Source organism: Mus caroli, unplaced genomic scaffold, assembly GCF_978045245.1.
Source record: "Mus caroli unplaced genomic scaffold, Mus_caroli_1 scaffold_4, whole genome shotgun sequence".
NCBI classification, from domain to species: domain Eukaryota; kingdom Metazoa; phylum Chordata; class Mammalia; order Rodentia; family Muridae; genus Mus; species Mus caroli.
In genome coordinates, this window is record NW_028227259.1 from 79,795,432 (window position 1) to 80,083,789 (window position 288,358).

The following is a 288,358-nucleotide window of genomic DNA, read 5'->3' on the forward strand; positions in this document are numbered from 1 at the left end:
TAACTTGACAGCACCAAGTGGCATCTGAAGTCACCCCTGAGGCAGAGTGGGGATCCTCACAGCAGGGATGAGTGGGGACAATGAGGCAGAGACCAGGAAAGTCTCTGCCTGAGGTCAGGCTTCAGAATGATTTTTAAAGAGAGGAGGAGGGCTGGAGAGATGGCTCAGTGGGTAAGAGCACTGACTGCTCTTCCAAAGGTCCTGAGTTCAAATCCCACTCAACCGCATGGTGGCTCACAGCCATCCATAATAAGATCTGGTGTCCTCTTCTGGTGTGTCTGAAGACAGCTACAGTGTACTTATTTGTAATCATAAATAAAATCTTTGGGCCAGAGTGAACAGAGGTCCTAAATTCAATTCCCAACAACCACATGAAGGCTCACAACCATCTGTACAGCTACAGTGTATACATATATAACTCATATACATAAAATAAATCTTTTTTTTAAAAGGAACACAAATATTAAAATACAACTAGTAGATTGCTTGCAAGTTGTTCATGATTATGATCCCTGGTTCCAGAAAAAGGAACTTTAAAGGAAGAAGGCTGGGACAGAGGCTAAAAGAGTACTGAAGAGGCAACAGTAACAAGGGAAAAGATCACCTTAGTGGATCTTGAACATTGACTTGAACTGTTAGTAAGAGTCTTTTTTATTTTCTTTAAGAATTAATTATTTATTTTATGTATATGAGGCCAGCCCCACTTAAGAATCTTTTTTTTTTTTTTTTTTTCTTTTTTGGTTTTTTCGAGACAGGGTTTCTCTGTATAGCCCTGGCTGTCCTGGAACTCACTTTGTAGACCAGGCTGACCTCAAACTCAGAAATCTGCCTGCCTCTGCCTCCCGAGTGCTGGGATTAAAGGCGTGCGCCACCACTGCCCAGCTTAAGAATCTTATTAACAGGGCTGGAGAGATGGATCAGCAATTAAGAGCACTGACTGCTCTTCCAGAGGTCCTGAATTCCATTCCCAGCAACGACATGGTGGCCCAAAACCATATGTGACGGGATCTGATGCCCTCTGCTGGTCTGAAGACAGCAACAGTGTAATAAATAAATCTTTCTTTAAAAAAAGTTCTTTCCCAGCTCTTGGGAGGCAGAGGCAGGCGGATTTCTGAGTTCGAGGCCAGCCTGGTCTACAGAGTGAGTTCCACGACAGCCAGGGCAACACAGAGAAACCCTGTCTCGAAAAACCAAAAAACAAAACAAAACAAAGTTCTTAAGGAAGACGAGGATATTACTCAGTATGAAGAGATGGCTAACTACTTGAATGAATATAAATTGAATAATCAAACCTTAAAATTAGTGAAAGAGGCAAAAGAAAAAAAAATATTTTGCCCTTTCAGGAAAAATGGAAAATTAAAAACAGTGCAACTGACCGCTTTGCCAGGTGGTGGTGACGGCTCCTCAGCTCCCTTGTGGGAGTCTCCTTTAGGCACGTGTCCTCCATTGCCTGAAAATGACCCTCAAGCAGAGGGTGAGGGATTTGAGATCAACCAATCCTATATTTCCTCCATTTCCTGATGAGAATTTATGAGAGCCGGTGACCATGCTCATTTTACATCCCAGACAAGCTAGAGAACAGCAGGAAAAAGAAATCAATTTCCCAGGTCCTCCCCGGCTTGGTGTTTTCAGTGCGACTTCAGCCAATTTGGAAGGTTTATATGCCCTAGCCAATCTATTTAAAACTCCAGAAGGAGCTACCCATTGGGCAGTCCTCTCATCTAATCTTGAGAGGCGAAGGAAGAACTACAGCTATTTGAATCCAGAGTAAAAAGAAGCATTTGTGTATCATGTGGAGCCTACAGTGCCTCCAAATTTTCTTATACCACTAAATTGTGTCCTATGGGTAGTGTAGCACAAGATGATTAACCTCGGGGATGGATTTATTTATATTATAAGGGCCATAAAGTCCCAAGTGCTTACTTTATTCTTTTTGCTCAATTAATAATTGGGAGGGTCCTCAGGGGAGGGCCTAGTGTCAACACTGACATGGATTTGATACTCGCTCTATTATATCACCCATAAACAACCATTGATTTTTAAGTGTCACAAACTCTTGTGGGTTTTTAAATTTCATTCGCTGATTACAATAGAAGGATAAGAAATCATTATCCATTGCCTACCATCAGCTATGGTGCTTTCTCACACGAACTGAATTTGTCATTACAAAAATTGTCCGACACTCTTCCCCCACCCCCACCCCCCGTCAGTGTGTGTGTGTGTCCTTTATTCTCTCAGTGCCTCGAATCAGGGTTCCAAGACCCAAGCCTTGAGGTACATGGTTCTTCTGGGGCTGAGGATATAGCTCAGTTGGTAGAGTGCTTGCCTAGGCAGGCACGAGGGCCTTCTGTTCAGCATCGCCTAGGAGTGGGTGATGGGTGCACGCCTGTCTCCTCAGCTCTCAGCACTTGGGCAGTGGAGGTAGAAGAATCGTGTATTCAGGAAGCGTGGCACTCTCTCTCAAAATATATGGTGGTTGTTTTGTTTTTTGCTTTGTTTTGTTTGTTTTTCAGGAATCTTCCTAGTAGAGAAAGAAAGTAATATTGAAGGACAGAAATTGAGGATGGATGTAGGTAGTCTCTATTGATGAACAACTTAATTAGAATAATTTCTGTGTCCCTGGCCATGTCTCCAGATCACTGCTACCTAGCCACTACTCTAATTCACGCGTATCCAGATCTCACTTCATCTGTCTTTGTGTGTTTACTCCTTTGAATACTTTAAAAACATTTAAGTTACTACATAAAGTCTTAGCTAGATAACATTATGGTACTTTCAAACAAAGGTTTAGTAGACTCTCCTTTACCTTCACCCCACCCCCACCTCACCGCCCATGTCTACCCCTGATTCCACGGGAACCGCCTGCTGGTCTCCTTCCACGTGTTCTTTTATCCCAGACTCCATCTTTCCTCATCAGTTATCTTTTCCTTCTCTTGGTTTCCGTTTTAGTGTTTTCAGGTTTTATCCACATTTTGCACCCGCTGATGTGTATCCATGTAGAAATTTCACGGGATCCCTGACTGCGTCCAGTCATTTCCCCAAGAAGGCTCCCGCCACGAAAAACCTGCAGCAAATGTGTGCGAGCCTTTCTTCCTCTCGTTTATCTCTGTGTCCACTTAACTCTCGGGCTCAGCGAGAGAACCCTGAAACAAGGCAGGTAAGAATTTCCGCGGGGTGGAAATGGCATTTTCAACAGAAAAGACGAGGGAATGAATTCAATGCTCATTTTATTCCAATGAAATAAAGCGATGCAAAAGTCGCCTGGGTCATAAGATGAACTAAACTGAATTGTAGGCCGGAAGCCCAGAACAAGAGTTTTAAGTTTATAAACCGCTGTACATCACTGTCTTCTAGCCTCTACCCAGAGAAGTTCTGTGAACAAGTATCATGCAAAGAAATGGGGGGAAAAGAAAAGGGGGTGGGATTCGAGCAGGGAGCACCGGAGGAGAGGAGTTCTCCATCTGCTCTTCTGCAAGCTGCCCATCAGCATGGCTCGTCTTTGATGATATTAATATGGCTACCGTCCTCCCTGCAAAGTGAACAGCCATGAGCATGGTATTAGTACCTGTCACATGGAAACCAGGTCATTGTTTGCATTTTAAAGTCCTATGTCCATTCATTACGCATCCAGTTCCTTCCAGGACTATATTTACATGGTCCCTTTTTAAGGTTAATCCAGAAAACATAAAGGGTAAAGACCTTATTTGCCCATTTAGCTATCCTTGACACACACACACACACTCACAGGCACATGCACGCATGCACACAAACACACATCAAATCTAAGGTAGAGTGCTGTAATGCCTACAAAACATCCCATGAAGACTTAAGATTGTTCAGTGGAAACTCAGATATGGGAACAGACTCTGCTATACAAATGTGTTCACCCCTGTGTATCAATGTGTACAACTTGTATACAAGTTATAGCCTTGTGGTCAGTGCGTCGCATGTAGGGAGACAGATGTCATACACTGAACACTTAGCCTCTTACTCAGTATATATGGTAAGTCTTAGCTTCCAACTGGTCAATACAGGGTGCACCTGCATGACCTGTAAATCTAAAAGGAAACATAATATTCTGTAGAATTTAAGTATTAAGTACTTCAGGCTTATATTTGGAGGTATAGTGCTAAGGATTGAGCTCAGAACCCTAAGTATGCAAGGGCAGTTCTCTGCTACCGTGCTACATCTCAGCCCCTAAATACGCAATATGTTCTTTTCTTTCTCCTTGGTGGTAAAGATTGACCCCGGGGCCTCATGCATGGTAGGTAAACATTCTACTGCTGAGCCAAAAGCTTGGTCTCGACTAGACTGTGAATTTGGAAAAACTGCACACTGAGACAGTGACACAGCCTGGTCACCGGCTACACCCTGAGACGGTGACATTGCCTGGTCACCGGCTGCTTTACAGCTGACTGATCACACACTTTATGCTCTAGCTTTGATCTAAGAATAGACTACAGGTTTTTACAGCTTTTAAATGTCTGTACACACTGGAGAGATGGCTCAGTGGTTAAGAGCACCAACCGCTCTTCCAAAGGTCCTGAGTTCAAATCCCAGCAACCACATAGTGGCTCACAACAATCCTTAATGAGATCTGAAGCCCTCCTCTGGTGTGTCTGAAGACAGCTACAGTGTAATTACATATAATAATTTTTTTAAAAATTTAAAATTAAAAAAATGTCTGTACAAAAAGCAAACATAGTTTGAGTCATATTTGATACCTACATCTGAGGAAGGAGATACTACCTCCAGTAATCAAAATTCAAGGAAGAAAACCCGAGTGGTGTACAGCTGTGACCGTGTGTGACCTGGGGCTGGCTGATAAGAGCACTTGCTGCTCTTGCAAAAGGACCCCAAGTTTGATCCCAGTCACAAAAATTTGTAACTCCTGTTCCAGGGGCTCCAACTCCCTCTTCTGACCTCTGTGGGTACCAGCCATGCACATTACGCACACACATACATGTAGGCAAAACACTCACTCACACGTACAGTAAAATAATAAATCTTTTTTAAAAGTTCTTGTTTTAAATACGGGACCTGATTTTCATGCACAGGGTACATTCATTGCTGTAAGTGTTCATATCCGTTCCGCACACAGGGTTGAGGTTCCTAGGGCATGCTGGGAAGTCAAAATGACCACAGTCTGGCTACAAAAGAGGAAAGCAGAGAGGTAAGAGAATGATTTGAGATACACCCATTGCACTGTCCCCAGTGTTCTAAATGTCATAGAAATATCCTACATAACTACTTATGCTTCCCCCCACCCCCCAAAAAATGAGTTTGTAATGTAAAAATTCATATATACAAGAGTTCAAATACAAGCACAAAAAGAATAAAGAAAAAAAAAAAATATGAGCTCAGAGTAGGTGTGGTTCAAACCTGTCATTCCAGTCCTTGGAAAGCTGAAGTAAGAGGATTGCCTCCAGTTTGAGACCAGCCTGGGAGACATAGCAACTTCTAGGCTAGCCTGGGGACTAGACACATCTAGACTTTGTCCCCTCCACAAAAAAAAAAAAAAACAAAAAACAAAAAACAAAACAAAAACAAAAACTCAGAGCCCCGCATGATTGGTACCATTTAGGCAATAGTCCCAGCACTTGGAGGGCAGAAAGCAGGAGGGTCAGGTGTTCAAGGTCATACTCAGCTATACATCCAGTTTGAGACCAGCCTGACCCTTGTCTCAGACAAAAAAAAAAAAAAAATTAAATTAAATTAAATTAAAAAAATTTTTTTAAACCTAAGAAAGTAAGGGAGAGAGGAAAGTGGCTACGCTTAAACATGGGGAGAATTTGTACACTTAGTAAGCCTCATTTTTAAATCCTCCCAACCCCACTTCTTACCTAATTCACTAGCAGTTTGGAGGGAGGGTTATGTATTTTGAGGCTGGGTCCCATTGTTGGCCTGCAGCATGCTACGTCACCAGGCTAGCCTCAAAGATTCGCCTGCCTCTGCCTCTGCCTCAGAAGCACTGGAATTAAAGATGCTCACACCACACCCAGAAGCTACGGGATTTTTTTTTTTTTTGAAGTAATGCCTCTTACCGAATGTTTTTAAAGTATTTTTGATTATTGTTCTCACACATATAATTTTCCTCCATTCCACTGTTTCCACGAGACCCTCGAGTGTTATAAAAACTCTAACTCTAGACTGGAGAGATGGCTCAGCGGTTGAGAGCAGTGACTGCTCTTGCAGAGTTCCTGAGTTCAAATCCCAGCAACCACATGGTGGCTCACAACCGTCTGTAATGGGATCTGATGCCCTCTTCTGGTGTGTCTGAAGATGGAGACCGTCTACTCACATACATTAAATAAATAAATAAATCTTTAAAAAAACAAACAAACAAACAAACAAACCTCTTAACTCCAGCTGGGGACACACAGTGATATATGCTAGCCAAGTGCTCAGCCTCTGAGCTGTACCCCAATACACTCTTAACTTGGAAGAGTGACAGCCGAGCCTTTACTCAGCAACCTCACCTCCACCCCAGGAGTCTAGAACACTAAGCCTGGGGTGGCTTAGTGCACACCTATGATCCCAGCACTCTGTCTCCAGCATGGCCAAAGCTCCCAGCTCATGGGACAGTTGAAGGTTCTATGACACGCAAGTGAACAGTTTCAGCCAGCCAACAGAGACAAAGATGCTGTGGGAACTGTTTGGATCGTGTGCCTGCGCGTTCTTTAGGTACAGAACAGTTGTAAACATTTTCACTGTCAAGCATCACCCAAAGGAATCCATCCTCCTTACCTCTGACTTGTTAGAAGTCAGACTGCTGACTCTCAAGCCAGTCCAAGGAGCCAAATAACCCATTTGAGTGGCCAGGTCTTGATTAACGACTGTCAGTTCCCCTAACTTTTGTCCTAGATAGCGAATGAGGACTAACCAAGTAAAACTGTCTCTGCACCCCTAACCAGTCTTGTAGGTTGCCTGCCTAACGTTTCCTTTGCCAAAAGCCTGCACCAGGCCACACCCAATGCCTCTTTCTGCACCTTCACACTTTCCCATGCCTCTGTCAGCCAGGGAGTCTCTACCCAAATGAAAATGATGCTGGCAGACCCTTGACACCGCAGCTCTCAATAAACTGTCTCATTTTGCTTTCATTTATGTCCACAGAATTTAATGTGACAAAATATATGAAGTATCTAATATACAGAGTAACTAACATACCTCAGAAAATTTGAATTGTTAAGGGAAATGTTAAAGCAAACACATCTATGGGGCCTTCAAAGACTGAGCCGTTCTTGACGGAAAGGTACACTTTTAGCTGATGTGGTGGCTCATACCTGCCACCCTAGGACTCAGGAGGATCTTGAGAAAAGAAAAGTATATACTCACTTCCCTGTATCAGGGAAATAGCAAGAGATGCTGGCTCACAAAGCCAGCCGTGTGTGGTTTCTGCAGTGACACGCCTAGCTTGAAAACAGCTCAACACTTCACTGCATGAGAAGAGACAGTACACGGACGGGGCTCATACTTACTGTTCGGAACTGTGACCTCTTCATGAGTTGAGAATCGGAAGAGTCAAGAGATTCATGAGAGGCTGTAAGGAGAAAACACTCACGCTGTAATATGACTAAGGTAAGTTGTCCATCAAAGATACGTAAATCTTAGTGTGTAAATAAGATGGAGAGTCATAAGAGAAGAAGGTATCCTAAGCCAATGAGAGAGAGAGAGAGAGAGAGAGAGAGAGAGAGAGAGAGAGAGAGAGAGAGAGAGAGTTCAGTTGGTAGGCTGGGGAAATGCCTCAATGAGTGGAGTGCTTGCTATAATCAGAGTTCTGATCCCCAGGGCCCAGAGCTGGACTTGGGTCTGCAACACCTTAACACTAGGAGGGGGCTGAGACAGGTGGATACCAAGAATTACTGGCCAGCCAGCCTAGCAGAAATGGCAAGCTACAGGTTCAGCAAGAGACACTGTCTCAAAAATAATGTGGAGCAATAGAAGACACCAGTATTGACCTCTAGCCTCCATATGCCTTCAACATACACACACACACACACACTAAGACACAAAGACCAAAACCAAAAGCAGTTCGTGGTTTATCCACACATAACAGTCTCTCTGATGCCCCTCTCCATGCTTCTTTAAAAAAAGAAATGGCTGGGCGTGGTGGCGCACGCCTTTAATCCCAGCACTCGGGAGGCAGAGGCAGGCGGATTTCTGAGTTCGAGGCCAGCCTGGTCTACAAAGTGAGTTCCAGGACAGCCAGGGCTATACAGAGAAACCCTGTCTCGAAAAACCAAAAAAAAAATAAATAAATAAAATAAAATAAAAAAAGAAATGACGGCCTTCCATCATTTCTGCCTGGGACTTCTAAGAAATGCACAGAACATCTGATTCTATTTCTATCAGGTTTCTTGAAAACTGACTTAGAAGTTACAGGTATCAGGAAGTAACTAACAGTGCTTTTTGTCTGTGCGTCCAAGATATTTTTTTTTTTTTTTTTTTTTTGCAAATAAAGTCAAAAACTCGGATTTAACTTTTGAGACAGGGGGTCTGACAGAGCCCAGGCTAGTCTTGAACTGGCTATGTTGCAAGCGGGGACATGGCCCTTCTGCCTCTGCTTCCCAAGTGCCGGGATTTTAGGTGTGAGCCAGTACACCAAACTCAATAACAGAAAACTTAGTATAAGTGTTAAGATCTCAACTCTGGAGCCGGGCGTGGTGGTGCACGCCTTTAATCCCAGCACTCGGGAGGCAGAGGCAGGCGGATTTCTGAGTTCGAGGCCAGCCTGGTCTACAAAGTGAGTGCCAGGACAGCCAGGGCTACACAGAGAAACCCTGTCTCAAAAACCAAAAAAAAAAAAAAAAAAAAAAAAAAAAAGATCTCAACTCTGCTTTCCCATAGATGCCAAGGCCATCCGGAAGAACGTCCCGCACATCCCCCGTTAAGCTCAGCAGAGCTGTGGATACAATCCAACTGCGTATATAGGTCCAGAAAAATCTGCTTAAGAAAGGTAGAACAGATGGCTGGGTGACATCTAGTTGGAGCTAGAATGGAAGCCCCAACTAGAACGGCAGAGGATGCTTGACCCACATTCACCTTCCACAGCCACCACTCTCCACCGGGCAGAACCGCCAGTAACGGCACGAATCCATCTCCTAACTACCCAAGCCCAGCGCTCTCAGCTCCAAGCTGGTCCATTGACACCAGACCCACTTGAGCATCACCTGCAAAGTCTGTGACCAGGAGCAACAGCACCAGTCTCAGCATCACTAAAGCTGTTCTCCCTGCTCGGCTGGGAGAGCTCTCCTGTGCAGCGAACAGAGCAGTGGTCAAGTAGCCACCCGCTGGCACCGCGCGGGAGTGCGAAGGGGGAGGGGCGAGGGGCGGGCTAGAGGCTTAGCCAGAAGAAGGAAGCGAGGAAGAGGAACGGAAGTTGCAGGAGAAGGAAGAGATGGGAAAGAAGAAGAGGGAGGGTTGGCCAGGGGAAAAGGGAGGCATACACAAACACACGCGCACACCCGCACACACACACACACACACACACACACACACACAAACACACACACACATACATACAAGCCTTCCAGATTTCGAAGGTTTTTTGTGAACCTCTCTACAAAGTTCACAAAAGTGAACCATGCCCCCAACCTTTCACACAACCCTTACACAATACCACACCTGAACTCTCCACAAACCCCATACACATCCCCACCGGATCCCTCCACACATCTACCACCTAAACACTCAACACACAAGCACAAAACACCCTGATCACACAACACGACCCCTCCAGACACCCCTCACGCCTTTTCCTCCCCTCAAGTGCTTCAAACACCCTAGCCCAAACCATCTCGACCATACTCCACCACAGCCTAACTCCTCCTCCTCAAAGTCACATATGCCTCCACCGCACAGCCCATCTTTCTTTCACATACCCCAAACACATCCTTTCGACACTCCAGATACCCCACATCTTTCATACCCCACAGACTACACAACCCAGCACCCCTCCTTCACACACCCCAAATGACCCCTTCCACACTTTCAAACCACCAAACACCTCTTCCCCCGACAGACTCCATACCCACTACACAATTTGACATCCCTCCACCCTCCACATGTGCACAACCATCCACTTTCCAAACACCCACCTCGCCCCATCCACCTACCCCACACACATGATGACCACAACCAAAACCCCTTCTTCACCACCCTTCCACACACTTCAAACACATCACCACCACCCCAACCCTCCAGCCACTCACATATTCCGCCTACCACCCCACCACAAAACTACCACCTACCTCATGATCCACCACTCCAAACTTCCATATCCCAACGCATAGCCTATGCCGGGTTGAGTAGCTATAGCTATGCACTCATCCACAGAAAAACTCCCACAGCTAAACAAGCTACCTCTCCACCCCACACATACTCTCTACACTCTCCACACCCAATTACCATAAAATCCGCCATCCCTCCACCACATCCCCCAAGTGACCCCCACCCTTTCAACCTACCAAATACACAACCCAGTACTCCTTCACTTCTCCACACACCAAACACACATTCCCACGCACCTTCTAAATACACACACACACACACTCACTCACACTCACTCTTAAACATACTCATATCTGTACACACACTCACACATCATACACATTCACATACACTCACACATACATGCACACATACTCATATCTATACACACACTCATACTCATATCTATACACACACTCACACATCATACACACTCACATACACTCACACATATACATACATGCACACTCACACATTCTCACACACACACACACACATACACTCTCACACAAAATCTCACACCCACACCCACTCACTCACACATACGCACTCACACATAATGTCAGAACTCAGGAGGCAGAGGCAGGTGGATCTCTGAGTTCAAGGCCAGCCTGGTCTACATACAGATTGAGTTCTAGGACAATGAGAGTTGCACAGAGAAACCCTGATTCAAAAAAGAAAAAAGAAAAAAATACGTACCCTTCCCCACTTACACCTCACAATACATCACCCCTCTACCCCTCCACAAACCCCAAACACAATCCTCAGAGCCTCTCATGACCACACACCCTCAAATAGACCCACCCTTCCCCTCCTCTACATCTCACATAAAGTTCTACTACTACTCCGAACGCTCCAGCAGATCCGACCACACTGCCCCATGCCCTAGCCTTCCACACATCCCACACAACCCCACAGCCCTTCCAGTGCCACAGACACTCTAGCCCTCAACACACTGTCAGCTCCCTCCACACGACTCTCCACACACCTCATTCTTGGCCATCACCAAAATTGTACACACCCCACCCTACCCCGTCCTCCTGTGCACACACATGCACACCACCAGCCTGTCCCTCAAAGACCCAGTATCTGCACACTTCACACAAACCCCACACCCCAAACATGTCTCCAGCCCTCTGAACACCCCACTCCTCCACAAACCCCACAACTAGCACATGTCCCACATGTTGCCATCAGCCAAAATCAATCCCAACATCTATTTTGAGGGGCTATGTCAAAACCCTCAGAAAAGGCCAGGTGTGGTGGGGCACAAAGTTCACCCCAGTTCTCAGGAGGCAGCAGCAGACAGATCTCTCTCTTGTCAGTTCCATAGCCAGCCTGGTCTCTAATTCCAGACAAGCCAAGGCTACATAGTGAGACCCCATCTCAAATGATAGCAACAATGATAACAGAAAGGAACCTCAAGAGGCCGGGTGTGAACACCTGACTCGCCAGCAAGAATGACGCCACAACAGGATCCTTCTGCACACGTTTATTGGGAGAGCTTGATTGCAGAGGCGAAAAGACCCCGAGCCCAGAACTGGTGCTGCTTATATAGGCCTAGGAGAAGCGTGTCTCACACCCAGATTGGTTATGCTTTCAGTACCTCATTTACATATCTACATCTGATTGGTTATGCTCTCAGTACCTCACAGGACATACCTCATTTACATATCTACACCCGATTGGTTTTGCATTCACTACCTCATTTACATGCCCCGGGCGGCAAAAACTCTACTGCATATGCGCACATTGGTTGTTTACCCAAACTTATAAGTGGTGGCCAGTGGTAGCCAGTGCCACCTTGCAATGGCATATGTGGCTTCCCACAGCCGGGTTGAGTAGCTCACGTCTGTAGTCACCACACTTGGGAGGCAGAGGCAGGAGCTCATGAGTTTAAGTCAGCCTCAGCGACATAGCAAATTTGAGGCCTGACTGAGCCACATGACAGCTGGTCTCAGAACACACACACCAACGAGCAAGAGCTCTGAAGTGTACCACAGGAAACAAAGATCTAACATTAAGTCACCCAAAAGGAAAGTTTGGGCCACAAAATAAAACCACCCGTAGCCAGCATCTCTTTGAGATGCAGACACCAGAGTGTTACTACAGGTTCAATGCCAGCCTGGTCTATATCGCCAGTTTTAGGCTATCAGTTTTATCACCAGAGCTACATTGTAGGAACCTGGTGAGTAGAGGTGTTCACTTAAGCAAAATGGTTTCTAGAGAAAGAACCTTAGCCTCTGGCTGTGTGTGTGTCATGTGACACACATGGCTGTGCATTCTGCCTACAAACACTCATTCGACAAGTTAATCCACAGACTGGAGATCACAGCCCCATTGGTCCCCCACACTCCACACCCGTAATCGGGTAACAATGTGAACACTGGGACACAGGACAGAACTCAGGCACGGCCACATCCACTGGAAACAGCAAGAGTCTTGAAACCAGCACAGTTGTTTGGCACAGTCTCATCCTAGCTGACCTCTCCGTGCCTTCCAAACCAGTACCGTTTGGGTAACTCATATGTTACCAAACTCAGCAGCCAGCACAAGATATAGCCTTGGCCATGTATTAAGCACACCTACTGTGTGCTGGCTCACTGGAAACACTGTCCAGAAGATGTCACCCTAACAGTGCTGGTCTCTACTTAACCACCACCAATTCCCCCAGTTCTAGCTAAGCAGCACCAATCGCCCCCGTAAGACGGAGGTTTTACTTTAGTGCCTCTAGCCCTCTTGTTAATCACAGCCAGTTCTTCATAATCAGCTGACCAGACACCACCCATTCTTCTCACAAAGGGCCCAGTTAAGTCTTTGCTTCCTCTGAATCTCACAAGCCAGGTCTCCATCTACACAGCTCTCAACATTCTTATCTTCTACGTTCATACAGGACAGCCACTGAGCTCTCAACACCCAGTGGCTTTCTAGGCCAAAGGTTCCAAGTCCTTCCACGATCCTCCAAAAAACATGGTCAGATCTGTCACACCCATACCCCACTACTCTGGTACCAACTTGTCTTAGGGTTTCTATTGCTGTGATGAAACACCACGACCAAAAACCAAGTTGGGGGGGAAAGTGTTTCGTTGGCTCACACTCTCATATCACTGTTCATCTTTGAAGGAAGGCAGGACAGGAACTCACAGGGCAGGAACCTGGAGGCAGGAGCTGATGCAGAGGCCATAGAGGAGAGCTGCTCACTGGCTTGCTCCCCATGGCTTGCTCAGCCAGATTTCTTACAGAGCCTAGGACTGCCAACCCAGGACCACCACCACCACACACAATGGGCTGGGCCACCCCCCTTCAATCACTCATTAAGAGAATGTCCTACAGCTGGATCAACTGAGGCTCCTTTCTTTCAGATGACTCTAGCTTGTATCAAGTTGATATAAAACTATCCAGCGCACCCTATGTCGTAGGCCCTCTCAAATTCTCTTGCTTATGCCAAGATCTTGTTCTATAGCCCAGGATGGCTTTGGACTTGGGATCGCTTTCAAATTCTTAGGTTGGAACGGAGTGCCTATAATCCCAACACTTGGAAAACTGGGGAAAGAGAATTGAGGCCAGCCTGGGGAACGTAGTAAATTCCAGGCTAGCCTGGTCTACAGAACGATACCCTTTCCTTCCTTCCTTCCTTTCTTTCTTTCTTCCTTTCTTTCTTTCTTTCTTTCTTTCTTTCTTTCTTTCTTTCTTTCTTTCTTTTATTTGCAACTCTTTATAATGAAGTTATATATATATATTATATATATATTCAGAATATTTTATCAAGGAATATGGTAAAACCACACCTTTAATCCCATCACTTCAGGAGGGAGAGGCAGGCAAATCTCTGTAAACTCAAGACCAGCAGGGCCTTATTGGTGAGACCCTGCCTAAAAAGAAAAAAGAAAAAAAGAAAAGAAAAGAAAAATCAAATCATCAGAAAATAAAGTAAGGCACTGTCTGTCATTCCTGCATTGTGTGGACACTGTGCCCTGCCTGGGATGTCACCATCATGTACAGTCTCTTAAAAGTCTCTTAAAAGTCTATCTTGCAGCCGGGCAGTGGTGGGGCACGCCTTTAATCCCAGCACTCGGGAGGCAGAGGCAGGCGGATTTCTGAGTTCGAGGCCAGCCTGGTCTACAAAGTGAGTTCCAGGACAGCCAGGGCTACACAGAGAAACCCTGTCTCGAAAAACCAAAAAAAAAAAAAAAAAAAATACACAACAATCCCAGGAGTGGACGATACCAGTCATCTGTACCCACTAAATGTGCCACAGTGGTGTGACTTTTACAGGAATAGCCAACCATTTTCTGATTGGATTTGAGTCCCTCCTGCGACTGTATACCTTGGCAAAAAGTCATGGGGAGGCGGGGGGGAGGGGGGGAATCCCTCTGCCCTAGCAGGGAGCCCATTGCTACTGTTGTGTTAAATAGACATGTGTTAAGTGGACATACTGTGCTGAACAAATTGTCTTCTAAGTCTCTGTGCTTATCACTGTTAGATTATTGTTGCTCTCCACTTTCATTGGAGAAGTTTTTGTCTTATTATTATTATTATTATTATTATTATTATTATTATTATTATTATTATTATTATTATTATTGTCAAGGAGCAGCAATTAATATAAGATTCATAACTCCTCAAAGTGCTGAGACACATAACTAAAGATCTTAGCCCGAATCAAGACCTCTAAATTGCCTACCCAGCCCCACCCAAGGCTTAGGGAATATCACATAACAGTCGGCAGAAAGATATGGCTCCGCACTTAAAAGCACTGGCTGCTTTTCCAGAAGACCTAAGTTCAGTTCCTAAGAACCTCTATGGTGGCTCACGACTTTCTAAACTTTCTATAACTACATTTCCAAGGGATCTGGTGCCCTCTAGTGGCCACTCTGGACATGAAGCACATATAAGCAATATAGGCAAAAATACTTTGGAAAAACACAGGTACACATGAAATGAAAGTTAAAAACAAGGAGCCGGGCTTGGTGGCGCACGCCTTTAATCCCAGCACGCGGAAGGCAGAGTCAGGTGGATTTCTGAGTTCAAGGTCAACCTGGTCTACAAAGTGAGTTCCAGGACAGCCAGGGCTACACAGAGAAACCCTGTCTCGAAACCCCCCCCCCAAAAAAAAAAAACAGAGTAAAATGTAAATCTTAGGAAAGAAGGAAGGAGGAAGGAAGGGAGAGAGAGAAAGAGAGAGAGAGACCTGGGAGGGAGGTTGGAGAGGAAGGCTGGAAAATATTATCTTGTGGAGTTGGCATGCTCTTTGTGCTAACACACTCACAGTAGCTGTAGTTAGCTCTGCAAGCGTAGGATGCAGTGGAAACCCTGAAAAAGTGAAGCCGTGAGTTGCTGCCATGGTTACAGCCATGACAAAGACCAAAGCCATCCCCCATATGGGCCAGGCTCAAAGCTGGCAATGTCTCTTTTACTTCAGTCCAGCATCAGTGTTTAAGGATGACTGATCGGTATATACAAAGCCTAGTGACTGCAGCTTCCTCCTCTCCGATGTTTGCAGCCTGAGACTGCTGGCCTTCAGAGACCTCCTGTAGAGACTAACCAATCCTCTCCTGCGCTGAACGGAATGATCAAGTTGAGATTTACAGGGTGGTAGTAGTAGGTGCCACTCGTTGGAAATGCACACACCCACCTCGCTCCAGCTTTTCTGTATATGTGTTTGTGCAATGGCCCTTTCTTCATTCCTTCACTGTACTTAGGGTTCCAGGACCAACCCATCAGAGAGAGAAATGGCAAATGAGATTTCCAAGACTGGGCCTGTAACTGTTTCATCATGAATGGTCACTGGAGTAAGGTAACACCATCTTGTGTCTGCTTAAATACTTCTCAGCCTCGATCCCACCCTTAAACAGCCACCCTTAACACCCTTAGCAGCACATTGGGGATGATACACATTTGTCCATGATTCAGAGGTATTAACCAACATAATTAATCTTTGTACAGACTAAACAAACTGAAACTGGTAAAGGTATAAATAAAAATTAGCTGCCATGGTGTCTCTTAAATAACTGCTGTGTTCTGTGGAAACAGATGTTGCAGGGTTACTTTGCCTCTCCTCTAAGACTGATGCCATTGTGATCTGTGCGACATTTGTATTTAAAAACATTTTACCTCTCAGCTTCACTACAAGAGTCTTTCTGAGGGGCTAGCCTGCTCTTGCTCACTAGCTGTCTTAGTTAGGGTTTTATTGCTGTGAAGAGACACCATGACCACAGCAACTCTTATGGAAGAAGACGTGGAAGTGGGGTTAGCTGACAGTTCACAGGTTTAGTCCATCACTGTCATGGTGGGAAGCATGGTGGCACACAGGCAGACATGGCGAGTCTATATCAGAAGCCATTTTAAGTCTGCAGCTATGTTAAGTTTCAGTTTCCTGGAGACTGACCCAAAGCTCAGTTGTAAACCAATTCCTTGGGAATGGTCTGTACTCATTGTACAAGGAAGGGCTTTCCTAGCTGATCCACTTGTACCTGAAAAGATCCCCTACCTTGTCATTTTGCCATATTAAGAAGATATGAGAAATTGGCTCAAGGCTGGTCTCTTGAACTTCTTTCTATGAGGAAAGAAAGCCTCTTCCAGATCTCTGGTGTGCACAGTAAAGCCTGCTTTGATTTGGCCATACTTTCTGCTAGTGGTCTTTTAACTCAAGTCTTTAGGATTAACTTTTGAAGGCCTGAGGGTTAGATTTTTCAAAACCTACTTTAAAAAAAAAAGATTTATTTATTATATGTAAATATACTGTAGCTGTCTTGAGACACTTTTTTTTTCTTCTCTACCCCTCCCTGCTTGCTCCCACCACACTTCACTCCAGCCCCGCTTGCTTGCTCTAGCCCAAAGATTGATTGGTTGATTATATGTAAGTACACTGTAGCAGTCTTCAGACACCCCAGAAAAGGGTATTAGATCTCATTATGGATGGTCGTGAGCCTCCATGTGGTTGCTGGGATTTGAACTCAGGACCTTCAGAAGAACAGTCAGTGATCTTAACCACTGAGCCATCTCTCCAGCCCCAAACCTACTTTTATTAATGGTTCTAAAATGCTTTGATGCCCCTTCTAGCCCACCACCCACCAGAGGTAGTGGAAAGGAAAGGTTAATCGAGCAAAAGAGGATGTGGATCTGGAATATTTCTTTGAAGCAAATTCAGTCTGTGCTGTCAGGATATCAGCAGTTCAATTCACACAAATCAGCAGCAGCAGCTCTGTCCACTCACAAACACCATCCAGGAATCAGCAATGGCAGAACTCACAAACACCATCCACGAATCAGCAATGGCGGTCAATCCAGAAGAAACTGCAAGGCTCTGCCTATCAGCTGAATCCTCCGAAGTGGCAAGAAATCACAGGAACACAACCAGTAGTTTTTTGGTGCATTTATCTCTATGGAGTCACAGCAAACAATAAACAACAAAGAATGGTAAGGCATACCAATACCTCCCAGCATCATCAGCAAAGCCCAGCAGCAGCAAAGCCCAGCAATGACCAGCAAAGAATGGCAAGGTGTACCAATACCATCCAGAATCATCCACTGGCCATTGGACCATATTCATATCCTTTCCAAACATCACATGTTCTCTCAAGCATCTGCTCTAGCAACACATCATGTTCCCTCTTTCCAGGCTGACTCCAGAAAAACATTATGTGTCTGTTCTTAGCAAAACATCCTCCCATAAGAGATTCCAGAAAAACATCCCATGGCACAACTGATTTTCCTAGGAAACCAGAAATTTCCACATTAGAGGCCTTTGAGAGATATGGACTCCAACTCAAATTTAGAAGCTAGACCCTTTGCTCTGAGTCACCGAGACTGAAGAACCACTCCCCAGAGAGAGCACACTTTGGAGACATTCCAAGGACCAGGGATTCACCTTCAGTTTGGCAGACTGCCGCAGCTAGCAGCCACATCAAGAGAAATCAGCAAGCACCTGTCTGGCAGGACTCCTTGGGTAAGTTACAGTTATTTCGATGACATCTGGTCCTGATTCTGTCAGCTGGGGTTCTTTCTATGACACTTGGTTTTTATAAGTCACAATTCTTTCTAGACCATCTGGAGACAATGAGGTATCTCACACAACACATGAACTCCTTGTCCAGGGCACTAGCACATTGTTCATATGAATATTGGCACCCTGTGTTGCATGTGGTTTTTGCTCTACCCACCTTTGCTCCAGGAAGTGACTGTGCTACCAGCCCCCACCCAGCTTCCATGAATCCATGGATAAAACTCATACACACACACACACACACACACACATGTGCGCACGCACGCGCTACTGTTCCTTTTCAGCTTGCCTTCTTGGCACAATTGCTAGGTGTTATTATCTCCTGCCTGGAAAAGCATGCTCTTAACAGTTTCTTATCTCCATCTCTCCCTCCTGCCCTAAACTTCAGTTGCTAAACTCCCTGGCCACCCAACTGTAGTAGTGACCACAGGCCCCAGCTCCTCCCGAGACCTCACACGGTTGCCTGGTTCTTCTCTCTCCAAAGCATGGTGAACTCTGTTCTTCCTTACAACTCCCTGCCTGCCTCTAGGAACCTGGAAGTCCTGCCTATACCTTCTGCCCAGCAGGCAATGGCCTTTTTTTTTGGGGGGGGGGATTGAGACAGGGTTTCTCTGTATAGCCTTGGCTGTCCTGGAACTCACTTTATAGACCAGGTTGGCCTCAAACTCAGAAATTCACCTGCCTCTGCCTCCCAAGTGCTGGGATTAAAGGCATGCACCAGCACCACCCGGCTCTGTTTATTGTTTCTTGCTGTCTCTGTCCATTGTACAGCCTGTGCCCTGTGTTTAGTGGGTAAGTTCTGTGTCTATTCAGTTCATTTTTGCTATCTCCATCCCTTCATCTTTCCCAGTTACAGGAAGACATGGGAGCTCGACCAAGCATGGAAGGAAAAGAATGTGGGAGCAGGCACAGCTACTGCAGTACACACAGTCCTCACTGGTACTTCTTTAAGCGCCCTCCAGCAATGTCCTCTGTCTATAGTTAGGACTCTGGCTAAAGCTCTGACTACCTCTGCTGCTGCCATTTCTCATTGTACTGGTCCCTTCCCCTGTCACTGAATTCAGTTTGGGGTATAGATAATATTGAAATATGATTTTATTCTACTCTGCTTTATTGAAAATCTGATTCTGAAATTGGGCATGGCCCACCCTACCCAACCACCAGGCTCAGGCATGTCTGTTTAAAAGTTTGTTCCAAAAAATTTCTGTAGTGTGTCAGGATACCCACTTAATTTTGTGACAGGGGAGGAAAAACCAGAATGGAAAAAAGAAATTTGGGCTTTTTGTTTCCTTTAACTGCCTAAAACTTTTTCTAAGATAAAAACCTTATTTCAAGATTCATAAAAACTGTTGTGGGAACTTTCTATATCTCAAGATTTGTAAGTTTGTTGGATATGATTTAGAAATCTGTAACAAAAGTTGATTTAAACGTAATCACACAGAGTTGATAATTAAAACTTTATACACAGGTAATCTTAAAGAGATATATACCTGATGGGCTCCCCCTGGAGGAAACAACCATATAGGTTGATGTCATCTGGGTATTATATAAGCAATTTTAAACCTCCCTCTTTCATGGCTTATGCCCTCTTTTCAACCAGGAGACCTCAAAATCTCCCATCCTCTGAAAGTAAAACAAAGCAAAACGAATACTGCCCCAGGCTGGGTAGGTGAGGGGATCTACTGCTGGGGAAAGATTCCCTTTGTCACCCAGTCAGTCCTATATTTTTTTAAATCTATAAAAAATTAGAAAAATTTAAAGATTTATGTAGGTCCCAATTGCTAGAGGTAGCTCAAAAAAAATGTTTAACAATGGAGAACTGATCTCACAAGACTTTTTACATAAACTGAAAGCCATCTTCCCCATCTCTGACTCACAGATACATACAGCAAAATTTTAATGTCAGAAAATCTGTCAGGAAAAAAATAAATAAAAAAAATTTAAAACCTCTTAGCTTAAAGTCCTGTCCCCAGTCAAAAGATACAGTTGGATTATACAACAAAGATTCCCAGAAACCAACCCCAAGGACTGGCCCAACACCAAGTTCCTATCAATGTTCAACTAACCAGCTCAGCTAGCTCTGTCCAGACTAAACAACACTTGCTTAATAAAATGTTAAAGCTGTACCTCCATGTGTTTATGTACTTCATGATGACAGCAAAATTTGTAATGGAAGAGTCACCCAGGGCTGGAGAGATGCCTCAGTGGTTAAGAGCACTGACTGTTTTTCCTGAGGTCCTGAGTTCAAATCCCAGCAATCACATAGTGGCTCGCAACCATCTGTAATGGGATATGATGCCCTCTTCTGGTGTGTCTGAAGACAACTACAGTGTACTCATACACAAAATAACAAAATCTTTTTTTATTAGATATTTTCTTCATTTACATTTCAAACGCTATCCTGAAAGTCCCCTATACACTCTCCCCAGCCCTGCTCCCCAACCCACCCACTCCCACTTCTTGGCCCTGGCATTCCCCTGTACTGGGGCATATAAAGTTTGCAAGACCAAGGGGCCTCTCTTCCCAGTGATGGCCAACTACGCCATCTTCTGCTACATATGCAGCTAGAGACACGAGCACTGGGGGTACTGGTTAGTTCATATTGTTGTTCTACCTATAGGGTTGCAGACCCCTTTAGCTCCTTGGGTACTTTCTCTAGCTCCTTCATTGGGGGCCCTGTGTTCCATCCAATAGATGACTGTGAGCATCCACTTCTGTATTTGCTAGGCACTGGCATAGCCTCACGAGAGACAGCTATACCAGCGTCCTGTCAGCAAAATCTTGCTGGCATATGCAATAGTGCCTGGGTTTGGTGACTGTTTATGGGATGGATCCCTGGGTGGGGCAGTCTCTGGATGGTCCTTCCTTCTGTCTCAGCTCCGAACTCTGTCTCTGTAACTCAAAATAACAAAATCTTAAAAAAAAAAAAAAAAAGTCACCCAGATGGTACTGGTTTTAAAGACATGCTAAAGTCCCGGAGAACTGCTGAAGCTCGCCACGGTGGAGCAGGATTGGAATCCCTAAAATGATCCCAAGAGAGACTATTAGTGAAAATGCAGTCCAGTTACAATAAGGGACCTCAGCAGCTTTGGAGACATCAGTGCCATCAAGAACAGCAGCTGCAATGAAATGGAGCCAGGGGGAGCTTAGGAAACAGCCGGAGATGTGGAAGAGGGCAGAGCCAGGGAGATGGCCCCAGGTTAGGGCCCAGAGGATCCTACGTGAACTAAGGGAAGCACAGATATTGAGTGTTGAGTTATTCATACTGTTAAAGTTTGGTCTGACCCTGTCCAGACTGTCATCCTGCCTTGTTTCTTTCCTATTAAAAAAAAAAAAAAAAGATAATTGATTTATGTTTTGATACTACAGGAGCCCACAGTTGAGAGATATAACAGGGCCCTTTGTAGGCCCCCAGACTTAGCACAACTGACTCCATGATGGAAATACCATTCAGGCTGCAAACCTCAGCACATAGACAGCACCGCCTGCCAAGATGAAAACCAAGAACTAATTCATTAAAGCCTTTGCTTTTCCGCTTCTGTTGCTCTGCTTCTGGTTATTATCGTTAGCTGATGTCAACCCAAGGCATGGTTTTTATGATTAAAGCTCACCCTGATAAAAGCTCGGGGTTACACTGGAATCCCAAACATCCAGTCTGGTCTCCGGCCGACAGGAAAAACACAAACAAAACAAAACTAAAGAGTTAGGGTCACAGCTATGAGCACCAGACACCAGAAACTGAGATATTCCTATTTTACGATGCAGCAGGACAATGACCTAAGCAGTATGGGAAAGAGCCTATAAGATGTCCCTTGTTAAGCTAGGCATGGTGGCGCACACCTTTAATCCCAGCGCTCGGGAGACAGAGGCAGGTGGATTTCTGAGTTCGAGGCCAGCCTGAACTACAAAGTGAGTTCCAGGACAGCCAGGGCTATGCAGAGAAACCCTGTCTCAAAAAAAAAAAAAAAAAAAAAAAAGTCTCTTATTACCTAAGGTCTATTCAGGTTAACAGGCTTTAAAATGTATGTCTAGCCTCCTTGTCTTCATTAACTTTGTTAAACATTAACTGTTTTGATAAACTGAGTCATACAAGAACTTGTGATCTCTGTAACAGTACACTATGTAAATACCAGGAAAGTCAAGTTGCCAGTCCCCTGACTGACTCTTTATGATTAAAAGTTTATTTGGATACTGTATTAGTCAGGGTTCTCTAGAGTCACAGAACTTATGGATAGTCTCTATATAGTAAAAGAATTTATTGATGACTTACAGTCGGCAGCCCAATTCCCAACAATGGTTCAGTCACAGCTGTGAATGGAAGTCCAAGGATCTAGCAGTTACTCAGTCTCACACGGCAAGCAGGCGAAGGAGCAAGAGCTAGACTCCCTTCTTCCAGTGTCCTTATATTGTCTCCAGCAGAAGGTGTGTTCCACCACACCTTTAATCCCAGATGAAAGGTGTAGCCCAGATTAAATCTCCTTAAACTCGGAGATTTAATCTTCTGGAATCCATAGCCACTATGTCTCAAGATCTCCATACCAAGATCCAGATAAGGATCTCCAAGCCTCCAGATAAGGGTCACTGGTGAGCCTTCCAATTCTGGATTGTAGTTCATTCCAAATATAGTCAAGTTGACAACCAAGAATAGCCACTACAATCCACCCCTTGTCAACTTGACACAAATAATATCCCATGTTTACATGAAACAATAACAAGGTTGTGAATACGCCTAACATGATATAACTATCCCTCGTACAATCACAAACGCATTTGTAAATTTACAATGGGGCATTCATATTACTTTATAATCCTCGTTTCTGCAACTGGTTACGTGGCCTTAATTGATATTTATAACTACCTTCCTCTACTACCCATTCTGTATTTCCTTCACCTTCGGCCAGCACCTCAGCAGGTCTTGGCTCTTTTCCTGGAGGATTGACCCATACCTTCATTCCTGATGGGTCTGCGTCCTTTGTCATCCTGCTTGGATTAGGCTGTTGTAGTTTCCCATTGACTTTAATCACAGGACATGGTAGTACTAGGAGACGCCCTAAGGGATCTCCTACACTCCAGACATAATCTTGCTTACCTCCATTGTGAAGAGGTAATCCAATTTCCCCATGGTAATCTGGATCTATCACTCCTCCTAACACGGTTATTCCTTTTTTAGCCTGTTGGTTTAAGGGCATTAGAAGCCCAAAATGACCAGGGGGAAGTCTGAGCTTCCAATTCAATGGAATGTTTGTTGTAGCTCCTGGTAGGAGCACTCCCCTCTCTGGAGCTAAAACTTCTAAGCCAGCAGAACCTAGAGTTATGGGGACAGGAAGCAAAAATTTTCCTAGAGGGTCACTAGGAGTGATAGTAAGTGGAACTATTCCCTTTTCCACCCCTTGATTCCTGGACCCATGAATCCTGGCTATGGGTGAAACTGTACCATATATGGAGCGCTGATTCAAAGCATATACTGCCTTCTGAAGAACTCTACCCCAGCCTTCCAAGCTGTTACCACCTAATTGGCGCTGTAACTGCGTCTTCAAAAGGCCATTCCATCTTTCTATCAGGCCAGCTGCTTCAGGATGATGGGGAATGTGGTAAGACCAGTGAATTCCATGATCGTGGGCCCACTGTCGTACTTCTCTGGCTGTGAAATGAGTTCCTTGGTCAGAAGCAATACTGTGTGGAATACCATGACGATAGATAAGGCATTCTGTCAGTCCATGAATGGTGGTTTTAGCAGAGGCCTTACATGCAGGAAAGGCAAATCCATAACCAGAATAAGTATCTACTCCAGTAAGAACAAAACGCTGTCCTTTCCACGAAGGAAGTGGTCCAATGTAGTCAACCTGCCACCAGGTTGCTGGCTGGTCACCTCGAGGAATGGTGCCATATCTGGGGCTCAGTGTTGGTTTCTGCTGTTGGCAGATCTGGCAATCAGCAGCAGCTGTAGCCAGGTCAGCCTTGGTGAGTGGAAGCCCGTGTTGCTGAGCCCAAGCATAACCTCCATCTCGACCACCATGGCCACTTTGTTCATGTGCCCATTGAGCAATGACAGGGATGGCTGGGGAGAGAGGCTGACTGTCCACAGAACGGGTCATCTTATCCACTTGATTATTGAACTCCTCCTCGGCTGAAGTCACCTTTTGGTGAGCATTTACATGGGACACAAATATCTTCACATCCTTTGCCCATTTGGAGAGATCTATCCACATACTTCTTCCCCAGATGTCTTTTCTGTGATTCACCTACAGGGGCCTGCCAGAGGCTCCAAACAGCATCTCTATCAGCCACAGACACCTCAAGTACCATCGGGTCTGCTGGGTCATATGGTCCAAGTGGTAGAGCAGCCTGCACAGCAGCCTGGACCTGTTGAAGGGCCTTCTCCTGTTCCAGGCCCCACACAAAGCTAGCGGCTTTCCGAGTCACTTGATAAATAGGCCTAAGTAACACACCCAAGTGAGGGATGTGTTGTCTCCAGAATCCAAATAGCCCCACTAAACGTTGTGCTTCTTTCTTGGTTGTAGGAGGGGCCAGGTGCAATAACTTATCTTTCACCTTAGAAGGAATATCTCTGCATGCCCCACACCACTGGACTCCTAAGAATTTCACTGAGGTAGATGGTCCTTGAATTTTGGTTGGATTTATTTCCCATCCTCTGATACGCATATGTGTTACCAATGAGTTCAAAGTGGTTGCTACTTCCCGCTCACTTGGTCCAATCAGCATAATGTCATCAATATAGTGCACCAATGTGATATTTTGTGGAATATCCAAACGATCAAGATCCCTTCTAACTAAATTATGACACAGGGCAGGAGAGTTAATATATCCTTGAGGCAAAACTGTGAAGGTATACTGTTGGCCTTGCCAACTGAAAGCAAATTGCTTCTGGTGGTCCTTATGGACAGGTACTGAGAAGAAGGCATTTGCCAGATCAATAGCCGCATACCAGGTGCCAGGAGATGTGTTAATTTGCTCAAGTAACGAAACTACATCTGGTACAGCAGCTGCAATTGGAGTTACTACCTGATTTAGTTTTCGATAATCAACTGTCATTCTCCATGATCCATCTGTTTTCTGCACTGGCCAGATAGGAGAGTTAAATGGAGATGTGGTGGGAACCACCACCCCTGCATCTTTCAAGTCCTTGATAGTGGCAGTAATTTCTGCAATGCCTCCAGGAATACGATACTGTTTTTGATTCACTATTTTCTTTGGCAGAGGCAACTCTAAAGGCTTCCATTTTGCCTTTCCAACCATAATAGCCCTCACTCTACAGTTCAGGGAACCAATATGAGAATTCTGCCAGTTTCTGAGTATATCTATCCCAATTATACATTCTGGAACTGGGGAAATCACCACAGGATGTGTCCGGGGACCTACTGGACCTACTGTAAGTCGGACATCAGTCAAAACTCCATTAATCACCTGCCCTCCATAGGCCCCTACTTTAACTGGAGGGCCACAATGTTTCTTGGGATCTCCTGGGATCAGTGTCAACTCAGAACCAGTATCCAGCAGACCCCGAAAAGTCTGATTATTTCCTTTTCCCCAGTGTACAGTTACCCTCGTAAAAGGCCGTAGGTCCCTCTGGGGAAGAACTGGAGAAAGGGTAACAGCAAAACCTTTGGGTGTCTTATCAGGATCCTTCCTCAGGGGAACCTGGCCACCCCTTCATTCAAGGGGTTCCGGATCTGCAAACTGGCTCAAGTCTGGAAATTGATTCACTGGCCGAGATTGCTGTTTACCACGATCTAATGTAGCCTTTCTTTCATTTGTTTGAGAATTTTTTTGTTTATACAAATCAAACAAATATGCAGTAGGCTTCTTATGTATTTCATTCCTGGAAACACCATGATTGACTAGCCAGTACCAAAGGTCCAAGCGAGTCATGCCATTATAAATTTCACCTTTCCTGTGCTGACCGTTACTGGGTCTGTCATTATAAACATTCTTTTGCCTACGCTGTCCATTATAATAACTAGGATCACCTTGTCTCCGGCGATTCAATGCTGCCACCTGGCCCTTGTTACCTCGGAATCCAACTAAACCCAGTGAATTTAATTCATCTAATTGAGCAGAAGCATCTCCAATGCTAAGATCTGGCACAAGGAAAAGGGAAAGAACAAAACCCTTCAAATGTGCTGGTGCCCCTCTCACCAATTTGCGTCTTATAGAGCTGGTGAAGGGCATATCTTCTGGACCTTCCCATTGTGGACAATTAGGCTTTACACAATATATCCACTCTAGCATTGCAATTTCCCTAAGTCTTAAAATCCCTTCATCAACACTAAGCCATGGAATATCAGGCATCTCCAAGTCATTTCCAGTAGGCCATCTTTTGATAAACACCTCAGCCAACCATTCAAACAAACTTTTGACACCTTTTTTAACCATGCGAGCTTCCGTATTAAACCTAGAATCTCTACTCAGAGGGCCCATGTCAATAAACTCAGCCTGCTCTAGTTTTATGTTCCTTCCACCCTTATCCCACACCCTTAAAATCCATTCCCACACATATTCACCAGGTTGCTGTTTGAATGAATTAGCAAACTCATTAAGCTCCTTAGTAGTGTAGTGAATTTCCTCATGGACTACACTTTCTACCTCCCCTCTAGGAGCCTGTTTTGCTTTGAGTCTGGTTACAGGTCTAGAAGAAACTATTGGTGGGCCTTGAGAAACATCAGTAGTGAAAGTCATTGCTGGTTTATCAGACTCTGCAAAATTAATTTCCTCATGTGGGGAAGGCATTATTTCAAGGGGTGGGGCTGAGGGTACTACTTCCTCAGGTGGGGCAAACCCTTGAGAATCTGAAGATTCAAAATTCTCAGCTTCAACATGGTCTTCCCACACATCCCCGTCCCAAGTTATAGGATCCCATTCTTTGCCAATTAGTGCCCTTACTTTAACTGTCGACACATTCTGAGGCTGAGACTTAAATTTTCTCTGTAGTTCAGCCAACCTTACAATGAGAGTTTCAGTTTGATTTTCTGCAACTTGAGCTCTATTGCTGCAAGAGAGAAGATTCTCTTCAAGGACACACTTAGCAACTTTTAGATCGTTTACTTGTGTCTGGAGCCTTTCGATTTTATCACACAACTCCTTCCTTTCATTCATCATTTTTTCCCCAGATACTAAGAGCAGCCAGCCAGTAAAATCATTTTCTGATTTTTTCCCCATCTTGTAGAAAGCTTTGTGCACTGAATCACCTAATTCATTAAGAAAATCAAGGGCATTAGCTTCTTTAAGTTTGAAATATAGTTTCAACCATGGGTCTTCAAAATTCTCTGAGCTCCCAGGAGGGAGAGAATCTAGAGAGGTTTCAGTAGTTGAAAGTGCTGGTGGCTCAACAAGCCAATTCCAGTATTTTAAAAGATTCATCCTTGTACTTCTGTTACTCTAGAACCACTCCTGGTACCAAATTCTGTATTAGTCAGGGTTCTCTAGAGTCACAGAACTTATGGATAGTCTCTATATAGTAAAAGAATTTATTGATGACTTACAGTCGGCAGCCCAATTCCCAACAATGGTTCAGTCACAGCTGTGAATGGAAGTCCAAGGATCTAGCAGTTACTCAGTCTCACACGGCAAGCAGGCGAAGGAGCAAGAGCTAGACTCCCTTCTTCCAGTGTCCTTATATTGTCTCCAGCAGAAGGTGTGTTCCACCACACCTTTAATCCCAGATGAAAGGTGTAGCCCAGATTAAATCTCCTTAAACTCGGAGATTTAATCTTCTGGAATCCATAGCCACTATGTCTCAAGATCTCCATACCAAGATCCAGATAAGGATCTCCAAGCCTCCAGATAAGGGTCACTGGTGAGCCTTCCAATTCTGGATTGTAGTTCATTCCAAATATAGTCAAGTTGACAACCAAGAATAGCCACTACAGATACTAAAAATGCTATTCAACCCCTAGAGGTGTTGGAGATGTGACTACTGTATCACATGTGTGCCAGTAAGTGGTCGAAAGGAGAGAGGCCATATCTGCACTAAGTGTGCTGACCAGTGGACATCTGAATGATGAATAACCTAGCCTAATACTCCCTGAAGAAAGCAAGCCCGAGATGACCACGGTGCCACGCAAGCCCACACAAGATCCTAGGCTGGGATCAATTGGGAGACAAGAAGATCCCTACCTGGGACCATGAGCCCTGGGCAAGAGTGAGCCCAAGACAGAGGACCTGTATGAGGCTACTAGGGTAAGTGAGGAGCGAGCCTGAAATGACCACCAGTCTGGTGCCGCACAGGCCTGGGTGGGGCAGACCATCCTCAAGATGACCCTGGCCCAGCTCCATAATACACAAGTGGGGCATTGTACTCCTGAGACCACTCCTGAGATAACCACAGACCCTCGGAAACCTGAGGTATCTTGAAGAGAAGCAAATAAGTGGTAGAGAAACAGAGATGTGGGCACAGAGAGCCAGAACTGGAGATTTGAAGGTAGTGATGAGCAGCCTGATGTTAACAGCCGGTGGTGATGCCACCTGGGATTATGGTGGGGTCCTGGCCCGTGCTGCCACCTGGGGCCACGTCTGGATCCCTAGCCCTACAGAAGCAGGGATCTGTTATCACCAAAAGCCTCGCTGATGTCCCTGATTGGGGCTACCACTCAGGGGCATGTTGATGTCTGCCGGCTGTGCAGACCTGGCGCCACTCCTCACCTGAGCAAGGAGGGAGAGTTACCCTCTGGGCATGAGATCAGACAAGCTGACACCGCCCCTAGCCAGGTGCAGTACTGGGGAGTTGCAGGTGAGACACATACCAAGACACCTGCTGGCCTCCAGGCTCCCTCATTATCAAGAAGATGCCTGTTAAAACCAAATAGACTGCTTTGGAGAGATGGCTTAGCTGTTAAGAGCACTGGCTGCTTTTCCAGAGGTCCTGAGTTTGGTTCCCAGCAATCAGCAACCACAGATGGCTCATAAACATCTGTAATGAGATCTGGTGCCCTCTTCTGGCATGCAGGCACACATGCAGGCAGAACACTGTCGATATAATAAATGTCTGTGTATTAGCTAAAATAATTCTACAATTCGTATGATAGGGCACTCAACCTGCTCTATGCAAAATAAGAATGGCTTTAGAGAAATTTGTCCTTTCTATGCTAGCCAAACAAATACAATTGGAGAGTCCCTAACCATGATAAGAAACAATTCTGAAACCAACTACTTAAACCAACAGGAAGGAAATACCAGCCCCTATTCAGCTGGCTAACTGCCCTAGTTTTAGCCACTGCAGGTCCCTAGTCCTCCTCCTAAGTGTCCTCACAATCAGGTCATGTATCTTCTAGTGTATAGCAAATTTAGTTTCCTGTCAGGTTAAAAAACAAAAACAAGGGGCTGGAGAGATGGCTCAGCAATTAAGAGCACTGACTGACTGCTCTTCTGAAGGTCCTGAATTCAATTCCCAGCAACCACATGGTGGCTCACAACCATCTGTAATGAGATCTGACATCCTCTTCTGGTGTGTCTGAAGACAGCTTACATATAATAAATAAATAAATCTTAAAAAAAAAAAACTTAGAGGACCAAGGACTTGACAAGGCCACAGAAGAGAAGCTGGGGAATGGAGAACCAGCTGGAGTCCATTTTATAATCAGGAGCCATTTTGAGTCTGTAGCTAAGTTTCTGTTTACTTTTTAACTTTGTTTCTTGGAGACTGTTGTGAACCAGTTCCTTGAGAATGGTCTGTACCTATTGTTCAGGGAAGGCTTTCCTAACTGATTCTTTTACTTCTGTAACCATGCTTGTTCAAAAAAGATCCCCTACCTCGCAGTATAGACCTATAAAAAAAGGGTATGAGAACCTTTTGGTTTCTTGGTTCTTGAGCCCCACCTAAGGGGGAAACAGTCACTGGCCAGCTCTCTGGAGTGCATGGTAGAGCTTGCTTTGAATTGTCCATACTTTGTGCTGGTAGTTTTCCTTTCTTCCTTTCTTTTTTTTTTTCTTTTTTTTTTTAAATATTCATGTATTTATTTTATGTATGAGTACACAGTGCTATCTTCAGACACACCAGAAGAGGGCATCAGATCCCATTACAGATGGTTGTGAGCCACCATGTGGTTGCTGGGAATTGAACTCAGGACCTCTGGAAGAGCAGTCAGTGCTCTTAACCACTGAGCCATCTCTCCAGCCTGTGCTGGTGATCTTTCTACTCAAATCTCTCGGGTTAACAACCACTGGGAGAGGGAGATCCTCTCCTTCAGAGGTATAGCCACTGGAAAGTTACCATGCTCTAGAAAATAGCCCCATGCCCATACAGTGACCCTAAATAAACAAAATGGGACGCGCGCACACACACACACACAAATGCACCATGAAAAAAGAGCAACAATGAGGTGGCTTATCCAATAAAAGTTCCTACTGCCAAGCCTGATGACCTAAATTAATTCCCTAGAATACACACACACACAAACACACAAACACAAGGCTGGATCCAATGGTACACATTTATAACCCTAGAACAGTGGTTTTCAACCTGCAGGTTGTGACCTCTTTGGGGAATCAAAGAACCTTTTCACAAATATCAGATGTCCTGGATATCAGATATTTACGTTATGATTCATAACCGTAGAACAATTACAGATATGAAGTAGGAACAAGAATGATTTTATGGTGGGAGGGGGGTGGTCACCACAACAATAGGAACTGTATTAAAGGGTTACCACATTAGAACTAATTTCCTAGAGTAGCTACAGCAAGATAAGAGGTGAAGACGAAGAATCATCTAGCTCATGGGCCAGCCACCCTGAAGTACACAGGTGGCAGAAACAAGAGAGAACCTGCCTCAAAATGTAGGCAGGGCTGTAGAGGTAGGTCAGTTATTGAACATATCTAGTTGCTGCTGTTGTTGCTGAAGACAGGATATTATTACATATTCCTGGATGACCTGAAACTCCCTGTATAGACAAGGCTGGTCTGAAACTCCTAGAGATCCACCTGCCTCTGCCTTCCAAGTGCTAGGATTAAAGATGTGTGCCACCACACCCAGAATACCATATAGTGTTTTTGCAGAGGACCCCAATTCAGGTCTTAGCACCCATTCCAGGTGGCTCAGGCTCACCTGTAACTCTAGCTCTAGGGGCTCTGATGCCCTCTCCAGGACTCCTCGGAATCCAACACTCACACATACACAAACCCACATATACACACACATATAATTAATAAAATAAATCCTTTTTTATTTTTTTTTTCGAGACAGGGTTTCTCTGTATAGCCCTGGCTGTCCTGGAACTCACTTTGTAAACCAGGCTGGCCTCAAACTCAGAAATTCGCCTGCCTCTGCCTCCCAAGTGCTAGGATTAAAGGCGTGTGCCACCATGCCCGGCATTAAATCCCTTTTTAAAAGGTAGAAGAAAAGAATCAACTCCCTCAAATTGCCTTCTGGCTTCTTCTCTTCACGTGTCATGGCACATATGGACTAACATACACACACATTGTAAGTAAATAAATGCAATTTTTAAATATTAAAAGGTATGCTGGAGAGATGGCTTGCTGGATAGGGACACTTGTTGCTCCTACACAGGACCGAGTTTGACTTCTAGCATCTATGAAGTAGTTCATAATCATCTGTAACTCCACTTCCAGGAGTTCGATACCCTCTGCTGACCTCCATGGTCACCACGTATGCATATAGTATATATACATACATACATGCAGGCAAAACACTTATACACGTAAATATTATTTTTAATTAAGCCTTGTGTACATGCCTCTAATTCCAGCACTCAAGAAGCAGAGGCAGGTGGATCTCTATGAGTTCAAGGCCAGCCTGGTTTACATAGTGAGTTCTAGGACAGCCAGGGCAACAGAAATGGCCCCTGTTTCAAAACAAAACAAAACAAATAATCCTAAAAGAAAAGAGAGAGATTAGGTGTGCTTACTCTGAGGAAGGAGTAATTGTGCCTAGAAGGGAATTAGTCTGCTGAGTTTCAGGGATGCTAGGTAAGTGACTAGAGGGGACATGGCAGTAATGTCTAGTGTAGAAAATACTGGATGGACGAGCAATGTCTAACCTATGTAAGGAACTCAGGATGAAATGTGAAATGAGACATCATGAGTTTCAGGGAACAAGGCTTAATTATTCCAGGTAGTTTTCTCCTTTGTCCATGTCATTTTTCTTGTAGATATACAAACACAAGTATAATTTAGCCAAGTGGTGGCGCATGCCTTTAATCCTAGCACTTAGGAGGCAGAGGCAAGCAGATCTCCTAGTTGGAGGCCAGCTTGTTTGTTTTACAGAGTGAGTTCCACAACAGCCAGAGCTACACAGAGAAACCACATCTCAAAAACAAACAAAACAAACAAGTAGACTTTAACCTCACTATAAATTTTTTAAAAATCATTGACCTAACTGGACACCCCCTTTTCTCTTTCTCTCATCTTTTTTTCTTTCTATTAAACACAGTTTAGATTTTTCTCCTCATATTAGAAAACAAACAGCCGGGCAGTGGTGGCACACGCCTTCAATCCCAGCACTTGGGAGGCAGAGGCAGGCGGATTTCTGAGTTCGAGGTCAGTCTGGTCTACAGAGTGAGTTCCAGGACAGCCAGGACTGCACAGAGAAACCCTGTCTCGAGAAAAAAAGAAAAGAAAAGGAAATAAATGGAAAGAAAAGGAAAGAAAAGAAACAGATGGCCCTTACTAGATGCAACAATAACCCAGAGTTGGAGCAGCTGGTGCGAAGTTTTTGTTTGTTTGTTTTGTTTTAATTTTTTGTTTTAAACTCAGGGGTCACATAAATCTGCTGGGCCTGGGTCTGGGGAATCCCGGTGATAAACTGAGCCTGGCCATGCTCGGCTGGAGTGTAGGCACTACAGATCTAAGTGCATCCTGGGACCACCACCCCGACCTTCAAGTTTCACCATCAAGTCATTGTTGCAACTGATTCCTGAGCCACAGCAGGTGCTCTGATTGTCTCCCAGACCTGGGAAAGTCAAAGAGATTAGCCCTTTATCTTCTGGGCTGGGAGGCTGGGAACATAGCTGATTGCAGCTTTCTGTGAGCAGTTGTTGGCTTGACAGTGTCGAATCTCTGTCTCTGCTGCAGCTTACTAACATGGTTTCTGAGCCTGAAGGCATGGGGTTGTCTGTGAGCACAGAAGCCATGTTCTGTGGCTTCGATAACAGAGCCCCTGCTCTCTACTGTGTGGACAGTGAAGGTAACCTGATTTCTGGAACCCCTTTCTCTGGGTTCTTGCTTTGTGTAAGTTTTTGGGACATGAATCAAGGCAACGTACATGACCTAGAAGTGGAACGGACCTGCGGAGCCATCTACAGAGCCACCTACACAGAATCTGGAGGTGTAGTCAGCCCCCTCTCCCGTGCGGAGGATGGCTGAATCCGAGTCTCCAGTGACAGGGCGACTGATATACAAGTATAGAGTACCTGTGCCCCAACGGGGGTCGGATGTGGCTGCTTGCACCTATTGGAATGGCTGGTTGTGATAAATGACACAGGACCTCACCCCATAGTGTTATTCCAGTACCTTTTGTAAAGCTGTGAAACATTGACGTTCCCACCTGATACCAGAGGAAACTCTGATGATGGCTGGGTATAACAGAATGTCATCCGGGGTCATTCTATTTTATATTTTAAGAACAGTAGTAACAGTAGTATTTGGTTTTACCTCAGGTTCCTAGGCTATCTAGTCTCAGGTTCTTGGTCACCTAAGCAGTGTCAGGTATGGGTTCCATCTTCTGGAGTTTGTGTGTATATGTGTGTGTGTGTGTGTGTGTGTGTGTGTGTGTGTGTGTTTAAGAATTATTTAATTATTTTGTGTATGTGAGTACACTGTAGCAGTCTTCAGACACACCAGAAGAGGGCATCAGATCCCATTACAGATGGTTGTGAGCCACCATGTGGTTGCTGGGAATTGAACTCAGGACCGCTGGAAGAGAATCAGAGCTCTTAACCACTGAGCCATCTCTCCAGCTCACTTTCTTTCCCCTCTCTCTCTCTCTCTCTCTCTGTGTGTGTGTGTGTGTGTGTGTGTTCTTAACTGCTGAGCCATCTCTCTAAACCTTAGAAAATTCATTTTACATCTCATATCAAACAGAAGTATTCCTACTTTGGCTAGAAGGCTCAGAGGGTAATGGCCCTTGCTATGCATGCACAGGAACACACACACACACACACAGTAAATACATAAATAATAAACAAATGCAGTAAGTAAAATATTCCTAAACCCAAGCAAGTAGCTCACTTTTTAAAATGATACTTGAACCCTAACCACATTTCAGAATAATTACAGAACTAAGACTTCCGGTCATTTACAGAAAGCAGGCAGGCTAGGCTGTATTTACTGATATCTACTGCCCCCTGGTGGAAATCAGTGGATAAAACCAGAGTCCCATGTATATACAGTACTGTTTCCAGTTACAATGTTTTTCTATTGTCTCCACAGTAACCCATGGAGCAGACATTGTTATTGGAGTCAATATTTTTTAAAAATTAATATTTTTACTTGTTTGTTTCTTTTTTTGAAATGTGTTGCCTGTAACCCTGGCTGGCTTTGAACTCACCATATAAACAATGATGGCCTTGAACTCCTCCTGGCTCACCTTTCTAGGCATCTACAGGCTCTGAAGTCTCCTGACTTTGCAGGCATGTGCTACCATGCTGGACTCCAAAATTCTGCGTTTTGAAGACCTCTCAATAGTAATAGTACTAATGGTCAAGGTGGCCCACACTTTAATCGAGAAGATTCTACTGTGCTTAGGATGCGGGATTAACAATGTGTTGCCCCAATGGATGTATCTGGAGGATATCATCCTGAGTAAGGTAACCCAATCACAAAAGAAGTCACTTGATATGCACTCACTGGTAAGTGGATATTAGCCCAGAAACCTAGAATACCCAAGATACAATTTCCAAAACACAAGAAAATCAAGAAGAAGGAAGACCAACGTGTGGATACTTCATTCCTCCCTAGAATAGGGAACAAAATACCCACGGAAGGAGTTGCAGAGACAAAGTTTGGAACTAAAATGAAAGGATGGACCATCCAGAGACTGCCCCATCTGGGGGTCCATCCCATAATCAGCCACCAAATGCAGACACTATTGCATATGCTAGCAAGATTTTGCTGAAAGGACCCTGATATAGCTGTCTCTTGTGAGGCAAATACAGAAGTGGATGCTCACAGTCATCTGTAGGATGGAACACAGGGCCCCCAATGGAGGAACTAGAGAAAGTATCCAAGGAGCTGAAGGGGTCTGCAACCCTATAGGTGGAACAACAATATGAACTAACCAGTACCCCCAGAGCTCATGTCTCTAGCTGCATATGTAGCAGAAGATGGCCTACTCAGCCATCATTGGGAAGAGAGGCCCCTTGGTCTAGCAAACTTTATATGCCTCAGTACAGGGGAATGCCAGGGCCAAGAAGAGGGAGTGAGTGGGTAGGGGATCAGGGCAGGGGGAGGGTATAGGGGACTTTTGGGATAGTATTTGAAATATAAATGAAGAAAAAAAATCTAGTAAAAAACAATGTGTTGCCCCTAGTAACACGGGCTATTAATCCCAGCATTCAGGAGGGAGAGGGAGGCAGATCTCTGTAAATTCATGGCTAGCCTGGTTTGTATATCGAGTTCCAAGCGAACTAGGGCTACAAAGTGAAACCCTGTTTCAAAAAGGGGGTGGTGGTTACCTCCTCCTGTGCAACGTCCTTTCTCTATCCCTAGTCCCATAAAACAAATGACTCTTGGGACAACTATGCTTAACAGAGTCGAAGAAGCAAGTAAAGAGTCACCCTAGATTCACACAACACCAGTGAGTGTGGTGGCTTGAATAAGAAGGGCCACCATGCCACCATGGGCTCACATATTTAAGTGCTTTGTCCCCAGTCGGTGGAACTGTTAGGGAAGAATCAGAGGGTGTGGTTTTGTTGGAGCAGGTGTGTCACTGAGAGTGGGGTTTTAAGGTTTCTAAAAACACACCTGTTCCCAGCAGCTCGCTCTCTCTCTCTCTCTCTCTCTCTCTCTCTCTCTCTCTCTCTCTCTCTCCCCTCCACCCCTTGTGTTTGAGGGTTGAAAAGTAAGCTGTCACCTCCTTCCCTAGTGCCATGCCAATCTGCCTTGCTGCCATGCCCCCTGCCAATGAAGGTAATGGACTCTAACCCTCTGGAACTATAAGTTCCAATTTAAATGCTTTCTTTCATAAGTTGTCTTGGTCATCATTTTAGTTAGGGTTTTACTGCTGTAAACAGACACCATGATTAAGGCAACTCTTTTTTCTTTCTTTCTTTCTTTCTTTTTCTTTTTTTTTTTTTTTTTTTTTCTGATTTTTCAAGACAGGATTTCGCTGTGTAGCCCTGGAGCCCTGGCTGCCCCTGGAACTCACTCTGTAGACCAGGCTGGCCTCGAACTCAAAAATCCACCTGCCTCTGCCTCTGCCTCCCAAGTGCTGGGACTAAAGGCATGTGCCACCACTGCCCGGCAAGGCAACTCTTATAAGGACAACGTTTAATTGGGGCTGGCTTACAGGCTCAGAGGTTCAGTTCATTAGCATCAAGGTGGGACCATGGCAGCATCCAGGCAGGTATAATGTAGGAGGACAGGAGGAGCTGAGAGTTCTACAACTTCATCTGAAGGCTGCTAGCAGTCTACTGGCTCCTAGGCAGCCAGCACAAAGGTATTAAAACCCATACCTACAAAGCCACACCTCCTAATAGTGCCACTCCCTGAACTAAGCATATACAAACCAACACAGTTATGATGTTTAATAACACTATAAAGTAACTAGGACAACCAGGTTGCTGGCGAGGAGCATCTGTGGACAGGAAATGCGAGTTGTAAACACGGTATAACTAACTGGTTAGGGGGGCATGGTCAACACAACCTGAGGTTAATTGTAGCTCAGCTGCTATATAATTGGCTGAGTCAGCTATTCGCCATGACATTTTACTTCTAAATCAGGCTTTCTATTGGTTTATACACAAGCTGGGTCACACACAGTTCATTATATGGAGATTCACAGTATAGACAAAGCCTTTGCCAGATTTAACAGGGCCCTTGGTAGTCCCTGTGTTGTGTTTCAAAGTTAAAGAATATATTGACTGAATAGACCACTAGTTTCCCCCAACCCAAATACTAAGCGTGTTGTCAGATCGCACCTGAAACCCATAGTAGGGACACCCCTGCTTGGCAGTAGCTGGCATCTGGATCTTTCTACCATGTATCAAAATTTTCATAAAACCCTTTTAGAACATGGTATTTAGGGCTACCTGAATTCTTCCATGTTCCTTGAGGCCATGGCTCCAGAATAAACTATCCCTTATTCCCTTTGAGGTGAGATCTGTATGTTTATATCAGCAAAGCCAAGAGACTAAGAGATTCCAGCTGCTTCTATTTTTTTAAGGTTTTATATATATATATATATATATATATATATATATATATATATATAGAGAGAGAGAGAGAGAGAGAGAGAGAGAGAGAGAGAGAGAGAGTGAATACACTGTTGCTCTCTTTAGACACACCAGAAGAGGGCTTTGGATCCCGTTACAGATGGTTGTGTATCACCATGTGGTTGCTGGGAATTGAACTCAGGACCTTTGGAAGATCAGTCAGTGATCTTAACCACTGAGCCATCTCTCCAGCCCCCAGCTGCTTCTAATTCAAGGAGATACCTAGAAAGTATGGGCAGTGTCTGTCAATGATGGAAGCTGGAAGCACATTTCATAAGGCTGGGGAGGGGCAGTGCCTAGAAGTGGACCTTTGGCCTGGAGAGATGGCTCAGTGGTTGAGAGCACTGACTGCTCTTCCAGAGGTCTTGTGTTCAAATCCCAGCAACCACATGGTGGCTCACAACCATTCGTAACAAGATCTGACTCCCTCTTCTGCAGTGTCTGAAGACAGTTACAGTGTACTTACATATAATAAACAAATCTTTAAAAAAAATAAGTGGAGACTCTATGTGTGTATGTCTGTCTGTGTCTAATTTTCTCTCTCTCTCTATCTATCTATCTATCTATCTCACACACACACACACACTAGCTAAGGTCTATAGCAGAAGCAAGCTAGAGAACACAGAGCAAGAAGCCTCACTCCTTGGGCACTGATTTGATTTCACAGTGGGGAGCACAAGCCTAAAGATTTACACTGAAAAGACATGTGAGAAAAATCAACTCAGAAAATGCCGGTTTCTTCCTCCTAAATATATATTTGTGTTTGCTGACCATCTGTGGTGTGGCAGCTCCAGAAATAAATAGGACACAGTCTTGAGTGTCAAGGATGACAGTCTTGCTACTGAGGGACCTTTGTTCCCCTCCGAGGAGCTGCGAGAGAAAATAGTTAAGCTGGTGTGGATGCCTGATGAGCAACCACGGGAGGCACAGTGCAGGAAAGATGCACCGCTGTGGGCCACAGTCTTCCTCACAGTTACCTTTTTTTTTTTTTTTTAAAGATTTAATTATTTATTATATCTAAGTACACTGTAGCTGTCTTCAGACACTCCAGAAGAGGGCGCCAGATCTCGTTACGGATGGTTGTGAGCCACCATGTGGTTGCTGGGATTTGAACTCTGGACCTTCGGAAGAGCAGTCGGGTGCTCTTACCCACTGAGCCATCTCACCAGCCCCTCACAGTTACCTTTAAGCATTCTTTTTTTAAGAAAACCCAAAGGATGATGGAATGCACTCATTGCACTTGATGGGAGACAGACAACTTATGTTGGCTATTGCTTGTCTTGAAACAGAGTCTTTTTTTTTTTAAAGATATTTATTTATTTATTTATTTATTTATTTATTTATTTATAAGTACCTAAGTACACTGTAGCTGTCTTCAGGTGCACCAGAAGAGGACGTCAGATCTCATTACGGATGGTTGTGAGCCACATGTGGTCGCTGGGATTTGAACTCAGGACCTTCGGAAGAGCAGTCGGTGCTCTTAACCACTGAGCCATCTCTCCAGCCCTCTTTATTTCTCCATCACTAAATGGTTCCATTTATAGGCCCCAAATCCCAGAAACAATCATACTTGTAGCATTTACATGCTATGAGGTCACAATAATCAGTATTTGCAGAGATGCTGGGCAAGATGAAGCCAAACTGAATGGTTGTCAGAGCCAAGACAGAAGTTGATAAGAGATTGTAGCCTTAATCTGGTACTACTCCTGTTATGGAAGAAGAACACCCAAGACAGGCACCTGAGTCTGTGCAGAGAATCGGAAGTATTCACGCTGGGTCTGACTCACAAGAGAGATCGCCAAAGCTTTGGCCTGGGGCTGCAGTTTCCTGCAACTTCACAGATACATGGTGTCATCTTTTACCTAGTTTGTCATTGGTGGCTTTAATTCTTAGCCTAAGAGACTTCTTCAGTCACACCAGAAGAAGGCGTCAGATCCCATTGCAGATGGTTGTGAACCACCATGTGGTTGCTGAGAATTGAACTCAGGACCTCTGGAAGAGCAGTCAGTGCTCTTAACCACTGAGCCATCTCTCCAACCCCTTTTCTTTCTTTTTTTTTTTGAGGGGAGGGGTTGAGACAGGGTCTCACTATGTACCTCTGTTTGCCCTGGAACTATGTAGACGAGGCTAGCTAGCCTGGAACTCATAGAGATCCACTTGCCTCTGTCCCTAAGTGCTGAGATTGAAGGCGTGCACTTTCATTAAAGACATGCACACTAAATGGCCCACGTTTAAAGGTGTTTTTCTCCCCTACCCCCACCCCCAAAGTCTCACTGATTGTCTTGGATATGCACATCAGTGGCCACATTACCAACCGGGTTTGGATTCCTATTCTCTTTGTTTGTTTGTTGGTTTGTTTTGTTTTGTTTTTTCAAGACAGGGTTTCTCTGTTTAGCCCTGGCTGTTCTGGAACTCACTTTGTAGACCAGGCTGGCCTCGAACTCAGAAATATTCCTGCCTCTGCCTCCCGAGTGCTGAAATTAAAGGCGTGTGCCACCACACCCGGTGGATTCCTATTCTCAATGACAAAATTAAAGAGAAAAGATGATGGAGAAAAGCAAAACAGGGAGGTTTATTCTCTGTGGCCAAAACGGGAAGGACAATAAAGAGGTTCAGTGATCATCTCACGTCCATTTTGGACTACTGACATATGGTTTCGGTTTAAATAGAGGGGCAAGAGGTATGCATAACTAAGTAGCCCCAGTCAAGGTATAAACCTGGCCATCATCATTGTCTGAACCCTCTGGTGTCCTACCAGGTGGCTTAAAAAGTTGTCAGTCCTGAGATAAGCTCCCCGCTGACTGTACCAGGGCTGTTAGCATTTCTTCTAGGCTCTGCCCCACAGTTACCTGGCAATAGTCTGGTGTGCCTGACTCAGGATAAAAGAGGCTGCTTGCCCCCTCCCCACTCTCTTGCTCTCTTCCCCTCTTCTCTCTCTATCTCTTCTCTCCCCATTCCCCTCCTCTCTCTCTCTCTCTCTCTCTCTCTCTCTCTCTCTCTCTCTGCCTTTCTCTGTCTCTACTCCCCCCTTAATTCCCCTCCCAGTCCCCTAAATAAACTATTTCATACTATATCCATGGTATGGCTGAGACCCCACCCCCACCCGGTCACCATACTGTGCCTCTACCAACATACCCCTGGTTCTTTCTTTTTATAAAACACAAGGGCCCCAGGCTTTTCCTTCTCTCGGCAAGAGAGAAGAAATTCAAGCTGAGGAGAAATTCCACTTTCTTGGGGGCCATTGTTTTCAATAGTCTCATAGCCAAAGGGAAGGCACCAATGTCATCTCTAAAAGATGTTGCTGGGCTGGTGAGATGGCTTAGTGGTTAAGAGCACTGACTGCTCTTCCGAAGGTCCTGAGTTCAAATCCAACCATATGGTGGCTAATGACCACCTGTAATAAGATCTGGATGTCCTCTTCTGGCTTCTCTGAAGACAGCTACAGTGTACTTATGTATGGTACTTATGTATGATAATAAATCTTTTTAAAAAAAGTGGGGCTGGGGGCAATTATGGGTCAGTTTATGTTCTAGTCATATGAATACTGAGAGGAGATCCAGTAGACTTTGTATCTGCCTGTAGGCAGGCCCCAGTGCCTAGGCACTGCTCTTGGCAGGAAGACCTCTCTACAGGTCTGCTTGCTATGGTAGCTGATTCCCCCACCGTGAAGGCTAAGCAGGTAGGTACCACAGCTTCCTTTTGGATTCACATTCTGGAAGTTGCTGGCACCTGCCAATTCCGCAGGGTTCTAGGTTAGAAACAAGTTACTGTGTCCAGCTGACTCCCAAAGGAACGGAAACAGGGTGGTGGGGGGATGGGGTTTGAAGGGAGGGAACATGAGAAGAAAGATCTTAGAGGCTACAGTGTGGGGGAAGGGCAGAAATAATTCAACCGGAGACTATGTATCTGCTTGCTTGCTTGCTTGCTGCTTGCTTGTGTTTTGAGACCAGGTCTCCCTATGTAGCCTTGGCCAGTCTGGAACTCATTCTGTAAACCAGGCTAGCTCCAAACTTAACAGAGATCCACCTGCTTCTGCCTCCCAAGAGCTGGGATTAAAGGTGTATGCTACCTTTTTTTTTTTTTTTTGGTTTTTTGAGACAGGGTTTCTCTGTGTAGCCCTGGCTGTCCTGGAACTCACTTTGTAGACCAGGCTGGCCTCGAACTCAGAAATCCGCCTGCCTCTGCCTCCCGAGTGCTGGGATTAAAGGCGTGCGCCACCACGCCCAGCGGTGTATGCTACCTTACTCTGCCTTTAAAAACTAAACAGGGGGGCTGGCTAGATGGTTCAGTGGTTATAGAGCACTGAATGTTCTTTCAGAGAGAACCCGGGCTCCATTCCCAGCACCGACATGGTAGCTCACAACTGTCTGTTGAGAGAGCCCCGACTTGGAACTTCCCACCTGGCCTTAGGGAAGGTCCCTGAGTCTCCCTTCCTGCCCAGCCAATTAATGTTAAGGTAACCAGAACCACCAATCATTATGTACCTAGTAGCTGTTGCTATAATCTGCCCTCAAAAACTATATAAAAAGCTTATAAAAGAAAGAGAGCCAGGCAGTGGTGGCGCACGCCTTTAATCCCAGCAAAGGCAGGTGGATTTCTGAGTTCGAGGCCAGCCTGGTCTACAGCGTGAGTTCCAGGACAGCCAGGGCTACACAGAGAAACCCTGTCTTGAAAAAAAAAGGGGGGCTGGTGAGATGGCTCAGTGGGTAAGAGCATCCGACTGCTCTTCCAAAGGTCCAGAGTTCAAATCCCAGCAACCACATAGTGGCTAACAACCATCCATAATGAGATCTGGCGCCCTCTTCTGGAGTGTCTTAAGACAGCTACAGTGTACTTACATATAATAAATAAATAAATCTTTAGAAAAAAAAAAAAAGAAAGAAAGAAAGAGAGAGAGGGAGAGAGAGAAGGAGGTCTGCTTTTGTTGGCCAGGTGAGGGGTTCATACTTTAATCCCTACACTAGGGAGGCAAAGGCAAAGGCAGGATGGTCTCTCTGTGAATGTGAGGTCACTGTGTCTACATAGTGTGAATTCCAGCCCAGCCAGGGTTGAGACTCTATCTCAAAAAAAAAAAAAAAAAAAGGCGGGGGTGGAGATGGGGGTGGGAAACCCAGGAAGGCTGGAGAGATGACTCAGCAGTTAAGACCATTTGCAGAACGCTGGGGTCTGGTTGCCAGCACGATGGGGTAGCTCACAACTTCCTGAAACTCCACTTCAGGGGAACTGTGACCTTCTTCTGGCTTTTGTGGCACTAGGCATGCAAATGGTGCACACACATACGTACAAGCACTCATAGATACACATGGGAAAAAAATCTAAGAAACAAGAGACTGTAAAAAAATAATAAAAATAAACAAGAGACTGGAGATTTCGATTGTTGGCTAAGAGGATCTGGGTTCACTTCCCAGCACCCACAAGGTAGCTTTCAAGAGTCTATAACACAAGCCGGGCGTGGTGGCGCACGCCTTTAATCCAGCACTCGGGAGGCAGAGGCAGGCGGATTTCTGAGTTCGAGGCCAGCCTGGTCTACAAAGTGAGTTCCAGGACAGCCAGGGCTACACAGAGAAACCCTGTCTCGAAAAACCAAGAGTCTATAACACTAAACCCAGGGCAGGCACCAGGGCAAAACACCCATACACATAAAATAAAAATGAAAACAAAGGGGTTGGAAAGATGGCTCAGTGGTTAGGAGCACTGACTGCTCTTCCAAAGGTCCTGAGTTCAAATCCCAGCAACCACATGGTGGCTCACAACCCTCTGTAACGGAATCCGATGCCTTCTTCTGGTGTGTCTGAAGATAACTACAGTGTACTTACATAAAATAAATAAATAAATTGAAGAAGAAGAAGAAGAAAAAGAAGAAGAAGAAGAAGCCGCCTTACCTATTGAGCAATGCTGTAGTTTTAGTTGAATTCTTGTACTTCTGAAAACCATTGCTCCTCCCACTTGTAGTCCCCCGCCCCTCTAGTTTAATGCTTTTCTCCAGTGTTGACATTTCCAGCAGAGACCAAGACTGAGGAAGGTTGCAAAACAGATCAGCTGCTTTCCAGACCTGAACCTGGCAGAAAAGAGGAGGCAGGGTCTCAATGCCTCCCCTCCTGCGGGTTCTTGACTGTCCTTAAGCTAATTTTCCCTGTCCAAATTACAAGGATAAGTATTTTCCAGTCTTTAATGTTGTACCAAAATTTGTCTTGGAATGGATCCCTTCATCTGCCAGCTTCATCTTGTCCCGTGGAGATTTAGCTAAAGACCTTTCCAGTCTCAGGGCTGAGTTTGGTTGCTCTCGGACAGCTGGTTTGGAAAGCCTCTCCTTGCAGGTGATTTCCATATTGCCTGAGAAACCTCAGTCAGAGAGCAAGTACTGATGGCGAAGCTCTAACCTAATCTCTGACTGGAGCCCTTCCACAATGTTAGCAACTGGCATAGGTGTAAGGGGAGGGATCACCCCGCCCCCCTCCACCTTCCCAGTGATTCCTTAGGAAAGAGAAGAGAGAGATGGAATTCTGGAGGTCCTGTTCACATCCCAAGTCCCTCAGCCAGCTGGACCCTAACCTTACCTAAGCTTTGTCTTCGAAGAGCTAACCTGGACTACATATACCTTTTCAAAAAAGGGGGTTGGGGATGTGGACATGGTGCCAGGCAACTTTAGTCCCGGTAGTCAGAGGCAGCCAGCCTCCATAACAAGTTCCAGTGAGACCCTGTCTCAAAAACAAACAAAAACCAGAAAATCACCTGGGCTACGAGAGCCAAGTCTCAGGTAACTAAAACGTATCACTCAGGAGGTAGAGGCAAAAGAATCAGGGATTCACGGCCAGCCTCTGCTACACGGCAAGTCTGAGGCCAACCTGGGCTACATAAAACTCCGTGTCAAGTCAAAAACACAAACACGCGCCAAAAATAAAAATAATAAAATCACAATTGTTCAGGGAATACAAGATAAGGAGGGAGGTCAAACGATGCTAAGCCAGATGCAATTTGCTTTTTTTTTTTTAATATTTTATTTTAAACTATGTATACATGCGTGGTGGGATATGTTCACATATGTACAGGCGCCTTTGGAGGCCAGAAGAGTATGTTGGGTTCTCTGGAGCTTGAGTTACAGGAAGTTGCGAACCGTGCAACCCAGGTCCCGGAAGAGCGATACCGATACCACTGAGCCATTTTCAGCATCCTGACAGTTTGAAGCTGCAGACCTGGGGCTGGAGAGAAGGAGCTTGAATGTATCGCCAATTAATCACCCGAACGTGTCTCTACAGCAGCTTCCTCGCCTTCTCAGAACGCATCCTTGGTGCAAACCATGTGTAGCTTTTTCTGACTTAATTTAGAAAGTCCCAGCGCGTCGGATCCGCAGTGAGTCCGTCTGCCTGATTCAGAAGGAGGGAACGTGCGCGCCCAAGAAACTGTGACCGACCATTTCTCAACGCTTTTCCTGATCAATCGTGTTAGCTTCGGCTCTGATAGTTGCTTTTCAGTGACCATAACGGAGATTGAACCTAGCGATTTCAGTGCACTAGGCAAGAGCTCTATTTTAGCTAAATCTTTTTACTTTTTATTTTTTGAACTTTTCTCCGAGTCTTATTTTATGTGTATGGGGCTTTCCCTGCACATATGCGTGTGGAGCATATGTGTGACTGACTGGTGCCGTGGGAGGTCAGAAGAGAGCCTTAGACACCCCCCACCCCCGCCCCCGGGACTGGAATTGCAGGCACTTGTAAACAACAGTGAGGGTGCTGGGAACTGACTCTGGGTCCTCTGCAGGGCAAGGGGGCCTAACTGCCCAGCCAACTCTCCAGCAACGACTTGGTAGTTTCAGTCAGTGCCGCCTCACTCAGTGGCCCGCTCAGGCCTTGAACTTGTGATCCTCCTGCCTCAGCCTCTCAAGTCGCTGGGATTGCAGACCTGTACCACCACATATACACTTTAGTTGGATGTATATCTTGTTGAAGTATAAGAACTGAGTCAGCGTGCATAGATAAGTGAAGATTTGGGGGTGGGGGTTGCTTTTACATTTTAAATGTGTGTGTGTGTGTGTGTGTGTGTGTGTGTACGCATGTGTATATGTGTGAATGCCCTTATTGTTACACACATGCGAAGGTCAGAGGACAACATGTGGGAGTTGTTTATCCTAGTCTGGGTTCTGGAGACCAAGCTCAGGTCCTCAGCCTTAGCTGCAAGCACCTTTAACCACAGAGCCATCTTGCTGGCTATATATGCTACATTTTATTAGACAATGATACAGAATACTTTTCAAAGTGCCTGCATCAATTCCACCCTTGTAAATTGTGGGTGAAAACTACAGTTTCTCTGTGTCCTTGCTAACAATTCATGTTACTTAGCTCATTTTAGTAATTTTGCCTAGTATACAGTAGCACTGTATTGTGCTTTAAATTTGCACTTCCCTGACGACTAATGAAGTTGAGAGCCACTACAGATATTTTTAACTATTTGGAAACTTTCTTTTTTTTTTTTTAAAGATTTATTTATTTTATTTTATTATATTATATGTGAGTACACTGTAGCTGTCTTCAGACACTCCAGAAGAGGGCATCAGATCTTGTTATGGATGGTTGTGAGCCACCATGTGGTTGCTGGGATTTGAACTCAGGACCTTTGGAAGAGCAGTCGGTGCTCTTAACCACTGAGCCATCTCACCAGCCCGGAAACTTTCTTTAGTAAAGTCCTTCTTCAGAGGACCAGAATGTTATTTATAAGTGACCTAAAACATAGAATAGTGCCGGGCGTGGTGGCGCACGCCTTTAATCCCAGCACTTGGGAGGCAGAGGCAGGCAGATTTTTGAGTTCGAGGCCAGCCTGGTCTACAGAGTGAGTTCCAGGACAGCCAGGACTACACAGAGAAACCCTGTCTCGAAAAAAAAAAAAAAAAAACATAGAATAGTGGAGAATGAGGTAATATATCAGTGATTAGGAACACTGGCTCAGAGGTTAAGAGCACTGACTGCTCTTCCAGAGGTCCTGAGTTCACTTCCCAGCAACCACATGGTGACTCACAACCATCTGTAATGGGATCCAATGCCATCTTCTGGTGTGTCTGAAGATAGCTATACTGTACTCATATACACAAAATAAATAAATAAATCTTTACGAAGAAAAAAAAGATAGTTTACAACCATCTATAATTCCAGTTCCGCCGGGCATGGTAGCGCACACCTTTAATCCCAGCACTTGGGAGGCAGAGGCAGGCGGATTTCTGAGTTCGAAGCCAGCCTGGTCTACAGAGTGAGTTCCAGGACAGCCAGGGCTATACAGAGAAACCCTGTCTCAAAAAAAACAAAAAACAAAAAACAAAAAACAAAAAAACAAAAAACAACTCCAGTTCCATCCAACACCCTTTTGGGCCTCTGAGGATTCCAGGCACACGAATATGCAGGAAAAATACGTAAAATTAAATAAAGTCTAAAATTTTAAGAATGATATGATAAACTCAGGCATGGCTGCTCACACTTGCAATCCCAGGATTCAGGAACCTGGACAGGAAGAGCGCCACTAAGTTTGAAGCCAGCCTGTGCTACATGCTGCCATGGGAGAAATGGGGGCCAGGAAGATGGCTCAGTGAGTAGATAGAGGTACTGGCCTACAAGCCCAGTGACCTGAGGCCCAGCTTGACAACCTCTGGTACCCATCTATAATCTGATCATTATATCATCATGGCAAGCTGGGAAGTAGAGTCAAGAAAAGGAGCAGACACTCATAGCCAGCTAGCCTGCAGTATGCTATGCAGTGGTAGATACGTGAGACCCTGTCTCAACACGGGTGGAAGGAACTCCCAAAGTTTCCTCTGACCTCCACATGTGTTCTGTCATACAGGCAAACCTACATTAACACACACACCCCACATATGCTTGCGCACACACAAAATAATAAATAAGAAAATTGACAAAATATTTTAAGGTCTTCCCCATCCCCTGAAAGGAAAAAAAAAAAAAAGTAAGCTAGAGTTGAAAATATCAGAGTTTATTTAGCTAGGTGGTGGTAGTGCAAGTCTTCAACCCCAGCTCTTGGGAGGCAGAGGCAGGTGTTCTGAGTTCTGAGTTCAAGTCCACCCCAGTCTACGGAGTGAGTTCCAAGACAGCCAAGGCTATTCACACAGAGAAACCTTGTCTCAAAAACACAAGAAGAAAAAAAAAAAAAATAGAGTGCATTGTACATAGTGTTCCTGGTTCTCCTTCCAGATGGGCTCTGCCCTATCCTCACAATCACCCCAATAGTAAAGATCTATTTATTTACTTATTTATCTTTTTTTTTTTTTTTTTTTTTTGAGACGAGGTTTCTCTGCAGCCCTGGCAGGTCCTGGAACTCACTTTGTAGACCAGGCTGGCCTCGAACTCAGAAATCCACCTGCCCCTGCCTCCCAAGTGCTGGGATTAAAGGCGTGGGCCACCACTGCCTGGCACTATTTTGTTTTTAAAAGATATTTATTTATTTATTTATTTATTTATTTTGTCCATTTGTGTTCTGCCTGCATGTATGTCTGTGAAGATGCCAGATTCCCTGGTTTGGAGCTCAGGTGTGAGCTGCCATGTGGGAGCTGGGAATTGAACCAGGGTCCTCTGGAAGCACACTCAGTGCTTTTAACCACTGAGTCATCTCTCTAGCCCCAACTTGATACCTGTATAAAGTTATACTAATTTATCAGCAACTGTACTGCTACTTATAGCTCATGGTTTTTTGGTTTTTTTTTTTTTCTTCCTTTATCTGTCTTGACTTTTTCATCTCCTTAATTAAATCAAAGTCCTTTCCTTCAAAACCCTTCCAAATGCCTCCTGCCCAGCAAAAACAAATTTCCCTGTTCCCTGGCAGCTGCACGATTACACTGTGTGCAAACACATATTGAGCTGCTCACGCTAAAATTATGTTCCTGGCTCCTGCTGTGCTAGCACTGAACTCAAAAGACAGAAGAGTGCACAGGGCAGGCCTCCAGGCACTGCAGGAGGGTGGAGGAGGCTGATGCTGGAGCCTATAATTACCACAGGAGATCTTAAGTGTAATGATAGAGATGTTAAAGGGCCCCTAAGAGGGAGCTAGAAGGTAGTCAGCCTCCAAGATGGTCTGAAATGACCCCTGCCACAAGTATTCTACTGTGTGTGGGCCTCTTCCACGGGCATCAAGGCTCAGCCCTGTCAGGGATAGACTAGGATAAACCACTTCTTTAATTCCTGTTTTCTGGAGATGAGGCCAGAAAGGTCAAGAGTTTAAGGACCCCTACAGATGGAGTTCGAGACTAGACTACAGGGGCCCTTGTCTCAAACAACCCCCCCCCCAATAGGACAGCCTAGGCTACAGACTGGGATGGTTTCAAACAAAAGATTGAAATAATATAAAACAATTAAAGGTGCAGAAAGCAAGTAAGAAATGCACTGACTGCAGGGCCTGCTCTGACAGCCAGGTAATAGCTACGGTGGTGGCTGAGGCAGAGGGATCCTGACTGTGTTCATGGCCTGCCTGGGCCTCTCAGTAAGACTTTGTACCAAAATTAAAAGAGGAAAAAATGGAGGTATTTAGGGTTGTAGCTCAGTGGTGAACTGTACTTACCTAGCAAGCAGTTGGTCCTAAGTTCAATCATTGGGATTCCCCATTCAGCCACCACCACCACCACCACATCACCACTACCACCACCACCACATCACCACCACCACCATCACTACCACCACCACCACCACCATCATCACCACCACCATCATCACCACCACCACCATCACCACCATCACCAGCACCACATCACCACTACCACCATATCACCACCATCACCACCACCACATCACCACTACCACCACCACATCACCACCACCACCACCACCATCACCACCACCACCATCACTACCACCACCACCACCACCATCATCACCACCACCACCATCACCACCACCACCATCACCACCACCACCATCACTACCACCACCACCACCATCACCACCACCACCACCACCATCACCACCATCACCACCACCATCATCACCATCACCACATCACCACCACCATCACCACCACCACCATCACCACCACCATCACCACCACACCATCACCCACACACATTACTGCTTTGTGTTGGTTCACCCTTGTAGTACAAGCACTCAGAAAGCTGAGACAGAAGGATTGCCATGAGTTTCAGGTCAGCCAGGACCATGTAGGACTGTTTCAAACAATAGCAAAACCTAAGAAAGAAACCTGTGTGCTGGCATTTCGTCTAGGCTCTGCCCCACAGTTACCTGGCAACAGCCAGGTGTGTCTGACTCACTATAAAAGGGCTGCTTGCCCTCTCTCTCTCTCTCTCTCTCTCTCTGCTCTTGCTCCTGCTCCCCCTCTTTCCCCATTCCAACCCCCCCCCCCCCTGTGCTCATGGCCGGCCTTTCCTTTATTTTCTCTCTGCCTTTCTCTGCCTCTACTATCCTCTCAACAGCCCTCCCCATGTCCTGAATAAACTATTCTAAACTATACCATCTTGAGGCTGGCCCCCCAGGGGGAAGGGATGCCTCAGCATGGCCCACGGAGGCACCCCTTACCCCCACAACTGACTGCACCTCCACCAAACACACTCCCCCTCTCTTTATTTTTATATAACACAGCACTGTCTTCATTGTGATTGAAGAGATATATTTGGAGGGGAGAAGGCTTAGTCTTCTGAACCTGGGTCCTGTGTAGGTCAGACTGGCCTCAAACTCACTATGAAACCAAAGATGGCCTTGAACTCCTTATTCTCCTGCTTCTCCCTGCTTCTCCCTCTCATGTGCTGTATTACAGGCGTGCACCACCTTGCCTGGCTCTAAAGAGCTTTCTTTTTTTTTTTTTTCTTAGCCATATACACATATACAGATGTATATACAGATGTCTTTAATAATGATGGATGATATATACACAAGCGAGCAACCCAGAATTATTATTACTTGTGGTGGTGGGTCTCTCTCTTTTTTTTTCCTCCTTCTGATCTCTGCTCGTGTGACTCTGAGCTTCATTTATTCCATGCAAGAAACAAAGGAAGGCTGGAGCTCTGTTCCCGTGGAGACAGATCTGTAACCACAGAAGCCACAACGTCAGCTCCTCACAGCCTAGAAACGCCATGCTTCAATCACATCTGTGCTCAAAGAAGGATTGTGAGCCCAGCACAGAGCTGGTGTTCTTAGACAAGCAATGGGGAGCAAGTGAATAGCTGTGGATGTAGCCAGTCACTGTGAGAGTTGAAATGTTTTCGTCTGTCCACGCTTCGCCCACATTCTTCTGATTTTTTATTTTTATTTTATTTATTTATTTAGCTTTTCAAAGCTCAGTGAGATTCCTGGACTTTAGATGTGGCTTAGTGATGTAGCCCACATTTAGCAAACACCAGACCTGATCCCCACTGTGCAACACTCCCCCCCCCAAATTATCTGAATTTCAGTTCAAAAAGATCTTCAGAGTTATTATTTATTTGAGACACCGGTTTCCCTTTGTAGTCCAGGTTGGCCCAGAACTTATCATATAGTCCAGGCTAGCCTGGAATTCAAGGTAATCAATCCTACCTTAGACCACTCATTACCAGAATTATAAATGTGAGCCATCATACCCAGCTTTAGACTTTTGTTATTGTTGCTGCTGCTGCTGCTGTTTTTTATTTTATTTTATTTTATTTTTTATTTTATCTTTTTGGGTTTTCGAGAGACAGGGTTCCCGCCTGCCTCTGCCTCCCAAGTGCTGGGATTAAAGGCATGCGCCACCACTGCTCGGCTGCTGCTGCTGTTTTAAACAAAAATTTACTCTGTAGCTCAGGCAAGATCCAAACTCCTAATCCTCCTGCATCAATCTCTTGAATGCTGCGATTATAGTCAGGATACCATGCCCATCTATCTATAATGTCCAACATTTTCGTGAGTTTCATCCTGCCTAGACTACAATGTAAGATCCCGTCTCAAAACAAAGCAAAACAAAACAAAAAGTAAAAGAAGCGGGGGAGGGGCTCTCAGTTCTTCCGGACCACTTACACATCAGGTGTTCTCGATTTTGTGAGGAGCTAGAGAGGAATTTGTTCCTCCCTCCTGGAGCCAATCCTGACAGATGTAGTTGCCGAGCTCTGTTGCTTCTGTGTCTCCCTGCTCAGCCGGTCATGGTCAGAAGCTTGAAACAGAATCTTGCGCAGAGCCGGGAGTGTAATTATTTACTGCAAGCGGGCAGGGAGAAACTGCAGCGTGAACAGATGTGAGGACTTAGGGAATGTAATCAAACGGTGTTTGAGGTCCTGGAATGAAGTGTATTTGCAAACATGAGACACTCGACCGCAGGAAGCACAGGCTGGCGACTTCTTTAGCTGCAAACTTCTTGTTCATAGAAAGCCCTGGGGTTTCATTTTTCAGAGTTTTAACCTAAGGAATTTATCTGCCGATGACATTCTCTGTGACTGCCTCTATTCACTCCCCAAAGCTGGGCTTTTCAATAATTGCCTTTGATGTCTGCTCGGTGGTGTTCCTCAGCAGCCCCTGTCGCTGTCAATTACCCAGGGAGGCTAGCCCCACAATGGAGACCATCGCCTCACTAACAGCAGCCCTAGCTGAAGTACCTCTGAGCCAAAGGGGGCAAGGCCCCACTGAACAAGACACCATGAGCTAACGGGACTTCCCAAGGTTGGCTCACACCGAAATATGAGGGTTTCCTGTCGCTTCTCCACTGTCACGTGGTTGAAGGTAACACTTGCATCTCAGATCTTTTTTTTTTTTTTTTTTTTTTTTCGAGACAAGGTTTCTCTGTATAGCCCTGGCTGTCCTGGAACTCACTTTATAGACCAGGATGGCCTCCAACTCAGAAATCCGCCTGGCTCTGCCTTCCCAGTGCTGGGATTAAAGGCGTGTGCCTGGCTGCATCTCAGATCTTAGTCAGGTCTCCAAGCTGCTCTGACTGTAGGCAAATGAATCTTAATATTATAAAGCCGCAGAAGGGGAATTCAGAGGGCGGGGGAGGGAGAGGGGAGGAGCTGGCTGAGGGGTGGTGCTGCCCTCCAGATGTCTCCCATAACCATCTTCACCAACCACACTGAAGCGCTCCTAAAGGATTAAGACATTTCAGGCAATGCCAGAGAAAAGAACCGATATTTTACTGAGGGCTTAAAAATAATAAAAAGGGGCTGGAGAGATGGCTCAGCAGTTAAGAGCACTGACTGCTCTTCCAAAGGTCCTGAGTTCAAATCCCAGCAACCACATGGTGGCTCACAACCATCCATAACAAGATGTGACCCTCTCTTCTGGAGTATCTGAAGACAGCTACAGTGTACTTACATATAATAAATAAATCTTTAAATAATAATAATAGCCGGGTGTGGTGGCGCACGCCTTTAATCCCAGCACTGGGAAGGCAGAGGCAGGCGGATTTCTGAGTTTGAGGCCAGCCTGGTCTACAAAGTGAGTTCCAGGACAGCCAGGGCTATAAAGAGAAACCCTGTCTCGAAAAAAAAAAAAAGTAAATAATAATAATAATAATAATGGCACACACCTTTAATTCCAGTACTTGGGAGGCAGAGGCAGGAGGATCTCTGTAAGTTGAAGCTAGCCTGGTCTACAGAGTGAGTTCCAAAATGTAGTCTAAACTGACATCCTGGCTGTCCTGGAACTCACTCTGTAGACCAGGCTGGCTTCAAACTCAGAGATCCTCCTGCCTCTGCTTCTGCTTCTGCCTCCCAAGTGCTGGGGTTAAGTGTGTAACACCACCTCCCAGTTAACAGAAATTCTTATGTCTCTTTCCCCTGAGTACTGGCATTAGAGTATGTACCACAAAGCCCAATCCAAATCATTACATTCTTGAATGTGGGTCAATAAGATGGCTCCATGGGTAAAGCCCTGGTCTTGCCAAACTGACAAGCTGAATCCTGGATCCCAGAGTAGGAGAGCAACAACTCCCAAAACTTACCCTCTGACCTGACCACCACACATCACACATGTGTGAGAATGCCTGCATTCACGCCTCCTCCTACACACATCACACATGTGTGAGAATGCCTGCACTCACGCCTCCTCCTACACACATCACACATGTGTGAGAATGCCTGCATTCACGCCTCCTCCTACACACATCACACATGTGTGAGAATGCCTGCATTCACGCCTCCTCCTACACACATCACACATGTGTGAGAATGCCTGCACTCACGCCTCCTCCTACACACATCACACATGTGTGAGAATGCCTGCACTCACGCCCCCTCCTACACACATCACACATGTGTGAGAATGCCTGCATTCACGCCCCCTCCTATACACATCACACATGTGTGAGAATGCCTGCATTCACGCCTCCTCCTACACACATCACACATGTGTGAGAATGCCTGCACTCACGCCCCCTCCTACACACATCACACATGTGTGAGAATGCCTGCATTCACGCCTCCTCCTACACACATCACACATGTGTGAGAATGCCTGCACTCACGCCCCCTCCTACACACATCACACATGTGTGAGAATGCCTGCACTCACGCCCCCTCCTACACACATCACACATGTGTGAGAATGCCTGCACTCACGCCTCCTCCTACACACATCACACATGTGTGAGAATGCCTGCACTCACGCCCCCTCCTACACACATCACACATGTGTGAGAATGCCTGCACTCACGCCTCCTCCTACACACATCACACATGTGTGAGAATGCCTGCATTCACGCCCCCTCCTACACACATCACACATGTGTGAGAATGCCTGCATTCACGCCCCCTCCTACACACATCACACATGTGTGAGAATGCCTGCACTCACGCCTCCTCCTATACACATCACATGTGCCGCCTGAATAATTGATAATTAATTAGTTATTGGGGCTGGACAGAAAACTCAGGGACTAAAAGCACTGGCTTCTCTTCCAGAGGAACCAGGTTTTATTCCCAACACTCTCGTGGCAGTTCACAACTGTCTCTAACTACAGTTCTAGGGATCCGATTCCCTCTTCTGGCCTCTTTGCATACCAGGTACACAAGAGGTCCATAGACACATGTACAGGCAAAATACCCTTTTTTTTTTTTTTTTTTTTTGAGACAGGGTTTCTCTGTGTAGCCCTGGCTGTCCTGGCACTCACTTTGTAGACCAGGCTGGCCTCAAACTCAGAAATCCGCCTGCCTCTGCCTCCCAAGTAAAATACACATTTAAAACAAACAAACAAACAAAAAACCAAACAAAAATATGAATAAATAAATAAAATGTTGAATTCTGAAAAAAATACTATCCTGGAGAATGCTAGGCTTGCTTGCTTTCTAAAAGTAATATTTACTTTATTTTTAATTATGTACATTTTTATGTGTCTGTGTGTGAATATGTGCATGAATGCAAGTTCCAGCAGAGTCCAGAAGAATGTAGGATCCCCTGGAGCTGAGATTATAAGCAACAAACTCATATGTGTACCCGAGAATATGCATTCTTAGCCCCTGAGCAATCAATCTCTCCACCCCTGAATGCTATCCTTCTCTGAGTCATGAAAAAGTTCTATAGAAAACAAAGAAAGAAAAGTTCATTTTAAAATAGCTACCACCTTTGCCAGGCCTGGTGCTACAGATCTGTGATCTTAGCTGCTAGTGAACTTAAATCTGAGAGATCAAAAGTTCGAGGCCTGACTGGACAATTTTGTGGTGGCTATTCCTGCTTGTCACCTTGGCTACATCTAGAATGAACTACAATCCAGAATTGGAGGGCACACCTGGGATCCAGATCTTAAGGCTGGAAGACAGGACATCTGGATTTGACATGGACATCTTGGGGCATAGTGGCAAGGTAGTTCATGCCTTTTATCCCAGGTGACTGAGGCAAGGCGTCTCAGGATCAGTTTGAGTTCATGGTAGCCTGAGACAAAGCAAGTTCTAGATCCAGGCATGGTGGTCCACACCTTTAATCTGGGCCACACCTTCTGCTTGAGACTTACATAAGGACATTGGACTCAGGAAGACTCACTCTTCTTTACCCTCTTGCACTTAGTTGTTAGCACATCTGTTGGAACCTACAGCTTCAGAATTCCAGCTTAGACAGAAGACCAGCTGAAGCTCCTATCCTCCTAGCAACTTCAAGATTCTTGGACTTCTAATCCACAGCTGCCCACTGTTGGGTTAGTTGGACCTCAGACTGTAAGTCATTACAATAAATTCCCTTAATATAGAGAGATATCCCATAAGATACTCGCCCCTAACCTATGTTCTTGAAAGTAACGGCCTCCTAAGTTTGAGTCTCTTTTGTTTTTAATTTTTTTTTAATTTATTTGTATTTACATGAGAACACTGTAGCTGGCTTCAGACACACACCAGAAGAGGGCATTGGATCCCATCACAGATGGTTGTGAGCCACCATGTGGTTGCTGAGAATTGAACTCAGGACTTCCAGAAGAGCAGTCGGTGCTCTTAACCACTGAGCCATCTCCCCAGCTCTTAATTTATTTTTAAATTTTAATTTATTTTTATTTTATGAGTAAGGGTGTTTTGCTTGCATATAAGTCTGTGCTCCAGAGCAATGGTAAGAAAACGACATCATCGGGGCTGGAGAGATGGCTCAGCAGTTAAGAGCACTGGCTGCTTGTTCTTCCAGAGGCCCTGAGTTCAATTCCCAGCAACCACATGGTGGCTCACAACCATCTGTAATGGGATCTGATGCCCTCTTCTGGTGTGTCTGAAGACCGCTACAGTGTACTCTTACAAATAAAATAAATAAATCTTTTTTTTGGGGGGGGGGGTGGTTTTTCGAGACAGGGTTTCTCTGTATAGTCCTGGCTGTCCTGGAACTCACTTTGTAGACCAGGCTGGCCTCGAACTCAGAAATCCACCTGCCTCTGCCTCCCAAGTGCTGGGATTAAAGGCGTGCGCCACCACACCCAGCAAATAAATCTTTAAAAAAGAAAAAGACATCATATCTCTTGGAACCAGAGTCACAGACATGACTGTGAGCCATGATGTGGGTGCTGGGAATAGAACCCTGGGTCCTCTGGAATAGCAGTGAGTGAGTTTGCTCTTAACCACTGAGACATTCTTGTTCTCAGGAGCTGGGCCTCACTTCAAATCCAGTCCATTAGTCGGGCGCGGTGGCGCACGCCTTTAATCCCAGCACTTGGGAGGCAGAGGCAGGCAGATTTCTGAGTTCGAGGCCTGCCTGGTCTACAGAGTGAGTTCCAGGACAGCTAGAGCTACACAGAAAAACCCTGTCTCGAAAAACCAAAAACCAATCAAACAAACAAACAAATCCAGTCCATGGCAAATATTACTCTACTGAAGCCGGTGTTACCCAGACAAGAAAAGGTGTGTGTACTGAGGACATGGCTGCTCTGTGGTATGGTTAAGGGGAAGATTTTTATTTTAAATATTAGAGAACAGCTAGTGGCATCTGGAAAAGTCCAGAGCTGAGAGGAAAAGCAGTAGACTGAACACGGCCAGCAAACAGGACATGGTCCTGAGAGAACCAGGAACAGGGCAAAAGAGGTGGAGCAAGACCTTACAGCTGAAATAGCAGGGTTGTAAGAAAAATGAGCCGGGCAGGGGTGACACGTGCTTCTGTTTTGTTTTTGTTTTGATTTTTTTTTCAAGACAGGGTGTCTCTGCTGTCCCGGAACTCACTTTGTAGACCAGGCTGACCTCGAACTCAGAAATTTGCCTGCCTCTGCCTTCCAAGTGCTGGGACAGCCAGGGCTACATAGAGAAACCCTGTCTCGGGGGTGGGGGTGAGGTGGGGGAATGAGAGAAAGAAATGTGGAATGCGCTCTTGTGAGACCAGCATGCTCTTTGGTTTGCTAATAGGCACCACAGGGTAGGCTTTGGTCCCTTCTGCCTTTTGGAATTTGGTGAAATGCAGTTTCCTTTGGAGCTGACATGTCCCATACTGGTTCCACGCTAGTTCTGTCTTTTCCGGTCCACATCCTGCCCTGGCTCCGCGCGCAATCGTCATTTCAGTCTTATTTCGATCCAGCTCCTGCTCTTTCACTGTTTGCGTTGGGCTTAGGTCCCATACAGCTCTTTACTGCTGGTCAGACCTTCCTGGTCTCTTGTCTCTTCTGGAATGACACATTAGGAACAGCCCGAAACCAAGCCTCTCATAAACTATGCCCAGAGGCTGCTAAGTTTCCCTGCAAGACAAAGCTACCTCCTAAAGCTTGCCTCAACCTCCTGCTGGCAGCGGTGTCTGCTTTTTAGTGCAAACTCCTCCTTGCCTGCTGCCTACTGCAGCGCTTGCTGTATTTCCTCATCCTGGTTAAACCAGGGAAGGTCAAAACCCACTTCCTACTTCTGTGCCTTCTTCATCCTCGGGCATCACCCTTCTGCCTTAGAGAAGGAGCCTAATAAATTCTTGCCAGGTAAAGGTAACCTTGAGACGAAAGTGACAGCTGGGCTGCGTGGTGACCGCGGCGGCCACCCACTTAGGAGGCAGAGACAAGTGGAGCTCTGAATTAGAGGCTAGCCTGGTCTACAGAGAGCGTTCCAGGATAGCCAGGGCTACACATAGAAACCCTGAGGAGGTGCCTAGTTCTCTGGTATCACTCCAGTGAGAGCTGAGACGATTTGAACATGTTACTAAATTAATGCAAGGAACAAAATAATGCCCGCCAAGGAAAACTAGTTTTATTTGCCTGCGGTCTGATTTGTCAGTCTTCATCCTTGTTTGTTTAGAACAACGACTCCCTACATAGCCCATACTGGCTTTGAACCTTCTACCCAGCCTTAGACTCCTGAGTGCTGGAATTAGAGGCATTTGTCACAGCTCCTCTGGTCAAGCATTCTTAACTGTTGAGTTTGTGTTTGTTCATTTGTTTTTTCTTTTTGACTTGATTTCTCTCACGACAAATCTCCCACAGATTATATTATTTATTGCTCTTGCTTTTACAGAGTCAGGTAGCTCAGGTTGGCCTCGAACTCACACATAGACAGGCGGTTGATCTCCAGCTCAGAGAGATCAGAGTGCTGCTACCTCCCACGTACTGGCATTGTGAGTCTGAGTTACTACCTTACACACTTTTTTCTTGAGACAGTCTCTGATAGGCCAGGAGCAAGCCACTAGTTCCCAGTGATTCTGAGAGTGACTGTGAACGCCTAGTCTTTTATTGTCTCCCAAGTGCTGAGATTACAAGCAGGCACTGCCACACCTAACTTCAAGAAATGCTGAAAAAAAATTTTTTTTAAAGGTTTATTTATTGTTATATGTAAGTACACTGTAGCTGTCTTCAGACACACCAGAAGAGGGAGTCAGATCTTGTTAGGGATGGTTGTGAGCCACCATGTGGTTGCTGGGATTTGAACTCAGGACCTTCGGAAGAGCAGGCAATGCTCTTAACCGATAAACCATCTCTCCAGCCCTAAAAATATTTTTTTTTACTGGTGTATGTTAATTATGTATAATACATTAGGTCCTGAGGACACTCAGGATAAATGTCTACCTGAGGTGCTTATTAATGTATCAAAGTGGCTGCCGGCCACCAGGCTCTCCCGGCAGCCCACATACAGTTACAGAGTCCTGGCTCCAGAGCACTTGTCACACTTGTCACACTTGTCACCTTCCTCTCCAGCTCCTGAGCATCCTCCCTTGGCCCAGCTTCTCTCTCCTATAAACTTGAGTCATTTCAGCCATTCCTGCTTGCTTCTTCTCTCTCTCTCTTTCTTGGTCCTCAGCTTCTCTCTTTGCTCCTCCCCGTTTGCCCTCTCTCCTCTTCCTCCTCTTCATCCCTCCCCCTCCTTTCATGGCCCAGACTATTCTGCTGATGTGTTCCCTCTGGGCTCATACCTCTGTCTGTTCTCTCCCTCATATATACAGTAAAAACCTTCTTCTCAGCTATACCTAGGAGTGGCCAGGTCCTCATTTTCATTCACAATCCTTGGCTTATTATGGCTTTCCACAAATGTATATAATGTCTTCTGATCATATTCATTCTCCATGACCTTTTAATTACCTCCCACGGATTATGTATTTATTTAATACCTTCTTTATTCCTTGACCGTTTCATGCTTACATGCTTGATCCTACCAAGCCAAAACTCCTCCCTCTCACCCTAGAAGAGCCCCCAAGACATCCCCTTTCCCACATTTACACTTTGGTGTGTGAGTCACTGAGCTCACTCAGTGCCTGCTGGGATGGTGACTGAGTCTGTTGACTCTCGGACCAGAAACCACAGCTGCAGTTTCCGTGTGACTGCATTACACAACACTCCGCCCATCCTCTGCCTCTTAATTACACTCTGCCTCCTCTTCCCTGATGTTCCCTGAGCCTCGGAGGGGATGGGGGAATGGTAGAAGAGACTTCCCATTTAGAGGGAGAACTTAACAGTCATTTTTTTTCTTTTCTTTTTATTTTTTTTTAAGATTTATTTTATGTATATGTGTACACTGCTGCTGTCTTCAGACACACCAGAAGAGGGCATCAGATCCGATTACAGATGGTTGTGAGTCACCATGTGGTTGCTCAGGTCCTCTGGAAGAGCAGTTGGTGCTCTTAACCGCTGAGCCATCTCTCCAGCCCCCTTAACAGTCATTTCTTCTCAGCACTTTGGCCAGATTCAAGTCTTTGCACTGATGTCATCATTTCTCAGTTTTAGTTTTGTTTTGCGTTTGAGACAAGGTTTCATTGCACAGCGCTGGCTAGCCTGGAGCTGTCTGTATAGACCAGGCTGGCCTCAAATTTAAAGAGCCTCTGCTCTTTAAGGCTCTTCAGGCTCTTCAGGCTTGCCTCTGCTTCCTGAAAGATAGCATTAAGCCAGGCCTTGGTGGTTTAAGCCTTTAATTCCAGCACTTAGGAGGCAGAGGCAGTTGGATTTCTGAGTTTGAGGCCAGCCTGGTCTACAACGTGAGTTCCAGGACAGCCAGGGCTATACAGAGAAATCCTGTCTTGAAAACAAACAAACAAACAAACAAAAACAAACAAAAAAGAAAGATGGCATTAAAGGTATTATCACTAATATATATTAGTATACATTTTATATATAGTATAAATTATATACAATATAATAATTTATGAGTTAATTGTATATTTATTATTAATTACGCAGCAATGCATATTAATATATTAATCATTGGATATATATTTATATGTGTAATATTTGTTTCATTATGTGTATGAGTGTTCTGCTTGCATGTAAGTATGTGGGTCATGTGAGTGTCTTGTATCCCATGTCCTTAGAGGTTAGGATATGACATCATATCCCTTGGGACTGAAGTTGTGGTTGGTTCTAAGCCACCATACAGGTGCTGGAAACCAAATCTAGGTCCCGTTAGGGCACTATGTACTCTTAACAATGAGCTGTCTCCTCGACCCTCTTCAATTATTTGTAGGTCTTTATGTTTTTGTGCGTATGTTTGGGTGTGTAACTTCTATGAGGGTAAGTCAGAGGATATCTTATGGAAATTAGTTATTTCCTTCCAGTGCGTGGATGATCCTGGGGGTCAGACTCAGGTTATCAGGAGTGGAGGTGAATGTCTCTTAGCCTGAGCCATCTCACTGGCCCCAAACCTGTAGTCCTGGGCTCAATCTCTAACAGCCCACAAAACCCAGAGTGGTGGCAAAGGCCTATAAACCCAGCACTTGTGAAGGTCGGAGGTAAGAAGATCAGGGGTTAAAGGTCATTCCCACTACTTGGCTAGTTCAAGACTGGTCTGGATAACCTAAGGACCTTGTCTCAAAAAAAAATTAAATATAAGTAAAATAAAAAGGGGGAGTGGGATCAGGTTTATTGATGCTACTTTGCATTATGTACAATTTCTATCATAGAGCCAGGGGTGGTAGTGCATGCCAGTAATCCTAGCACTGAAGAGGGAGAGGCAGGTGGATCTCAAAGTCTGAGGCCTGTAGGCCTGCCTGGTCTACACAGTAAGTTCTAGACCAGTCAGGACTGCCCAGTGCCTGGTCTACACAGTAAGTTCTAGGACTGCCCAGTTGAGACTTGGTCTTAAAAAAATAAAGAAAACAAACAGAAGGGACTTGAGCTGGGTGCAGTGGCTCACATCTTTAATCCCAGCTCTCAGGAGGCAGAGGTCAGTGTGGTTTACAAAGTGAGTTCCAGGACAGCCAGAGCTTCATAGTGAGAACCTCTCTTGAAATACCTGGAGGAGGGGGAATTTAGGAAGAAAGAGAGAGAGAGATAAGAGAGTTTGTGGTTTCATCTTGGGTGTGGTCCGAGGCTCTCTCTCCGGAGGGGGAATCTGACTGCTTTTAGTTCCTGGGAAGAGACTGAAGAAAATCAAGGACTGTTTTGGTTTGGTTTTGTAAGAATGGTGTCTTTTGATAGTGGTGTCTTTTTGCTGGCCTAGAATTCCTGCCCGTTCTCTGGCCTTAGCCTCTCTTGTAAGGAGATTATGGGTGTGAGCCACCACACCCACCTTTTTAGTTTGGGGAAGAGATAGAGATTCAAATGCAATCAGTGATTGCCAGGGGCTAGGAGTAAGGACAGGACTGACTACCTGGAGTGTGTTGCCTGTGCAGAGGGCATGTGGTGGTGTTGTGAAGGTCCTATATTTTAACTCTAGTGAAGACTGAAAAACTATACTTGATTTTTCTTTCCTTCAAATTCCAACAAATGAACATTTTACTGTGGTTTTTATTTCGTGTATGGCAGTGAACATGCTAGACATGGCTGTGAACGTGCTGGACAAATGGTTTCCATTGTTCAAGGTTTCCAGAATTGAGCAACTTAATTTTAAGCAAGTGTGCATTGTGAGTTCAAGGCCAGCCTAGGCTACATAGTGTGACTCTGGTTCTAGTGTAAATATATGTGTGTGTGTGTGTGTGTGTGTGTGTGTGTGTGTGTGTGAAAGAGAGAAAGAGAGAGAGAGAGAGAGAGAGAGAGGAGAGAGAGAGGAGAGAGAGAGAGAAGAGAGAGAGAAGAGAGAGGAGAGAGAGAAGAGAGAGAGGAGAGAGAGAAGAGAGAGAGAGAAGAGAGAGAGAGGAGAGAGAAGAGAGAGAGAGAGAGAAGAGAGAGAGAGGAGAGAGAAGAGAGAGAGGAGAGAGAGAGAGAGAGAGAGAGAGAGAGATCATCTAATAAAGATATGTATAATGATTCAGGTGCCTAATCACAGCGCTTGGGAGGGAGGCTGAGGCAGAAGGATTACCGTGTGCTTGAGGTCAGACTAGGCTATAGAATAAGACTCTGTCAAAAGAAAAATGGATGATTAAATCTGGTCTTCTTTAGGTGTAGTGACTTTAACAGTATCTTCTTTTTCCAAGAGTGTGTGTGTGTCTGTGTGTCTGTGTGTATACACGTACCTTCTAGCACAGGGGTCACACCTAGAGTCTTTGGCATGCCTGCACTGTAGTACTAAGGTATTCCCCAAACAGGACCTAAATCATGTTTATTCATTTCTAGAACATGTTCATAGAGATCTCGTTTCTTTATGATTGTTTTGCCTGCATATTTGTAAGTGCTTCAGAAAGTGTCAGGTCCCCTGGAACAGATGGGCGTGTGTCGTGTGTCACCAAGTGCATGCTGGGAACTAAACTCTGGAAGAGGACAGGTTCTCTTAACCACTGAGCCATCTCCCCAGCCCCAAGTAAATTAAGCTGATTGAGAACTTTTTCCTCCCAACATCATTCCACTGCATAAGTACAGTTATACTTTTCTCTCTTTTTTTCTTTTTTTGGTTTTTTGAGACAGGGTTTCTCTGTATAGCCCTGGCTGTCCTAGAACTCACTTTGTAGACCAGGCTGGCCTTGAACTCAGAAATCTGCCTACCTCTGCCTCCCGAGTGCTGGGATTAAAGGCCTGTGCCACCACTGCCTGGCATCATGTTCATTTTTAAAAAGTTACATTTACATCTATTGCTAAACTGTGGTAGAGGTGAGTGCCTTTAATCCTAGGACCTGGGAGGAAGAGGTTGTGGATCTCCAAGTTCCGAGGACAGCATGGTTTACAGAGCTAGTTAGGACAGCCAGGACTACACAGAGAAACCCTGTCTTGAAATCCAACACCTGCTCCACCCCCCACCCCACCCCCAATTACACATTGTGTGTGTGTATAAGTATAGGCCCATGTGTGGAACTAGAAGGATAGATTTTATCACATGAATCTTGAGAATTGAACTCGGATTGCCAGGCGTAGCAGTAAACATCCTTCCCTGCTAAGCTATTTTACTGACTCTTATCTTTTCTTTTGAGACAGGATCTCAGGTAGCTTAGCCTGACCTTCAGTTTTCTGTGTAGCCAAGGATGACCTTAAACTCCTGGTCCTCCTGCCTCTACCTGCCTGGAATTATAGGCAGACATGTGCCACCAATTCTGGCTGCGTTTTTTTTTTTTTTTAATATTTATTTATTTATTATATGTAAGTACACTGTAGTTGTCTTCAGACACTCTAGAAGAGGGAGTCAGATCTCGTTACGGATGGTTGTGAGCCACCATGTGGTTGCTGGGATTTGAACTCCAGACCTTCGGGAGAGCAGTCGGGTGCTCTTACCCACTGAGCCATCTCACCAGCCCCTCTGGCTGCGTTTTAAGGTATATTTTATTTATTTTTATATATATGATGATTTTACCTGCATTTATGTCTGTATCGCATGATATGTGCATACCTGGCACTTGTAGAGGCCAAAAGAGGGTGGAATTCCTGGGACTGGAGTTCTATCTAGTTGTGCGCTCTCCCGTGGATGCTGGGACTTGAACCCAGGTCTTCTTTTTTTTTTTTTTTTAAAGTTATAAGCTATTTTTTTTCTTTTTTTTTTTTTTTAAAGATTTATTTATTGATTACATGTAAGTTCACTGTAGATGTCTTCAGACACACCAGAAGAGGGAGTCAGATCTCGTTACGGATGGTTGTGAGCCACCATGTGGTTGCTGGAATTTGAACTCCGGACCTTTGGAAGAGCAGTCGGGTGCTCTTACCCACTGAGCCATCTCACCAGCCCGAACCCAGGTCTTCTAGAGGACAATCTGGTCTCTTACCTCTGAGCCCATCTTTCTAGCCTGTTGTTTATTTCTTACTTGTATGGGCTCAGTTAAAAATTTTTGCTTTTGTATTTATTCCTTTGAGCTTCTCTACAGGTTCTTTGTGAGACATGTGTCCTCTTAGGATAATATCTAGGGATGAGATGTTCGAGTTATAGGTTAAGTGTTTAAGAAACTGAGAGTGTCCCTGGTTATGGGACACGTACAGTATTAGAGTTCCAGATGCCTACAGTCCTTGTGGGAAGTTCATATTGTCGGCCTCCCCCTGCCCCCCACCTCCTTGGCCATTCTAGAAGGTTTAGTGATAATTTGAAGACAAAGAAAATGCCCAGGTTCAGTCACTCGGGAAACACTGATGGGTAGGGAGAGTACAGGGCTTTAACTGTGGATGATTTGTCAGCTGTGTGACTTTGCAAATGTGTCAGGACCAGCAAGTTCAGCACACATACACAACACAGGTCACCCACCCAGGCCCTTTCAGTCTTATAAAGAAGACAGGAGATGCTGCTGGGGACACAGCTCCTTAGAGAGTCTGTCTAACAAGTGCAAGGCCCTGGGTACCTGGACAAGAAAGAGGCTGCAGGGGACTGGGGTTGTGGGGGAAGCACGTGGGAGCTCCTATCAGAGGCTTTGTACCTTTTCCTGAGAAGAAAGAGAAGACTAGCCTAAGTTGTCTCCTTGGACAAACCCTCAATTGCCTTAAGTTGATGATTAACTTGGTAGGTGAAAACGCCAACGCTTGCTCGGCCTGGAGAGAAGGCTCAGCTATTGAGAGCACAGAATAACTCTTGCTTGCAGAGGACCTGGGTTCAGTTCCCAGCATCCACCTTGTGGTTTACAACCATCTGTAACTCCAGGGGTTCCAACACACTCTTTTCACCTCCTCCTGTACACATAAACATGTGGACATAGGTGCATGCAGACAAATACTCATGCAAAAAAATAAATTAATTTAGTTTAAGAAAAAAAAAAAGGCAACACTGAGGGCTGGCGATGTAGCTCAGTGATTAGACAGCACTTGCTGCACATGGTCCCTGCACAGGGTCACAGCACTGGGGGTGGGGAGAGGGGAAAAGCCAAGGTGGAGAGGTGGCTCAGCTTTGAGAATATTTGCCTAGCATGCATGATACCCTGGGTTCCACCGGAGGCAGGAGGATTAGAAGTTCCAGTGGGTTCAAGGCCAGACCGAGGGGGTCTCAAAACAAAAACAAAAGGAGAGTGCCAAGTATTAGGTATTTTAATCAAAGTGGAAGACAATGTGGGCTTCCCTAGGCACAGGCTGGAGAGGATGCAGGGAGCTCCCCCGAGCTCCAGACATAGACTGTCTTCAGTCAGTAGGCCATCACAGCCAAGGTGGCAGGAGAGAGTTTTGGTTGCTGGTGCAAGGAAAGAGTTGATGGAGGAGAAATTCAAGCGCTCACGTGAACCAGGGAAGGAGCTCCAGACTGGCTTGAGACTCTGCCTCTGCTGTCATGGGTCGCCTTGAGCAGGATAAGCTGTGTGTGGGCACACTTGCCTGTTTTCTTTTCCCTATAGAACACAGAGACCTGTAGTAGCAGTTGTTTTACTTACTTGTGTGTTACTATTACTTAGCTGGGGCAACTTCTAAAAGAGATTTATTATAAGAGGGTTAGAGCCCATGGCCATCAAGCTGGGGTGGTGGTGCCAGGCAGACATGGCTCTGGAGCAGTGGCTGAGAGCTTACTTACTGATCTACACAGGAGAGAGATAGAGAGAGAGAGAGAGAATTTGAAAAAGATTAGAAGCTGTGGCCTTGTTGGAAGAAGTGTGTTACTAGGGGGTGGCATCGAAGTGCCAGGTACAGTCTGCCTGCCTGCCTGCCTATGGTTCAGGATGTAGCTCTCAGCTACTGCTCCAGTGTCAGGCATGCTCCCATGTTCCCTGCCATGATGAGAACGGATCCTGAAACTGTAAGCAAGCCCCCAGTTAAATGCTTTCCTCGCTGGTCACGACGTCTCTTCACAGCAGTAGGAGAGTGACTAAGATAGAGAGCTAACTGGGAATGGAGTAGATGGACCTGACACCTTAAAGCCCACCCCTGTGACATACCTCCTCCAGCAAGGCCATACCTTTCAATCCTTCTCAGAGATCTACCAACTGGGAACCCAATAGATGAGCCTGAGGAGGCCATTCTCATTCAGACCATCACAATCAGCTGTCTGGAAGACAGAGGTAGAAGGATATCATGGCCTTTGTAGTCTACATAGTGAGTGAGTTCAAGACCAGCTTGGGTAAGTTTGAAAGGCCTGGTTTTGAAAAGAATTAACTCTAAATTTAAAGATTATTAATAATAATAAATGTTTAAAGATAAAGAGAGGTGCTGGGTGGTGGTGGCGCACGCCTTTAATCCAGCACTTGAGAGGCAGAGGCAGGCGGATTTCTGAGTTTGAGGCCAGCCTGGTCTACACAGTGAGTTCCAGGACAGCCAGGGCTACACAGAGAAACCCTGTCTCGAAAAACAAAAAACAAAATACACACAGATACACACACACACAGACACACACAGTGGGGGCAAGTGAGAAGATACCTAAGGTCCAAACAGATTGAGTTTTTGGGTTGTTTATTTTATTTTTATTTATTTTGTTCTTTTGAGACAGTGTTTCTCTGTGTAGCTCTGCCTGTCCTGGAACTCACTCTGTAGACTAGGTTGGAATAGAACTCAAGAGTTCATTTACCTCTGCCTCCTGGCTTCTGGAATTAGTGTGATTATGTATGTATGTATGTATATATATATATTTTTTTAATTAGGTATTTTCTTCATTTACATTTCCAATGCTATCCCAAAAGTCCCCCCATACCCTCCCCCCACTCCCCTCCCCCCCTTTGAGCCAGAATCACACTCTGTAGTCCAGGCTCCCCACCATCCCCCCTTGATCCAAACAGAATGTTAGTTAGAGGTTGAGGGATACAGCTGAGAACCAAACAAAGGAGCAGATAGGGGCTCTTCCCTGGGAGCAGAGATGCTATCTCTTCAGTCCACAGTCATTAGGGAGATTCCAGGAGGCTCAGCCAGGAGGAGGGCTGTGGTAGGTACTGCTGGAGGGCTAGCCTGGGGAAAGACATTCCTTACTCCTAGAGGCTTTGACATCAAATGAAGGTCCTGTGGCAGGCAGGCACCAAGATACAGATTCTACAGACAGAAAGAGACTGTCCTTCTGGAGCTTAAGTCCCAGTAAGGAAACACACACACTAGATGGAATAGCTGAATGGAGTTTGGTGGCCCTTCGCCCAGCCTGAGGAAGGAGCTGAGTTCAGTGCCCATCTAGCATCAAACAGGAAAGAAACGCTGCCATGCGAGTGATAAAGAAATAAAGCCGTAAGATAGCACTTGGAGGCAGAGGGCTATCTCGGTAAGCTTCTGGCCAGCCAGGGTTGCATTACATGCTGTCTCAGACAACAGCAAAGCAGGTAAAGGTGAACAGATGTGAAGGAGAGAGGGCTAGGATTTTAAACAGTATGGTTACAGAGAGGATAGTTCTAAAGAAAGAAAGGAGGCAGGCAGGCAGCGCTGGAGGGAGGGGCTTACAGAAAGCTGGTCTCCAGAGCAGGACATTGGATTAGAACAGCAGGGCTCAAGGAGTCCAGTGCGGGGAATGGGAAAGAAGAAGTGAACTCCAAAAGCAGGCAGGAGAGAGGCCAGCTCAGCCTCTGGTTCAACGTGCTGTCTGGGTCCCTTCTTAGCACGTAGAGGAAGGACATTTACTTGGGCCACCGGAGGATCTGACACCGTGCTACAGTAATCAGAACCAAAGAGCAGGATCCAGATCCAGCAGGAAGGTAGGGTAAAGGATACCTCCGTAAACAAGACCAAGCCACACTCGAAATGCCTCTATTGTCAAATGAGGTCCATCTTCTCTAACCGAGCAGTGGTGGCGCTCGCCTTTAATCCCAGCATCTGGGAGGCAGAGGCAGGCGGATTTCTGAGTTCAAGACCAGCCTGGTCTACAGCGTGAGTTCCAGGACAGCCAGGGCTACACAGAGAAACCCTGTCTCAAAAAAAAAAAAAAAAAAGAATAAATAAATAAGTAGGGTTTCTTGGCTGACCTGGAACTCACTATACCGATTAGGCTAGCCTTAAATATACAGAGATTCACTAGCCTTTGCCCCCAGGGGGATGTGTGATGTATGATTGTGTGTGTGCGCGCGTGCCTGTTTATGTGTAGGTCAGAGTTCAGTTTGTGGGAGTCAGTTTCACCACGAGAGAGATCAAACTCAGGTCCTCAGGTTGGGCAGGAAATACCTTCTCCTGATGAGCTCTCATTGGCCCTTTTATTATCATTTGAGATAGTTGATGCATTCCAGGCTGGCTTGAATTTGCTATGTAGCTAAAGACATTAAGCTTCTGATTCTTCAGGTGCATAGGTGTGCGAGTGCGCACCTGATATCAAAGCTGAATATCTTCCTTGATTTCTTTCCATCTTATTGTTTGAAATAGGGTCTCTCATGGAACCTGGAGTAAGATTAAAAATACCCGAGGCAGCAGGCTGACTTCCGAGTTCCTCGTCAGCCTGGATTACTTAGTGCAGTGGTTATCACCCCTATGTGCCGAGGCCCCCTGAGAGTCCCATAATCAGATATCCTGCATATCAGATATTCACATGACGGTTTCTAACAGTAGCAACACTACAGTTACGAAGGAGCAACGAAATAATTTTATGGTTGTGTGTGTGTGTCACCATGATATGGGGAACAACATTAGGAAGTCTGAGAACCACTGATTTAGTGACTTCCAGGTCAGCCAGGGGCTACAGAGGGAGACCCGGTCTTAAAAAAAAGGAAAAGCTGGAAAGGAAAACAAATTTTAAAAAGAAGATCCAAGAGTTTATTTCTTGCTTCTTCCCCAGGAGTTTTTTTGGAAATTCCTTTGGCGAGCAGGGTTAGGTTCACTTCGTTCCTTCACAGCCCAGGCCTTTCCTTTCATTGGTGACTGCAGAGGTCAGACAGAAATGTCAACATCAGGATGGAATATTGTACTCTAATTTTTTGATCAACATAAGCCTGGAAGCAGACACAAGGTTTAAAGCAGATTATTAAAATTCAATAACGCACTGATTCGGGGGACACACTAAGCCCTTTTCTGCAGAGAAGATGAAAGGGCTGGGAATGGGAAGCTCAGGCACGTTCAAAAACAATATTTTACTGAACTTTGAAGCTGGAGAAGAATACGATTGGGAGCCTAAGATAATTGAAATGAAAAGACACACACATACACACACACACAAGATCGCTCAGAAAATAAGTCACTCGCAGAGCAAAGTTTTTATCCTGTAGATCTTAAATTTTGGATCTAATAGATTTTGAAGCAAAATAGATTTGTAGTCTGTCAAAAAACAATTAGGAATTCACATTTTTTTGACCAACCCCTTCTCCCCCCCCCCCCCCCCCCGGAAGATTTGTAATCTGGCTTTGAATTTGACCTCTGGCCTGCATGTCATGATAATTTGGGTCACTATGAATATTCCCTCCCCTGGACAATAGCCTCTGCAAATGTTAAATGAATGCAGCCGCCATGAGCCATATTTGCATCACAATACGAAGGACTAAATCCACAATTAATAAACTATTTCCAGTTAGCAGTCACACTGAGGAAATGAAGGAAGTTCATCCGGAACTGGAAAAAGGCCGCGTTTTTATTTGTGCCCTTTTGGACATAAAAGAAATAGTTTATATCTATTTTCTTTTCTGTTTCAGAGACTGGGTCTCTCACTTCGTAGCTCTGGTAGGCCTAGAACTTGCTGTGTAGACTAGGCTGGCTCAAGACCTGTGATCCCTCTGGTCTCTGCTTCCTGAGGGCTGGGATTTCAGGAAATTGCAAGCACCTAGCCTCAAATCTGACAAATTTAGTAGAACCTAAACCCGGGCTACTTTGTTACTATTTCAGCAAACGCCGCAGCCACCACCACCACCACCACCACCACCACCACCACCACCGACCAATAACGCTGATAACAACAACAAATCCAACAAATCCATAAATAAGAAAAATTTCAATTCAGGTATAGTGCCCCATGCCTTTAATCCCAGCATTCGGGAGGTTGAGGAAGGTGAATCTTTGAGCTTGAGGCCTGAGAGTTCCAGGACAGCCAGCCAAGGCTATGAAAGGAAATTAAACTTGAGACCTGTGATTCATGTAATGTATGTCAAATAGCCCAAAGAGTTGTTTGTGAGCTTTGAAACCTGGGACTGAGAACATAGCAGAACAGACCAGGACATGCCTGGGCAGGCCCATCACCTCCCTATCTCCCACCCCTCTGACCTAAGTTAAATGTTAACAGGCTGCTGATGTTCTCTGGTCCAGGTGAATCCCCCTTTCTCTTTGGTTAGTGGATACAAGGGAGCTGCCAGTGTGGCAAATCCGGGAATCCAGAATCTGCAAAACCCGGTGGTCTCTAGGAACTCTCTTACCTGGCAAGCAGTGGTTGGGGCCGGGATCTACATAACAGCTTGTTTTCTGGCTTCTGTGAGCCACCGTTGTCCATCTCTTAGGACATATCCTAGGTAGGTCATTTTTATCTGGCATAACTGAGCCTTTTTAGTAGAGGCCCGATACCCCAGCTTACCTAACTTTCCCAGGAGGTTTTGGGTCCCAATTTCACAGTCCTCGCGTGTTTCTGCAGCTAGGAGCAGGTCATCTACATATTGTAGAAGAGTCACCTGTGGGTTATTAGTTCGGAAAAGAGCAAGATCTCAGTGTAGGGCTTCATCGAACAAAGTGGGCGAGTTCTTGAATCCCTGAGGCAGCCTAGTCCATGTGAGCTGTCCAGCTTGTCAACTCTCGGAGTCTCGCCATTCGAAAGCGAACAAGGGCTGGCTGTTGGGGTGTAACCTCAAACAGAAAAAAGCATCTTTGAGATGTAGGACTGTGTACCATGTCTGACCAGGTGGCAAGGTGCTAAGGAGGTTATAAGGATTTGGCACCGTGGGGTGTATGTCCTGAACTCTTATTGACTTCTCTAAGGTCCTGGACTGGACGGTAGTCACTGGTCCCTGGTTTTTTTTTACTGGAAGTAGAGGAGTGTTCCAAGGGGATTTGCATGGGTCCAAAATCCCTTGTTGGAGCAGTTTGTTGATTTGGGGGCGTATACCCTCTTGAGCTTCTCTGCTCATGGGATATTGTTGGACCCCTATAGGGGTGGCCCTGGACTTAAGTTCAATCACCATGGGGGGGACCAGTTTTGCCATCCCCACTCCTCCTGTCTCTGCCCATGCCTGAGAGTATCGATTCAACCAGTCCTGTAATCCCTCAGGGGGCTTTACTTTATTTTGGTAAAGTCGATATTCCTCCCCTAGTTGAAAAGACAGCTCTAGAGTCTGGAGCGCTTTTATTCCCCAGAAAACCTCTGGTCGATGAGAGGTGAAAGTTATTTGTGCTTTTAACTTGGTTAGTAAGTCTCTCCCCAATAAAGGCATAGGACACTCTGGAATGACTAGAAACAGATGAGTTACTCGATTTCGCCCTATGTCTACTACTCGGGATGTGGTCCATGGATACGATTTTTGTCCCGTGGCCCCGATCACCAAGGTTTTTTCATTTTTCTTCACTTTTCCTAGAGGTGTTTTGAGTACTGAAAATTCGGCTCCCGTGTCGGGGGTCTCCTCCACTTCTAAGATTACCCTAGGCTTGGGGAGGGGGGCCAAGCCCCGTTCCCCCTAGTCTTTATCTTCTCCAAGAGAAAGCACTTTTACCTCTTGGGTTTTTTTTTTTGGACAGTCGCTCTTCCAGTGGCCCATTTCCTTGCAATATGCGCATTGTTTCCTCTCCAGGCCCTGCAGCCTTCTCTGGGTCTCCTTGGTCCCTGCTGTCTTTTGTCTCCCAGTTTCCCTGACTGTCTACCTCTTCTTCCATTATCTCTTTCTCCTACTGTGGCCAGGATCTTAGTCAAAACCTTTTCTTGCCTCCTGTCTCTCCTATCCTCATCCTCTCTTCTCTCTCTCTAACTTTTTTTTTTTTAAAGATTTATTTATATTTTATTATATGTAAGTACACTGTAGCTGTCTTCAGACACTCCAGAAGAGGGAGTCAGATCTCATTACGGATGGTTGTGAGCCACCATGTGGTTGCTGGGATTTGAACTTCAGACCTTCAGAAGAGCAGTCGGGTGCTCTTACCCACTGAGCCATCTCACCAGCCCTCTCTCTAACTTTTCATCTTCTGTTTCTCTCCTATGATACACTTTCTCTGCCTCTCTAACTACATCCCTTATGGTGTAATCCTGCAAGCCCTCAATTCGCTGTAACTTCTTCCTAATGTCAGGAGCCGACTGGCCAATGAAGGCCATAATTACTGAGGCCCTTTGACCCTCAGACGTGGAGTCGAATGGGATATATCTCCTATAAGCCTCCATGAGCCTTTCGAGGAAGACTGAGCGGGGCTCAGTTGCTCCCTGCATAACCTCTCTTACCTTGGCCAGATTCGTGGGCTGCAGGGCAGCACCTCTGAGACCTGCCACTAGGACCCGGCGATAATTGGACAGTCATTCCCTACCTGGTGCTGTATTATAATCCCATCGGGCCTGGTTAGCGGGAATCCTTCATCTATCTCAGTTGGAGTTTGAGTTTGGACAGGGTGCCCAGCCTAATCTCAGACGTTTTTCCGAGCCTCAAGGAGAATTCTCTCCCTCTCCTCGGTTGTGAATAGAGTGTGCAGAAGCTGCTGGCAGTCATCCCAGGTCGGCTGGTGTGAATACATTAATGATTCAACCAACCCAGTGAGTCCTGCAGGGTTCTCTGAAAAAGGGGAGTGATTAGCTTTCCAGTTATAGAGGTAAGAAGAGGAAAAAGGCCAATACTGTAGGGGCTGTAGACTATTCGGATCGGCAGGGGGAGCCCCAATAGCCCTGAGGGGGAGCACCACGGTTGAATCCGCATGCCCCTCAGGGGTGACTCCTCGCCGGCTCCTTGTTCCTGTGGAGGGACCCCCTCCTCCGGCCGGGGCCTGAGGCAGGAGTCCCGAGGGAGCTGAAGGTTGGGGCTGGGGAGCAAACGGTGGGGGTTGAGGGGTGTCGGGCCACTCAGGGGGTTCTTCAATTCTGGATAGATCTTGGGGGGTTTCGTCACTGGTGTGTTGCGATCATCATCTCCCCTGAGCGGTGGTTTTGGTTTCTCTTTCTCACCATTTTCTCAGATGGCTAGAATTTTGGTGCCAGGGCGGAGAGGCGGGAGGAATGGGTGAACCCACGAGGGTGGGTAGCGTGGCAAGTCCTCCCATACCTTGATGTACGGTTGCTGGTCTGGATGTGACCCTGGCCCTTCCTGAAAAACAATGGCCTTCATAGCCCTTATGGTGGGTAAGTAAAAAGGTCCTTCTGGTGGCCAACCTACTCCAAAAACAGGCCATTCCGAGGAACAAGAAGTCATCCATGGCTTTTTCTTCACTATTACTAACAAATTTCGTCCTCTAGCCCTAACGTCCGTCCAATGGTCCTTAGTCAAAGATAAAGGAGTAGACACGGTCTGTCCCATAGTGAAGAATAAGAATAAACACAACACAATGACAGAGACGGAAAACACTAAGACATCCTAACACACTCGTCCGCGTCTGGACTTATACAACCAGCCAAACACTACCTCTGACCTAGTGGGATTCCGTGTCCACTCCTCTGGCAGGAAGAACACTCACTCTTCTTCACTCTGCCAGGCAACAGCCAGGTCCTCCTGACTGTTCCTTACCCCGGGCACTCCAGGGTCTCCCTCGGAACGTCTTCCAGGGGTGCAGCCTGTGGGAAAATAGACCGTCGTCTTCCCACAGCCACTAGGGTCCTTACGGTCCTCAGTGGCAGCTGCCAGAATACAGAATACCAGAACTGGTAACACAGGTGGGGCTCAAACCCACAATCTCAGAACTGAAAAACTAAGACACAAATTCAGCAGTGCCACACTTAAACAACAGACAACATAACAAGACTCACACAAACAAACGCACCTCCAAGGGGTTCTTCGGGGTTCCTGGGTGTCATGCAGATCTCAGTGGGACCTCCAAATGAAAGAACCTAGTGGGGAAACCCCCACTCAACTCCCGATTCGGCGTGCACCCAAGAATCACGAATAGAACACAACACCTTGATGTAACAACACGAGGTATTTTACTGGCGGAGCTCCGGGTTGAAATGTATCTCACACAGGAGACAGTGGATTCGACCACGAAGCTTGGAAGCTAGGGGTTTTTATAGAAAAGGAGTGGGGCTGGGGGGGAGGAATTGGCTTGGTTTCATATGATTGGTCCATTTAAACATCAGCAGCCTGTTAACATTTAACTTAGGTCAGAGGGGTGGGAGATAGGGAGGCGATGGGCCTGCCCCGGCATGTCCTGGTCTGTTCTGCTATGTTCTCAGCCCCAGGTTTCAAAGCTCACAAACAACTCTTTGGGCTATTTGACATACATTACATGAATCACAGGTCTCAAGTTTTTTTTTTTTTTTTTTTTTTTTTAAAGATTTATTTATTGATTATATGTAAGTACACTGTAGCTGTCTTCAGACACTCCAGAAGAGGGAGCCAGATCTCGTTACGGATGGTTGTGAGCCACCATGTGGTTGCTGGGATTTGAACTCTGGACCTTTGGAAGAGCAGTCGGGTGCCCTTACCCACTGAGCCATCTCACCAGCCCAGGTCTCAAGTTTTATTTCCTTTCAGCTACACATAGACATCCTGTCTTGAAGAACAAACAAACAAGAAAAAGAAAATAATTTACTAACTGGAGAGACAGCACAGTGGTTAAGAGCACTGGGTGCTCTTCCAGAGGGGTCAGGTTTAATTCCCAGGACCTGCATGGGTGGCTCACAACTGCCTGTAATTCAAGCTCCAGGGCCTCTGGCACCCTCACAGACAAACAACATAGGAAAGAAAAATCTAAAAAATAAAAGGAGAATATAATTTAGTCTCGACTTAGATTTTTTTTTTTTTAAAGATTTATTTATTTATTATATGTAAGTACACTGTAGCTGTCCTCAGATACTCCAGAAGAGGGCGCCAGATCTCGTTACGGATGGTTGTGAGCCACCATGTGGTTGCTGGGATTTGAACTCTGGACCTCTGGAAGAGCAGTCGGGTGCTCTTACCCACTGAGCCATCTCGCCAGCCCCAGATTTTTTTTTTTTTTTTTTTTTTAAGAAAAAAAGAATAGGTGGTAGTTAGGTAGAATGGTTAGAGGTAGTTGGGAAGAGTGTAGTTTCGCACACAGGACTCAGATTCTCAGCACTGTAAAACCTGGGTGTGTGGATCCAAACCTTTAATCCCAGTATTTGGGAGGCACAGGAAGAAAAAGCAAATGTTCAAGGTTATTTCAGGTTACACAGTGGGTTTGAGCCACTGTGCCTGGCTCTGCTTTGAGACAGGGTCTTGTGTATCTTTTATTTTTTCTTTTTTTTCTTAATGGGAAAACCCAGTTAAGGTGGGTTTTCCCACCTCGTCTAGCCTAATCTAGGTAGTCCCTCATGGGCATTCTTTTTTTTTTTTTTAAGATTTATTTATTTATTATATGTGTGTATGCTGTAGCTATCTTCAGACACTCCAGAAGAGGACATCAGATTTTTGTTACAGATGGTTGTGAGCCACCAGGTGGTTGCTGGGATTTGAACTTATAGGACTTGGAAGAGCAGTCGGTGCTCTTAACCGCTGAGCCATCTCACCAGCCCTGGTCTTGTGTATCCTTAAACTGGCCTCAGACTAGCTATGTAGCTGGACATAGCTACAGTCCTTTTGCCTTGAACTCCAAGTATCTGGATTACTGGCCCAAGCCACCAACCAGGTCTCTCTCTTTACCAGTTCAATGGGAAGGAGTTCTTGTTTTGTTTGCTTTTCATTTCCCTCTTCCTCAATTTTATTCCACTAAGAGTTCTTTTCAAATCTGATTCAATGCACGGAGCTTGCACTGAAAAGACTCTGGTGCACAGCGGCCTATACCTGTAAGACCAACACTCCAGAGGTGGAAAGACCACAATTTGGACGCCTGCCTAGACTACATAGGGAGATTGTCCCAGAAAAAACAGCCATTGAAATCTTTGGTGGTCAAGTACCTTAGGGTCTTCATTCTGCCTTGCCTTCAATTTTGTACCAACTAGTAACATATTGTAGGGCTTTTTTTTTTTTTTTTTTTTTTTTTACAGCGTGCCAGAAAAGAGGTAAAGGAAAATGTCAGAGAAACCTGAAATCCTGCTTTCAGCCTGTTAGCACCCACCTGCTGCTACCTCTGTTGTAATGCTAACGAGAGCGGTTCACAGGTTTAGATCAGGAAATGCGGAGCCTTGAAGGCCTCCAAGAGCTTTAAACTCTAGCTGGTAGTTCACTAACTACAAATTAAAGGCTACAAGGCCCACTTTCAGGAAGACATTAAAAGCAGGCTAAAAAAGCATTTCAGGTGAGAAGGGACAGGACCTGAGACTCCCTGTCCCCATTATAAGACGTCAGGCACTGAACTGGACTTGGCTTTGTCTCAACTCCCACAAGGACTGATTTTCTCCTGGTTAAGAGTTTGAAATGTGAAAGCATTTTGACCTCATGAAGCTTAAAATGACAGTTAAGCATAAAGATCTGTAGGCAGGGACTTAGATTTTGTTTGATTGAGAAAGGTCTCACTTTGTAGCTATGGCTAGCCTGAAATTTGTTACATAGCACACCAAAGCTTCAAGCTCTCAGCAATCCTCCTGCCTCTGTCTACTGAATTCTGAGTCTGATTACAGACAAGAGCAACCACCCCCACCCCCCATTTGTCAAGACTTGGATCTCCTGGTGCTCATGCCTTTCAAGTAGGATTACAGACATGTGCGGCAAGGGCCGATCTTCGGGTTTTGTATTGTTTTTTAATTTCTTGCACTAGTGTCCCTAAGTAGTCCAGGCTGATCTTGAACTCCGGCCTTTAACTCTTGATCCTCCAGTCTCAACAGCATTCTGAGTGTTGGGATTAACGGCGAGAGCCCACACGCCAGGCCTGAACAGTATTTTCCGGGGCTTCAGCCTTACTTAAGAGGCCAGTGACAATACTTCTCAAGAGGGCGGTCAATGCCTGCACGTTTTTTCCTCCAACAACCCCTATTCTCGTGCACGCCCGGGTAAGGCTGGGGCTAACTTCTGCTATTTGTTTATAAAAGAAAGAAGCTCAGGGAGTAGGTTCCGCCCCTTTAATGAGCCTAAGGCCGGAGTCGGGGGCCGGGCGGATTAGGTAAGGTTCCCCCGAGGCGCGCCCCCAGGCAGGCCAGGAGTCCACTTCGAGCCTCGGGACCGAGGGGCGGGGCGCGCTCGGCGGCCACGCGCGCGGGCGGGGAAGGGGGCGTGTCGGCGGGCGCGCGCGGACGGCGAGGGGGCGTGTCCGGCGGGCGGGCGGGCGGCGACGGCGCGGGCCGGGTGCGCGGCGCAGCGTCCTGTGCTGGAATGTGCGGCTCCCGCGAGCTCGCGGCGCAGCAGCAGAAGACCGAGGAGCGCCGCCGAGGCCGCGGGCCCCAGACCCGGGCGGCCGGGACCGCAGCGACGGCAGAACCAGGGCCGGCGGTCTGATCCCGCTCCGCGATCGCACCCCGGGGATCTCGAGGGCCTCGACGCCCAACTTTTCCCCGCTCTCCCTCCCCTCCCCCGAAAGTCCAGCAACAAAGAAAAGGAGTTGGAGCGGCGGCGGCGACGCGGGGGCGGCGGTCCGTGGGCGCGCAGCTCAGAGGGTAGGACGCGGCGGAGCGGGGAGAGCGACGGGGGAGGGCGGCGGGCAGGCGCGGAGCGGCGCGAGGCGCTGTCCAGGGCTGATCTGCAGATACTGTGGCTCGGGCGGCGCGGCGGCCGGGCGGGGGCGGGATCGAGTTACGGAGCGAGTCACGGGCTGGGCCGGGGGCTGGTGCGGAGCGGCGTGGGCACCGGCCCCCAGCGGAGCACGGGGCGGCCCTTCCGCACGGCGCTGAGATCCGGGGCCACGGAGGCCGGAGCGCCGCTGCTGGTGACCGCGGTCCTGAAACTTCCCTCCTCCGCCCTCCCTCCGCCTCGGGCCCACCGCCCCCGGCCCCGCCGGCGTCCCAGGCTCGCCGCCCCCTCCCCCCCAGTCGGAGCAGGGCCGGAAGGCGGCCGCCCCGCTTGACTCAGCCCGGGGCACGGGCGGCGCCGGCGGCGGGCTGGACAGCGATTTCTGCGGCCCGCGCTGGCTCTGCGCGGCGGGGGAGCGAAGTTCGCAAACTTCCGGGCCACGGGGGCGGCGGCGGCGGCCCGCGTGGGGCCCCTCGCAGCGACCGGGGGCCGACAGCCTCGGGAGGGCGCCGCGGAGCCCCGGTACAGGCCCGATCGGACGCCGGTAGCGAGGTAACTTTTCCGCCCAGTCCCGGCCGGGCTAGTGGCGGGCGGCGGGGGAGGGGGCTGCGGGGCCGCGGCCGGCCGGGGAGGCGCCTCTAGGGTGGTGGGCAGCGCGTGAGGTCCGAGCCCAGGCACCGCCCGCGGGTTGGTGGCGGAGAGGAAGCAAGAGGGCCCAAGTTTGCAAAGAGCTGCTTTGTGTTTGGTATTTTGAGAAAATGGCCGAATGCCTATTTCAGTTAGGAATGCCGCCGCCGAGGCCGGCGCTGGTGGCAGCGGCACATAGGAATTCGGTGCAACACGTTGCTCTCCGGCTGTGCTTAGCACAGTCTGCCCGAGAGACGTGGAGATTTCCTTGGGAGTGTGGCTGCCGAGGTGCGTGGGGGAAGCTTTAGAGTGGATGTTGAGGTCCGTTGTGGAATCCGTGGGGCTGTTGAACTAGGGGAGAGCCGTTTCCTGTGATGGCATTCGGGCTCAACTTTTTGTTGGGGCATGTAACTGAGCGAGCGAGCGAGCGAGCGAGCTTGTGTTTAGACTCTAGGTGAAGCGGCCCGCTTTTCGTATTTTCGGCTTTTAGTTTGTCTTTTAGTACTTTTTTTTATTCTTTGTATATCTTGCCTTTAATAATTTGCAAGAAGCACTGAGTTCTGAGACTGGTACCTTTGAGGCTGGAGGTTGAGACCATTTAGAAACTCAACTTGTTTTCAAGAAGGTGATCTGTAATGGCTTCCCCTAGGCAAGTAGGCCAAGTCAAGCACAATGCGCGTAAGTTGGTTGACGTGTTGAGTTGCACGACTCTTAAGGGGAGTTTTCTAACAACAACAAAAAAGCACTTTAAAACTTCCCCTTTTGTGGGAAGAAGGGATCCGTAACCACCCTTTTAAAAGTCATCAAAAGAAAATTTTTTTTTAATTTGTTATTTTTTTCAGTTTATTCTTTTAGAGTTAGTTGAATTCTCATGAAGAAGTTGAAGTCTTGCAGATTTCTTGATGTGCTCATTAGAGGCCCAGAATCGCCCCGGGGTTTTTCTTTCTTTCTTTTTTTTTTCCTTTGGAGTTCTCATTCAGACCACTGAACTGTTGAAGAAGTGAGACAACAATAGTTAACTATTCAGTGATTTGGTTATTAAAAGTAATTTTAGTTAACATTAAAAATATTAGCTACCAAAAAGAAGACGTGCATGCCGGTGTAGATCAGATGGGTCAAAGAATCGTTTTTTTTTTTTTTTTTCCCTTTCTGGCTATAGGGGAAACAGTTCCTCATCTGTTTTTGTGATTGCAATAAAGAGAATTGAAAATTAACAGCACCCTTGCCCAGGCCTATCTAGTGCTAGGATTACATGCAAGTACCGCCATACCCAACCAGAAAAGTATTTGAATGTTGTTGTTAGAAGTTAATGAAGGTTGTTGAATTTTTAAAGGTTGCATTGGAAAGATGCTTGCTTTGGGTAATGAGGGCTTTATTTATTTATTTATTTATTTTTGTTTTGCTTTATCTAGCGTACAGTTATGGCCACCCAGGTGATGGGGCAGACTTCTGGAGGAGGCAGTCTCTTCAACAACAGTGGCAACATGGGCATGGCCTTACCAAACGACATGTACGACCTGCACGAGCTCTCGAAAGCTGAACTGGCAGCCCCTCAGCTCATCATGTTAGCCAACGTGGCCCTGACTGGGGAGGCAAGCGGCAGCTGCTGCGATTACCTGGTCGGTGAAGAGAGGCAGATGGCCGAATTGATGCCCGTGGGAGACAACCACTTCTCAGAAAGTGAAGGAGAAGGCCTGGAAGAGTCGGCTGACCTCAAAGGGCTGGAAAACATGGAACTGGGAAGTTTGGAGTTAAGTGCTGTAGAACCCCAGCCCGTATTTGAAGCCTCAGCTGCCCCAGAAATATACAGCGCCAATAAAGATCCCGCCCCAGAAACACCCGTGGCGGAAGACAAATGCAGGAGTTCCAAGGCCAAGCCCTTCCGGTGTAAGCCGTGCCAGTACGAAGCCGAATCTGAAGAGCAGTTTGTGCATCACATCCGGGTTCACAGTGCTAAGAAGTTCTTTGTGGAGGAAATTGCGGAGAAACAGGCCAAAGCCCGGGAGTCGGGGTCGTCCCCGGCCGAAGAGGGCGAGTTCTCCAAAGGCCCCATCCGCTGTGACCGCTGTGGCTACAATACCAACCGGTACGACCACTACACGGCACACCTGAAGCACCACCTGCGAGCTGGCGAGAACGAGTGCGTCTACAAGTGCGTCATCTGCACGTACACGACCGTGAGCGAGTACCACTGGAGGAAACACCTGAGAAACCATTTCCCCCGGAAGCTCTACTCCTGCAGCAAGTGCAATTACTTCTCAGACAGAAAAAATAACTACGTGCAGCACGTGCGGACCCACACAGGTAAGGGAGCCTAGGGTGTAGTTTCCAAAATGTGACTTCTATTAAATTTAGATTATATAAACTGAACCCATCTAAGATATGCGACAGTTTCCCAAGGGAATTGAGGGCTTAGAAAAGAAAGCTTACTTGTGTTGTTGTGTATTGAAAAATGACGTTAGCCCCATCTTTTTTTTGAAACAGACTCTAGCCTCGCTGTCCTGAAATTCATGGTTGGCCTCAAATTCAGATCCACCTGCCCTTCCTCCCCAAAGCTAGGATTAAAGGTGTGCACCACCACGTGTGTGTGTGTGGGGGCACCCCTTCACTGGTTGAAACAGGATCTGTAGGAGCTCAGACTGGCCTTGAACTTGCTGATCTTGTAGCTGAGAATGTATAATTTCTGATATTTTTGCTTCCACCTTCTAAGCAGTAGGGTTACAGGCATGGCACATGGCGCTGTGTTGGGCTTATGAAGTCAGGGGTGGCCTCATTGCCAGACAAACATTCTCTCTGCTGAGCCCTGTATCATCCCTTGCCCCCTTTCTCACATTTATGTGTTGAGTAGTTTGCCAGATTGTATATAACTGTACCATATGCGTGCAGTGCCTTTAGCGGCCAGGAGAGGGCGCTAGATTTCCCAGAACTGGCATATAGGCTTGGTTGTGAGTACCATGTGGGTGTAGAAAACTGAACCCTGGGCCTTCTGCAAGGGCAGCCAGTACTCATTACTGTTGAGCATCCCTAGCCTAGAGTAGACACTGCCGTTGAAGCCATCTTTCTTTCTTTCTTTCTTTCTTTCTTTCTTTGTTTCTTTCTTTGTTTCTTTCTTTCTTTCTTTCTTTCTTTCTTTCTTTCTTCTTTCTTTCTTCTTTCTTTCTTTCTTTCTTTCTTTCTTTCTTTCTTTCTTTTCTTGAGATAGGATTTCTCTGTATAGCCTTGGCTATCCTGGACCTCACTTTGTAGACCAGGCTGGCCTCGAACTCAGAAATCCGCCTGCCTCTGCCTCCCAAGTGCTGGGATTAAAGGTGTGGGCCACCACTGCCTAGCATGAAGCCATTTTTCTAAGAGAGCAAGCAGGCATACCTAGAAGAATTTCTTTTCAGGCAAGCATTTGCTGAGCATATCCTAATACCTACAGGTTTTGAGGACTTTCTGACCCAGAAGTATAAGTCTGAGGGGCTTTCATGGTCTATCTCCCCAGGCTTAGACCAAAAAGAAAAGTTTCAGGGGGTTGGAGAGATGGCTCAGTGGTTAAGAACACTGGCTGTTCTTCCAGAGGTTCTGAGCAGAGTCTGCTAAGAAAAGCTTATCCTGGAGATTCATGTATGACCTTGGCTGGCCTGAACCTCCCCCAGTGTATCATTCTGTCCCCAAACTTTGCTTTTGGATCCTGAGTGCATAGATTGCAGGTCTGTGTCACCACACCAGTCTTTGTTTTGTGAGACAAGGGTTTGTTTCAGTAGTAGCCTGGCTCTGCTGAATTCTTGCTTCTTGAGGTTATTATTAACAAGTCTAGGAAGATAGGTGTGAGCCACAAAACCCCCTGGCCATCCTAGAACTCACTATCCTGCCTCAGCCTTCTAATGTCTAAGACAAGCAGATGCAGATACTGAGATGGGTATACTTAGCTTAACTTGAACTTTTACTTTTTGGTTGAATGTTTGCTAGTATTGGGCATAGAGTAACTTCAACATTTGTCAGAGTTGATTCATCCTGTCAGATACAATCAGAATGGATTGTAACTGTCAACCCTAGAATGGTACTTTGCATATGTATATATGTACAAAAGGGTGGGAGTGTGCTTAGGGCAATTTCAGAAATGGTTGGAAATTCTCTCTGGTCTCAAAGTGAAACTTTGTTAAATGCTTTTTTTTTTTTTTTTTTAAAGATTTATTTATTTATTTATTATATGTAAGTACACTGTAGCTGTCTTCAGACACTCCAGAAGAGTCAGATCTCGTTACGGATGGTTGTGAGCCACCATGTGGTTGCTGGGATTTGAACTCCAGACCTTCAGAAGAGCAGTCGGGTGCTCTTACCCACTGAGCCATCTCACCAGCCCTTGTTTTGTTTTTTAAACTCAAGTTTGTGGCTGTGCATGGTGATGCATAGCTTGAATCCCAGTGAATTCCAGGACAGCCAGGGCTGGACAAATAGAACCCTCTGTGGGGTAGGTTGGACTGGAGGATAGGGTTGGGGGTGATAGGCACAAAACAAGAAAAACTCAAGTCTGCTGTTCTAAAGAGCAAACATTCTAATCCAATCTACATACAGCAGGGAAGGACTAGAAGGCTTTAGATTCTGAAATGGGGACTGTTATGTTTCTATAAGACTAGAAACTTCATGTGTGCAGTGAAAACTCTGCAGTTGCTAACAGCAGTGGTCTGCAGTGTGAGCCAGGGCTCCTAGCTGCTGCATGCACAGACTCCGGTGCTCTGTGCATGGAGAACCAGGGCTACAGGTAGGGCTGCCAGAAACAGCCCAGATTTTATTTTATTATTATGATGTAGTCATGGCTGTTCCAGGACCTGTCTCCATCTCCCAGTGCTGGGATCAAAGGCTTGTGCCACTACACCTGGCTTAGATTTTGAATTAATTTTAGTTCTTTAGAAACATTTTATTGCCAGTTGTTTTGGAACCCCCTGTTTATAAAGGGATTACTGCTTGAATCTTACCCAGTGGTGAACAGATTGTATCATCTATGCTATTTTATATAGATGCCACCCAGGCGGTGGTGGCGCATGCTTTTAATCCCAGCACTTGGGAGGCAGAGGCAGGTGGATTTCTGAGTTCGAGGTCAGCCTGGTCTACAGAGTGAGTTCCAGGACATCTAGGACTACACAGAGAAACCCTATCTCGAAAAACAAACAAAAAATGAACCCATCTCTATCCAGATATCATGTTCTCCAGGCTGCTTTAACGACGTCTCTTAAACTTTAGAGTCTAATAGTGTGCTGCTTGTGCAGAGGACCTGAGTTCTGTCCCCAGCACCCACGACTTAGATCTCAGCAGGTGCCTGTGCATACCCACACATAGACACATAACATAGAAACCCAGGAAAACCCAAAAACAGACATGGTGAAGCAGCCTGGCCTCAATCTCAGCAGAAGCAGACAGCTAGGTTTGAAGGTTTGAAGCCAGTTGTTTTTTTTTTTTTTTTAAGGTTTTCCGAGACAGGGTTTCTCTGTGTAATCCTGGCTGTCCTGGAACTCAGAGATCCACCTGCCTCTGCCTCAGGGGTGCTGGGATCAAAGGTGTGCCCCACCCAGCTGGAGCCAGCCTGGTCTTGACTTCTGTCAGGCCAGCTAGCCTACATGTATGTAGTAAGACCTTGTCTAAAAAACTTTGGAAAAAAAAAAAGTTTAAAATCTTTGTGGTGGCTAGAATTAAACTTAGCATTTGGAGGCAAGAGGCAGGTTTAGAGCTGCAACTTTGAGAGTGTGTCTGTCTGCCTGCCTACATATGCATATCCATACATGTAGCTGCAAATTAGCCAGGTGACATAGTGAGACACCCCCCCCCCCCCAATGGTAGAGTAAATAAACATTGAGGGAATAACTGCCTCACTGAGAAAACCATGGTTCACTGTGACATTCCTCTGGTTCATACTAATACAGACCATGCTAGACAATATGTGGTCACTACAGTGCTACCGTGGTTTAGTAATTCTACTTATTAGCCAAGTCTGTATTTATACCTTCAGAACTGGTAGGTTGCTGAGGCCTTCAGGAGTTTTGCAAAGCTACATTCGGTCAGTTCCTCAGAAGCTGAGACTAGGGGGATCATTAGTTCAAGGTCAACCTGGGCTTCACAATGAAGCCCTGTTTCAGATCCAAGAAGGGGAAAAAAAAACCCTTACTAACGAGCTAAAATATTTTCATTTGTTGATTGAAGAATAGTTCTAATGGGGGGGCGTATTTTACTTTTTTTTTTTTTTTTTTTTAGATTCTATTTTAATTTGGTATAGTGGCCCCCCACTTTTATCCTAGCATTTCAGAGGCCTCTGCAGGCCTGATCCTATAGGATTAGCCAGAGTTACATGGTGAGGCCCAGTTTTTGTTTGTTTGTTTGTTTGTTTGAGACAGGGTTTCTCTGTGCAGTCCTGGCTGTCCTGAAACTCACCCTGTAGACCAGGCTGGCCTCGAACTCAGAAATCCACCTGCCTCTGCCTCCCGAGTGCTGGAATTACAGGCCTGTGCCACCACTGCCCAGCAGAGGCCCAGTTTTGAAAACCAACCCAACAATAAGGATTTTAATGAAGAGTGTGGGAGTGGAAAGACTAGTGTCTATTTCCTAGGAAGGAGGAAGTCTCAGGTTCTCCACAGAAGCATTATTTGTTTAATTTTAGCTTGTTTGAGACAGGGTTTCTCTTTGTATCCCCAGCTGTCCTGGAACTTGCTGTATAAACAGGCTGGCCCTAAACTGCAGAGATCCCCCTGCCTCTGCCTTCCCAGTGGCACTATTCCCAGCCCTTTTCAATTCTAAGGTTTTTTTTTTTTCCTTTGAGTGCTCTTCAGTGCAGGTGCCCTGGGGCCAGAGCTATGTGGCGCCCAGGGAGGCCTGGGCTGCAGTTACCCCGGGGCAGTTGTGAGCCACCTGCTGTGGGGGCTGGGAACTGAATTTGGTCTTGGAAGCATTGCCTGCTCTCTTAATGGAAGACCTCTGTCTCACCCCCACCCCCACTTCCTCTAGAAGATTTATTTTTATTTTTGTTCTTGGTGAGTGTGTTACACGTGTATGGGTGTCTGTGGGGGGCTTTAGGATCCCTCAGAGCTGAAGTTATAGGTGCCAGTGACATGGGTGTTGGGAACCTAACAAACTTGGGTCCTTTGGAAGAGCATGTGTTTTTAACTGCTGAGTCATCTCTCCAGCGCCCCGCCCCCTTTTAAGTAGGATCTTGCTATATGCCTCAAGTGGAACTTGAATTCCAGGCTTTCCTACTTGGGCTCCCGGTGCGGAGAGTATAAGCACATGTGATCACATCCATTTTAATGATTGTTTTATACTGGGGGGGCTGTTATCCAGTATATAGCCGTTAGCTACCCTTTGTTGTTGGGGGTACAGGGAGCGTTTCTCTGCATATCAGAGGTACTCTCAGACATCCCCATCTACCTCTAGCTCCTGAGAGCTAGAATTATCGGTGAGGCTGCCACACCCATCTCCCTCTCTCTAAACAGAGCTAGAGATAACCTAAGGCTTGCCATATTCTGAGCACGCTCCCTGCAGCTGAGCTGCATCTCCAGACTGTTTCTTCATTTCTGAGTGGAGGAATGTGGCATTGCATCTCTCTGTCATGAGTTTGAATGTTCTGGTTGTTTTCTGCACTTTGGACATTAGCGTCTGTCAGTTCCTTCCATGTTTGAGTCTTGGAACTCAAGTCATCTTAGATTAATGTGGAGCTCAGGTTGACATGGTTGGCAAGGCCCAGTGCCTTTGCCTGCTGGCAGCCTTGGCATCCTGAGAGTTCTTAGCATAGCTGGGTCTGTAAATGAGGTGAGGCAGGCAGACCTTGACCTCAGAATGAGTGAAGAGGCCACCTGAGAGACTGAGCCCTGTCTTCAGATAAGATGCTTGTTGGTGCTAAGTCATTGGTGCCTTTAGCGGTGTTCTGTAGAAGTCTAGTGTTACATCACTCTGCGTGTCTTATTATTTCTATGTATGTAAAGGTAACTTCTTGGGATGCAGGGTAGTATATGGACAGGGCCGCTATCCTTGACCTTCTAGAGGTAGAAGGAACACCTGCGTGCCTGCTGCCACAGGAAGCCAGAAGAGGGCCTCAGACACTGAACTCTTGGATGGTTGAGCTGCCTAGCTGCCTTAAGGGTTCTGGGCACTGAGCTGTAATTCTCTGTAAGAGCAGGAGTTGCTTTTAACTGAGCCATCTCACTGGGCCTGGTGTTTGACTCGCCTTTGGGTCATGCTGCACAACAGCTTGTAACTGAGAATGTCTCCAGACCCCCTCCCCAGTGTGTGGGTCTGGGGTGGGTGCACACTACCACTCAGATCTAATTTATACTTTCAAAATGGGAGGAATTGACTGATTCTGCCAGTAATTGAGAGGAATCGTTTTGCTCTTAAGTTGCTGAGCCATGGTTGTGGTGGCTCATACCTGCCTTGTAGTCCTAGCTCTTGGGAGGCTAAGGGAGAAGGGTCAGGTCAGGGTCGTCCGTGCTAGGCAGGGCACAGGTGTATATTGGGAGTCTGAGACAGTATAACCACAAGTTCATAGCTTGTTGCACACTGACTCAAAATAAAAAATGGAAACCAGGGCTGGTGAGATGGCTCAGTGGGTAAGAGCACCCCACTGCTCTTCCAAAGGTCCGGAGTTAAAATCCCAGCAACCACATGGTGGCTCACAACCATCCGTAACAAGATCTGGCGCCCTCTTCTGGAGTGTCTGAAGACAGCTACAGTGTACTTACATATAATAAATAAATAAATCTTTAAAAAAAAAAATGGAAACCAACTGGAGATACATAAACCTGTATTCAGACAGAGACAGGAGGATGGAGTGTTTTGGCTAGCCTGGCCTACCTAGGAGAGTCTGTTGCAAAAACCAAAATAAAACCCTGCAGACCAAGCCCCACCGCTGACATGCCTAGAAGTATGTGTGAGGGAATAGTTAACACAGATTAGAATGATTTTGGCTTTGTTTTTACATATTAAGCATCTGTTTTGTTTTGTTTTTTTTTTTTAGATTTTTCGAGACAGGGTTTCTCTGTGTAGCCCTGGCTGTCCTGGAACTCACTTTGTAGACCAGGCTGGCCTCGAACTCAGAAATCCGCCTGCCTCTGCCTCCCAAGTGCTGGGATTAAAGGCGTGCGCCACCACTGCCCGGCCATATTAAGCATCTAAAACACTGTCCTTATTTATGACTTTGCAGGAGAACGCCCGTATAAATGTGAACTTTGTCCTTACTCAAGCTCTCAGAAGACTCATCTAACGCGACACATGCGGACTCATTCAGGTTGGTAAGATGGTGACTGCCAGCATTTCAGTAAATTGTCATTTTTATTTCACTGTGGAAAACTACCTTTAGAAAGAATTTCTTTTAGAATTGAAGTTGAGTTGTTTTTAACTCACTGGTTTTGGAGGTTTTTGTTTTTTTTTTTTTTTGCTGTCTGAAAGTCACAGATCCACCTGCCCCTGCCTGGAAGTGTTGGGAGTAGAAGCCTGTGCCACTGTGCCAGGCAGGCCCTGCCTTAAAAAAGCAAAACCGTAATGGGAGTGGGGAGGGTAAATATGGGTTCTCTTAGATCAGACTCTAGAACAAAACAGATGTGAACTTACTTGCATGCTTTTTCTGGAAGGGCTTTCTTTGTTTTTCTTTCTGAAGTTGTATTAATAGTGTAAGTATTTTACCTGTAAGTGCACCATGTGGGTGCAGGTCCTGTGAAGGGCAGAAGAGGATGACAGATCCCCAGGAACTGGAGTGCAGATGGTTAGGAGACACTGTGGATGCTGGAACTAAACTTGGGTCCTCTACAAGATCTTAACTTCTGAGCAGTCTCTTCTGCCCAAAGGGTTCCTAATTTGTTAGAACTAGGAATAAATAGTTCTACACAGTCCACAGGTGAATTTACCCCCCCCCCCACCACCTTTTTTTTTTGTATTGTGTGTGTGATAAAATGATTGTCCGGGGTTGGGGTGATTTTTTTTTTTCCCCTCAATTAGTTAAGAGTACATTCCTTTCCCAGAGTACTAGGGTCTGATTTCTAGCACCCTATGGTGGTGCTTCACAATTTATCTTTAACTCTGGTTCCAGGGATCTGATGCCCCTTCTGGCTGCTGTAGGTACTGCATGGGGTATGGTGCACAGATAATACATATAGGCAAAAGACCCCATACATAGAAAACCAACCAAACAAAGGGTTAACCATGTAGCGTAAGCTTCCATCATCTCTTCCCACTTCAGTTTCCTTATTGCTTGTGTAATGGCTTCCTTGTGCCACCGTAACTGGCCCATCCCTTCCCTCTTTTCAAGGTGGTCTCATGTAGCCCTGGTTGAAGATGACTTTAAACCTTTGATTCTCTTATCTCAGTACATAGCTAAAGATGCCTTTAAATTCTCGACCCCCTGCCTTCACCTCCTAGGTGCTGGGAATAGGCATGAACTCTCAACCAGTTCAGTGGCGCTAAGGGGATCAGCATACAAAATAAACGTAAAGAAAATAATGGATAATCCAATTCACTGATTTACAATAAAGTCACGTAGGGCTATTCGGTGGCTGAAATAGTCAGTCACTGCTCCCAGGAGTCTCTGTTCTCAGGACATATATGGACATAAAAGACAGATTTGGGGGGCTGGATAGATGGCTCAGCACTTCAGAGGCCTTAACTGTTTTTTTTTTTTTTTTAAGATTTATTTATTATATCTAAGTACACTGTAGCTGTCTTCAGACACACTAGAAGAGGGCGTCAGATTTTATTAAAGGTGGTTGTGAGCCACCATGTGGTTGCTGGGATTTGAACTCATGAACTTTGGAAGAGCAGTCAGTGCTCCTACCCGCTGAGCCATCTCTCCAGCCCAACTGTTCTTTTTTTGTTTTTTGGTTTTTTTTGTTTTTGTTTTTTTGTTTTTTTTTTTTGTTTGTTTTTGTTTTTTGAGTCAGGATTTCTCTGTGTATCCCTGGCTGTCCTGGAACTCACTTTGTAGACCAGGCTGGCCTCGAACTCAGAAATCTGCTTGCCTCTGCCTCCCGAGTGCTGGGTTTAAAGGCGTGGGCGACCACGCCCGGCTCTTAACTGTTCTTGTAGAGGCCTTGTGTTCAGTTTCCAGCACCCTACAGTTGCATTTTCAGGGAACCTGATGCCTTATGGCCTGTGAGTGAAGTGGATATAACCCCACAGCAGTGGCAGGCAAGCACTAAGCATTGGTTTGGTTTGTGCCGAGTGCTGCCATTGAGGGAGGTTCGCCCAAGAACTGCTTGTGAGGTGCCTGGCGCAGTTTGCCACCTCTGAGGCCTCATTTTGGGCCGGTTGGAGCCTAACAGTTCCTTGAGGACTGGGCAGCAGCTGCTGGTTCATGCGAAGTTTGTGTGTGCATGCTGCCTAGAGGACTGGTCTGCAGCTGATAAGTTGTGGTGTTTGCTGGAGGACTGAACTGCTATCAAAGACTGAGCCAAGGAGCCATTGCTGACCTGGTCCACTTCCCCCATATCCTAATACCGTTTCTTTTCCACTACCTTGGCTGGGTGGTGGGCTAGAGCAGGGGTGGAGTCTTTATTAAAAATAGGCTGCAAAAAATTTAAGCCTGCATCTGAGGGCATCTTGATGTTTCTGATGTCTAGAAACTTATCCAGAACACCCACATACACAAAAATAAGTAAATCTTTAAAAAAATATATATATACAATGATGCTTGTTTGTACCTGACTTAACAAGTGAGGGTGCTGGCTGCTCAGTCCCCCAGACCCATGGGGAAGGAGCGAGAACCAGCTCCTGTCAGGTTGACCTCTGACTTCTGTCTTCATGTTAATGTGGCGCCTTTTTGCCCCAGCACAAACATACATAAAAACCTCAAATGATGCTGGTACGCTGGGACACAGCTGTAATCTGGCCTCTTGAGGGCTGAAAACTCGGGCCAGCCTAAGCCATGATACTGAACGATCCCAGGCAGTGTGGTGAGGTTAGCCTTGAAATCTAAGGGACCAAAAATAAATGAAGCCTAGCATCTTTCTCTCCTTTTTTATTTGTTGTTTGTTTGTTTGTTTGTTTGTTTTGTTTTTTCGAGACAGGGTTTCTCTATATAGTGCTGGCTGTCCTGTAACTCACTCCGTAGACCAGGCTGGCCTCGAACTCAGAAATCCTCCTGCCTCTGCCTCCCGAGTGCTAGGAATAAAGGCGTGCGCCACCATGCCCGGCCTCTCTCCATTTTTATTTGTTTTTTTTTTTGTTTTTGTTTTTTCGAGACAGGGTTTCTCTGTGTAGCCCTGGCTGTCCTGGCACTCACTTTGTAGACCAGGCTGGCCTCGAACTCAGAAATCCGCCTGCCTCTGCCTCCCGAGTGCTGGGATTAAAGGCGTGCGCCACCACGCCCGGCTTCTCCATTTTTAAAGATTTGTTTGTTTTATGTAAGCATACTTGCTTCAGACACACCAGAAGAGGGCATCAGATTCCATTACATATGGCTGTGAGCCACCAGGTGGTTGCTGGGAATTGAACTAAAGACCTCTGGACGGGCAGTCAGTGTTCTTAACCATTGAGCCATCTCTCCAGCCCCTCCTGCCCTCTTCCCCCCTTTTCTGGCTGTGACTGACATGAATCTCTACCCAGATTCAAAACACAGCCTGTAGGGCACATGCGCTATCTTCTTCTTTGAAAAAATCAGTAACCTGGCCCTGAAGAACATGATTACCTTAGAGTCTCTCAAAATGCGAAGTTAGAATTTAATTCCCAATTTGCCCCAGCGTTCCATCTTTCCCTTTCTGTGATGTTCTCTGAGCTTTGGATGGTGTAACATAGATGTCTCATTTAGGGCCAAACATGTCACTATCATTCTCTGGCCAATGTAAGTCTGAACTAGCCTTTTTAGCTGCAGTAAGACTCTTGGCTAACTCTGTGGATATAGAAGGCAGATTGGGACATGACTATTAAGTGAAACAGGAGTAATGTGTGCATGCCTAGGGGCCTATGACCTATGACCTCCCCAGGCACTGGCCCTTGGTCAGATTTACACTACTTACTTTTTTTCAAGACACAGTTTCTCTGTGTAGTCCTGGCTGCCCTGGAACTCACTTTGTAGACCAGGCTGGCCTCAAACTCAGAAATCCACCTGCCTCTGCCTCCCAAGTGCTGGGATTAAAGGCGTGCGCCACCACTGCCCGGCAGTACTAAATTTTAAAATCAACTTTAATTTCTTGTGTATATGTGGCTGTGTATGAAGATAACTTGTGTATAGAGGCTGTACAGGGACAGCTCTGCCTTCACTGTGGGTCTTGGTGAGAAGTGCCTTGGTGAGGGGCCGCCTTACTGGTCCCCCCCCCCCCTTTTTTTTTTTTTAAAGAACTATGCTCAAGAGTGTTGGCATTACAGGTGTGTGCCACCATGCTGGGTTTCACATGGGCCTGAGGATTGGATCCAAGGCTGGAGACAGTCTGAGGCTGGCTTCTTTTAATGTACCTGAAAGTGACCTTGAACCCCTTCCCCCCAGACTGACTGTTAGTGTGATAGACAGGGACCACCAGGCCTGCCTGCCCTGTCGTTTTGCCCAGACTTTTTCAGTGCTCGTTGCACGCCTGCTTTGTTAGCCTGTTCACAGTAATCAGATGGCTGCTTTCTCAAGGCCTCAGGAGAAGCAGATGCAGAGCTCATTTGCTTTTCCTGACAGGTTTTTTTAAACTGTAGAAATGGCCACGAGTCTGTCTATATGTTTAGTGAATGTTTGTTCCCATTTAGAGCTTTGCTGCCAAGGACATTGTCCACACCTTTCTGCAGACTTGAGTCAAGCCCAGGCCCCGAGCTTGCCAGGCCAGTGCTTCCCCAGACTTACATTCTTAGGCCTTTCTCCCTCTCCACATTTTGAGATAGGTTCTTGCTATGTATGGTGCCTATAGTGACCTCAAATACAGTGGTCCTCCTGCCTCAGCATCTTGAGTAGTAGGGATTACAGGGATTACAAATACCTTGCCGAGCTGAAACTCTTAATTTAACAGGGCAAGAACTTGTTCCGTGTACCTGCTTACCTAACTGATGCCCCGGGTAGGCCTTGAGGGGGAGTTGGGATTCTGTCAACGGACATTTCTAATGGTGGAATCTGTACTACTGTCAGTTAAACTTTATGTCTAATTTTGCTTATGGAAAACTCAGATAATAATAAATGAGGATGTTTGAAAGATTAATTTTCATAAATGTCGATTTCCATTTCTCTACTATGCTTTCCATTGGACCGGTGGGGTATGGATACCAATTGGTAATATTTACTAGAGTGTGATCTAGCTGGGTATGTATTCAGGTAGAACTTTTTTAATGCTTTTAATTTTGGGTGGGTGGGGCCTGGTTTTGTGCCTGTGCCTGTGACTGTCTGCTTGTGTTACACACCGTATCTATTTGTATACCACCACTCAAAGTTAGTTTCTTTGCCCTTTTTTATAGAGAAGTTGAGATAGGAAAAATTACTTTTTCTAGTTGACTTCAGCCTTATTTATGCTTAAAAATAGTCACTGCCATTAGAGAACCTTGCTGAGGTTGCTCGACTCTCACCCTCGGGTGATGGGTGAAGGTTAAACTGACTCCTCTAGCTGAGGCAGAGCCTTTAAGAAAGCTTAGACCTCTAGCCTGTGACTGAAGCTCCACTCCTGGGGTCACCTTACGGCTGTGAGTGTTCTCTTGTCTTACATTCTCCTTTTGGTTAAGAGAATTCTAGAGGGGGAGGAACAAAACAGTCAAAGCATTTTTGTCTTACAGTGGCTTTGTCCCCCACTCAGCGTCACAGGCTCTTGACTGTGCCAGCGGTTCCTGCTTCCCCTGGAGCCTGGTCTGAAGTAGACCCGGAGGGCTGACTCTCTAAACTGTTTTGAAGATCATGTTGATTACTCCTCCAATTGATTTTGAAAATCAACCTTCCATCCCAGTTAGGGAAAAGTTATACAAATAAATATGGAAAATACAAGGTGCATGATCAAGTCGTTCCAATAAATGCTCTTTGTGCTTATTTGACATTTATAGCTCCTAAGGATATTTTAATGTTGACTTGTGCCTTTTATCTCTGACTTCTCTTCTTTACCTTTAGGTGAAAAGCCATTTAAATGTGATCAGTGCAATTACGTGGCCTCTAATCAGCATGAAGTGACCCGACATGCAAGACAGGTTCACAACGGGCCTAAACCTCTTAATTGCCCTCACTGTGACTACAAAACAGCAGATAGAAGCAACTTCAAAAAGCACGTGGAGCTGCATGTTAACCCACGGCAGTTCAACTGCCCCGTGTGTAACTACGCGGCTTCTAAGAAGTGTAATTTACAGTACCATTTCAAATCTAAGCATCCCACCTGTCCCAGCAAAACAATGGATGTCTCCAAAGTGAAGCTAAAGAAAACCAAAAAGAGAGAGGCTGACCTGCTTAATAACGCTGTCAGCAACGAGAAGATGGAGACTGAGCAAACAAAAACAAAGGGGGATGTGTCTGGGAAGAAGAACGAGAAACCTGTAAAAGCTGTGGGAAAAGATATTTCAAAAGAAAAGAAGCCTGGTAGCAGTGTCTCAGTGGTCCAGGTAACTACCAGGACTCGGAAGTCAGCGGCGGCAGAGACTAAAGCAGCAGAGGTGAAACACACAGACGGACAAACAGGAAACAATCCAGAAAAGCCCTGTAAAGCCAAGAAAAACAAAAGAAAGAAGGACGCTGAGGCCCATCCCTCCAACGTGAACGAGGGACCAGTGACAAAAAAGAAAAAGAAGTCCGAGAGCAAATCCAAAACCAGTACAGACGCGCCAAAGGGCGGCGGCAGAGCGGAGGAGAGGCGAGGGGACAAGAAGCAAAGCGCTTCCGTTAAGAAAGGCGCAAAGAAGACGCCGCCCAAGACCAAGACAAGTAAAAAAGGTGGCAAACTTGCTCCAAAGGGGATGGGGCAGACAGAACCTTCTTCTGGGGCATTGGCTCAAGTGGGGGTGTCTCCAGACCCCGCCCTCACTCAGGCGGAGGTCACCGGGTCAGGATCTTCTCAGATGGAGCTTCCTTCACCCATGGATATTGCTGAGTCAGAGCCCGCCCAGACGGAGGTTTCCCTGACAGGGCCACCTCCGGTGGAGCCTGCTCAAATGGAGCCATCGCCGCCTGCGAAACCTCCCCAGGTAGAAGCACCCACCTACCCCCAGCCTCCCCAGAGGGAGCCTGCCCCTCCCACGGAGCCTGCTGAGATGGAACCTTCCCCTCCCGAGGAGCCTTCCCAGAAGGAACCACCTCCCAGTATGGAGCCTCCCCGTCCTGAGGAGCTGCCTCAGGCGGAACCACCTCCTATGGAGGATTGTCAGAAGGAGCTGCCTTCTCCCGAGGAGCCCGCTCAGACCGAGGAGCCCGCTCAGACTGAGGTTGCTCAGCCGGCTCCTACGCAGGTGGGGTCTGTTCAGGAGGAGCCCCCTCCTGTCTCACCTGAGCCGCCTCAGGTGAAGCCAACCAAAAGGTCATCTCCCCGGAAAGACAGTGCAGAGAAGGAGCTGAGCCTGCTGAGTGAGATGGCACGGCAGGAGCAGGTCCTCATGGGGGTTGGCTTGGTGCCTGTTAGAGACAGCAAGCTTCTGAAGGGAAGCAAGAGCGTCCAGGACTCCCCAGCCCCACCGTCACCACCACCAAAGGGAAACTCGAGGGAAGAGACACCCAAGGACCAAGAAATGGTCTCCGATGGGGAAGGAACTAAAGTATTCCCTCTCAAAGGAGGACCAGAGGAAGCCGGAGAGAGTCCAGCTGAGTTGGCTGCTCTCAAGGAGTCTGCCAGTGTTTCATCCTCGGAACAAAACTCAGCCATGCCAGAGGGTAGAGCATCACACAGCAAGTGTCAGACTGGCTCCTCTGGGCTTTGTGACGTGGACGTGGACACTGAGCAGAAGACAGACAGTGTCCCCATGAAAGACTCCACAGCAGAGCCAGTGTCCCCTCCTACCCCAACAGTGGACCGTGAAGCAGGGTCACCAGCTGTAGTGGCCTCCCCTCCTATCACGTTGGCTGAAAACGAGTCTCAGGAAATTGATGAAGATGAAGGCATCCACAGCCATGATGGAAGTGACCTGAGCGACAACATGTCCGAGGGGAGTGACGACTCAGGACTGCACGGGGCTCGGCCGACACCACCAGAAGCTACGTCAAAAAATGGAAAGGCAGGGTTGGCTGGTAAAGTGACTGAGGGAGAGTTTGTGTGTATTTTCTGTGATCGTTCTTTTAGAAAGGAAAAAGATTATAGCAAACACCTCAATCGCCATTTGGTGAATGTGTACTTCCTGGAAGAAGCAGCTGAAGAGCAGGAGGAGCGGGAGGAGCCGGAGGAGCGGGAGTAGCGGGAGTAGCTGAGCCTCGGCAGAAGCATCGTGCAGACTTTGTGAGCATGCAATTTTAATTTGACTGTAGACAAACGCAAGCTTGCTTTAATTAGTCTCCAGCGCTGAGTTTTCAGTAACATTCTTTTTCTTAGGACTGTACATCTGTTTAGTGCTTGTTGCATAAATCTTAGCAAATCCTAGGGAGTTAATGTAAGAGGACAGATACATAGCTAGCTCGTGCAGGCAGGTGCAAGGAGAAGGGTAGGATGGTGGAACACACCACTTGCCTTGCCTGCCTACAACCTGTTGGGTTTTCTCTTTTCACGGTAGTTCCTAATTTTTAGTTCCTTGTTTAGATCGATACAAATTGGCTTAGTAAATTACTTGAAGAATTTGCCTGCTTTATATAAATTAAGTTAGCACTTTACAGTTTCTTTTAGAGATGAAAAAGATTTTAATTGGAGAGAAATTCTCAACATTGGACATTGTATCTGTCCAGGTAATTGCTTCCTAACTTGCTATCAATATTTTGTGTTTATATGTTAATCTTTATAAAACGTGATTTTTGTTTTTTGGGTATTTTTTATTTTGGTGCTTTTCTGGCTTAAGATGTTGCACATGGTTCTTGTTTTTGTTTCTTTAACCTATGCAGTTAATCTCCCTTCCCCCTGAAACAGCATTGTGTTAAATAGTAACACTCTATACATATATATGCATGTTTTTGTTTTTGTTTTTCCTTTTTGGAGGGATGCTTTTAGGCTTGTTTGCAAAGGGCCATTTTCCTTTTCTTTGCTGCAATTGTCTTTTTTGCAGAATAGTGTGTGAAAGTTTATAAGCAATGGAACATGCAGGTTCAATCCATTGTTTTGGGTTTGGTTTTGTTTTATTTTTTATTTTAAATTTCACCACTTATCTATGCCAGAATTAGTTTCATATAAGTTATTTTGAATGGTGAGGATATGTGTAATTCCACAGCTTTCCAGTCTGATTCCCTCCCCCCCCATAAGCCACTAGATGCATATGGAACAATATTTGTCTCAAAAATGAGCCACCAGTGTTCTTTTGCTGTTTGTAGCTCATTACAGAGTGAACATCCTTTGAGGAGTTGTCTTCAGTAGATGGTTGATGGTGGGATGGCTACTCCACTGAGTAGAGACCTCCAAGTGGTATTTGGAAGCAGCAAACCTGGAGCGAGACATAATTACCCTTCAGACTGTAGACTGTCAGTTGTGAGAGAGCCACTGTGGTCGCATGACTAGGCTAGTTGAAAGTGCCGAGTACCAGCAAGAGGCGGCTGCTGCTGCTGCTTCCAGTGAGTGCTGAAAAGGCTGATGTTAGAACCAAGTACAGTTTGGAGTTTAAGCATCATATTTTCTCAGGGATCTCCACAAACTAGCGGGTGGCCTCGCTGTCCCTGTGAGACAGCCTCTGTACAGGAGAGGCCTTAAGTGAGTTGTCGCCGCCCTGGAGGTCCTCTGGAGACACTGAGAAGCTGTGCATGTACGTACTCCAAAGTCTGTTCTCTCCGCTCCAGAGCATGAAAGTGCCCAGCATGGACTGTGCTCACTGGAGTAGTAAATTAAGTATGAGCCCAGTAGGGAGTGGTGACGTTTGATGGAATAACCTCTGTGTATTTCATTTATTTTACCTGGCGATCTCTGAGCAGGCTTCAGATTTTGACAGTTCATGACAGATCTAAGCATTAATGTGTGGGTGAAAAGCTTGGTGAAATTCTGAGTGAAGTCTTAGTTTAAAGTCGGTTGAACTTGGAATTGACTGGGAGGCCAAAGATTTAAAAAGCAGATTTTCTCAAGACATGGTTGTGAGATAATGGGGTGTGCTTCGTGTGTGTGTGTGCATGAGACTTTGTAAATGTTGAATTCTAGGCTCCGACAATCATTGTAGTGCAGATCAGACTGCAGAATATTTATGTTTTAAATTTAAATTATAAAGCTAGTTAAGTCTTTCTAACAACTAGTTTTAATGTTCATGAGCAAATTTTGCCTACATTACCTTTTCAAGATGTTGGAAAAGATGCTTCCGAAAACCCAGGTTGGAGCTGGGAGGTGGGTGGTTCTAGGAGAGAGAGGTCTTTGTGGATTCATTCTTACTCAGTGCCTTCTGGGATTGAGTAAGTTTTAATCTAGTCTGTAAGATTAGAGGAAAAAAACAAAAACACAACGGAAATTAAAACCTCATTAAATTAGTCTTTAAAAACATTGTTACATGAAATTGAGTGGGACTTTTGAGGGCTTTCTTCCAGAAAACAAGGACTGGGTCCTCAGGCCTATATTAGGCCTGACCCCGGAGCCATGTGTTTGTGCTTAAAATCATCTCAGTGGAAAGTATCTTAGTGATTGAGACTCCAGGACAGTGGGGGTTCTTCATTTGAAAACTGGGATACTTGCATGGGATTGTTTGAATCTTGTTTTCTAGTCTCCCTTTCCCCATCACTACCCTCATAGTCTGAAGGTAAATTTTTCTCTTGATAAAGGAACACAAAAATGAACATTTTACTTGTAAATTGATATCTAGTAACTAGTGGTAAACTTGAAATGGTAGCATTCTTTACAGCCTAATCCTAGGTAGCCTGAGAGAAATGTATCTTTATTAATTCTGAACCTGTATTCATCTTGTCTTCTCAAGATATCTTAAGTTATATTTTCTTTTTTCAGAGCTGCTTTTTATTTTGGGGCTACTTTTTTTTTTTTTTTTTTTTTTTAAATTGAGGCGTAAACCATAAAAGGCTACATTGCTTTGATGAGAGACTTTTTACAACGTCAGGTTGTCTTTCTCTAGTCTTCCAAGAAGGGTCATTGTGCTTTTTTAGATAAATCCTGAGATGGGCCACTTCAGATGTAAAACAATGCAAAGTAAAACCCGAGCTCTCACCTCACGTGTTTCACTCTGAATGTGGACAGCGGAAGTGCCGACTTGCCTGTTAGCATGCTGTTACTTGTAAACGGAAATGCTGAAGAAACTCAGCTTTCTTTACAGAAAATCAAGGGTTCCTGATGACTGGGCACCTGAGGTGAACCGACAGTCTTAGTTCAGAATGATCAAATTGTGTCGATTTACAGTCTGTGTACTGCTGGCTAAGTGTGATAGCATCTGCAGTTCTCCCTCCCGGTAGTTACTGAACTCTTTAAAACTGGTATTGTGACGTTACAACAATGTTTTGCGCCAATTTTATAAACCTTTACAGTGCAATATGTGTTACTTTTCTGAGGCAAACCAAAGGTATATTTCTCAAGGTTCTGCTGCCGTCTGCAGCATTTGATGGAGGATTTTTTTATACATTTGTAATAGGTAGAGATGAAACAGATTGCAGTTTGTTTTTTGTTATTTTTTTTTTTAAATTGTAAACCATGTACCAGGTTTCTGGTCAAGATTGTGTAGGATAAGTTAAACATAATTGCATTCTATTAACCAATATGAGTGTATTTCTTATGCATATAGTTACATTGAAATAAAGTTCTAAAAACTATCGGACCTTTGTTTATTATTGGTGTGTCAAAGAAGCCGACATCACCTCTTTTGTGCAACTGGGAGTATATTCTGTTATACCTTGGTCTTTTTTGTTTTTTAGTGCTGAGGAGCCAGCCCAGATCTTGCTCATTGTAGGCAAGAGCTCCATCACTGAGCTGTGTCTCCAACAGTGTATTTAAAGTTTCTCATAGCTGTCAAGATGGACCTGGACAATGGAGAGCATGGCTGGTAGGGTCCTGGTAGCTCTAGGGTTAGGAGTTATTATATCATCCCAGTGAGATGTCACTGCAAGCATGTCTGAGATTAATAAAGGAAGAGTTCCCTAATCATAGTGCAAGCTGGCTCTGGCTACTGAAAATAGGAACAGATGCTGTGCAGAGGTTATAAGTGAGCTACAATGTTGCTGCTTGCATCTGCAGATTTCAGGACCCAGATGCTTTGTGCAGTTAAACACGTTTTACCAAGACAGGAAGTCCAAGCTTGACTTTTTAATAAATGGAAGTTTACAATGTATAGATACTGTCATCGTTAATCTGGAGTCTGTTCTCCAGGCTCACCTTGCCTGGAAGGCAAAAGAAAGCACTGATTAAAGGCCGTGGGTTTAATGAGTCGCTGTCATCCAGCATAGCCGTCTAAGCCACTTGGCAGAATCAGGCTCCATTTGATAAGAGAGTGGAGCCTAAGGGGCAGCTGTGAGCAGCCAGCATCACCTCCTTTGAGCTGCCTGTGAGGTACGGCTGCTTCGGCTGAATTCTGCTTCTGTGTAGCTCCTAAGGAAACATGGGTAAATTCTTTATACCTTTCGGTCATTTCATTGTCCCCTTCACCAAGGGAGATGTTGTGGGTAGCCTCCCAAGGCTTCTCTCTCCAAGCGTGCTGTCTTTGGGGGAGGTGGAGGCTAGGGAGAAACACAAGAGTTCCATTTTCCTCAATGGTTGCTACTCTACCCACAAAGTGCGCACTTCCCTTTGTGGGTGCCGGGCCTGGGATGAGCAGATGGATGGTCATGGGGAAAACTTGGCTGAAGGCAAGATGAGTTACAAGTGTTCCCTGAACTGCTATTTTAAGATCTTGCTCTATTTAATGGGGCTGAAAAGACAAAAGGTTAGGATTTAGTGTTCCCCATCCGGTGTCTGAGGGTTGCCAATCCCTTCATGGGACAGAGGGCCTCGTTGCTGTCTGTAGTGTAGAGGGGAGAGAGTTGAGAAACATGGATGGGGAAAAATGATGGAATTTATCTCGGTCCAGTTGGTAACCTGTGACCTGACAGCCTGAGAAAGAAGGGATTTTATATTAGAGATGAATTCATGACCTCCTGAATGACTCCTTATTAGCAATAAAGTACAATGACCTCTTTTTTTCTCTTAGTTCGAGTTACAAGGGACAAGAAGCTGTTTGCATGCTATGAAAAGGAGAACCAGTCATTTAAACAAGCCAAGTACACAGCTCGGTTTCTGAGTTCCAGGCGAGCAGGAGATGAGTAACAGTCACGGCCTTGTAGGGCAAGGTGATGGCTGCCTGTCTTCTCAGCATCCAGGACACTGCAGCAAGGGTTGAGCTCCATGCTAACTCAGTCCTGGCTCTTTTGGTGGGGTGGTGGTTTGGATTTTTGCACCTCACATTTCCTATGTATCTAATGTGGCCTAGACTGTCAGGAGCTCAGCCGGCAAGTTGTGCTCTGTCCGTGGTACTGGCAAGCTCTCTGAGAAGAAGCACCAGCAATTGAAGATTCTCTGCAGTGGCGGGGGCCAGGAGAGTCATGCTAGGACACTTGCTTAGGCTTTGGGCTGCTCTGCTGAAGACGAAGAGGAGTCTGCACAGCATACAAAGCTGGGTGTGTCCAGGGTAGAATTGGATGAGAAATTAAGCTGAAGTAGCAGAATTTCTAAAGACCCCTGCCACCAAGCACAATGACCTAATTAAACATGGTAAGAACTCATTGCTGCAGTTTGTCCCCTGATGGCCACAGGTTTGTTGTGGCATGTGTATACACACAAAAAAATGATGGTGTGTGTGTGTTTAATCCAACAGCAGCCTTTTGCCTTTGAGGTCTGTGCATCCACACGCAGCTACTGCAGACACACCTTAGGAAGGGGAGTGGTGCTGGAGAGATGGCACCACAGCTAAGAGCACTTGCTCCGAGGACCCAGGTTCAGCTGGCACTCATGTGGCAGCTTATGACTAAGGCCTTCTGAGGGTGCCAGGTATGGTGGGCCCACAGGTAGAACACTCATTCGTCTTACTATGTAGCTCTGGCTGGTATTGAACTCTGCCTGCCTCTGCCTCTGTAGTCTTAGGATTAAATATGTGCCACCATATCCACCAAAAATAAATCTAAAATCTAAATCTAAAATGTGGTGCTGGAGAACACGCTCATCGGTTAAGAGCACTTGCTACTCTTTCAGAAGATCATCATTTGGTCCACATCCGGAACTCCAACCGCCAAGAGATCTGCTCTGTCCTCCACTGGCACTGCAGCATGCTTGTGGCACTCAGTCACCAACACAGTGTTGCTACTACATAAGTGAACATGCCTCCGATGGTTGGACATACTTGAAAAGGCTCCATGATTTGGCTGAGTGATGCTGTCAAGTCCCTCTGTCCTCAGTTTCTTTGCTTTTTAAACTATATTCCAACCACAGCACTCTGCATTTCTAAGTGCTTTACACATATCTATACTACTTGAAAGCCTAGGTAAGTCACTCCCATTTTTAAAGAAATGAGGGAGGAGGCTGGAGATGGCTCTGCGGTTAAGCATTTGCTGTTCTTGCAGAGCACCCAGGTTCAAGGCCCAGCATCCATGTGTGGCACACAGCCATTTAACTCGCAACTCCAAGGCCGGCTTCTGAGAGCAGAGAGCACCAGGCATGCTGGTGGCACAGATGTGCAAGCAGGCAGACCGCATGAGGAGAGAGACATTTCCAACAGGTAGCGGTCTGCCCTGTCACAGCAGTCTGCAGCCGTGTTTTTGATGTTTAAGGGTTATGCTTTAACAGGTAAGATAGCAGCCAAGAAAGAATGAACATGGTTCTGTTAACAGAGGAATCAACTAGAGAGAAACCATGGCCATGAGTGGGAGAGCTTGCCTTTGCTCAGGCACTGGGTGCCTGCTCAGTGAGGACATCCTGGCCCAGGCTTGACATCTGCAGGAAGCCAGTGGCCGTCTCCAGGCTTTAAAGAGTGTTTGTGTGCTGGGATTAAGGGTGTGCCCCACAACCACCTGGAGGAGAAGAAACTTAAGGCCATGGTTTATGTTCTGTTGGGAGCTTACAGAAAGCCAGGGCCTGCTCTTCTGTGTTCAGAGGGGATGCTCTATTTCAATGTGTTCTGTACATGATAAGTATTTCACCTGTGTTAAAAAGAGTGTGATTGGGAGGCAGGCACACAGGACCACATCTGGTTTCTGTTCCTCTCTGGCTGTCACAGGATGTGAGTATGACAAAGAACATACACAAATTCAGACTCTGGGAAATGACTCATGAAAGCCCTGGGGGTTGACTGCACTTGGCCTCCGATGAGTAAACGCACAAAATGTACACTTCTGCCACAGGCCCCTGTACTTTTCTACACCATGACGGAGGCAACCTATAGAAGGGTTTATCTGGGCTTAGGGTTCCAGATGGATGACTCTGTCACCATAACAGAAGGGAAGCCGGGTAGCAGGTACAAGGCTTGGTGGCAGGAACGTGCTGGAGCTCACATCTCCAAATAGAAGCAAAACCCAGCAAATGAAGTGGGGTGTATCTTCAAGAGATCAAAGCTCACTCAGTGATGTCTTCCAACAAGATCACTCCAAAGCCTCACCATAGAGCCACCAAGTGGGGACCAAGCATTGGAGTGGCAGAGACTAGAAGAGGGGACATCTTTTTCAAACTACCACAGCGCAGAAGCAATGGGTCTGACAATGGACACGGTATTTTGAAGCTGAGTCCATATCGTTGACTTTCTGACTATTTTTCTATGTGTATCTGTGTTTTGTCTGCATGTATGCCTATGCATCATGTGCATGCTTGGTGCCTGCAGAGGGTGTCAGATTCCCTGGAACTGGAGTTACACACAGCTGGTAGGTGCCATGTGGGGGCTGAGATTCAAACCTGGAGCCTTTGGAAGAGTAGGGGTTTTTCCTTTTGTTTCTTGTTTTTGTTTTTAATTTACCATGTATACAGTGTTCTGTACTGCATGTATGCCTGCAGGCCAGAAGAGGGCACCAGATCTCATTATAGGTGGTTCTAAGTCACCATGTGGTTGCTGGGAATTGAACTTGGGACCTCTGGAAGAGCAGCCAGTGCTCTTAACCACCGAGACACCTCTCCAGCCCCAGAAAAGAGCAGTGTTCTTTATAGCTGAAACATCTCTCCAGCTATTATCCAGGTACTTTGCAACAATGATAGAAAGCACAGTGCATCTGACTTTTAAAATTAGGTTAGTATAGAAAGTAATGGCCTAATATACAATGTATATTGTTTTTGAGTCTTGTTTTTGAGTCAAGATCTTGTTGGATTCTCCTGTGTTCCAGCTGTGGAGATTACAAGTAGGCACCACCTCATCCATTTAGTGTTTAGCATTTAGCTTTTCCTTCTGTTCTTTTTCTAACATAAATTAAATTGCTGACATGTGCTTATAATTCAAGCACTAGAGAGAGAGGAGTATCAGGAATCCAGGCCAGGCAGGGGTATGGGAGACCCTTTAAATAAATAAAGTCTAAATTTTATTTAAAAATTTTCCTGTTAAAAAACTGTAAAACGGCCGGGCGCACGCCTTTAATCCCAGCACTTGGGAGGCAGAGGCAGGCGGATTTCTGAGTTCGAGGCCAGTCTGGTCTACAAAGTTCCAGGACAGCCAGGGCCATGCAGAGAAACCCTGTCTGGAAAAACAAAAAAACCAAACAACAACAACAAACCACCCCAAAAACTGTCAAACGAGGCCAAGCACAGTGGTGCACGCCTACAACCCCAGTATTTCGGAGTCAGAGGAAGGCAGATCTCTGAGTCTTGAGGCCAGGCTGGTCTACAGAGCGAGTTCCAGGACAGGCCAGGGCTGCACAGGGAAACTTCTTGAAAAACAAAAGCATTCGTCGTAAATTTTTGCGATCGAGTCTCATTGAATAGTGCTGACTACCCTGTAGAGGTACCGGGGTCGTTTTTGGTGGTGACTAACAAGCAAGGATGTTCCTAACCTTGTTTCTCCAGACAAGGGATGTCAGTATACTGAAATCAGCTTTATATATGAAGAACTAACTTTACCACTTTACTGTGAAAAGACAGGTGTGGTGGTGTGTTGTGTGCCTGGAATGCCAGCTCGAGGCTGAGGCAGGGGGATCTCAGGTTTAAGGCTAGCTTGTTTCAAAACCACCACCATCATCATCTCCTCCCCAAACCCCAAATAAACTTGCCATTCTCCTGCCTCAGCCTTCCTAGTGCTGGGATAATAGGTGTGTACCCCATGCTGACCCATGAAAGTGAAATGCAGTGGAGCTCCCAAATGTTGGGTGAAAATAGGGGTCTCACTTGTCTTTTGCACATCTTATCCCGTGGGCATGCATGTCTGTATCTCAGCATTAGGATCTGGCCATGTTGTACACAGGTAGGGTCGTCTTCGTATAACAAAAGCTTTACTGACTTGTGACACAGCTATGTAAGGGCAAATGTTAGATAGTGCATCTTATCATTTGAAAACTAGACCTCGGGCTGGAGAGATGGCTCAGCAGTAAAGAGCACTGACTCTTCTTCCTGAGGTCTTGAGTTCAATTCCCAGCAAACCAGGTGGTGGCTCACAACCATCTGTAATGAGATCTGATGCCCTCTTCTGGTGTGTCTGAAGACAGCTACAGTGTACACATATACATTAAGTAAATAAAACCTTAAAAAACAAAAACAAACAACAACAACAAAATAACTAGACCTCTGATGCTAGAATGAGCGTGCATCCTCTAAAATCTTTTAAAATTTTAGGCACATTTATTTTTTTAGGTAGTCTGTTATGTTTCAAGCTGACCTCTCTACTCTGTAGCCCAGGATGACCGTGGATTTGGATTTCTGGTTCTGATTTTACCACAGGGCTGGGATTACAGGTGTTGCTGGACATGGAACACAGGACTTCGTACATGCTAGGTAAGCACTCTACCAACTGAGCTACCTCCTTAGCCTTCATTTCTGAGACAGGGTTTCACTGTAGACTTGAATCCATGGAGGTGTGAGTATTGAATCACTGGCATGGCTCTCATGTCTGGCTCCAGCTGTGTGAGGTACATTTTTAACTTCTGCCCCAGCATGCGCTCTCTCTTGCTAAAACTCCACCCATTCCCATCTCCTCTTCCACCTCTTAGATTTGTAGGTGTGGCCATATGATTGATGGACAGTGGCTAATGTGTGGAACACCCCACTTCCCCTTTTGAGTAGGGAAGTTGTCTACTTTCCACATTCTGTTCCATTTCATGCTTGTTGGGAAACAATGACAACTTGAGTTGCCACCAATCACAATATGAAATGCCCATTTGTTTTTAAATGTTTTTTCCTGCCTTAATTTTGCATGTTTTTGTCTGCGTGCATGTCTGTGTACCACAAGCATGTCTGTTGCTGTCAGAGGCCACTGGAACTTGTAGGAAGCAAAGGAAGTCCTAGGGACTATTGGGTATGGAGACAGGCGGGTCAAGGACCAGTGGAGTGACAAAGCCTCCCTCTGGTTTGAGTGTGAATGTTGGCAGTGTACAGAAACACTAGCCACTGGGGCTTCCTTCTCCAGGGTGCCTCCAGGACTGCTTTTCTACAGAGATCTCCTTCTACAGAGCCAGGTTAGCCTCTCCCCCTGTGCTGTGCATAATAATAATAAAAGCCCACGGAAGTTCAGGTTGTGTTGTCCTGGGTTATTGTTGCTACTCCATCTATGCCAATGCAGCCCACTGGGTAACAAACAGCTCTTCTAGGTGTGTCTGTCTGCTTTCTATTCCTGGTTTCTTGGACTGAACCATAGAATGAGGCAGGTCCTATGGAAGTGCATTTACAGACAGTTGTGAGCTGCCACGTGGGTGGAGGGAACCGAACCTGGATCCTCTGAAAGAGCAGTGAGTACTCCTAACAGCTGAGCCATCTCTTGAGCTGCTCACTTTGCCTACTATTTTAGAAGGCTGTGGAACCTGGAGAGGGAAAGCCTCGTTGGTAGAAGTAGGCTACTAGGAACAAGCCTTTGAACTCCTGGTTCTGGTACTCTGTCCTTCCTGGTCCTCCTGTCTGCTGTCTGTGGTCATGACCTGGACTGCAATGTCTGGGACCAGGGGTAAAGTCAGTCTTTCCTCCTTTTGGTGACAGTGGCCGTGAAAGTGACTAACAGCATGTTGTTAGCAGTTCAGATCCTTGGTGGCTATATGGAAGGGGGCCACTATATTCTGGGGGATTAGGATATTCAGTTCATTCAATTACTGGGTTGCTTTGTCAACTATCAACTACAAATACAAGAAATGAAACCTGGTCTCCATGAAAATCTGAAGGAAATAGGCCTCCTCTTATGTATACTTGGTCACAGATACATGGACACTAAGAAAGAAAGATTTTTATTTATAAATAATTATTATATAAGCATAGTCTCAAATAGTTCAAAAACTTGACTTTTTAAGATCTTTAAAAATGATAAGTTTTTGCATGTCTTTATTATTTTTGTGTTTAGTACATTTCACACATTTTAGTACTCACTGCCCAGTGGGACCCATGTCTGCCTCACTCATCTGTGCTTCTTCAGGTTGTGTACCAGGGACGGAGGCTTCTTGGTTTTATAGGCCACACTTTTCTTCATGCGCTGTCCTTTGACATTAACGATATATGGCAAGACAGGGGGGTGGACAGTCAGAGCAGTCCCTTCAGGTGTGTGACCTCGGAGATGCAGCGTGCCCTCAGAATAAGGTGTTACTGCAACCCAACCTATGAGACATTCAAGAGAACATAAAATGTTGTTATCATCATCTTAGTAAGGAAATCAAATCAAAGCATGCAAGACTGGAGAGATGCTCAGTGGGTAAAAGTGCTTGTTATATCAGATTGGCAACCTCAGTTCAAATCCTGGAACTCATAAAAAACTAGATGAGGGATGCAACAGTCGGCTTGGTGGTTAAGAGTGTAAACTGGAAGAGGACCTAAACATACCGGGTGGCTTACAATCTTAGAGATCCAGTTCCAGGGGATCTGATGTTCTCTTCTGGGCTCTGTGGGGACCTGTGCTCATGTGCACATACCCACACACAATCACACATGGAAATACGTGATCTGGTGAGTTAGAGCACACTTTAATCCTAGCACTTAGAGGTAGAAGCAGGAGGATATGTGTGGCTTCAAAGTCAGTCTGGTCTACACAGAGTTTCAGGACAGCCAATCAATAGATGGTATCTACTGAAACTGTCTCAAAGAATAATAACCCAGATATGGTGAACACATCTGGCTCTCCCACTAGTCCTCCGGGGAGATGTGAGGCAGAGAAAGGGAAATTGGCTCGAAGCTTATAGCCTGGCATCTGAATCTAAGCTATAAAAATAAGAAAGGTGGGCTGGTGAGATGGCTCAGTGGGTAAGAGCACCGGACTGTTCTTCCGAAGGTCCGGAGTTCAAATCCTAGCAACCACATGGTGGCTCACAACCATCCATAACGAGATCTGACTCCCTCTTCTGGAGTGTCTGAAGACAGCTACAGTGTACTTACATATAAATAAATCTTTTAATAAAAAAGAAAGAAAGGCCTAGCTCAACAAGCTGGAAGGTAAGACCAACACACATGGGCTGGAGGGATGGCTCAGAGCACTGAGTGCTCTTCTAAGGGTACTGAGTTCACATCCCAGCAACAACATGGTGGCTCACAATCATCTGTAATGGGATCCGGTGCCCTCTTCTGGTGTGTCTGAAGACAGCTACAGTGTACTCATATAAATAAAATAAGTCTTGTCTTGTCTTTTCTTTTTTCTCCCCTTCCCTTTTTCCCTTCCCCTTGCCTTTTCCTTCCTTCCTTCCTTCCTTCCTTCCTTCCTTCCTTCCTTCCTTCCTTCCTTCCTTTCTCTTTTTAAAGATTTATTTATTTTATTTATATGAGCACACTATAGCTATCTATAGACACACCAGAAGAGGCCATCGGATCCCATTACAGATGGTTGTGAGCCTAAACATGGTTGCTGGGAATTGAACTTTGGACCTCTGGAAGAGCAGTCCATGCTCTTAACCGCTGAGCCATCTCTCCAGCTCTTTTTCTTTCTTTTTTTTGAGACAGGGTTTCTGTGTAGCCCTGGCTGTCCTGGTACTCACTCTATAGCCTTGAACTCAGAAATCTGCCTGCCTCTGCCTCCCAAGTGCTGGGTTGAAAGGTGTGTGCCCTCTGCCTGGCAATAAAATAACTATTAAAATTAAAAAAACAAAAAACAAAACTCCAACACTCACTAAATCCAGTCCTTACACTGTTACAATGGAACACCCGTGAGATGAAGCTGTGGAGAGGACGAGGTGCATTTATAAGAATGCATATGTCTTACAAGAGAGCATGTTCCATAAACATGTTTCCAAATTAGTAATACTTGTCTTAAAATACTTTCATGTCTGTGTGTGCATTTAAAAATATTTTATTGTGTCAGAGTGCTGGGGCCTGTCCCTGGAGTTATAGGTGTTTGTGAGCTAACTTCCTGGTGTGGGTGTTAGGAATGAACCCAGGTCATCTGTATGAACAGCCAGTGCTCTTTAAAAAACCTTTTTTGAGACAGGGTTTTTCTGTACAGCCCTGGCTGGCCTAGAAATTCACTGTGTATACCTGACTGGTATTGATTCACCTGCCTCTGCCTCCTGAATGCTATGATTAAGGGTGCCTATCATTACACCGAGTGCTATAGCTCAGCTTAGTCTGGCACTTGAAGCAAACCTCCTGCCTCAGCTGAGTGATGGGATTATAGATGTGAGTTATCATGTCTAGTTCTCCCCGCCCCCCCATCCTCCTCTTAAATGCTGGGCTCACAGGTGTGCCACCACACCCAGCTTTTTATTTTTATACTTGAGTCTCATGTAGAACAGACTGGCTTTGATCTCTAGCCTTTGCACTGCAAATCCTGGGATTTAGGCACATGCTACCAAACCTGGCCTATGCTCTGCTTTTTAAGAGTATATTACCAGGGTCAGGCAGGCACATGTCTTTAATCTTAGCACTTGGGAGATAGAAGTAGGCAGATCTTTGTGAGTTTGAGGCTAGCCTGGTCTGCAGAGTGAGTTCTAGGTTAGTCAGGGCTACACAGAGAAACCCTGTCTCAAAAGAGTAAATTACTAGTCAGTGAGTGGTGGCACATGCCTTTAATCCCAATACTTGGGGGGTAGAGGCATGTGAGTTCTAGACCAGCCTGGTCTACAGAGGGAGTTCCAGGACACAGAGGAGGAAAACCAAATCCAAACAACAACAACAACAACAAGAGTACAACAAGAACAACAGAGTACAATACCTGCAGAGGAGAACTTGATATCAGCTACTGCTTCAAAATTTCCACCTCCCTTTAATGTAATGTCTTCAGCAACAAGAGGGGGAAACTGGGCCATTCGTTCTTTCCCACCCATTGGAACCTTTCAATAGAAGGAAAGAGATTTGGAATTTCAAATCAAATTGCCTGTAACTCGTGTTGGGCATGGCGGCTCACACTTTGATCCCAGCATTCAGGAGGCAGAGGGATGTGACTCTCTCTGTGAGTTCAAGGGCAGCCTGGTCTACACAGTGGAGCACTAGACCAGTCAGAGCTATACAGCGAGACTTCGTCTCAAAACAAAACTAAAGAAACCTTGAAACCCATCAACTGTGGCTGGAGACAGCAGTGGTCAAAGCCATAATCCTACATTTGGGAGGCTAGGGGAAGGAGATTATCCTGAGTTTGAAGCTAGCCTGGTCTACAGAGTGAGTTCCAGGACAGTCAGGGCTACACAGAGAAACTGTCTCAAAAAAACAAAACAAAAAAGTAAAGCAGAGCAAAACAAAACAAAAAACAGTCTCATGGCTGGCAGGAGGGCTCAGCAGGTAAAGGTGCTTGCACAGCAAAAAAACCCAAAAACCAAAAAAAAAACCCCCCACCTCTGGTTTGAACTTTGGAGCCAGCAAAAAAGCTGAGAAATGACATCACAAAGTTGTCCTCTGACCTCCACATGAAGGCTGTGACATGGATTTGAGTATGAACTTGTGCATATTTTCTTTTTTTTTTTTTTGTTTTTTTCGAGACAGGGTTTCTCTGTGTAGCCTTGGCTGTCCTGGAACTCACTTTGTAGACCAGGCTGGCCTCGAACTCAGAAATCCGCCTGCCTCTGCCTCCCGAGTGCTGGGATTAAAGGCGTGCGCCACCACGCCCGGCGAACTTGTGCATATTTTCATTCTCTCAATCTCATTCTCTCTCTCTCTCTCTCTGTCTCTCTCGCTCCTGTGTGAGCGCATACACACACAAAGTAAAAGCAAACAAGAGGCAGGCAGGTGAGCAGGAGGCAGGCAGGCATGGTGGTCTTTCATCACTCAGGAGGCAGAGATCTTTAAGTTTCAGGTCAGCTGGGCTCTGTAGCAAATTTCAGGACACCCAGGACTATACAGTGAAACTGACTCAAAAGCAAAAGAACAAACAACATGATACACTTAAATGTAATACAAAGAGGAGCAGAAAATGTGCCCAAAGCCACATAGCTTTGCTAAGTTGTACGTGGGGAGACAGCCAAACTCTGGCAGGCTGGTTTTAGTGTCTTACCTAGCTGGTACATTTCTACCATCCCTGCATTTGAGAAGTGGAGGAAGGAAGCTCACGAGTTCAAGGCCAGTCTTGACTATAGAACTGGAGGCTAGCCTTGTGTTACATGAGAAGTTGCTTTAAAGATCAAAACAAAAATTGTCTGTGTACCATATGGGTGCAATGTACAAGGAAGCCACAAGAGGACCCCAGATCCCAGGAACTGGAGTTATTAGCCACCATGTGGGTGCTGGGAATTGAACTCATGTCCTCTGAAGAGGAGCTAGTATTCTCAACTGCTGAGCCATCTCTCCAGCCAAACAAAGCTTCTTTTTTTTTTTTTTTTGGTTTTTTCGAGACAGGGTTTCTCTGTATAGCCTCCTGAGTACTGGGATTAAAGGCGTGCGCCACCACGCCCAGCCAAGGAACTACATTTTAACTTTCATGTAGTTCTAGAGCACTACATGTGGCTAGTGGCTGCCATACTGGACATCGCAACTGTGGAGAAAAATACAGTGCTGTGGCTTTTGGTGGCTCAGACTAAATACCCTTTCTCTCTCTTTTCTTTTTTTTTTTTTTTTTTTAAGATTTATTTATTTATTATATGTAAGTACACTGTAGCTGTCTTCAGACACTCCAGAAGAGGGCGCCAGATCTCGTCACGGATGGTTGTGAGCCACCATGTGGTTGCTGGGATTTGAACTCTGGACCTTTGGAAGAGCAGTTGGGTGCTCTTACCCACTGAGCCATCTCACCAGCCCCTAAATACCCTTTTCATATAAAGACCATGCTTGCTTTATACCTAGACTGAGTAAAGAATAAGGTGAGACAAGAGTTAGCTGATATAAACTGATGGTTCTCTCCAACACAGGCTACAAAAGGAAACGGGCCTGGAGCCATCCCAGGACACAGCTTGTGTAACTATGGAGCCATTCAGTTGGATTGCTTACCAGCAGTAGCTCATGACCTGCATGTTTCTCATATAAATCATCTGCCTTGTCCAAGGAAGTAATATGAACAGGAAGGAAGTTGGAAGCCACAACTGTGAACCAGGCTGATTGATTTCCCTTAAGAAAGGAAGAAAGCAGTTATTTTACACAACAGAAATCTTGGGAAACCTGTACATTGTAGTGTATAATTTTAAAACGAGAAATAAAAGCTGTGTATTTCGTACATACTTCTGACCTAGCAAGGGCGATAGAGGCAGGAAGATTAGGAGTTCAAAGACAACTCATCTACAACATTGAGTTTAAGACCAGCTTGGGGTACAAGAGACTCTACCTCGAAACAACAAAAAAAGGGCAAAATAGAAATCAAGTCAAGCTCTCTTTCAACTGTAAGCACTTTTATTAGTGTCTCAAAAGACGGCATAATACGGAAATGCTCTATTTTAATGATTCCTGTAAGAATGTAAAGCTCAGGCCTTTGCAGACTTGATATAAAAAACAAAACAGAGAGGCATGGTGGTAAATCCGTAGGAGGCTGAGGCAGGAAGATGTTGGATTCAAGGCCAACCTGGGCAATATATGGAAACCCTGTCATAAAGAACAAAGAAATGAACTGGAGAGCTGGCTTAGTGGTAAAGAGCACCGGCTATTTTTCCAGAGGTCCCGAGTTCAATTCTCAGCAACCACATGGTGGCTCACAACCATCTGTAATGGGATCTGATCCCCTTTTCTGCCATGCAGGTATCCATGCAAATACAGCACTCATAAACACAGTAAGTAAATAATACTTAAAGACAAACAAAGAATAACCTCCAAAGAAACAGGTGACCCTCATGATGGGTTAAGCACATGCTTCCCATCACAAGCCCACCACCATGGTCTCATTTATTGAAGGAGAGCCCTGGGGCTGCCTGTCAAACCCACCCCTGCCAAGGAACACCAAAAAAGGCTGAGGGAAAGTATAGATCAGACAAAAAAAAAAAAAAGTGCAAACCAAAGGAAAGAGGGGAGCAAGGGGCAAACAGGCTAGGGTGGTTGACCCTCGAACTGCAGCTCTACCTAGAGGAAACAGACCGTAAACCAGAGTCTGGCCTCTGAGGACTAAGAGATAGAAGTCAAGTATGGCTAGCCAAGCATCGTCTGCCAGTGGTCCCCTCCCTTCTCCTACAATTCAAAACAGTCTTTTTATCAACTGCCCTGTAGCTGGGTGGTTTTTAAAATAGCTTCTGAAGCACTTTTAAAAGAGTGGGGTGTGTGTGTGTGTGTGTGTGTGTGTGTGTGTGTGTATATGGTGGTGGGCGTTGAATCACAGCTCATCCCATTTTTAAAAGTATGAAGGATTTTTTTAGGAGGTAAAATCATCTTCTGGTTGTTGGACAGGCTGTGACTGTCTCAGCTGTCAGCATAACACTGAGGGGGCCAGTTTAATGTCCTACAATAAAAAGCATACTAGACAGGAATTTGGAGTCTCAGTCATGCATTTCTGTCTGGAATATTTTCAGTTACATCTGGTGTCATGTTTCTAGAACTGTTTCCTATAAACCACACTGTGAAGTCTTTGGTCATGGCAGTCCATTTTCCTAACAGTTGTGATCATGTGCTGTGAAAGATGGAAACTCTGAGTGTGTACTGTGTATGGCACACAGCTATGAGTCAGGCCAAGTGAAGAAGGTTCTGAACACTTGACTGTTATGTGAGGTCGGAGGGAAACTTGCCAAGTTTGAGGCTGGAACATGACTGGAATAACTGTCCAAAGAGAAGCACAATGCATGGCTCTCCAGGGTTTTGGTATGTCAACACAATATATAACTTAACTCATTAAGAACTTAAATGTCTGTATTGATCCTCAACCAATAAAATCTCAGTTGTGGAAAAAACAAAAACAAAAACAAACCCAAAAACCAAACCAACCAAAGGGAACCAAACCAAACCAAACCAAACAACCCCCCCCATCAACCAAATAGTTTTTTTTTTTTAAAGATTTATTTATTTATTATATTTAAGTGCACTGTAGCTGTCCTCAGACACTCCAGAAGAGGGCACCAGATCTCGTTACGGATGGTTGTGAGCCACCATGTGGTTGCTGGGATTTGAACTCTGGACCTCTGGAAGAGCAGTCGGGTGCTCTTACCCACTGAGCCATCTCACCAGCCCCCCCAAATAGTTTTATATCTGATATATCTAGTATTAAGAACACTGAGGAAGGGCAGAAGGCACGGCTCAGCAGTAAAGAGCATCGACTGCTCTTGCAGAGCACTTGAGTTTGGTTCCCAACATCCACATTAGGCAAATTGCCTGTAGCTCCAGGTGATCTAATATCCTCTGGCCTCCATGGGTTCCTGTACACAGATGGTCCACAGAAACTCACATAGGCACAGACACACACATAAAATACGTAAATTAATCTCAAAACAAAACAAATCAGCCGGGCGTGGTGGCGCACGCCTTTAATCCCAGCACTCGGGAGGCAGAGGCAGGCGGATTTCTGAGTTCGAGGCCAGCCTGGTCTACAAAGTGAGTTCCAGGACAGCCAGAGCTACACAGAGAAACCCTGTCTCGAAAAACCACAAAAAAAAAAAAAAAAACAAAACAAAACAAATCAAAAAAACCCAAAAAAGACAAAATTCCCAAAACCAAAACCCCACCAAAAACCCAAAACCACCAACAAGGAAATGCCTGCTCTGACTGTAACTCTGTAGTTGGGTTTAAAATATTAACACCAAGACTATAATAACAGGTACAAGCCTTCTATGTATAAAAGGCTAAGTTTTCAACATAGTGTGAGTACAAAAGTCAAGAAGCACTCTTTAGCAGTGGTCTGTAAGTTGCGAATATATCCATGGTTCATTTTCCTTTTTTCTACCCACTTTGGACAAAAATGGAGAGCAATTCCCGAAGATCCCCAAAATAAGCTGCATAATGAAGTAAGCAAAATACAGTGTATTAGCTGTATTTGGGGGTAGATCACGTTGGCCCTAAACAGTATCTTAAATGCCAAGCTCAAGTGCCAGCTGCTATGGCACACACCACTTTTTTTCTTAAATGTGTAAACTGTGGCTGTCTTCAGACACACCAGAAGAGGGCACCGGATCCCATTACAGATGGTTGTAAGCCACCATGTGGTTGCTGGGAATTGAACTCAGGGACCGCTGGAAGAGCAGCCAGTGCTCTTTACTGCTGAGACATCTCTCCAGCCCGTCACATACCTTTAATCCCAGCACTCAGAAGATACACCCTGAGGCCAGGCTGCTCTACATAGTGACTTCCAGGACAGCCAGAGCTATACAGAGAAACTATGTCCCTAAAAATTAAAAAAAAAAAAAAAAAAAAAAGGAGGGACAGAGCCCCCCTCACTACCCCTCTCCTCCCCCCAAAAACCCATACGCTATATAACGGACTCCATATCCCATTAATGATAGTTTTTAATTGTGTTTTTGTTTTTTTTGTTTTTTGTTTTTTCCAGACAGGATTTCTCTGTATAGCTCTGGCCGTTCTGGAACTCACGCTGTAGACCAGGCTGGCTTTGAACTCAGAAATCCGCCTGCCTCTGCCTCCCAAGTGTTGGGATTAAAGGCATGAGCCACCGATGCCCAGCTTGTTTTGTTTTTAAACAGGGTCTCATTCTCTAGATCTCAGGGTGACCTCAGCCTCACTGAGATCTGCACCTCTGCCTCTGGAGTGCTGGGATTAAAGCCCCACCTTTAAAAATAAAATAAAATACGTTTAGATTTTAATTTTTAAAACTATGTGCATATATGAGTGTCTGTGTGAGGCGACATTCATATGGATGCAGGTGCCCACTGACTCCTGAATAGGTGGATCCCCAGGAGCTAGAGCTATGGTTGTTTGTAGCTGTTGAGCCAGCTTCTCTGGTACCAACTTCACAGATTTTAACACAGTATTTCTCTCTCTCTCTCTTTTTTTTTTTTGGTTTTTCAAGACAGGGTTTCTCTGTGTAGCCTTGGCTGTCCTGGAACTCACTTTGTAGACCAGGCTGGCCTCGAACTCAGAAATCCGCCTACTTCTCCCGAGTGCTGGGATTAAAGGCGTGTGCCACCACGCCTGGCTTTTCTCTCTTCTTACTATAAAATTTTACATACATACAAAACAAGCAACAAAAGACTTAGTTATATCAATATTTTGCCAATCTCTTCATGTATCTGCTTCTTTTCCTAAAGTACATTCTAATACTTGTTCATTTTTCAATAGCATAGATTTTCTTACCTGTAGGAAATCTATTCGGGCTATTCCACCCAAAAATAGAACCATTCCTGGCTTGAGGACAAAGGTTCTTGGGATAATAGAATGTGTTGGCAAAACAATATCTATTTCTTTTTCTGTTAGAAGATTTAAAATCTGTAAAGCAATGACAAGAGTTATTTAAAGACATATTTTGTGATTTACTTACAAAATTAAGTACTGAAAAATGTTCAGACTTTACAGTAAACCAGATTATGTTCATTAGCTAAGCTACATATAAAATTTATATATTATCTCTAAATTAACGTTTATTCTACTCATTTCACAGCTGAGTTTTAAACAGTGGCAAAATAACTTCATAGGTGTATAAAACTTTCCTATGACAGCACTATCCCCCAAATGTCAAAATTAGTATGTACCCCAAAATACTGTTGGCTCACAAAGAATGGACATGTATGCTCAAGGATCTGGGTAACAGTAGCTTCCAGCCTTACATATGGACAGTGTGATCTTAGGTCCTAAGGATTAAGCATGGAAGTATCAATGCAAAATGGTCCATATCTCCAAATCCCAGCTCTGGTAGGCTGAGGCAGGAGGACCGCCACAAGTTCTAGGCTAACCTGGACTATGTAGAATTTTCAAAGACACTGTCTCAAGCAAGAAAAATGCCCCTCTTCTTCAAACTAAAGCAAAAGCACAGTGGTTACCCTACCCTACCCTTCTGGAACTAGTGGAGAAATTGAAGATCCTCTTTTCTTTGAAAAACAGTCAGAAAATTGGCTTCAAACATCTTAGCTTGTTAGGCAAGAATTTTTTTTTTTCTTTGGTTTATTGAGACAGGGTTTCTCTGTGTAGCTCTGGCTGTCCTGGAATTCATTCTGTAGATCAGGCTGGCCTTGAACTCAGAAATCTGCCTGCCTCTGCCTCCCAAGTGCTGGGATTAAAGGCGTGCGCCACCACCACCTGACAGGACCAAAGTTTTTAAAGAGACCGGAGAAAAACAAAAACGAAAGCTAGGGATTACCAGATTCTGCTAAGATTTAAGGAAAGTAAAATTCACTTAAAAATGAAATCACAGTAGTTAGGATACAGAACCAACCTTGGTAGCTATCAACGGAGGAATGCATATGGAAGATGACTTTTATATCTACAGGAAGTCTGAGTAATGAATGAAGCTACGTCTTTTTGTAGGAAAATAGATGCAACTGGAATATTAAGTAAAATGTGTGCACTACCATGCTTACCTAAATTTTGGCTGAATTTATTCAGACAAAAGCCAAGTCACCGTGAGACATCGTGATCTGAGTGAAAGGATGGACCATGGCAGGATTGGTGGAATTACCCTATTCAAAAAATTCTGTCACTTAGGCCACTTAGAATTTAAAGAATTTCAAGGTTTGCCAGAGAAAATACATCCATCCTATGTACGTTGCACACAGCTTTGAAGAACAATGGGTACATGTATGTTACTGGGAGACTTTCAGTGCAACGCATAGAGCAGGCAAACAATAGCTGAATACCCTGGGAGTTCACACGAAATCGCCCCAATAAATTGTCCTAACTCACAGTTCAAACTATACAACGTCTGATTGACATGTCCTCAAGCGAATTCAAGCACAGACTAGGAGGCTGGATCTCAATAATTGTAATTTCTAGCCTTAAAATACAGGAACTTATAACATGCCTCCCTAAGGTAGCAACTACAAAGTTAATAATGTAGTTTGCCTACAGCGATGTCAACAGAGTAAATACAGAATTTGACCTCATATACATTCATCCTTGAACTGTTTTCATGAAGAAACCAGAATCAAGTTTTAATATTGGTTTTTTTTTTTTTTTTTTTTTTTTTTTTTTTTTTTTTTGAGACAGGGTTTCTCTGTGTAGCCCTGGCTGTCCTGGAACTCACTTTGTAGACCAGGCTGGCCTTGAACTCAGAAATCCCCCTGCCTCTGCCTCCCAAGTGCTGGGATTAAAGGTGTGAGCCACCACGCCCGGCTAAGTTTTAATATTGGAAGCACAACTCTTTGCTTGTTTTCTGCAGTTAAGAAAATACTTCTAATATTAAAAATAAATGTTTCTTTGTCTCTAGCTGCATATGTATCAAAAGATGGCCTAGTCGGCCATCACTGGAAAGAGAGGCCCATTGGCCTTGCAAACTTTATATGCCCTAGTACAGGGGAACACCAGGGCCAAAAAGGGGGAGTGGGTGGGTAGGGGAGTGGGGGGGTGGGTATGGGGGACTTTTGGGATAGCATTGGAAATGTAAATGAGGAAAATACCTAATAAAAAAATTAAAAAAAATGTTTCTAAAATAAAACAAATACATACACAGTTTTCTTTTGTAATTCCAGGGGTGTCATAAAACCAGTGGGCATCTCTCACATCCTCTGGGGTCAGTTCTATTTGCTTGGTGTTTTTGCGCACAGACACAACAGGTTCATTTCCCATGTCAAAGGCCAGGGAGTCGGCATCAAACTCAAAGGGAACTTCGTCCTGTTCTGTGGAGTACAAGAATGTTCTTCCAACTCTTCCTACAACAGGTTAAACAGAGGTTATCAGACACTCCTTTAATGCTTTGATTTTGGGTCATAAGAAAATAAATTACATGCATTAGTGTTTTGCCTGAATGTATGTCTGGAAGAGGGTGCCAGATCTTGGGAGGTACAGATAGTTGTGAGCTGCCATGTGGGTGCTGGGAATTGAACCTGGGTCCCCTGGAAGAGCTTTTAGTGCTCCAAATACCGAGCCATCATCCCTCCAGCCCCAAGAAAAATTTTTGAGATGGGTTCTCTATACACAGTTCACGATGGTATTAAACTTGTGATTTTCTCTCCTCAGCTTCTACAGTGATAGGAAACAGATCATACATATATGTATGTAAACATACACATGTGTGCATTTATCTTGGTTGTTGTTTGTATTCTGGAAAAGATCTCATGTAGTCCAGACTTGCCTCAAAATCATTATGAAACTGAGTTTTGTTTTTCTGTTTTTTTGTTTGTGTTTTAAATCTCCTAAGTGTTGTGATTACAGGTATGCACCTGACATCCCTGAAGACCTACCCTGCTGAGAAAGGGTCTCACTATGTAGCTCTGGCTACCCTGGAATTCTCTATGTAGAAGAGGCTGGCCTTGACATCACTGAGGTCTGCTTGCCTCTGCCTCCCACGTGCTGGGACTAAGGGTGTACACCACATCACTAGGCTGGGCTCTGAAGACATCTTTTATGTTTGCCTTAAATAAGTCACTCAAACTATGTGTATGACTATGAGACTGTGGCTATGACAGCACTGTTGTCTTCTTTTTAGAAGATAATGTGGGTCATTCTCTCCAGTCGGTCTTGTTTCAGGCTGTGCATATTTTCTGTCAGGTGTTAACAATCCCTTTTTCCTTTTCATTAATGAAATCACAGGAAAGATATCAAAGAGATGGAGAACTTCGTCAAAGACCTTTGCTGCCGTTGCTAGTTTGGGTTCCCAAACAATAGTTACCTTCCCTACAAAAGCCTACATTCCAGAACAGGGAAGGGGGCCTCTTCCTGGGAAAATGGCTCTGTAGAGGAAGGATGCATACCTACTATGTAGCCGTGCTTTTTCAGTTGACTGAGCTGACTTTGTTCTTCCTCACTCAGATCTTCTTCAGCTTTGGCGGCATCTTCTTGAAGCCGTCTTTGTCTTTTGAACATTCTGTAAGGAGTCGGGTTGCAAATAGGAAACTTGAGGAGGTTTAATGTGGTGCCTGAAATACCAAAAGAGTATGGTTTTCAAAAAGAATGTGAGAGAAGAAACCCAAACATTTCTGATTTATTTCCTTTAACCTTCACGACAACTGCTATGTAATTATTCCATACCCTTTACAAATGAGAAAACAGGCCTGGTGACTGGTTCATAGGCTGAGAATTTAGATACAAAATTTGCAAGTCTATTTTATCCCTGCTTTCCTATTTATTGTCTATATCAGTGGTGCTCAACCTTTCTAATGCTGTGACCATTTATATGACATGGTTCCTCATGTTGTGATAACCCCCAACCACAAAATTATTCTTCGTTACTACTTCATAACTGTAATTTTGCTACTGTTATCAGTTGTAAATAACTGTGCTTTCTGATGGTCTTAGGCAATCCCCGTGAGAGGGTTGATTCCCAAAGACATCATGACTGTGCACTGCTGTAGTACATTCAAGGTACAGAGACAGCTTTAAATACTCAGTGCCAAAGGGTAGCTAACGGAGTTAAACTCTGGTTTCAAGGGAACACAACCTAATTCCTAAGACTGTAGCTCTCCAAGTATGCATGCCCCCCCCCCACCCCCCTTCCTCAGCTTCTTCCTTCAGAAAGGCTCTTGCATGGCAGCCTCAGGCTCTGCCTCCCTAGAGCCCTGATGACAGTGTCACCATGCCAAGCTGTTAGTTTCTCAGAAAACTGGCCTTTCTTCTTGAGATATCTCCCCACACCATACTGTATCAGCTCTCTTATATGTGTTACAGTTCAAGAATAAGTCAATTCAGGGGGTGAATGAAGAGTAAGATTGGGGGGTAAGGGATCTTAGAGTAAAAAGAAAACAGTTTATTTTGTTTATGGATCTACCCCATGGTAGCCTCCAACTATGTAGCTGAGAATGGCTTTGATCTCCTCCTGGTCCTCCTGCCTCCACCTCCCTAGTGCTGGGGATACAGGAGTTTGCCACCACACATCCTTTTGGATGCGGTAGACTAACTCAGGTTTCGTGTAGGCAAGCACTTTAGCCCCAGTCTCTCTAGAAACATCTCTATTAGAAAACCAAACATGCATCGAACTTCCAAACACTAACCTGTCACAAGAAGTTATGTCCAAAGAGAAGAAAGACGTTTTAAAGGGACAGCTCCAGGCAGCTCAAGGTGGACATTTAAGGGTAGATGTACTAGGTGCCTGGGTCAAATCTAATTTCTCAGCAATGGGGCCTCACCTGGCCAGGGGGAGATGGTGGCCCGGTCGATGGCTTCGGAGCCCTTGGCGGTGCAGTAATCAGACTCCAGGAGTGTGTTAAAGAGAGTGGACTTGCCAGCATTCGTGGTGCCCACCAGATAGACATCACCACGGTAGCGCCAGGAGCGCTGAAGAGCAGAGATCATTTCTTCAACTCCATAGCCCGTCTTGGCGCTGATCAGTCGCACGTCCTTGACAACCGTGCGGGACCTGGAGGACGGATTCTGATTCTTTATCTCCTCCAGTGGCTCATCCCCGGCAGGGTACTGTGGTCCTTGATGACCAGGGGCCACCACGAGCCCGGCGCGGATGCAATCGTCCCACAGCCGCTTCCGCAGCCGCTTCAAGTAGCCGGGAGCGTCCTGGGGCAGCAGGTCCACTTTGTTCCCCAGCACGATGAGGTGCTTGGGGCCCACCAGCTTGGGTAGGTCGGGCAGCAGGGCGTCCGGCAGGTCTAGAAGATCCACCATATAGAGCACCAGAGCGGGCCCCGGACGCCGCAGTGCGGCGCTCACAAGCTCCAGGTACTGATCGCGGCTTACCTGCAGGCGCAGGGCTCGTCGGTGGTGCACCAGCATCCAGCAGCGTTGGCACACAGTCCGCGCCGGGCCGCCTTCCGCCTGGGCAGCGTCGCGGAACTTCTCCTCCGGCAGGTAGCCGGGCAGGCCGGGATGCTGGCAGTGCAGCTCGGCTCCGCAGCCCGAGCAGTAGATGCCGCTGGGAGGCACCGAGGCGTCTGGAAGCTCCGGGACAGGCAGCGTCCGGAGGCCGGCCCGCAGCTTCTGCTGAAGCCGCTCTTCCCGCCGCTGCAACCTCTCTCGTTCCTTCTCCTGCTGCAGTTGCTGCAACTCGCGCAGCTCCTGCAACTCCCGCACTTGTTCCTCCGGGGTCCGCTCCGGGACGTACTCCGGGAACAGAAAGCGCTCCTCAGTGTCGGGGCCTTCTGCATAGTCCTCGGTCGCCGTGGAGCTCGGGGGAACCCGGCGGCCCAGGGATGATGCACGCTGGCGGATGGGGACCTCACACTTCCCCTCCAGGAGCCACCGTGCGGGGCCGTAGCACGAAGCGGCTGGCGCGGGGCCCCGCCGGAGCCCGCAGAGCAGCCGGCAAACTAGGCGCGCGGGCAGCATGTGGACAGCGCGAGGAGGGCGGGGCCTCGCGCGCGCGCGCGCCCGAGAAGCTCCTCCCCCAGCGACTAGACGAGAGGGAACTGTCCAACGGTGCGGCCGATCCTGGCTCTCTCGCGATGACAGCTCTGAAACCCGAGAGTTCAGGCAGACGTGCAAAGGCACGGACTCGATAGAGCTGGGTGAGCAGAAGGTCCTCCAGTACTCAGCCCACACGCGGAGCCATTCCTTTCATAAATCTTCACGCAAGGGGCTGGAGAGATGGCTCAGTGGGTAAGAGCACCCGACTGCTCTTCCAAAGGTCCAGAGTTCTAATCCCAGCAACCACATGGTGGCTCACAACCATCCGTAACGAGATCTGACGCCCTCTTCTGGAGTGTCTGAAGACAGCTACAGTGTACTTACATGTAATAAATAAAAAAAAAACAAAACAAAAAAAAATCTTCACGCAAATCAAAACACGCAGCAAGAAGCTTTCATTAGCGGAACCTAACTTCTGGCTAAGGAGCCGTCTGTCCTCAGCGGCAGCCAGCGAGTCATCACTCGCGCATGCGTAGTTCAAGCCCCAGACCCTTTTCCAGTCGTCTGCGCAGGCGCAAACCTCATACCCCGCCCCCTCGCTGAGACGCCGAGGATTCTGGGAACGCCGGAGACGGACATTACTTGGTATCGCACTCTTGAGTTTGCCGCCGCGCTTCCAGTCTCCAGCTTTGCGATTCCGAGTTAAGAGCTCCAGAAACCTTTGGCCAAGATGTATGACGCGGACGAGGGTAAGTGACCACTTGAGGCACGCCTCACGCTATAGCCCCTTAGGCGGGACGGCGGGGGACCTGCAGCAGGGATCAGCGCCAGCCGCCGTATCCCGTCCGTGGCGCGCGGGCTCCCAGCAGCCTGGTTCCTATGATTTAGCCCGGGAACGAAGTGGGTTTTGCTAGCGGTGCAGGCTCGGGGAAGCCTAGGGTTCACGTTCCTGGGTCGGCTTGATGCTCCCTCCACGGCCTCCTGTTAAATCTGTAACCACCTTCCAGAATCGACGTAGCTTAGCTTACTAACATTCAGTTGTTTGACGTTGATTGATTTCATTTATCATTTCAGTCGACTTATTGAATAGCTTTTATTATTATTGTTATTATTATTATTATTATTTATTATACGCACAGGGAGTTGAACCCAGGGCCTGTCTGCACATACTCTGCTTCTGAGCCATATTTCTAGGCCCAGGAAGCTCAATTTTTGACCACGTCCTTGTGTTAGACATTGTTAAACCCTGGACGTATTAGGGACAAAGAACGGGTTCTGGGTTGACATTCCTTCACACTGTCTTCAGTTTAAGTAAACTGCCTTAAAAGATGGCCTTAAGTGGTCACTTCCCACGAGATGACAGTTCTAGGATGGTATGTTTTCACGAGGACAAAATGGCTTTTTACTTTTTGTATGAACACTTCTTAGTCCTACCCATTTTATTTTCATGTTGTGTGGTTTTTTTTAAGCTCCCTTTTCTCTGATCAAAAATCATTTTATTCCAGCTCCCAACTTTGTGGCTGTCCTATGCATTCCCCTCCCTCCCCCTTTTCTCATGGAAACAATAGAAGCAAACGCTTTAACTTTTAAAATTGCTTCAACGTCTCAGACCCATTCATACCTCATTAGAATCTATTAGAATCATTATATTCTTTTTAAAGTTATTCTTACTTGAAGGAAATTTAGGAGCTTTAAAACCATTATGACATTCATTTATTTTGTGCATATGTATGTATGTGGGTGCACTCATGGGGTGTACCATGGAGGTCCTGGAGTTTGAATTCAGGTTCATGGCCCTCAGACTATATATTTCTGTTGAGCATATTTCACTGTTCAGATACTTTTAACAGGAGTGTGATGTCCAAATGAAGCTTTCTTACTGGACTGGAGATGTAGCCTGGTGCTAGTACTGCCTAGTGTGGGCCATGCTCTGCAGTCAGTCTTAGGCATCGAGGGGGGAAAGGTCATACTATTTGGAAAGCTGTACAGGGCATGGTAGGCATGAGTTGACTCTCTTTCAGAGTTTCTGAATCAAGGGGGCTGGAGAGATGGCTCAGCAGTTAAGAGTACTCGCTCTTGCAGAGGACTTGGGTTTGGTTCCCAGAACGTGCTGTGCATAAATCTAGGAGATCCAATAGTACATACCCAGAGCCCATGCATGCATGTAGGCATAAAGATCATATGCATAAAATAAAAATAAATCTTGAGAAAATCTGTGGGATTTCTGACTGGAACGTCTGTAAGTGGCTCTTACAGTTTGGGATTATCAGTGAGCATTGGGAAAGTATTAGAAGTTTTTTAGTGACAGTTCTGGCCTTCAGAGCAAACAAGTCAGAATTGCAGTGCTTTTTCTGACCTTGTCCTGAAACCATGTGACCTCATTCTAGCCGGAGGCTTTACTGGAGAGTTGAAAATTATGAAAACCCATGGAGAGGATGTATAGACCCTTTATCTTTGTTCCTTTTTGAGACAGGGGCTCATCGTGTCTCTTAGACTGGTCTGTAATTTATGGTGATCCTTCTACTTCTTGCCTCCTGAGTGCTGGAACTGCAGGCGTGCCCCAGCATGCCTGGCTGACTCCTTAGCTTGATAGAAGGGGCAAGATCACAAAGAAGAGGGTTGGGAATCTTTGGAAAATATGTACAGGCCAGGCATGTTGGCACATGTCTTTAATCATAGGTTGGGAGGCAGAGGCAGGAGGATCTCTGTAAGTTTAAGGCCAGTTCTTGTAGCTAGACTACATAGTGAGATCCTGTCTTAAAAAAAGAACAAAAACCCATATATATAATATATATATAATATACATATATGTATGTATATATATGAACATGTACATGCATGTATATAGCATACATGTGAAATATGCTTATATACATGTATGAAATGTTGAAGTCATAGACCACCCCAGGGTGTTGCTAAGTTAAACAATTTTCCCTCTCATTGATGTCTCTGAGGCTTTACTGGTCAGAGGATCTTGCTCCTGCTTAGCTCTTAGTACATGGATTTTTCTCGAGCAGACAGAAATTACAAATTCTCACAACTTAACCGAACCTTTGGTGTAAAAACTCTATATAGGAAGACTATTAATATGATATAGGCATATGACATTAATTGTCTGAAATTCTAGGAAAGTCGGGTGAAGTGGTTGCCTCTTATTTAGCAGAGTGCTATTTACTTCATGGAAGTAACGTGTGAACTCGTGGCATCTCAGGGCCAGTGAGCATAGTGTTTTGTTTTTGCAGACATGCAATATGATGAAGATGATGATGAAATCACTCCAGATTTGTGGCAGGAAGCATGCTGGATCGTAATCAGGTAACTCTAGACCGAACGGAACAGGCTTTAGTCGATACTAGAAGGTCTGGGTCCTGTTGTTCTGTTCCTTCTGGATAGACCTTGGTCTTCTCTGTGCTTGCTAATGGATGTAGCATCTATTAGTTACTTACAGGGCTTGCTTTGTTTTATGCAGACAGTACTGTATGCAGCGCTGGATGCTGTGGAACTTGCTGCAGTCTGGGCTGGTTTGAACCTCTTGCTTCAGCCTTCTGAGTGCTGGGATTAGAGGGGCACCTCGCCATGTCTGGCTATATTTATTTAAAGTATTTCCACCTTAGAGAAAAGCTAAAAAATTCATTTATGCACTTCATTGAAGCCCTTAAATATTGACCTCATACGATTTGTTTGTTTGCTTTTTGTTGTTTGAGACCGGTTTTTCTGTGTAGCGCTGGCTGTTCTGGAACTGCTTTTGTAAACCCTGCCCTTGAACTCACAGAGGTCTGCCTGCCTTTGCTTCCTGACTGCTGGGATTATAGGCATGTGACACCACATCTGGCCTACATTTTCTTTTCTTTTCTTTTCTTTTCTTTTCTTTTCTTTTCTTTTCTTTTCTTTTCTTTTCTTTTCTTTCTTTTCTTCCTCTCTGTGCATTTCTCATTACAAACATTAGAGCAGGAGTTTTTATAACATAATCACAATATAGGAATTAATATGGATATAATAATCTTACTTAACTTACAGAATCTACCTACATTTTGCTAGTTATCTTACTTAGTTTTATAGCAAAACAAAAATATTTTTTTCTCATTCTGGACCTAGGGCTATCTACTGGATTTTTTTTTTTTTTTTGGTTTTTTGAGACAGGGTTTCTCTGTATAGCCCTGGCTGTCCTGGAACTCACTTTGTAGACCAGGCTGGCCTGGAACTCAGAAATCCGCCTGCCTCTGCCTCCCAAGTGCTGGGATTAAAGGCATGTGCCACCACGCCCGGCTATCTACTGGAATTTATTTTTGTCAATTAGTGTTTTTGAGACCAGGACTCAGCATAGCCTGAGCTGGAACCTGCTAATCCTCCTGCCTCAGGTCTTTGAGGGTTGTAGGTTTTGTTGTTCTGTTTTTAATTTTTTTAAAAATTGTACTTTTTTTCTGTTTATATGCTTGTGTGAGTTTATGTATGCCTAGTGTACAGTTACCCATGGAGGCCAGAAGAGGGTATCAGATTCCCTGGAACTGGAGTTGCAGATAATTGTGAGCCACCGTGTGGGTTCTAGGAGTTGAACTTGGCTCCTTTGGAAGGATCAGCTGCTTGCTCTTTACCAGACTATGTAAAGCTATGTGTCTAGCACTAGGAATATAGATTCTTAACTGCTGAACCATTTCTTCAGCTTCATACATTTTCTTTTATGACTTATTTTTCTGCTTCCTTCAATCTGAAACAGTTTCTCAGCCTGTCTTTTCTTTTTTTTAAGAAATCTGGTCGGTTATTTTGTACGATACTTGTGGGTTGTGGTTTGTCTGGCTTTCCTTGTATTGTGCTTGGATGAGTCCTTTGTATTAAGAGGTGTTAATCTAATTCTGTTGTTAAATTATTGTAAATGAGTAAAGTCATATCAAAGTTGTGTTTCAGTCCAGACTCCGACCCTTTTCCAAGTGTAATTGAGCTGAAGTAAAACACAGGATGAGCACTCAGATATAAGTGACAAAGTTCTACCCTGTTTATAGATCAGAGCTGCCTTATAGTTGTTATGTTGTGCTTTAATTGCCCACCATTTTCTCCTTTCTCCCTCCCAAACATGTCTGCAAAGAAAGCACTCCTGGCCTTATAATGATTGATGTGTATTGGTTGGCATCTCATCAGTCTTTGTTGAATTGGATTAAGTCAGCAGTTCTCAATCTTAATAATGCTCTGACCCCTTAAAACAGTTCCTCGGTGGGGCTGGGGAGATGACTCAGTGGTTAAGAGCACTGACTAGGGCTGGAGAGATGGCTCAGCGTTTAGGAGTGCCGGTTGTTCTTCCAAAGGTCCTGAGTTCGAATCCCAGAAACCACATGGTGGCTCACAACCATCTATAACAAGATCTGATTCCCGCTTCTGGAGTGTCTGAAGACAGCTACTGTGTACTTACAGATAATAAATAAATAAATTAAAAAAAAAAAGAGCACTGACTACTCTCAGAGGTCCTGAGTTCAATTCATAGCAACCATGTGGTGGCTCACAACCATCTGCAGTGGGATCTGATGCCCTCTTCTGGTGTGTCTGAAGAGAGCAACAGTGAATATATAAAAAACAAACAAAACAAAAATAAAACCCAAAACCGTTCCTCATGTTATGGCAACCCCCATCCATAAAAGTATTTTTGTTGCTGTTCAGAACTGCAAATTTACTACTTTTATGAGTTGTAATGTACATATTTTTGGAGATAGAGGTTTGCCAAAAGGGTGACAACCCACAGGTTGAGAACTGCTGGATTAAAGGAAAATGAAATATGCAGGAAAACAAATTGAGTTGCAACTGATTATGACTTTAATATTTTCCTAGTTCTTACTTTGATGAGAAAGGCTTGGTCAGACAACAGCTGGATTCCTTTGATGAGTTTATTCAGATGTCTGTTCAAAGAATTGTGGAGGATGCACCACCGATTGACCTACAGGCCGAAGCTCAGCACGCTAGTGGAGAAGTTGAAGAGCCGGTAAGACGGTTATTTCCCTGCTACGCCGGTGGAGGGGAGCACCTGAGTCTCAGGCCCTCTCACTCAGTAGCTTCTGCAGGGTACCACAGCACCGCCACAGATTTATCTTTGTTAATGGAGATGTGCAGTTTTTCAAATGATGTAAAGCCTTAATCTTTACTCAGCTACTATGTACATTTTGGTTTTAGTGTAGACTTATGTATACTAGGTAGCACTCTACCCCTAAGCTTTGTCTCATTTCTTTTTTAGTTTTTATTTTGAGGCAAGGCCTTGGTAAGTTGCCCAGACCAGCCTTGAATTCTATATCCTGCCTCAGTCTTCCTAGTAGCTGGGATTTACAGATATGCACCCAGTGCCCTCAGTGAGTACTTAGTAGTTGGGAAGAGAGAACTCTGTTAAGTACCTGAGACATGGACTGGAAACAGTTATATAGCTTTGGATGATCCCACAGTCTAGGAATCATGAGAGAAAGGCCGTTTGAAGGACAGTTTCCTTCTCTCTCTCCTTCCCTCCCTCCCTCCCTCCCTCTCTTCCTTCCTTCCTTTCTTGACAAAGTGTCTCTGTTACTAAGGTTGGCCTTGAAGTCATGATCCTTTTGACTGGCCTTCTTGTGGAATGCCCAGACTCTTGATTTTTATTTATTGCATTATATGGAATACATCATTAAAATCTGAGGTCAAAAAGGGAAATTAGGCATAATAGCTCGTTTAGCTTTTTTACTGATTTGTAATCCAAACATATGTGGTTTTTAAATTATAGCAAGAGTATAATTTTACAGTTTTTTAAATAAGTGATTCACAGAAGTCCAACATAGTTACTGACTGTTCCCAGTTGCAGAGAAGTAGAGAGAGGCAGCTACAGTAGCATCTTGGTCTCTGAGAAACAAGGAAACTGCAAAACAACATGAGGTAGGGTCAGCCAGAGAAGAGCTAGAGGAAGAAAGGTTATTATCTCTAGCCGGTCAAGTCCCTTTTTTCTAAATTGTATCCTGAGGTCTGCTCTATTACTCTCATTCTAATTGAAGCTGCTGCACAGAATTTTGCCTTAAAAGCAAAAGTAAATTGGCTCTTCAGGGATTGTACTTGAAAATACAATAATGTGTCTTTTTAAGTCTCCCAAGTTATTTACCTTCATGATCTTTGCATGAGTGAAGAGGTAAAAGTCAATTCAGAGGGCCAGTGTGGTGAACACTGCAGGGAGAAGCTGCTTGTAAAGCTTGGCGATGTAGGAAGATGGGGAACTTGAGCTGGCAGTCAAGGGAGGGATGGCTTTCCTCAGAAGGGGTGGCTAAGGTCTTTGAAAAAGAAAGTAGTTGATGTACTTAGCTTGAGAAGTGGGTGGTGCCCACAGTAAGCAGCATATGAAATTGGATGTATCTGGTTGTGAGGAGCATTGGGTGAAGGTAAGATGGAGCCAGCTTATCAAAGGCTCTGGAGAATTTGTTGAAGGATTGCCAAAGGATATGTCTAACATACTCATTTAGAAAGGTAAATGGTTCTACGTGAAGTAGAAAGGGTCTAGAGATGATTGAGAGTCTTGGAGCAGCCTAAGCGTAAGATAATGCCTAAGGTGATGGTGGGAAAGAGGGTGACGTGTCCCTTGGTTCACTGACAGCTCTACTGTTCCCTCTGCTCTGGCTTGGGAGTAGTTTTCCTTCATAAATGATCTGCCTAGTTATCTCTAAGATTTGATAACAGAGAGAAATCCTGTGTCTGTTTCTGTCAGAATAGTTCTTCTCATGGATTGCTTTATCAGGCAGCAGATACATGTTTAAAAACTTGTTTGTTTTTTTGTGATAATGGGACTCATGGATGGGACTTCACGTAGGCCAGGCAAGTGTTCTACCGTGAGCTCAATCCTCAGGCTCACAGAGGAGTTTCACTGATGGTCAGTCAGATTGGAAGCCTTTTTTTATAGGAAGATCTTTTAAAAGTTTTTAAAAGAAGATAGAGCAGGGCAGTGGTGGCGTATGTCTTTAATCCCAGCACTTGGGAGGCAGAGGCAGGTGGATTTCTCAGTTTGAAGCCAGCCTGGTCTACAGAGTGAGTTCCAGGACAGCCAGGGCTGCACAGAGAAACCCTGTCTTGAAAACAAACAAACAAACAAACAAAATCAAACTTGTAGATATAATTGAAGAGCTAGGCTTAAATTTATCTTCTCCCTGTTCTCCGCCCCCTTTGGACACTTTGTACTTTCCATCCTCACCAGTGAGAGCGCACACGAAAGTGTATGGATCATTAATAAGGATCATCTTGATTTCTGCTGTCTCTGCGCTTGCACAGGGTCATCATGGTGCACATAAATATCCTGGCTGATGTTTTCAAGAGCAAGTGCCAGAGTCACACATGACCCAGTTTTGTTTTGTTTCTTTCCCTTTCCTTTCCTTTTCTTTTTTTTGGCAGAGTTTCTCTGTGTAGCCCTGGCTGTCCTGGAACTCACTCTGTAGACCACGCTGGCCTGGAACTCAGAGATCCACCTGCCTCTGCCTTCTACGTGCTGGGATTAAAGGCGCGTGGTACCAATGCCAGGCCATAGTCCAGTTTCTCTCTGTCATGATGAAATGTAGTTACATTGGTGAATTTGAAATCACTGATAATTTTAGAACTGGAAAAATTCTTGTGCAGCACACAGGCAGGAAAGATAAGTGTTTAGTGGTTAGCCCCAGATTTGAGCAGCACTAAGTTTTATTAACATAGCAGGATAGTTTGCTCCTATCTGTCAGTTTGGTGTCCGTGTATTGACAACCTCAGCTGGCATCGTGGTCCCTGAAGAAGCAGGATGAAAACACAGGAGAAAGTTTTTGGGTTCCTTTCTCAGGATGTAAAACATAAGTAAAATGCCTGGTGGGGATGGAGCTGAGGGGCAGTGGGGTTGGGGAACAACGCAGTTTTGATTTTTTGAAATAAATTTGGAGCAGATGACATATGTGGTAAATAATGTCTGTTTGGGCCAGACAAGGTGCTGTATGCCTGGGAAGGATCTTGGTATGTGAGAGACGGAGGCATGAGGCTCCAGTAGAAGGCCTGCCTTGGATATGTAGTGAAGCTGCACAGTGAGGCCATCTTGAGCTGAGTGAGAGTCTGTCTCAGCTCCCCCATTCCCAGTGAAAAAGGCCTCCTAGTTGTCATCGTTAAGGAACCAATCAGATATAAGAGGTGAAAGTTCTGAGTTTGGTTCCTAGGGCTCCTGTGAGGGTCTCATACCTTCTCCTGGCTTCCTTAGGGACCTACACATGTGGCATTTACTTTCAAAGATAATATATCCATTACTAGAAATAGAGATAATCAAAATCATTTATTCGTTTATTTTTGAGACATTTTCTTTATATAGCTTTGGTTGTCCTGGAATTTGCTTTGTAGACCAGGCCGCCTTCAAACTCACAAAAATCTACCTGACCCTGCCACCTGAATGCTGGGATTAAAGGTGTGCACCACCATGCCTGGTTTTAAAAAAATATTATTAATATATATTATTTAAACTTATATAATAATTATATTGGTATAATAAGTATATTGTATAAAATATTAATATAAATAATAATATAATAGTAGTTATGTATAATATAATATAGGACAAACCACATCACTGTAATGTGGATTTTAACTTTAGAGCATCCTCATGTCAGTAAAATTGGTTAGGTTTTGTTTGGTTGTAGAGTTGCTTCTACTTAAAATGCTAATGTCAATTAAGATGGAGTAATCACAACTTTAATGTGTATTTTGGGGCAAGGTTTTGCTGTATTGCCTAGTCTGGCTTTAAACTCATGATTCTCCCACCTTGGCCTTCTAAGTGCTGAGGTTACAAATATACAGTAAAAGCCTGGCTTTCCAAACTTATTATGCTTTTGTTTAATTCCAGCCAAGATATTTACTGAAGTTTGAACAAATTTACCTCTCCAAACCTACTCATTGGGAAAGAGATGGTGCCCCTTCGCCAATGATGCCAAATGAAGCCAGGTTAAGAAATCTCACGTAAGAGAGACCTTTTTTTTTTCCTTTGTTAGCATCTGATATTGAATTAAAACAAACAAACAAACAAAAAACTTAAGTAGTTATTTTAGCAAATAACTTCTGGCCAGTTCTGACCCACTTTTATTTGCAGGTATTCTGCTCCGCTTTACGTTGACATAACAAAGACAGTCATTAAAGAAGGTGAGGAGCAGCTGCAGACTCAGCACCAGAAGACGTTCATAGGGAAAATTCCAATTATGCTGCGCTCCACCTACTGCCTGTTAAATGGCTTAACAGACCGTGACCTGTGTGAGCTGAATGAGTGTCCTTTGGATCCCGGTGGCTATTTTATTATCAATGGATCAGAAAAGGTATAGTGGTATTTAAAGCATACTAAAAAGATAGTTAACATTGAAATTACTAAAGTAAAATTAAAAGGTGTGCATTCTCAGGTCTGGAGGTGGTTCAGGACATAAGACCACATACTACTCCTGCCGAGGGTTAGAATGGCTCCCAGTACCACCACAGGGAGTGGCATTGTCACTTGTAGCTCCACTTCCAGGGTGTTTGATGCCCTCTTCTGGTCTCCATGGCTACCATACACACACACACACACACACACACACACACACACACACATACACACACACACACACACACACACACACACACACACACTCTAAAATGAATTTTTATAAAATGGAAAGTATGCATTCCTACAGATAACCTGAAAGTGACAGTTGAGTTATTTAAGGTGTGATACATAAACTTATAAATGAAAACTTTATGAAATTGTGCATAATGTGCATTAGAAATTTGCCAGCGGTTAAAGCTTGTATATTTCTGTGAAGTATTAGCCTATATGACCAGACTAAATAACCATGGAGGCTTTACTTCTTGCCATTTCAACGACCTATGTTGTTTCTTGGCTGTAATTTTCTTACTGTTTCTATAGGTTCTGATAGCTCAAGAGAAAATGGCAACAAACACAGTCTATGTGTTTGCCAAAAAGGATTCCAAGTACGCCTATACAGGAGAATGTCGCTCATGCCTGGAGAATTCTTCCCGACCCACCAGTACTATATGGGTTAGCATGCTGGCCAGAGGAGGACAGGTATGGTAATGCTGGGTATGTGATGTCTGGGCTTTTCCTTTGTGCTTTGCTTTACCTACTTAAACATTTTTGTACTGGGGATTGAACCTAGAGCTTAGACAGTGCTCTGTCGCTGAGCGACAGCCTCAGCTCTATCTCATTTCTTGTTTATAATTTTTATTAAGGCATGGTCTTGTCTCGTCTTGTCTCGTCTCGTCTCTCCTTTCCTTTCCTTTCCTTTCCTTTCCTTTCCTTTCCTTTCCTTTCCTTTCCTTTCCTTTCCTTTCCTTTTCTTTTCTTTTCTTTTCTTTTTTTTCCTGGCTTTTTCCAAGTCATGGTTTCTCTGTGTAGCCCTGGATGTCCTGTAACTCACTCTGTAGACCAGGCTGGACCCACACTCAGGGATTTGCCCTCCTTTGCCTAAGTGCTGGGATTAAAGGTGTGTGCCACTATTGCCTGGCCTTGTTTTACAATTTACTAGACTATTTAAGATTTTTTTTTTTTTTTTTTTTGAGACAGGGTCTCACTATGTAGCTCAGTTATTCTGGAACTCACTCTATAGACCAGGCTACCCTTGAACTCACAGAAGCCTGCCTCTGGCATAGGATCTTCTTGCAGTTGTAGTTCACAGACAGTTATGAGCTGCCCAGTGTAGGTACTGGGATATATTCTTAAACTCTGATCATATCTCCAGCCCATCACACTATTTTTGGGGGGGTGGAGTGGAGAGGGTGCAATTTCAACACAGGGTTTCTCTGGGTAGCCCTGGCTGTCCTGGAACTTGCTCTGTACTGATCTGATTGGCCTCAAACTTGAGATTTGTCTGCCTCTGCCTCCTGAATTCTGGGATGAAAGGCATGCACCAGTACTGCCTGGCCTGTCTACTTCCTCATCATGAAGATTACAAGTGGAAGCTACAACAGTAGCTTTTTTACTGACTTGTGGGTGCTGGGAACTGAACCTGGGTCCTCTAGAACAGGCAGTGCTCTTACCAGATGAATCATCTCTCCAGCCACTAAAATCAGTTCTAAAATATCATTCTGTATGTGTGCATGATGAAATGGCAGGGGATGAGTTCATAACACAGCACGTATGTGGAGGCCAGAGGACAACTTTGTGGAGCTGGTTTTCTTTGATCTCTCTCTGCATTCTGATTACTGAACTCTGGTCTCCACCAGGCTAGTGTGGCACCACCTGACCCATCTGATGATGACACAAATTGATGACTGAATGGAATGTTAGGTGACCAGGCAGAAACATCCTGGCTTGGCTTTCCCATTTTTGTCTTTCCTTTTCTTTTTATCCTAACCTATTTTGAGAAAGGATCTCTATATAGCCCTGGTAGTCCAGGAACTCACAGAGATCTGTCTCTCTCAGCCTCTGGGGTACGACCAGCACCCAGCCATCTAATTTTTTTTAAGGTTTATTTTTATTTTATGTATATCACTGTTTTGCCTGTTGTGTGTGTATGTACACCATGTGCATTCCTAGTATTCACAGAGATCAGAAGAGTGTATTGGATCCCTTTGAACTGAAGATGGTTGTGAACCTGACGTGTGGGTGCTGAGAACTTAACCTGGGTCCTTTGTAGGAGCAGCAAGTGCTCTTAACCACTGATCATTTCTTCCAGCTGCCCCTTGCAGTCTAGTATTTATTTGTTTATTTACATTCCAAACTCTGCCCCACTCCTGGTTCTCCTCTCACAGAGTCTCTCCCCCCTTGTAATCTACTTTTTATTTCTCTCTTACTGTGTTCAGGGATGGCAAAGTAACAATCTTTTTGTACTTTTTGGGTGCCAAAGTTATTTCCAAACTTGGTATTCAGTAATTCTAGGAGAATCTTAGCAAGCGTAGAGAATGGAAAGTTCTTTTGGTTTTAAGTGGCCAGGTTGTCCATAAAAGTAATAAACCTACTGGGTGTGTTGATGCACAACCTTAATGTTAGCACTCTGTAGACAGAGGCATGCAGGTCAGTGTGGTTCTAGGCCACCTGGGAGACAGTGAGATCCTGGCTCCAATTAAGAAACAAGAATTTGGGGCTGGTGAGATGGCTCAGTGGGTAAGAGCACCCGACTGCTCTTCCGAAGGTCTGGAGTTCAAATCCCAGCAACCGCATGGTGGCTTACAACCATCCGTAACGAGATCTGACTCCCTCTTCTGGAGTGTCTGAAGACAGCTACAGTGTACTTACATACAATCAATAAATAAATCTTAAAAAAAAAAAAAGAAGACTTTAGTAAGCCGGTTTCAGTGGGTTTTAAAGAAACTGGAGGACAATAGATAGGCATTTTTCTTTTGAAGTGTGTAACGTATACTAAGTTGGCCATCTGGTACACTGTGTTTCTCGGAGCTCTTGTGTATTTACTTTCTGATATCACTCTTTTGCTTTTCTAGGGTGCAAAGAAGAGTGCTATTGGCCAACGCATCGTGGCAACATTACCATACATCAAGCAAGAAGTTCCTATCATCATTGTGTTCAGAGCACTAGGCTTTGTGTCTGATAGAGATATTTTAGAACACATCATTTATGACTTCGAGGATCCAGAGATGATGGAAATGGTAAGGAGAAAGCAGATGTATGCTCCCTGCTGTTAGACGCTTAGAGATGCGGATGGTTGCTAACCTTAAAGCAGCAGAATTGCTCTTGAGAGCATTTCTTCATTTCCCTGTCACACGCCTTGTGGCATTTATGGTGTAGTGAAAGTGTAGCTCAGTCCCAGTCTCCCTGACAGTTCTCTGTAACAACAGAGACATGAAAAGACTAGTGGGAGCAGCTGGCATTCAGTGTTAGCCGCCTGAAGACGCGGCAGCGTGGAAACCACAGAAGCCTGTGCGCCTGCTCAGTTCAGGAACACGGAAACCATGGAAGCACACTCGCCTGCACAGGAACATGGAGAGTGAGCACTTGAGAGCTGGCCTTTTTTGTTTTAAATTTTTTTATTTGGCCGGGCATGGTGGTGCATGCCTTTAATCCCAGCACTTGGGAGACAGAGGTAGGTAGATCTCTGAGTTCGAGGCCAGCCTGGTCTACAAAGTGAGTTCCAGGACAGCCAAAGCTACACAGAGAAACCCTGTCTCGAAAAAAACAAAAAAACAAAAAAAAATTTTTTTTTATTTGAAATAATTTCTAACTTTCAGGAAAATCGTAAGAATAGTACTAGAATTTTCTTGTAGTCTTTACCCAGTCTCAGCAAGGATTATCACATTTTCTTTGTCTTGATCATTTGGGAATAGTTGTAGATGTTATGCTTCTTTAGGGCAGTGTTTATTTCCTAGGAAACAGAGCATTCATTCATAGAATCATTGTATAGTTATCAAAATCGAGAAATTAAAAAAAAAAATCAGGCTATCAAGATGACTCAGCTGATAGCTCTTACACAAGCCTGACCACCTAGTTGAGGTGGATGGAGACAGCCAACTCCACAGCAGGCTATGCCACACAAGCACATCACAGACACCAATAATAACGACTCTAGGGCCAGCAAAATGGCTTAGTAAGTAAGTTGCCTGCCTCCAAACTTGTCTCAGTGAAGTAAAAAGACCTGACTCGCTTTAAGTATATTGGTTTCTGAAAATTATTGTTTTTCCTTTTAGTTCTTATGAAGTACAGACTAATTTTTGCAGGCCTATGTATCCAGCATTCACTCAGCAAGAATTCATAATTTTTAATCTTTTGAAAGTACATTTTAGTTGTTATGCCTTTTCAAAACCCAACCAAATTATTAACCTTAACCAAATAGTTTTGTATTAACAATGGTATCAAGTTTCCCTTAAAAAATATTACTTGACCCCATATACATTTGTGGGGTTTTTATTGTTGTTATTTGATTGAGACAGAGTCTCACTTTTTAGCCTTGGTTGACCTAGATCTCACTGTGTATACAGGCTGGCTTTCTTTTGACTGTCTCTTGAGTGCTGGGATTGCAGGCATGTGCCACCATGCCTGGCCTTGACTGGCTCATGTGGCCTTGTTCTGACCTTTGATGCTATGATTAGAATTTGGACATTTAGAACTGTGGATGGATGAGTGGTAGAAGAGCATTTTCATGTGTGTGATAGATACATGATTGGGGAGCAATTACAGATGCTAAGCTTCTTACTGATACCCTAACTTCTTATGCCCACTGTTAGGTATAATTGGAAATTGAGAATTTTAACATTGGAAAAGAACACAGAAAAAACTTTTTGGCCAGGGTTGGGGGTGCTGGGTGACCCTTGGTCCACACATGCTAGGTAAGCTCTCAGTGAGTTACAACCCTTGCAAGAATTATTTTATCTAAGCCTTCCCTAGGGTAAACTATTGACTTGATTGCCCAGGGGCTGTAGATAGTGGCAAGAGTGGAATATAGGTGTGCTCTGCAGTGCAGTTTTAAAGTCTCCTTTCAAGATAGTGGGTGGTTTCATTTATAGGTCAAGATTGCTTACACTGGGTGGATTTGACAGATATCTCTGGCTCTGAGGAGCCTTCCAAATCTGGTATTTTCTAAAAATAGGTCAGAGTTATTTTGCATGTTAATAAAATGAGTTTAGGTAAAAATATAAACCCGAAAAAACTTAATATAGATTATTTGCTAGGTTAAACCGTCTCTCGATGAAGCGTTTGTCATCCAAGAGCAGAATGTTGCCTTAAACTTCATCGGCTCGAGAGGGGCAAAGCCTGGTGTTACTAAGGAGAAAAGAATTAAATATGCAAAAGAAGTCTTACAGAAAGAAATGCTCCCTCACGTTGGTGTCAGTGATTTCTGTGAGACCAAAAAGGCCTATTTCTTGGGGTAAGTTAGATTTTACTGTCTGTAGATCTTTGCTGAGTTACAGTTGTGTAAGTTGTGTTTTGAGATATATCAAGAAAAGCTAAAAATCAGGTGTTGTCATTTTCTTTTCTAGGTATATGGTTCATAGGTTACTTCTAGCAGCCCTGGGCAGAAGAGAACTAGACGACAGAGATCACTATGGCAACAAGAGATTGGATCTTGCTGGGCCTCTGCTTGCATTCTTATTTAGAGGGTAAGGATTACAGAGTGACACAGTAGAGAGAATCCATAACTTCCTCTGTGGGTGGTTCTTCTCTAGTGACCCAGAGTGGCCGCTGTGGCCTGCTTATGCACACACAGGCTCATGTCCTTATGGTTTCACGGCAGGTACTTTTATTGGCTGTGCGATCTCCTCAGCTCCCTACATTAGTTCATCTTAGCCTTCTTTAAGCACTTTATCGTAGTTGTTCTCCCTGCTACATTCGTTTATAGGATATAGATGCGAAAGAGAGTGGTAATATAACATCACTGTGTGGCCTTGTTAGTGGATGGTATCATCTCTGCTGAAGATGCATATTTCTATAGACTTTTCATGTTTATAGTAACACCATCTTATTTGACAGCATGTTTAAGAATTTGCTGAAAGAAGTACGAATCTATGCGCAGAAGTTTATTGATCGCGGAAAGGACTTTAACTTAGAGCTGGCAATCAAGACAAGGATCATATCTGATGGGCTAAAATACTCTTTAGCCACTGGGAACTGGGGTGACCAGAAGAAAGCTCATCAAGCCAGAGCTGGAGTGTCCCAGGTGAGGTGGCCTCTGTTCCTGGGCTGCATTCATGGGAAAGGTACAGGGCTGGCAGAGCTTTTCATTTCATTGAATATGAGTGGTTTGCTTTTGTTTTGTTTGACCAGATGTAAAAATCACTAGGAGTTTTTGAATAATGAAACAAAGTTTCTCTTAAATTATCCATTAGTAATAAGAGAGTCAAATTTTTGGTTTGTAATTTAGAAACTCAAGACAGCAAACAATCTACTACTGCTGTTGTCAAGACAGCAAACAATCTACTACTGTTGCTGCTGCTGCTGCTGCTGCTACTACTACTATGTGATATGAGAATGTCTGAATCCAGAGACAGTTCATAGGGAAGGGTAAATAACAGGATCTTGATATATAGCCTAAGCTGGCCTTGACTAGTGTTCCTCTTCCCTCAACCTCCAGAATCCTGTGGTTATAGCTTGTGCCTGTAATTTTTTTGTCTCAAAAGCGCCATTTTAGAAACTAACCCAGAAAATTTCTGGGCACGCCTTTTATTTGTTTGAAAATACATTTCTTAATGTTGGTGTGATGGCTCATGCTTATATTCCTAGCACTCTGGAGACTGGAGGTAATAAGATTGCTTCAAGCTTGAGGCTAGCCTGTGCTACGGGGTCAGGAGAAAAAAGTAGTTCTTCTAATACTTCTCTGTTGCTTTAAAAATATTTTTCATTTCTTTTCTTTTTTCCAAGATAGGGTTTCTCTGTGAAGCCTTGGTTCTTCTGGAACTCACTTTGTAGAACAGGTTGGCATTGAACTCAGAGGTCTTCCTGCCTCTACCTCCCCAGTGCTGGGATTAAAGGCACACACCACCATTGCCTGGCTTCTGTTTATTTTCAGGTGTGTGTGTGTGTGTGTGTGTGTGTGTGTGTGAGTGTGAGTGAGTGAGTCGTGTGTACCATGTGCATGCAGCAGTCTACTGAACCCAAGAGAGGGCACTGAGGAGAAGGTGGTTGTGACCTGCCATGTAGGTGCTAGGAATGGCACCTAGGTCCTCTGCTAGAGCAGTACATAATCCTAAGTGCTCTCTCCAGTCCTAAATTATATGTACAGATGGAGTTTTGGAGATCCTGGAGGTTGAACCTAGAATCTTGTACATGCTAGGCAAGTGTTCTACCACTGAGTTACACATGCTACTGTCCTTATATCTATAATCGCTTATGTATAATGAATATAGTACCCGTTATCAGATACAGTAATGGGGAAAGCTATTGATTTACTTTAAAGTTTTGTTTTTTTAACTGAGATAAGATTTTTCATATAACTCAAGCTGGCTTCAATCTTGCTAGGTAGTTAAAGGTGACCTTGAATTTTTGATTCCTTTGCCTCTTCCTTCCAAGCACTAGATTATTAGCATGTATCACCAGGTTCCCTTATGAGGTATTGGAGATTGAACCCAGAGGTAGATGCATGTTGTCAGGTACTCTACCACCTAAGCTACATCCTCTGGGGAAAACTTTAATTTTATTTTTAAAATATCAAAAAGATTTATTTATTTATTCATTTCATGTGAGTACACTGTTCTCTTCAGACACACCAGAAGAGGGCACCTGATCCCATTACACATTACCACGTGGTTGCTGGGAATTGAACTCAGAATCTTTGGAAGAGCAGTCAGTGCTCTTAACTGCTGAGCCATCTCTCCAGCCCTTAAATTATATTTTAAATAGTAAGGGGCATACACATACCACGGTGCATGTGTAGAGGTCAGATGACAATGTGTAGAGTTTTTTATCTTCAGTCATGTGGAAGGTTACCCACTGGCCCATCTAGAAAAACTTTGTAAATATTCCTTGGGCATTAGCTTTTGTAGCTAATCAGTTAATTAACTATTTTTTGAGATAAGGTCTCCCTATTAAGCTGGTCTGGTCTTGAACTTAGACAGTCCTCCTGTTTCTGCTTCTAAGTGTTGGGGATTACAGGTTTGCACCACCATGCCTAATTTACATATTTACATAATCTTTTTAAACTAGCTAGTATCAGTATTACCTGATTGATTTAGCATTCGGATTCCAAATTTAAGTTCTTGATTCTTAGAAACAGAATGTTTAAGAAACTGAGAAGTGTTGATATTTGTAGTTCCTTTTCATTCAGTAAGGGTTTACTGAGTGTACTTGTGATTCTGGGTTCACAACATGAATTAGATACTATCCCAGCCCTCTAGGGGGTCATCAGTATCTATTGAGGGAATGGATTCGTGCATATGTAGCTCTTTAGATAACCTGAGTGGTAAATGCTACACTATGAATTCAGCTCAGTGAGTTGCCATTGGCCCTGAGCTATGTCAGGTACCAGTTCATTGAAGATTGAAAGACAGATAAAACATGATCCCTTATCTCCATCAATTTCCTGTTTACCCTTACTGATAAAGAGTTAAAAGAAGGCTTTATGAGTAATCTAGTAAGTTAGCTACAGCTCCTCTGGGGGTGCTGACAGAAGACCTTTATGGAGCCTAAGGTGGGAAGACTGAGGAGGTGACACCTGAGCTCATCACCGAGGCACAGTTGAGAAATAGTTGAAGTCGGAGAGGAGTGCAGAAACAGCTCACGGAGAGGCTGAAGAGAAGCACCTTCGCTCCTGAGGCCCAAAGGGTGGTGTGTGCTGGCGAGCTGAGGCAGCTCAGGATTCTTCATCAAGTGGAAGGGTGGGAAAGCTTGTTGGAGAGGTGAGCTGAGCCTGCACAGTGCATGGAGGTGCTGGGACTGACCTTTTTGTATTCTGGGTACATCTGCAGCAATTGGCTGTGTGCAGAAAAACAGCTGAGAAGTTTAAGGTTGCTGGTAGGAAGATTGTTATAGTAGCCTAGGTGAGAATTAATTAGGTTATTTCTATGGGCTAGAGTAGTTTTGTATAGTTCAAGTTTTGAGAAATATTGAGACAATAGCTTTTTTAAAAACTTCAAAATTTTATTTTTGTGCGTGTGTGCATTTGCCTGTGTGTGTGTCTGTCTGTGTGCCTGTGTATGTGTGTCTCTCTGTGTGTGCGTTTGTGCATGTGCCTGTGCCTGTGTCTGTGCCTGTGTGTGTGTCTGTGTGTAGGTACCTGTGAAGGTCAGGAGAGGGAGTCAGGTTCTCTGGTGTTAGGGTTATAGGCAGCTTTGAGTCCTGTGACATGGGTTCTGGGAATCAAACTTTTTTTTTTTAATTAAAAAATACAAAACAAAACAAAACCACTTTTTAAAAAATTATTTTATTTAGTTTATGTATATGGTGAGTACACTGTAGCTGTCTTCAGACACACCAGAAGAGGACATTGAATCCCATTACAGATGGTTGTAAGCCATCATATGGTTGCTGGGAATTGAACTCAGGACCTCTGGAAGAGCAGTCAGTGTTCTTAACCACTGAGCCATCCCTCCAGTCCCCTGAAACCAAACTCTTGAAGTTTCCTCACCACTGAGTCATCTTTCTGGTTCCATATGTAGATTTTGTAAGACTTTGTGATTGAACGGTAGAAAACTCTGTAATATATGGAAAATAGAACAGTTCTTCCTAGAAGTGGGTCAGATAGCTTTTAGTGAGGTGGTAACAATTCATAGGCAGAGCAGGGTGAAGAAGAGCCCGCTCTGTGGTGGTTTTGTGGTATGAGGTGTGGGAGAGGCTGTATGGCATTGCCATAGGAGGGCAGTAGTGTGCAGGAGACTGCAGGGAAACTCCACTGAGAAGATGTTTCACAGCACTCTGTCAGTGGTGGTGGTGCTTGCTGTTGTGTAAATGTACGAGTGATGGAGATGAATCTGTTTCAGTAGTTGTGGAAACTGAAGAAGAAAGTTTAGATGCTAGTAACTCAGTGCAAGGAAGGGCTGTGTAAGTATTACTTTACTTAGTGGCCCAGAAGCATTTATAGTTAGCATTTGCATCTGTTCTATTCAGAGGCCTCAGCCTGGAGAAAGTGCTGGGATTAGTACTGACTTAGTGGCCTTTTCTGAGATTAAAAGGGTATGAATTGCTAGCAATACATTAATACTTACTAGTAGCTAACATGTACCAACTACTGTCGTAGGGTAAGAGATAGCTAAGTGTAAAACCATTGACAAAAGAAAATTGGGATCACTTTGATAGCTCACTGGGTAAAGGTGCTTGCTGTCTAGTCTGAGTCAGACTAGACTCACCCTTCAAATATTACTAATATAAAAGTGTTAGTGTAATGCTTTATATTTTAAAATATATTAGTATCTTTTAAATCTATGAAATTTATTCTTGTAGCTCATTTCAGTTCAGAATGGTCACATTTGAAGTACTCAGTAATCACCTGTGGCTGGGAGCTGCTCTAGGGGGACTGTAAGCCATTTGTCTGCTAGGTGAGAAAGTCAGGCTTTGGAGTAAATGGGAAAGTATGGGCAAGACAGCAGTATCCCAGCATGGTGTGCATGCCTTTAAAAAAATTCCAGTATTCTGGTCCCTGGAACCCATTGGGCAGAAGGAAGGAGAGGATGGACTTCCACAAGTGGTCCTCTCACTGCCACACTTGCCCCCTCCTGTCCATTAGATGTGACTTAAAAATAAAGACAAGCCTTTTCTGTGTTACGTGCTTTCTTAGAAATGTGTGTCATGTGTACTCTCACTGCTGAATGTAAGTAGTTAGGTTATGGGTGTAAATAGATGTTTAAGAAGAGCTTAAAGGCAAAGGATAACTCACTGTGATAATGCACTATGGGGCTCACTAGAAGATGTGTTCTTCCTTTCCTAGGTATTGAACCGCCTGACGTTTGCATCCACTCTTTCTCACCTGCGTCGTCTAAACTCTCCTATTGGCAGAGATGGCAAGCTAGCGAAGCCCAGACAGTTGCATAATACCTTGTGGGGAATGGTGTGTCCTGCTGAAACTCCAGAGGTAATACATTCTGGTTAGTGCTCAGGGTAAAGAGTGCTAATGAGGACAGCAGTTGATGAAGGCGGGAGAGACATTTTCTTCAGTGGTGTAGCCACTGTGACCGCATGGAGCTCATTGGGTCACCCAGAACAAGTAGTTTCCTAGTTGGAAAGAAGAACGGGATTAATGGGAGTGAGAGGGAGGCAAGAGTGGGGAGAGAGGATCAAATACGATCAAAACACATTATGTATGTATGGGGAGTCTGCTCAGGGGTTAAGAGCACATAGTGCTCTCCCAGAAGATCCCTCACAACTACCTGTAACTCAGCCTCCAGGTGATCCCATGTTCTCTTCTGGCTACTGTGGGCCTTGTGCTCATGTGCACACAACCTCCAAATTAAAATGAAAACCTTTAATGTAGACCTTTTACTTGTAAGAAGAGATTATAAAGAAATGTGTGCAAAAATGTCATAATGAAGTTGTGATTGATAATTGATAAGAACCTTTAAAAAGTCTGCTAGCAATTATATGTCACAATTACCTCAAGGAATTTTTATTTTAACTACAAATCATGGTTTAAAATTAAGATTTTTTTTAGTAACCTTTTTCTTTGAAAGTTATATGTATACCTTGAAGCCAAATGTAAATGTTTATAGAAGATAATTTTTATGGGCATGTTAAACTGATGCTAATAATTGTGTGACTTACTCCGTAGGTTAAACTGATGCTAATAATTGTGTGACTTACTCCGTAGGGCCATGCTGTAGGGCTTGTGAAGAATTTAGCCCTGATGGCTTATATTTCAGTTGGATCTCAACCCTCTCCAATTTTGGAATTTTTAGAAGAATGGAGCATGGAAAATTTAGAAGAAATTTCCCCTGCAGCTATTGCTGAGTGTGTACAGATGAGTTTTCTTTTAAAGTGTTGTTTACTCTCAAGTTGTAGCTGGTACAGAACTGCTGAGTGAAGAATGCTTTTGGTTTTTCATAGTGCAACCAAGATTTTTGTTAATGGCTGCTGGGTTGGAATCCATAAAGACCCCGAACAACTCATGAACACACTAAGGAAGTTACGACGGCAGATGGACATCATCGTATCTGAAGTAAGAATTTCCTTTTTTCTTGTTTTTACAGTGATGACAGCTGTATCCATGGCCTTGCTCATATTAGGCAAATGTTCTTCCATTGAGCTATAGCTAATATAGTAGTAAGGATCTAGAATTAGTTAAAAGGGTGTTTTATTTCTCTACGTACTTTGTGTGTGTGCACGTGCACATGTGGATGTGTATCGTGGTGTGCATGTGGAGGTCTGAGGATAGCTGTAGGGGTCAGCTTTCTCTTTCTGTCAAGTTGGTTCTGGGGATTGAGCCCAGGTCATCCAGCTTGGGAGTAAGCACCTTCACCCACCCTGGCCTTGATTTCACTTTTTAAAAGCAATTTCATGGGGAGGTATGACACAAATTCAGTTTTTCAATGTTTGGGAAATTAGTTTATTCTAGTCATTGACTTTTAAGAGTAGATAATTCACTGGAGATTGAGTTTGCTTTTTTGACTTGTTTACATATAAGCACTTCAGTTTCTGTAGTGCTATTAATTATTCATAAATTTTACATTGCTTATTTTCCAAGATACATTGTGTATTTTCTAGAAATGTGTTTGTAGACCAGTGCCATGCAGTAGAAATACTATACAATTAAAATTTTTCAGTGGTCACATTAAAAATGTAAAACATAGGGGCTGGAGAGATGGCTCAGTGGTTAAGAGCACCAACTGCTCTTAACCGAAGGTCCTGAGTTCAAATCCCAGCAACCACATGGTGGCTCACACCCATCCGTAATGAGATCTGACGCCCTCTTCTGGTGCATCGGAAGTCAGCTACAGTGTACTTACATATAATAAATAAATAAATAAATAAATAAATAAATCTTTTTTTTAAAAAAAGTAAAAACATAAACAAATGAAATAACTTTTAATTCTATATTTTATTTGACTGATACATCCAAAATGTTACCCTTCAAATATTACTAATATAAAAGTGTTAGTGTAATGCTTTATATTTTAAAATATATTAGTATCTTTTAAATCTATGAAATTTATTCTTGTAGCTCATTTCAGTTCAGAATGGTCACATTTGAAGTACTCAGTAATCACCTGTGGCTGGGAGCTGCTCTAGGGGGACTGTAAGCCATTTGTCTGCTAGGTGAGAAAGTCAGGCTTTGGAGTAAATGGGAAAGTATGGGCAAGACAGCAGTATCCCAGCATGGTGTGCATGCCTTTAAAAAAATTCCAGTATTCTGGAGGCAGGGGATGGATCAGTGTGTTTAAGGGCAGCCTGCTCTGCATAAAGTGTTTCTAGACGGAGCTACATGGAGAGATCCCGTTTAAGAAAAAGAGGAACTTAGGGCCGGTTACTGGAAGGTAGCAAGCTGAAATACCTGTACTGAAATAAGGCTTGGGACTGTAGGCCTGTAGCTCAGTGGTACAGCGCCTGCCTAGCAGAAGCCGGGCCCGAGGTCCTTTCTCCAGCACTACAAGAACAAACCGAAAGAAGTAGTAAACATACAAGTCTAAAATAAGAACATTTTATATACCTGTGTTTGTGGTTCTGAAAAATGTTTCCTTCATTTTACATTGACTGTGTCCTCTTCTGACGTTACTCAGCTGAATAATTAAGGTGAGGTTAGATTTTCTTTCTACTCATGAGTTTTACAATTTATCTTTTTATAATAGATTAACAATGGTAGATTTATCCTTTTGTTTTGAGTTTTTTTGGCAAGTGTATACAGTTGAAGAACAAACCTAGAGACCCACACATGCTAGGGCAAGCTCTCCATCGCTTAGCTGTGTGTGTCCTTTCATTTGACATGTCTGAATGTTTGCCTTACTGTATGTATGTGCTCCTTGTGTGTGCCTGGTGTCTGTGGAGGCCAGAAGAGGGTACAAGATCCTTTAGACCTGGAGTGACAGATGGTTGTCAGTCGCCATGTGGGTGCCTGAACTTGAGTCCTCTGCAATAGCAGCAAGTGATCTTAACTGCTGAGCAACCTCTCCAACTCTTCCTTTTTGAGATGTAGTCTTGCTAATTTGTCTATGCTGGTGTTAAACTTGTAGGATCAACTGATCCTGTCCTTCAGCTTCCTGAATGATGGTATGATAGGTGAATCCTACAGTGCCCAGCTACTTGTATTTTTAGCTGAATTGTCATCATACCAAAAAAAAATCACGAGATTGTTTTTGTCTTTCATATCTAGGTTTCTATGATCAGAGATATTCGAGAGCGGGAGATTCGGATCTATACAGACGCAGGGCGTATTTGTAGACCCCTTCTGATTGTGGAAAAGCAAAAGCTGCTTTTGAAGAAGAGACACATTGACCAGTTGAAAGAGAGAGAATATAACAACTACAGGTAAGATTGTGGATGAGAAGCAAAATACATGTAGTCTGAAAACTGCGATGGAAAGTATACAGTTAGTTCTTTTCAGTGTAGTCACAAGATTGGACAGCCACTGTCACTCTCCAGTGTACGGTGTTATCAGTGCCCTGGGAGAAGCGTACCATCAGCAGCCATATTTATTTTTCTTGTTTTTTGTTATTGGTTGTACAGTGGACTTGTGGGATTTGTATTGAAGTGTGAAGTCTTTTGATGTGATAAATGCAATGATAAATAACCTGTGTAGTGCAGAACACAGTACGTGTAATGTGACTAGTGTATTTTGAGGGGAACATTCTTGCTGCATAGGCCAGGCTGACCTGGAACACACAGTGAAATCCAGGGCTGGCCTAGAACTTATGACCTTTTTGCCTCAACTTCCTGAGTACAGAGAATATATATCGTGTGCCACCACTCTTACCAAAAATAAGAAATTTAATAGAAAATGAACTTGCTTTAAACATTTACTCTAAATAATATCATAGGTGTATTGTAAAGTAACATGTAGTAAACAAGTGAGTGCTCTCAATTCATGTTTGCTGATTTTGCCATAATTTTTTTCATAATGTCCTTTTTACAAATACATATGAATAATAGGTGGATATATGTATTCTACCAGGCCTTATTTTGTGTTTTACCTACTTCTTGTCCCTATTTCACAAGTATAGATTTTTTAAAAAAAGAATTATTTATTTATTTTATGAATATGAGTACACTGTAGCTGTCTTCAGACACACCAGAAGAGGGCATCAGATCTATCACTGATGGTTGTGAGTTGCTGGGATTTGAACTCAGGACCTCTGGAAGAGCAGTCAGTACTCTTAACTGCTGAGTCACCTCTCAGGCCCACAAGTGTAGGTCTTTAAAACAAAGTGAATAGCAGATGCAGTCTAATAGGGTATATATAGTCCAGCAGCCTTTTCACATTAACAGTCATGTCTCTGTTTGAATTCTTTCCATGTTAGTACAAACACAAATAGGAATAGTTTTAAAGCAGTAGGCTTTGTATTGAAGTATCTCATGAAACTGAATTGTTTTAGTTGGCAGGATCTGGTAGCCAGTGGGGTAGTAGAGTATATTGATACCCTGGAAGAGGAGACCGTGATGCTTGCAATGACTCCAGATGATTTGCAGGAGAAGGAAGTAGCTTATTGTTCCACCTACACCCACTGTGAGATTCACCCATCAATGATTCTTGGAGTCTGTGCATCTATTATTCCTTTTCCTGATCATAACCAGGTTGGTCGTACTTCTGTCTTGTGACTTGCAAAGATCGGGGAAGTGAGCAGTATTAGAAATTAGTATGAAGTCTTGTCAGAGGGTGTGAGCACTACAGACTCAGCTGTTTGACGTGCGTATCAGTTACTTTTTTGTTCCTGTGATAATATGCCACGGCCAAGGCAACTTACAGATGGAAGTTTATTTTGGGCTCTGCTTCCAGAGGGATAAGAGTCCATGATGAAGGAGCAGAGGCAGGGGAATAACAAGCTGTTATCGTTATCCTAGTCCTTATCCAATAGCATGAAGCAGAGAGCAAGGTGGTGATGGCGTGTGACTTTGAAACCTAAAGCTGGTCCCCAGGGATCTGCTTCTCCTGGCAAGGCTACCCCCCCTAAACCTCCAGGAACAGCACCATCAACTGGGAACCAAGTGCTCAAACGGCAAGACTGGGGGGGCATTTTCCATTTACACCACCACAGGTGCTTGCTCTTGTTTTTGTTGAGAGCCATAAGTGGTTATTACTTGTCTGAGAAAAAGAAAAGGCCAGAAACTTTTTAACCAATTATTTCTCTGATGTGTTATTAACTATTCATTGTCTTTATCTTCTGTTTCTACCATTAGTCCCCTAGAAACACATACCAGTCTGCTATGGGCAAGCAGGCCATGGGAGTTTATATCACCAACTTCCATGTGCGGATGGACACCTTGGCCCATGTTCTCTACTATCCTCAGAAACCCCTTGTGACTACACGGTCTATGGAATATCTACGATTCAGAGAGCTGCCAGCAGGTACGTTCAGTGTGCTCTTTGTTTTTTACGATTTTGCCTTGCTTAAGACTCTGCAGTGAGAAGTGCTTGGGAAGATTAAAAACCGCACACAACACTGACTGCTTTCCAGACTTTAGATGTGGGAACCATGAATGAATTAAAACAGTGGATGTGTGGAAAGGGTTATGTTGGGTATAAAGTCCTATTCAAGTACAATGTCAAAATGATTGATTCCTCTTGGAATGTAGAGCCACTTTTATGGAGGAATGATATTGGTAAAGCGGGTATTTGAATTTGAATTTGAGCAAAGGCCTTTCTTCATTTGTGAACCCATGAGATGTGGGACTAGGTCATGTCGGTGCAGTGTGGCCAGAGCATCATTATATGTGACTGAAGCTTGTTCTCATGGTGTGGAAAGAGCCGGAGCTGTTTGAGTATTGTTTTAAAAGTGAAGGCTTGGAGTTGGCAGCTCCCTAGAGGCTAGAGAATCAGGTTTTGTTAAGGGTGTGGCCATTGGTAGTTCTACTCCTCTTGAGTGAATGGCCCCACATCCATGACAGCAGAAATTGGATTCCATGCGGTATTAAAATATGATATTACACTTTCAGCTTTTTTTAAAACCTCACTTATTTCCACAGTGGTTGCACCAGGGTGCACTCCCAATAACAGTGAATAGGGCTCCTCTTTCTCACATCCTGGTCTGCATTTCCTCCTGTGATCTCTGAGTAGCCTTTCTGACTGGAGTGTGAGGGAATCTCCGAGTGGCTCTAATCTACGTTTTGCTGGTGGCTGATGATGTTGAACACTTAAAATGTTTATTAGCCACTGTATTCCTTTAAGAACTCTGTTCAGCTTCTTGATGTTTGTTTGTTTGTTTGTTTTAGATTAGATTCAAATCCTCTGTTGGGCGATGACCCACAAAGATTTTCTCCCATTCTGTAGGCTGTTTCTTCATTTGATTGACAGTTCCCTTTGCAAGGAATTATTGGCCAAATTTCCCGAGTGATTGGAGGTCCTATTCAGAAAACCATGCCTATGTTTATGGTGAAGTGTATTCTCCAGTTTCCTGTCACAATTTCTGAGTCTTAGGGGCTTATGTTAAGGTCCTTGAATCATTTGAAAATTGCTTGTGCTTATTTTATGTGTGTGACTGTCTTGCGTGCATATATGTGTGTTTGTGTACCACAAGCATGCAGTGCCCACAGAGGCTAGAAGAAGGCATCCAATCTCTCCCTCCTGGAGTTAGGGATGGTTGTTAGCTGGACCTTAGCCAGACAGGAAACAGAGGCTTCCAGATCTCTTGCAGTGTGAGGCCAACCTGGCTTACATATTGAGTACAGATCAATCTGATTTACATAACAGACCCTATCTTAAACAAAAAAATTAAAAATTAGGTGCTGTAGTTATGTGTCCTCTGTTTTATTCCATTGATTTCTGTATCTGATTTTTTGCTGTTTTTGTTACTTTGGCCTGTAGTATACTTTAAAGTTAGGCTGTATTTTTATGCTCAGGACTGCGTTTGCTGTCTGGGTCTCTTGTGCTTTCAAATGAATGATAAGATTGCTTTCTCTGTCTCTGTGCAGAATAGCACTAGGGATTATGTTGGTAGCTTTCCCATGGTAGGATACCCATATCCACAATATTAATCTTTTTGATTCATGGAACTGTGAGGTATTTGTGTCTTCCAGTGTCTTCCTCAGTTTGAACACTTTCTAGTGCTTTAGTTTACTATATTATGTGTTACCAATCTTCTTCCTCCTCCTCCTTCCTCTGTGTGTGTGTGTGTGTGTGTGTGTGTGTGTGTGTGTGTGTGTGTGAGAAAAAAGGTTGGGTCACTATATAACATAGGCTGAATTTCCTACTTACGCTTCCGTAGTGCTGGGAATACAACTTTGGGCTTCATAATTCCTTACAATGAATCAATCTCTTATTATTTATTATCACTGTGCACGGATGCTGTGCCATACATATAGATTATAGGACAGTTTTATGGAGTTGGTTCTTCCCATTTTATATAGGTTCTGGGGTCAGACTTAGTTGGCCAGACTTGTACAGCAATTGCCATAGTGTGGGCTCACCTTCTTTTTTTCTTGTTCCCTCCCTCTCCCACCTCCCCTTTCTCTGCCTCCCTCTCCCCACTCCTCCTCCTTCCTGATGCTGTTTAAAGATGGGATGGTCCTATGTTGCCCAGGCTGTTTTCATATTCCTGAGCTAACATGGTCCTCCTGCCCTTGATCCCCGAGTGTCAGGTGGTAGAACTGTGGCACCACACCTAGCCTCCTATCCATTACAGTAGTTAGGGCAGCAGCTACTAAGATCTAACTGTGGCCTGAAAGATGGTGCCACAACTGTGGTGGCATGGGGAGAGAGCAGCAGGGTGGTGTTAGTTTCATATTTAAAATTAGAAATTAGGAGGCTAGGGTCTGAGGCTTGAGTTTGTCGCTAATTCGCTCTGGAGGGTATGTTCTTACCTTAGAGTCATGAGAACAATAAAGCTTGTTTATTTAGGGTTAGGGAAGCACTCTGTAGTTACAGACCATGTTACATGGAGGAGTACTGATAGTAAGGATGGCTTCCCTGGGAGTCATGGTTTCAGGGTTAAGCTAGCAGAGCATCTGCCTCACACACAGGTTCAGAGAGGAGGAGACAGCAGCAGTTTCCATGATACAAACATCCAAGTGTTTGTGACAAATAGGATGGAAGAAAATGGGTTTCAATGAAAGGATAGGTTTCCCTGCTTCCCAGACGGTCCTTTACTGTTTGTTTTTGAATGCACTGTAGGAATCAACTCAATTGTGGCCATTGCATCCTACACGGGCTATAACCAAGAAGACTCTGTTATCATGAATCGTTCAGCTGTGGATCGAGGCTTTTTCAGGTCAGCTTTTAGTAATATTTGTTGAAACACAGATATAGTGGAAATGCATTTTTTTTCATAAAGTTTTTAAAGAATAAACTTGACTGCTCTAATCCAAAAGCGGACATGGCTGGTGGCCATACAGCTGTTGGTGGTGAGTCTCGTGTCTCTGGGTTTTCAGATGTGATATTTTAAATGTTTTTCTGTTGTAAGCACATATGTAATTGCATTTGGATAATACAGAAACATCTAATGAAGAAATAAAAAGAAAATAGAACTCTGAAATAACTACTGGTAAAATAATGGTGTGCTTTATCTGTTTTCCTGTTTGTTTTTAGAGACACTTTCACTATGTAGTTCAAGCTGGCCTTGAACTTACAGTGTAGTCCAGGCTGGCTTTGAATTCATGGCAGTCCTTCATCCCAGTTTTCTGGGTTTTGGGACTACAAATGTGCACCACGACTTGGCTTCCTATTTTCCCCTTTCTTACTGACAATAAGATTAATCTTAAATATATAGTAGCATAAGAAGGTTCTTTCAAACATGGGGGATTTAGAGGGGAAACTTTTCTCCTTGTATAATTCTATAAAGCAGCACTAGGACTGAAGTGTGGACATCATAACTTTATATAAAAACATCTCACTGGGGATACTCGAGCAGATGAAGGCAGGCCGTGCTCGGGGCACTAGGAGAGGAATTCTGTCAGTAGGAGGCTGGACTTATTACCTGGGTCCCCTGGTCTCATGTGTGATGCCAAGTGTTTACAGTTGTGAGTCAGATGCTACACGTAAAATTCATTTAAGCTGAACCTTGACCCAAGTACATAGTGACCCTTGTGCCTGCTTTGTGGTTCAAATTGTCTCTCAGATATCTGTTAAGCCAAACACCATTGCTGTAATCTAAGCCATTTTACTGAAAGAAAATATAAATGACCTTTGCAACTGTGTTTTTAGGTCTGTTTTCTACCGATCATACAAAGAACAAGAGTCTAAAAAAGGATTTGATCAAGAAGAAGTGTTTGAGAAACCTACACGTGAAACATGCCAGGGTAAGAGACAGCGACATCTGCTGGGGTCAGGGCTTATTAGCAGCATTCTTCAGCATCAGCACGAAAGCCACCGTGAGCTCATACACAGGTGCAGGAAGACTAGCTCCGGGTGATCAGCTCTGACTTAAGCCAGATATAACAGTTCATATTGGCCTTTGATTCGAAGGCTCCTATGTAAAGCATTGTGGAATTTCTTAAGACCTCATACAGGATATTCAGAACATACAGGACAAAACCAGGGTATGTGGTCAGTGTGTCCTTTAGCCAAGTCACTTTTTTGTGTCAGTGACTGGTAGGCATGTTAGCAACAATATGAAATAGCTGGCAGGCATGAATAAAATGACTACAGCTATTCTGGGGGGAGTTAGACCATAACAACATCAAACTGTGGGGTTCCCCTTTCACTGCTGTGCTGGCCTGTGCAGTGTTGCCAGGCTGTGCTGATGTTCCTCTTCTCTAGCGTGTGCGTGTGTATGTGTGTGTGTATGTATCTTGTGGTGCTCTTAGAGCTCAGACTTAAGGGCATTCTTGCTTCAGATCTCTTCTTTTTAGTCGGTGGGGAAGAAAGAAGTGAGGCTGTGTTACCTCTTGGCCACACGTCCCGCTGCATTCTCACTCTGCTGCTTGTCTGTTCTTCAGTGTCTTCTCTAAACCGCTGTGAGAGCAGCACAGTTTATTAGCTAAAATATTGCTCAACATCTTAAGATAATGAAAGGATATTCAGCAGTTCTTGTCTCCTGTTGTTAGTCACTGTCACTGGCCACTTAGAAAGTTCTTACCCTAGCGAAGTGGACTCCTAATAGTATTGTGTGAAGGTATAGTGTCTTTTTTTTTTCTTAAGTTCTTCCTTACTGCATTCCCATTGGTTGGTTCTATGTAGCAGTAAGTGGGTGGTCAGTGGAATTATGATGCACAACTTGGCCAGGCAGTAGTGGCCTGTGCCTTTAGTCTCAGCACTTAGGAAGCTGAGGCAGGTGGATCTTTGAATTCTAATCTCGGAGTTTAAGGCCAGTCTGGTCTACAGTTCTAGGATATCAGGCTACACAGAGAAATCTGCATTTGGGGTAGGGATGGGGGCGGGGGGGGGGGCGGTGAGTACAGCTAACGATGTTGTGGGAGAATATACGTGTAGGACACAGGCATTCTTCCTCATGTGACAGTGGCCACACAATAGGGAATGCTTCTTTTGATAGAATCCAACTTTCTACTGTCTGTTCCTTTTTTTTTCCTAGTAAATTTCTTTTCCCTTTTAAAAAATCATTTTTATTTTATGCGTATGAGTGTTTTGCCTGTGTATATGCCCAATGGCCATGGAAGCCAGAAGAGAACATCTGATTGGAGCTACAGATGGTTATAAGCTGCCGTGTGGGTACTAGGAATTGATCCTGGGTCCTCTGGAAGAGCAGCTAGTGATCTTAACTGCTGAGCTATTTCCCCGCTCCCACTTTGAGACAAGGTGTTTGCTCGGTAGTCTTTGCTGGCTTCAAACTCACAGAGACCCATCTGCCTCTGCCTCCTGAGCGTTGAGCGTTGGGATTAAGGGTGTGTAACACCATGCCCAGGTATAGTATAGTAGATTACAAACACACACACACACACACACACACACACACACACTCACACACTCACACACACACACACACACACACACACACACTGGTATCTGAGTGCAGAGTTTCTGGCGTTTGGAATAAGGACAGTAGTGAACGATATTTGTGGTGCTAGAGACTTGCTGTGAGTTAATCACTGGTTTGTACAGAGTTACACATGCAGTTTCTCAGGCTTGTTGGAGGAGCTGTGTGGCGTGTTAGTGTCACTTAGGAAAGTCCCCTGTCTTTCTGCTCCAGGAATGAGGCATGCCATCTATGACAAGTTGGATGATGACGGTTTGATAGCTCCGGGGGTTCGAGTCTCCGGAGATGATGTTATTATAGGCAAGACAGTCACCTTACCTGAGAACGAGGATGAGCTGGAGAGCACCAACAGGCGCTACACCAAGAGGGACTGCAGCACTTTCCTCAGAACTAGTGAGACGGGCATTGTGGACCAGGTCATGGTCACTCTCAACCAGGAAGGATATAAATTTTGTAAAATAAGGGTGAGTATAGTTTTATTCATGTAGACCATTTTAGAAATTAATTGCATTTCAGTTTCTAACCCATTTTTATGTGAAACCAGGTACGCTCTGTTAGAATCCCGCAGATTGGAGACAAGTTTGCTAGCCGACATGGTCAGAAGGGTACTTGTGGTATTCAGTATAGACAAGAGGTAGGTGTCTTCAGTCTTTCTCTTGCCTAACCCAGAGTTGTATTGAAAGATTAATTAAAATTTCCTGTAATTTTTTTTTTTTTTTTAAATTTAGTGTTTGTTAGCCTATTATGTTGAAAAGAATTAGGACGTTCAAGTTTTCCCTTGGGCAGTGTCAGGTCTGTCTAGCTTTGTCTCTAAGAGATTCCTATGTCTTTATGTTGTTTACAATTTTCTTTGTAGGACATGCCATTCACTTGCGAAGGCATAACTCCTGACATCATCATCAACCCCCACGCCATCCCCTCCCGGATGACAATTGGTCACTTGATCGAATGTCTCCAAGGGAAGGTAAGATTTTGTCTTGAAAAACAATAGGCTCCAACTTGATGTTTCTTTCATTTTGGTGACCATTTCTCTGGTCATTGAGCCAAGATACTTTGTTAAAAGCTAATATGATATTTTCCTGCTTTCAGACTGGTTATTCCAGTTTTTCATGCTTTTTCATTTTGAAGAAATCTGTGAGTGGTTAGGGAGCCGGCTTAATAGATAGGGGCATTTCTGTGCAAGCATGATGCCCTCAGTTTATTCATGTAAAGAGTCATGAGACCCAGGGCTGGGAAAACGTTAGCAAGCTTGACAGCCTGGAGCTTATACCTGATCCCGCCCGCATGCTGGAAGGACAGATTAACTTCTGATCTCTGCATAAAGAAATTAATATATACATAATGTGTGTGTTAGGGGTGCTGTAACCCCGGTGTATTGTTGATGTGTGTGGAGACAGGAGAGTCACTGTGGATTGGTGGCCCAGCTCCAAGCTCAGGAAGGAGAGACCTGTCTCAGGGCAGTATGAAGAATGATAATAGAGCATTAGTTTTTGCCTGTTGCAGTGATAGAACGACTTAGGGAAGAAAGGGTTTGTTTGATCCCACAGCTTACAGTCTTGTCTATCTCCAAGGGAAGTCAGGGCAGGAACTGAAACCGGCTGTGGAGGATCCCCATGCCTGGGGCTTGCCCAGTTTGCTTTCCAGTACCACACCTGTTCCTGGATGGTGGCCCTCGGGTGCACTGAGCCTCACATGTCCACATCAGTCAAGACAGGTCCTCACAGAGCAGTCTGGTGGCAGTTCCCCAGTTCAGGCTGTCACTTGTTTCTGGTTGACAAGTTAACCAGCAACCTGATGTCCTCTTCTACTTCTACACATGGATGTGTTCCTCCCTTTCACATACACATACCAACACATGTGTTTGCACACACACAGAACTGCCAAGTATTGCCAAGGAAGAATTTTTGCCCAAGTACCTTCTGCTAGCCAATTATACCACTGGGGCTTAAGACTAATTTATTTGTAAGAGTACATAATCCCAGCACTCGGGAGGCAGGTGGTTTTCTGAGTTTGAGGCCAGCCTGGTCTACAAAGTGAGTTCCAGGATAGCCAGGGCTACACAGAGAAACCCTGTCTTGAAAAACCAAAAAAAAAAAAAAAAAAAAAGATATAGTACAATCAGCCTTTGCAGATATTTCAGATATTTGTGGTATAGCAACTGGCTCTTTTCTAGAGATGAGCTAATTCTAATTCATAGACAGTTCGCTTAGTATGGCTTTAGGAAATGTTAAAATTTTGGTATCAGCTGTGTATTCATCTTTCAGGGTAAGTTTTCTGGATTTGGGTGTCTTGTTAAAGTAAAGTGATGGTAGTCTAACACACGATGGCTTCATTTAAGACATAAGATGTTGTTTTCCATGAGTACATCAGAAGTGTTTGGGATCCTTGCTATCTTCGTGTAGGATCCCATGGATAGACTTCAGTTTGAGAGCATTTTAGCCCTTGTTTTTAGGAAATTACTTTGTTACAAGTATCTTTCTTAGGTAAGATATTTAAAAAATGAATCTCAGTATATCACAGCTTTTATAACCATTTTTAATTTCAAAATTTTGCCTTTTATAGAAAAAAAATTTAAATTGGGTCTCTATTGATGTATGACTTTCTACGTGTTTCATCCCAAAGGTCTCTGCCAACAAGGGTGAAATTGGTGACGCTACTCCATTTAATGATGCTGTCAATGTGCAGAAGATTTCTAATCTTTTGTCTGACTATGGCTACCATCTCAGAGGGAACGAGGTACATTTACTATAACCTGAATGTAGCAAGCATATTCTGTGTCGGGTACTTTTATGTATATAAGAAAGCTGTTTACTTGTGCAAGACGTCATAGGCATACAGCATGGTGAAGTTCCACAAAGTAACAAACACACTGAGTCTAGCACCCTCATTGGGAAAAGAAATTACCCAGAATGCTTTATGCCTTGAAAGTCCTTTCCAGTCTCTGCCCCTTTCATCCTAGGTAAGTATTGTCTCATTATAGGCTAGTTTTGATTTTTATATAAATAGGAGTATGGAGTATGTGCACATGTGTTTCTAAACTTGGTTAATATTTTGAGTTATGTGCAGTAACATCTCTTGTCTGTTTTTAGGTGCTCTACAATGGATTCACTGGACGAAAAATCACATCACAGATTTTTATTGGCCCCACTTACTACCAGCGTTTGAAGCATATGGTGGATGACAAAATTCATTCTCGTGCTAGGGGACCCATTCAGATTCTTAACAGACAGCCCATGGAGGGCAGATCTCGGTAAGGGACCTGCCACCGCCTCAGTCATTGTGTTATGTTTCACTAGCCTTTCACTTGAAGATGTAAAGTGCGTGTAAGTAGAGACGGCGAGTGATGACTGCCTGTGTTCCTGTCTCCTCACTTTAACAGTTTCTCCTTTAAGGTCAGGGCTGTGAACATTCCAGTGAGCCAGGACCCCAGCTTATCCCTGATTATAGTCACTAAATCTAGTAGTCCTATAATTCCCTTCATAAAACTTGGGATATAGCTATGTAAGAGTAGCTATCAAATCTTTGCTCTCAGGACCCTTAGAGAACTTTTCTTCATGTGAACTATGCTTTTCATTACAGTAGAGATTAGGTTGGAATTTAAAATACTTATTTAAAAACAAAGGCAAAACCATTACATATTAGTACATGTTTAATGACAAATCAGTATATTTCTAAGTAAGCTTAGTGATAAAAGTGACATTGGCTTATAGTTTTTGCAAATTTTTTTAGTGACCTAGAAGGCAGCTGGCCTCTTCTACTTTTTTTTTTTTAAAGATTTATTTATTATTATACCTAAGTATACTGTAGCTGTCTTCAGATGCACCAGAAGAGGGCGTCAGATCTCATTACGGATGGTTGTGAGCCACCATGTGGTTGCTGGGATTTGAACTTAGGACCTTCAGAAGAGCAGTTGGTGCTCTTAACTACTGAGCCATCTCTCCAGCCCCTCTTCTACTTCTGAATTAATTCCATTGCAATACTTTGCCTTTCCCTTCCTGTCTTCCTCATCCCATGTCTTTCTTCCCGTGGAGTCTCATAATAGCACAGGCTGTGTTACATAGCTGTGGCTGGCCTTAGTCTCCACCTCCAAGTGGTTGGGATTATAGGTGTGTGCCCCCACACAAGCTCAGTACTGTGTTTAAGCAGAGTATTTTTATTACCTTCATCTGTTTTGTGTGTAGGTGTGTGCAAGTCATGGTCTGAGTGTGGAGGTCAGAATACAGCGTGTGGAATTAGGTTCTCTCCATTCATCATGTCCTGGGGGTTGAATTCAAGTCTCTAAGCTTGGCAGCAGGAACCTCTACCCACTGAGCCATCTCTAGCCCAGTTTTATATTTGAGGGAGCGCCGATGTCACACAGATAGATATGGCTGGAAAAGGGATGGATGTTATTTTAGTTGCTATACTAAAATGAAGAGCTACTCTAGTTTTTGTTTTTCTAAATCTTCATTTATTTTTGTGCCAGTGTTTTTTTTGTTTTGTTTTGTTTTTCCCAGTTTTTATATAATCCTGGATGGCTGGTATTCACCATGAAGGCTAGGTTTACTCTGAATTCATGGCAGCCTACAGGAGGCTCACTGCAGGCCTCACTTTCAGGCCTGCACCACTGGGCTTGGTGATTTGTAATTTCCTCTTTTTCCTGTTTTCTCAATATGGAGGAAGGGAAGGAGGGGAAGAGGCGGGGGAGTGGGGGGGGGGGAAGAGATTGATTGATCCTGTAGCTTAGAACAGCCTTTAACTTATGGCATTGCCCCGCCTCCTAAATAGTGTGAATACTGGCATGAGGCCAGCTAAACTCCCTTACTCCCTCTTTCTTTTTTTAAAATTACTTTAAAAGTGTATGGGAGTGTATGTATGTATGCATGTATGTGTGCACTGTCTGCATGTCTGTGTAAAGAGCCTCTGTGTAAAGATGAGCACACTGAAAACAAGAAATGGGAGCCGAGAGAAGGCTCAGTGGCTAAGAGCACTTCACTCGCTACACTTGGCAGAGCTTCCGTTTGGTTCCCAGCACCCTTGTGTTGGCTCCCAGTGACCTGTGTGTGACTTCTGCCATCTGTAGTCTTCCCTTTCATGTTTCAGTAGCTGTTAGTCACTGGACAGCCTTTGATGAGCTAGAGTTCAAACTGATGAGAGCCCAGTTTTTACCTGTCCATCTGTGTTGGCTGGACAGACGCTTTAAGGCTGTGCTTTAGCTCCTTACCTTGTAGTTCCTACGGTGGAGGTGGAGTGGGTGCTCTCCCTCAGTTTACAGTACAGTAAGTCCATTCTGTATTGTGTAAAGTTGGAGAGTGAGCCCTTTGTAGTAATAACATTATAAACACATTGGCTTTACTTAGTAGTGCCTGTGTTCACAAATGCATGCGTTGTGTTGAGGCTGGTGTCCCTCCCTCGTGTGGTCCCCTGGGAAACCTGCTCACTGTATGTCACTGTACATTCTTCCTCTCAGGCTCCGGGGCTGGGGACCCCTCACTGAGAAGCTATCCTATTGACACTGACTTTGTAAATGCACTTTCAAGTATAGAATTGAACTCTAGAAAGTTAAATGATGTTACGAGGAGTCTGCTTTTCTACAGTGTATTGGATGAGGAAGCTTGCATGCTGTACTTGAGCATGTTTTCTGGCTACTTCATTTGGAGACCTTCTGACACCTAGTAAATGCTTGCTTGGCTTTCCCCCTCCTCACCAGGTTAGAGAGATTGCTAGGGCATAAGAATCAGAGTCTAGTTCTGTACTACTGCTACTTCACTCGTGTCACCAATCAGAGTGGTGTTTATAAGAAAAGGTCATCGGTACCAGGCCAGTGAGGTGCTTGCTGCTAAGCCTAACTATTTGGGTACAATTCTCAGAAGAGAACTGACTCCTGCAATCTGTCCTCTGACCTCTACACATGTGCATATGTGGCATTCACAGATACTCACAATAAATAAGTACAAACCAGCTCTTGTGTTCTTATCAACAGTGATGGTGGCCTGCGCTTCGGAGAAATGGAACGAGACTGTCAGATTGCCCACGGGGCAGCACAGTTTTTAAGAGAAAGGCTGTTTGAAGCATCAGATCCGTATCAGGTTCACGTCTGTAATCTTTGTGGAATAATGGCAATTGCTAACACGAGGACTCATACATATGAGTGCAGGGGATGCCGCAATAAAACCCAGGTGTGTGCACTTGATTCTCCTCGATGTTCTTACACAGTGCTCATGGCAGATTTAGTGTAGTGGAATAGGCTGGGACTTTCAGTTTTGATAGCAGGTCTCTAAGATACTAGTTTGACAATGAAAGATAGTTTGACTTTTATAAAACAAGCTTAAAAGCAATTTCACTAAGCTATTCATCTCTGAAATTGCAACGTCTTGCACAAGGAATCTAGACTTTTTTTTTTAAATATGCTTATGGATATTTTGCCTGTATGTCTGCATCGCCCAGAAAGGTCAGAAGTGGGCAACGAATCATCTGGGGTGGAGGTTACAGATGGTCAGGAGCTGCTACCTGGGTGCTGGGAATCAAGCCCAGGTCTTCTGGAAGAGCAGCCAGTGCTCTTAACCAAGGAGTCACCTCTTCAGCCCAACCAAGAGCTTTTCATAAGCCTTTTACTTGAAATGTATCAGGAAGGGTGAATAATGGCTGTGTGGGCAGAAAGGAGGAACAAACAAAGCCTGCCTGGTCCGAGAGCCTGCACGAGGCCACTCTCATCCACCTGGTGTGTCAAAGCTTTAGCCTGCTCTGGGGGAGAACATGGAACCTTTGATGCAGCTCTGCTGACTACTGTCTTTCTCTCTGCAGATTTCTTTGGTACGAATGCCGTATGCGTGCAAGCTGTTGTTCCAGGAGCTCATGTCCATGAGCATCGCACCACGAATGATGAGTGTTTAGCTGCCAGAAGTTCATAGTCAGATACTGTGACTATCACTATCTTGTTTCTGTGATTGTCATTTAAAAAAAAAAAAGACATTTACTGTTGTGATAAGAATTTTATTTGTTTTGTTTAAAACTACGCATGCTTTTTTCTGTAAATAATAAATTTTTGTAGATAGTCTTGATGTGTTATCTTTGATTTCCCTGTGTAAAACCAGCTGGCTGTAATAAAGTGTTAGTGGGTTAGGTTAAGAGAAGTGTGTCAGGCAAGAGCAGGGTTCTAGCTGTCGGCTGTCTGAGAGCACCTTTAGCTACAGAGGCTCATGGATTCGCAGGTTATAGCTGAGCACCTTCACCTGTTTCAGAAGAAAGAAAGAAAAATTAGTCACACATATGCACATGGTATGGCAGTTTGTCAGTTTCTAAATTAGTGAGAATGATAAATTATATGGCTAACAGGGAGGGGCATGATAATGTGCTTATAGACCCAGTGTTCAGGCTGGGACAGGAGGATTGTTTAAACTCGGGAGTTAAAGGTTTGGGCAACTTAGGAAGATCTCTCTCTCTCTCTCTCTCTCTTTTACAGATAAAAAGTGAGGTTGTGGGGTTTCAGGAACTGGGGATAAAGGATGTATGAGTGGTTGCATACATGACATGCTGGAGTGCCCCGTGGAGGGTGAGCTATGCAGTTTCAAGTATGAGAGCCAGTGCTATACTCTTCCAAGTTGAGATTCAGGGAAGCTAAGCATCTTTGCAGCCCAGCGCCTGTTCAGAGCTTAAGGTAGAAGAGTGCTGTTCCAGAGCTGAGATTCGGACAGGTGACCCAGCTCTGGGGTGCGTCGCTGCCTGGATTCACCACACGTCTTGGTGGAGAGGAAGAATTTCTGATCACAAACACTTTTACTTGGTAATGCGTTTCACTGCACAGCTGAGTGGTCTGGCCAGCGGCATGACCTCCCACATCAGCATGTGGGAGAAGCTCTGTTCTTGGTCTGAGGGAGTGTCTGGTCAGGCGTCACCCTAATAGCACTAACTACATGTAAGGTAGCCCTGCTGGGTCACTGTAGGGTGGCTTCTTTGGAAGAAACATTTTAGCAGTGGTTGGGACACAGCTGAGTATTTGCCAATCTCTTCTCTTTTTCTAGCTTGTTTCTTTGAGGATTTATTGTGTGTATGTATGTGTGTGTGTGTGTGTGTGTGTGAATGTGTGTCATGAGTGTGTGCCTGCCTATGGAGGCCAGAAGAAGAGCGCATAGGAGCCCCTGGAACTGGAGTTACAGTCAATTGTGACCTGCCCCATATGGGGCCTGGGAACTAACTCAGTTCCCCTGGAAGAGCAATGCGTGTCTAGTTTTTTTTTTGTTTTGTTTTTGTTTTTGTTTTCTTTTTCTTTTTTCTTCTTAAAAGCTGCAAGTGAAGGACCAAATTGACCATGACCACTTCCTTTTAAATGATGAATATACTAGTCACAGCACAAAGGGGGAATGACATATAGAAGTCACAGGAATCCTGTTCAAGCTGAGGCGAAAGCTAAGCCATGGTAGCCCTCCGCCGTCTTGAGGCATGCAATCTGGCTGTAATTACATACGCTTAATGCTTTTCTGGGCTTCCTGCTTTCCAGAATTGTATTAATAGCTATGTATGCTCCTTGATTATTAAGACACTGCTCATTTTTTTCAATGGTGAGCTGGCTTACATACCTTTTTTCAGTGGTATTTCATGTAGGGCATCAACCACTGTAATTTTGGCTGACGCTGAAGCCTGCCCTTGGGAATTGGATGCGTGGCACTCATACTCTCCAGCGTCTTCCTTACTTAGAGGAGATACCTGTGAAAGATAAAGGCTCTCTGGTTCTCTGTCGAGGTCTCCTCTCTTTCAGTGGCTTCCGTTACACCTAGTAGGACCCCTGTGACGAGCAGGGGCTTGGGAGCGGAGCTGCCATGAGACGTAGTGAAGTCCTGTGCCAGCAGCCTGTGGAGCCGCTGTATTCCAATGGCCTGGGTGGCTTTTGATCACAATGTGAATGTTAAAATACGTGCTGGAGGGGGAGCCTTGCTTCGGTGCTGTGATCAAATACAGAATCAAAGGTTAAGCAAAATCGCATACTTGCTAACCATTAACGATGATTAATTCAGTTCTGTGTAAGAATTCTGCTTTGAACTTAGGCAAGCAGGATTCTCTTAATTCTTATTTTATTTTTTAAACAAAGTAACTTCAGTTCTTCTGTTAGTTCCTGTAGCTGTATCTGTACGACCACAGCAGAGCTGCTTCGAAGAAAAGGGAGAATAATTTCAGGCAGGCGACCTTTGGCAAGCCCGGGTGTTCTGAGAATGAAACGGTTGCCAGCTCTTGCTACTTACCAGCACCCAGCCCGTTACTTCATGCTTTTCTGGACCACCCCGGGTCTGAATGGCCAGGTTTTCCCGGTCACCAGGCAAGAGTTCTGTCCGCTGAACTCCAGAGTGATCCCTTTTTACCTGAGAAATCAGAAGGGGAGAGTCTTAGTTCTCGTATAAAAACATCAAGGTTGGAAATGCCCCATTCCCAGAATTGCACACGGTGTTCACCAGACTGCATAATAAGATTAAATCTAGCAATTTACTCAATCCGTTCCTTTTCTGAATACTGAGCAAGCAGAATGGTTTCTTCCTGCCAATTTTACCTAAGCAACGTGGGTTTTGTTTTATTTTGTTTTGTTCTGAGACAGGGTTTCATTATGTAGCCCTTGGCTGGCCTGGAACTCACTATATAGACCTGGGAGATCGGTCTGCCTCTGTCACTCAAGTGCTGGGATGAATGCTGTGTTCCGCTCCATCTGGTTTTTAAGCAACATGAAATAAGTTTTTTTTTTTTTTTGGAAAACTTGTGGAGTATGCATGGTCACCCTGCTTCACTCACTGGTGTCCGACGACAGTGTGGTCCTTGGTACTGGGCCTTCTTTGCCTGCCTGCTGTGTTTGCCTGGCAAGCTGTCATGCAGTGTAGTTTGATGTTTGGGACCTTGTGGGGCCCTTCCTGTAACAACCTCATCAAAGAGACGCAGCAGCTGGCGTCCAGAGCTGAGTCTAGCACTTGCTCTGGGGGCTAAGGGAGCATGAAACAGTTCCCACTGTCGATGCGTGATAAACCCTGCCTGTTTCTGTCCGTGCTATGGAGAGAGAGAGATTCTGAAGGCCGTGTACGAAGGGGAAATTCATCTCCCTCGGTTTACAGCCAATCCTTACTTCATGTCTCTCCTTTCCTACCTATTTTAAAGGTTAAAGTATGTTAATAAGAACTTTGGAAAAGATGTAAAAAGAACACAGGGAAAAGTCTTTTTCTGTTGCTGTTGAACGCATTTAGTTCCTCAGTTTCAGTACATATGTTTTAAGTTATAATAACCAAATTTTAAAAATTACATGAAACAATTTTCTTTAATTCTGCCAAGGCCTCTTTAAGAGCCAAGCCAGGGTTTACTTCGATTGTCTTTGTCACGAGAAAGTCAGGAGTTTCCTTCTGTAATAAAGCAAATGTTAAGTTCAGGTTTTCCCCATGTCTCCCCCAATTCAGAGAGAAAAACCCTGGGTACTTAGGGTTTCAAATGGAAGCTATGAAGACGTGTATAAATAAGCATTTTTTTCCTTGAATTTTCCAAGCAGTTGGTGCAACCGTTTATGTTAATAAAATAGGTAATGTTTTGGGAGGAGTGTTTTTGACTCAAGGCTAAAGACTCTGTTAAGTCTCCTACACATCACTAGAGCCTGTAATCTCAGAGCAGGGTAGGTGGAGATCCGAGGATCCTCGAGGCTGGCTGGCTTTCCTGGCTAGCTCAAATCAGTGAGCTCTAGGTCAAAAAGTAGGGTGGAGAGCAATAGAAGATCCCCCACACCCTGACAAAAAGGATCTTTTTTTTTTTTTTTTTTGGTTTTTTGAGACAGGATTTCTCTTTGTAGCCCTGGCTGTCCTGGAACTCACTTTGTAGACCTGACTGTCCTGGAACTCACTTTGTAGACCTGGCTGGCCTCGAACTCAGAAATCCACCTGCCTCTGCCTCCTGAGTGCTAGGATTAGTGAACCACCGCTGCCCTGTGACAAAAAGAATCTTCAAAACAAAAAAACCCAAACAAACATAAAAATAAACCCAACCCTACTATCCACAAATGGCCAGCTGGGGGAGGCTCAAGGGGACACCAAGAAGTCATTTAGGTGTCTAGCTATTTTATTTTAATCTTTTTGCAAGAACTCTTGCTATATAGTCAGGATGGCTTCAAACTCACCATCCTGTCTCAGCCTGCCCAGAACATGCGGCACCTGATGCTCTAGAGTACTTTGGTTGCAACAGATTCTTCCAAAATCTTGCTATTGTAAATAAGGAATAAAATAAGAAAAAGTGCCAATAACTACCGAATGCTATATATGTTTGGGTGCCATTTCTTGTTAGCACCATTACTTAATTTTAATCCTCATTAATGTACATATCTGAGTCTACCCTCAGAGGCCAAAAGAGGGCTTTGGATGTCCTGGAGTGGGTGGGACTCAGAGGCAGTTGTGAGCTTTTTCTTTTAGTTCCCTTTCTCCAAGCCCCTAGGTCCCCACCTCTGTCTGGTGTCTGGTGTTCTAAGGGAAGCCATATAACTTCAAAGCCTCCGGAGGCCGACTCATTTCCCCTGGGACCCATGTGTATTTTGCCCGGGTGCCACAGACCTTATTCTCTGCAAGATTTGGCAATGAGGCTTATAAACTTAAGTACCTCGAGTCACCCTGGCTTCTCATTTTGTAAATTCCATAGAGACCCCTTGAGAAGCAACAAAGCTTCTTGCCGGTTTTCCTTGAAAACTATCGGCCATGCTCTTCACAAGCCTCTAACTGCAAATAAGCATTGGGGAACTTCAGCTGCCAGGGGGAAGGTTTAAAAGAACGCGTAGCCGACCACGTTATTGGCATGCCTTACTCCCCGTCCACATCTCTTTCCGAAGCACAATTTAGAGGCAACATCCCTTTATCCCCTTTAACGAAAGTTTCAGCTGCGAGGGATAGCTGTACTAGAACTGGGTCACCTCTGCCCACACCGTGGTCCAGGCGTTTCCTGGTAACCACACTCAAGCCAGGTAGTTTCCTCAGTGGCCGCATTCTTCTGGCCACACGGGGGCGCCAGAGGCTGCCAGGAACCATGATCTAGACTAAGGCTTCTCACCCGGCAGCTGGGAAAGCTTTGATGCTTCTGAGGTCTTTATAAAAACTGTGAGGATAATTCTGCCCTCTGCGGAGGAAGCTTTCTGAAGGAGAAAGTGAGGCCGAGAGATTGAGAACAGAGATCAAGAATTCCAGTCCCGATCACATTTGGGTGCCCGGACGTTGGAACTGCCTTCTCTTTCTTTTTGCCCCTCGGCTATATGAACTGAAATCTGTTAGGATACTTCTGACAATGGGGCCAAAACCCCCTCCCAGAGCCCCAGAGGTCTCCCCTCTGACCAGACAACAAGCACACAAAATAATTGAGACTATCCTCCATTTTTGAGCTTGCCGAGGAAGCAAACTAGCTAAAAAGGGGTGTCTGGCTTTGCTGTTTTATTAGCACGAGCTTGAAGATTCTTCCTTACTTCATAGCTTCTGATATATAGTCCTGCCACCACGGACTGAGTGATACCACCATGTCTTCTCTGCTGTACAGACTGTAAGCCTCTGAACCTGGAAGCCAAAGTGAACCACCTTTCTTCCTCCCTTGAATGTTTCTGTCAGGTAACGGTTGGTCACAGTAACCAAAAGCAACAAAAACAGTGGGTTTAGATATTCACCACGGTTCTTTGAGTTTCCCAGGCTCCCTGCTTGGACACTGCTACCCAAATCAGGATTGGACTGATGGAAGTCAGGAAAGATCCATGCTAGTGTAGAGTGATACCAGCTGCCACAGGCTTCATTGTTGTGGGGCAGTGGGCAACGATGCAGTCTGAACTGTGCATTCTCACCACCCTGGGCCATGCAAAAGACACTTTCCGGCTTGCGTGATGCTTTCCTGAGGCCTGCACTACTGACCTTGTTCCAGATGAGGACAGGGGTTGGGATCCCGATGACTTCACAGCTCAAGAAAACCTTGGCACCAGTGACGTTCCAGATGTCCTTGGGGGGCGTCACTATGGAAGGACCTACAAGAGAAGCCAGAAAGCCAAGTCCATCTTTTTAGCTGCCCATCACCAGTCAGGATCTTACACTGCAAATCCTTGTTTATATGGATTATCTGACGTGCATCTATCTCAAAGGCCAGACAGACAGGCCTCTTCCTGTCGCCAGCGTGATACTGCAATCTTCCTAGGGAAGGCAAGGGCTGATATAAGCAAACCAGCAAACGCAACAAAAAATGCAATTAGTAGGAAAAAAGGTCTGTTTATCTAACAAAAATCTAGCAAAATTGTCTTCTTTTCCCCAGCGAGCTTAAATGGGGTTTATTTTGCCAGCTGTTTTGCATTAGCTGGGATTTCTTTTCTTTTTTTTTTTTTTTCCATTAACGCCAAGAAATTTCAGTTCTGAAATGCTTAATGTTTCACTTCCTTTGTGGATAGGCATCTTCACTTGGAGGTCAGTGCTAACAAACAACCATTCCTTGTATAACAAAAGAAAAAACAAATCTAAGAAGCTATTTTAAAGTGTGCTGAGAGCACTCAGGCAGGCTTGCTGGGGTAAGATTCAAGTAGGCTGTCCTGGGGATTGGCTGGAGGCACAGAAGGGGCCTGGCTGTCATGGAAGATGGGGAGAGGGTCTTTCTGCTAGTGGAAAAGGCAAATGCTCGGACCAAGCCCCCAAAGAAAGGGCAGGAGGGGGCTAGTTTCAGGGTCCTAGGTGGCTGGGTTCCCAGCAGTGAGCATTGGTTAAAGGGACAGTGAGCAGATCTGAGGACAGCCAAGAGAGGCCAGAAGATACCTCCCCATTCTTGGAGTTCTGGAACCCAGTAATTTCCCTTCCTTCTGTGAGTAAAAATGCTATTATTCAGATCCACCCGTAGTGGGCACCCCTTTCGCTGTAAGCTTCTTTGGCTCTCTGTTCCTGGAGTTGGTAAACCATGGACTGCGACCCAAATTTGCCTTCCTAGTTATGTCTGTGTGGCCTCCAAAGAGCAGTCAGTTCAAATGTTTGGGGAAAATTAAGAGAATACTATTATTTTGTGGCATGTGAAAACTAGAAGAAATTCTCATTTACTGTCCATAAATGTCAGTGGAACAGCCTCATTCACACGTTCACAGAGTGTCTCTGTCACCCTGGTGGGACCACGTGGTTTGTATTCCAGACTGTGTGACCTAAATATTATAGATCTGGGCCCTCACAGAAGGAAATGGCTGATTCCAGCTTTAATCCACAGAAGAAAGAGACCAATGTGTAAGCAAGGATCAGGAGAAAGACTCAGGACTTCAAGCCTGCTCAGTTTCTCTTAAGCCCGGATGAGCAAAGTCAGCAGCTGATTTCTGCTTTGGCCCTGAAACTTCCACTTCTGACGTCCACAGATATGGAGAGAGTCATGGCCCTGTTTGCTGCTCCTTCCCCCTGAGGGGCTAGCTCCCCAACATCACCGCAGCATCGACCAACATTGCCTGGATGTTAATTACCTTTCATTAATTAAGTTGCTCTAAAATACTAATTTTAAAAATTACATTTATTTCCTCTTTTTTTGTAGTTCTTTTTTTTTTCTTTTTCCTTTTTAATTGGATATTTTATTTATCTACATTTCAAAGGTTATCCCCTTTCTTGGTTACCCCTCTGGGAACCCCCTAGCTCCCCACCCCACCCCACCCACTCACCCACCCATCCTGGCCAGGCATTCCCCTACACTGGGGCATCTAGCCTTTCCAGGACCAAGGGCCTCTTCTCCGACTGATGTCTGACAAGGCCATCCTCTGCTATATATGCAGCTGGAGCCAGTGCACGTGCCCATACAGGTAGAGATGGATTTTCCACCTTTTTTTTTTTGAGAGAGGTTCTCTCGGTGAACTGGAAGCTCACTTGTTGGCCCTTGATCTCTGAGATCGGCTGGTGTTATGCCAACAGCTGCATTCCATCACACCGGCTTGTCTGTGGGTGGCAGAGGTCTCAACTCAACTCAATTAACCACGGAGCCGTCTTTCCAGCCCACACACCCCTCTTTTTTAGTGGAGCAATTACTATTTCCCATCTACTAATTTGGAATGTCAGGTTTCAGGCCCCTGGGCCCTCCAGAGAGACTTGGGACAGTGTACCTCGGAGGGGAGATAGAGCTGGGAGCCTGGGTTCCCACAGAGAGACTGGAGCAGCTGAAGAGCTAGACTCCGCCCTCCGGGGTGCTTTGCCCGGATTCTGGAATGATTAAGTTAATTATTCCCTCTGTCTGGGGTCTTCAAGCCTAGTTAAATATCCAACCACAGGGTCATCTTGTACCGGGGGCCTGGGAAAGGCACAACCTTCCCCTCTTGGCCTGGAAAACTTTCTTGCACAATCCGTATTCACAGGCCACAGAGTCTTCCCCTCCCAACATCTATTTTCAGTGCGTATTAACGTCTGGAGACGGCAAGGAAATGACCGCACTATGCAACGTTCTCCCACTCATCTCAAGGCTTAGAAGCTTTTAAAACAAATCTCTTGGGGCGGTTTTATTTATTTTTTTTCTCCCTTTGTAAGAATACACAAAACAATCAGTTTCGAAAGCTCTAAATATATTTTATGTTTCCTTCTCTGTGGATCGTGGGTCCCAGTAGGAAGCACACACCGTGACTGGGAGTACTGGCTTTTTTTTTTTTTTTTTTTTTTTTTCGTAGCAAAGCTGGACACCGGGGAGTAGAGCGAGGCTGTGTTTATATGTATGTTTCTGGCCTTGTCTCTTACATTTCCTAGTCTGAACGCCCTGATATAGAATGCGGGGCTCGCCCTCTCCCTAGCTTCCTCTTGGCTTCTGAGACCCCAAGGCTTGGACGTCACACAACCGGATCTGGCTGGCCTTTGAACTCCTTTCTCCCACCCCTGTGAGGGCCCCCCACTGCTCTGTCCTTCCTAACACAGGCTGGGGCAGCCTGACTCAGCCCAAGGGATCTCAAGAGGTTGTTCTGGGAAGAATATACCAGTATGCCAAAGCTCTGAAGAGCTCGGCTGCGGGGCGGGGTGGAGCTGGGGGGTCTGGGGAAAAGCTGCTGCTCACGTAGCAAAGCAGCAAAGCTTCATGGGAATGGTTCAATTGCGAAGATCTGAGTGTCTGTCCCCTATGCAACCTGCATTCGTCTTCCCAGACGCACCTGCCTCCATCAGGAGCAGGAACAATCCTTGCCTGGTACTGCTTCAGGGGTCTAGGAGCAGGCCACAGACCTCCTTCAGTCTTCTTCAAGCAGTTAGGATTAGTCCTGTTTTACCGAGACACGATCTCCTTTAGTAGTCCAGTTTGGTCTGGAACTCATGATCATGATCCTCCTGCCTCAGCCTTTCCAGTGTTATTATTACAAGTAGAAGTTCTATGCTTGAGCTTTTTAATACGATTCACTGTAGCGAGCAGTTGTTTTTTTTTAACACTCCCCCCCCTACTGTTCTCCCCCCCCCCCCACCAAGAGCCTCATTATGTAGCCCTGGCTGTCCTGGAACTCATTTTGTAGACCACCTTGCATCATAGAGATCCACCTGCCTCTGTCTCGTGAGTGTTGGGATTAAAGGCGTGCCCTAGGCTTTACATTTTTTGAGCCCGGTTATTAAACTTTGACGCAACGCTCTAAAGGGCCCTGTTCTCTTCCTCAATCTTTATGTTCAACTCCTTTCCAAGTAGGTTTTTGTTTAATCTTGAATTAATTTTTGCCTCGATTATGATGTACAGGCCATCTCCCTAAAGGCCATCTATTGCTTCAGTACGATTTTGAGAGGGCCGTATTTCTCCTACTGAATCATTCTGATCCACCAGTCTGTCTGTCCATGTACTTGTATCAGTAGTACACTTCAAGAACCCATTCTGCTAAGATTCAAGTACTAAAGGCAGGGCAGGTTTATGATAATGGGTCTCTCTCCCAGTTTCTTGCTATTCCAGGGAAAGAGACTTTCTGGAGAAGTAAGAGTTCTTGAAAAATATATGAGCCTATGAATACCCTGAATGAGTGCTATCAAGGGGGCAGGAGTGGGTGGGTGAGATGGGGGATGGGGGTGGGGGTGGGGTGAGGGTGGGGGATGGGGTGGGGAGTGAATTCACAATTAGAACCAATTATGTGGTGAGCTCCCATTGAGATACATAAAACGACTTGACTTGAGTGAGCTGAGTCTACGTGCAGATTATTGAAAACAAATGATTATTGTTCATTTTGCTACCAGGCTATATGTAGAACCCTACAAGTTCTAGATAATAAAAGTGGTCCTCATTCATGCTCTGGGTGGATGGGCAGGCAGTTCCCGGCAAGACGCTGAAAGAAAACCTTGGCCATTATGAATGACCTTGTTGCACCTAAGGCTAAACTCAGGAACACAATGAAGAGTTTAACCAACAGCATCTAAATTGAAAACTACCACCCTACAAAAGGGCTTTCAGACCTGGCCTGTAGACTTGTGCAGAGGAAAGCCCTATCCATCAATCAATGACTAACTGATGAGGTCATCGGTAGACCTCAGAGTAGGCGGGGCAGGCTGTTCCCCAGGGTCTTTGTCATGGTAGAGCCCACAGGTGTCTGGAATTCTCCTCATTCACCTTGCTCAGAGCTGATGCCCACCGAGTGTCTGCTCTACCTCTCAGGCTGCCTGGATCTTGGCTGCTTCCCACTCTGGGAACTTCCTGCTAACAAGCAGGAGAGGTAAAGAGGCTTTTCCCATTCCCTACTCCACTAGTGGAGACTGAATTTAGGGTCTTATACATGCTAGGGCAAGCACTCTACCAACGGGCTATACCCCTGACATCTTTTTAACTTTTAATTTTGTGTCAGGGCCTGATTCAGATGTCCTGACTAGCCTTAGACTCACTGTATAACCCAGGCATGCCTTGAACTTGAGATCCTCCTGCCTCAACCTCCTCCACAGCTGGAACTACAGACCCGCATTACCAACGTGGGCTGGGAGACTCTTGGCAAAGGCAGAATGTGGGTCTTACAGGAAGATGAGTGGAGGGGTGAGGAGAGACACAGAGAGGACTTCCTAATGACTCGGGGACACCAACAGGATCCAGGTCCTGCGTGCAAGCAGAAGATGAGCTGCTGGTTGACAGCCCCTCCCCCCCAGCCACAAAGGCCTTCTCTGCACATCTTCCGATGGAAAGCAGCACCGCTGCCAACTCTGTATCCCAGAGTTCAGTTCGCAAAGATCCCGCTCTGCTTCAGCTCAATGTCTTTATTATCTTTATCAAAGAACTCCTCTTTCTACCCTTTCTTCCAAGAAAGTCAAAGAAAATCCAGAATGCATTTCTGTTCCAAATGATAAAGACATAAGAAAGAAGGAAAGAAAGGAAGGAAGGAATGAAGGAAGGAAAGAAGGAAGGAAAAAAAAAGAAAGACTTTAATTCACCCTCAGCAGATTTTTTTTCTTTGATGTAAAATTCTGAAAATTGAATCTCAAGGCCAGTTGATGAGTCATGATATTGGCGCCTTAAGTTATCCTCTGTGTCTGGATTCCAACTAAAGAGGAAAATCCCAGATTTGTTTTCAGTGCATAGGGACAAACCCAAAATAAATCTAATTATTTGCTTACCCATGCTCTTGCCCCACGAGGGATTTCAGGGTGGTAAAGTCTGTCTAGCAAGCATCCTGCTTATAGGACGTCTGACTGTCCACTGAGCTTCTCTTCCCTCACTCATGCAGGCAGCTCCAGCAAAGAGCCACACTGCCACAGTGCTGCAGGCATGGGGGAAATGTCTGCCACCAGGCTCTCTGGACCCCAGGCTCCTATTTCATCTTTCCCAGATGTCTGTGCCCCACCCACACTGCACCTCTTTGCTTTCTTACCTGCACAACTCAGCTAACTCTCATTCAATCCCCATTGCTTCCAATAATACACATTTATCTCCCAAGTTCATTTCCCTACTTTAAGACATTATTATTCCCTTCAAATTTTAGGTGTTTTTTTTTTTTTCTTCCATTTTTTGAAGAGAAAGAAGAGGGATGGCTGAGGTGGAGGACAAGGTGAAGAAAAGAAATGAAAATGAAAACAGATAATGAGATCCCGGGCGAATCTGCAGTGAGGAATAATATTCCATATATTCACTGGAAGAAAGCTAAAATTCAAAGAATGAATCTATGTCACCCTAAAAGTACCCAGAAACAGTTAGAAGCCTCCTGTAAATCCTGTTTGCATCTGTATTGTCCCCTCTAATAATGTTCCAGACAAATGACTCAGACTACTTACTTTAGGAGTAGTCCCTTATGATCCAAAAGTTACAGTGTCCCGAGATGTCCCCAAAATATAGAGAGGGAATAATTACAGATGGGCGAATCTCCATTTGGAACATCACAACTTGGTTCTGAAGAGTGAGAAAAGGCAATTCTCACAAGTCACACAGATGCCAAGGAAATATAATATAAATTAATCTCAAATCTGACCAGCAGTTCATGTAAGCTGATTTTATATAAAGCTGTAAAAGAGAAGATGGAGTTAAAACTCATCCTATGAACACACACACACACACACACACACACACACACACACACACACTCACACACACACACACACACACACACACACACACACACACACACACACACACACACACACAGGGGAAATGCTCAAGAGGTATGCGAACAATGTCTCAGCCTCCTGCAGAACACAAAGCGCTACACATGACCTGGGCTGTCCTGTCTCACCAAGCCCTCCTGGGAATAGAACGCTTGGCTCTGGATCCTTTGCCTATGACTTTAGACTAACTGCCGAGCCATTTCTATAGAACAAGAAGTTAGGGCCTCTTTGGGGATTTTGAAGTGAGTCTACCTATCATGAATGTTGCGGAGCACAGCCAACATGCATCAAGTGTTTTGGGTCTAGTGTCTGGCTCTGGACATTAACGGAACACAGGCAGGTCAATTAGAGTTCTGCATCTGCCCAACCATATTTTGCATGACTTGTTAATCCAGGTCACTCTTCCAGGGATGAATAAAATGGAACACACTTAAGTGTCACCCCTTCCCTAGTCGACTAATTTTTAAAGTCTAAAATGGCAGATTAGAAGATGTCAAAAGTCATGTTTTCAGGCTGAATATTTAGTCCACCTAACCTAATCTAGAAGATGGCCAAAAATAAAGTTCTCCCCTACAAGATCTGTCTTCTAACGTCACATTTGGCTGCATGATTTTAGCTTCATTGCAGTTCTCATCCTTCCTACCATCCCTGATTCTCCCTTCTAGCAATCACTCTACCTCATTCTCTCCAAGCCACTCTCAGCCATCATGTCCGCCCTCCAGGACCTGCTCGATGTCATCCTAGAACCTTTGTGAACCCTGACACATGCTCACTTCCTTGAGATGTCTCCCTCCTTCTCATCTCTTGTCTTTATTTGAATGTTTGTATCTAACCTTCCTTGGGCATTAAAAAAAATGCTGTCCCCATATACTTCTTCAGAGCTCACCCTACACAGCTTAGCATAGCATTTTCGTCTGGGGCTGTCCTGGCTGGACTTATGAGGATGCCAGTGTTCTGATGGCATCTGAACAGCCAGAAACAGTCAAGTCAGATGCTCTTCATTGTTCACAAGAAGGAGGAGGCTCAATGTGCTAGCAATTTCAGAGTTCCCGGGTTAAGAATTGAGACGATCTACACTGTTACGAAATGAACCCATGTGCCATCGCTACGTTATTTACCTGAAGTGATGTCATAGCTACCGCTTACCAGCTGGCTGATCACCCATTACGATTTTGTTTAACCTTCCACTTGACTTTCTGTTGCTGCATGCTATGCTTTTTTGGCTGCTGCCCACCAACCAGTCAATTAGTATATGCCACCAGAAAATAGAATTAATTTGAACATCCATCATTCAGAGCAAATTCCATGGGGAAGGGCAGCTCTATTAATGAGAAAGCTTCGACAGTCATTCCTGCATACAAAATAAAGCATTCTGTATCCCAGTGGTTAATATTATCACCTTATGCTATCCACTGAGTATGTTAACATGGCATACACAGCTGAGTATAAGGACTTCTCTAAGCCAGGGTAGTCTGCAAACCACATTCATACTGACTCTTAATGACTCCTGGCCCTAGAATAATAGCTCATAGGGTATGGATATCTATACCAAATAAGGGCAAAGTAGGGCTTAAGGAAGATTTTGTACTCCGCATATGGAAGAGTTCAGACATCTTGGCAGAAGTCCCTAGATTGAGATGAGATTTTGATAACACATCCAAGGGGAAAAGATGAAACAAAAGGTCAAAAACGGGAGAAGAATAGTAGGAAGGCACTGTGGGCAAGAAGGGGAAGGGGATGAAGCGAGGAGAAGCTTCCTGGCACTAAGCAATGGGAAGCAGCAACTGTGCAGCTCATTAAAGAGCAGCGCCATCTGCCAAGGATAGCCATTTTGGGAACTTCCAGAGGTGGGGAGATGGAGAAGCTGAAGATTGGTATGGGAATCTAGCACACGGTCTCAGGGGGTCATCTTAGGTCAGCAAAGGAAGGAGACAACAGTACTAAATCAGCAGCACAGGCCATGGGTAATTCAGAGTTTCAGTCTAAGGAAAATTCCTATGGTTAAATAATAGCTCCTATTAGTCATTAACACTATAGTGTACAAGAAGAATGAAGACCAAAGTGTGGACACTGTGCACCTTCTTAGAATTGGGAACAAAACACCCAGGGAAGGAGTTACAGAGACAAAGTTCGTAGCTGTGATGAAAGGATGGACCATTTAGAGACTGCTGTATCCAGGGATCCGTCCCATAATCAGCTTCTAAACGCTGACACCATTGCATACACTAGCAAGATTTTGCTGAAAGGACCCAAATATAGCTGTCTCTTGTGAGACGATGCCGGGGCCTAGCAAACACAGGAGTGGATGTTCACAGTCAGCTATTGGATGTATCACAGGGCTCCCAATGGAGAAGCTAGAGAAAGTACCCAAGGAGCTAAAGGGATCTGCAACCCTATTGTTGGAACAACATGATGTACTAACCAGAACCCTGGAGCTCTTGTCTCTAGCTGCATATGTATCGAAAGATGGCCTAGTCGGCCATCAATGGAAAGAGAGGCCCATTGGACTTGCAAACTTTATATGCCCCAATATAGGGGAATGCCAGGGCCAAAAGAATGGGAATGGGTGGGTAGGGAAGTGGGGGGCGCTATGGGGGACTTTTGGGATAGTATTGGAAATGTAATTGAGGAAAATATGTAATAAAAATATAAAAAAAAAAAGAAAAAGAAAAAAAAAAAAAAAGGAAAAAAAAAAAACCACTATAGTGTAAATAAAGCGCCAGGACTTCAGAGTGATGGGGCCCTGCTAAAATACCACTTGGTGGGAAAAGTGTGTAGAAGTGTTTCTTTTTTTGTTTTTTTGTTTCCCTAGAAATAATCTATTAGGGGTGGATCTATTGCAGACAGCTCAGCACACTTAGACCAGAAACAAAATGATATAAGAAAACAGAGTGATCACTCCATATGTATTAGTGTTAGCTGCTGTTTATGATTTGGGCTCTGACAGTCCTGCACTCCTCCAAATGAGGAGTCACATGACTCATGGGGCATTAGGCATGATTATGGAGGTCTTTGTGCGATCCAGACACTCTAGAGGGTTAAGGGTCTGAGGGTGGGGTAAAAAAAGATGAAGATGTACTCAGATTATGCAATGCAACCTAGTAACTAGGTCTTGGGGACAAGGGAAATTGTTACAAGCTGGGGACATAAAATGTTAGAGGAGGTCACTGTTCTCCAAACTAAAATGGTGTCAGTCTGGACTGGAGCCAGGAAACTGGTCTGTGTTTCTTTACTGCATTGACATATTAAACAGTTGTTTTCAGTAACTGTGCAACAAAAAGAATTTCTTCACACCAATTGCATATGTGGTTATCACAGCCCCTTTTCCACATACACCCTCTCCTCCCCTTCACCCCCCACCACCTCTCTCAGATCTGTTGGATATGGGCCCATGGGCTCAGAACAAATTCAGAGAGTTAAGCTGCAAAGGCAGGGCAAGCCCCACCTAGTTTCCATTTTAGCCTGGGAAGGAATGTGGGCTCCTTCCTAGGGAAGGGACCAGTCTTCACTCTCCCTCCCTCTGGGGAATCTCATCAGGTAGCTGTGACTCACTGGGCCCATCTTCCCCTGCCCAGATCGGATGGAGAAATGGAAGCATCCCAGCCTTGTATTTGCAGGGCTGGTCCTTTTGAGCCCACATTATCCAATACAGCAAATCTTGGTGACGGTGTACAGAGACCTGGTAATGACATTTCTTGGTTGATTTCTGATAGCCTCTGGGTTAGTGAGACACTCCGTTTTGGCTCCAATATTTGATGCTAAGACTCTACTTTGAGTGTAGTGTGGCCTATTTTTTTTTTTTCTCAATGATAGGCACAGTGTTCAGATGTCTTTCTTCAGACTGAACATCTTATAATAACTTCACATCCTTTCCTGAGGTTTGCACTGACCATGGAATGTGAACAGAAAATTGCTTCTTGTGATTTGTTGCTTATGGACAGACTGTATGTGGCTCACAAACAGGCATTTTCTTATTGTCTTCCCCTTTCTTGTGTGGCTCCAGCACAAGAACAAGGTACAGTCTGAATAAAAGGTCTCAATTCAGAGTCTGTCCCCTCAACCTACTGCAGAATGTTCTAGATGGGTCTGAGTCCACCCTAAGGATGCTTCTGTTACATGTGGTCTGAGGGTTAAGTCAAACAAGGCATGTTCAGGTGAGTGAGGCATGAAGTCCCTCTGGGAGGGTGGATATGCCCCAACAGGCCTCTGTTGCAACCTCGCCAAGTGGTGAGCTAAAGTATTCAGCACAGACCCCATCAAGTTGGAGTCCTTAACTACCGCCCTAACCCGTGGCTGACTAATGTCTGTACACGTTCATTTAGGCTGGGTGTTATTTGATGTACACAGATGAAGAACTGACTTTACAAAGTGTGTCTTTCTGAGGGGAAACTCCCTAGTTACCTGGGTGTTTATTACTCATATTAACTACCCTTGGAAATCACAGGCCTGGCCTGCCTGGCCGATGACTGACCATAAATCCAAGGTGCTAAGATATCATTTTTTCCTATTCCGCAAGCACAGAACTGCTTAGGGGAAGTTTCCACAGGAAGGCCAAGGCAGGCAGACAATCCTTCCCAATTCTCGGATGTCTAGCTAGTGAGCTCCGAGAACTCCACATCCACAAGTCTATGGCAGCCCCACTCTCCAAATGAACATCCGTAGGCATCCGGGAACCCTCTGGCACCCGGACGGACTTCCTCATCCCGCTGTGGAGGGGGAACTCTCTGCTCTGGAGGCTTGCCCATTTCAGAACTGGCTCTGCTCTGCCCAATAAAGGCTGCAGGCTGGTTACAAATAGATGTCCTTCCTGGGGGGAAATACATATGGGCCTCCCAGAGGGCTCTCAACATCATCAGGTTGGACTGTTTAATCTAAGTGGCTGGAAGATTTGCAAAGACTGAAGAAGGGCAAAGTCTGAATTTACAGGAATCTCACAGAGCTGAGAACAATGGGCCTTCAGGAAAAGATGAAGGTTTTTAGCATTCTGAGGACTGGACCAGCCAGGAGAGAGATCTGTACTTTAGGAACACCCACGGGTTCCTAAGCTTACAGGCTGACAGCTCTAGAAGCAGCCCTCAGAGTTGGAGTGTGCAATAGAATCTGTTACCAGAGTTTGTCTGGCCTCTGGAAGGGTCCACAGGGGAAGCTCCAACCATAAACATTCCTCTGTATCTTCACCAGTGGACGACAATTCAGTTGCACACTGGACTCTCTTCCAGGCATCCAGAATACATGGGAGGTTAGGCCATATGCCCTGTTCTCGTTGGTTCTGGACCTGGAGATTGTAATTGAGGGCAGGGCAGGCAGTAACTGAAGACAGGTGGGAAGATGGAGGGGAGGAGGGAAGGGATGACTGAGAGTAAAAATGGTCCTAGCTGCAGCTTTGGGCAAGAAGCACCAAGTACCACTTAGTACATAGTACCACTAAGTAATCCCTGGGGTGATGGGGACGCCCCAGGGAGCCAGCTCTGTGTCAAGGGTATGGAAACTTGGCCACAGCCCCAAGGCCCTTTCTGGCTGGTTTATTTAACCTGTCCAGGCACAGTGGACAGTGCCCCTCCTTGTTACAAGCAGTGAACTCACTGATATTTCTGAGTCTCCTTCTTGACCATTTTTTCTTTTTCCATTTTTGTGAGTTAAGAGTCACTGGTTCGCCGGGCGTGGTGGCGCACGCCTTTAATCCCAGCACTCGGGAGGCAGAGGCAGGCGGATTTCTGAGTTCGAGGCCAGCCTGGTCTACAAAGTGAGTTCCAGGACAGCCAGGGCTACACAGAGAAACCCTGTCTCAAAAAACCAAAAAAAAAAAAAAAAAAAAAAAAAAGAGTCACTGGTTCTCTGGCTATCCCACCCTGCCCCACTGCTGCCCTCTTGACTCCCACTCTGGATTCCATCTCTAGATGGGGTTTCTCCCTTGCGAGTGTGTGGGTGTTACTCATGGGATCCCCACTTCCCTCTCTGCTCCTTCCTTGTCAGGTGGCTGCCAGGACACCTTCTGGCTTTGAAAGGAGCAAGGTGTGCTGCAGAGGGGGATCAGGCTCCTGGGGGCACAGTGGTTTGCAGCCCCTGCTAAACCGGTGTTCAGCCACTGCACTGGCTGATGGTTTTACCCGGCAGGCCTTAGCCTCTGTCTCAGCTAGGACCTCCATGCTTACAACTGCTTGGCAGAGAACCCCAGACATGAATCAGCTGTGCATAACTGAGCCCTCCCTGTTCTCTGTGGTTTTCCACTCCAGCCCTGTGCCCTCTGGTTACTTTCTGTGTTGTCATTCTGTGTGGGAAGCCACATGTGCCATTGCAGGGTGGCGTTGGCTACTGCTGGCCACCACGCATACATAGGCAGTAAAGTTTTTTTTGCCAAGATGAAGTTTTGAGAATTAACCAAAATTAACCAATCAGATGAGAGACAAGTTAACCAATCAGATGAGAGACAAGTTAACCAATCAGATGAGAGACAAGTTAATCAATCAGATGTAGGCATGCAAATGAGGTGGTAAGCATAACCCAAGCATAACCAATCCGGGTGTGAGACATGCCTCTCCTAGGCCTATATAAGCAGCACCAGTTCTGGGCTTGGGGTCTCTTCGCCTCTGCAATCAAGCTCTCCCAATAAACGTGTGCAGAAGGATCCTGTTGCAGCGTCTGGCGAGTCGGGCGCACGCAAGAGTTCTGTAATGACCACAGAACCAGACGCTCTCAGTTATCTGTCCCAAGTCACCTTTGTTTTCTACTCTTTGCTGAAGTGTTCTCGGCTTTTCTCACAGTTTCCTAGTGGGATTTAGTATTTCTTCTTCCACGTTCTGTATTTTCTACTGTTGTTTCTGAGGCTTAACTTGGAAGAGAAAGTTTTGTTTTTCTTTTGCGGCTAACTCTTCTTGGGTAGGTCTTGGGGACAAATGAAGAATGCTGCTGTGCACTTGTCTTGTACGCCACTGTCATCTCCTTATGTGTTTTGTCACAAAGAGGAAAAGTTTTTCTGAGCGCCTTGAATTTAGTTTGTAGTCCAGCATAGTCCTAAACCTTCAATCTTCTTTTCTCAGCCTCCAGAGAGTGTGTGAGCTTACAGGCCTGCATCACCAGGCCTAGCTGGATGCTGTACTTTTAGAAGGACTGGGAACAACTAAATGCAAATTAGCTCAAATGCCAGGTGTGCCTGAGGTTCCTCTTGGAGGCAGCCCTTTCTCTGCAGGGTTTCCTGCTACAGCAAACACCATCGTTAACCTTGGAGCATTTTTGTTTTGTTTAAGTAAAATAATTTCCTCATTAGACAGAGGGATTTCACGTGTCTCTCTCCTTTTTTAAGAACAGCCACACAGATAAGGGGAAACTCTGTTATAAACACAGGGGATTCAAATATTCTCCAAACTCTTGAAGTTGTAGCTTCAGTTCTTTTGGATACGTTCTCAGGGAATCTCTTCAGTAAGATGTGTGGTCCTTTTAGGAATCTCGGGACACGGGGACAAAGAACAGATAGATCTCTGAGTTCAGGTAAGCTGGCCAGCTTTAAGTATCAAGATAATATTGGCCACAAGCTTTATGTGTAGGTGAATCTTGGAATTCGAGGGGAGCCTGGTTTTTGTAGCAAGTTCCAGATCAGCCAGAGTTACAGAGTAAACCCTGGAGAGAGAGACACAGAGACAGACAGACAGACAGACAGACAGACACACACACAGAGCACACAGAGACAGAGAGACAGACAGAGAGACAGAAACACAGGGAGTTAAGGGATGCAGTGGGGGGGAGGGAGAGAAGGAGGGGGGAGAGAGAGACATCTATAGAAAATGATGTGACAGTGGAGGGAGTGCCATGTGCTATGGTTTGGGGACGGCCATCCCCTCAGGTTCATAGGTGAAGGTCTGTAGGTGGTGTATATTAGAAGAAGGAGACGTTATTGGGACCTGGTTGAAACATGTCTTAACCCTGGCTCCTTCCTATAGAAGGAGTGATAAGTTCTATTAGGAAACTGGAAGAAAACCCAAGAACACTCCACAAAGGATAAAAGATAAAGGGAGCTTTCTGGCCACTATATGGGGAACAGATTCCCTCTACGGTGCCCTTTCTGCACGATGCACTGCCTCACCATGGCCCAGAAACACGGAACCAGCTAATGAAAGATTGATATCAGAGCCCAAACAAGTTTTTCTTCTTTAAACTGTGTCTCTTAGGTGTTTGTCACAGCAAATAAAAAGTCTGGTTAGCACACTGAGTAAATCAAATTTCAGTACTGTGTGGTCTTAGGCAATTAAATCTATGTGGGAGGCAAAGAGTCCATCTGGGTCTGCCATGAACCAAGTGGTGTGCTGACACAACAGGGTAGGAGGGTGTTGGCTTCTACCTAGAACTGCAATCCAGGAAGCATGGATAGACAAGTGTACAGGCAACTGTAATACAGACAGACTGTCTGGGGCTCCTCTACAGTAGATGTAAAAACATTCGCCTGTGTGTGGTCGTACATGCTTGTAGCCACAGCACTCCAGGAGGCTAAGGCAGAAAGGTCATGAGTTGGTGGCCAATCTGGCCTCAAAAAAGCAAAAAAACGAAACAAGCAAGAATGTTGTCTGGTATAGCTGTCTGGCTTACACTGTCACCTGTCTGACCACTAGGAAAGGGGCGGTTCTGTTCTCCTGAACTACTTATTTACCTACAAAGCGCAGATCAAGTCTGATCTCATCCTGAGGACCCTCCTGGCCTCCTGCCTTGTCACGCCCGTCCCCCACTGGGAGCTCAGCCACTGGTGAACTCCCCTGGTTTCTTACACATGTCTTGCTCTTCCCAGCCCCTGAATTTTTCACATTCCAGTCTTTTTCTAGAACATTCACCTCCTTTTTCCAAGGTTAATTTCTACATACCCTTTCAGTTTCACCTTGAATTTTGTTTGACACCAAAACCTTTATCTCCCTCGACGACGCTTCCACTTTGCGTTACTATACCAACTTTGCTCAGAACTGGGGCCTCCTTCCTGTCCTCCCACTAGATTGGAGCCTCAGTGCTGGTGGCGCAGACAATTTATTCTCTCTAGTTTCTTCCTGAGTCTCATCCCTGGCACACCAGGGATAACCACCAAACCCCTGAGCCTCAGAAAAGTAACTTCTACCAGAACGCGCACTTGGCTTAGTTCATGGAAGGTTTAAACAGTACAAGTCCAGGAGTCACTCTAAGAAGCAGGTTTTCCTGGCTGTTCCTTATTAAAAACGACCTTGTAGGGCTCCAGGTTATATAAAACCTGCTAGCCGCCACTATGATATTCTGTAGTTTCTACACCGGCATGTTTTAGAATTTGGGAGAGTTTCAAGTACAGAGGTTTTGATTAATTGTGACCTACTTATGAACTGGTCCTCAACTGTTTGTAGGTCGTACTGCATGTACAACCACACACAATATGTGAATGTTGGGGCTTGCCCTTCCCAGGCTGCTGAGCCAGCTAGCTCTCAAGGAGAGCCCCGAAATGGCTAGAATTGCTGAATCTTTGTTTTTATGCTTATACTAACAGGTCATCCATTAAAGAAAAAAAATGTGTTTTAGAAAAGTAGCAATCTCAAAAAAAAAAAAAAAAAAGGAAAGAAAAAAGAAAAGAAAAAAGAAAAGAAAAGAAAGTAGCAATCCCATTTTAAAAGTTTAGATACAACCCAGAAGACAAAGCTAAAAACTTGCTCTATAGCAGATTGTTCCTATTTTAGTCAAAGTGTAAGATTTGAACATTGGAGGTCACTGGTTAGTCGGTCTGGTGGTAGGAGACTAGAAAGGAGTCTGGAGCATCGACTGAATAAAGTGCAGAGTGCACATCTGGAAAAGATGGATTTGGGGGTACAACTGGCAAGACAAGTTATACAAAGCTGTCAACAAGACAGCAAGTTTTTTTTGAGACAGGGTTTCTCTGAATAGCCGTGACCATCCTGGAACTCACTATGTAGACCAGGCTGGTCTTGAACTCAGAAATCCACCTGCCTCTGCCTCCCAAGTGCTAGGATTTTTAAGCGAAGCCCGTCTACTTCAGGCTCCCAATACCAGAGACTCCTCTGTGGAGTCTTTAGAGCAAGGGGAAGCTTGCTCTAAAGGAGCAGGCCTTGCTGGTGGGGTAGGTGATGAAAGAAAGAGATGGGAAAACAGTAATTTCCTGTTTATACTTTAATTTTCACTTATTTGTTTTGGCTTTTCAAACAGGGTTTCTCTCTGTAGCCCTGGCTGTCCCAGAAGTCACTGTGTAGACCAGGCTGACCTCAGAGATCCACCTGCCTCTGCCTCCTGAGTGCTGGGATTAAACGCATGCACCGCCGTGCCTACCTGTTGATCTGTTTTTAATTGTGTTGGAGATTGAAGCCAGGGCTACATGCATGCAAGGAAAACACTCTATCACTCACCCATACACTAAGCTTTGTCCTCATGTTCTTTACATTGCCATGGTGTCAGGGCTGGAGAGAGAGGTCAGCAATTAAAAGTGTTTGTTGTTGCAGAGAACCTGGGTTCAACCCATATGGCAGGTCACAATCATCCTCAGCTCTAGTTCCAGGGGATCTGGTGACCTCGTCTGACCACTGCCAACAACAGGAACAGACATGGTGCCCAGACATACATCTGAGTGAGACACTCATATACATAAAATAAATAAATCTGAATAAGAAAGTACCATGAAGTCGATGAACTTTAGATTTGGAGGGGCCCTCAACTCCATCCTGCCCAAACCTTCATTGGACAGATGAGGGTCAAGGGCTCACACATTTGCCTAAGCTCATCTGAAGACGATGGAGAAGAGGAACCAATGGGCTATATGAACTCATCTCCTTGATTTGATTAACAACCCCACAGGAACCTCACCTATCTTTACTCTGGGGCCGTCTAGTCAGCATAGCGACTGGGAGAGCAGAAATGTGCTGGGGATAGCCATGAAGCATCCTAAGCTGTGCTCCTAGGCGGATGGTCAGCTGCCAGACTCAGCTTGGGAAGAATTCCAGTTTGCATGGATGAAACATGGACAAACAAGATAACTGAGGGTCTGAGCGAGTGATTTCCCCAATTCTCCTGGGCTTTGGGTTGGAAAAGTGCAGCCTGCTCTGGAATTCGAGAACATCACAAACAGTCCTGGGTAAAACTCCCCAAGTGACCTCAGCCCACACTTCCCGGTTTGTCACAGTCCCATTTCCAGGTGCTGGCTTGCCCTCATGTGTCTGAGATAGAAAAAACAAAGAGGAAAAGCTTTCCAAAAAACGCACACTAAGAAAAACATATCTTCCTGTGTTCTCTGGCAAGAGAGCTGGAAAGCAGGTGATGGGTTCAAGGACACGGATCACCCAGCAAGATAAACTCAGTTTACGGCAGTGAGAAGGGCAGTTGAGGAAGCTTGGGAAAGAGGCTCTGGAGAGAACACAGTTACTCTCCTCATCCCGAGACCAAAAATACTAGAGAGGACAATTTAAGAGAGGAAGGGTTTATGTTGGCTCTTTGTGCAGCCCGTGGTTGCTCCGCCCCATGGTTGCAAGCAGATCACCATGGTAACGGGGTCACGTGATGGAGGCTTCTTGGTGAACAGTAAGTAGAGGAAAGGACATAAAGACAGTGGCCTGGGGAAGATTCCATCTCATTAAGCTACTTCCTCCAAAGGCCCCGAAGATGAATCACCTTCTAGCAATGCTGTCATCTTAGAACTCTATCAAGGGATTAGCCCTGATTGGGCCACCGCTTGCATGATCTAACGGTTTCTGGAAATGTCCAGACGGAGCTGCAAATGTGCTTTATCAACCTCCCAGGTGTTTCCTTCCTTCCTTCCTTCCTTCCTTCCTTCCTTCCTTCCTTCCTTCCTTCCTTCCTTTCTTTCTTTCTTTCTTTCTTTCTTTCTTTCTTTCTTTCTTTCTTTCTTTCTTTTTTGGTTTTTCGAGACAGGGTTTCTCTGTATAGCCCTGGCTGTCCTGGAACTCACTCTGTAGACCAGGCTGGCCTCGAACTCAGAAATCTACCTGCCTCTGCCTCCCAAGTGCTGGGATTAAAGGAATGCACCAACACGCCCGGCTCTCCCAGGTGTTTTCTAATCCCGTAAGGTAGGCAGTTGATAACAATCTTCACACCATCCCTGGACTGACCCCACAATAAGGATAAGGCTCACTCTTTATTGTAGAGTCCTGGAGTGCCACCAGGCAAGCATTTTCTAATTGGCAGGTCCATCCAGAGATAGATGTACCAAGAAGTCAGTCTCTTCCCCATGCCAGAAGTGTGCAGCTGGATTCTGAGCCAGCTCCCCACAGAGTTGGTAATATTTCCATTGAGAAAGGGTGTTCAGCAACTGCAAGTGAAGATCTGCCTGGGAAAGATCACTTTTAGAGGCCCTGCTCTCACGGGCCAATGCCACTCCTTCAACATCGCTCCTCTCTGGCTAACTCCTGGGTGCAGGAAATCTCTGACATATCTTTGAATGATTTCCTTCCTTCCTGTGGGTGCATGCTTTAACTGCAACTTGACAAATTATAGCTGTATGTACTTACGGGATAAATGTGATATCATAATTTATGAGTAAAACCAAGCCAAGCCAATGAGTATTTTTATCACTTCAAATTCTTATCCCATCAGTCTGTCTGTCTGTCTATCTATCTATCTATCTATCTATCTATCTATCTATCTATCTATCTACATATCATGTATCTCTCTATCCATCTATCATCTCTATCTATCTCTCTATCCCTCTATCCATCTCTCTCTCTCTCTATCCCTCTATCATCTATCTATCTATCTATCTATCTATCTATCTATCTATCTATCTATCCCTCTATCTATCTATCTATCTATCTATCTATCTATCTATCTATCTATCTATCTACCTACCTACCTTCCTGGTGTGGTGAGGACATTTGAAGTCTAGTCTCTTCCTAGTGGTGAAGTATACGATACACTATTATTTGTTTGCTATATCCACCACATTGCACAGTTTGCTAAAACAAATCACTCCTGTTTAATTGAGCTTCTGTGCCCTTGAGCCTCCTTCATCCCTTTCCACAGCATCCCCACCTGGCCACAGGTACCACTATTCTCTGCACTCTGCTTCTTTGGTTTTGATGGTTTTGGATCCTACATAGAACTGAGAACGTGCCACATTTTTCTGTGCTTGGCTTATTCCACTCTCCACTGTGGTCTATAATTCTATACATGCTGTTAAAAATAGCAATTTCCCTTCCCTTTAAAACTTGAATACTATTCCCTTGTGCATATATACCTTTTTTTTTTAAACAAAGCCTCTTTTATCTGCTGATTAAAACTGAGACTGTTTCCATAATTTGGCTCTTGTGATAGATATATGAAGAATGTAAGACTGCTCACATTTTTGGGGCATACTTATTTCAGTGTGTGTGTGTAAATGCTTAGAAGGGGCCATGGTAAATCCCTTCTTGATTTCTCTCTCTGCTTCAGCGTCTTGGTTAATAGCTCTCGAGTGTTAGAAAGTCAGTTGTTAGCCTGGTTTCCTGCTATGACTCTGTCAGCCCCTGCACTGACACAGATGTGAGTTTGTGTTGACACTCGGTGAACTTTCTTCCCCAGTACCACTACGGCATCTGACCCAAGTCCCATTTGTCCCATCTGCTGTGTTGGTTTCCCATCTGATTGTTAACTGACTTCCTTTTTAGGTAGAATCTATTTCTGTTCCCCTTGACTATGGGGACTTATTCTAGTGACTCACTTGAACAGAATGCATGTGAGTGGCGATGTGTGACTTCTGAGACTAGGTCATAAATGGTGCTGCAGCTTCCCTGTTGCTGTATGTGGGATCCCATGATCCAGGAGGAGGCTGCCACCCTGTACCAATGCTTAGGAATGGCAAATGAGAAGTCTATTTGGCAAGGGACTAAGTACTCACGACAGCACCATGCCAGCAATCTAAGACTTAGGCTGAAATCAATAAATCAACCAATCAGTCAGCTAATCAATCAATCTCTCTCTCTCTCTCTGTATGTATGTATGTATGTATGTGTATGTGTATGTATGGTGTGCATACATGTGAAGGTGCAAGTATATGTGCATGCAGGGGACCCACATGTGTGGATGCCAGAGAATGATTTTAGGTATATCCCTTGGTATCATTCCATTGCATTTTGAGGTAGAGTCTACCAGTGAGCTTACAGCTCTTCAAAAGGCTAGACTGACTGCCCCAGGGGCTTTAGGAATCTGCTTGTCTCTTCCCCTCCCCTCCTGGCTCTGGGATCCTAGCTGCCACGGGAGAGCAGTGTGGATCCAAACTCAGGCTGTGTGGCAGGCTCTGCACCAACTCAGCCAACTCTCCAGCTCTCTGACTGACATTTTGACCATTTCATTAACAACCATAGCCAGGACGGTGAAGCTGAGCTATTCCAAAGTTTAGGCCCATGGGGAGAAAAAGCCTGAGATAATGAATATTTATTGTTGTTTTAGGCTTCTAAAGTTTGAACTAATTTGTTATGTAGTAGTAAATAACTAATACATCTTTGAACTTTCCCCACCACAGCTGGAGGTCTGTCTCCCTTAATTAATAACTGTAATCTCTTTAGGAAGAATGGAGATTTTTTTCTTTTGTTTTTTGATCATAAAGTTCTCCTCCAGAGTCACCATAAAATCAAGAGCAACACAAAAAGGAGAATATGCCTATCACACATTATCGTGAGGTCCCCACAGATGGGCAGTTAGCACTTTGCGACTATGATGGTCTAGCTCCAAGGAGCTGTGTGCACTGATCATAATGATATACATTTCTAGGAAGTTCTTGACATGTTTGTACTCTCCATTCCACAATGCTTTAAGTCATATAATTCATTATATTAAAAAGAACTGAAGGGGGTGTGAGAGATGGCTCAGTGGTTAAGAGCACTGACTGCTCTTCCAGAGGTCCTGAGTTCAATTCCCAGCCAACCACATGGTGGCTCACAACCATCTGTAATGGGGATCCTATGCCCTCTTCTGGTGTGTCTGAAGACAGTGTCAGTGTACTCACATGAATGGAATAAATACATTTTTAAAAAGAAAAAAAAAAAAAAAGAAAGAGCTGAAACATACTGCCCAGGATTCACAGAGCACAAACCTTGGCCATGAGCATCCATAACTTTAAGCAGCCCTCAGAAATGCAAGGGGCATTGGTGTCTTGCTAGTCTTGTATTTGTACTTTTAGGAATAGTGGGATTAATCTGTTACACGATAACATGTCCGAATATGTATAGAATCATTTTGTTTTTGTTCGAGACAAGGTTTTTCTATACAGCTCTGACTGGCCTGAAACTAGATCTTGTAGACAAGATGTCCTTGAACTTGCAATGATCTTGCATCTGACTCCTGGATGTTGGCTGGGGTTGTGGGCAGAGCCCACCACATCTGGCTTACGCTTGTTGGTTTTGAATCCCAAACCATATAGTATATCGACTCTTTGTACAATTTAGATCATGATAGGGCAAGTAAACTATAGATGATATGAACTGCAGGAAGGTATAAATAGTACCATTTTATAAAAGCGCCGCGAGCATCTTCCACATTGATATTCCGATTCCTGTGAGGGCTGAGGGACATCTGTATTAAGATTTCTTATTTCTAAGCTGTTTACAGTCCTTCACAACAAAGCCCATCAGGAGATCCTTAGCAACAGTGCTCTGACACCAGCTCACAGCAGCTTGTCTATGGGGACTTTACAACAGTATGCCATGGTCTCTCTCAAAATGCTGACCGGACTCTCATAGAAAGTATTTTCAGGGAAGTGGTTCTGGGGAGAGTGTTGGGCTCAGTGTTGGCCTGCTGTATGAACATAAGGACCTGAGGTTGAGGATTCTCAGCACCCACACACAAAGCTAGGTGTGGACGCATGTGTCTGTGATGCCAATCCTGGGGAGGTAGAGACAAAACAAACCAAGGGCCTCACTAGCCAGACAGCTTAGCCAATCAGGGAGCTCAAGGTTTAGTGAGAGACCCTGTTTCAGGGGTGATTATGGTTGTGAGCAAGAGGAAGACATCCTATATCAATCCCCGGCCTCCATATGTGTGTATGTATATGTGTGTATATATAGACACTGGCCTCCATATGTGGGTGTATATGTGTGTGCGTATAGACACTGGTCTGTATATGTGTATGTATATGTGTGAGTGTATAGACACTGGTCTCCATATGTATGTGTGTATAGACACCACTCTCTCTCTCTCTCTCTCTTTCTGTGTGTGTGTGTAGACACACAGAGACACACAGAGAGGTTTCATAAAGAGGCTGGCTTAAATAAAACAAACAAACAAACAAACAAAAAAGGACTCATGCTACATTTGATGATTCTACCATTGCCTCCTCCCCCAGCCATCTAACCAAGAAATAATAATAATAATAAAAAAGATTAAAAAGTCAGATTGTTCATTAGCGTAACAAATTCTGTTTATCTGTGCACTTCCACTCCGTCTAACAAATCGGAGAAAGCACATTTTCCCGCTGAAGATAGCATTTAGCAAATCTCTTTGGGGACAGAAATAAGTGCAAACCATTAAAAAAATATTAATTGTAGGAGACATGTGTTCCAAATCACTCTTCTACATTTTCCTCTGGCTAGACAAGATGGGTGCCCCAGGCTACATTCCCAGTGCCGGGACATTCCCAGTGCAGGCTTGAACCATAATGCTTTTCAAGTCAAACATGTAAAATATGAAACCAAGCACTTAAGGAAGAAAACTTCTGTTTGCTGTTTAGAATGTGTAAGGCAGCTCACCATCTGGGGGAACCGAGGATGAGCACTGACTCATGGGACCATCAGGTATTTTTCCATCTGGCTAGGAGTGTGGATGGGGTGGGGGGAGTGTGTGTGTGTGTGTGTGTGTGTGTGTGTGTGTGTGTGCTATAATGGTAAAGTGCATATCGTGCATGAGGTCCTTGGGCTAAATCCTCAGCAGGAGGGAGGGAGGATTAATCTTGAAAGACAAATGTCATCAATCTGGTGATGGAGAGTTGAAGACACTACTCTTCCATTTCAAGAAAGCTACCACGGGGCCAGTTCATTGAAGATGGATTCTCCCAGGTCATTTTACAACTCTTGATAGGTCTTCTGCTCTGAACACACCTTGTACCTCATGTTGATAAAGCCCCTAGGACCTGTGAGCACATGCCCTACATCTGAGTGTACATCAGTTTAAGGAATAGCAAGAGAATATTTTGGCCCAAAGTGACAGACAGCCTTTCCTCTAGGTTCAACAAAAAACACTGTCTTTGATATATATATATTTATATATGTATTTATGATATATATTTATACACACACACACACATATGTGTGTGTGTGTTTTGCCATACTTGAGGAGCATACAACACTAACTTTTGCAAAGAACACTCTTTCTGATGCGGCCTTTGGGAAGCTGATTCTGACCCAACCCTTTACTCCTTGCTGCTATGGTAACCATTCATCCATCAAGAGCATCCTATCTGTGTCAGGAGAGCAGGCTGGTCCATCAAGCAGAGCCTTCGACCCCAGCTTGCATGTCTACCCCATCTGTGCTAATGAAAGTTTGCTTGACCACTGTAGGCTTAGATTAAGCAACTTTGGCCCCCTCAACACTGTGCAAGGGAAGCTGGACTCTTCATGTTTCCCCTGGGTGGTCCCCTGTGTGGGTTGGGGGCTCTCAAACCCACATGCTGAGCCATTATGTCCCTGGCCCATAAGCTCTGTGTTCAACTCAGTAGAAAGGTTGGCTCTGGTCTACAGTAGATTTCAGGGGGCCACAATGATTTTCAAAATTTCGCTTGTGATGGTTAGTATGGAACAAGTTTTTTACCTTTTTATCATCCTGTTTACCTCTTTGTAAACTGCACTTCTAGTCCAGAGCAAACACGGTGTATTATTCTCGCCTCTGCGTCACTGAAATATGGTTTGTTCTCTCCAAAGCTCAGGCTGAAGTTCAGTCCCCATTTTGAGTTACTAAGTGAGAAGGGCTGGGACCTCTATGAAGCAATTTGAGTTTTGCCCTCACGAGTGGTCTGACCCATTCGTGCCCTATGGATTAGTGGGTTAATGGGTTATTTTAAGTGGGTCAGCTATAAAAGCCAGGCTGGCCAGATCTCTGGTGGCTCACATACCTCTCCATGCGATGCCTAGTGCCACTTTGGGACGTGGCCAGCCAGAAGGTCACCGTTAAATGTGGTTCCTTGACCTTGCTTCATAACCACGAGCGAAAACAGATCTGTTTTCTTTATAACTTACTGCGTGGTAGTAATGTGCTATTAGCAACAGAAAGCGGATTAAGTCACCTCCCTTCCATTCTCTCTGCTCCCTCTGAGACTGTGGGGAAAGCACACGTGGGCTCTGTTTCTCATCTAGGCAAGCCGCACTGCACTCCAGACCTGGTCCTCTCCCCAGCATGGAACACACAGCCCATTATACTAGGGACTGACGTCACCCTTGCCCAGCCCAGCCCTCTGCTTAGTTCTTTTTACACCATTCAAACAAGAGTGCACATCCCAGCCTCTCATTCAGAGAAGGCTTCACCTGGTAGCCCAGGCTGTCTTTGAACTCAAGATCTGACTGCTTCAACCTCCCATGTGTTGGGACTAGGGGTGTGTCGTATACCTCACACTCAGTGCTATAAACTCCTTTTCAGCACCTTACTTATTTTTACATATTTCAACTTAAAAAAAAAAAACAACCAACTAAACAAACAGATTTCATGGCGGGGAGACACTACATGAAACCCACTTACCAGCACCCAAATACCATCATCATGCTTCAACATTTTGAATTATATTTAATTTGATATCACGTCTATTAAAACAACAGACACGGGGCCTAGCAAACACATAAGTGGATGCTCACAGTCAGCTATTGGATGGATCACAGGGCCCCCAATGGAGGAGCTAGAGAAAGTACCCAAGGAGCTGAAGGGATCTGCAACCCTATAGGTGCAACAACATTATGAACTAACCAGTACCCCGGAGCTCTTGACTCTAGTTGCATATGTATCAAAAGATGGCCTAGTCGGCCATCACTGCAAAGAGAGGCCCATTGGACTTGCAAACTTTATATGCCCCAGTACAGAGGAACGCCAGGGCCAAAAAGTGGGAATGGGTGGGTAGGGGAGTGGGGGGAGGGTATGGGGGACTTTTGGGATAGCATTGGAAATGTAATTGAGGAAAATACGTAATAAAAAAAAGAACACTACATCTGAAAACAAAAAAAACAAAAACAAAAACAAAAAAAAAACAACAGACCATTATCTAGCTCAAGTGCAGGTGTCTTCAGAGTCGTGTCATGTTTTGTGTGACAGACATTGAATCTGATTGGAATGCAATGGGAAACAATGTTCAGTGGGGAACATCGTGCTGACCGGATGCTTGACTAATCACGTTTCAAAGCCCGGTGCTTTGCCCGCAGACATCTTCCTTTAAAAATAAGCAATCCTTCTATTCATAGCCTTCTCTGGACGCCATGGCGTTGAAGGAATTTGAGAGTTTGCAAATTCAAAGTTGAAAGTTAAAGGCCCATGGATAAGACTTGAATCCATTTATCCACAGTGAGATGAACATGGCTTTGAGGAGTCCAACCTCATTAGGATCATCAGAACGGGGGGGGGGGGTGTGTGTCTGTGATCTGGTAGAGGCTGTTTAACTAACCTCCTGCCCGGCACAGGAGACTGTGTGTTAACATGAGCTCTGCCTTCAAAAGATGGGGATGATACCACAGAATCACAGGACCCCAAGTTTCTCAGTCAGGGTTATTTTTATTTTGCAAAAAGTTTAGGATACCTGCTTCTCTTCCCCTAAAATGCTTTAAAGTAAATCCTGAACCCTGCAGGCATGATCAAAGCCTCCCCATCCACAGCAGAAAGTCTGGTCCTCCAAGCCTGGGGAGGTTTTCCAGACTAATGAACTAAAACACGGTCAGATGCCTTGTTGCCAAGTATTATGTTAAAGTGCGTTTCTAATGAGATTTCTGCATGCTAACCATAAAACCTTAAAAAAGAGCACAAGGCTTCTGTGAAGCAAATACATTAAAAAAAAAAAAGGAAAAAGAAAAAAAAAAACCCAACAGCAAACAAATGCCTCTAAGGGAGTGGAGAGGTCAGTGTGGCAGCTTAAGAAGTTAATGGACATTTGATGAATGGAAAAACAAAAAAAGTCCAAACCATGTCCACATCTGATACAGTGGGTGGACATGACAGTAACGAGGGGACGATAAAGGAGCCCTCGGATCTCCATAGCTGACTTAACTGTTGCTCTTCCCACACACCTGTGTGTATCTGTAATGGATCTTCCAAATGGGCTTGTTCCCACACAGATGGCATTCCATTTCCAGAGGTCCTACTGGACTACTTAGGATTGGCACATGAAAATCTTCGGCCGTAGGTCTTGCTTTAGTTAGCTTTGGCATCTATGCCATCAACTAGGTGGTTTACACAGAAGTAGTTTGCCAGAGTTCTGGAGACTTGGAGGTACAAGGTCACTGTGCAGGAAATGGCTGACTTGCTGGCAAGAGCTTTACCTCTGATGCAGATGGCCATCCTTCTGCTGTAGCCTAATATGGCATGACATTTTATTAATCCCATCCCTGAAGGCTCTGCTCTTATAATTAATCACCTCCCCAATCTTCACCTGCAAACACCACCAAAATCAAGACTTGGCTTACAAAATTTGGAGGAACAAAACTCCTCAGTATATACCACAGATCTCTTTGTTTATATAGTGAAGGTTTCTGTGGCATTTGAATGAGAACATCCCCTCCCCCACCCTGTAGACTCATACATTTGAATGCTTGGTCCCTAGTTGGTAGAATGACTTGGGAAGAGTTAGTAGGCGTGGCCTCGTTAGAGGCAGGCTTTCAGGTTTCAAACCCACATGCCATTCTTGTTGGCTTTCTCTGCTCTGTGCTCATAGAGCCAGACATGAGCTCTCAGCTACTGTTCCAGCGCCATGCCTGTCTGCTGCCATGATTCCCACAACCATGCTGCTCATGGATACTAATCCCCTGGAGCAGTGAGCCTCAAATTAATTTGTTTCTTATGCCTTGCCCTGGTTGTGATGTGTTGTAACAGCAGTAGATACACAGAGACTTGAACTACTCTGAAAGAGCTTTGCAAGTTCTCTCCTTGGCTCATACCCGTCACTCCATCTTTATTCCCTGATATCAGTGAGGCTGAACAAAGACTCCTGCCATCTTGGTCCATGTCAACACAGATAGGCTCCATCTGTTCTACACTGATATGTTTGGTAGCTCCTGTCCTGTGCAAGACTAGGTAGAGTGAGGTTGCACATGCCTGTGATCCCAGGACTGCAGTAGAAGAACTGGGAGATCAAGGTTGTCAGCAGAGGTTACAGTGGTCGTCCGCAGCAGAGGTTACGAATGAACAAAGAATGAGGCGAAGACCGGAAATGGCAGGCTAGAGGATGACAAGTACAACGGAAGCAGCACAGGTGTTTAGCTTCAGGCAAGGCACCTGGGGGAGACGTGTGCGAAGTACCTTATATACCTGAAATGACGCTGTTTCAATATGAACATGACATACCCCCCGAGGGCTTGTGTCTTCCAGCAGCTGGTGCTGCTGTTTGGGAAGGCTGTGGGACCTTTACAGGATGAAACCTCTCTGGAAGGGGGGTTGACATGGGTAGGCCTTGGGTTTTTATAGCCCCACCCTGATCCTTACCTGCTTCATCTTTCCTGTTGGCTGCAGAGGGACAAGCCAGCTCATATATCTGCCTCCATGTGACCCCACCTTGATAGCCTCTATCCCCCCTCAGAGCTGCAGGCTGAAATAACCCCCCTGATCCCGTAAATCCCTTCCTGTCATGTAACTGGTCACAGCAAGAAGACAAGTAGCCAATGCAGAGATGCAGGTGCTCTCTTAGGGATGAAGTCTTAATTTTTACTTTCTTCAGATGGAAACAACTTCAAAAACTTTATTCATAATCTCACGAAAAATCCAATCAAAGATGGGTTGATACCAAAAAGGAGTTATTACTTGACATTTTAAGGTCATTTTTCACTAGTATCTGAAATGATTTTTTAAAAGATTTGTTTATTTTATTTGTATGACTACACTGTACTAGCTATCTTCAGACACACCAGAAGAGGGCATCAGATCCCATTACAGATGGTTGTGAGCCACCATATGGTTGCTGGCAATTGAACTCAGGACCTCTGGAAGAGCAGCTGGTGCTCTTAACCTCTGAACCATCTCTCCAGTCCCATGAAATGATTTATTTAAGGTTAACAGAACTCAAATAATTTTTTAACCATGTCACTCTAGATTAATTTTAATTTTTAATTTTTATTTTTGTTTTTTTGTGAGACAGGGTTTCTCTGTGTAGCCCTGGCTGTGCTAGAACTCACTCTGTAGACCAGGTTGGCCTTGAACTCAGAGATCCACCTGTCTGTTCTTCCTGAGTGCTGGGATTAAAGACATGAACCACCACTTCCCAGAGTCATTTTAGATTTAAACAGAGGAAACAAGGCAGAATAAGACACACAGTCGTAATGTAATATGCCTTATGAGGCCACGGAACACATTCAAGCAGCCCTTTCTTGGTGGAGGGTCTTCACGGTAAGTACACATTAAAAAGTCAGGTAACAGACTTGACACTGACTCTGGAACCCCAGCATCAATGCAAACATGGGGTACAGCCTGAGGGTGAATTCTGTACAGAAGCTTCACGCCTTGGTAACGGAAGATGAGATGCTAAGGGGAACAAATGCCTTGTTCCAAGGGAAGCCAGCACCGGTCTGTAATCCCAGCTCTCAGATAAAGGCAGGAGGGTCAGCAGCTCAGATTATCCTTGGCTACATAAAGGAGTTCAAAGCCAGCCTGGGATTTATGGGATTCTGTCTTAACAGTAAGAACAATAAGGGCAATAATAATTAAAATTAGGTAAAGGCTCATGGAACCCAGGCTTCTAACCACTATGTTGTAACACTTCCTAGATAGTCAAAAGCTCTGCCTCTGCACACTAACCAACATGCAAACAGACTTTGAGGCCAACAGAAACCGTGTCAAAAGATCCATTTCCTGCCCCCAGTCTTCAAGACATTTATTTCCCCCAGTTCTAAATTCTAGGAACTTCATTCTGAATTACTGATATCTCTTCCTCACCATTTACAAGGCACCTTTGACAAGCCAGTGATATAAATACGTGTTTTGCACTCAAGGATTTCTTTTATTAAGTCAACGATACCACATTCCTTTGAGCTTTGCTTTGAACATTGACCTTGTCCAGGGAGGGCTGGCTAACCCACATCCTGTAGGGCCCCTGACACAGTCAAGCATTTCAGAAATGCACTTGGATGGTAGCTGGGAGTTTCCCCTAGCAATGGAAAGTTCCAGTCACACTGTGCAGAGGACCAGTTCTGCCATCTACCCCACCCCCCCACATTGACCTGGGAAACCTACCCACAAGCAGAGTTGGCTCTTGCCCATGGGGTCACGGATGCTTGTGGACCAACGGAATGCTTTCTATTGAAGACGCTCATGTTTGCGAGTGCATCCTAAATGTGGGTTTCCATTGCTGCTTTCCACTTGGGAGAACAAACTGACCTTGAGGTCTCTTAAACTGAGGTGCACACCTTCTATCTACGAAACCCAACACCCAGCTACTCAGCTCTTCTTTGATGCTTGTTCAATACCATCACCTCTCTAAGCTAGTTTGTGAGATCGATTGAAAAAAAGGAAAAACAAACTGCAGGTGATTCACTGTGGCCTGTGTTGTTAAAACTTCCCATGCTCGTCATTAGCAAAACCCCTTTCTCCCTCGTCTTTCAACAGAGCTTGATGAGATGCAAACAGAACCATTTTCGGTTTTCCAACTGAACGGGCATGGAAAAAAACAGGACAATAAAGAGAGCAGTGCTTCGCTTATCTCGGCGTTACACATTAACACAGTCCTCCGTAGCAGAGGTTCTTCAGGGTAGGCACACTTCAGAAAGTCAAATAATTGACAGAGTAAGCACCTTGGCACTGGGAGGCTGGAGCCAGCACTGGGACAGACTGCAGATGAATTTTGTACCGAATCCCCAGTCTTTCGCAGCGCAACAGAAAATACATACAAAGAGAAGAGATTTGCCCTCTTTCTCCGCTAAGGAAATATTAATATAAAAACCAAAACAGAGTTAACGGGAAGACAGCTAGCAGGCAAAGTTCTATGTGATCTTTCCAGGTGTCTTCTGTCCAGTGGGGACTCTGGTGTTGACCTCTGACCTGCTTTTTCTGTGACCACGATTTTCCTCACTAATAGTAAGTGAACAATAAAACCTACCACTGCCGTGAATAATACCGTCCCCAGCACCATGTAATAAGCTTACGATATGGCAGGCGTTAGTCCATGCTCTTGCACACACACCTCTGTGGATCCCCACGAGAACCTAATAGGTGTATTTACAGGCAAGGGCTCTGGTTAAGTAATAGCCACAGACTCACAGAGCTTCAGCGCCAGGGCCAGGATTCCAGAATAGCTTTGTCTCTAGAACCTGCATCTTATCAAGATGCCCACTGTTTTCTGAGCAATGGCTCTTTGACATAGCTTTCTCATCCCCTCACAGCTGACCAAAGGCTTGGTGGGCATCTGAACTAATTCCTAGCTACGAGAATGAAAGAACCATCAACTTGATTTCTTCCCCTGTACAATGGGAAGAAACACTGACCTTCCAGGGTTGTGGTCCTGATGGCCAAGTTTTTAAAATATACTGTATGCCAATAGCAAAAGTGAGGGATGCTGCTGCAGTTAGATATTGAGGGTCCCCTCAATGCCCATATGTTAAATATGTATGTGGTCCCAGTTCAGGCTTCTTTTGGAGACCGTGGAACCCTTTAAGGTGGAGCTTAGCTAGAAGTCTTTGGGTCACTGGGAGTGTTGAGTTAAGGGTGTGACAAGACCCAAGACATTTTGTTTTCACCTTTTTTTTTATAGAAAAAATATTTATTTTTTTAATATGTGTGTGTGCTTGTGTGAGTTTACGCACACTGTGTGTATGCAGAAACCCTTACAGCAGAGAAGAACATCAGATTCCCCCTCCGAAACCTGAGTCACAGATGGCTACAGCTGTCCAAAACTCTGTGAGAACAGAAAGCCCGTCTTAACCACTGAGCCATCTGTCCCTTTAGCTCCTGGTTTTTATCCCTAACCCCCAATTCCTAGTCATGAAGTAAGCAGTTTTTCTCTACTTCACATCCCCAGCCACGATGCCTCACCATAGGCTCCCAAGCATCAGAGTCAACAAATCATGGATGGAAACCTCACAAACTATGAAGGAAAGTGGTCTTTCCTGCCTGTGATCACATTAGCACAGGTGTTGCTATGGTTACAGGAGATTGAGTAACACAGTGCATGAAATGAGGATGTGGATATGAGGATGGAGATAAGATGAAATCTTTACTCCATATCCTCCATATCCATCCTTCTACTTGACCTAGCCCTGTGCACTCTGGGATATGGGCGACAGCTGAAACCACCGAAGCCACCATACTAAAGTTTATAGCAAAAACTTATCTCCCAGCCCCACCCCTGTCCAGCCGTTTAGAGGGAGCTTCCTCTGTGAAATGTTCACATTCTATTTATAACTGACCAGGTCACACCCACACCATTTCCCTACAACACACACTGGACTGGGAAGTTCAAGAAGATGGTAAGAAAAGTGCTGAAACACTTTTTTTGAAAGACAGGAGTGGATAGGACCTGCTGATAATGTGCTTTTCCTTACAGAATTATCTGCTGTATCCCTTCCCTGTCCAGGGGATGGCAGTATCAACTCCATATTCTTCAGCCCCTCGTCATGCCCTTGTTTGGTGCTTCTGGAATCTACTGGTTTATGAAGAATGCCAAGAGATGCCATATAGTCTACTTGGGTGTTTTCTCTTCCAGGAGTCAACACCAGCTTCCTCTACAGGGCTTCCCCCTTTTGTCAGTACAGGAAGTAAGAATCCCAACGGGTATTTAAGGTGGGCCTTGGTGGATACTTTCTAGAATATTCTTGGCTACAGGGTGGAAGCTGCCTTCAATGCTGTCAAGATTAAACTTGCCTGGTCGTCATTTTGGAATTACCCATATGTCACACATGTATTCCTCTTCTCTCCTGGCTTAGACCCAGTTATGTCCTAAAGCCTGGGGGGTAGAGGTGGGGTACAGTGGGGGTGAGGGTGCAGGGATGGGCAGTTGAACTTGACTGCTGCTGACATGCTGAGAAATTATGTGGGAGGGAACTAGCATTTAGATCTCTCCTGTTCCACTCCTCCCACTTACACCATGGAACACATATTTCCCCCCCACAAAGGAAAACATTCCTGACCTCTTTTTAAACATTTATCAGAAGCTGTCTAGACTTGCAGTAAAGTCACATTTCTTATTAGTCACATCCTACTTCGTGTGTGGTGTGACCCTCCAATCAGGACAGTAATGCTTGGACCCTGAGCACAAAAACATTTGGAGATGGAAGCGGTAACCACTGTCCAGGGACTCTCACCGAGCCTAAATGCAAGCAGAGGCTGCAATACGACCTTAGGATTCCTGGTAGAGCCAAGGGTTTTCGTTACCTTTCTCACTATTGCCACAAATGCTTCACAGAGGCAACGTAAAAGGGAGGAAGGTGGGCAAGCCGGAGAGACTCCTCTATGGCCGTGAGAGTTTGGAACACGGCTTGCTGTCCTGCCACATCAGCAGGTTAGAAAAGGAGGGAGTGTGGGTTGCGAAGGTGGCAGGTTATAACCTTCAAAGTCTTTCCCCAGTTTGTTCCTTCTAGCTATGCCCCCTATCCTAAAGATTCCACAGCCATCCGAACCAGTACTGACTAGTAGGTACTCAAACAGCCCAAGTGGACATTTCACACATGAGCCATAACAGCTCTTGCATCTATGGGACCCTGATGTTTACATACTTATTTATGTATTAGTTTATTTATTTATTTATTTATTTATTTATTTATTTATTTATTGTGTGTTTAAATATGCATGCATGTATGCACAGGCACATGTGTGTCACCGCATGCGTGTGGAAGTAGAAGACAACTGCCAGGAGTTGGTTCTCTTCTTCCTTCATGTTGACGTTTAACTCAGGCTTAAACTCAGGCTGCAAGGCTTGGTAGCAAGCCTTTACCAGCTGAGCTATCTCACTCGCTCTAGAACCCTGATTTTTAAAAACAAAACTCTAGTATCCTCTATTCGTAAAGGGAGAAAAGAACTAGTGATTCTAGGTTTTTCAACACATATAAAGGAACTTGCAGAGTTTTTAATGGTGGCTCACAACTGTTTCTACTTTGGGCTTATAATCAAACCATTTTGCCTCCCTGGTCCTTTGACATTGATAGATTCGATCACACTAGGTATTTTATGCAAGTAATTTGCACCTGACAGATTTTTGGATGCACAGGTAAAAGGCAATGCATACCAGGCCAACTGGGCCAGTGGCACTGGTGTGTGTCAGACAGAGGTAGAGCAAAGTGAGAGAGAGGACATGTGCATAGGCAAGCTGAGTGGGACTTGGCTCTAGTTCCCACCACATCCTGTTGGCCTTGTGCTGTTGTGGATTGAACGGAGGGGGCCCTCTGTTTTTAACCGATTAAAGGGAAGGACGAAGCCATGTTGGAAGAAGTCCTTTTGGGACCTTGGATCCTCTCTGATTCTTTGTTTCTCCATGTGAAACGGAAGGAAAGAGAAGCACTCAGTGACTTGAGGACTCAGTTCCAGTAAGAAAGCCCTTCTGAGAGTCAGCCTTCCTTCCTGAGAGTCCCACCCCCTCGCCCCCGAGTTCCTAAGGATGCCTTATAATTTTTCTTTTTACATCACCACTGGTCCTGGGCTGTGATCTGGGATGGTCTCGTAGACCCAGGAGAGATGCCATGTGTGGGCTCCCTTAGACTGACCTATAGAAGACATGCCATGTGTGGGCTCCCTTAGACTGACCTATAGAAGAGATGCCCTGTGTGGACTCCCTTAGACTGATCTATAGCTTTGAGTCTAACTCCAATTTCAATTTTGCTTTTTGCTAACTAAAAGAAGGCTGTCAAAATGGCTCAGCAAGTCGAGGGGCTTCCTGCACAAACTCGGCAGCCTGAATTTGATCCCTGGAACTCACATAAATATGGGAGAGAATTGACTCCACAAAGTTGTCCTCTGCCTTCCACACATGCATGCATCGGCATATACACCCCTCCCCCAACTTACAACTAAACATCTTTCTTTAAATTTAAAAAAAAAATTTTAAAACATCTTTAGAAGGGAGAGAAAATTCCTTTAGATGTATAGCAGTATTTACATTCCAAAACCAATGATACAGTATCTTTCTCAAATCATTTCATTGGTATTAAAAGATGCAGCAATACATGCTTAGGATACCAATTCAAACAACATGCGAGCACGAGAAAAGACAGTAAAGGGTCCTCTTCAATCCTATGATAAACCCACCCCCAGTAACCTATATTCATTGTATATAGTTTTCCATTTCCATTTTTAAAATGAAAAAAAAAAGTCAGACATATTACCCCACAGGTCTATCCTTTTCCCTAAACAATGTATCAAAGCTCAATCTTTGTGGGTAAAGTAGGAACTTCACTGTATTCTGTAGCTGTACAACGTTCCACCGCATGGATATACTTAAGAGAAGCCTGGAAGGTTTTTTGTTTTTTTTTTCTGCATACGAACTATGAGTGAGTCCATACCCGTTCTTATATGTTTATCCTGCTGTTCTTGTGTCTGCGTGATGGGTCCCCAGTACTGAGACTGCTGGCTCAGAGGACATGTGAACTTTTAAATTGAACAGGTATTCCTAGATTACTTGGGCAATTCACAGCCCTGGCAATATCGAGAGAATGCTCACTTTCTCACACATTTCCCGGTAGTGAGAGTTGAGAGTTTTGCAAAAGTAGGGCAAGCTGGAGGGGCAATGCTACTGATGATTGTTCTTTTAATTGCATGTGGGGACTCTGTGTGAGGTCTAGTGGATCTTCATGTGTTTGCCTGGCCAGCTGTGGCTGCCCTTCCTTTCCTCACTGTTTATAGTTTTTGTTAATTTTCTTAGATTTAAGTTTTACAGATGTAGACATACACAATATATATACATACACATATTCCCCAGCTCTGATATATATATATATATCCATCCATCATCCATCCATCCATCCATATACATATATATGTGTGTGTATGTCTGATATATATATATATGTATATATGTATATATATATATTCTGATATATATAGTATGTGTGTGTGTGTGTTATGAACCTACAGAGACAAGAAGAGTGTGTTAGGCATCCTCCTCTATAGTTCTGTCTTAGTTAGGGTTTTACTTCTGTGAACAGACACCATGACCAAGGCAACTCAACATTTAATTGGGGCTGACTTACAGGTTCAGAGGTTCAGTTCATTATCATCAAGGCAGGAACACGGCAGCATCTAGGCGGAACTTCTGGCATCTGTCTGTCTGTCCCTCCTTCCCCCAGCGCCAGTGTCACAGGAATATGTGGCTACATCTGGCTTTTTCACACTGTTGCTAGGGGCTCATACTCAGGTCTTTATGCTTGCACAGCAACTGCTCCTACCCACTGCCCCTCCCGCTGCTCTCAAGGTTCTTCTATTGCTTGCTCTTGCCTTTCTTTGGACTTTGCTTCTATTTCAGAAATATGTTATTTATTTCTAATTATTAGCCATTCACTCCAATACTGAGTTCTAATTCTTACTTTCAACAGTCTTTATTATTATTATTATAAAACAAAAAACTATAGATTTTATGTTTGTAGACATGTTCTTTAGATATGCTTTTAGAGATGGTGTTGGCTGGCCCTTTCACATGCCACTCCCCCCTCTCCCCAGTGCTGAATATTAAAACCAGGGTCACCCACACACTAGGCACATGCCCACAACTGAGCTGTACCCTGTCTTAGAGTTTTACTGCTGTGAACAGACAGCATGATCAAGGCAGGTCTTATAAACAACATTTAATTGGGGTGTCTTACAGGTTCAGAGGTTCAGTTCAGTATTATCAGGGGGGTGGGGTGGGGAGCAGGGCAGCATCTAGGCAGGCATGTTGCAGGAGGAGCTGAGAGTTCTACATCTGAAGGCCGCTAGTGGAAGACTGACTTCCAGGCAGCTAGGGTCAAGGTCTTAAGCCTATGCCCACAGCGACAGACCTACTCCAACAAGGCCACACCTCCAAATAGTGCCACTCCCTGGGCCAAGCATATTCAAACCATGACCACCGCCCCCCCTTTATTCTTTCCAGTATGAGACCTGATTTTGATCTTACTTAGTGTTTATTTTTATGTCAGATCCACACCAGGGCGCCATTTTGAATGTTTTCAGTGATAAAAATGTGATGACTTTCTGTCTGTGGCTTCCTGGTTTTGTTTCCCTCGCCAGCCTTTATCTGCCTCCATTGTCTCTGTGTTGCCTGCCCAGTTTTGAACTCTTCACGGCAGCTCTTTGTAGGTGAAAGGCCCCTGAAACATCAGCTCCTTTAGGACTTTCCTTGGGTCCCCGGTACCTACTCAAGGGTGGGTTTCACAGTGAGCATCTGTTGAGAGTTTCTCTGGTCAGAGCTGTCACCATGGCTTTCCTTTGCCCTGGTTCCTTCCTCATGGCGGCTGACTTCCCAAAGCCTTGTGGCACAGGTTCCAACCCACTTGCACTGTGGCATTTTTCAGGAACAGATTGTCACCTAGTGTTTTGGTATCTAGTGGTTCTGTGCCTTAAATTTCTTTTTTAAAGCTTTGGTAAAACACATACAACACTAAATATCAGCAATATCAGCACCTTAACCCTTCTTTGTTTCCCACCACTGAGGAGAGGATATGCTAGGAAAACGCTCTACACGTGAGCCATCCACCCAACTCCACCTCACCTATTTATGCGCACAGGTCAGCACAGTTGGTACCCACTTACGATGGCTCAGACTGTGTGCCTAAAAGGTTGCCCAGGTACAAGAGTGGTACCATACAGCAGAGGCTGTACATGAAGATTTGGAGGGTTTGTTTTTCCCCAGGCTGGCACTGTGAGGGTGTGACATTCTCAGAGGTTGGGTGCCATCGAAGAGCCTCAGTGATCAGCCAGCCCCTCAATCACAAGGGGATGCAGCGGCCAATGCGAGCGCACTGTGCTCTCATGCCGTGATGGAACATGTTGTGAGTGACTACAGTTTCAGTTTGTGGATGGCTTTTAGCACCACATGACTCCTCATGAGCTAACGTGCATCTATCTATCCACTCACGTTGTTGTGAGAGCAATCTTCAGAATTCGCTTCATCTTGTAAAACCGGAACTCTGTATCCACTAAACACCTTCCTATCCACCTCCGTCTTTTGGCTCTGGCGGCTCCATCTATTCTGCCAAGGGGGGCAGAGTTCAGGGAGATGGAAAAACTCTGCTATTGCCATTTCTCCATCAACACAGATCCCCTGCAGACTGGAGTCTGTTCTAGAGCCCTCAGCTACGGGATGGCATGGAACTCAGTAAGCTTTCCTGTTCTTAACTGAGGACCGAGTCATTCCTAATTGCTATGGTGTTTGGCAGGGTGACAAGGTGCTCTCTTGTACTTATTAAAGTGATTGATGGATAACATAAGAGTTGCCATCCTTATAGCTTTCCAGGTCAATATGCAACACGAGCGTCTAGAGGGCAGATGCAGCTAACTCTTCATTACCTGGCTAATGACTGGCAGGAAGAAGGATCAGATGTTTTCAAATGAATGCCAAGTGTAAGCACTTTATATTTTATGCCATAGAAACTAGTAGCAGGTTTCTTTACTAATTGGTTGGTCCACGATAACTTGATAATATAGTAGTCCCTGGACACTGCTTGTGAGTATTTGAAGAGAAAGGGGTGGCCCAGATGCACATGGAGTGGCTTAATTAGAAGCACACATTTGACATAGGTGCACACAAGGTAGCTAAGCGAGTTGGGTATGCAATCAGAGTTGTGGCTACCGTCACTGGCAGAATCAAAAGGAACAAAAATCTTGCATTCATCCGTGGCTTCACAGTCTTAAGGTTTCAAATCTGTCACTTCATTAATTTCTCTAATGGTGGCCATGGCCATCGGAAGCAGGAGGTCATGGTATTCTTTTGTAATGCTACTTATATAATCTGAAGAGGGAGATTGGAAGAGGGCACGTGTAAATGACGAATGTACAAAAACAGAGAGGCATAAGCTGGCAGTTTTTATAAACCGAAACTCTACATCCAGGCAATGTTGCTAAGCATCATTTCAGTGCTTTGTTCACACACAAACTCATCAATCTAAAATAAACATCACATTTCCATGAGAAACTACTGTGTACCACTTTCTCTGCTGATGTCCAAAGGACATCTGTGTGCTCCTCAGTACAAAGGCATGCTGGGTTTTATGGGTTCAGTGGATCACATTCTTATCCTGCGGATTTGACATGTGCGTGTGCAATGGTGAGATCTCCGCAGAGGACTCAATTTTATTCAAGCAGATTGAAAAGTAATTTGTCCGCAGGCTTCCACGTTTCGGTGGCGAGGTGTTATTTTTAGAAGACACAGGGATGTATCTGATTACCTCTTCTGATTTCCTTTACTTTTTTGGTGCCCCACCTCAGGAAGTGAAATGACCCGTTGGTTATTTCATTTCACGAAGCAAACAGATCCAAGCCGTCTTGGAGTTAGATCACGTGCAACTAGCCAAGCTGATCACAGGGATTTGGAGGATCATCTTATCAAGCTATATCAGACAATGCCACTGCCAAAACTGGAATCATTTAAATAAATGTATCAAAGGACATCTGTTGATCCTCTGGATACTTTTCTTGACAAGCACACGTGTGGCCTTACAGAATAAGGCTATGCCCTTTCTCCTGCTGGTAGTAATCTGTTACTGGAGACTGCAGGGGTGAGCAGGGAGTTTAATGAAGGAAACTCACAGTAGGAACACAAGCTGGAACATGTAGATTAAGAACTCTAAACAGAACCAAGGATGGAGGCACACACCTGCAATCCCAGCACTCTAGAGGCTGAAGCAAAGGCTCATGAGTACCACCAGCCTGGGCTCCGTACCAAGACTTTGCCAGAAAGAAAGATGGCAGGCAGGCAAGCTGTAAATGAATGAGGAAGCATCTAGCACATTCAGTAGGCTCTGGCACTCGGGTGTGGCAGGTTTGGGATTGAGTGTGGTGCTTTATGCCTGCATTCAGAGCAACTCATCTGAATTCTTGGTTTAGCTGTATCTGTTTCCTGGCAACAGGAGCAGGGCTTGGGCATCCAGATACACTACATCATGGTGGCCTACTTTAATAATATACATACCGTACCCTATCACACACAGCCATCTTCTGGGGATTAAACAGGTGATACCACACACTCACCCACAGGAAAATTCTCATAAATCCCACTGTGCTGTTGTTATGTTATCTCTTGGTCAAAAAATGTGAAAAATTCTGCCGGAAGCCACAGGCAGCTTCCTCCGAGCTGTAAGTATCTTGTCAGTGGTGTTATTAGCAGGGATAATGGCCTCACAGATGACTATGCTGGAGGCCAAAGATCCAGAGGAAAGGAAGGACAAGACACCCTCCTCCCAGCCTCTGGAAGGACTCAAGGTCAGCTCCAAGGACAGGGCCTATCTTTGATTTTGGCAAAGCCCTCAGATTTCTGCTCCATTAAGTTTGTGGGGAGTGGTTGAGCCTTTTTGGTTGTTTTGTTTTGTTTTCAGATACGGTCTTCCTATGTTGACTCTTCATCTTCCTGCCACAGATTTATGAGTGCTGGGGCAAAGTTAGCGTCTTTTTTTTTTTTTAAATAACAAAAAGATCTTTAGTAAAAATAAAAATTAAATTTGCCTATATTCCCAGGACACGTAGAAGCTGCAGAGCAGCTGAAGTTAATTAACAAGTATTTATAAACGTAGAATCCAAATCCATCCTGGTTTGTCCACAGGGAGAAACAGGAGGCACTGAGTTGTTGGAGACTGACAGAGAGACAGCATCCTCACTGTCCCAGCAGGCCACTGCACCTATTTAAAACTTCCCTTTTATGTCCTTTGCCAAGGAACTAGACAGAGTGATATAAATCTGTGTATTTTTTTTCTTAGCATTTATCAAGGTTTTTAAACACACCTCAAAACTTAAAAAAAATTATTATTAGGTGTATGGGTGTTTTGACTGAAGGTGTGTCTGTGCTCTACCTGCATGTCCGGTGCCTGGTAGAGGCTAGGGAAGGGTGTTAGAGCCCCTGGAAGTGGAGTTATAGACATTTGTGAGCGGCCGTATGGGTGCTGAGAATCAAGCCTGGGTCCTCTGGAAGAGCAGCCAGTGCTCTTGAGTGCTGAGCCAGCTCTCCAGCCCCTAGAGAAATCCTGAGGATTCTTTTGCATTAACAGTCTATTATTGGTTCAATTATAAACAAACAAGAATAAGACCCGTTCCTTTCCACCCCCATATGATATTTTAGGTGAAGGAATAATAAATTCATTTATATACTCTGCACCAAGGCAGTTACATTACTTCTAAGTACCTAGTTTGCAACCAGGTTAAAATGTGTTCGTTCATTATATGTACAGGTTACAAGTATGACGGTACCCTCGTTCATTTCTCCATCCGAGGAAAATATGCTTCTGGTGGCTACTAATAAAGTTACACGTATGCATGCCCGTGTGTACTTCCCTCATGTCCGTGTGGTTTTTTTTACTGACTGGGCTTACACAGGGGCTACCCTACTTTGAGTCTTACCATCTATTCTGCCTTTCTGCACTCTCCAACCAATCAGAGCATTAGTTTTGGAGGATCCAGACAGAGATGTCCATATCTTTCTTGTGCATAAATTCCTTTTGGCACACAGCACAACATGCACAAAAAGCAAGAACTGGATGGGAACCAAAGGGCGAATTTTCCACTATCCTGTAGGAAGGAAGGAAGGAAGAAGAAATGGGGGAGCAGTCTCCCATATAACCTTCCTGCTGCTCTATGAAGTTAAGAGCGGAAGTCCTATTTGCAGGGAGTTAGTGGTCAGAAGGTCAAGGGTCAGGACAAAAATCCAGCTTGCTATGGAACAATAAAGGCAAGGGCAGAATGTGTTTGTTGGATCAAGCCCCGAGCCCCAAATGCTTCCTTGAACATCTGCTCTTGCACACCATTCTATTATGGTGGGATATGGAAAGGAGGCCCATCTCACAAAAGGGTTCTGCATTCAACGTCCTTGCAAGGTCCCTATGGCTTCTTGTTAGGATGGCCATTTCCAAATGTCCTCAGTCCTCCATTTCAGGCTTTACACTTGCAAACACTTGCTTGTAACCCCAAATCGAACCCTTACAGGCTAGCCTTTAAACAGAAATGTGCATACAAAGCAAGGTTCCCAGGTTCATCTGTATTACCTCCCCCCCTCGCCCCCGCCCCTTGGAGCAGCAGCTCAGTATTCTCTAACTCTGTGCTTGAAGGTAACTAATATAACACAAAGTAATAGTAAATAATGACCAGATACCACAGCCGTGCTCTCTGTGCTGCCGTCTAACTGAGGCGGAAGGGAGACTAGATGACCTTCTCAGGAGGCTAAAAGAACATTGCTGAGTGTTCAAAATACATGAACTCAGGCAATCCCCATGCCCACTGGTGAGGTTTGACAGCATCATTGTGTCAAGGAACAATGCTGAGAACGTGTCAATCAGAAGGGTCCCAGCTGAGTGACAAGAGACTCCCCTCTAGGCTGGGGGACCTCTACGTTGAGTGGAGCTACCTCATCCTATTAGAAGATTCCAGAGAGGTTCAGATAGTCCAGACAGAGGAGAAGAAGGTTCCTCTTTCTAATAGGGCGCCTGAAAAATCCACCTTCACGGTTCATGTATTTGCTCATTCAGTGCCTACCACCTCCCAAGGCTTTGCAAGGCTGGAGATTCAGTGATGAGGGTAGCAGATGAAAACCTGAGGCTCAAGGAAGGCATGCTCTCGAGAAACAGCCAACAGGCTGGATCATGTGGGTTTAGGTAAATTCTCACGTACTGTGATACGGCGAACATATTTCCACTTTGTCTAAACAATGCAAGAGCATTACACTAACCAGGAGGAAAGACCGTGAGAGGCCAGCTCTGAGCTGCCTGCAACGTGAGAGGTCATCCTGCAGTGCAAGAGCTTCCGTTTGCTATGGAGGACAAACCTGAAAAGTCCCTTGGCTGTAAAACACTGAATTATGGGCAGGCAGGGCATATACTGCCCCATTGTATAAGAATTTCCCTAAGAATGAGTGTCCCCTATAGAAATGGGAAATCACGTTAAAAATAATAATATTCCTAGGCTCAGGCAGGACATGAAGTCATCTGGAAAGTGTTTATGAGTTCCCTGGCGCAGCTCATGTCCAGACCAATTAAATCAGACTCTTGGGAGTGGAGCTCAGGCATAGCCTTCTGTGACTTGCCCTGGCGAGCAGACCAGCTGAGGATGACTGCTCCAGAAGGTGAGGTGGCCTTGAACCTGCAAAGTGGCAGGTCATAATGCTCTGCCACATTCACTCAGCTCGCAGGCGCTGGGTCTGCAAAGCTAGTCATTTTCTTAGCCCTCCTCTCTGCAGTCTCATTTCTAGTCCACACTTGACAGTAAGTGTTATCACCTCTCAGACACAGGCAGCCAACCTAAGTGGGCGCCTCCTGAGTCTAAATTTGCTCATTTACAGTTGAGTGTTTTGATTTTTTTTCAAACGTGTTCCTGCCAAGCTGAGGCTACACGTGTAGGTCAGAGAACAGAAACACAGAGAAGGAACTATTATATATATATATATATATATATATATATATATATATATATATATTTTATCAGCAAGACTCTAAGAGCCAAAGATAATGCCCAGCGTTTGTGCCCCCTGGCACTGATGGCACTCTTCATGTTTCAGACTGTGATTTTTATTCACTGTCCTCTATTAAGCTGAGAGTTTAACACACATACACACACACACATACACACACAATTCAAACAACTTATTAGTGAGCTTATTATATGACTTATTATATGTCAAAGATGCTGGAAGAACACATATGGAAGAGACAGACCAGTGATTACTGCATTGAATGCTCCCTGAACCCAAAGCTGTGGGCTAAAGCCAGTAAGGGGCATCACTAGAAGTCAATCCATGTGACACTGAGCTGGAAGATGGACACTTGCTGTGCTCTCAAGCACTGTATACATGCTAGCCATGGAGTCCAAGCACAGGTGCCAGCCACTAGACCCTCTTTATGGAGTCTGAGATCCCACAGGGACAGGTGGGATTCCTTGTCTTTGTAGAACAAAGTAGAAGTTTTAGAGGTTGGTCTCTATTACTATTACCCTACTACATTATCATGTAGCCCTAAACAAAGTTTTCACATCTAACCTGGGGACATATAAAGCAGTGTTGCATTTGCATTGGTCAGAGTAAGACAGCATCACGCCATAGAAATGACACTTATTTTTTAAATAAATCTTTGAGAATGGGTTTTGCTAGATAGCCTAAGCCGGTTTGGAACTTCCAAACCCCCTGGCCCAGCCTGCTAAGTGTTGGTACTACAAGTGTGTCCCCCATATCTGGCTTTTGTTGCTACTTCAATGGCGCTTAGAAACTCACTCAGGCTTCATAATGCTAGTAACAATAAGAATGGAAATGAATCGAAACGAGGCCTCTCCGTGTGCTAGACATCAATATTGTTTTCCTGCATTATCTTACCTTTAAGCAGAAGATAGAATCACAGCTGTTCTTCAGCTAAGGAAACAACGAATGGAGTAAGTCTGGTTCAGGCGACGGGGAAGAGGTGGAAAGGACCTGACTGACTCCAGTGTGCACACGCAGAAGCTCTGTGCTTTATTTCTTCACACATACCATGCAGATCTTGCCTGCTGTAGCACACTACAAGCATACCCCAAGAACTAAAGGCTGGCTAGAGACAGCCGGGTATCAGCCCTGAAGTCCCATTGTACCTACAGTCACCACGGGCTGGGAGCTGTCTCCCCCAACTTTGGGCATATCCTGACTGAGGCCATAGGTTCCAGTTCACGGAGTGCATAAAGATCCTAAGATATCCAAAAAAACCACCTTTCTCAGGGTGGTGTTAAGAAAAGGAGGCATGACTCTCACTTCTGGATATTGTGTACCGAGCCGCCTCGTGCTTGTCCAGGAGAAAGGCATGCTGAGTGAGTGTTTGCTGACTGGTGTTCTTACAGGGGCCGGTCAGGTGTGGCTCTGGAATCTGGTGACTTATGCAAGGAGCTGAGCAGAGCTCACCACTTAAAGCACGACTGCAGATCTGTAACTCACAATGGCCAGGGGGGACTGGGAAAGAAAAGCCTATTTCTTTGAGCTCAGCTAGACAGGAAAAGGGGGCAGCCTGCAGTGATGGGCCAGGCAGAATGGATAAAAAGAAAAAGGCCTCGGAGGAGAGAGCATTTGGGTGGTAGTGAGGGAGTGGGAGGTTCTCTTTGCTGAGTTTAGAAAGACCTGCCCTGCCCTGCCTTGCCAGTTACCGTCTAGTGAACCAAAGGCTCCATGGTACACAAAGCCAAGTCAGATCCACTCTACTCCACCACTCTGAGTCTCTGATCCGAGACACACCTGAGCCCACAGGGGCCTCTAGCTCTGAAGCCCAGGCTTGTCAGACATTGGGCAGCATCTTTATCTCTGCCCTGGCTTGCCCTCTCCAGCCGGGCTTAGCATCTTTAATAAGGGGCCACACTGCAGGACCCGGCTCCTTGATGTCAATGCTCACAGAGAAGCGTGCATTTCATTTTCCATCAAAAGCTGGCGGCTTCCTGAGGGGTTCCTTTTGGAAGCCAAGGTTGCCATCTAACTGCTGAAGGCCCGATTGAAATTCCCCTTTGGATCCCTGAGTTCTGAAAACTCCCACCGAGAATGAACCAGCTTGGAGTCCTGCAGGCTTTGGGCCACCCTGACACATTCCTGAAGCTTCATTGCTGTGTGGTCCCTTTCAAAACCTTTGGAAAGTTCCAGGAGATCCATTTCTTGATCAATGTTTTCATCTTTGCCTGGAGTGGAGCCAGAAGAGAGCAGAAGCAGATGTCAGATCCAAAGCCTTTCTGACTCCACCACTTGACTGTTTGGAGGCTAATTTGTACTGATGTAAATGAAATGCCTGGGAAATGTTTCTCACTCAAGGGAAGACATGCTGTGATAAAACTCATCACTTATGTGCTGACTTTTAAAAAGAGAAAGAAAGAAAGAAAGAAAGAAAGAAAGAAAGAAAGAAAGAAAGAGGCAAGCAAGCTCCTGTAGAAGCTGGAGGTGTCCCATCTCCCACAAAATACCGTGAGAAACAGGGCAACGGCAGTCAGCTGCACCAGTGCTTGGTAGAATATTAAAGCACTAGGTTTTTTTTTTTTTTCTTCTTCTAGTGTCCAAATGGAATCTGATGAATCGAGTTCTCAAATTCTTCCATGAATTTCCCCTCTGCACCTTGTCAAGAGTCTAACTGGTGCCGGAGAGGTGGCTCAGCAGTTAAGAGCACTGGGCTGCTCTTCTGCAGAAAGGTTCAACTCCTAGTACCACGTGGCAGCTTGAAACTGTTGGTAATTCCAGTTCCAGGGTATCTAAAACCCTCACTCAGACAAACATGCGCACAAACCACCAATGCACATGAAATAAAAATAAATTAAGAGTCTAATGGCACCACTACCAACAAATAGGCTTCAGTACCAACGAATGCAAATTGGTGCACAACTACCCATGAACCACCCTAAGGTGTGCAGTTGATACGTTGAGAAAGCAGAGATACGCTGGGATTACAGTACGCAGGCCATCATCCTGTGAAGGAGGAAGCCTAAATCGTACCACTATGCACTGTTACACTGAAGTTGTGACAGCCGCCTTTTTACAGTAGCCAGCTCTGTGAACCTGTCAGCTCGGCTTGGCCTTGGTCTCATGCAGTGTACTGTGGCTTGATGAGGATCAACCTCATGAACGGGCCTTTGTCAACGCTAGGTTACTCAGCCTGATTTACCTGGCTTGAACCGTTCTTAGTTTTCAGAGGCAAGACTTCTGTGTTACTCTGGCTTCTGACTTCTGTGTTACTCTGGCCTGCTTCTGGGAACAGCAGAATTTCTTCCCCAGATTTCCTGGACAGCTATGCTGCCTGCCCCCTGCACCCCCCTCTCCCCACCCCTGCCTCCTTCCCAACATTCTGCTGGGTTGGAGATGTTAAGGGGGTGGGGCCTGCTGTAAGCCCCAGCTGTGGCTAGTTAATCTTGTCCTCTGTGAACCCAGAAAGCAAGTCGGCACACTAGCTTTTTCAAAAGGGTCCGATCGTTTGGCCATTAATTGAATTTGTGATAGAACATGATTCAACAATTTAACACATACACATTTCAAGTGAAAAGGAGACATGCTTCCCCCCCCCCATTACTGTGGCTTCCTGCTACACCAGAGTCTTAGTGTACAGTGTGTATAGGGGTGCTCTTCACCATGGGCATTTTGAGCCCCTCTACCTTGACTCCACTCCTAAGGAGTGAAGGATATCTGGGGACATCTTTACTATTACCTTAAGTGAACAGGCACATGAATTACTGGGTATACCTCATTTTCCATCATTTTCAAAACTTTCTGATCTTGTCACTCATAAACTCCCAAAGGGAGGGACATTCATGGGTCCCCCTGGTTTAATTTTTTTGACAAGAATTCAGTCTTTCCTTTCTACTGGTTCCTAAGATGTTTGTGCTATAGTTAAAGGTGTAGAGGCAAAGTCAGAACCCATACAGGGCAGCTGGAGGCAGAGAAAGCTCACAGACCAATCCCCTGGGAGGCAGATTTTAGAACCAGGGAGGCCCACTGCCCTTGGACCCTACCCAGACTTAGAGAAGCCAGCTGCCCTTGGACTCCAACCAAGAGCACTGTGTCAGCAAGCTGTCCAAAAGAACACCCGTATAAGGCAGTTTCTTCTAGAAGGCAAGTCTCTAGTGAACCCTTCTAGGGATAGGACAGAAATCACACTAAGGATGCCAGTTACTGCCTGCTCAGCTCCATCATTCCATCTCAGAGCTGACCAGTATGAGGGAGGGGAAAATGGCGACGGCCTCCTCTACTCTGCCCTCCTAACTGAGGTCACTTCTCAGCTCTAATGGGGGGCTTTCTTGACTCCCACACAACCGAGCTACAGTTTTCATGCCATAGGTTTTTTTCCCCCTAGTGTGTAACCTGAATGTACCTGTGGCTATTTAATTTAGGCTTTTAAATTCGCTTTCCTTGAAGAACTCTGGAACGGGCACTTGCCATTTAATAACCAATTCCCAAACTAGGTAGACTGTACCTTGTTCTCTGGAGTGCTTGTCTCTAAAACAGCGGTTCTCAACCTGTGGGTTGTGACACCTTTGGGGGGGGTGTCCCATATCAGAGACCCTGCATATCACATACATACATTATGATTAATAACAGTAGCAAAATTACGGTTATGAAGTAGTGATGAAGTGACTATGGCTGGGGATCACCACAACATGAGGGTCCCAGCATTAGGAAGGCCGAGAACCGCTGCTCTAAAGGGACCCTGCCTGAGTCCCTTACCCCATCTTCAAAGTTGCCTGTCCCCTTTCTAAAGCTACTCCAGGATCAATCAATAAGGAAGAATTAGTGATCTGCTCACTGTTCTAGAAGCGTCTATGTTTAACAAGGGCAAACAGGGCCCAGAAAGTTATAAAACTATAGAGGCATTGGGGCAGGTTTTTTCCAACATAATATTTTTTATCAATTATTTGGGAATTGCAGACACCTAGATCACACTCACTTTCCAGTCCTCTCAGGTCTGCTCCCCCACCATTGTGGCTCCTCCTAACTCCCAAAAAGGAGGAGGAAGAGGAGGAGGAAGAAGAAGAGGAGGAGGAAGAGGAGGAGGACAAAGAAGAGGAGGAAGAGGAGGAGGAAGAAGAAGAGGAAGAGGAAGAGAAGGAAGAAGAGGAGGAGGGGGAGGGGGAGGAAGAGGAGGAGGAAGAGGAGGAGGAGGAAGAGGAGGAGGAGAAAACAAGTCCAGTTTATGTTGCCCATATATATACTGGAGCACGGGCAAACTCCCAGTGGTCAGCCACTTAAAGAAAACTGGTCATTCCCCTCCTTCATCCCCACCAGAAGCCATCAGTTGTGGAGAGCTTCCCGTCAGCATCCTTGTCACAGTTTGAAAGTGTTCTCTTCGTGGTTTTCTGCCTAGGCTGTTACTTGGGGGTAGGGAAGGGGTTGTCCTAGAAGTCTTGTGTATGTCTCTTTCTCAACTGTGTGTCTGCAGTCATTGACTCTCTCAGAGGCAACTTTCCCCCTTCTCTCTGTTTCTCTGATCTGACAGCAAGGACAGAGTAATAGTGGGGCTGTAATTCAGGGGCAGTACTGGCTGATACGCAAGCAATCTAAGACTGAACTTAGTAAGACAGTGTTCAGAAGTATAAGGAACACTGGGTACAGGTAAACACAGCCTGCCCTGGCAAGTTAGGGTCTTGGGACTGTCGGTTCTTAAGACTTTTTTCTAATTGTCTTTTGTGTTCTTTGACTAACCTCTCTTCCATTCTTCCTATACCAACTTCACCTTCCACCTCTGTAAAAGGAGACCTTCTGCTCTCTGCTCCTGTGAGTTTGACATTTTTAAGTTTCCATGTAGAAACAAGATCATGTGGTATTTGTCTCTTTGAGTATAACTTACTTAACATAGTCTTCCAAGTTCATCCATGTTGTCACAAATGACAAGATTCCCTTCTTTTGTAAGGCTAAATAAAAACCCTTGTCCTCTCCCTTCTGACTCCATTCCTGCTCCCATATTAGATCTTCTTTAGCTGTTTTATTTATTTTTTTATTTATTTATCTATTTATTTATTTCTCTGTCTCAACCAGGATATCACTCCCCCAAGAAGTCATTATTGGCTCTTTCTCCCTACATCTGGACACCATTCCCCCAGCATAACTCTGCTCTTTTTGCAAGACAGAGTTATCTTAACAAAACATTACATGGACATGTCCGGTCTCAAGATAAACCAGTCCCCTGACAAGTTCATTGGCTGTTAGACCTTCTCTGTTTCAGCTTCCAGTGGAGTTCCTGGGTTCATTCAAGGATAAGAATGGCACAGTAGCATTTACATGACATGTTACCAACCTGAAAATAAGTTTAAAATGAACTCCTTAAAGAAAGGGTTTTAAATTTGCTAAATAAACTTTACTGAAGTTTTTTTTTTTTGTTTTTTTGTTTTTTTGGTTTTGTTTTGTTTTTAACTTACAACACAGCTCCTGGACCTGACTATAGCTATCAACATGCTGTGAGTCTGAGGATTTGGTGGAAAGTGACCATAGTATCAGAACTCAAGAAGGCTGAGTGCAGAGAGTCAGATAAATTCCCTGCTTAGACTCCAGGAAGGCAGAAGAATAAAGCAGAGGCGCGCACGTGTGTGTGTGTGTGTGTGTGTGTGTGTGTGTGTGTGTGTGTGTAAGGACACACAGCAAGGAGCCCACTGTCTACATTCCCAGAGGAAGGCACTTCCCCTAGGGTCTCCTCTGTCTGACTAACAAACACATACCAAGCTCTGTTAGCCAGACACTGTGTTTGAAAGGCACTATAAGACAGAGGCTGCCCTTTATTCTAGGAGAAACAGACATTTAAGGAGATGGCGGGATGGTCCATACAGCACAGCTTATTCTCCACTCAGGTGGACAGCCCTGCTCCCCCTCACATCTGTGCTGTCTGGCTCATGGCACTGCCCCACCCACCCCACTCACTCAGTGCCTCACTCACCCCTAGCCTGGATCCCATTTCCCCATTGTACATTCTTCAGGGTACACGCAACTATGTAACAGTATCGTTTGTTTCTGTCTAAAGCTTACACCGAACTCTGCAAGTAAGAACTTGTGTCTATTCATTCAAAGTTGCTTACCCTGAGGCTAAATGAGTGTTAGGGGAAGTCTTTCATTCATCAGTCCATTCAAGTACTGATCTGGGCCCTTGGAGATTTGGGCTCTTTGGGCAACAAAGATTCTCTTCTCATCTAAAGCCAACTTTCTGGTTGAGCAAGGACACCAATCTTCATCCAGTAGTTTCCTCAGTTAATTGGCGTGTCATTTAATCATCATAAAACCCTGTGATATAACTGTAACCCCATGCTACAGGTGAGGAACTCGATGGACAGAGAGGCCATGAGAGAACAAAGCTGGTGGTTCATGGTAGAGTTAACATTCATAGTCAGGGAGTCAGGTCTGCAGCTGACTGTCAGCTACAGAACCTTTGTATAAACACACAGCATGGATCCGGTAAGAATTTCTTGATGTTGAACAGTACTAGGAGAATGGTAACATCATAATGGAGTAGGGGAAAGTCAGGTCTCACTGAGAAAGTGACAAGAATTCCAAGGGAGGGTGTATGTCTGTCTCTCTGTGTGTCCCTGTGCATGTATCTTTGTGTGCATGTCCGTGTCAGTATGTCCGTGTGTGTGTGTGTGTCCGTGTGTGTGTGTGTGTGTGTGTCTGTATGCAGGAGGCACTCTAGGCAGAAGGTAGTCCCAAAGGCATGTAGAACAGCAGCCACATAGTCTAGCAGGAGTACAGGGAGACTGGAGGAGAGAGATCTGATGGAATCACACTGTGAAGACCCTCCTATTGCCTGAGTGGCAGTTCGAACTGAGCCATGGAAGGACTAAGAAGAGAGACTGAGTGGTGGCATTCTAGGGTCCACAAATAACATTTCTGAAGAGTGAGAAAATGGTACCCAAATATATCAGAGTAACTACATGGGTACCAAGGAACTCAGATGTAAAGGACTATAAGCGAAAGATCTGAGAACTGGGATAGAAGAGCAACATCTTCTGTCCTGGCGCCATGGCTATTCATCACAACCCTCATCATCTCTGTCCTGATTCTTTTTATTAAACTGAATTGTCAGTCATCCCCCACTACCACCGTCCAGTTAGCCAAGGACCTCAGTGAATTCTACTGATACTCAGTTCACAGTGACAGTTCCAAGACTTGAGATTATTAGCTCTTTAACTGCAGGAATATAGAACCAAGCGGGGCAAGCTCTCTCTCTGGAAGGCATTAAATGGTAGTCTCAGTGAAGAGCAACACCAGGAGGGGCTCCAGGGATCCAGGGAAAGTGCTCGGTAATTTGTAAGAAATACGCACTTCCTTCATCGTCAAGACCAGATTTGCTTCGTGTATCCCCGGCTATACACAGCTGAAGCTGGCTAGTTGCTCAATAAATATTATGATTAATGAAAATAGAGGAACAGAATGTAGATGGCTTATTTCACCTGGGCTGAGTTCTGCAAAAATACACCTTCTCTCCCTCAATGCAAACACAATGCAGGTTTCTTTTGGGGGGGTGGAAGGAATGGCCAGAAGAGGGAGGAAATACATTTTTACTCTGCAAAGACCCAGTGCTAAATGGTACATAAGGAAGCAGTACTGTCTATTTAGCTTTTATCGCTGTTAGACTGTCCCTAGGACCCCAGATGAGTACATGATCACCCACTCTCCTCTGCTTTGGAAAGGTATTCTGGAGGCTCTCTGCCGGCTCCCTAGCCCCTCCTGTTCTTCCTGGCACCCTCCTACCAGAGCCTTAGAAGCCGGCCCCCATGTGTGTCAGGGTGAGATGGAGAGATGACAGACTGACTTATGTCAAGGTTTCCAATTTTAGATGCTATTTATCTCCATCTTCCTGAGCATAAAGAGGAAGCCAGGCTATACCCTTGAAGTAGATTGCAGCCTAGAGAGGGACCAAAGAGCTGGGTGTCCCTGGCAATGAGGCAGACTAGACCGGTTCCTTCTTATTTCTTCATCATACTGTGTGAGTGTCAAGAGAAGGAAGTAGCAAGAGAGAAACTGTTAAAACTCTATATCTCCAAAAAAAGACAGGAGAATGGAGGGGCACAACTTGGGAGGAAGAAGTAGCCTGGGAAGAGGAGTGGAGAGGATAATGATGAGGCTAAATATAATAAAAGTACATTTATGAAATATCATAACAAAAGCTATCATTTTGTATAATTAATAAATTATTTTTATTAATTATAAAATAATATAAATTATTCTGTTTTATAAATATGTAATACATAAATAATATACAACACATACAAGTATTAGTATTACATATGTAATAAGTATATATCAGAATATAAAATAATATAAACATATAAAATGATAAAAATTAACAAAATAAACTCGCCACAGATGAGGAAACACCACGTGGGAAGTCAGCAGACTAATCGCTCTGAGAGGGGAAAGATGCCTGCCTCTGAGACTCTGGGAAGGAAGTTTCCCCTTGGGATGTTTATAAGAAACTCTCAATAATTGGAATGAATTTGTAATGTGCATTTCCCCTCATGATGTGACTGTTGTGCAAGAGCTAAAGGGGAAAATGGAGGTTTCCGTTGGAAACAGGGATACTTGGCCTGTGATTTTATAAACGGTGGTAATATCCTAAGTGGGTAACTGTGAGTTATACCACTTAAGGCTTTCAATGGTGAACTTTGAAGCGAATGGCACACAGCCTATTTGCATACGGATTTCTGGGAAAAGCTGTAAAGAAAGAACTGTTCCTTGGAAAGGCTGGAGAAAGCCTAGATGCAACAGCTGACGTTCCTCACCTCCCCTCCTACCTTGGCTGAGGCCGGGGCAGCAGCTGCCAGAGCAGGGCTCTAACTTTCCCTCGAAACGACTGCTCATGGAAAATGTTATTTCAGGCACTAGGAGTTAAAGTTTCTGATTTCTTTCTTCCTCCCAACCTCAGACTTTTTTCCAACTTCATTTGTGCAAGTTTGGATTAGTATGGGATACAATAGACAAACACAATGTCAAAGCCATTCCAGCGGAACCTTGCATCCTGTGGACAAATTATGAAAAAACATAACCAAGGCCCGAGAAGAAAAACAACATGGTCAGAGAGTTCACAACATCAAAGCGTTTGTGTTTCTTTTAACCCTCGAGTATAATGCTCTAGCTAGGTTACCGTCTGATCATTGGAAACGCCAGTACTTGAATATTAATATGAACTTCAACGTAAAGAATTAGCTTGTTACTAAATCGACTTTCTGAAAATCTTTCCTTTGCATTTTTCTGCTAACCCTGTCTACCCCATCTCTCTGTACACACCCAAAAGAAAGAATGACGAGAAAGGTTTTTAAGACTGTGGAGGCTTTTGAAACTTGCCCTGCAGGCTAGTTGGGTAAACTGTGCCTCGGAGTCTCGGAAAAATCTTTTCTATATTTACACCCGTTACTGCGATTTCTCACTTTCTTGGCGCACACAGGCAACTCCAAATAAAACCATCCCAAGAGAACCAGGGAGGCGTTTCTCCTGGCTCGGGACACCGGGTTAGCCATCAACTCCTCCCTCCCGCGGGTCTCCAGGGATGCTCTGCGGCGGCGGGGGAGGAGGAAGGAGTGGGCGGGGAAGGCGCTGGTGCCCACCTTGCTCGCAGGTGCCCTTGCTGACCTGGGTGATGGCCTTCTCCCCGCGGCTCTCGGCGCGCAGGCTGGCGGCGCGCAGCTGGCAGCCGCTGGGGTAGGTGATGCCGTCGCTGCCGCACACGGGGTAGCGGCTCTTGCACACGCATACGGCGAGGGTCGCGGGACCGCCGGCTGCTGCCCCGGCTTTACCCTTCCGCCTCTTGCGGCTCTTCACGCACTCCATGCCGGGCGCGCAGTGCCCCCTGCCGGCCGCGCCGCCCCCGCACGGCTCACCCTCGCCGCGAGCGCACACGGGGCAGCAGCCACACGCGTCGCGGGTCTCACCCAGCGGGCAGCCGAGCGGGGGCAACGCGGGGCAGGAGGCCGGCACGCACGGGCCGCAGGCATCCGAAGAGGAGGAAGAGGAGAGGGGCAGGAGCAGGAGCAGCAGTCCGGCTGCACCCAGCAGCAGGGCGCGCGGCGGCCGCTCCATCATCGGGTGGCTGGATGCGAGCGCGCGAGTGAGCAGTCCGGGTCCCGGAGGCCAACCCTTAAAGCCGCTGCCCCGCCCGGTGCTCCGCGGGAGCCCTCCCCGGGGCGGAGAGTCAGCCCACTGCCCGCCCCGCTCCGCCCGCCTGCGATCCGGCCTCCCGCCGTCGCTGTCCTGGGCATCCTCGCTGTCCTGGAGAGCTCGTCCCACGTCCACCATGCCTGCTGACCGATTCCTGGTCAGCCTCCTGCCCCTGTCCTCACTCTGCAGCACTGGAGGCAACGAGCCTCCCGCGGCCTTTCCTGCTCATTTTCCAGTTCCAGCTATTTTTTTTTTTTTTTAACAACTAGGACTTTATGAAAATACACTGTTTACTTCATTAAATTCTCGTGGGTCTGGGAAACCTGAGTGTTTTGTGGTTACTCTTTTAAGGACAGAGTACAAAGGGAGTAGCGTTTGTGTCCTCTTTGGCTACAGGGCTGGTGTGGTTTTCGATGTCATGTTCTTCTTTTTGGAACTTCATAATCTTGCTCTTCTCTCCTATCACCCAAGCTATCTGATGCTGAGTCAAGTTTAAAATTCTTTTTAAAAGTTAAGGTTCTAGATTTATTTGCTTTTATTTTATGTGTATGGATGTTTTGGCTGCATGTATGTGTACATTATGTGTGTGCCTGGTGCCTCCGGGGTGGTGGTGGTAGGGTAGAAGACCTGATACCCCGTTACTGGAGTTATAGACAGTTGTTAGACACCTTGTGGGTGCTAGGAATCGAACTCAGGTCTTGGATGTGAAGTCAGTGCTCGCTTAACTGCTAAGCCATTTTTTTTTAAAGCATTTTTATTTTGTGTTTGTGAGTATGTATGTTTGTGGGTCCTCGTGCCACATATGTGGAGGTTAGAGAATAACTTGGGGCAGCTGATTTTCTCTGTCTACTATGTGGGTCTTGAATTCTGCTTATCAAACTGGTTCCCAAACCATTGGCCTGGGTTAGTATTTAAAACACACAGAGAAGACCTTTTAGAGGAAGGCTACTATTGGACCTGCGGGGACAATGGTCTTGTGTCCTGTTTCTTTAGGATATTTAGCAGTTTAGTGCTCATACAGATAGCAGTTACCAGGGATCAGGATCTCTGGTCCCAGAAGGAAGAGCTTGAGACAGAGCTCACTGGAGTCCACAGAAGCACTAGTCTTAAGGACTATGTTAAAAGAACAAAACATTCGCTCAATTTAAGGGTTAGTCAACTCAATATCAAACGATTAAATTATAAACACCTGGCCCAGAAACACATCTTCCCACTTTAAAAACTAAAATGACCATGTTCCTTATGAACAACTGTCCCAAGAGCAGTGATTGTCCCTGGCTGGTCTGCAAACAGCTGTAGGGGAAGGGAGGCTGGCAGAGGGCCAGGGTTGTGGAGCCCTCAGGAGGGCTGAGCTGCACAGAAGGTGTGGAGTCTAGGTGACCAAAGCCAGTGCACCACCCATTGATCACATATCAGGTGGCACCACGTGGTACAGAAGTGACGCGATAGCATGGCCCCTGGGCTGGAGGTCCTACCTAGGCCCCTGTCACTTTTTTCTTTTTTGTGTAAATCCCAGAATTTGTAGCAAGGTATGTGGTTGTTCCTACGAATCTGTCCCCGACTACTGCACACTTTAAAAACATTAAATACTTACAAAACCAGCAAGTTGAGAACTCGATTTTCACCTAGAAAAGGGGCTACTGATTTCTGGCTTCTCTTCAGCATATTCTAGAAGAGTAGCGAGGGTTTTAGAGTTTAGATACTGACATGATAGGTTTTTTTTTTTTTTTTTTTTTTTTTTTTTTTTTTTTTTTTTTTTAACATATGCTTGCTTTTGTCCCACAACAAGAGAAGTTTATTAGTAAACTTGGTCTTAGTAAATTTGGTCTTAATCAGACCAAATGTAGAGTGCAGGCTGCTTCCTGTTCAGCTTCAATTTTATTAACCTATTGCTAGAGATCTCAACTTGATTCAACAATCTATTATGGATACTTCTCATAGCTTCAGGTTCCCCAGAAGTCAAAGTTGCCCCGACACAAGGACTTCAGGGCAAGTCATTTACTTGGAAGGCCACATAGAGGCATATCTTTGGGGAGTGTGACAGTTAGGAAGTGAACAGGAAGGAAGGATGGCAATAAAAGATGCATATACTGGTGGCAGTCTCCTGTGTGTCTGTGTGTCCCTGTGTCCGTATGTCCATGTGTGTGTGTGTTTCCGTGTGTGTGTGTGTGTGTGTGTGTGTGTGGTGTGTGTGTGTGTGTGTGCATGTTGGGGCAGGAGACTGTGATTGCAGTCATAGGACTGGGGCTGTTCCCCAGTGTGTAAGTCCTGTATCAGAGCTGTCAGTGAGGACTCAAGCATACGTAGCAGTAAGCTCCCTTCTCTGACCCTTACTGCTTAGCCAGTGAAACCAGCAATCAGAGTTCCCTTTGTGAAGGGGCACCTAGTCTGTGGTAGTGTCAGTCAAGCTGAAAGAGATGAAAAGAGAAAGAGACTTGGTTATCTAGAGAAAAGAGAAAAGAGGCAGTTTTAGTTACGATCTCAATAGGTATGGAAAAGGCATTTGACAAAACCCAACACCATTCCTCATAAGAATGTTCATCTCACTGGAAATGAATGGGCACTTAAAGAGAAATTTAACACTTGCCTTCCAAGTGAGATGTTGTCATCTGCTCGGCTTCAGTTTGAGCGAAACGAAGGGCCAGAGTATTCACACCAGGTTATGTCACATGCAACAGAGATGCGTTTGCCTCCTTCTGTTTAATATGGGGTCTTAATTTTATTTCCTTGTCCTGGAAAATCCCATTCATTTCCAGTTAGATGAACATTCATATGAAGAGGCGTTAGGTTTTGTCAAATGCCTTTTCCACAGGTATTGAGATAGTAACTAAAAATGCCTCTTATTTTATCAACATGATATATTTCATTGATTTATTTTTTATTTTTTGTTTTAGTTAGGGTTTTACTGCTGTGAACAAACACCATGACCAAGGCAACTCTTATAAGGACACATTTAATTGGAGCTGGCTTAGAGGCTCAGAGGTCATTATCATCAAGGCAGGAGCATGGCAGCATCCAGGCAGGCATGGTGCAGGAGGAGTCTTCTATGAGAACTCTGACTTCCAGGCAGCTGGGGTGGGTCTTATAGCCCACATCCACAGTGACATACCTACTCCAACAGGGCCACACCTAATCCTGCCACTCTCTGGGCTGAGCATATACAAAGCATCACATTTTTGAATGTTAAAATCATACTTTCATTCCTAAAATAAATCTTACTTCATTGTAATATAAAGCCTTCTTTGTGTGTTTCTGGAATTTATTCTTTAGATTTTTTTTTTAATCCTTGTGTACTATCCATGAGATACTGGTTTTGGGCTGAAGAGATGGCTCAACAGTTAAGAGCACTGACTGCTCTTCTGAAGGTCCTAAGTTCAAATCCCAGCAACCACATGGTGGTTCACAGTCATCCGTAACGAGATCTGACGCCCTCTTCTGGAGTGTCTGAAGTCACCTACAGTGTACTACGTATAATAAATAAATAAATCTTAAAAAAAAAAAAAGAGATGCTGGTTTTGTCTTATGACTTTGGTTTTGCTATTATGATAATAGTGGTACCATGCAATGAGTTAGAAAATGTTTGCACATCTTCTATTTTGGGGGTGGGGAACTGACCTCTGAATAATTAATAATAAATCCTTGGTAGCTTTCTCGAGTGAAGCTTTTCTTCTTGAGAAGTTTTAAAATTACTAATTCTTTTATTTCCTTCCTTCCTTCCTTCCTTCCTTCCTTCCTTCCTTCCTTCCTTCCTTCCTTCCTTCCTTCCTTCCTTCCTTCCTTCCTTCTTTCCTTCCTTCCTTCCTTCCTACCTTCCTTTTCCAAGACAGGTTTCTCTGTGTAGCTTTGGCTGTCCTGGAACTCACTCTTTAAGGTGGGTGACACCACCACCTGGTCTTCTACTTTTTATTAAACTTTTGATAGGCCTGTATAGTCTGCTGGAGTTGCTATTACAAAGTACCACATATTGGATGGCTCAAACAATAAGAATTAATTTTCCTTAGTTCTGGAGTCTCCAAGACAAGTGTGGAGACTCATGAGAAGGCACTGCTCTAGGCTGCTCTCTGGCTTTCACGCAGCCACTCTTTCTATACTCACCTGTCTACAGCTCTTTTGCACGCATAGCTTTGATACCAACTCAAGAAGAAACAGAAAATAGGAAAATCGACCTATTTTGGGTTGAATCTCCCTCACGTCCTCAAACTCATCTGGGGAAGCCCTAATTCCCAACTCATCAAATACGACTGCATTTGGAGATAGAGGCTTTGAAGATCTTGAGGTCTTTAGAATGGGGTCCAATGTGCCTCACTAGAAACTACTGAAGGAAAAAGGAGGAGGCCCTGGGGTGTCATTCACACAGAGAAAGGCCAGTGAGGGTTCAGTGAGATATCAGCCATCTGAAGTCCAAGGAGAGAGGCACCAGAGAAACACCCTTGCCGCACCATAGTCTTAGCCCATCCCTTTGACAGAATACATCTCTGACGTAAGCCATGCATTCTGGTGCTGAGTTATAGCAGTTCTAGGCAATTAGCACACCCAGGCCATAACCATCTGGTCTGGTGACTTTGGGGAGCCAGGGATGAGAGTCTATTCTTTCTTGTCCATGTCTCTTTCCCCCCTCCTCTCATTTTGGTGTGTGCTCTCAAGGCTAGGATGGAGAAGGACTGAGAAAGAGGAGGAAGCTCCTGTCTCTATGAATCTGACTCTTTATAACAGTCCTTTCATTATTGCTGCTGATTTTATAGTCACATGGAGTACTCATGGATAATTGGTATGAGGCAGGTCTCCAAAGACTAGCTCTCTTGTAGGGCTCAGATTAGCTCTCTTGTAGGGCCCAGATGTTGATTCCTTGAAGGGCCTTTTGGTATCTCTTCATAGCACAGTCCACTGGCACATGAGAAAGGACCAACACAGCTGATGTCCAGGAACTGAGCCAATCTCACAGATAGTCCACAGTGTTTTTACAAGTTGACCTGACATCAGCAGCTAGGCCTCAGTGTTATTAGAAGCCCAGCTGATGCTTGCAGCTGAGCCACACTGTTGTCCTGTGGGGCATAAACAATCTCACAGACCATCCTCTTTAGGCAAGGTCATTGTGTCACCCAGAAATACCAAGCGTCGCCTCCGCTGCTAGGCGAGACCGCTTTGCAAATTACAGCTCTATCTTCCTGCCGTCTGCCTTCCTTCCTGATAAGATATTCCTAGGGAAGACCTCCCAAGAGGATGCTTGGAAGCTTAGATAGTATCAAACTATATGTGCTATGCTTTTTTAATTCCCCAAATGTGCAAACTTCTGATAAAATTTAATTTGTAAATCAGTCACAGTAAGAGATTAGGAACAATGATAATTAAAATGTAACAATTATAATAACATATTGCAGTGAACTTATTTTAAAATGTATGCATCGTTTACTTCTGGAATTTTCTGTTTAGTATTTTAGTGTTTTGAGTGTGGATAACTGAAATGGGGAAAGCAGAGCTTCAGCAGAGGAGGGGTGACTGTGCTCATGGGACAGTCTTGTTCCCTGACGACACCAACCCACAGCCATCACCTCCCTCCCTTCACTCAGCTGAAGTTCAAGCTCTCTAATAGGTTCTTCCAACACTCTTTCACAAGAACCTCGTGGTTCCACTTGGTATCCACTCTTCTGTAGTAAGTCTTGGACTTTCTTGACTTATTCAACTATAAATGTGACCCTCGTGATCATTGACCAAAGGCCAGTGACACATGGATGATTTCCTGTCTCATCTCTTTCACAGACTCCAACCCATAATACACTCTAGAGCTCTTTGCTGATGGATCTTTGATGAACTGTTGCTGACACATCCTCCTTCTCTTCCTTCTCCTCTTCTTCCCTGTCCTCTGCCTCCTCATTCTCCTCTCCTTCCTCTTCCCTTCCTTCTCTTCCTTTCTTTCCCCTCCTTCTCCTTTTTGAGAATATTGTCACTCAGTCTAGCCTGGAGCTATCTATGGATCCCAGGGTGGTCTTGAACCCATGATTCTTCTAGAAGTAGTACAGACCTGGCTCATGAACTATTTTTCTTATTGAGGCATCTCCAACATTTTTCAGTCCAACATTCTTCATGGTTTCTATGGAAGGCACCTGGCACTGTGCCTCTTTCCTCTGCTACATCTTCTCTTCTGAGCCTGTGCATGGTAGACTTCTGTTCTTGGGCAGAACCTGACTTGAGAGTGGGACGCTTGTTTCCTTTTCTCTGGGGATCCATCCCATAATCAGCCTCCAAACGCTGACACCATTGCATACACTAGCAAGATTTTGCTGAAAGGACCCTGATATAGCTGTCTCTCGTGAGACTATGCCGGGGCCTAGCAAACACAGAAGTGGATGCTCACAGTCAGCTATTGGGTGGATCACAGGGCCCCCAATGGAGGAGCTAGAGAAAGTACCCAAGGAGCTAAAGAGATCTGCAGCCCTATAGGTGGAACAATATGAACTAACCAGTACCTCCAGGGCTCGTGTCTCTAGCTGCATATGTATCAGAAGATGGCTTAGCCAGCCACCATTGGAAAGAGAGGCCCATTGGTCTTGTAAACTTTATGTACCTCAGTATAGGGAACGCCAGGGCCAAGAAGTGGGAGTGGGTGGGTAGAGTATGGGAGACTTTTGGGATAACACTGGAAATGTAAATGAAGAAAATACCTAATTAAAAAAAAAATCCTCTCTTCTTGGTTTGTTTGCTTTGGGTCTTGCAAGAATGGGGAAAGCAGGCTGGAAGGGGAGTGGGAATTCCCTCTGCATTTGCCACTGGGATCTCACTTATCCCAACCTGCCTTGCAGAAACTGGGAGGATAGTGCACAGGGTTGGGTTCATCATGACAGTGACACTTTGAACTGTGGAGGAATCCAATTTTTGGGTGGGCTTTCTTTAGCATATGGGGGTGCATAGCACCTTTTGAATTGTGTGTCCTAGGGCTGTTATTCGGTGAGGGGAGAAGTTCTAATCCATACTCTGTTGTACTAGTACAGCATCTTTCGTCTTCATCATGTCTTCATCTTTCTCTCACATCAGCATCACTGTCATCATCATCATCAGTAGGAGGGAGATTGTCAGGGTATGATCAGTGTATATGATCATTGTAGTCCAGACAGCAGTGTGTGAGCAGGGGCCAAGCCAGTGCAAATCACTTTGGCACCCTCCAGCAACCAGAGGAAGCCCAGTCTAGCTGAAGTGAGTTGGCAGAAAAATGAAAAGCAATGGGGCTGGAAATAGAGCAGATATTGGTAGCCCAAGGTCCTTGCATACAATGTGTTGGACTTCTGACTGGACCTTATAGAAACTATAGTATGTTGATGATGAGCTATTGAGAGATGCAGGGGAGAGGCAGGATCAGGTCTGTAAGGTACAGTGGTCGCCATGTACGTAAAAAGGAATGGTTTCTAACAGGAATAGACTTCAAGAAGGAATGGGATTTCCACCCTGTCTACATGGTGCCATTTTGGGAATTAGAAAACAGTTACCACATTGGAAGGACTGTGATGCAGAGGATTAAAGATATAGCAAGCGGGTGGTACCATTGTGCAAACCCCGTGGGAGATAGGCCCACCCTGTACCAAGGTGAATGGTGTAGCATATAGAGACGAGGTCAAAGTGTAGATGCATCTTCTGGGTTGGGAAGTAAACTGGCAGGGAGGTTCAGAGCCAACCTTGTTTCTGGTACAGAAATGGTGCTTAATTAAAAGAATTAAATGTTTGTGGATAAAAGACAAGGATATCTGGACAGCTACTCTGGCAGGACTCCCTGAAAACTTGAAGTTTGGTCACAGAATAGAAGGCAGAGACTATCACGTGTGCCCATTCCTTTACATGTTGTGACAGAAAGGGTTCACTCTCCATAATTATTGCAGGGACCAGGCCTGAATGGAAATGGCATGAGACGATGAGAGAGAGGGTTCCCTTACACAGAGAGGTGTGGTAGACAAGAGAGTTTACAAGTAGAATCTTCAGGCCTTGAAAAGTGACTGATTGTGAGATATCAGTAGAGACCCTGGCATTTCTCTTATGGTGGACTGAGGTAAGGAGGAAGCTGTTTGTAAACTGGACTGTGTTGGGGGAAGAGAGCAAGCAGAGCTTCCTCACTGTTTACTTGAAGTCTGTCCTTTGGGAGTGGGAAGCTGGACCTTCCCCAGTGATCCTATCATATTGTTTTAGAAACATCTGTAAGACATAGATTTGGCATAAGTTCTTAACTCCCCTACCCACACACTCCCACTTTTTGGCCCTGGTGTTCCTCTGTACTGGGGCATATAAAGTTTGCAAGACCAAGGGGCCTCTCTTCCCAATGATGGCCGACTAGGCCATCTTCTGCTACATATGCAGCTAAAGACAGGAGCTCTGGGGGTACTGGTTAGTTCATATTGTTGTTCCACCTATAGGGTTGCAGACCCCTTTAGCTCCTTGGGTACTTTCTCTAGTTCCTTCATTGGGGGCTCTGTGTTCCATCCAGTAGCTGACTGTGAGCATCCACTTCTGTGTTTGCCAGGCACCAGGCGAAGTGTCCACATTTTGGTCTTCGTTCTTTTTGAGTTTCACGTGTTTTGCAAATTGTGTCTTGGGGATTCTAAGTTTCTGGGCTAATATCCATTTATCAGTGAGTACATATCATGTGAGTTCTTTTGTGATTGGGTTAGCTCACTCAGGATGATACCCTCCATTTGCCTAGGAATTTCATAAATTCATTGTTTTTAAAAGCTGAGTAGTACTCCGTTGTGTAAATGTACCACATTTTCTGTATCCATTCCTCCGTTGAGGGACATCTGGGTTCTTTCCAGCTTCTGGCTATTATAAATAAGGCTGCTATGAACATAGTGGAGCATATGTCCTTATTACCAGTTGGAACATCTTCTGGATATATCAGAGGCTGATTTCTTATCAGTGTCTGTCTCCTCTCTTAAAAAGAGGTTCAGCTATGTAGGGAAATCCCTAGGGGTATAACTGAAAGGGGATTAATAGCTTACAGGGTTCAGTGTCAGAGAACCTGGAGGAGTTTGGAGGTCACTTAAAGCTCACTGAATATGTAGCAGTCCAGGAGCCCTGATCTTCAGGTGCCATGGGCCAAAAGTATCTGAAGAATACCATCAAGGAGGACACTTTCAGTGGTCTTTCTGTACTCTGATCCACTCATGGCAAAAGCATTGCAGAAGGTCACTGTATAACAGCTAACTTGCAAATGTACAGAGGATATGCAAAGAAAATCTAGATCTTTTTTTTTTCTAACTCTAAGCCTCTCTTACCTCCATCACACAGGCCTGCCAAGTCTCTAAGAGCTTTGTTTTCTGCCTTGGCATTCATTATTTTACCTTTTAGCTTCTGAATTAGCATAGAGTTTTACATGTATGCCACCCTATCAAATGAACAGGAGAGAATGTCTTTTTGTGACAAGTTGAAAAAAAAGTATCTTTGGGTTGTTCCATAATGAGGCTTCATCCTTACTTTGTAGCGAGGAAGGTAAAAGGGTTTCTAACAGGAATAGACTTCAAAAAGGAATGGGATTTATTTAGTGGGAAATGGGCCAGAGCTCCCTGTTCATCACCTCTCTGATACCCTATTCCACAGTTCACCTTGGCAGCTAGACAAACGAACAAAAAAAGCGTCATCACTCCCTGGGTGATGAGGCACCTAACCTGGGTGAAGAAAATGTGTCAGTGGGTTAGTCGCAATCACAGCTGAGAGGGGCTGGTCTAGGAAGGTGCCTCTGTGGTGACTTGGAGGGTTGGTGAGGGTGGGTCTCAGCATCCAGCAGGTGCTATCAGCTGGGACAATCAGCTGGGAGAATAGGATCTTGAATAACAATGCTCCGCCAGGAATACTGTTTGTTTTTAAGCTTGTTAAAGTGTCAGGGCAACAACATCCCTTTCACCAAAACAAAAGGCTCACTTAAAAAAAATGTCTGACACACAAATGATGTTGGTTAAGTGTTTGCTAAAGCTTCATAGACACCTGGCTGGCTTGTCAGCCTCTGGGGAGAGAGGGGAGTGGGAGAGATGGAGGGAGGGAGGGAGGGAGGCAGGGAGGGAAGGAGGGAGTGGGGAACGAACAGACAGACAGATAGACAGATGGACAGAAACACACAGAAAGACAGAGAGATAGGCAGAAAGAGAGAAAGGCAGAGAGAGACACACACAGAGGGACTCTAAAGAGCAGTGATGTTTATTTGGCAATGGCCGGGCACTACAATGGGAACACCTGTCAATTCTGAGCCAGTCAAGGGAGGTTGAGGCAATTGGAAGTTGTTACAGGGTGAAGCAAAGAGGAGAGGATTGCAGGAGAGATTTCAAAACACTCACTCTTGGCCACCAGGATTAATAACAGGGTAGCATCGGTCCAAGACTAGACAGCCGTGAGCCGATGTCTGTGCAGGGGTATTTTGCCTGTTTGCCCTGGCTCCTGCCCAGGTGGGATTCCAGCAGAGCCTTCTGCTGTGATTCTGTTCCTTAGTCATTTGTACGAGAGCTCCTCTCCTTCACAACTTCCTGGCTTCCTCTTTCACTCACTTTTGCTGGAGCTTGATACAAATTACTTCATTTTGGTCCCAACTCATTTGGCACTGCCAAGCTTCAGATCGAAATCTCTTAATGCCAAGGCACTACCCTCGGTGGTACTGGCTCCGGAGTCAGTGTTTGCTCACCGCACTTGTTTTAAAAGGGAAATGCTGACGGCTATGTTCGTGGGAATATTGGCAACTAAGAGGCCATGTTTGTATTGCCTTACTGAGAGGTGGCAGTTTTACGCTTTCCCCCAAGGTTGAAAGGTAACATTTCTGTCCTTACTTTATTTACTATGGGTTCCTGAAAGCCCACAGAAAGCATCAATAAGGTTGGTTGCTGGCTTGAGTGTCAAGGTCTTCAGAATTAGACAGGTTGCTCCACAGATTTCTGATCCTTGGCAAAATGATTGGAAGATGCCAGTGACTGACTCCGTAGGCCTTAGTGAAATTTCTGTTGTTCTTCTGGCTCCCGTTTCAGGAATTCACATGGCAGGTGAGTGTATTGCTGGTAAGATCTGTTGGGTGGTGGGGGGCAGAAGGGCCGGGGGCTGGGGTGGGGTGGGGTGGGAAGTGTTGGTCTGTTGTTACGTATATAAAGCTAAATTCTGCCAGGCAGTGGTGGCGCGCAGATTTCTGAGTTCGAGGTCAGCCTGATCTACAAAGTGAGTTCCAGGACAGCCAGGGCTATACAGAGAAACCCTGTCTCAAAAAGCAAAAAACAAAACAAAACAAAACAAAACAAAAACAACAGCAAAAAAAGCTAAATTCTGAATCCTAAGATCTATCTGGTTGCTATCCAGATAGGGACATTCTCACGTACATAGGCCTGTGTTATATAAACCTTGCTTCCCAACTTAAAGCTATTGGTTAATAAAAGGCCGGTGACTGGACAGTAGAGAGAGAAACACAGGACTTGTGGATCTAGTGAGGGGTCTTAGGAGAGACCATAGGAGAAGGAAAAAAGACAGAGGGAGGAGGAGGTTGCTATCAGAGGAGATGGACCAGGAGCAAGTGGCTGATAGAAGTGCACCCTGAGGAGAGACTGATGGAATGGAAACAGTCTGGACAAGACTCAAACAGCAAGTAACAGGGGGTGTATGGTTTGGATAGAGGGGAGAAGAGCATAGAGCCTGCCCAGACAAGGCTTACAGCCTATAAATAAAACACCAGGCTTTTGTGTCTTATATATAGGCAAGCTAGAATAAATAATTCATTTACAGAGATTGGTGGAGGCCTGACCGGCTCTAAGAATGGGATACAGACCCAGTGGAGGTGTCTGGGAGGCCAGCAACAGAGTGTTAAGAAGGGCCGTTTAGGGGAGAAAGGCAGCCTCCACCTCTTTAGTCACTGGGACTAAAGAATAGGGACTGAGGGATAAATACAGATGTTTTCCAGATCCGTGTGTCTCTCAGAGGCCGTCTTATCAACCTTTGAAATCCTTTTGGTCATAGATTTTAGGTAATTCTACACCCACAGTGTTAGCCACAAGTGGCTCATTGAGGACTGAGTGTATGCTATCTCCAGCTGAGTATAGTGGCTGATGCCTGTGTTCTTAACACTTGGGAGGCTGAGGCAGGAGGATTACAGGTTTAAAGCAAGTACAGGCTACATGATGAGTCCTAGACTAGATTGTGCTACAGAGTGAGACCCTATTTTAAAACCAACCAAACAACAATCCAGATCAAACCAAATGAAACCAACCCATGTCAAGGTATATCTGCTCGACCCAACAGAGATTCTTATTCTTGGCTTCTTAAGCATTCCTGGACAATGGAAACTTGCACGCAAAAGTGGAATCTTTCCTGGCACGGTCTATTAAAATGGAGCCAAGAAGCCTCTTAGGCCCCAGCTGCCTGCTTCAGGGAATATCTTTTCAGCTCAAGCCAATGGAACAGCTGGCATAGCTTTACATTGCAACTGACGATGGCCGTGACTTTGTTCTTATGCGTAACTGCTGCCACTGGGCAATCAGCGCTTGCTAGCTTTGGCCACCCAATACAGAGATTCCTTTCAAAACAACACATGGCTTTCTCTGTCCTAATAAAACCTAAGTCTTTTCATGCTCTTTAATATATCAGACTCCACTTTGGCCTACACACACACATGCCCCAATTGGCAAGTCTATTTTGTGTTGTTTATTCTGAACTAGAATTTTTTTTTTTTAAATTGGCTCTGCATTTTTTTTTTTATTCTGGCAACACCCATAAAAACCCCGTTATTTTCTAAGGAAGAGAGGCTCATTCCAGTTGTTTTAAAGAGAAGCTTTGCAGTCCTGGTCTCTGGCTGCACTGCCCCAGCGTTGCCCTGTTTTAGGCTCTAGAACACCCATTTCCTCCAGAGCTCCCATGAGCTCTTTTTTAATTTCTGGAATTCCCCAGAGGCTGATTTCTTGTTTTCTTCTCTCTTGGAGTCTGGCCTTTTCTGTTGGGTTCAATTCTGGGAATCGTCTTGCTCCTTAACCCCAGCCAGGCCTGGAATCCTGGATGCCAGCCACTCCCACACGGTAGACATCTTCAGTTAGGAAGCCCAGCTCCTCTTGCTGCCAGCCTGGGTTTGGCTGACATTGGGATGGCTTGCCCTTGTCTCTGGTTGTGTCTTTCAAATGCATGTGTACCTACCACCTACCAGGCTGTGTGCTTCTTCCTGAACAACTCAGATAGACAGACATCCTTCCTGTCTGCCTTTCTTCCCTCCACATCCCATCTTACAGCCTTTCCCATCTATCCACCAGCTTGGCCTGGGTGAGCAGTCTTTGTTAAACCTCTTTTCTTTCCCTGGGGGCCTTTAAGGTGGGAGTAAAAATGAACTCTGACTGGGTTTCTCTGGAATCTTGCTGTGCTGTGTTTTCCTTTAGAGTTTATTTTAAGGGATTTTTAAGAGTTGATTTAAATGTTTACTCAGCATCTGTGGGAAGGAAAGGAATCCTTCCCAAAGCGTGGAGGATCCCCCCCAGCCCCAAGAGCCTCCGTGCTCATCCCTCAGGGCTCAGTGCAGCCGGCTTCTAGCTCAAAGACCCTTGTCTAACCCTCATCTGGTACCTCCTTGGTGCCGTCAGTACCTTAGCCCTAAGCGCACTAGTTTAACCTTCAGGCTGTGGAGTACAGAAGACAGCATCTTGCCTCAGTTAAAACTGGCTCAGTTAAAGAGAACAAGTAATGAAAACCAGAAACCGTGACACTGAAAGCCAGCAATTAATTTCTCAAAAAAAAAAAAAAACCAACCCAAAAACCAAAACCAAAAACAAAAACAAAAAAACCCCGATAATCAAGAATAATCTTAAAATCCTGACTCAGCCTTACTTCATCTGCAGTGGATGAATGAATGATTTTTTTAAAAAATTCATCTAGTATATACTGGTCACCCCCTGCCCCTAAAACACACACACACACACACACACACACACACACACACACACACACCTAGTTTTAGATACTTGATCCCCAGCTGGCAGTACTGTTTTAGGAGACTTAGGAGGTGTGGCCTTGTTTGAGGAAGTATGTCACTGGAGATGTGCTTTTGAGAATGTAAAGATGCATGCCATTTCGAGTTAGCTCTCTGCTTGTGGTTCAGGGTGCGAACTCTCAGCTCCTGCTGTAGCCACCATGTCTGCCACGTCTGTGATCTCTGTTCTCTGCCATGGACTCTATCCCTCTGGATAGTAAGCCCAAATAAACTCCTTCTTTTGTAGGTTGCCTTGGTCATGGTGTTTCATCACAGCCATAGGAAAATAACCCATACAGGGTCTTACTATGTAGCTCTGGCTGCTCAAGAACCCACTCTATAGACATCAGGCTGGCTTCAAACTTACAGAAACCTTATGTCTCTGCCCCTGAACACCAGTGCTGGGATTAAAAGTAGGCACCACAGCTGGCCCCTGCTTGGCTTTCTGATAATTTTCACACCCAGGTCAAGTTTAGGTCAAAACTATTCAGAATTCAAAATATGCACCTTCACTTGGACCACACTAGGAGACACCAGAGAAGCAATAAGGCAGTCACAGAAGCCCAGGCCTCTGCTGAACACGCACACGTGTGTTTGTGTCCCAAGTGCATAGGAATTGCTGGCGCATTCACAGACCAACAATTATCCCATTAAATAACTCCTCAGAGCTTGATTTAACCATTATGAAAGATGTTTTGATAGATAACATCTGCTGTTGTTTTCAATTAAATATTATACCGCTGAACTTTGATTAAAAAGGGATTTAAACATTTTAATAGCCCCGTCTCTAGAAGAGGGCTAAGTGTAAAAAAGAAAAATGTCACTTCTTTAAATTGTTGGTCCCCTCGCTTTGTTGCTCTATTTTAACCGAATTCCCATTAATGACTGTTTAAAACTCACACAGTTTCGGATGCAGTAAATCGAGATGCAGAAATAGGGTCTCCAAGCTGGCACCGCTGTGTTCCCTCCTTCACTACGGCTACCTCGTTTCATTTTATGCTTTAATTAAACTGGGTATATTTTATGTTTTAGTTTGCTTTAGAACAACTGCCGTGCGTGTAATTGACACTATTTCATCTCTGCTAGAAAGTGCTGAGCTGAATTAAACACACCACTTGCGTTGCCTACTGCATTTAAGCTGTAGAAAATATAATATGACTGGTGTGTCTTTTCCAAGTTTCTCTGATAAGGGAAATAACAGACCACCTAATAACTACTAATAAAGACAGAGGAAACCTTTACTTTTAATGTAACGCTTATCTGTGTGCAAATAAATGTTCACTAGCATAAGGTACTTTTACTTAGTAGTTTTTCCCCAAACCGTGTGTAACAAATGGTAATGACTTTGTTATGGCTGTTCTACCACTCTGTGTAAAAGGTAGATCTTCACACACACCTTTTTTTTGTGTGTGTGTGTGTGTGTGTGTGTGTGTGTGCTTGGTTCTATTAATTTTAGTTTTGTCTATTATTTTTATCATCGTGTGTATGTGTCTAGACATTCACGTGCCACAGCTGGCGTGTGGAGGGTAGAGGACAGTTTTGCAGAATTGATTTTCTCTTTCCATCTTTATGTCAGTTCAAAGGATCAAGCGGAGAAGGTCAGATTTGCACAAGCTCTCTACCCCAGAGCCATGTCACCAGCCCTTCGCTCACACAGTTTTAAACATCTTCAGTCGAGCGATCAGGGTTAGCTTGGGTACATACGGCGGAGAAAGAACATAGCCTATTTCAGTAGAGTTGGGCCTGGGGACATTTTTGTAAAAGGGCGAGATAGTAAATACTTTCAAATTCCTGGATGCTACTGTTTTTCTCCACCACACAGCGCAGCAGGTGCCATAAGAAAGCCATTGTGGATGATATACAAGCAAATGAATGTGGGCTCTTTCTGGTAAAACTATTTACAAAACAATCAGGTGGCTATTTTGAACACATGGGCTTTGCTGACCCTTATTATCACGGATAATGAACAAGTACTAGGTGATGTTCACAGTAGAGGAAAACCAACGAGTTGGTTAATGAGCTAAGGGCCTTAATGTACTTCTGTTTATGTATATATGATATGCATATATGCATATTTGTTTGTCTTGCAGTGGTTCAAATTAACTTCATCTCTTGATTTCCAGGTTTGAATTTTCTAGTGCATCTTGCAGTTTAGAACAGAGACCTAAACTCACCAACCTTTTCTTAAGTGTTCATTAAGTTGTCAAATAATTATCCTAATTAAAACTTACTCTCTTCATGTCCACGGTGGCTCAGCCTGTAATTGCAACACATTTGTCTTACACACAAACTTGGCTTAAATCAAGACAGACTTTATACGCCCTTTCCTCACACAATTGCGTTTCCAGATCAGCTCTGCATTAGGTGGGAGTAGGGTCAACTACAGCCAAGAAACCAAGAAGCTTTGCTGAGTGAGATTTGGAGATTGGATACTATGATTTTCTTAATAAAAAAAGTAGAAAGTGAATTGTTTTGAAGTCCATGATCAGTTCCTCACAAATATTCTTGAAAAGCGTGATCTATGTCTGGCTTGTTCTTGTGATATTCTCATAGTGTGTTTGCCATCCTCGCCTTTCTGTAGTCATGGTGGTCTTCCTCAAGAACAAACACGCATTCTATGCTAGTTGCTTTGTGGTATATAGAATAGATGCTTCCTGGTATATAATTGACGACGCAAATCTTACTTATTAAGAAGGCAGGGCCCCAGTGAAAGCCAGTGTTTGGAATCTTAATTTTGAAAGGAGAGCAGCATGTCTGCCTGTCAAACACTTTTCCTTTGTGTGAGGTTGGGGCTGCCTGCAGAAGACAAACTCACCTGCGCTAATATTTTTTTGTGTAGGTAGAATTGTCTAACTATGTCTGTCTGTCTGTCTGTCTGTATTTTTAGGACAAAATGTTAATATATTTCCTGGGCTGGCTTCTAGCTTGAATTTCTTGCCTCAGCCTCTTAAGTGTCTGGGATCACAAGTCTGTGCTTGCATGTCCCGTGATACTTGTTTAAAACAGTGTCAAACATTAATCCTATCAGAGGTTGTGGGAAGGTCTATTATGTAAACGGCATTCTGGATGTGTTTTGTCTGATCCTCCCGAATGTTCTTGGGGGGTGGGGGGTGGGGTGGGTAGGAATTATTAGCTTGTTCACTTGCATAGAAAGGAAGGCTCAGGAATTTATCAATGCATTTATTTTCTGAAGGGTTAAGGATTCTCTCCCTCTCCCTCTTCTTCTCCCCCTCCCTCCCTCCCTCCCTCCCTCCCTCCCTCCTTCTCTCCTTCTCACACTCTCTCCCTGCTCCTTCCTTCCTCTCTCTCTCTCTCTCTCCCACACACACACACACACACACACACACACACACACACACACACATACCCTTTGTTGAGCTGCCTTGAGTGGACAGCTTTTCCTGTTGTCTTGTTGTAACTGTTAAGTATTATTATGATAAAACACCAAGACCAAAAGCAACTTGTGCAGGAAAGGGTTCATTTGGCTTACATAGCTTACACAGTCAGAACCACAGTCTACTGAGGGAAGCCAAGGCAGGAACTCAAACCAGACAGGACACTGGAGGCAGGACCTTATGCAGAGGCCATGGAGGGGTGCTGCTTGCTGGCTTGACCTTCATGGTTCACTCAGCCTGCTTCTTTATAAAGCTCAGGACCAGTAGCCCAGAGATGTCACCACCCACAGTGATCTGGGCCCCCTCCCATCAATCTCTCACTAAGAGAATGCCCTACAAGCACGTTTGTCTATAGACAGATCTTATGGAGGCATTTTCTCAATTGGGGTTTCCTCCTCTTGATTTTATGTCAAGTGGACATAAATCTAGGCAGCACACCTCCCAAAGGGCTTAGTGTCAGGGATGACTTGAAGAAGTTCCCGCAGTCTGGATTCCTAATGCCTCTGGAGAAAATGCCCTGATGTGGAGGCAAACACATTCCTTTTCTGAGGCTGCACCAAGGCATGTGTTCCTCTGCCAATGCTGGAACAAGAAAACCCTCCGCCCTGTTCGTCAGCATGCTGGCCAGCCACCAGCTGCTCTCCGTGACCAGCGTGGTGTGTTTTTAGCTCAGCTAGGCGGGTCTATAGCACCTGGGATGCAGAACCAGCCAGATATTCCCCAAACACCACAGCAAGACTGTTTAAACAGCACGATGTTTGGGAAATTCTCCACACCTCCTGTATTCACTGCTAGGTTATTGGACAGGCTTCAGAAGGCAGCTCCAGGCAGTGCCAAGTCGAACCAGCCCCATCTATGTGTGTGTGTTCGGTAGGTTTTCTGCACACCAGATGAATTGCACACACACACACACACACACACACACACACACACACACACACACACACACACACACAGAATATATGCGCTATGGCTTGCTTTTTCTAGCAGGAGCACTTTGGCCAGCGACCAGAGGCAGACAGCAAAGGTGAGCAGGTATGTCTCCTTTGTCTTCATCTGCCCCGGGGAAAACAGGGTGTACTGCTTGCATCCGTTGGTGCCTTCCTGCCCTTTACTTCCTTTTTCCTTGTCCCCTGTCTGACAACAAGACAACAATCAAAGCTGACCTTCAGTTGCCTGATGCTCTCATGAGCGAAACAAGCTGGGTGTCAATCAGTACACGAGACTTTAAAACCGCTCCGTGCTCTATAGCGTACATCGTAACCCTCAGGGGAGCTCCCGCGCGCATGCCTACTCTTTGTGACCTTTAAACTTTACATAGAAGTTAGTCCATAGTTCTGCGGACTTTGTAGACCTGGCTAAGAGGCAGGTTGACTGAGCTCTCGAAGGAGGCTGCCCTAAGAGATGCTGGGGTGAGCGTAGATGTGGTGTTTTCCAGCTCAGGTTTCTTTCTGTTACTGTTCCAAAGCATCCAGATGCCTGTTGTTCCTAGTCCTGATGAAGTCAAGGTCCCCTCGTGTGGAAACAGAAACAAACCCAGAACGCTGTCTGACAGTGGTGGCTGGATGTGTCTGAATGCGTGGCGACTCCAGTATGCATGAAGTTTCACCAGCCCCAGCCAAATCCCAGCGAGCCAGTGGTCAGAAGTTGGCATTTGCAACAGCTAGAATTCTAAAAGCCAGATACAGCTCTAAGTTTTGTTCATTGGGTGGAGGGGGGATTTGCTTCATCCTATAAATGTGAAATCTTTTAACGTAGTATAGTATAGTACTATGTGCAAAGAATATACACGCAGATAAATTTAAAAGTAGAAAACCCCAGAAATAAAGAACACAGACTTTTTTTTTTTTTTTAACAGAAAGTGAACAAAAAACAAAAAGCAAAATAAAGGTTAGCTGGTAGCACTCTACTCTCACTAATAAGATGCTATTAGTTTTTTTTTTTTTTAAGATTTATTTACTTTATTTAATGAGTACACTGTAGCTGTCTTCAGACACCAGAAAAGGGCATTGATCCCATTACAGATGGTTGTGAGCCATCATGTGGTTGCTGGGAATTGAACGCAGGACCTCTGAAAGAGCAGTCAGTGCTCTTAACTGCTGTGCTATCTCTCTCTCTCTCTCTCTCTCTCTCTCTCTCTCTCTCTCTCTCTCTCTCTCTCTCTCTCTAGTACTCCCATGAGCCTCAGAATGATCAAGTGCTATCCCAAGACACACCGGATAAAAACTGGGCTTCTGTTGATGACGTGGGAGCCATGAGACCCACAGTCTCAGATCTTCTCCCCACTGCTCCAAGCTGCCTTTGGACACCTTCGCTTTGCGTGAAGACCACGGTCCTGCTGGATCATGGTCTGACGGCTCCTAACCTCTAGTTTCTCTGTATTCCTTTTCTGCTCTTTGTGTGTTCTTTCCCAGGGAAGCCCTCAGAGCCATGCAGGTCCTTGAAGAAGCTGCTATCTTACTGTGTGGTGGGAAAGAAGAGAAAACAGCACAGTTGAGTGAGTCTTGTAAGTCCAGTTATTCTCCCTAAAACATTTTATTTTATAATGAGATTGTTTTTCACTCTTGAGCTATACCCCAGATCCTGTCTTTTATCCTTGTTCAAATATCCTTTTACAAAGTAATGGTGACAACAGTTTTTAAAAAATCCTTTTTTGGGGGTGGGGTGGGGGGGAGGGGCCAAAGGGGACAGAATTATCAGTCCTGGGTTAGTCTTCAGGATTTTTATTTGTCTGAAAAAAAGATAAAAATCTAGTCTCTGCCGGGCATGGTGGCGGCATGCCTTTAATCCCAACACTTGGGAGGCAGAGGCAGGCGAATTTCTGAGTTTGAGGCCAGCCTGGTCTACAGAGTGAGTTCCAGGACAGCCAGGGCTACAAAGAAAAACCCTGTTTTGAAAAAAAAAAATCTAGTCTCTTTTGCTTTAGAGTCTGTTTTAAAGATATCCTGTGCTTTTATACATTCTGTAGATAAATTTACATCTTCATTAAGAACTTGCTTGAATCAAGATGTGATAGATAGACTCAGTCACCTCAGGAGGTGTTAATGTGAAGTGTGCACAGCTTCCCCTACACCTGTCCTCCTGTAAGGATTTAAGGCGCTGTTGTGTTAATTGAGAAAGTTTGAGGCTTCCGAGCTACACTGGAGAGAGAGCCAGACTGATTTTCTGTCAAAAGAGCCAGGAGCAACTGTCAAAACAGGACAGATCCCAAGGGAGGATGTTGGAGTAAGAGGGAAAGGAAGAAAAACAGAATTTAAAAAATGTTGTTTAAAAACGATTGAACTTATGCCATCATGGGAGAGAGCGTTAAATCCTTTGAAGACAAATGGTAAGAGGACACAGAGTCTTGCTTTAGGTACAGTGGCTATGGGTGGCTAGGGCATTAGTGCCCCCTTGGTGACAGTCTTCCTTGGTACACTGGGTGGCAGCTTCCCTAGCTGGACTGAAAGCTTTATCTTGTCTCATGGTTCAGAGGTTTGCTTTGTTGTTTCTGGGCTAACAGTGAGTCAGAACAGCTCGGCATAGACTCCATGCATGATGGAGCACATCAGCCCTACCTCATGGTGTCCAGGAAGGAGAAACAGAGAGAGATGGAGAGATGGAGATCACTTTGATAAAGAAAACCTCTGTCCTCCCTTCAATTGATTAATGAGGGCAGAAGCAACACACACACACACACACACACTCACAAACACACACAGACTCACACACCAACACACACACAGAAAATCACACACATATATACGACAGCACACACACAGAAAAAATTCACACACACACACACAACAATAACACACATATACACTAACACACACAGAAAAATCAAACATGCACACATACACACACATGCACACACACCCACACAGGGTTTCTTTGATTTCTTTCAGAAAATTATTCCAGTTCTTTATTTCTTCCTTTCCCCCAAACCAACCTAAATAAATTAAAAACAGTTTTTTGTTTGTTTGATTGTTTTGTTTTTAGTAGAGCTTTAAAAATTTGGCTCTTATTGTGGTACAAACCAAAAATAAGAACAATTTTTAGACATTGGAGTTCATTGTAATAAGACTGTACTTCAATGTCCCTCACATCACCAAAGGAATTTACCTCCATAGTAGCTAAGCTAAGAGATGACAGTTCTTCTGTGCAAAGGAAGAATTGTAGGCACGGTTATTTGGATACAGATTTCCTGCTATGGTCAAAGCTGTTTGACTTGAGTGATTGTCATCATTCCCAGCCCACCGGGGACAGGTTACATTCATTTAAGAATTGGTGTGTGTATTAAGATGGTCTATCCATGAAGTCATTCATCAACTGTTTTCAATGAACAATGGCTCTGCTTGGAGGGTGGCACAGACATTAGGTGAGGGTAAGATTCTGGTTCATTGGCTGTGATGATTTTGAAAAGCATTCATCTTAGAAAAAGAGTAATTTATAAGGTTCTCTTCTTCAAAATTGATACAATAATTATAAATATCAAGCAAAACATTCAGTCTCACTCTTTGCTGTTCTCTTACAAGCCACCACCCAAATTTATACTACATTTCTTTAGGCTGTATAAATAATTTTGAAATATGTAAGCTGTTCTGAAAACCACAGTATAGTATAAAAGCATTAAATAAACAATCCTACTAATAGAGAGGCTGAGATAGGAGAAGCAGGATTTCAACACCATTATGTGGCCCACAGCAAGACACTGTCATGTACAAACATGTTAAAAGTGTATATGGATTGTACAATATTGGGACCTATTTCTCCAATTACCAAAATTAGAGAGACCACTGGATGACAGCCAACAAATTTCTAATTACTCATATTTTTGAATTTCAGTTGATTAGGATATATTGGTAATATTAATTTTCATATTTAGAGATATTAAGGAAAAGTAATTGTTAACTTCCTGTTATTTTTGTTGTTAGAGGTGGAATTATGTTTGTGTGGGTTTGTTGAAAGATTACTTTTTTGCTTTTTCTAGGGTGTAGTTTTTCTCCTTGTGTTGGTGTTTTCCATCTATTATCCTTTGTAGGGCTGGATTTGTGGAAAGATATTGTGTGAATTTGGTTTTGTCATGGAATATTTTCTCTGTCTATGGTAATTGAGAGTTTTGCTGGGCATAGTAGCCTGGATTGGCATTTGTATTCTCTTAGGAACTGTATGACATCTGCCCAGGATTTTCTAGCTTTCATAGTCTCTGGGGAGAAGTCTGGTGTAATTCTAATAGGTCTGCCTTTATATGTTACTTGACCTTTCTCCCTTACCGCTTTTAATATTCTTTCTTTGTTTTGTGCATTTGTTGTTCTGATTATTATTTGACAGGAGGAATTGCTTTTCTGGTCCAGTCTATTTGGAGTTCTGTAGGATTCTTGTATGTTCATGGACATCTCTTTCTTTAGGTTAGGGAAGTTTTCTTCTATAATTTTGTTGAAGATATTTACAGGCCCTTTAAGTTGGGAATCTTCACTCTCTTCTATACCTATTATCCTTAGGTTTGGTTTTCTCCTTGTGTCCAGGATTTCCTGGATATTTTGGGTTAGGAGCTTTTTGCTCTTTTGCATTTTCTTTGACTGTTGTGTCAATGCTTTCTATGGTATCTTCTGCACCTGAGATTCTCTCTTCTATCTCTTGTATTCTGTTGGTGATACTTGCATCTATGACTCCTAATGTCTTTCTAATGATTTTCTAACTTCAGGGTTGTCTCCCATTGTGATTTCTTTATTGTTTCTAGTTTATTTTTAGATCCTGGATGGATTTGTTTGTTTCCTTCTCCTGTTTGATTATGTTTTCCTGTAATTCTTTAAGGGAGTTTTGTGTTTTCTCTTTAAGGGCTTCAAGCTGTTTACCTGCGTTCTCCTGTATTTCTTTTTTCTTCCTTCCTTCCTTCCTTCCTTCCTTCCTTCCTTCCTTCCTTCCTTCCTTTCTTTTTTTTTTTTTTTTTTTTTTTTTTTTTTTTTTTTTTTTTTGAGACAGGGTTTCTCTGTATAGCTCTGGCTGTCCTGGAACTCACTTTGTAGACCAGGCTGGCCTTGAACTCAGAAATCTGCCTGCCTCTGCCTCCTGAGTGCTGGGATCAAAGGCATGTGCCACCACGCCCAGCTCTCCTGTATTTCTTTAAGGGAGTTATTTATGTCCTTCTTAAAGTCCTCTATCATCATGAGAAGTGATTTTAGATCTGAATCTTGCTTTTCTGGTGTGTTGGGGTACCCAGGACTTGCTATAGTGGGAGAAATTGGGTTCTGATGATGCCAAGTAACCTTGGTTTCTGTTGCTCATGTTTATAAGCTTGCCTCCCACCATCTGAATATCTCTAGTGCTACCTGCCCTTGCTATATCTGACTGGAGCCTTCCTGTAATCCTGGTTGTGTCAGAACGCCTCAGAGTCAAGCTGTCTCTGTGATCCTATGATTCTGGGATCCTGTGATCCTGAGGTCCTGGGTGTGTCAGAGCTCCTGTGAGTCAAGCTGCCTCTGGGACCCTGAGATCCTGGTGTGACCAAGCTCCTGTGATCCTGTGATCCTGGGCAGGTTAGAGCACCTGGGAGTGGAGCTTCCTCTGGATGTTGTGGGACTGACTATGGAGTTTGTGCCTAAGGTCTTCTTAGGGCACCAGCCCAGACAGACCAGAAGAAACGTGTGCCACTGGTCTGGCAGAGTTCCTGTGTGCCTGGGTTCTGCTGGTTACTTCCAGTTACTTCCAGTGTTGGGGTAGATGTTGTGTCCTCTTCATCACTGATCCTATGATCCTGGGTGTGTTAGAGCGCCTGGGAGTGGAGTTTCTTCTCTGTTTTTTTTTTTTTTAATGTTTAAAATTTTACTTATTTATTTGGGGGTCATATGCCATAGTGCACAGGTAGAGGTCAGAGGATACCTATGGGAGTTGGTTCTCTACTTGGGAGTTCTAGGGAGTAAACTTAGGGTGTCAAACTTGTTGGCAAGCTCCTTCAGCTACTGAGCCATCTTGTTGGTCCTAAAATTTTCATAAAAAGGAAATTGACATGAAAAGATTTTTAAGACTAGAAATACAATTGAATCACTATAGAATTACCACCCCCCTTTTGACATAGTCTTATGTAACCAAGACTAGACTCAAACTCACTTATGCTGCCGAGGTTGACCTTGAACTCCTGATCTTCTTGTCTCTATTTTTCAAGTGCTTGGATTACAAGTATGTGCCACCACCCCTGTCTAGAATTACTCTGTTTTTTAAAAATTGAAGTGTCCCTCTTTGAAAAGTGCTGGAAAGGTATTTGTCAGGGTTCCTGTTTTAGTAACGCTGAGTGTCTTATAGCCCCAGCTCCTGTGGGGACCTCTGTGCCTGTCCCTTATTCTTTTCCATCTTGTTCAGTTTTGGAGAGTTACTTAGGACTTATAGGGAATCGTTGACAATTCTGGAAATGTTTTGAAGACCCCCAGTCTCCATTTTGGATTATTTTTAGTTCATAGAATTTCAGCAGGACCTACTTGTCTTGAAACGGCAGGCAAACTATTTCTATTAGGGGCAGAACTTGGAGGAAGTAAAATGGACACACATGGAATAGGAGGGAGGTGAGAACATCCTGTGATGGAAAACCAAGCAGGAAAGAGGCTGGTGCAAGTGGGAGCTCAGCGCTGATGGGACGTGCTTCGAGTAGATCCCGACAGTTCACCCTGAGAGGAGGTGGCAGGAGGCCAGGGTTATCATCATGGTCTAACTCCATTTGAGCACAGGGTAGTGTTTTGCTATCCATCAGTGGGAAGAGGAAGGTGAGTTAGACAAAGGCTACACTCTAATCTCTAAGTCTCTTCACATCTTCATTGTTTCACCTGTGTCTGCTGGCTGCTCCTGCTTTTCCAATCAAGCTCCCAATGTCACCAGAGATTTAAGGTGGGAGGCTCCTCACCCTGTGAAACTCAGCTCCCAAGACTGCCCTGGGGAGTGTTTCTGAACACCTTCCTTGGTTTTCTGGAGCCTATCTGTGATGACTCTGGGAGTGGAAACTGTGACACTTTTGCTATCTCCTCTGCCCTGTTTTCCTGTTCCTGTGCCTTTCCTCTCGCACAGTCTGAACATTTCACAGCCTCATTAAAGCCTATGTTCGGTGCCTAACTTAGAGGACAGCTGTATTCAAGTGGAGGTAATGTCCCACCTTCTCAGGGGTTCTATATTATCTTCTATATGACTTTTTTCTACATGGATTTTTATAAGGGCCATCTGAGACCCTATTTTATAGATTCCTAAAGAGACACGTTTTTAAAATTAGGGTACTTTAGGGATAGTAGGCTGTTGGGAAGCATTTCGAACAGGGGGAAACTTTTAGAAGCTCTTTGAATTCTATCCATGTGACAAGCTTCATCTTAAACACTTTTGAACCTGCCCCAACTGTGTCCTAGTTGCTAGGGGTTTAAAGCAGCTCTGAGGTTATACTTACCCCCTAAAGTTATATCTTCTGTTACTGCCCATCTCCCTAATGACTAACCACCTACTTTTCTGTAGGACTTTAAAGTGTTCTTGTAGCCAAGTCAGCTAGTGATGCTTAATGCCTCTAAGCATCAGAAAGTGAAAAAAATAAGACAAACATGGCTGCATTTGAGGAGGTAGGATGGCGATTGGTCTGGCTTGGGAAGAGATAGATGAATACAACTTGTGTGTAGCTGGTCACCATGTGGTGGCATGCCCAGTAAACAGAATCTATGCATAGCCTTGGGGAGGTCAGGTCATCAAAATCTCAAGTTGCTAAATGTCGGCTCAGCCTTGGAATATGGAGTGGTTTTTAAAAAATCCAGTCAGTTCTGCAAAAGATGAAAGAAGATGAGTGCCTTCATCTTAGTCAAATGCAGGTGATCAATCTGTCCTTTGTGTACCATAAACCGGGGTCTTAGACATAAAGATCAAATAATCTAGGATGGACTATTAGCTGGAGAACATGCAGCCTGACCTGGAGGTAGACATTTCTCCTGCCTTGTCTTGTCTCTGGCCACAAATCATCGTGCAGGGATTAGGCTACAGCAACTTGAGTTCCCACACACGTGAAGGATGGCAACTTCAGCATTATCCATGGTGAAATTCAGAGCCAACAATCAATATGTATTTTCAGGCCAAGAACCATTATTCATTTCTGTTATCGGGCGATCTCAGGCAGAAATCATACCTTTTGTGACTTGAATGCACGGCATTTCAGCTGCTTTATGACTGTAGTTGAGACTAAGGGTTTGATTTGACTGGCTGCGAGCTGCCGAAGTCTTCTGAACTGCCGTCTGCGTTGGGTGCCTAAACCAGGTGTGAGTTTTGAGGGGGAAGAGACGGTGAGGGGAAAGGAAGTAAGAGCCGTCTGCAGGGAAAAGCTATTTCTGTTAGCTCAAAGCGGCTTAATTTGTTGCTAATGACACCGAGTGCAGTGTTAATTTAACTTTTGTATTAGGAGTATTGACTTTAGCATGAAAAGCCAGATACCAGCCATTGTCTAATAATGACCAGCACGATCAGAATTTCAGACCCAGCATGATGTAAGGGAAGAAAGTCTCCCTGAAAACAAAGGCCCTTGCTCTGACTCTTTGAAGAATTAGCTGTGCTACACTAGCCTCTTTGGGCTGTAGGTTATGCATCTGTAGACAAATAGACGTAGAATATTGACCAGAGTTCCTTTCGAGGTCCAAAGTCTTTGTGTGGTTAGAGCTGTGTTTTATGCTCCATTAACATTATAAACTCCCAAGTGCAGCAGACATAAAAAGAAACAGACATAGTTGTCTTGACATGCTGTCTGTAGGTAGGCCAGTTCTTATTTTCAAAACCACTTACAAAGATAGAATATGATCGGTACCGTTACTTGGAAATTAGCTAGTGTCTGAGCTTGTTTGACTAGTTGTAATGACAGCTACCAACACTCCTTCAGCCCTGTGTGTGTGTGTGTGTGTGTGTGTGTGTGTGGCTTCAAGCACTTTTCATTTTGCTTCTTTCTTAATCTGTAACTCCTAGTCTTGTAGCTCAGCTGAGGAGGGAAATAAGAATACCAACCTCACAGTAAAACCTTTCTTTCCCCTAAAGATAATCTGTTTTGTCTAATTATGCGGCTTTTCCTCCATCTTGACCCAAACCTAGTGTATCTGAGAAGAGGGAATTCTTAATTGAGAAAATGCCTGTCAGCAAGTCTGTGGGGACGTTCTCATTATTAGTGATTGAGGTGGGAGAGCCCGACCCACTGTGAGCACTGTCACTTTTGCATCTTTGGTTGTATAAGAAAGCAGACTGAGCAAGCTATAAGGAGCATCAAAGCAGTCAACCTGGTCCCTTATGGCCTCTATTTCAGTTCCTACTTCCAGACTCTGTGTGAGTTCCTGCCTTGACTTATGAGGGGTGGTAATTCAGGCATGTTAGCTAAAATAAGCTCTTTTCTCCCCAAGTTGTTTTTGGTCATGGTGTTTAGTAGAACAGCATACACACACACACACACACACACATACACACATATATACAGTCCCTGTTCAGTTGTGTCCCCTGGTCTCCCTATAAGTGAAAGTATAGGACCATGTCTCTAGCAGTATAGATGGTTAACTGCAAAGAACTTGAAATTCACATTTAGTCATTTCCATAGCAACCTTAACAAAGCCATTAAGCAGCTTTTGTTCTTTAATGCACCTGTTCCTCTCTTTACAGGTACTCTCTTCCTTTTTCAGCAGTAAATCCAGTCTATCTGAAGATATCTGTTAAAAATACCGGGCTGCGGAATTGTAGTCACCATCAGCAGCCCAAAGATTGTCATTTAGAGTATATGACCTAACTGATCTATGTCCCCTCTCCTGCAGACCAGTGATCAGAATGATGCCAAACCTAAGCCGCAAGGTCCATGTGAAAGAATTCATCCCCGCAGAGACCCTGCGGAGACCGCGCAGAGACTCTGTAGAGCTCCGTTCTACTCCACTGGCTTCATGCACTGTGCACCAAATCAGAAAAGAGCTGCCAGCTTCCTCTACTTCAGTGTCTTGCCCACCCAGCCCGTGTCATCTGACATGACTGACTCAGTGCCACACCAGGGATAAAGCCTCTGGTTCCCTGTGTTCTCTGGGACAGACACACGGCTCACCAAAGCCAAAGAGCATCCGCTCTCGCTGGTCGCTGAAATGAGAAAGCCTAGAGTTGAGACGCTCTTAAACTATAAAGAGAGAATTGGGTCACCACTTGAGTCACCAAAGAGAGCGAGAGGCCAGGAGAGAGAAACTCAGATGAAATTGAAACGGGCACGGAAGAGCAGCTTTCGGTTAAAAGAAAAAAAAAAAAAAAAAAAGGAAAAGACTAGGATGAAGTTTAGATGGATTGGCTTCTCACACATGAGACCCCCTCCCTTCCTCCTTGTTATTGCCCGAATCACAGAGCAGGGCTGGGAAGAATCAACCTTTTGATATCCAGGCTGGCATTTTCTCCACACTCAAGGGGGCTTTCCAGGGAGTGATGCGGCTTTCTGCCAGGGCCAGAGAACTGAGAATGTGTGCTGTGAGTTTTCATGTCAGAAATGTAGGCAAACACGTGTGTGACTTTCCACAATGGTAGAATTCACTGACAAGGCTTGATGGTTTTGATGGCAGCACTTTGCTGGATATTCCTGCTTTCTTTGACAACTTTGGTTGAAGAAACACAGATTTTTTTTTTAAATTCTAATGTTAATTACTAACACTAACTCTCAGGTTACATACTATATACCACACAGTGCATGTGTGTGCAAGCATCTGTGTTTAAGTCATAGAATGGCTGTAAAAGGTAAAAAAGGTAAGATAGAACCTGATGGCATGAAAGAATGCCTGTGCTGACAACAGACTTTGGACTTCCCCAGTGTGAGCTAGAGGAGCTGCTTCCATCAGTCTGGCTGCTGAGGTCACAGGTCTGAGACACGAGCTATAGAGCTGAAGGCACAGGTGAAAGGGCAGGTATCAGATGAAGAAACAAGGGGACAGAGGGACTGCAGGTTGAGATGGGTGATCAGGAGCGTGAGAAGATAGCTTTTAGGTAGGATGCATTGTTAGGGTCTGAGCTGAGCTGATGCTCCTAGAACATCGGAGACTCGTTCGTGTGTCAGTTCTGACACACAGGTGATCAGTCAGACACAGGTTGGTGGGAGCCATCACCTTTTTATGGGGAGTGCTGGCTTTTTAAAGGTGGGGGTTCACCTTTTTATGGGGTCTAGGTGAAGGAGTTACACCATTTCCTTGGTCTGTTGGTATGTTTAATAAGTCCTTTGTGTGTGTGTGTGTGTGTGTGTGTGTGTGGTTTCTCTGTGTAGCCCTGTCTGTCCTGGAACTCACCATATAGACCAGGATTGTCTTGAACTCAGAGATCTACCTGCCTCTGCTACCATTGTTTAATGAGTCCTTGGGCTTGGTTTTTCACCATGGTTTTAGTATGCACGTGTGCTCCAACTGTCTTAGTTTACCCTGATCAATTTATATTTGTCAATTTTCCTATTCCTGTGAGTACCAGCCTGGGGATGTAGGCAGGGCTGGAAAGATCACACTATTCGTATATCTACCCAGGTGCACAGTTGTTCTCTGTCCTTGTAGTGGGGCCAAAATCTTCTTTTAAAACACAATCTTTCAGGCAAGGGACGACCTGAAAAATCACCATGTTATACAACTTAGGACAGGGCATGGCCTGACATCAACCAAGTATTCTCTGAAGCACAAAGCAAGGAGATCCTGCACTGTTAGGTAAAGCAATTCCTGAGCCCCATAGGATGTCTGCAGTTGGTGTTAAAGTGGAAAATCTTTTCCTCGACTTAGATTTTGTACCTGGGGGACTGCAAATTAAACTGGTAACAGGTATCTTTATAAGTAGGGAAAGCAACACACACTTTTATTCTTCTTTTTCTTGGGGCTGCTGGGGCTCAAACCTTGGGCCTTGCATATACGAGACGAGTACTCTTGCTACTGAGCTGTACCCAGCTCTTGTTCCACTAATGTTCACATGCATGAGAATTCAGAAAATAAGGGAAGCTCGAAGAAGCACTTAGATTCCAGGGTTTATATATATTCTTAAGCGTTGGGGCTTCAAGGCATGGTACACACAGTAGGGATGTCAGTAGGAAATATATGGGAACCCCAATGCCAGGAAAGATCTTGGTGAGGTCTGTTTATGCAAATATATCTCTGTCCATCTCTCTGTCTCTGGTACTCTTTTCTTCCATCTGTGTGGGGGAATAGTCCACCTCCACAAAGAGAGATTTGCATGCTACGTTTCAGCTTTCCTGTTGAAAGTGCATCCCAGAGAGAGCCACAGCTCACGTCCAACCGAGTCAGTTCTGCACTTGAGGTTCCTCATCCCCCGGGTGTGTTATGTCAGAGAAGCTGACTGTGGCAGACGGGAAACCAGGAACTCTGCCTGCATCTTTTGATCCTCCTTACCCTCATCTCAAAATAGCCCCTGTGCCAAAGTGACGAATTAGAGGATGCTGTAGTCCAAATCCTTTCACTGGGAAGAGGGTCCAGACTTGTAAATGCCCTGGCTGGCAAAACTCCAATGCATTTGTTGCAGGGTACCTTTGTACATGGCAGGGTGAGAGTCAATCTGACGCTTAGCCAACCCACGGGATGCTACACTTAAACAATGCACTAATTGAAGGAGCTAGTGAAATTAAGTTTCAAGAGATTGTATTTATTTTTTATTAAAAAACTCACCTTAATTGTGTGGTATATCTTAGAGTCTAGTACTTAATGAAGCTGCTTAATGAAGAATTCTATTTTGGCTTTAGAAAATATCTATGTTAACCAGGCCTGTGTAAAGAATAGCTATTTTTACCACTAGGCAATTACTAAGGAACCATTATCTACTTTATCCCAATTATGAGATGCATAACTTGGAAGAAATAAAGAGCTTGGCGGTGCTGAACTTGCAAACATCAATCCATAAAGTAACAGCAAGTGTTGTGACTCTTCTGTCTGGAGCCAGGAGCTTGAATTAAAGCATCCTGCCTTCTGAATTACCTTGCAAGATATAAATACACCACCATCACCCAGATGAGTCTAGTCTATCAAATCATGTCCCTGGTGACAGGGGCGGGGGGAATCTAGGGTGATCTAGGAATAGGAGGCCTAGAGCCTGCCAGCTTCTGTGATAATCTCAGAGTTGACAACTTTCCTCCCTAATGTGGGTGCAGAGCATTATGGTCACAGTTGGCCATATGGAAGGAGCGGTGTCAGTATAGGGGACCTTCCAACCAAAGGTGACTCTGCAGTTTCCTTCTACCATGGCTGTTCTCTTGAAGGAGTCAGCCACTCCTCCACTGACTTTGTCATCAATCCCTCTAGGACATCAGTGTATGTTTGAGGGTCATCAGACCAGGTAGCTGGTGTGGTGGTGTGGTGACTAGGACACAGAATAAAGGGCCCTGCATGCACTGGTGCTGCATGACTGAATTCAGTTCTTGGTCTGATACCCTGAGATGCACAGCCATGTTGTTAAGCCTCTTGAAGACGTAGTTTCCTTGGTTTCAATTAGAGATACATTTGGTTTGAGGTCTTGTTCTCTGGAATTCATGTGTTGAAAACTTAATCACTATAGTCTTATGTCAATGGTCTTTGAAGGTGGGGTCTTGGGAGGGGATTAGATCATGAGGGTTCTGCCCCCTTGAGTGAGTTAAGTCCACTGATGGATTAATGAAGTACAGTGAATAGAGGCAGAGTATGAAGCAAGCAGTACCACACTTGTTCTGTGCATTATACAGCACCACACCATGGCTCACAGCATCCTGGGACTCTGTTGAGAACCCCACAAGCAATAAAGGCTCTACCAAGCTGAGTACAGTAGTAAATGCCTATTATTGCAGAACTTAGGAAATGGAGGCAGGGCGGTCAAGAGTTCAAGGCTAGCCTGGTTTACATAGTAAGATCTCCCCCACCCCTCTCTCTCACACACACACCCCACGAACAAACAAACAAACAAACAAACAAACAAACAAGCACACACACACACACACAAAACCAAATGGCTTCTTCAAATGTGACAATGAACAATAAAACTGAACCAGTAAGGAAGAAGAGTCTCATGGACTGTAGACTGTTGACTTTGTTACTTTGGATTCTAAAACCACAGACTAGAAAGAAATACATTTCTGCAAAGACTACCCAATCTCCAGTATGCCAACAACAAAAGTGGAGTAAGATGAAGCTGGCATTTGGCTTGGTGTGTATCTCTAGCTGTGTCACTACAGTTTTCAGCTCTATCTAAATTCACATCTCACACAATAGTGCAGATGATAAAAGAGGAGCCCTGGAAGCTGATATTGAGACAAGGTGTGGGGATACAAGTGGAAGGATTTTATTAGGGAACAGTTCCTGAAAACAGAGAAAGGGGGCCAATGGTTCAGGGAAGAGGGATGAGTTGAACTCAATGTAGAACCATCAGGGAATCTTCTCATCTGAGATGTTTTAGGAAAGGAAGAGGCAGAGCCCTTGTGTCTCTGTCACTCAGTCACCAGATGTGATCACCCTGCGAAGAGCAAGGTCCTAAGGAAGGCAGATCCTGAGTGAGAGGGAGCTAACATCTGGAGTCTGTCTTTTGGTCATGGTGAATGGCTGGGAAGCAAGCCCTTCCCTAGTGATGGTCTCCATGTTTTGTCCTCATGTCTGTTTCACAGGCATTCATAGGCAGGTCTCCTCCTTGTCATGGGCCGATCTTCTCCTTTTAAAACCTTTTCTCTAACTCATTTCCACACTCCATCCATCTTCTCTCACACTGTGTCCTCAAGTCAGTCCTCCCAGGAGCCCTGAGAGCTTACCTCCACCCAGCAGGAGGTTAGAGTTGGGCACCTGCTTCAGAGCCTCTCTTTAGAGGTCCTCGAAAGACATACCAGCTACCCACTACTCTCTCTTTATGGTAATAGAAAGACAGAAGCTGCCAGACTTTATCCTGCAGAATAAAATGATGCAGATGCCTGTGTGTGCACTGTCAGCCCATGCCCGCCAGCTGGTACCAACAATAAGAGAGACAGTGTTGCGTGAGTGGCTAACAGATTTCCAAGAACGCTATGGGCAGTCCAAGAAGCCATTTGGGCTCCTTTCTTCTTCCTTTGCTACATTTCTGAGTGGCAGAGGCTGACAGATCATACATGGGGCCCGGATTAATAATGCTTAGAAGGAGGTTAGTGTCGGGGCACCAGTGACCGAATCACTGAATTTATAGAACATAGTAGCTCTTAAAGTGCCCAGACATTTAGAAGCTACTCTTAAAGAATACTTGAGGGCTAGGGCTGGCTAGTGCTGTAACTCAGTGTTAGGCTGCTTGCTTGGCATGCACAGGACCCTGGGGTTGTTCCTCAGCACCACCCCCCACCCCCCAAAAAAAAGAATTTGAAGTTGGGCAAGCATTGGGAAACCCAACCATGGACAGGATCTGAAGCAGCCATGAAGTCTCCACATGAGCCTGTGATTATCTTCCTACTGTGGCTAGTATTCATGGAGATGTCACAGTCTGGAGGTGTCCCAGTCCACACGAACTTTAACTCTACGTTAATTCCAAAGTGACAAAGAATGAAACTGGTTATATCAAGTAGACCCAGTATAGAGAACAGCATGGTCCTGTGTTGACTTTGCATGAACTCTCTTGTGTCTGGCTGCCTTAGCAAACACCATCTAGCCAAGAAAATTTTTTGTACAGTAGTCTCTTGTGGTCTAGGACTCAGAAAGTCCTGGAGAAGTGGGAACTTCTTTCAGGCCCCACTCCAAGCCTTAGCCATTCTGTTGAAAAAGTCAGCAGCAAGCAGGGCTCTGACCTGGTCCCATGTTTGGAGACATGAGCCTGGAGTCCTGAAGTGCCCAGAATGGGAACTGAGTGGCAAAGCTTTCAAATGCTTAGAGATGACTCTCCTGACAATGCCGCTGCTGTTTGTGAGGCCTGCATCCAGAGAGACCAAGTGACTATACTCCAGGTTTCACAGGGTAGCTTGGGAATTCTGGGTTCCTTTGGCTCCGCAGACTTCAGGCACATGTGTATTAGGGGCTGGAGAGATGGTTCAGTGATTAAGAGCACTTACTCTTCTTGCAGAAGAAAGACCTGGGTTCAGTTTGAAGCACAATTGAATGAGTCACAATCATCTGTAACTCTAGTTCCAGAAGATCTGCTGCCCAGTTCTGGCCTCTGTGGGCTCTACATATATGTGGTATGTATAAATGCATGCAAGCAAAAATCACATACACATAAGAAGAAAAACAGTCTTAAGGAAGGAAAGGTTTGTTTAGGATCAATTTAAGAGGACGTGCAGTCCGTCGTCGCTGGGAAGGCACGAGGTCACATTGAGTCCACAGTCAGGAAGGAGAAAGAGGAATGCAAGTATCAGAGATGACCTCTTATGGTGCTGCCCACATCCAGGGTGTGCATCCTCTCTTTGGCTAAACCTTTAAGAACATCTTTCCATCACACAAGCCCAGAGGTATTCCTCTTAGATGATTCTAAATCTTGTTACGTTGACCTTCAAGGTTAACCACCGTAGCCTGCTGTTGGTTTTTTCTCAAATTAGAAAAGACACAGGGACAGACATTGAATCCCATGGAACCTAAAGTCAGTCTCATTTAGTGACCAGGGTTTCAGACAGTGCTGTGGGAAGAAACCAGCATCCCGTGTCTGTCACCCAGGTGTACTGGTCACGAACTACATGTGGTAGCTGGGTACTTGGATTGGGTCTCATCAAAGCTGTGGTGCGCCGTAACTACTAACTTCAAAGGCTTCCTATAGAATAATTTTATATTGGATATGTGCTGAGATAATATTTTGCATGTACTGGGTGAACTACTTAAACTTAAAAATTGTAGTTTATGTGTACGATAATGTAAAATATGTTATTACAGATATTATCATTTGCCTCTTATTCTTTAAACCTTATCTTAAGAGGAAGTTACGATATCTGCGGAGTTTGCGTGGTGTTGCTGTTGGATTCCTCTAGACTCACCTGTGCCTATAAATGCCTTTCGCCTGTTTAGCTTTAGCTTCTGCGTCTTTCCTTCCCATCATTGTTCCCGGGGACTGGGCAGGTCACATGCTTTGGACCTTGAAACTCAAGAGGTAATTCATAGCATGAGGGTTATTTCACAGTCAGGTAAGCATGGTCATAACGAATACTCACGGGGGACCCGGCAGTTTAATGCTAATGAAGAAGTCCCCTAGAGAGTCATGCTTCATCCAGCTAACAAATATTTATGTAGCATCTTCATGATTGGCTATTATGCCATGCTTTGGGACCATGCATGAGAAGAAAGGAATAGTCAATAGCTTGGGAGCCTATATTGTGGCAGGGCAATGAGCATTATGGTGGTTGCTCTCCTGAATCAGCTTGATTGGACCACAGGGCTTTCAGATATTCAGTTGAAGATTATTGTAAGTGTGTCTGTAGGAGAGGGTGATTTTGGATCAGTGTTATAGGCTGGTTGTAAAAGGTGTCTCATTGGATACATTGCACTTGGTGCCCAGAAGGTGGCGCCGTTGGGCTGTGGCGGAGTCTTTGGGAGGTGGAGGTTAGTTAGCGGAAGTGGGTCACTGTGGGATGGGCCTCATGGGCGATAGCTCAGTCCTGTTGGTGATTGATCTGTCCCTCTGCTTCCTGGTCTACAGTAAGGAATCCCAGCAATTCGAGGATCCTGCCGTGATGAACTCCGCAAGCCTTCCTGGTCACGATGGATTGTTCCCATTCTATTTGAACCAGAATAAATTCTTTCTGGCTGGGGAGGTGGCTCAGTATGTAAGAGCATAAGGACCTAAGTTCAAATCTCCAGAACATAACCAGGAATGGTGTGTGTGTGTGTGTGTGTGTGTGTGTGTGTGTTGTGTGCATGCCCTTGTGTGTAGACAGGAAGGTTGTCGAAACTTGCTGGTTGCCTGACTAACTCTAGGTTTAGTGACAGACTCTGTTTCAAGGGGGGAAAAGCAGAGCATGGTAGAACAGAAAAGGTGATGTCTTATTTTGGTCCTTTTGCATACCCAGGCGCACACATACCTGTGTGCACACACATGTGCATATAGTGTCTCCCCCAACCCCCATTTTCTTTTCCTTTCTTTCTTTTTTTTTCTCTTTTCTTTTCTTTTCTTTTCTTTTCTTTTCTTTTCTTTTCTTTTCTTTTCTTTTCTTTTCTTTTCTTTTCTTTTCTTTTTTTGAGACAGGGTTTCTCTGTATAGCCCTGGCTGTCCTGGAACTCACTTTGTAGACCAGGCTGGCCTAAAACTCAGAAATCTGCCTGCCTCTGCCTCCCGAGTGCTGGGATTAAAGGTGTGCGCCACCACACCCAGCCCCCATTTTCTTTAAGTTGCTTTTTGTTCTGTGTTTGGTCACAGCAGTGAGAAAAATAACAAGTATAATGAATTTACAATTTGTGTAGATAAGACTATGCAAAGCAGTGTGTAATCTTTCCCAGTGCATGTGGCAGGATTGCTCAGCTGCAGGCCCAGAGGAATGAGAAGTCAGGCTGAGAGGGAATTTCAGGGCAGGCTTGACAGTGCTGACCTTCTGCCTGAGCTTCTGGCTGGACCTCCAGCTCTCCCGGGTCTCCAGCATCTCTACTACACTTCTCGGGACTTCTCAGCCTTACAGGCAGGGGAGTCGATCTGATCTCTTTTAGTCAATTGCCTGTTATCCATGTATATATTTGCATGTGTAGGCATCACGTATGTTTCTGTCATCTACCAATCATGCTATTGATCATCTATCATTTCTCCCTGAGAAATGTTTTTTTTTTCCTTCTGAACAGTAGAATCTCAGCTAATTTAGACACTGAGCCAACGATTTAAACAGATATGATGACCTTGTCCTGTAACACGAATCCAAAGCCGTCAATTCAGTCCTGGTTAGTTTTTGTCAACTCAACCCAAACTAGGAGGAGGGAGCTTTAATAGAGGAAACGCCTCCATCAGATTGGCACATGAGCATGTCTCCATGACATCTTCTTGACTGCTGATTGCTGTGGGAGGGTCCAGTCTACTGTGGGCTGTGCCACCCTCGGCAAGTGGTTCTGGGGTATATAAGGAAGCAAGCTGAGCCAGCCATGGAGAGCAAGCCAATAAGGACAGTTCCTCCATGGTCTCAGCTTTGATTCCTGCCTCTAGGTTCCTGCCCCGAGCGCCTGCCCAAGCTTCTGTCCGTAATGGATTATAACACGTAGGCCAAAATAAAACCTTTTCAAGTAGGTTTTGGTCATTTTTTTTTAATCACAGTAATATGAAACAAACAAACCCACTTACAGACAACACTTATTGCCTTCTGAATATAACTGTGTAGATATGGGATATAATTATATAACATGATATGTAGATATGGGATGTGAAATATCTAGGACCTAGGTAGCCTACTGTTCTTAGAATTATAGTACTCTCTGGTCTTTCCACACAGTATTCTGGCCTGTAAACTTGTCTCCCACTCTCTCCTTGGGTCCACAGGGTAACCAGTGATCCGTCTGGGCTCTCCCCTTAAGTCTGAGCTAGAATGGAAAAATCTCTCCATATGTCTTTGCCTGTCTAGACTCAAAGCTGGAGAGTCTCCCTAAATGAAAACCATCCTATTTAAGATCTAAAAAAGAAGAAGAAGAAGGAGAAGGAGAAGAAGAACAAGGAGGAGGAGGAGGAGGAGGAGGAGAAGAAGAAGAAGAAGAAGAAGGAAGAAGAAGAAGGAAAGAAGAAGAAAGAAGAAGAAGAAGAAGAAGAAGAAGAAGAAGAAGAAGAAGAAGAAGAAAGAAGGAGGAGGAGGAGGAGAAGAAGAAGGCGGCTTTAATGTGAATATTTGAGCTTATTTTGGTGATACACATTGATGAAAACAACTCTTTAGCATAACCACCTCTGGAGCTCTACATATTACATGCTGTCTTGTGGAGAGAATAGAAATATCATGAAACGTTACTTAAGAGTCTTGTTATGTAACCTAGGCTGCCCTGGAACTGGTGATCCTCCTGCCTCAGCCTCCAGAGTAGTGAGATTGCAGGCATGTACAATCAGTGTTTACAGTTTTAGGATACCTTTGCATTGCTAGTGAGATATTGAGGGTTAGAAACGGGCTTCACCCTGCAGTGCATGTGGGAGGTGATATACTGTTTGCTCAGAGGTCAATTCTGGCTATGTCCCGTCTATGTGACAATCATTCAGCATTTCTACCCAGTACTGGCTGGTTTTGTCTATCAACTTGACACAAGCTAAAGTCATCAGAGAGGAAGGAGTCTCAGGTAAGGAAATGTCTCCATGAGATGCAGCTGTAAGGCATTTTCTCAGTTAGTGAGCCATGGGGGCGAACCCAGCCTGCCATCCCTGGGCCGGAGCTCCTGGTTTGTATAAGAAAGCAGGCTGAGCAAGCCATGGGAAGCAAGGCAGTAAACAGCACCCCTCCATGGCCTCTGCATCAGCTCCTGCCTCCAGGATCTAGCCCTGTTTGAGTTCCTGTCCTGACTTCCTTTGGTGATGAACAGCAATACGAAAGTATAAGCCAAATAAACCCCTTTCTCCCTGCCAATGCCTGGCTCTGGCATCCATATGGTGGGTAAACGGAGGTAGGCAGCTGTTGGGGTCAGTGCTTAGAGCTGCTGACAGCGGTGGATCCAGATACCTACAGGGGCTGCTGCCAAGGCAGCCAGCGATCAGAGAAGCCACTCAGCAGACTTTCCTCTGAGGGAACAGAGCTTAATTTCCTGTGGCTGGCATTCCCTGTGGCCAGTGGGGAAACTAGGAACTCTTTTAACTCCTTGGGGCTGGCGAGAAAGAGAATGAAAGAGAGAGAATACACACACACACACACACACAGAGTGAGTGAAACAAAAGGCAGAGTCCAATAACTTCATACACACAAAATCTATACATACATACATGCATACATACATACATCTATACATTCATACATACACATAGAACTACAGACAGACATATACACATTTACACACAGAGTGGTCAGAGCAAAGCTCCAGCAAGCAGGATGCAAGCATTTCATACATACATACATACATACACACACACATAAATACACATACATACATACATACACATACATACACACATACACATATATACACACATACATACACATACATACATACATACATACACACATACATGCATACACACATACATATACATACATACATATACACACATACATACACACATACATATACACACATACATACATACACACATACATACACACATACATACACACATACATACAAACACACATACATACATACATACACACATGCATACATACACACATACACACATACATACACCCACATACATACATACATGCATGCATACATACACACATACATATATACACACATACATGCATACATATACACATACGTACATGCACACACATAATACATACATATACATACATACACACACACATATACATACACACCCACAATTGGAGGCTAGAACCAGCTTTCCACATATACATATGTGCACACAGTTGATGGGTGGAAGGAACAATATTCCAGCTCTCCACACTTTTATTTTTTTCTTTAATAGCTTGCATATCCCGGGAAATCTTTCAAGCAGTATAAAATTACAAAGTGATACATTTTCATTTTCTGTTAGTAAATGACTATGAAGAAAACCAGTGTATCCCCTAATACCTCTACAAGAAATAACGTCATGTGGCACAGGTGAGGAAAACAAATCATTCCCCAAGCCTGCGGACATTCATACCTAAGCAGCTTGTTGTAGAGTAACAGAGTAGAAGCAAGCTAGGACGTTTTCTCAGCCAGTTTCTCTTATTGGCAGGCAGCAATTTGCGATGACAAAGAAAGGAGCAATCATTTTATTATCTTTGAAAGTAATCTTGTAAGAATCTTAAGAGAATCACAAATCTAAACTTTAACATAAAAAAATCAGATCTATCTTAAATCCTCGGAATGCATATCTACTCATCAGCAATTGTTGACAAATCATATCAGGAAGCCGAGGGCAAACATGGGATAAGGAATCAGTCATCACCAGTCTAGCCTCAGTGAGAGGCACGCCAGTCAGTGCAGCCATTGTTCTTCCCTGATCGTTAAAGGTCTCTACTAATAAGAGCATGCCTTTCTGAACTTCAAATTGTTTCCTAAGATTTTCTACATCAGAGCCAGTAGTAAAAACATCTCAACCTAGCTTCACTGACAACTTTTTTCCCCAAATGTTTCCTAAGGGTGGTGGTCATTGCTGATAATCTACATCTCTAAATTGTTCTCATCAGTGGTGATAGAATCATTCATCTGCCTGAAAGAAATCAAACATTAGTACTGTGAGGGATACTGTCCTGTGAGGGGCTGGAAACCCCCTTAGAGTTTTCATATAATTCTTAGATTAAGAGGGATGTGAGGGCAGCAAGTAGAGCAGAACTCCACAGCAGCGTAAAGTCTTCAGGACACATGGCACACTGAGGCTCACCCATGCGGCTGTGGTACCCGGTGAGCCACATTTCATGAGTTCTAAAGCCATTTGTTCTTTCTGCATGGCCCTTGGCACCAACTTGCTTTTTGGTCACGGTGTTTCATCACAACAATAGAAACCCTAACTAAGACACACCCCCTTTCCAATGTCTGTAGAGCGGGGCTCCAGCTTTATTTCTTCTGTTGCTATGACAAAATAACCTGAGAAGGACAGCCACTCGTTGACGAAAGGTTTGCTCACAGTCCACGGCACAGTCCACCACGGTGAGAAAGTCAAGGCAACAGGAGCCCAAAGCAGCTGCTCTCACTGAATCGGAGATAGACCAGGATGAAAGCTTGCATGCTAGTTCTCAGCTTGCTCGACATCTTACCCAGGATCCTCCCTCTGCTGATGTAATGGTCCTGACCACAATTACGATGCCTCTTCTCACATCAATGCAAGTAATCAAGGTAACCCCCCCCCCCCCCCCGTGCATGCCAGGAGACCCATCTCCCAAGTGAGTCTAGATCCTGTCAGGTTGAGAATAACAACCATCACAGAGGTTCATGTCACATGGAGCTCTTATTGGTCAAGTATTTAGACCACGTGTGTGGGATGGTGTGGCTTTGCAGTGACTGGAGACTTAGTGGGAAGTGCTAAGTGGCTGGGGGCTGGCATTGTTTAGTGGGTTCTTTATAATCTGGGTAGGCTGGCTTCAAGGCTGGACCCAGCTGGGCCCCACTGATCCTTGTACATGGGCTTACTGTACATGGTTCAGTGGTTTCTATTGTGAGGTGGCTGAGCTCGGGTAGAGGGCAGTGCTAAAGGGCATGTCAGCACATATGAGGAGAATTCCAAGAGAATGAGCCAGAAGTTGTCATATGGCTTGGATCAAGCCTTGGAAGTCACATAGCATGTCTTGAGGCTGGAGAGAGAGATGGCGAAGTGGTTAAGAACCCTTGCTGCTCTTACAGAGGTTCTGAGTTGGTTCCTAACGCTCATGTCAGGTGACTCACAACTGTGCATAATTCCAGCTCCAGAGTGACCTAATAACCTTGGCCTCTGAAGGCATCTGTCTTTTTCTGTCTCTGTCTCTGTCTCTGTCTGTCTGTCTGTCTGTCTGTCTGTCTGTCTGTCTCTCTCACACACACACAAATATAATAAAGAATACATTCTTGAGAATTCCATACATATATACAATGAAATATGATTATATTTATCTCCCAGTTCCCCCCTCCGACTCTTCCCATATCTTTCTCAACACCTCCTCCTTCCAATTTCAAGTCCATTCTCCAAAAACCCTCTAAATCCTTTAGTGCTGCACATGCAGAGACATGGGGCCCTTCATTGTAGCATGAGAATCCTACCAGTAATTCCAGTCAGTAAGGAATGGCTTTACTCCAATCAGTAACTGTCAGCACCAGTAAGGGGTGGGGCATGGAGATCATCTCTGCTGGAATTTTGGATGAATTTTGGCTGGGTGTGTCTTGTGGAGGTAACCATTGCCGCTGTGAGTTCACGGGTGGGATAGCCATGCCATGTATAGAGGATAGAGCGTGGGGCAGAGAAAGGGAGTGTGTGTGAATGTGAGAGCGTGTATGTGTGAGAGAATATGTGTATGTGTGTGTGAGTAAATGAGTGTGTGTATGTGTGTGAGAGGGAGAAAGAGAAAGAGAGTATGTGAGAAAGAGTGTGTGACAGAGAATGGTTGGAGTTGGTATAGATGCTCCATTTATGGCCGGGCACTGGGTCTCTTATTCTCAGGGTTTTGAGACATGGAATCACCATGCCGGACCTAAAGCTTTACTACAGAGCAATTGTGATAAAAACTGCGTGGTACTGGTATAGTGACAGACAAATAGACCAATGGAATAGAATTGAAGACCCAGAAATGAACCCACACACCTACGGTCACTTGATCTTCGACAAGGGAGCTAAAAACATCCAGTGGAAGAAAGACAGCATCTTCAACAAATGGTGCTGGCACAACTGGTTGTTAACATGTAGAAGAATGCGAATCGATCCATTCCTATCTCCTTGTACTGAGGTCAAGTCTAAGTGGATCAAGGAACTTCACATAAAACCAGAGACACTGAAACTTATAGAGGAGAAAGTGGGGAAAAGCCTTGAAGATATGGGCACAGGGGAAAAATTCTTGAATAGAACAGCAATGGCTTGTGCTGTAAGATCGAGAATTGACAAGTGGGACCTCATGAAACTGCAAAGCTTCTGCAAGGCAAAAGACACCATCAATAAGACAAAAAAACCACCAACAGATTGGGAAAGGATCTTTACCTATCCTAAATCAGATAAGGGACTAATATCCAATATATATAAAGAACTCAAGAAGGTGGACTCCAGAAAGTCAAATAACCCCATTAAAAATGGGGCTCAGAACTGAACAAAGAATTCTCACCTGAGGAATACCGAATGGCAGAGAAGCACCTGAAAAAATGTTCAACATCCTTAATCATCAGGGAAATGCAAATCAAAACAACCCTGAGGTTCCACCTCACACCAGTCAGAATGGCTAAGATCGAAAATTCAGGTGACAGCAGATGCTGGCAAGGATGTGGAGAAAGAGGAACACTCCTCCATTGTTGGTGGGATTGCAAGCTTGTACAGCCACTCTGGAAATCAGTCTGGCGGTTCCTCAGAATATTGGACATAGTACTACCGGAGGATCCAGCAATACCTCTCCTGGGCATATATCCAGAAGATGTCCCAACCGGTGAGAAGGACACATGCTCCACTATGTTCATAGCAGCCCTATTTATAATAGCCAGAAGCTGGAAAGAACCCAGATGTCCCTCAACAGAGGAATGGATACAGAAATTATGGTACATTTACACAATGGAGTACTACTCAGCTATTAAAAAGAATGAATTTATGAAATTCCTAGCCAAATGGATGGACCTGGAGGGCATCATCTTGAGTGAGGTAACACAATCACAAAGGAACTCACACAATATGTATTCACTGATAAGTGGATATTAGCCCAAAACTTAGGATACCCAAGATATAAGATACAATTTGCTAAACGCATGAAACTCAAGAAGAATGAAGACCAAAGTGTGGACACTGTGCCCCTTCTTAGAATTGGGAACAAAACACCCATGGAAGGAGTTACAGAGACAAAGTTTGGAGCTGTGATGAAAGGATGGACCATCTAGAGACTGCTGTATCCAGGGATCCATCCCATAATCAGCTTCTAAACGCTGACACCATTGCATACACTAGCAAGATTTTGCTGAAAGGACCCAAATATAGCTGTCTCTTGTGAGACGATGCCGGGGCCTAGCAAACACAGGAGTGGATGCTCACAGTCAGCTATTGGATGTATCACAGGGCTCCCAATGGAGAAGCTAGAGAAAGTACCCAAGGAGCTAAAGGGATCTGCAACCCTATAGTTGGAACAACATGATGAACTAACCAGTACCCCGGAGCTCTTGTCTTTAGCTGCATATGTATCGAAAGATGGCCTAGTCGGCCATCAATGGAAAGAGAGGTCCATTGGACTTGCAAACTTTATATGCCCCAATATAGGGGAATGCCAGGGCCAAAAGAATGGGAATGGGTGGGTAGGGAAGTGGGGGGCGCTATGGGGGACTTTTGGGATAGCATTGGAAATGTAATTGAGGAAAATATGTAATAAAAATATTAAAAATAAAAAAAGAAAGAGAGTATGTGAGAAAGAGTGTGTGACAGAGAATGGTTGGAGTTGGTATAGATGCTCCATTTATGGCTGGGCACTGGGTCTCTTATTCTCAGGGTTTTGAGACTTCAGTTATGCATCTCTGTAATGACTTCTGCCCCAGGGAGTCAGGGGCGCGGGGGGGGGTGAGGGGGGGAGAGTAAAGCACAAACTTAATTTTGATGAAGTTCAGCTTTTGTCTTTTTTTTTTTTTTTTTTGAGGCACAGATTGGGACATTTTGCCTGGTTCACGGTCATGAAGATGATGCCTCTATATTTTGTTTGTTTGTTTTATAGCTTTGCTCTTTCATCGAAGTGTATGGTCCACAGTGGGTTCATTTTTGTGCATGGTGTGAATGAAAGGCCCAACTTCATTCTTTTCTACACGGATATAGTTTCCCCAAGACTATCCCCCCTCCCCAAATTGTCTCGATTCTTTGGTCAGAAATCAATTCACGAATGAAGTCTTATTTCTGACTCGGGTTCCTTTTTATCACCGTGCCTGCCGGTGGCTACAGTGTGGTCCCTGTTGTGGCTTTGAGTACGTTTTAGTATCAGGAGGTGAGAGCTCTTCAATTTTGTCCTTTTTCGGTATGTCATGTTTTGGCACCCAAACCGAAGCTTGCCATCAAAGCCGACCAACTAGGCAGTTTTGGCAGCTGCCGCCTTTTATGTCTTTGCTTTTGATTTCATGGGCGCTCAGTCCCCCACGTGACCCCCCTCTCTTTATGTAAAGCTGTTCTCCAGGGAAGAATATAAGCTTCATCCTTTTGTTTATACTTTATTTATTTGCAGGGGACACACACACACACACACACACACACACACACACCCCACAGAGTGAGCATGCAGGTCAGGGGACAGATTTCAGGAGGCAGGTCTCACCTTCAGACCGAACCACGAACCATGGTTGTCTGGCGTGGCAGCCCCATGCCCTTACCCACTGAGCCGCCCAACTTTTTCTTACTTAGGTGCAAATGACTGAAAAGCTTAAAGTGATCTCCATTCTCATGAGCAGTTTTGTTTACTAAGGGAAAAGATGTTGTCATCCCGAGGAATTACTCTCCAGTGGAAGTTTTCTCGCCTCACGCAGGTGTGGACTCTCCTGCTGCCTCTGAACTGACTTTAGTTGATCAGCCCTTCTGTTTCCTGTGCCGGAGGCATCTTTGTTCAAAGTCTATTGATTCTTCTTTCCTAACTGCGAGTGTTATCACTTACTTGCTATGTGACCTTGGGCAAATTAACCCTCTATGAACCTGGCTTTTCCTTCCTGTTCAGCCGAATCCCCTGTATCTCCATATCCTCTGCCCCCCTCCCTGCCCCCCAACTTCCAGCCCTGGGAATTGAACCTATGTCTTGAAAATGCTAGGTCAGTGCTTTACCCCTGTACTATATTTCTAGCCCTCTATACATTTTATTTTGGGATGAAGTTTTGTTGTTTGCCAGGCTGGCTTCACACTCAATCTGTAGCTCAGACAGACCTTGCAAACTGGTAATCCTCCTGCCTCAGCTTATCCAATAGGTAGGGTTTAAGAGGTCTGAGCACCATGCCCCATTCTACCTTATCTTTTTCTGAAGTGCTGGAGATTGAACCTGGAGCTTATATACCAGTTAAGTGCTTTACAAAGAAGCTAAAACCGAGTCCTCCATCATCTCCTTTTCATGGGATTCGTCTGAGAATCTCATCAGATCCCCCAACCTGAATAGTACTGAGTTAATATGTACTATGTATTGTTCTATGCATACATATTTACCATAAAGCTTTATTTATATACTAGATGCAGTAAGAGATAACACCTACTGATAAAATAGAAACAATTATAATACTTTATTATAACCTCTCTCTGTGTATGTGCGTGCATGTGTATATGTGTTGTGTGTATGTGTATGAGCATGTATGTGGGTGCATGTGTGTATGTGTGTGTGCATGTATGTGGGTACATGTGTGCATGTGTGTGTGCATGTATGTGGGTACATGTGTGCATGTGTGTGTGTGTATGTGTGGTGTGTGTGTGTGAGTGTGTGTGCATGTATGTGTGTGTGTATATATTTTACTGTACCATTGTCACCTACGGATAATAGCTTGGAAAACAAGGATGGATAAGGGTTAACACTGTCATATTATAAATCAACAGAAGGCCATTCTACACTCTGAGTTCTAACAAGTAGGCGAGGTTCAGCCAATCCCAGGAAGCCACGTTACCACACCACGCCCAAACAAGGCAGTTTATGCAGATCTGCTTTAAGAACCTAGCTGTCACCTGCTAGGTGACTTTTCTGCTTAGCTCCTGTGTGCAGCCTGCAGGGCTCACTGAGCAGCCTCTGGACAGAGACTGCTGGACCTGTGTTTTCAGGGGCTGCCCAGGTCATGAATTATTCTCTTTGCAAACTAACTCTGTTGTATTTAATTTGCTAACAGGAATCTTGGGAAAAATCATAGTCACTGTAAAAATGTTTAGAACGTGTTCTGTTTAGTAGTAGGAAGACTGAAACACATTTCAGCCAACAGATGGGACTTAGAAAACCAGGGATCCTTGGGGCTCTTTGGAAGCTCTTTGGGGACAGAGGAGGCCACACCCGTCCTCTAACTCCTCCTCTTTTTGAGACAGGCTATCTTGTAGCCCAGGCTTGTTTCAAATTCATGATATATATGTGAGGATGGCTTTGAACTCCTACTTCTCTTGTGTCCAAACTCCTGAGTGTGCGATTACAGGGGTGTACCTCGGTACCCAGTTTGTGCAGTGCTGGGCATCTTACCAAGACGTTCATGCATGGCCCACAAGTAGTGCACAGACTTAACTACATTCTCCGCTCTCCTCCTCCTCATCTCCCCCCTCCCCTTTTCAGTTTTGAAATAGGGCCGTTTTATATAGCCCAGGCTAGCCGACTACTTTGTAGCCCAGCCTAACCAGGAATTCTCAATCTCTCTGTCTCTGTCTCTCTAATTCCGGGACTGCAGGCTGCAGCACCTCACCTAACAACAGGAGCACTTTTACGAAGGGGACAGCATTCTTGGGGCGGCATCCCGGAGTGCTAGGATCTATTGCATCTGGAGAATGGGGTCATCTCTGTACCGGGAGTTCTTGGAAATAGCCATTTTGCTTGTTGTTTTGTTCGGTTCAGACTAGAGTCTACACTTGGTCGGATCTGGTAGTCACGTAGTTTTAAACTTCTCTCAGTTTTTCCCAAGGATGAGCCAACTAAGCCTCCAAACCTTCATGTTACAGATAAACTGAATCCCAAGAAGCTGACAGGCCATTAGCTTCAGCCCTCCCGCCATGTACTTCAGCTTTGGGGGGCTGACAACGAACTTGTACCCTGAGACTGCCAGCTCATTATCCTGGCCCGCAGCGAGTTTTGTGCTCCTTGTTTTTATGCTTATTGGAAACTCCACAGTGGAGTGTTTTTTAGAAGTTTTATTGTTTTAACATGAAAAAAAAAACCCAAACAAAACCTCAAACCAAAGAATCTAAATAAGCAGCTACTTATTTTCCTGAGTTACCCCAGCGAGTCAGTGATGTGTTCCGAAGCCTGAAAACCCACCGTTAATGAAGATGCTGGAGCATCGTGGGCATGGCTCTGCTGTTGAGCCAAGGACCTGGAATACCTAGGTGGCCAGCGCCTGGCGGGCGCATTTCCAGAACTTTCCGGTAGATGGCAGCATTGTGCAGACAATCTTTCAGTTCACGCCTCATTCCTCCCCCCCCCCCCGCCCCCACGGGGGAGGCGGGAGGGAGGTTGGTTGTTTCCTTTTCTGCCTTTCCGCTGGAGAAAGGAGAGGCTCTGGTGCCTGCAGTCGTCCAGGTGCCCGCTGGACCACGCTGTCTGTATTATGGTCTCAACCTGGCAGGTCACAACATGTGTGAATAAGATGACGCGGGCACGGTTGCTTTGTGGGCATAGTTTTTGCTTTGGATAATTGGTGCAGGTCACGTGACTTTTAATTTTTGCCTTCACTAAGGACAAGTACAAGAAAAGACAAAAGCCCCGTCCAAATGGTTTCCAAGCCAGTCCAGGAGTCCACTGTATGTTCAAACACACTTCCCACTTCTCCCACTCTGTGCCCCCACTTTGTTGAAATGCGATTTCTAATTTGATCTTTATAGAGTTGCCTCTCTCTCCCTGCAAAGTCAAGGCTCTGGGTGCTTGTCCAGTGGAGATCCCAGTGTCTTAGGCCTCACGAGGGCTCATGTAATGCCGACTCTCACCACGAGAGGGCACTGTGGTCACACGCTGTCCCGGAGTGGGTCAGACAAGGCAGAGAGGCCCCTGATGTCACTCCTGTGTCCTACTGGTAACCTTGGGACCCCCGACTGCTTTTTTTTTTGGGAGGGGACATTCCTTCATCCCCAACCGCATAGATTCTTAAGGTGCTCCGGACTCCATTCCCTCAGAGGTCTCATCCCACTCATCCTCCATTTTCTCCTTGCCTGCATATCTCTCTGAAGAGATTCAAACACACTTCCCATTTCTTCCACTCTGTGCCCCCACTTGGTTGAAACACGATTTCTAGTTTGATCTTTCTAGAGTTGCCACTCTCTTCCTGCAAAGCCTTTCCACTTTGTCTAGGCGCTGGTGCTGAGACCGTTCTGTTGTTTGTTTATTTTGTTTGGAGTTCTCTTCTATTGCTAAATTCCCAGTGTTCTAGGCCCAGGATCTTTGTCCATCATCTGCTCCCCTCTCCCTCCCTGGTGAACCTGTTTGAATCACGTGGAGACACCCCTACTTTCTCCTGCTCTTGCATCTGGTCACTGTTCAGTCTTCACTTCTCTTTGGGGTTACAATATTTCTTTATTTTATTATTTTTGAAGCTAATAGGACTTCTTGGAGGTGACCGGCATGTGAGAGGAGGCTGTGATCTCTGTCTAGCGGGATTGGACTTAACGGGATGAGCAGAACTTTTTCAGACAGAGAAGCAGTTTGTGTATTTGCAAGAGAGAGGTCCATAGGTGTGTGAGCCCCTGGTGTTTAGAGAGACTTTCAGGGCTGCAGGTGTTATGATTGCACGTGTGTGTGGCCAGGGGGATCGGTGGCAGCGGAGAGCTTGCAGAAGGCAGGCAAGGGCCAGAACAGGAAACACCTTGATCATCATGGTTAATCCTAACCATGGCCTTTATCCTGAGGACACCATGGAACCAGAGGTTCTAATCACGGATTCTTGTGGCTAGACGTCCTTAGATAGATGACTAGAGCTGGCTGAGAGGAAGCAGGGAGCAGAGGCCAATCGCAGCATCGTTGAATTTGCCAGCCGCATCGGGCAAACTTCATCCTTACTTTGAGGTTCAGAGGACCAGCCAGCTCTTACGTTTTAACCACTTAGAGTACTCACTGGAGAAGAGCAGGTGGCTCCATGTACCCTACCCTCTACCCAGAGTGCCAACGGTGCTGTTGCTGTGCCACAGGGAGCCGGGTCCATCTGTCTGTCTGTCTATCCATTTAACAAATGGCTATATAACTGAGGGTCAAGTCTGAGGCTCGTGCTGGGGATAATGTAGAAAGGAATAGACCTGTACCACCCTGCCATGGGTGTGTTATGGAGCTGGGGAGAAAGCTATCAAACAACGTCATGACTTAGTCAGTGTCTTACTTAAGAGGGAAAGAATGTAATTCTCCTAGTGTGTGTAACGAAAGACTCACCTCGGCCAGACCTTCTGCCAAGATGCTAAACTGTGAGTTCATCAGGTGATAAGAGAGGCCTGTGAGTGAAGACGCAGGATGTGCAAAGGCCCTGTGGCCTGAGCAAGTGCTGTATGAGGGAGGCATTGGAAGAGAGTAGCCAGGGAGAGACAGCAACCATGCCCTAATATTTTTGTTAGCATTCAAAGTAAGGGTTTTCATGATGACATTTTCATGATGACATTTTCATACATGCATGCATGTATATGTGTGTATATATATATATATATATATATATAGTTGTACTTTGCGCACATTTCTCTCCATTTTCTATATCTCTTTTCTTTGTTGCTTTAGATCCCCTTCACCCAGACAGTCCCCTGCTTTTATGTCCCCCCTACACACACACACACACACACACACACACACGCGCACAGAGCATTTGTTCTGCATATAAGAGAACCCGATGCTTCCTTCCTCTTTGCCCATCACCCTCTTCCATCCCTTCCTCTTCCTCTGACCTCCACCCTCCTCGTATTTCCCTTATGTGCACGTGCACATCCAGATATATTTCTTCTTGCATCCAGAGTCTGCCTTTTCTAAATTTAGGGTGTGCGTGCACATGTGTGCTACATGTATGCGGTGGAGGTCAGAGAGGAAGTTTAGGAAATGGGTTCTTTGCCTTCCACTTTGTTGAGGGGAGAGTTTGTCTTGTTTCTGCCACAGCCCTGTGTAGTCCAGGCTGCCTGGCATCTTGTGGTGGGAGTGCTGGGATTACAGATGTGTGCCACTGCATCCATCTGTGTCTGTGTGTGTGGTCTGGCCACTGGGCTCAGGTCAGTAGGCTGGGAGTGACCTATTGCTTTGGTTGTTTTAAACTAATTTTGTTTACTGGGCTTAAAAGGTAGCTCAGAGGTTAAGAGTCCTTTAGAATTTGATTTCCAGCACCAAGACCAGAAGGCTCACAACTACCTGCAATTCCACACTCAGGGCACACAACACCTTCATCTGGTCTCCACAGACACCTGCACTGAGGGGTGCATACCTCCCCCACATATACTCATAATTAAAATAATGAGTCTTAAGAATCATTTGTATTTATTTTTGACAGTTTCCTCAATGCCTATCATAAATTTTAGTCCTTTTTACACTCTTCCCTGTCTCATCCCCTTCCTTTTCCTGTTGAACCCCCCCCACTTTCCAACAAGCCCACATCCTACTTTGATGCCCTTCCTCCGCCCCCATGTGTGTGTGTGTGTGTGTGTGTGTGTGTGTGTTTGACTTACTGAGTCCAATTAAGATTCCTTGTATGGGCGAGAGGTTATTTGGAGCATGTATGGTTTATCAATAGTTTCTCCACTGAAGAAAACGACAACCCCCCTGCCCACCCCCCAACCCCCCATCATGGACTGCGGATATGCTCTGTGGAGAGCCGAAGAGACAAGGAGCTCCTCTCTAATCCATGATAAAACGCTGGCGGGATGAACCTTGTACAGACCTTGTGGCTCTCGGAGTTTCCTGTCAAGACTATTGGTGACTTTTCGAGCCTCTCCGGAAGGAACTTCCCGTTCAATTCTATCTCCCCATTTACATTGCTCTGGGTCCTGATGTAGCTGATATTTAAATCAGGCCCACGATGCTGTGATGGTATACCCTACAAGGCTCCAGTCTCAGCACAGGACTGAGCCCCGAACACCTTCAAACATCAACAGTTAGTGACCGAGGCACCCGAGTTAGACCAGCTGAACCTATTATTAGCGAATGGAAGAAGACACAGACAGCAGACCTTAAATGCTATCCCGAGGGCCTCTCGAGGCCTCTTTCACACTGTCTTCACCAGTCCCAGGCATGGTGGCTTCAGTTTTGAGGGAGCGGTGGAGGGCAGTGTATGTGGGGGCAAGAGAAACACTGCCCCCCTGGCAGCCATTCTGGTCTCTGGACGCTGGGTACTTTCAGCTGAAAACCACAAGCCAAAAGAAACTTAGGATGATGGTTTCCAGGAGGCAAAAAAAGTGTCCCAAGATGGCTTGTTAGACATGAAAGTGGCCGGCGACCTCTAACTTGCAGATTTTCTTGCTAACAAAATATGGTAAAGTTATGTCTCATTGGGGACACAGCTGCATATTCATGAAAAAGAAACGGACTGGCAAAACTCCTCTAGCACAGTCTTAGTCATTCTTTCCATAGGTGGTGGGGTCCTGACGAACTGGTTCTTACACACCCCGTTCTGTTGTCCAGATTTCTGACAACTGAATATGTATTACGTCACAATGAGAACCCTGAATCCCGCCAACACATTTGCTTACCGAACGGCAGACGTTGGAATGAACACCAGACGGGGAGGTCTGTGTGAATTTTTGCCACCATCTCCTTCCCATCCTAGTTGTCCCAAATGAGAGGCCTGTGGGTCTGCCAGAGGAGAGTTCTGTATGGTACAAAGGCTTGCGGGAATCATTCCCTGTCTTTCTACAAAGATGCTGGTCACAGCCCATCCCTGCCAAAGGCTGTCCCTGGGACACATATGATGGTTTCCAGTACTATCCTTGGGTTTGATGATTCCCTGGGGGGACTCTCAGGATCTAGCAAGGCTGTTGTCCTCACAGATATGGTTTGTACAGAAAAAGAATACAGATTAATAGGCATGTATCAATAAATACTATACGGGGTTACTCGTGTGTGTGTGTGTGTGTGTGTGTGTGTGTGCGCATAACTGATTGATGCTTAGAGTCTTTTGATGGAAGATGGATGGCCAGGAAGGCAAAGCATCTAGAAATCATGTCATATGAAGGATATGGCAGTATTTAATATGGAAGCAAGAAAGCCCACCTTACACTGCCTGTGTTTGATGGGTTGCCATGGAGAAGTGGAAGCAGACACATGAGGTCTAGCTCTAGAGGAGATGAGGAGATCCAATAGGGAAGGAGCAGGAGGCTGGAGCCTGCAGAGGTGACTGGAGCTCTCTAAGAATTACAAGTGCCCAATGGCAGATCTAGACTTCCAGACTGTTCAGTCCCTGACACTATGCGTGAGAAGATGTGGCCCTTGCAGGTTCACTGGAATGATCTCAGAGGTGCGTGGGAGCTTGGCTGACAGTGGCTCTACAGCTCTCTCTTCTAGTATGTGCCTTGCTCATTTCTCTTGCTAGGATCCGGTAGGATGCACCATTCACAGCAGGCCTTGGGAGTACTTGGTAGTATTGCACCTTTGAAGGGGTTGCTAATCCTGTGGAATGTGGGAAGCAAAGGCCTCTTAGCCTCTATCTTGTTATCTCCCTAGATTGAAACCTCAGCTTGCCCTAGCTAGTGTTTCTTTTTAGGATGATTAAAGTCTTTGGCTTCGTCTGAACCCATTCATTTTAACTATTCCATTTCCCAAGAATATCATCTCATTACTTTTTCAATGACTCAATATTTTCAGCACAAGTGAACGAGTCCAGAAAGTCATTTCAGCCATTGATTATTTTTGGTAACCTTCTGATCTATTCTGAATCTCTTTTCTTTTAATTCTCATTTATGCCCTCCTGTCTCGTCATCTGTTCTGAGCTGAAAATAGTAACTTGGCTTGACCTTATTATCTACCGTTTAAGATTTTATGGTCTTTGGTTAAATCTCATCTTAATAAGTGTTCCTAGGCTGTAGATTAGAGTTTTTCCATTCCTTCCTTAAAGGCTGCCCTTTGCAGCTCAAGTCTGTTATCACAGCACCAACTTCTCTGCCCTTCCCCAAATATGCCAACATCTCACTTCATCTTTGTCATAAGCACTGACCTCAGAGCCAGCTTAGAAGGATATACCCGTGCTCCTAATGACCACGCCTCCTGCAGCTTTGATCCGTCTCCCAGTTCTGTTTGTGAATATATTGCAAATCCTGCTTGTGCGGGAGCTGAAGTGTCACTGCGTAGGAAGGGAAACAAATGAAGGGGTACCAGCTAAGTCTGCATTTAGCAATTTAGGAGATATTCTGGGCAGAACCATCAATATTTATGTGGGAGAAGAAACAGGACAACAGGAGAACGCTGGATATCTTTTCGGTCCATAGATATTAAAAACATACATATTTTCTGTTTAAATTTTGATAGAGGTACATATTGTATGTTGAACATATTCACCTTCCTCCAAGAATTCTTCCAGTGAGCGCTGACGGCCTGTCTAAGTGCATTGACTCTGGGTGATTTGAGATTTCTCTGTTTCAAGCTAGGTGTTGCCATTGCTTTCATGTGGCAGGATTTCCAGCCCCTCATCTTCCTGGGCATCTCCCTTCAAAGGGCTCTGAATGTCAATCATGTTCCCAAAGCCCTTAGTGGAATGCTCTAGGCTGAACCTGTTTCTTCAAATGGAGCTGAGGAGGAGGGTCAGCTGCTGGGACTTAAGACTTAAGAACACACAGGAACGAAGTCACAGAACCTGAGGCAATCTGCAGCCTTTGAGAAGCCAGGATCTGGGGGGAATGAAGTCGTTTTGCTTCTTGGAGGACACAAAAGAGATACAAAGTTATTTTCATCCACCTTCTTGGGACGCCTCTGTCCCTGAGGAATCTGAGTGCCTTTAGTTCTTCTGCAGTCTGTCACGGAGTCCTGCCTGGGCACAGGTGCTCAAATCCATCGTCTTCAAAGCCCTCACAGCTTGACTTGTTAGTAGATTTAATCTGAGAAGCAGCTTTGGCTCTATAGATAGCACTTCCTTCATGGCGGAAGCCCTCTTCTGTGACCTTCAAGTCCTTTTCAGCCCTAGGACCCAGTTCACCTCCTGGGCAGAGCCATCTCTGATCAGCCTGTTGGACTCTAGCTCGGTTTAACTACAGGGAGTTGACCTGAAGTGCCTTGGGTATTAGAAAGTTGAAAACTGTAACCCTTCAATACAGAGCCTCATGTTGTGGTGACTCCCCCCAAACATAATATTACTTTTGTTTCTACTTCATAACTGTAATTTGCTACTGTTTTGACTCATAATGTAAATATCTGATACATAGGATATCTGATATGTGACCCCTCTGAAAGGGTCGTTTGACCCTCAAAGGGGTCGTGACCCGTAGGTTGAGAACCCACCGCTCTAGAAAGCCTCTGTATTATGTCTGTCCCTGGTTCCCATCCAAGCCATCCTTTTCTCTCTAGAGTGGGATATTGCCCATGACTAGGTCACTACATTGTCCTTAGAGAGTTGGAAAAAGACTACGAGGTCCCCAAGGTGAGGTGACAGTACCTACTCACAGCCAGGCTTGTCATGAGCTTACCATTTTGTTTGGTCCCTTGAAGTTTGGACTCTTGGCAAAACGAGAGTGGTGTAGAGTCTACGGGAACTCTTTAAAAGTGTGTTTCTCTGTCAGTAATAATGAAACATTATCATCAGTTATAAATGTAAATATATAGTTATATTCTGCCCTGGTAACTGATTACTGAGAAGCATTTTCTTTTTTTCTTTTTTCTTTTTTTTAATTAGGTATTTTCCTCATTTACATTTCCAATGCTATCCAAAAAGTCCCCAATACACCCCCCCCCACTCCCCTACCCACCCACTCCCACTTTTTGGCCCTGGCGTTCCTCTGTACTGGGGCATATAAAGTTTGCAAGTCCAATGGGCCTCTCTTTCCAGTGATGGCTGACTAGGCCATCTTTTGATACATATGCAGCTAGAGTCAAGAGCTCTGGGGGTACTGGTTAGTTCATAATGTTGTTCCACCTATAGGGTTGCAGATCCCTTTAGCTACTTGGGTACTTTCTCTAGCTCCTCCATTGGGGGCCCTGTGATACATCCAATAGCTGACTGTGAGCATCCACTTCTGTGTTTGCTAGGCCCCGGCATTGTCTCACAAGAGACAGCTATATCTGGGTCCTTTCAGCAAAATCTTGCTAGTGTATGCAATGGTGTCAGCGTTTGGAAGCTGATTATGGGATGGATCCCTGGATATGGCAGTCTTTAGATGGTCCACCCTTTCGTCACAGCTCCAAACTTTATCTCTGTAACTCTTTCCATGTGTGTTTTGTTCCCAATTCTAAGAAGGGGCACAGTGTCCACACTTTGGTCTTCGTTCTTCTTGAGTTTCATGCATTTAACAAATTGTATCTTATATCTTGGGTATCCTAAGTTTTTGGGCTAATATCCACTTATCAGTGAGTACATATTGTGTGAGTTCCTTTGTGATTGTGTTACCTCACTCAGGATGATGCCCTCCAGGTCCATCCATTTGCCTAGGAATTTCATAAATTCATTCCTTTTAATAGCTGAGTAGTACTCCATTGTGTAAATGTACCACATTTTCTGTATCCATTCCTCTGTTGAGGGGCATCTGGGTTCTTTCCAGCTTCTGGCTATTATAAATAAGGCTGCTATGAACATAGTGGAGCATGTGTCCTTCTTACAGGTTGGAACATCTTCTGGATATATGCCCAGGAGAGGTATTGCTGGATCCTCTGGTAGTATTATGTCCAATTTTCTGAGGAACCGCCAAACTGATTTCCAGAGTGGTTGTACAAGCTTGCAATCCCACCAACAATGAAGGAGTGTTCCTCTTTCAAATGTACTTTCCTTTTGACCATATTTATTGTAGGAGGAACGAGTCAGCATCCTGACTGGCGACCCCTAGTGGCCCACGCATGCACTACAGCCACTTCTGCAATCTTTGAAATCCGCCTAATGCCTGGGGATGAATGACATCCAGAACAACTGATCGGATGGTACCAGCTACAGGGAACGAGATGCCCTGGACCAATGGGGCACCGGTGGAGCGTATAAAAACACATCCCGATCCCGCAATAAACGTGTCAGCTTCCGCTTCTCACCTGACTCCTGGAGTGTGTCTCATCGATTCTGTACCTTCTTAACCCCTATCGCCAAGGACCATCCCGAGGGGCCAAGGCAACCTTTATTTAAATTGGAGTTTGTAGATAATGTCTGGGGCTGACACTATTCTTCAGAAGAAACCCTGTATTATTCGGGTTCGAGCCACATTGCTTTATATTCTTTTGCTTATTCCTTGATATATTCATTCTTTTAATTACTTAATAAACACTTCCAGGTCCTATTTGTTATGTGCCAGGTGCTCTGTCAGTTCCAGAAGCACACGCTCTGGAGTCCTCGCTGCTCCACCTGACTAACCGGGTAATACACTCTGTGTGGTTCCGGATGCTAGCGTCTCTCTACTTTTTCTGTCACTGAAACAACAGCGAGATGATTTTATCTACTTCTGTGTTTTCAGAGATGTGGAAAATCACTCCTCAGGATTTCATGAGGCAAAACCACACAGAACGAACGAAGGACTTGTATCCACATTTGGTATTTGCAAGTCAGCTGCAGATGTTGCTGCAGATGCTGCAGCCACGGCTCTCGGAACCTCCTGCCAGCCGCAATGGGAGGGCGAAGGTCTCGCAGCTCCAGCAGATGAGGCCAGCGCAGAAAAGTTTCTGCGGAAGCTGTGTTTTTGGATTTATTTCTGCTGCCACAGACTAATAATCTTATATTTCACAAGCTCTGTCCCATGGGGCTGAAGGCTTCCTCCCTGGGAATCTTCTCTGCTTACCAGGAAGCCTAGGGCAGAGGGATGATGGGTGGCACGTTAGAAGGGCCGCGTGCCGAAAGCTAAGGGGCTGACTATAGAGCATTAGATAAACAAACTAGATAGAAACATAACCCAGCCCCCTATATATATATATATATATATATATATATATATACATATATATATGTATACGTATGTATGTGTACGTGTGTATGTATGTGTAATGTGAGTGTGTGTTTGTGTGTGTATGCATGGAGGCCAGAAGACCATTCTGGATCACTCAGAATAACTGGGCAGGGTTTATTTTATTTTATTTTATTTTATTTTATGTTGAGCATCATGTCCAGCAGGATGATGTTTTGTTCCATGCTTCAAAGCCTGGAGACAGAGTCATGGATTACTTCATCTGCCAGCTTGGCACAGCAAGAAATACTAGGATCCACGATGGAGAGATAACTCTGATACATTCAGTGACTGTTTCTTGTGTGTTGCTTTATGCCAGGTATCCTGCTAGATGCTTGTGGTACTGACATAGACAGGAACTCCCACCCTCACCTCCATTGATGCCAACATTGCAGATACAGACACAGATGAATAAAGCCATAATTATAATGCAGAAAGGCAAAATTCATCGTGGGTAAAATGTTGGTTTCTGAACCCAGCCTAGATGATGTAGAAAGCCCCGTTGGAGGGCAAGCATCCACAGTGCGGCCCAGAGGACCCGGAGGTACTAACATGCAAACAGACTGTGAAGTGCATGAGTCCAAGGGGGTGGGGTGGGGTGGGGTGGGGGAGCATGGCAGTTTGGAAACTTCACAGATACTGGGACAGCTTGTCATAGGCTATGAGATGTCTGGTGGGAAATGAGGTGGAACACAGGTTGCTTTGATTATAGCTCCTCCTACCTAACTTTCCTTGCTCTTACCCAAAGAAGGTATGGAAGAAAGGAATCCCTCCACACACACAGACACAGACAGAGATACAGACACAGACAGAGATACAGACACAGACACACACACACACATACATAGACACAGACACACACATAGACACAGATACAGAAACACACACACAGAGACACAAACACACACATAGACACAGATACATAAAAACACACATACAGACAGAGACACAGAGACACACACACAGACACAGACAGACACAGACACAAACAGACACAGACACACATAGACACAGATACAGACACACACACAGATACACACAGAGACACAGACACAGATACACAGACACACACATACAGACAGACAGAGACACACACATAGACATAGTACAGACACACAGACACACACAGACACAGATACACACACAGACACACACAGACACAGATATACACACACACACACACAGATACACACACACACACACACACACACACACACAAACAAATGAACCCAGCTAAGGCAACCCCCACCAACCTCCAGTGAGCTCTTCAATTTTGAATGTTTGCTTGCTCCGTCGAAGGCTATTTTGAAGGAAAGGGATGCTAGCTTTCTTTGTTCCCCCCCTGGATCTGGATAGGCAAAGGACCTATGCCAGGCTGTCATCACAGGCCTGGTCAGCCAGTATTTGCCAAGCTTTCAAATGCCCCGCTGAAGTTTTAGTTTCAAAGAAAGCGAGCTATCAGGGATTCTTGCTATACAAACAGAAGGAACGCAGCCTGAGGATTGCTTGGAGCAAGTCTCACAGCCTAACTCGTGTGACCGAGTGCTGGTGTAACCTTGGAAGCAGAAGCTGTAGGCTGATGAGGGCCACTGATATGTGACAAGATGCACTGTTGAATCAGCATAGCAGGTGAAATTAACAGAACAAGATCAATTGGCCTGGCCACTTATACCTTCAAAGGAATCATGTTAGTGCAGACTCCAGCTCTAGTGTTCACATAAAGAACACAGAATCCACGAATTTCATAAAATAAGGGGACTGTTTGTTTTAAGGAAGTCTGATCTGGGAAGTGGCCCCACTGCTCCCTGAGGTTGTGTGGGACCTAGATATCCTATATTTTATTCATCAATCATGCTCTGGGGTCAAATGCCATCTGCTGTCATTATGTCCACCTTCCGCCTTCCAGGAAGCTGGAAAGAGAACCGTGTGGAAATTGTTTATCTGAGATTGACAGCTGCCCACATCCCTTCTCTTCCCAATTCACCAGCAAGCAATTGATTGCTTGGCCACGTGTCACTGTAGTGAAGGTTCAGACTGGGTCCCATAGCTGGCCAGGGTGTGCTTAGTAAGCTTACACCGTTATTGACAAAGGAACGAGAGAACGGGCAATGGCTGACAGTGAGCATTTTTGGCCATAGGTGAATATCTCCATCCCGTAACTCCAGCAACCGGGTGGAGGTGGAGGTGGAGGTGGAGGTGGAGGTGGAGGTGGAGGTGGAGGTGGAGGTGGAGGTGCTCCACAGTTAATCGCTCAGCTGAGGAAATTGAGACATACAGTGAGGGACTTGGTCAACATTTGGCAAAGAAGCCACCTTGTAGGACTGTTGCAGGAGACCTCCTAAGGTTCCTAAGACATAGCGACGGTGTCCCCGTGGGTTATAGTTCCTTTAATGGAAAAGCTTGAGGGTAGCCTTGGGTTAGCGATCCAAGGAACACAAACTCAAGAGCGTTTTAAACTTGACTCCATGCACATAGAGTCTGTTTGTGCAAGTCTTAGCTTTTCCTCTGCCAATCTAAGCACAGACTGAACATGGAGGACCGTGTGTCTCAATGGTGAGAACAATGGATTCAGGTCAGAGAGGAACTCCTGGACCAGTCCTGTGCCCAGTATAAATCCCACTCCCAAGTAGCATGGTACTGGGCCATCTCTCTCATTTTCAGAGCAACATCTTGCCCACACCCCATCCCATCCCAACACAACAGAGGCTTTTATTGTTGTTGTTTTGTTTTGTTTTGTCTTGTTTTTGACAGGGTCTCATGTATTGCACAGGTTAGTCCCCGAATCATGGTCTCTGAGGCTGGTCTTGCCCTTCCCATCATCCTGCCTCTACTGCCTGGATCTGGGATTACTGGTATGCACCACGGTGGCCGGCGTGTGAGTGAGATGACCTCGGACTCCAGCCAAAGCTCTGGCTACCAGGGCACGCTGATCTATGTGCCAAACACTGTCAGAGTGTGATGGACCCAAGCTTATGGGAGAGGCCGTGGCTACAGAGCCGTGCTTTTACCCGAAGGAGCCGCTTCCTTCTGACCCAGGCTGGGCCCTCTGGGGTTGCTTTCTGTTCTGTAAAAGAAGCATTAGTGTTGGGGGGCGGGGCGTGGGGTGGCGTACGGCCCGAGCTGAAGGCTTCACCCACACACAACTCTGCTTTTAAACAGGTTATTTTATTCTACTCATTTTCCTTCCAGAATCACTGAAAGACACACGTTTATAAAATTCAAACGATCCAGAGCCATCAGAGATGAACTATGGCTGTCTCCTCAGGCCCTCCAGCTCTCCTTCTGGTTCTCTTCCCAGAGGCAGCCATGTCAGCCCGGAGACAGCAGATGCCCAGCTATGAATTTATTTCTGTCCAGATCCTTAGAGTAAAAATGGCAATGTGTAGGTTGTTGGATTTTTTTGTTATTAATAATACGCCATACTTGGTCTCCTGTATTAATTAAATATTAATTAAAATCACATTCTTGCTGCTGGAAGACACCTGTTGGACTGACCACATGTCTGACTTTGGGTCCTGTTCATGTTCGGCAACTGTGAGGTGTGTGTGTGAACGCTGTTGAGTTTGGTGCCATACCACCTCGATCTAAATCGTGACTTCACTGTGTTTTAGCTGAGAGATCCAGGGAAACTGACTCAAGTGACTCAATATATATATATATATATATATATATATATATTTTTTTTTTTTTTTGTGGCATTAGTGGATTTGAAGGTCTGGAGATTTGGGCTCTGTCTGGCCACATTCTGTTTGCTAGCTATGTGACTCAGCTAGCAGCAGCAGCTGGGCAGCGTGCCATCCTCTGCACCCATATGGTAGTGGCTGGCACAGGTACGTGGCAGGAAGCACTCTTCTTTATCTTCCTTGGGTCTGGCCCTTTGTGATCATTCAGAAACCGGGATGGCTTCCCTACGAGTCTGGGTGGGGTTTTGAATTGCTACTTTGTATGAAGCACAGTGTGCAGACCAAATGACTGGCCCAACACTCTTGACTGGAACCCATCTGCTCATTGTAACCATGACAGTGACAGAGTGAAGATGGTCCAGAGGATAGACGTGTGGATGTGCCAGGTGCAGGAAGGGCTCCCTGTGCCATGGGACTTTCTCATCTCCCTCCTGATGGGTAAAAGGTGGGCGTGGTTGTGATCTTTCCCAGGATCTAAGGATCAAGTGGATCCTTCAAAACCCAGGAAACAAGGAAAAGCGTTGCCACTGATTGATGCTGTGGGGTTTATCTGATCTGTTGACAGGAGGGGCTAAGTTCTAATTGTGACAGTCAGGGCAGGGAGTAAGGTTGGGCATTTGTGTTTGCTAATCAACATCCACTGATTACCTACTTTGCATCAGGATGCAGAAATGGCTAAGGCATGGTTTCTACTTCTGAAAACTCTCAAACAAAACTTAAAAGCACTTGGAGAGACTGAGTTTTTCAAGAACAGTAGGGATAATGGTACGGTCAATACCGTAGGGCCTGAGCTCAAACCTGGATCTGAGGCTAGAGAATGCCTTCAAATCAGAATGCTTGATTCTTTGCAAAGATTTGGGGAATGAAGAGACTCCTGTACAAATATTAGAAAGGAAAGTTTCATTTCATTATTAATGGGGACTCAATATAGATGGCTTGTGGTGGTTAGTATTGGCAAACTGACAGGATTAGGAATCCCTGAAGAGAAAACCCCCAGACATGTCAGCGAGGATTACCTAGATTAAATTACTTGAGGTGAGAAGACATACTCTAAGGTATGGCTGGCAGCATTCTATGGGCTGGGGTCTTGGACTGCATAAAAAGAGGAAGTCTAGCTCTACACACACCATGACCAGCCACCCTGATCTCGTTAAACAGTGGACCATGCCTGTAAGCCAGAACAAATCTTTCCTTCCATGAGTTTTGTTGGGTGTTTTGTTGCAGCAATGTGAAAAAGTAACTCACACAATGGGTTTTGAAGAACATAAGGGAAATTAGCAATGAATTACATAGCCTTCATCCCAGAGCAAGGGCTATGGTAAACAAGAGTATTTGCATCTGCTCATCACGGGGATGATACACTTGATATACAGTTTTGTATCATTTCATTTAAACTCTGTGGCACAGCACGTGCATCCCCAAGTCTTTTCTAATACAAGATGTAATAAACTACACTATCGTTTTGCAGCTATTATTGTAACTACTTAGTCAATGAATGTAATTTTAGACTTGTAAGGATCTCAAATCTTTACTCTTAAACATTATCATTATTAATGAATATCCATTTTTAATCTTTCTAAACAGTTCTCGCAGTTCTCTTAAAGCTGAATGCCAGAAATAGAGTTACTGTAGAACTGTATACATTTTCTTTTTAATAAATTATTATTCAGGATGATGATAGCATGATGTGGTATTTCTAGCATGAGTGTAAGAGAGCCACTTATCAACACTACATGTTGTAATTCCTCAAAGATTGCTTTAGTTTGCTTGTCTTGTTTTATTGAGACAGAGTCTTACTGTGTAGCCTGGACTGTCTGTGAACTCTGGTCCTCTGGGATTTGTGACCTAAAGACTTAAGGTTCCACATTTCCCAACATAGCCTAAACTGAAAGATGAACATGGAAGTGCTTGTTTGAGACAGGGGACCTCATGGGGGATTCTACTGCGATGGTCCTGCACAAGGAGAAGTTGATGAAGATGCTACAGGGAGGCAGAAAGCAGACCGACCGCAGCGGGGCATTGGTCTGTTCCTCGGTAGTTGTGTAATGGTCTTAGCTAGTCTGCTGTAACAAAACAATCTTGGACTTAGTGACTCACACAAGAATAATTTATTTCTTGATGTTCCAGAGGCTAGGAAAGCAAAGACTGAAATACTGGCTGCTTTGACTTCTTGGGAAGGGCTCATGCCCTGGCTTGTAATGACTCTTCCTTCTGTACACCTGCTGAGATGCAGCAGAGATCTCTCCCCTCTGCTTCCTGTGAGGACACAGGTCTCATATCTGAGGGTTCTGCCTTATGGACTAATTGTGGTTCAAAGGTTTTACCTCTGGGAACATCACACTGGCCTTAGCCTATGAACTGGGGGCTGGATGGTGAAACTTTCAGGTCATAGTTGTGACCACTGAGCCTTGTTTATGTTCTTCAGTCTGTTCATTTGTCAGCAGAAAGAAAACTCCATGTGTGGATGCCCAACTCGCCAGCAAAGAAGATGCTACAACAGGATTCTTCTGCACACATTTATTGGGAGAGCTTGATAGCGAAGGCAAAAGACTCCGAGCCCCAGAACTGGCGCTGCTTATATAGGCCTAGGAGTGGCGTGTCTATACTTGATTGGTTGTGCTTTCAGTATGTCATTTACATTCCCCGGGATGGGCTATGACTTGGTGCAAAACCCTTATGCACATGCACACATTGGTTGTTTACCTGAACTTATGGGCGGTGGCCGGCTGTAGCCAGCACCATCTTGTAATGGCTTATGTGGCTTCCCACATCTCCCCCTTTTTTATTATTATGGCCTAATCCAACAATCTAGTTGCTAGCCTCTTCAGCTCGCAACGATCAAGAAGGATCTCGTTTTTGGCAGTCCATGATCACCCTATCGCGTGCAATGGGCATAGCCTCAGCGATGTGCAAGGGCTGATCAAGGAAATCGAGTCTTAACTCATCCCAGTGCAATGGGTACACAGACCCGTGGGGTGCTAGAGCTAAGGACTCGAATGCCTATTATTTATGTAGCATGGATAACCATACTTCAGAGGAGGCCCCTTGTTCAATGGCCATGAGTGCTTGGGTGATGGCCACCTTGTCACGTTTCTGTTGAGATCTGAACTTGCAAACCAACCAAAGCATGAATACCAATCCACAGCATATGGCAGCGCCAAAAAGAACAACTCCCACCTACTCCTTAAAGTAGGAAAATGCAGAGGTAAGCCAAGAGGTAAACTGCACCCGACACATACACCAAACACACAACACACACACACTATTACAAGCATACATCCCAGGGCTCCCATCAGCCCTGAGGCAAGGGAAAGAATTGAGGAAACACTTGAATGTATCAATGGCATGGGCCTCAGGAACACAGAGCTCTTCGGTTCTCACTAGCGGGAGCATTCCCAGCCACAGGAATATCCACGTCCTCATAGCTCTGCTTGTTTTGAATTGCTCTGGTCAGCCGTTCTGGGACCCACAGCTGTTGTCGGTGATCCTGGGGAAACAAACAGAGCCTCTCTCCCACATCAACACCATCAACACCGGTGAGCAATGATTTCCATACCCTTATGGCAATCTGATTCACCTGCTCAAACACCTGCACTGGATATCCTGTCTGTTGTTGTGCAAAGCGACCTTGGCCAAGCAGCATATCCCTATCCCATGCTGAATTTCCTGCAGCAGTGTTAGCCCCTGCCTGTTCATTTGCAAATTCAATAAGGAAGGCTTTCCAATCTAAATACTGCCCAGGTGAAAGGCATACCTTCACCAAGACTGCCCAATTGGACAGCATCATGCAGTGTCTATTCAAGGCCTCTACTTGAGCCACAGCATAGGAGGCAGTTAGACCTCACGGACTCAGCCAAATTCCTGATTACTTTGAAATCTAGAGGCTCATGATATCTCTGCCCTGCTTGGTCGGTGAAAATAGGACATCCCAGCAAAGAGAATCTACCCGGGGATCAATTTGGGAGACTTACCGGTACCACCGTTCCTCAGCTGAAGAGTTCTGAATCCGAGAGATCATCCCCGTACTGGCTACCAGATGCTCAAGAACAACACAACTCGGTCGGATTCTTCTCAACAGCGTTACTCCTTCCCCGTGATGCAGTTCTGAATCCTCTCTGTAACAGGGGGTCTTCGCTCATGCCTGAAGCACCACTCGTGGATGCCCGACTTGCCAGCAAGGAAGACGCCACAACAGGATTCTTCTGCACACGTTTATTGGGAGAGCTTGATAGCAAAGGCGAAAGACCCCGAGCCCCAGAACTGGCGCTGCTTATATAGGCCTAGGAGTGGCGTGTCTATACCTGATTGGTTGTGCTTTCAGTACGTCATTTACATTCCCCGGGATGGGCTGTGACTTGGCGCGAAAGCCCTTATGCACATGTGCACATTGGTTGTTTACCTGAACTGGCGGTGGCCAGTGGTAGCCAGTGCCATCTTGTAATGGTGTATGTGGCTTCCTACACCCATGCAGAAAGGGATGCAAATGGTGTCACATAATGTCTGTGCTCTTACAGGGGCTGAATCAGAGAAACCAGCTGTAAAAGTGCCTGTTTCAGACTTCTCTCCCTTCCTCCTTTTTCTTCCTCCCTCCCTCCCTTACCTTCCCTCCCTCCTTTCTAAGTCAGAATAAGAACTAGATGGGGTGGGGTGGGATGGGGTGGGGGTGGGGATGGGACTATGACATCAGCCTTTGCTCCTAGAGGAACCCTGGGAAGGGTGCACTGGTACAACTGCCCTTGTTTTGCTTCCTTTCTAGAACATACCTTCTTAAAGATGTAGAGGGATCTGTGGATCCTGAATGTTTATG

At 44.9% G+C, this 288,358-nt stretch overlaps 5 protein-coding genes, 1 long non-coding RNA gene and 1 other non-coding gene across 9 annotated transcripts; 3 read left to right on the forward strand and 4 right to left on the reverse strand.

The window, feature by feature from the left end:
- Positions 1-3,210: 3,210 nt before the first annotated feature.
- On the reverse strand, positions 3,211-9,298 carry Spink2 (serine peptidase inhibitor Kazal type 2). Its single transcript, XM_021163679.2, has 4 exons — positions 9,171-9,298; positions 7,479-7,540; positions 5,041-5,150; positions 3,211-3,529 (listed from the first exon to the last, which is right to left on the reverse strand). The coding sequence occupies exons 1-4, from the start codon at positions 9,211-9,213 to the stop codon at positions 3,484-3,486; spliced, it is 261 nt and encodes an 86-aa protein (XP_021019338.1). The 5' UTR covers positions 9,214-9,298; the 3' UTR covers positions 3,211-3,483.
- An 18,879-nt stretch (positions 9,299-28,177) lies between these two features.
- LOC115031213 (small nucleolar RNA SNORA17) lies at positions 28,178-28,309 on the forward strand. The gene has a single exon (XR_003836832.1). It is a non-coding gene; the product is annotated as a small nucleolar RNA SNORA17 (small nucleolar RNA).
- A 37,442-nt stretch (positions 28,310-65,751) lies between these two features.
- Positions 65,752-74,676, reverse strand: LOC115031089 (uncharacterized). 2 transcript variants are annotated; one of them, XR_015046948.1, is made up of 5 exons: positions 74,476-74,676; positions 74,128-74,269; positions 71,114-71,207; positions 66,623-66,712; positions 65,752-66,062 (listed from the first exon to the last, which is right to left on the reverse strand). It is a non-coding gene; the product is annotated as an uncharacterized LOC115031089 (long non-coding RNA). The 2 variants fall into 2 exon arrangements; XR_015046947.1 differs by lacking the exons at positions 65,752-66,062; positions 66,623-66,712 and adding an exon at positions 69,183-69,480.
- A 3,205-nt stretch (positions 74,677-77,881) lies between these two features.
- On the forward strand, positions 77,882-99,784 carry Rest (RE1 silencing transcription factor). 2 transcript variants are annotated; one of them, XM_021162603.3, is made up of 4 exons: positions 77,882-78,199; positions 80,312-81,203; positions 88,066-88,149; positions 93,913-99,783. In XM_021162603.3, exons 2-4 carry the CDS (start codon positions 80,321-80,323, stop codon positions 96,168-96,170), a joined length of 3,225 nt encoding a protein of 1,074 aa, XP_021018262.1. In that variant the 5' UTR covers positions 77,882-78,199; positions 80,312-80,320; the 3' UTR covers positions 96,171-99,783. The 2 variants fall into 2 exon arrangements, with proteins under 2 accessions (XP_021018262.1, XP_029333761.1); XM_029477901.2 differs by lacking the exon at positions 77,882-78,199 and adding an exon at positions 78,567-78,824 and having other exon boundaries at positions 93,913-99,784.
- A 7,435-nt stretch (positions 99,785-107,219) lies between these two features.
- Noa1 (nitric oxide associated 1) lies at positions 107,220-123,103 on the reverse strand. The gene is made up of 7 exons (XM_021162616.3): positions 121,429-123,103; positions 120,058-120,222; positions 118,814-119,016; positions 116,510-116,641; positions 112,289-112,405; positions 110,088-110,205; positions 107,220-107,551 (listed from the first exon to the last, which is right to left on the reverse strand). The coding sequence occupies exons 1-7, from the start codon at positions 122,576-122,578 to the stop codon at positions 107,355-107,357; spliced, it is 2,082 nt and encodes a 693-aa protein (XP_021018275.1). The 5' UTR covers positions 122,579-123,103; the 3' UTR covers positions 107,220-107,354.
- Positions 123,104-123,199: 96 nt separating this feature from the next.
- Polr2b (RNA polymerase II subunit B) lies at positions 123,200-161,978 on the forward strand. The gene is made up of 25 exons (XM_021161669.3): positions 123,200-123,345; positions 125,839-125,911; positions 128,411-128,561; positions 132,420-132,532; positions 132,663-132,882; positions 133,467-133,625; positions 135,998-136,162; positions 138,179-138,375; positions 138,488-138,607; positions 138,978-139,164; positions 143,863-144,006; positions 144,739-144,878; positions 144,975-145,086; positions 147,235-147,389; positions 148,454-148,652; positions 149,256-149,424; positions 152,185-152,281; positions 153,214-153,308; positions 155,156-155,406; positions 155,487-155,576; positions 155,799-155,906; positions 157,565-157,678; positions 158,032-158,192; positions 160,905-161,100; positions 161,726-161,978. Exons 1-25 carry the CDS (start codon positions 123,327-123,329, stop codon positions 161,813-161,815), a joined length of 3,525 nt encoding a protein of 1,174 aa, XP_021017328.1. The 5' UTR covers positions 123,200-123,326; the 3' UTR covers positions 161,816-161,978.
- Igfbp7 (insulin like growth factor binding protein 7) lies at positions 161,894-222,182 on the reverse strand. The gene is made up of 5 exons (XM_021161670.3): positions 221,665-222,182; positions 167,809-167,918; positions 164,158-164,274; positions 163,498-163,624; positions 161,894-162,153 (listed from the first exon to the last, which is right to left on the reverse strand). The coding sequence occupies exons 1-5, from the start codon at positions 222,137-222,139 to the stop codon at positions 162,134-162,136; spliced, it is 849 nt and encodes a 282-aa protein (XP_021017329.1). The 5' UTR covers positions 222,140-222,182; the 3' UTR covers positions 161,894-162,133.
- Positions 222,183-288,358: the final 66,176 nt, after the last annotated feature.

Bases quoted from the DNA above. Each gene is read 5' to 3' on its own strand.
- Noa1 (XM_021162616.3), bottom strand. From the start codon at position 122,578: ATGCTGCCCGCGCGCCTAGTTTGCCGGCTGCTCTGCGGGCTCCGGCGG. The intron at 116,642-118,813 runs GTATGTATTTGT...ATTGCTTTACAG, and splicing joins GAATTACAAAAGAAAACTGT to ATTTTAAATCTTCTAACAGA. The intron at 110,206-112,288 runs GTAAGCAATCCA...TTCTATTGAAAG, and splicing joins CAGGTCATGAGCTACTGCTG to GTTCCAATGGGTGGGAAAGA.
- Igfbp7 (XM_021161670.3), bottom strand. From the start codon at position 222,139: ATGATGGAGCGGCCGCCGCGCGCCCTGCTGCTGGGTGCAGCCGGACTG. The intron at 167,919-221,664 runs GTGGGCACCAGC...CTTCTCTTGTAG, and splicing joins CAAGGGCACCTGCGAGCAAG to GTCCTTCCATAGTGACGCCC. The intron at 163,625-164,157 runs GTAAGTAGCAAG...TATCTTTCACAG, and splicing joins AAGTAACGGGCTGGGTGCTG to GTATCTCCTCTAAGTAAGGA.
- Rest (XM_021162603.3), top strand. From the start codon at position 80,321: ATGGCCACCCAGGTGATGGGGCAGACTTCTGGAGGAGGCAGTCTCTTC. The intron at 81,204-88,065 runs GTAAGGGAGCCT...ATGACTTTGCAG, and splicing joins GCACGTGCGGACCCACACAG to GAGAACGCCCGTATAAATGT. The intron at 88,150-93,912 runs GTTGGTAAGATG...CTTTACCTTTAG, and splicing joins ACACATGCGGACTCATTCAG to GTGAAAAGCCATTTAAATGT.
- Spink2 (XM_021163679.2), bottom strand. From the start codon at position 9,213: ATGCTGAGACTGGTGCTGTTGCTCCTGGTCACAGACTTTGCAG. The intron at 7,541-9,170 runs GTGATGCTCAAG...TTCTCCTTACAG, and splicing joins CCTGGTCACAGACTTTGCAG to CCTCTCATGAATCTCTTGAC. The intron at 5,151-7,478 runs GTAAGTATGAGC...CCTCTTTTGTAG, and splicing joins AGAGGTCACAGTTCCGAACA to CCAGACTGTGGTCATTTTGA.
- Polr2b (XM_021161669.3), top strand. The intron at 132,883-133,466 runs GTATAGTGGTAT...CTGTTTCTATAG, and splicing joins TTATCAATGGATCAGAAAAG to GTTCTGATAGCTCAAGAGAA. The intron at 139,165-143,862 runs GTGAGGTGGCCT...TTCCTTTCCTAG, and splicing joins CCAGAGCTGGAGTGTCCCAG to GTATTGAACCGCCTGACGTT.